Below are 286,147 nucleotides of genomic sequence, written 5' to 3'. Positions count from 1 at the left end.
CACCATTGGCTTTTACACTCTTCCCTTCCAACACAAGGTTCACCTGCTAACTTCCAGCCCAAGCTCATGTACAGCATCTCCTCCTTCTGCTCCTGCTCCTCCTGTGCAGTGGAATGTCTTGAATCTCTGTAGCACCCACTCTCATTCCTTCCCTTACTCTTCTCTTAGACCTCTCACTCTCCTTCTCTTCACAACACAAACATGCTTTGGTCTCATCTTACAAAACCCAGCTTCAAGCCTACTTGCTCCATCCTTCTTCACATACCTTTGTCAGGAATCCTACAAAAACTTGATAGCTAATCACCTCCTTCGCGCCTGTTTCTCTCTACTCCCCCAATTTTTGACAACCATTGGATGTCCTTAGCCTTATATATAGATTGCAAGTTGAACACAAATGATAATAATAATTTATTGTTATCATCAGATCATTAAGTCTGGAAACAAGCCACCACAGAATTTTCCCACCCCTTGCAGTTATTTCCCTAATGGGTTCCAGCACTGGTTTCAGGAAAACTTTATGGATTGGATTTTCAAAAGCATGATTGATTGTTTTTGATTATTGATCGAGTAGTTGCCACTGAAGGAAATGGCAAAACTCTCATTGACTTCAATGGGAACAAATTCAAGTCAGTGGCTAGTTCTTTAAAAAAATCCACCTTGAAAATGTATTGCATATTCCATTAGACATGAACTGGTGGATTTGTGCTCTGCCAGTGCAGCATACTCTGCTTTTTACCAAGGGCAAAAATATTTTACCCTTCTATTGCTCTTTACAGAAGTGTCTCAAAGTAATCTTATGCTCATGAACTAATTAACCCTCAGAACATGGGCATAGTGGCAGTATTATTTTCATTCTATAGAGAAATAAGCTGAGAGGCATGGAGAGGGAAATGATTTACAAAAGTAAAACACAATTATTAGAAAAATCCAGAGGTCTTAACTCCCAGCCATCTTCTCTCCATTAGATCATGCTTCTTTCTACAGCTACTTCCTACGTTCTACAAAAAAATAATGATACCGTCTCTCTCCCACCTTCTATAATTTACCCTGGATGCCTTTCTAAAAAGCCTGCTCTCATTCAGTCAGAAGTATGGTTTGTATTATGCAAGATGTCAGACTGGATAATCAAAATAGTGTCTTCTGGCCTTAAAAATCTGTGTGTCTTTACAGCTGCTGCCATTAGCAACAAGGAAAAGTCAGCTAGCTCGAGACTGGCAAACTGAGTTTGATGGTCTCCTACAAACAGAGCAAATTCCCTTTCTAATTCTATTATTCACTCCTTTCTTGTGTGGTTTGGTGTTAGCTGGAAGGGAAGTGTTGCAATTAGTTGTTAGTTGGAAGGGAGGCAGGCGGTATTAAAGCAGGCAGTATTAAAGCAGGCCTGATCAGAAATTACTAAGTGGAAAATTTTCTTCCAGTCTCAAAAGACTACACTCTTCTCCAAAACAGCATCTCACAGGAAAACCTGCCACCTGTCTTGTTTTAGGACAGATCTTTTGGACACAACAAGTTTTTCAACTTAGAGAAAAACCTTGCTAGGTTAGGCATGGGGGACCTTTCCTACCTGGACATGTCTCAGTCTTAGGGTCTTATGGGTGTGTGCTTCAGGCACCATTAATGAGCAATATTATAAGTGTTGAGTGGCTCCTGTATTAGATTTGAAAAATATTATCCTGAAAATGTTATTTAAGTACTTAGAAACAAGAACAGTGGATTCTTGGACACTTTTAAGAAACAATATACTATATTCAGATTATTTAATTTAAAGACTCTGTGGCAGCCTCTTCATCAGTGCTGAGAAAATGCTAAAAACTTCAGAGCCACACTCCCAAATGCAGGCATGTTGGTTCCATTGGCAAAACCCACAGCTGCCTAGAAAAAATGGGGGTCTCACTGCTGTACAAGTCACACGTGTAACTTATACTTGCAGTGTAGGTTGCTACATTTACCAGTTGGGCCCTCAGTGGACAGTTGCCTGGAAATCTGGCCTGTCCCCTGTGGGAGGAGAAGCAGAGCAGAAAACTACCTTATTTTGTGAATGTTCTGTACCTACTGCACTGGAGCCCTCATCTCACCTGGGGCCTCTCAACACTACCTGAACTGCAAACAATAAATACATAGCTACCATTTATTCATAATTTTAAGTATCTCCCCAAAGCCATGGTAAGGAAACAACATTTTGCTGCTTTTGAGAGTCGGTTGGTTTGGAGTGAGAGGTGGGTGCAGAAAGGGGGATGCCAGCTGGCAACATGGCAGCTCTGAATTTATCTTCCTTATTCATCATAGTTTTGCCCTTGTTAAATGTTTGCTCTCATGTTCTGTTTCAAACAAATGCACATCCCTCCAGTGCCCTCAGAAAGTGCCAGTCTGTAAAATGAAACCTGGGCTTATTAATTCCTGAGAAGTGAGAGTATAGTTGGCAATGACAATTTAATGACAGCAGAGAACACCAACCTTCCCATGTTTCTAATCTGTTAACTCTTCTTTCCTCTTTTTGTACCTCTTCTCTGCCCTTATCTGGGTGGATTATCTCTGCAGCTGATGTGAAACCAAAAACCAGGCGTTTCACATGAAAAATATCCACATCCTCCAGGAAGATTATTTTGGGCCAGGAACTGAATGAACTAAACTTGGGATCTAGCCCAGGTCTATTAAAAATAGTTCAGCATGTAGCCCTGGGTGCCATGTGCCATTCTGCCATCTGTGCGGACAGACACATGGGCTTACCAATGAGCAAGCTTGCCACAAAGTTAATGCCATAAATGACCAAAGTGCTTCCAGTTGCACCAATTGGCAGCTGGCACATGGAGGAGAGGTGGGGACCACTGAGCTGTGTCATGATTACGTCCCAGCTAATGTCCTATTTCTCTTCTCCCTTCTCTTCCATAGGCCTCTCCCCCTCCCTCCTCCAACCAGCTCGCATTGAATTTCACATTCCAAGAGCTTATGGAATGCATTAGCACCAGATAAAAGTACAACACACCCTAATGTAGGCCCCTGACGTCAGCCATCCCTGGAGTTTGGAAGGGGAAGCTGTAAACAGAGGAATGAAGGGAGGTTATGAAAGACCATCTTTTTTTGGCTTCCATGTACAAGTTTCAAAAAATTAAGAAGAAAGAGGAAGTGCTGAAAGTTGGGATTAACTCTGTGCAGAGGTGTCCACTGACTCTCAGACGGAGGAATCTATCCAAAGAGAGAAAACAGCAGGAGACCAAGACTGAAAGCAGGTTTTATTCTTGGAGACTGCTTCCTCCCTCACCCCAGGCCACTCCTGATCCATAGGAAGGGGTGGAAACTAGTATTTGATATGCTATACAATATGCTACACAGCTGGGTTTTTCAGAGGCTCCTGGGGACAATAAAAATGTCTGAGAACTATGTTTATGTAACTGGGATTCTGAGCAGATTACAGCAGGAAACATAGCTTTAGGTTGACCATGCTGTAGCTTTTTACCAGGCACAACTATGCTGGCCTGTCTATACATACTGAGGTTTCTAATGAGCCTTTTGGGAAGACCCCAGCACTTCTCCTGGCCTGTGCTGCTGCTGCAGCCCATGGATACTCTTATATGTGTTGCCTCCTCTTGCTGTAAAAAAGACTTTGAGATATCTTCTCAAACAGAGACTCAGGAGATAGAGAACTGGCTAAGTCCATTATAAGGACACAGTTGAGTAATGCCATTTACACAGAAAAAAAAACTTGACCAGGACCCACTAACATTGAAACTCTGAGCGAGATAGGGACTCTGTGTATGTGGACATAGACCATGTCTGCAGTCAACTATATTACAACACAACAGCACTTCTGATTTTCAAGTTGAAACAATTCAACAACAACAAAACACCCTGGATTTAAAAAATGGAGTTTATCAATAACTATCAGGAAAAAAACCAAAAATTGTTATTCAGTTTGTATTGACTTCACCCTCTTATGACTATAATTTGTTTATATTGGCTCGTATCTAACATTAATTCATACTAGGTACTTTAAATTCTGGATTTCTATTCCATGTGCTATATACAAGGAGAATTATACATGTGTGTGGGTTTTTAAACCAGACTTTATTACAAACTATGGACATAATTTGTTAAAGAGCTCCATAGTGCAAAGCCCCAGACAACTATGTCAATGATTATCAGGATTTTGCTCTGGAAGAAGACAAAGGAAAGAAGAAAGTACTAATGTGCAAGTACTACAGAGCTACAATACATACTATCAGGACAAAAAACATTTACTAGATGTTTGCAGATGCTCAGCAAACCCATATAAAACCCAGAATCAAACCAGGCACATCTAGTGTTGCAACCCAGTTGTCAAGTACTGACTCTGTGACAAGCCTTAAAAGCAAACTGAGGAAGAAATGCATTTTGGCAAGTATCTAGAAAAAAATCTTCTTGCTACAACTTATGAAAAGCAGAAGTCCTGAAAAAGCCTGATGCATACACATTTACAGACAGCTTGATTGCCAAAAATGAACAAACATCTCGTTACATAACAACTAAACTAGTGATTCTCAACCAGGGTGCCACGGCAGCCTGGGTGCCTTGAGAGTCTTTCAAGGGCAGTGCCACAGTGTTTTGTTAGGTGTACAAACATAATTCACAAGATAAACCCTGAGTTTTCACATAGGACTCTACCATGTTAAAAACATTCTGACCTGTTGTGGTCTTCCTGAGTTTTTTGAAACAGAAATTTTTTTCTACTATCTTTCTGCAGTCAAAAAAAGAGTGAAAACTAAGAGCTGGCATTTTCTGAGGGGTGCCTTGAACTTATGGAGGGCTACCTCAAGTCTATGAAGGGGTGCCTTGAGTCTAAAAAGTTTGAAAGCCACTAAACTAAACATTACAGTACAGATGGGACCTAATTATGGTTCTAGAACAAGGTCAAAATCCTGGACAGTCCAAAGCTTTAGGATTACAGGGAAGATTGTACACTTTCTATACTATAACATTTAACTAAGTTCTTACCAGGTTAGAAAAAAATGATACCATTTTTTTTGTGTGGTTATAGAACCTGTGTTTTTAGATGTCTGTTTTTAGATGTCAGATGACAGAAATGACAGGGACCACATCAACATGTAATCATCCTGTGGGGAAAAAATCTTTCTGCATGGCCTCTCCAACAGCCTCTGCATTGTCCAGGTCGTATGATATTGGAAAGGAGTTGGCTAGTGGGGCTAGCCACTCACACAGGGCAGACAGGTCCAGATCAGCATGGCAAACAGGGGATTAGATTAAAACCAGGGCTTTAGGAGAGGTAGCAGAGAAGAAGAGCATGAAGTAAGTGATGACCCAGCCTATCTGCCTCTGGCTGGCATCTCCTGGTGTTTGCTGGTTGAGGAAGGTCCATGATTCAGGAATGAGAAGAATATGAGGCCATGTAGGAGTGCACTCCATCCTTAATGATTTCTTAGGATCCCCTATCAGAGCCCTCAAGAGTCCTTCTGAACTCCCAGATTATCCTCTTCATTTCCCTAGTGGATTACTAAAACCCCTTCCTACACTCGTACTCTCTATGACTATACTGGTTCCTTGAAGATCTCTTTATTTTATCCTGGGATACATCCTACTTCCTTGAGACTCTGGATTCCCACAGAACTGTCTATACAGGACAAATGAGTTGGTCTAATAAAATATACTAGATTTACCCAAAGAACCTTGTCTGCCATTAGCAGGAGCTGGAACTTACCTGTGGGCTGCAACACATGTCTCATCTCACCCACTCATCCAAATGTGAGCAGTGTCAAGAGAGGGAAAACCCAGTACTACTCAGTTCTCTGTCTAGCAGGAAATGCATGCAAATCTAAAAGCTTGAGAGAGCCATTCAGGAAACTCCCCATTTCATAGGGAGCTAATTCAGCAAGCTTCATGGGGATCTCAGACTAACCTCAGTCCCTCACTCATGCAACAGACAATGTCTGGGAAAGTGTGTAAGCCTGGTCTAGGGATCACCCAAAATGAGGCACAGACACAGAAGGAGCAAGAGTCTCACTAACCTCCTGTGAATATCTTCATCTCTATCCTGTCATGTCACACTTGACAACTGGGCAGCTCTTGGAATGGATCCTGACCCACAGAACAGGTTCATCCTTGGAGGCAACAGGGCAGGCTTCCTTTTTTCCTAAAGATGAAAGAAAGCAAAGACTCCTTAGTTTTGTTTTTAGTAAATAGTTTTATGAGGAAGGCACCTTCACAGTGCAAGCACTAAAGCTGTTAGTTCAGGGCCTACCTATGGGCCTTGGCCCCAAAACTACCCATTGAACAAAGGTCTGTATTCCTGTGCTTCTAAGATGGACTTTACTCCACAAAGAAAACCATCTTTAACCCAGGGGTTAGTAACATTTTTGGACAGAGTGCTAAAAACACCCACAACCTGGACTTGGAAAATGTTGGAATACCAGGATCAGATGGCGGGGAAGCCACAAGGGGCCTGATCTTATTATGGCAGCACAGCCCTGGACCCTTTCCCACCACCCACCCCGAGGCATGCATGCCAAGCAAAATGCTTTTGCATGCCATGCTTTGACACCTGTGCTGGGGGTTGCCTACCCCTCCTTTAACCTCTGTTGTCCTGCATACTCTGGGACTACAGGCAGACACTCTCTGTTGTTTCTTGACATGTAAATGAGTATTGTCCCAAATCTCACCCTTTCTTCCACCGTGTCCTTAATTTTATAAAACAAAGGTCTGGAATGGAGTTGCACTCCATATTGAGCCTCAGGTGGTATAACCTAGCATCTACTGAACTCCTACCAGCAGTGTCAATTGGTAACAGCTGAGGTTTTGGCTTATGTGCCTCTGGCCTGAGGTCCCCCATGAATTGCCAGGTCTTTAGGACTTTTTCCCTTTGGACTGAATGTCCTCGATCCTGTTCTTGCGTCTCAGTCTTTCAGCCTTTCATGCTCCAAATTTTAATTAACAAGAACCACCTGGTCCAGCTACCAGGCTGACTTTGCCAACAGCTCTGCATCTCTACAGTGTCCTGAGGCCCAACCTCAGTCACTGATTCATCAACACTGCAATAACTGTTTTGTCAGAAATGTAACTAGGTGTGGGCAAGGAGGACACCAAGATAAATGGGAGGGGCCCAAGAATGGTGACTGTCCTTATTGCTTGCCCAGCTGCCACCACTGCCATCCAGGGTGCATAAGCTTGTTATACCTCTATGTCATGTTGAGGGGGTCTAGTTACCCCACAATAAAGTGAAAAGCCAGATTGATCTTGCAGGATAGATGGGACTAAACTGTATTTTAACCATATTCCTAACCTAGAAGGTTAGCTATAGCTTACTATATAGCTTGCTGTTGCTATAGCTGTATAGATCTTAGCAGAGTCTAAAAACACAAAAATATTGGTTTAGTTCCAACTACACCATAACATCAAGCCATGTTTTAACCATGTTGAGGACAGCTCTCTTGTAATCAACTGATCCATCATGAGAGTTGTCACAAGCTTGATGGAATGGTAAGGAAATGTGTTTTAAACTAGGTGTAAATGTGGCCACAGCCACATCAGCTTTTAACATGCTAGAACACAGCCTAGCAGATTACATCATTCTCAAAGGACTGCGCACAAAGAACCAGCCAAACTGGCTTAGCTTGGACGGTTTTTTAAACTCAATATAAAATGATTCACAAACTCAGGCACCTACAGAAAAGACCTGCCCCACTCCTGAAGACAAACAGAAGATAAGACAGGTGGTAACCAAAAGAACTAGATTTGCCTGATGTGTGATCATTATGTAATTTCCCTCTCCAGCAATTACCTGATGGCATAACAACTTGACGGCTTCTGCTGGGCTTGTCCCAAGGACAGCTTAGTAGGATAGTCCCTGAACTAATTCACTCAGTGACTTTCAAAAGTGCTGATTGCAAAAGGCAGGCAGGAGCTTTGTGACAGAGGAATTACCCCACATGCATCTAATCCAGGGCTCTGCAAGTATTTATCACATGACAGTTAGGTACATTGCGTATGTTGTTTGCGCACTGTTTTATATGTTTTTGTGCGTATATGCAGTTTTTTTGCAACGTGTGCAACTGAGTGTAGGCATTACATGCTAGGTGCACGTTGGTTGTGAAATTGTGTGCTTTCTGTCATGCTGTTGGTGGTGTGCTGTGTTCTTATTGTGTTGAATGTATGTGCTGTGTTATATATAGCCTCTACTTACACTTACATTTGAGCACCATCCTTCCATTATCACATTCCAGGTCCTGCATACATTTCCTTACATCTTAGTGAGGCCCCCTCTGAAGTACAGACAATAGCTATTGTTTGGTTTTGGGGTAGGTGAGTGTGCTTCCCTGCTTGGCAACCAACAAAGCCAGGAGCCAGCTCCTGCGAACACTAAACATGCCTTTTATCACTGACAAATTAGTTTGCCAGCAACAGGAAGTGATGTTACTGCCATCCTCACAAAAGGGAAACTCCTAGTGGTTTCCATGGGGACATAGGCAACTGTGTAATTACAACTTTATATAATCTTAAAGGCACACGGTTCAGTTTTATGCCTTCCTCACTATAGAGGTAAAGGCCTGGTACATGGCCCTAAACCACCTCAGAGTGTAGCACAGACTGTGAAGGTCAGTGGAAGGTGGCTGTCAAAGCTACAGAAAGAGCGTATTGGGTGTCCTGAGCAAATGCCAATGAAAACCCTAAAGAACATATACCAGAGAGCAGAAGGGAAAAGACAAGCCTGATCATTTGGAGTAAACAGATATTTAAATCACCTAGGCTTCCTCCCCAGAAGACAGAGAAATGTAGTTAGCCATGTTAGCCCCCTGAAAATAACATTGCGAATTATATGCGTAAGACTGTCTTTCTCTGCCCTGTGTTTGCCCCAAGCCTCGATATCCTCTGTCTCACCACCTCTGCAGCTCAGCTTCCATCCATGCCTGCTCTTCAAACCGCCTCCCCTCATCTTTGCACGTGCCCTGGAGGTTTCCGCCATTCCTTGTCTTTCTTTTTAACAAAGCTTCTCTCAAGTAAATCCCACTACATCCTCCTCCCTCTCCCCCCAAATTGTGGTGCTAAAATAACAGCTGCTAGCACTTTCCATTCTGTCTGCAAGTCATCCCTCTCTTTTCCCCTTCTTTTGGACTCTAGACTCTTCATGGTAGGCCTGTATACTTCTCTGTACCCAGGACCATAACTATTGGGGGTGGGGGGAGTGGAGCAAAATGCAGAAGTAGCAATCCCCCATGCTGCTGGCCTGGCTGCCACCCCATTCACTGCCCCTGCTCAGCATGCACAGCCATGCAGCTACGCTCTGGCTGTAGCTGTAGACCACGTAGCACACTGGGATCCCAGCTGTACTTGGGCCAGGGGTGCCAAAGGAGATTACAAGCACAGAATTATGTTTGCACCTTGCAGAGGGAGTTTGAACTAACTGAAATTGGCTTGTTTTTAGGAAAGTGATTTTTGTCAAAGCAGCTCTCTATTTGTGCCCCTCTGTCAAGAGCCTGTTTAAGTTTATAAAAATGGGTTGCCTCTCAGGTACTGCGTTTCATTGTTTTAAGTAACACATAAACAAGCCTTCCCAGATGACAGGAAGCAAAATTCTGTTTGAATTGTGATCAACAGGCAGATTTTTTTATTATTATTATTATCATTAGTTCCACGACTGGGGCTGCCAAGGTTGTATTTTTCCACACAACAAGCTTTGCTCTGCAGGTATAAAGAGACTCACATATTCAGAAATAGCTTTACTCATATTATAGGAAACACACCACTGGGCATAAATCCATGGAACAACAATACCTGCCAAGAGAATGTCTGTGCAAAAAGGAAAGGGGGCTGGGAGCCCTCTAGGGTTTGCAGAGTGGGGGACGATTATTTGATATCAGTCGAGTCTCACCTGTGCAATGTATTTTAGGAGAGGAAGGGGCTCTTCAGTTCTTGGTGAGCAGGGATTTTAACTTTCCTTTTGCTATTCTATTGTGTCCCTTGGGATCAGGTTGTGGCTTGCTGAATGCCTGCGTAGGATACTGATAACACAGCTGTTTCACCTGAGCTTCAGGCACAGCAGTGCATCATGTGAACGTTCAAGGACACCTTCTCCCAGGGGAGCAGCACTAGATTTTTAACACCGCCATTAACACTTCATGGGTCTCACAGGACTCTACACAGCAATACCCTGCATAGGGTCTGGCTTGGCAGTGGTTGTGGGATAAACAGCAGCCTGTACTTCACAAAAGCACATTTTTAAATGCTGGGCTCTAGAGCCTTCTTTATAGATAAGTTAATTCACTTCAGATGGACATTCAGGGTGAAACCCTACTCTCCTGTGCCTCTAGGACCGTACAGTTATCCAAGAGTAGGATTTGATACGCTGAATTTTAACACAGAGCCTGCCTTGCCTATGCCCTTCCGGGTGGGTAAGTCACATTTGTAGCTGTGGCATTCTCTACAACACAAGACTAGCATTGTAAGCAATATTAATAACACCACATATGGAGGGATGGAGGTGAGGTCATGGTTGTACCCACCCTCTGCCAACAGCTTCAGCTGGCACATGGATAGTAAAACAATAATTGTTGTCAGAACATTTCCAACACCACCCAGTAGGTGCTAGCTGACCTCATACCACTTCATTGTCTATTATAGTCACATTTTACCTTGAGGGGGAGGCAGACATTTTGATTAGCTCCTCCTTTTCTTTGTTACACTATACATAAAAGTAGAATACACTGTGGTCTTAGTTACCTCACTGTAAATTCTGAATATTCATGCAAAGCTTAGCTTTGAAGTAAAATATAGCGAGGTCCTTACCTTTTCTCAACCCCATTTTTCCGTTGGGTTGATGGAGATGAGTCAAAGTCAACATTTTTTTCAAAACCTGGAGCAAAAAGAATTTGGTGCCACGTGAGAAATAAGATGTCTGCTTTCAACACAGTGCAGTTTCTTTGTACTGATGTTGACATGCCAAGATTTGTTTACAATGTGTTGTGAATATGGCATCTTATCTGGGGTACCAGAGATAATATTGAGCAGCAAATAGGAACACTCAGGGAATGAAAATAATTTAAAAATTACCAGCCTGCTAGAGGCATGTATTATGAACATGGGACACTGTCAGCAGCAGGCCAATTTTTAGACTTATTCTTAACATCTTCAAGGCTAAGTAAAGAAGCCCTGGTCAGAAGAGACCTATTTTTGTTCACGGTAAGGTAGCCAGGTGTCAAATTCTCAGCTGGTGTAAACAGGTATAGTTATGTGGAAATCAATAGGACCAACATCAAGTTATGTAGCTGAGAATCGGACTTAAATTGCCCTAACGAAGCAGTGATAAAGTCTAGGTCTTACACCAATAACTGAACCACAGGCCTTGTGTTTGTATTAGTCCATAGTTTAGCTCAAAAGCAGAATCTAGCTAGCATAAACTTTTCACAACCATTTTTCCAGCTGTGTTGAGATGAGGAGGTTGAATGACTTGCCTGAGGTCAGAGTTGAACAGCAGGAAGAGAACCCAGGATTTTTCTACTGTGTGGTAGCCTGTAGCCTCCTCTGGGAGACATCCTAGAAAAGGTTTCAGCATAGGGCAAAGAAATACATAGAATAATAGTTTGAAGATTTCAATAGAAATATCATAATTTATTCTGTTTGTATAAAAAGTAGTAATTGTATAGCAAAACTATGTCTTCATAAGAAGAAATATATTATTTCACATCATAAATAAAAATCAGCAAACATACAACCCTTGGCAACTCAAAAAAGCACTCATCTGGTGCTCTCACGTCAGTGCTTAGGAAGTGGGAACTGTTTAAGATGTATTTACAGGATTACAGTACCAAAAAAAAAAAAAAAAAAATACTGAGGTATTTGGTTTCTCTAGAAATGAAGCTTCAGGCTTGTGAAGGCAGAGACAATACATTTACGTAAAAATAAATAAATAATAGGACTTGTATAAAAAGGGACAGTGTCACTTGCTTTGAATGTCCAGGAATGGAAATACTGGTGAATATGCTACTTAACACAGACTAGGTTTAGAACTGACAGAAGACAAAGATGGAATAGAAGGAAGCAATGTCCTTTTGACTTCTTGGTAGACATCCAGATTTGGTCAAAAAATTGTCAGTCAAGTCAGAATGAACCTAGCTCTCTGGAGCCAGATAAGCTCCTCCCGATTAGTAATAATGTGTTGTTCTGAATGATGGATGAACACAATGAGAATGAAAATGACCAATGACACTGTCCCCAGAGTTATTGCACTTTTTAAAATAACAAGGGTCAAGTTTGAGTTCTGAGCAAGTTCTTATCTGCCTTTCAGCAGCTGGGAGAAGTGGTGATGGGGCTCTGAAGATAGCTTAAAGCACTGGATGATGCATGTACAGGGATGGAGACAGGGAAATTGAAGACTGTGGTTGTTGATGTCCCTCTGTCCAATACAGACATAGCTGGGCTTCCAGCTTCTGCTGAGCAGTTTGGGGCTAGGACCTGGGACTCAAACTGCAGCAACTGGCCCATGAAGCTGAAGTTTGGGGAAATGATGCTTCTCCTCTGTTTCACAAACTCAAAGGCTTCATCCAGTTTGACTCTGTTGGTCCGCATGAGATAAGCGAGGCAGATGGTTGCTGATCGGGAGATGCCAGCTTGGCAGTGCACAAATACCCTTCCACCATCATTTTTAACAGAGTCTGAAATACAAATGATTCACTTAAATGCCTGGGTCATGCTACAGAAACACATCTTGCTATTTCATGCTATTGTACTTCTATGTAATATTTTATTTCTTTAGCACTCCAGGAGTCCATGGCACTTTTGCAGACAAAATGGACCCCTGTCCTGAGGGAGGCAGATAGCAAAGGTTTTGATTCTAAAAAACTCTGAATCAATTCATACCAAGTTTCCTTTGCCCACAGATATTAAATTCCCATCAGTGGATGCAGACTAAATTTCACAGGCTGAATCAGATAACATGGTACAGAAAGCAAACAACCTTCAGGATCCTCTAAGGCAGCACTTCTCAACCTTTGGGTCATAACCCAAAAGTGGGTCGCAAGAATGTATGAAAGGATCATACAACTTTAAAAAGGAATCCTCCTTTAAAAAGGAGAAAAAATGTGGGAAGCCGTGGCTTTTTCCTTGCAGGCAGGCAGAGTTCCAGCCTGAAAGGGGCTGCCTGGGGCTCCCCATGCCTCACACCCACCCAATCCCTGCCCCGCACACTGTGGGGAGGGGGCATTGCATCAGGACTGGCTACTGAAGTTTACAAATGGGTCCTGGTACAAAAAAAGGTTGAGAGCTGCTGCTCTAAAGATCCTTGGCTCTCAGTAATACAGCCTTCAGGAAGTACCCATAAGGGATAGCTGCTGATTTTCTTTACTTCAATTCCTGAGGAAACAACATGATGCATCTTAAATTTAAACCCGATTGGGGGAGCTCATCCAAGTTTTCTGCCACAAGGGTAATGCCTGCTCAGCACTTAGAAGCACAGACGCCGGGGAGAGCTCATTTACCTATGAAATCAATGGCTTCGTTAAACCAGGAGCTGATGTCCGCCTTGTGGTTGTCCTCTACTGGGATGCTCTTGTACTGGTAGTGCCCCTCAAAGTGGTTGGGGCAGTTAGCTGAGACATTGATTAACGCCGTGATCCCCAAGGCATCCAACATGTCCTTTCTGGAGGCGTGGTAGGCACTACCCAAGTAGAGGAATGGCAGGATTTCCACAGGGCCACCCTGAGAGGAGAGATGGAGACAGACAATCAGATCATTGCATTCCGTGATGTGCAACAGCTTCTCACCCCTTTGCGATCTGGTTTGCTTTCTCCCGCCACCCCCGCCCCGCCACTGCTCACATCCTACCTACCTGGTCATACAGCGGGGTGCCACACGAGCTGCAGCCTGAGTCAGCACTGTCAGGCACACTGCTGGCACTCAGGGGCAGGCTGAGGCCCGTGGGAGGCGATGGCTTGGTGCACAGCTCAGAGCAGGCGGAAGAGAAGGCTTCATACCCTCCTGCCGTGGGGAAAGAAAAAGAGAGAAGCTGGTTTAGGATCAAGTCGGTGCTGAGACGCCTGGGGTTGCCAGGTTGGGCTGTACCCTCAGTTTTGTCCCGATCCTCCCTGGCAGGGGGGATAGGGAGCCGCGTCCCCCTGCCCCGACGCCGCGGGCGGCGCTCACCCTTGAGGAAGCAGACTCGGGTGCCGCGGGCCTCGCGGCACAAGGCGCTGGCGGCCAGCAGCAGGGTGCTGTCCCGCGCCGGCCGCTCTAGCTCCAGCTCGGCGCTGCGCTCGTCCAGCAGCACGACGGCGCGGTAGTGTCCGCGGAGCAGGCGGCCGCGGAGCTCCTCGTTGGGCACGATGTGCTCCAGCCCCATGGCGCCCTTGGCGCGGCGCCGCACGATGGTGCTGAAGCGCACGTTGGCCGAGCCCAGGATGTGCGAGGAGCTGAAGGCGAAGAAGGAGCGGCAGTCCAGCACCAGGCACGGCGCCGCGCCCTCCTGCAGCAGCTCCCGCAGCGCCGCGCACTCCAGGGCGCACACGTCCATGTTTACCATCACTCCAACTCCAGGATAGTTCCGTAACGCTGCGTGTAGCGCCTGTGCATGTGTGCCGAGCCCGCCGCCGCTGCCTTATATAGCTGCCGCCGCCCCGCCTCGTTTTAGTTATGAATGAGGCCCGGCCCAGGTGACCGCCCCTGGGGTGGCGACGTCACTTTGGCGCGGGGCCAGTTCTGCGCGCCCTGCCCCGCCCCGCCCCGCCAGCAGCACTGACGTCATTGGCAGGCAGCGCCGTCCCCTGCTGGGCAGACGCTTGAGCTCGTGGTGTTCCCTGCGAGCCGGGGCACGTGGCGGCGCCGCCCGGGGCTGGGGGCAGGCCAGGGCGGCGCCGTGTGGGCTCTGAGCGAGGAGGGAGAGCAGGGCTCCTTAGGGGTGTCTGTTACCTGCCCCAGAAACACTTACTGCCCCCCTGGTGTGAGGGGAGCGCGACAGCCCCTGCCCCCTTGTGCGATGAGCTCTCTCACGCGCCTCCTACCACTCTGCCGTCTGCTGTCTTTGTGAGGCCTCAGTTGGGGTCCTTTTTTAATGTTTGATATTGTCTGGTTTCTAATAAAATAATAAAGTTTTTACAGGGGCATTGGGTGCGCTTATTGTAAGGGGAGGCTCGGGTTTCTTAATGGAAAGCTTGTGGTAGAGGGTGTGTGAGTTTTAATTTTAAAAAATGTTTTTACAGGGACTTCTCAGTCTCTTGAAGGCTCAGATCAAGTGTAGTGGCTTCCTGACCTGGCAGGGGAAATACCATGTACCTGTGTCCAAGAAGGCAGCTTTCCTGAATGGCCTCACAGGAGAACTGCCCTTCTGGTGTGGGTCAGTGCCCACAGAGGTGCAGCAGCTTTAAGCCCAGTTTATGGAAATAGGAGCCTCCTCCCTTGCTTGCTCCAAGGACCTTATGGCAGAGGGCAAGCAGAACTTTGGGGGGGCATCCGAACCTCAAGACTCTGGGCTTGGGCTTGCAAGTAGGATGCCTGCCAAAGGTGTTAGAAACATCTGAAGTCCCAGGTGCGGGTGGAGGATGTTTGCCAGTAGTAGGGCCACTTAATGGTTCTGGACTCTTGGATTTGGCATTAGTTTTGGCTAATTAGGCCTTGGACAAATTCTATATATAAAAAAATGTTTTTTACAGGGGAACGCCATGTATCTGGGTCCACGAAGGCAGTTTTCCTTAAGCGTTCCCAGGGATAACCGTTCTTCTGGCGAGGTTTAGTACCCGCCGAGGTGTTGGGGCTTAAAGCCCACGTTATGGAAATGGGAGGTTCCTCCCTAGCTTGCTTCTGCTGAGGGCAGGCAAAACTAGGGGGCATCTGAACCCCAAGTGTCTGGGCTTGGGCCTGCACATAGGATGCCTGCCAAAAGACTGGAAATATCTGAAGCCCCTGGTGGGGCTGGAGGATGTTTGCCAGTTGTAGGGCCACTTATGGTTCTGGACTGACTCATGGATTTGGACTTGACTTAGCTGATTTCGCTTGTTAGTAAAATCTTTTTTTTATAGATATATTGTTGCTGCTCAGGGTGGGAGCAGGGATCTGTTGTTTCTTCACACACACGCACATGCTCCTGGCATGGCTTACAGCTCCACGTGCTCTTTACACAGGCTGTGGAAAGGGTGGGTTCAAAACAAAGTGTGAGGGAGTGTCTAAGACATGGCCTCTTTGGACACACATCTCTGTACCCAGTGTACTTGGCTATGGGGGGGGAACAGTCCTCCTCCTTCAGTGCATTTCAGGCAGAGGAAGGGTGGGGGGGACCCTACAAGCCTGGGCCCATTTGCTCAGCAGTCTCAAAATTCCCACCGAACCCAGTGCTGGCAGCTACTGGCAATGAAGCCAGTCAAGCTCTGGTTTTCCCCCCTTTCCCCAATGCAGCAAGGATTCCCAAAAGCTTTTTCTCCTCCCAGCGGGTGATTAGCTCCTAGGGTGTTTCTTATGCAGGGCTTCCAGTCATGGTGACTTTCACTTCCTCTGCCCCACGGCTCAGCCTCTGAGCCTGATCTCACAGCCTGCTTCCCTTTTGTTCTGTGCTCTCCACCGCTCTGTACCTGGTCTGCTCTGCCTCTACTTCCTCTTTCCTCCTGCCCTTCTTTGCAATTTCTTTCTTCCAGTCTTGCCCCACCCACCGTTCACTTTTCTTTTCCCTTCTCACTGCTTCTTTGTTTTCAGCCCCTTGAACGCCGCTGTTCCCTACTCAAACTGCCTGTGCCGTGCCCTCACAAGTCCCTGACTGCCACGCTTTTTCTGGGACTCTCCACAACTCTACCCCAGGCTCTTGCCAGTCTGAACTTTCTAGTCTAAACCATTTCCCAGCCAGTTTGGAAATAATCAGTTGTCCCAAAACTTCCCCGAACTCTCTCCTCCGGCCCTTGCCCATCTGTAATCCATCCCCCTAGAATTTTCTAGACAATTCTCCAGTCCCCAACTCGTGTCTGACCAAATGTTCTAGAAACTTCCAGGATCTTCTTCCCGGATCTTGTCACTCATTAATTGCCTCCATTTTATCAAAGCTTTGGGCGCCGAACAAATCTGTTTTCTTTCTTGCTGCTCTTCAAACATAAACACACGAGTTGTACTTTTTCATGCCTGATTATTTCTTATTATTATCATAACACCATAAGTTAGTGACAGATTGTGATAAAAACAGTCATATGCTTCACTATTGGGAAATCATTCCACTCCCAGCCCACTGTCATTACTTTGTTACGAGGGCCATGGAGGCAGTTTAGAGCACATCGTTTCCAGTGAATCATTAATGCCCCGGCAGATGCTCAGTGAAATGTTCCACTCATCAGAGTGCCTGTCTTTCTGTTCACATGTGTGTGAGGCAATTAGCAAGCTGATCCTCTCAACCCTTCATCACAGCTCACTTAAAAGTATATCAACCAGGGCAGCCACATCTCTCCTCTTCTGGGAGAATAATAGTAATAATTATTTAGAAACACTTTCTTATAATCTTTCCACACAAAAGCAATCTATGAAAAATAGGCCCAAACCAGGGGCCTTTATTCAGTTTATGGTCTTTCCTTGGGCAGAACGCCCTCTTGCTGGTGGGGACTTCAGGAGTTTGCCAAAAATTAGTGTATATCCAGCGACTGCGTTGTTCCTCTGAAAGGCAGAATGCAGTAGTGGTGTAATGTGGTGCACTGCAGTAGTTTAAGACAGACAGAGGAGCCTGTATCCAGCTGAAAATGCAACAAGGATTTAGGTAAGAGGAATGTAATTCGGAGGCAGACTTTGACTGGGACACTGGGCATAATCGACAGCTAAGAGATAGTTAGTGTCCATGAGCCAAGAGGTCAGGACTCAGAACCTCAGTTTAATATCTCCTCTAAACTACACCTTTTTTTTTGTTATCCACAGAGTACCCCTTAGTGCTGTAGTCAGGCATGTACCTGGCCAGCCAAGACTCAAGGAAGAAATGCCATCTCCTTATCACCAACCCTAATTACTCCAGCAGTCTGGATTACGATGTGGAGGTCTGCCATCACAGGACTGACAGTTCAAATACTCTTCCATTCAAGCACTGACTGATTACCAGGGATGCGTGTTTTCTGTATGTTATGGAAAAATGTGGTAAAACCTGAATTTTTTCCTTCAAAGGAGAAAAGCGTGGGCAACAGTGGGTTCCCCTTGCAGGCTGGCAGAGTTCCAGTGTGCAAGGGACTGGAGGGAGTGGGAGGAGACCGATCAGGCAGGGGGCATTATGTGCGTGTGTGCTCACACATGCACATAGCCACCAGGCAGCCTGGAGAGCAGCTCCTGGCAGGTAAATCAGGGTTGGGGGGCAGAGAATTGGGAATTGAGGCCCATATAGGGAGAGAGGGAGGAAGGGAGTTGGGCAGGGCTGGGGCTGAGGCTGACGCTGCTCCGCAGCTGGGGCGGTGAATGGAGCTTGGGGCCAGGGGCTGGAATATGCAGCCGCAGGACCGCAGCAGGAGCGGGACAGGGCACAAGTAGTTTGTTCAGGGTTGGGTGGGGGAGCGGGGCTGGCTTTCTGCTGCTGCACGCACTCTTGGGACGGCATAATGGTCATGTGTCCCCCAGTTTTGTGCATAGGGCTAGGGTAGGCTGCCCACTGTGGGCTTGGGCTCAGGCTCCGTCCCTTGCTTGCCTCCCCCTGGGACCTCCATGGCCCAGCAGGTGGGACCCAATACAGTAGAGCAGAGTAGGGCAGGGAAGTTTCTTGCTGCTGCGAGCCCCACACTGCCATAGTGAGGTTTCCCATGCCCACCTAGCAGCAGCAGGGGTGACAGCATGGAGTTGCACCCCTTGCTGCTTTCAGGAGGGCAGGAGGCACCTCACCATGGCAGCATGGAGCTCCTGGCAGCGGTATTTAACTTTCCCACCTGACCCCACTCTGCCCTGCTGTGCTGGGCCCTGCTGGCCCTGGGATCAAGGCAGCAGGGTGGGGAGCCACAAGCCCACAGTGGGCAGCCTGCACCGGCCCCCCATGACAGGCTCCGCTCCAGTCATGCCACCCATGGGGGAAGGGGAGCTGGACTCTGTGCTCCACTCCGCTGCAGCAACCGCCTCCCATGGGCAGCAGCAGGGGCTCAGGTGTTGCTGCAGGGGGCAGAGGCTGTGGGCCCTGGTTCCTGGCCCTATAGATCTTTGGCAGGGCTGGGGGGGTAGGGGGATGTCAGTGGGGAGTAAGGGGCACCAGCAGGGCCAGGGGGCTGTGGGGGGGAAGTAAGGGGCAATAGCATGGGCAGGGGCATAGCACTGGCATATCAGGGCTGCTCAGTGCCACAAAGCAGTGGTGGGCGGAGGGGATGACAGCTGCAGCTGGACCCACATCCTGGTAAACAAAAGGTACAGGGGAGCTCTGATCTGCCATGATAAAAAACACCAAATCAACACCAAAATGTATAGGTATTAAAATTTTATTTTATTATAGTGATTGAGGCACTGGTAGGCTTTCAAATTGCTTTACAATTGTAACTATATCAATAAAACATTGTGTTCAACTGATGCATATTATATATGTACATACATACATACATATATAGTGGCATTTAATTTTAAACATGGAAAAATACAGATTTGGGGTTTTTCAATTAGAGGATTTGCAATTAAAAAAAATCAGAAAATGTGCAATTTTTAAACCGAGATAACCAGGATTCCTGCTGATTACACAAGACAACAGCCCAAGCAGCAGGTGGCATGGCTGCAGCCCTAACTCAGCCACACAAAGATTAATCTGAAAATGTGTCAGGCTGGAAGAGCTTTTATTTATTTCATTGACTTAAATTCACTCAGCAAAACTTGTTTTTTAAAATTACTTTAACATAAAATAAAAATGCAGTATAAAGAAGAAAATATTTTGTCTCGTACTAGGAAACCTTTACTTTCTATAAGAAAGCAAACAAAATATCATATCCTTTGATCTTGGAACACAAGTTAAAATGCACCTTTGATGGCAATTAGTCCTCAGAATCATGCTGTTTTTAATCAGCACCACACATAAAATATTGAACCAGATAAACTCTAGGTCGGGGTGGGTAAAATACAGCTGGCAGGATGGATTCAGCCCGACAAATTATTCTCTCTGGCCTATGGCTGCTCGTTTGAAGGAGAATTGTATCTGGCCCACAGCTGCCCTGGCTTTCTGTGCCTGTTGCCCTTCTCTATTCCCCGTCACAGCCAGCTGCAGCAGCAGCAGCCGTAGCACCGGCTTCAGTGGCCAGGAAACCACTTCCTGGCCTGGCTCAGCATGAACCCGCTTCCAACCCCCGGTGTATACTCCAAGGCAGGAGCTGCTGAGCCTCTGGCCAGGTTTATGCCCAGTGAGGCTGTTTGCATGCAGCACAGCTCCAACCCTGTGGCTGTTTGCAGACCAGACAGCCCAGCCCCCAGGCAGAGCTAAAGCTCAGGTATCAGTCTTTCCATTGGCGAGGGAGGGGATGCAAGGAAAGGAGGGCCAGGGCAGGTGCCACTAATGTGCCTCACTGTGTTCCTGTGCACTGCTTCAGCCTGTGCCACATGAGCGCAGCTGGAATGGCTGACATGGCTCCTAGCCAACCCCGAGTTCCTGGCACATGGCCGGGTCAGGCGGGAGCCATACCAGCCACTCCAGCTGTGCCTTTGTGGCTTGAAGTGGTGCACAAGAACACAGTGCAGCACCAGCCTGGCCTGGCCATGTGCTAGGGACCTGGGATGGAGGATCTGGTGCTGGGAGAAGGGTGGTAACACAGTGGCACCAGCCTGGCCTGGACCAGCCCAGCTTGGATAACCCGTGACTCCTGGCCCCCTTCTCCCTGCACCCTGTTCCCCTGCCTTGAGTCCTTGGCAGATAGCTAGGTCAGGCTGAAGCCATACTGTGTTTCCGCATGCCACTTTGGGTAACATGGGTGCAACTGGCACAGCTCCTGCCTGATCCACCCATGTGCTAAGGACTCTGGGCAGGGGAGGAGTTGCAGGGGGAGCTACAGGGAGCTCGTGTCTGTGTGTGTCTGTGTACACACGTGTAGCGACTCACCAAAACTCATTAAATGGCCCTCAAGCCCAAATAATTGTCTACCCCCGCTCTAGCTGCTCAGGGAGGACGTAAATAATACCTTTCATGACAGCATGGTACCTACTGTCCTAGGACAGTGGTGCCCAAAGTATGGCCCATGGGCCAGATCCAAACCTGTGGAGCTGACTCATCAAGCACATAGGGCTCCCATGGATGTGGAAGATTAGTGGCAGTGGAGCTGTGGCAATGGTAATTGCTGCAGCTCTAGGAGTCTAAGAACAGTTAAAACTGCCACTGCTCTCCTGCCACTACATTTTTGGACCCATGGGGAATTCCATGGGACAGATGACATGGCCCTGCATGCTGGATCGGGTTGGCGTGTGAGTCCAGCTCACATGCTGACCCAGAGTGTGGGGTTAGATCGAGTGTGAGGCCCTGGACCCAGCATGTGGGGTAAGTTTGTGGGCCATATCTAGTACAGGCATACCTCGTTTTATTGCGCTTTGCTTTATTGCGCTTTGCAGATATTGCGTTTTTTACAAATTGAAGGTTTGTGGCAACCCTGCGTCGAGCAAGTCTATCGGCGCCATTTTTCCAACAGCATTTTCTCACTTCGTGTCTCTGTGTCACATTTTGGTAATTCTTGCAATATTTCAAACTCTTTCATTATTATTATATTTGTTATGGTGACCTGTGATCTTTGATGTTACTATTGTAACTGTTTTGGGGCGCCACGAACCGTGCCCATAAATGACGGCGAACTTAATCGATAAATGTTGTGTGTATTCTGATTGCTCCACCAACCGGCCGTTCCCCCATCTCTCTCCCTCTCCTCCGGCCTCTCTATTCCCTAAGACACAACAATATTGAAATTAGGCCAATTAATAACCTTACAATGGCCTCTAAGTGTTCAAGTGAAAGGAAGAGTCGCACGTCTCTCACTTTAAATCAAAAGCTACAAATGATTAAGCTTAGTGAGGAAGACATGTTGAAAGCCGAGATAGGCCGAAAGCTAGGCCTCTTGCACCAAACAGTTAGCCAAGTTGTGAATGCAAAGGAAAAGTTCTTGAAGGGAATTAAAAGTGCTACTCCAGTGAACACACGAATGATAAGAAAGCGAAACAGCCTTATTGCTGATATGGAGAAAGTTTTAGTGGTCTGGATAGAAGATCAAACCAGCCACAACATTCCCTTAAGCCAAAGCCTAATCCAGAGCAAGGCCCTAACTCTGTTCAATTCTATGAAGGCTGAGACAGGTGAGGATGCTGCAGAAGAAAAGTTTGAAGCTAGCAGAGGTTGGTTCATGAGGTTTAAGGAAAGAAGCCGTCTCCATAACGTAAAAGTGCAAGATGAAGCAGCAAGTGCTGATGTAGAAGCTGCAGCAAGTTATCCAGAAGATCTAGCTAAGATAATTGATGACGGTGGTTACACTAAACAACAGATTTTCAAGAAGAGTCAATCAATACGGCAAACTTCATTGTTGTCTTATTTTAAGAAATTGCCACAGCCACCCCAACCTTCAGCAAACACCACCCTGATCAGTCAGCAGCCATCAACATCGAGGCAAGACCCTCCACCAGCAAAAAGATTACAACTCGCTGAAGGCTCAGATGATGTTTAACATTTTTTAGCAATAAAGTATTTTTTAATTAAGGTACGTACATTGTTTTTTAGACATAATGCTATTACACACTTAATAGACTACAGTATAGTGTAAACATAACTTTTATATGCACTGGGAAACCAAAAAATTCATGTGACTCGCTTTATTGCGATATTCGCTTTATTGCGGTGGTCTGGAACCGAACCCGCAATATCTCCGAGGTATGCCTGTACTCCCTAGCCCTGCATGCTAGATCCAGTTCAAAGGCTGACTACACTCCATTCATCCAGCCTGTGCACTGCAAAGGTTGAATATCCTAGTCCTAGAAGATTTGACTTAAACAAGGGCATGTAGCAGTTGTCCCAATTGCTCTCTGGTGGGTACATCCCTGAAATGGGAGAGCTTTGAGTCTGGCTTTACTAGCAAAAGTGAAGAGTGAAATAATGAACATAACTTGAATTCGAGCCCTACCTATAAAATTAGTGTCAGCGGAAGGACACGTCTCTATGGTGTCAAACTATCATTTCCTTGCTTTACTCTTACTCTTATTTATTCTTTTAAAAATAAATGACCTTTAAAAACTAAGGAAAGGGAAGCACAAAACAGAGTTAAAGTAATTTTTAAGAGTTCAGTTTAACTCAATTGATTTAAACTAGGGTTTGACTTCCTGATTTAACAAAAGCCAGGAAATTCTAAGTTAACCCCTTGCTCCAAAACAAACCCCTGTTTACACTCACGTGACAGTATTATTGTAAAAATAATAGAAGCAGCAACAGTAACAAAGAACTGCATAACTTTGTAGAAGTTGGGAAGTGGTTCATTAAGCTGAACATATGGGATAGCTTGCATTATTCCAAACCCTTATATTACACTTTAATGCCCAGGTTTCAAGCTGTGGTTTCCATGTTTCTTACTATATCATTTACAAGTCCATAGTGACATGAGAACCACATGAGGATGATAGTGTGCTCATGGGGTAAAAGACTCATTGCACAGCAACCTCACAGTGACTTCATCCCTACCCACTTACATGTTTGCTACCTCCCTGTGCATACAGACAGCGGGAGGAAAAGATTCACCAGGTTTTTGGTTTGGTTTTTTTTTGCAATAAGATGACCTCACAATCTAACCTGATGCGTATTTGTAAATATAATAATTAACAGACTATGGAAAGCTTCTACTAGGACTGACATTGATGCAAATTAATTTAAGATCCCTATGATGAACCCAAATAACTCTTAGGCTGGAAACCCCAGATCCACACAGATTTTAACTGTGCACTTGTTAGTCGCATTCCTAGTTTTGATTCTGTCAGGACCCAAGTTAGTGAACCAAGCCTTTGAAAACATCACTCAGTGCCAGTTTGGATGTGATGTAATAAATCTGAATTACAGAAAGTTTAGATTTGTCCTGATACTGTGCCTTAGTGTGTCTTTTGCCTTAATAAAGATATGCAAGGTCAAGGCTATGTTGAGACACCCAACAAAAATGCACGTGGGAAAATCTGGAAACGGTGGTGGTGGATTACTTTCTTCAGCATGTTTAACATTTTCTCAAAACTCAGTTTCACAACCCAACATTTCCTTTTGTAAATATTTGTACGGATTTTTTACAAAACAAACTGACCGTTCAAAAGAGGTATTATTCTGGGGTGGAAGAATTTAATGTGTAAATATATTCAATATACAATTACTGTCTAAAGTACTACACATAGCTAGACCCCCTAGATCATCATTTTGAATTTGTCTTAACTAAGGACCAAAAGCCATTTCCATCTTAGGATTGTTTAGTGGCTCACATGAAATGATGAGTGACTAATGCCTGATCCAGTGCCTGGTGAAATCACTGAAAAGACTCCTTGTGAGCTTTGGATCAGATCTAGAATATTAGACCTAGAATATCAAACCTAGAATATTAGAACATTATAAAGAATGTCTTTACAAGCTGAAATCCAAATGTTGGGAGTGTATCTTTTTGCCAAGTTTTGACTAATATTCTAAACTCCACCATGTTACAGACGTTAAGGTAGAGGATGCACGTAGGAGCTACCACCAGCAGGACCTGTCCATGGCTTGGGGGTTTGAGCCCATGAGAACCAAAATGAGGATCCAATATACTATTTTCTTTGAATGCTCATGTCTGACTGTACACAGTATGGACAGCTTTTGTCTGACTCCAAACTCATGGTGTAGAGGCTCAGATATTAGATGGTATGTATGCCTGGTACTCTCTCTCTCCAAATCTAGTATAAGACTTCTGTTTCTCTTATTTAACAGAAGGCCTACACTCGCTGCTCCACTAAGTCCCACTATTAAAGTATCAGTTCTGGACATATATTATCTGTTTACACCAGAACCAATAACTGTCACCAGATTCCATGTAACAGGAATTGGGGGCAGTCAAGAGGAAAAAGATCCTACATTGTAACTTGGGCCATGAAGTATGGGGGGGTGGTACAAAGGTAGTGGGTTTGCAGAAGCACCCAGAACTAGGAGATTTGTCTTCTATTTCCATCTCTGACTCAGACTGTACCAAACCTTGGGGAAAAATGGTGAGATTTTTAAAAGTGGCCACTGATTTCAGAAGTCCAGTTTGAGATACCTTAGCTTTGCATGACAGGGCAGCTAACATGCCCTGCCATGAGAACATGGGAGAGAGTAAAGAAAGGACAGCCTTACCAGGGCAAACCTGGACGAAGAAGAAAGACACAGCAAACCCAGACAGGAGAAACGCCGGGATAATCGGAGGGATCAGCTGGGGAAGCAGGGGTAGTGGCACATCAAAAGCTGCTGCAATGAACCCAGCTGATCTGGGATGAACCCGGATGGGGGAGAGAGGTGCGGCTAGCCCAGATGAAAGAACAACTGTGCTGGACACAATAAGGAGGATCAGCTGGGAGAGCTGGGGAGACAGCAAATCATGAGCCGCCACGGCAGACCCAGCTGCCCAGTGCGGGATATTTAAGGGATGCCAACAAAGCAATTGGCATTGATCCTGAAGAAGAAGACTGAGAAAGAGGTGCGGAGAGGCGAAGTGACAATGCCCCAGCTGGTGAGTCCAATTCCAGAGGGTGTGGTGAACCACTCTGGGGATCTAGAAGGGGAGAAAAATGGAAAAAGGATTAGAGGCAGGTGGGACAATACACCTGGAACCAGCCCTAAGAGTCAAGGGTGGGGTTTGAACTGGGAAGTGGCCAGCTTGGGTCCCGTATGGAGCAGAATGGGGCAAGTGGCTGGGGCAAAGAGAGCCTGTGGAACCAGGGCAAGGTAACCAGGAAGCCAGAACTCCTGAAGATGAAGGCTAACAGCATGTATAGTATAGAACACCTGCTGTGTGTAGAGGGCATGGGGATGGGGATGGTGGGTAGGGCAGGGGATGGGGATGGTGGAGCCCTGTGAAGGGGTGCCAGTATCCCAAGTCACTAACAGCCATCTTGGCTCCTAGGATCATTACTATCTTTTCTTCCTTTTCATCAAAGTCATGGCAGATAAGCTCCAAAGAGAACACTTGATCCTAGCAGGAGGAGACGACTCGACTTCAGGAAGATTAGGTACAACCTTCACGCTCTGATATTCAGAAATTCTCACCACGAGTCACTCTTGTTGTAGTCTGCATACCTTAATGGCAACAGCATTTTATAGGAGGTACTCAGCATCTGAGAGGATCAGACTGCTAGTGCTAAGGGCTTTATCCAGATTAACATTAAACTGAACAAACTCCAATGATTTGGAGTGAAATAAAAAAATAATTGGATGTAGGAATTATCCATTTCGCAAAGTCAATGTATTTATAAAGTTCTGGCTTTTCATGATTAAAGTTGCTAAGTATATACAAATATGCTTCGATTAGGTTATTCTCAATAGGTTAGGTTCTCTCTAATAGGTTCTCTCTCTCACAGTATACAATAATTCATTTCCATTCCACATTTACCAGTCATGTTCACTAAAGGAGCAATGAGGTCAGACCAGGCTTTTGTGGGAGGAAGGTGAATTTGAATAGAAAATGGATGACGTGCCATGAACCAGGCAGCTATGAGAGGTGTGCCCCATTCCTTCAGAAATATAAGACATGGAGCTGTTGCTAGCCACCCATTTCAGGGTCGGGTGAGGGCCGCATTTGTGTATGCATTCCTAACTTCAGAAAACATTAGCTGGATCACAGAAATTGTGATGACAGCCCTTGTGGCAGTGCAAAATATAGGCTGTTCTTCTGGCTTCCTTCTGTGATTTTTCAGCAAGTCTACACAAGCACCAAAGGAAAAAGGAATTTAATTTGATATACTTTCTGGGCCCCTTGATTTAATACTACATAAATGTTGACTCTCTTTGAGCTGCATTTTTTTGTCACTGGTCTGTTAGTGCAAAGGGACCATAAAGCCAGCCTGTACAGTTGCTCTTCTGCAATGTAGAAAGCAGGCCAGGGGGAAAAAAGGGTATGTTCAGAGCCTCTGTGTCTCCTGGATGCTTCTGGCTACCAGGGCATCTCCTGGAATAATTCAGAGCTGTCAGGAAAGATCTTTAGAATAGGAAACTTTGAAGGTAATATAAAACCACTTTTCTTCCATCTGAGGTCCTTTAGAAAGTGTATCTTCACTGACCCCAGTAACCAAGCTCCTTATATTTATTTAGACTTATGTATACTTACAAACATCTGTTTTACACTCTCTGCTTTATACATCATCTCTAAATTTGTCCCTCAAAGTCTGATGGAGTTGAAGGAGAGAGTAGACCCAGAGAAGACAGAAGAGAGGTGTGGAGCAGCAAATGCAACTAACGGGAGGGTTAGAAGATACAGGCTAAATAAGCCACATCCTATCTAAATCACATCTTCTGCCTTTTTGGCATGTTATTACAGCCACTTAGACACCTTTTCAGACGGCAAGTGGGTGTAAGACAAACGGCGTGTAAGGGAGTCCAATAAGAAAGGGTGTCTAATTTTTAGCACAACCCCCACCCCCTTCAATCTTTGAGTCTTTGTCGATATTTATTCAGTTCTTTTCTGTAGGGTGTTCCTACACAGTACCAGCTTTTCAGTATTAGTTATTTACCTCTGTGAATAGCTAACCTTTGGGTTTCATCTTTTGACTGTTAAAAAATACCCTCATATCAGTAAACATAGAACTGCTTATTCATTTTTGCTAAGACATTCGTTACAATATTTGCAATATGACATGATTTCCTCATGTGACTGTGAGGTGATGCTTGTGTGTAATTGAGAGACTAGTGAAAACACAGTATTAGTCACAGAAGGGAACAGCGCTTGGCTGTTTTGAATATGAAAACCTTTAGGCTATGGAAAAAAGCGAACCTCATCCTACTGTGTTGTCTCCAAAAGTATATTCAAATATAAGGGGACTGACTCACATCATGGTATATTGCCTCTAATGGAATTATGTGGCATTATCCTGTGTATCACTTTGATCACACATTTTCTTTTTATGGGAGGTCCTGTTAGTGTTGCCTGTGCCTTGCCAAAGTTACCTCATGTTACCCACCTGTCAGTATTTAACTGATCTAATCTACCAGAGAGGTTGCCTCTAATGAAATCCTTTTGCCTCAGGTGAGTTTACAAAATATTCATCTTGCTAGTTTTTGCCTGTGCTTTGGAAAAACAGTTTCCTGATTGAAATGAATAAGCCATGAAGTCATAAGGAAGATCTGGCTAAAATGAATTTGACCAAACATGGCACTTTCTTCAGGATGGTTGGCCAGACTCATAGTCCAAATGCTCTGCGGATCTTGGAGCCGGCTGCAAAGTGTGACTTCACCTCGTACCCTGCACAACATGCCAAGGTCTATTTAGACAGAGGCCCAGCTGAAGGGAGCTTTTATATGGACATGCTTCATACAGAGTCATTATTATAGTTCTGAACAAAAGAAGGAGGAACACCATAAAGCCAGAGTGTTTAAGTAGGGTCTGATCCAAAGCTCACGGGGAGTCTTTTCAGTGATTTCACCAGGCACTGGATCAGGCATTAGTCATCATTTAATGTGAGCCACTAAACAGTCCTAAGATAGAAACAGCTTTTGCTCCTTATTTAAGGGAAATTCAAAATGATGATCTAGGAGGTCCCTATTGAAGGTCATCACGTTCACGCTGAAGCTGTTCTAATCATCTGAAACATGCAGGTTAGATCCTCTTTGGCTACATATGGAAGACGCAGATGGGAGGAAAATTCTTAATTATGGAATTCGTCACTGGCAACCAGGGAGTCAAGCTTAAAAGCTCATTATCCCATAATTTTTCTTAGATGGAGGGAGAGAATAGAGTGGATGGGTGGGAGAGTTCTATATTTCTTGGGGGGAGGGGGGATTACATATAGATTCTATAAAACTTGGGCATTTGTGCCTCAGATGAGGGATGGCAAATTTTTTTTATTTTTTAATAATATATAAATAAAACTCCCTTTACTGCTAGTTTCTCTCTCAGAACTACCTGTGGAAAATTAATCTGCAGAAGAATCATATAATAAAGGCAAAAGTAAGTAAAATACAGCATACAGTATAAAGGTCTTGGAATCCATACAGATCATTCTTTTCAGATGGTTTTACTGAGGCTGTACTTAAACAAAACCGTACTGAATTGTGAAACATGCAAATGAGGATCAGAATCTAAAGTTTTTGGCTTGGAGTGATGATTAGTTTAATGATCTGAAGCATTTCTCCCACAGTTGGTTTTGTTCTGTTTGTTTAGATTCCCTTACCATGCCCCGAGGTGTGATGTATCAGTGACCACTGATCAATTTCCTTCCTTCAGTTCTCATTTTTTCATCAAAAAGAGGAACAAGAATTGAAATCTGATAAAAGACTTGGGCAGATCTGAAACAGTAAATAAAAGAGGCGCATGAATCATTCTCTTACAGAAATGACGAGAAAGGACGGAAAAAGGTAGTGGCTTGGGAGAAGAAATCTATGTTATACATGGCTGATTCAGCTCTCTGGACTGAAAATGAATCACCAGAATATTTCAAACACATTACCAGCATTAAGGCACACAAAACCCCCAAGCTCAGAAAACCTAAGTTTTGAAACTATTGCAACTTGAAAGTAACAAAAGGATGAATGTAACAATAAGATCAGCATTATAATGTCCCTAAAGTACTGTGTGCCAACTACAGCCTCACAAAAATGGAAAGTATGCTGCCATAATAAAAATACTAGCTACATTATTATTGTTGTTATTATCTTCAATAGTGCCTTCCAACCTGGAATGCTTTAGAAACTTTTAGCTAGGTTCTTCTTTGCCCCCTGGCACCGTTATGCTGCTACAGTGGTAAAGAGTCTGTAAAGCAGATGATCTATCAGAGAATACTGCTTGTATAGGAACTTCCCCACACCGTGAAGAGCTAGCTATGAAAGTTCTTCCTGACTTTCTATTCTTATCTACCAGATTACAATATACCTGAGTATAAGTTAGACTATCCATCAGGGTACTCTAACTTTCAATAGGTTTCAGACAGACCCTAATACTGTCCCAATACATGAGGAGGGGCAAAAGTATTTTACAGTCTCCCTTTCCCCTCCCTCCCTTCATTCCTGTGGTCAGTATAGCTCAGCTGGAATGGAAGACCAGCCTGAATATGTAGGAATTTCTCCAATCATGTCTAAGGTACAGCCACCTTCACAGTTTTAACACAGCAGTTGTTTCAAAACATGTCCATGAGGTTTCTTTATATAATATACTACAATAATTTTATGATTAGGAATACAGTAGGATTATAGACTACTACAGTATATTTGCATAAAGACTATCAAATAGTTGTAACTGTTAAAAGAAAAGCTATCCCTATTATTGTCTGGGATTTTCAGTAGAACCAAAAGGAAATAGGAGCTCAACTCCTGATAAACTTCAATGGGGGGTTTGTGTGTCTAATTCTTTTTGGTTTCTTTGCAAATCCCAGCCTTACTAATTAAATGTTAAAGCATATGGAATGCAAAGCTTTCATGCCAAGTTAATTCAAAAGTTGCTGGATTCAGATTAACAAAAAAGCTGACAACATATTTTTAGTAAAAGAATGTAAGTTACAGATGTAAACTTGTGGACAGGAAAGGCAGAAAGTGCGGGTGCAGACCAAGAGACAAACATTCATTCCCAATGAACCCTTTAGAACATCTGGAAAGCTGCAACCGAGATGTCATTTACCAAGAATGTCAGCCAATCCCAATTCAGATGGTTCCCATTAGTGTAAGATCAGGAGACCAAGCAAGGCTAAAAATATTTGTTTGCTTTTTTGAGCTGGATCTTGCTTTCTATGCTTTTTTCCCTCTTTTTTAATCACCCTTACACAATTTCTGTAATTTAGAAACGTTTTCTTGGAATATTGTTTGGCTGTTGGTTGTACTCCAGTACTCATGCCTTTGCTATGACTCAGGGCCATTCCCCCTTAAGTCGTCCCGATACATTTTTAATTAGCAATCGGTTAGGACAATATTTGTATGGAACACTAAGTCAAAAACAGTGACTTTTGATCACAAATGCCAATGACTAGATACATAACAGGCCACATGTAGATGAAATGAGTGGCATGTGTGCATGACACTAAAGCGGTGTTTGTATGCCTTGGCCATGTATCGCGTATTAATTCCAGCTGTTGCAGGAAATTTGGTGGTGTAATGTGCCTTAAATGACTTGGGGTGCAGCAAACTAAAACTCCTTCAAGGAGTTTTAGCTTGCTGCCCCTACAGCCATAGTGCGAAGTACTGGGCTCTGTGCAGCTCCGCGGCTCTGCAGGAATCCCTGCAGGCAGCCTGGCAGCAGCCAGGGAAGGCAGCCCCTGGCCAAGGAAAGTGGTGATCCCCCACCCCCCGCTCTGGAGCCTGCCTGCCTGCCTGAGCTGTGTGGGGGCATGGTGCTTCCCTCTGTGGCTGTGGTGTCCCCCGGGGCCGCCTGAGCCGGGTGCCGCCTGCGGGCAGGGCTGGTGCTCCTGAGGAGGGAAGCACCAGCCCCCCTACAGCGCAGGGATCATTCCGCACACTAGCAGCTCACCCTCCCCTCCCCTTCCCACTGGACAGGCAGGTAAGTCAGTGGGGTGTGTGCACGACATGGGGGTTTAATCAGCTCTAAACTGAAGTGTTTTTAAAAACCCACTGCTTCAATTTAGGGACCCTGTTTTGTCTACACACAGATAGACTGACAGACTATTTTGGATCATTTCCTCAGGCAACATATATACACCTGTAAAGACTGCCAATAAATCTATCAATAAGAAAACCCTACCAAAGATTAAAGCCAAAAGGAGCCACACACCCTACACTAAGTACCTGGCCTACAGGAAGACAGCTTAAGAGGAAGAGAGAAAGCAAGCTTACAGCTGTAAGTGTAGGTCCTAATACGTGCATCTCCAAGGGGACTCAGTAAACATGGGAAAGCAGTCCATCTCCTACTGGTCGTAGTTACAAGGCAAGCCTCCTCTCCTGCTTGGAAGAGCCTGAAGTGAGTACATCCAGGACTATGATACCTGGTATGTGCAGATTTGCAATGCAACTGATTTCCCTTAGGGAAGCTGTTAAAATCTTTCCTGACTGCTATATTACCAATGTAGAATGAGCACTGCTGCTGCTCAATACTATGGTGAAAAACTTCAAGAAATAATTAATCTTTACCAGGGCAGCAGAACCTGTTTCTTCTCAGAAGTCAGAGCACACTTGCTAGTTTCATGTCTATCGGAGTCAGTGCGACTCCACAACATTTACAGACACACACAAATAAATCAAGAAAATGACTTCTTTCAGCGTGAAGAAAACACTTAGGAATTTTTGAGTGTACTACTAAAAGAATTTAACAAACAGCACCTATGAATCCTTTTGATACCTCTGTGCAATAAGTACATTTTATTAGAACAGATAGGAAAAAAGGCATAAATGGATGATGTCTGAAATTCTGGTCTCAGGCACAAGCTGTAAGGGAAAAGATTTGGTCCTGGCAGAAATTCCAAATTCATATTTTTTTCAACTATTTTCTACTGGTTCCAAATGGTAAGCAGGTTTCAGAACAGTGCAGTGGATCAACTGATTCCTGGAGTACCGGTCCTCTAGTAAAAACAACTGAGAAAAGAGGAAAAAAACCGCAACCAGGTGAAGAATTCCAGTGCAACTTACTACACACTTCACTCAAAGCAAGGGAGCTCCAAAAATGTTGGGTGCAAAACAAAACCCAGCTCGGAGGTAGCTGAACAGCCTGACTTTCAGCAGTACAGTACTGTAGTTCCACCTGGGCCTGCTACATCACCCCATGCCCAGGACAGTGGACCCATAGAGTACATGGACCTACTGGCCTCATCACCATCACATCCCTGCCCCCTTGAATGTGACTGGATGATAGTAGGGTGTTGCCAATAAGAGGGGGAGTTTTCCACACCTGTGCACCAGTAAGAACCTAATCAATACTGGTTTTCATAGATTTCATAGACATTAGGGCTGGAAGGGACCTCGGGAGATCATCGAGTCCAGCCCCCTGCCCAAAGGGCAGGAAGTCAGCTGGGGTCATAGGATTCCAGCAAGATAAGCATCCAATTTACTCTTGAAGGTGTTCAATGTAGGTGCTTGAACCACCTCCCCGCTGGCAGCGGGGGCTCGGACAGTAAAGAAATTCTTCCTTATGTCCAGCCTGAAACGGTCTTGCAGGAGTTTGTGACCGTTCGACCTCGTCATCCCTTGGGGCGCTCTGGTGAACAGACGTTCCCCCAGATCCTGGTGGTCACCCCTGATAAACTTATAGGTGGCCATCAGATCACCCCTGAGCCTGTGCTTTTCCAGGCTAAAGAGTCCCATGGCTCTCAGCCTGTCATCGTAAGATCTGTTTTCCTGACCTCTGATCATGCGCATGGCTCTCCTCTGGACTCTCTCAAGCTTCTCCACATCCTTTTTGAATTGTGGAGCCCAAAACTGGACGCAGTACTCCAGCTGCGGCCTCACTGAGGCCGAGTACAAGGGGAGAACGACGTCCCGGGATTTGCTCGAGAAGCATCTATAGATGCACGCCAGCATTTTGGTCGCTTTACTAGCCGCAGCATCGCATTGGAGGCTCATGTTCATCTTGTGGTCAGCGATGACCCCCAAGTCTTTTTCTTCTGTAGTGCTAACCAATGTAGCACTGCCAAGCCTGTAAGGGTGCTGCAGGTTTTTCTTCCCAAGGTGGAGAACCTTGCATTTTTCGGTGTTAAACACCATCAGGTTCTCGTCCGCCCATTTGCTGAGCTTGTCCAGGTCAGCCTGGATCACCCGCCTATCTTCTGGCGTGGATGCTTTGCCCCAAAGTTTGGTGTCATCGGCGAACTTGGCTAGTCCACTCCTAACTCCAATGTCCACATCGTTAATGAAGATGTTGAACAGTATGGGTCCAAGGACAGAGCCTTGAGGGACCCCACTGGTTACAGGGCACCGTGATGAGTGACTGCCATCAATCACAACCCTCTGGGTCTGACCACGAAGCCAATTTCCCAGCCAGCAGATCGTGGTGGAGCCAAGGCCACAGCTGGCCAGTTTGGCCAAGAGGTGATCATGGGATACCAGATCAAAGGCTTTTTTGAAGTCAAGATATATGACATCAATCTCTTCTCCCTTGTCCAGGTGATAGGTCACCTGGCCATAGAAGGAAATGAGATTGGTCAAACAAGACCTACCCGCAACAAACCCGTGCTGGCTATCCCTTAGGATGTTAGCCTGGGCCAGTCCCTCAAGGATGGCCTCCTTAATAAACTTTTCTAAGATCTTCCCCAGGATAGAAGTCAGGCTAATGGGCCTGTAGTTAGCCAGATCCACTCCTCCCTTTCTTGAAGATCGGCACCACATTGGCCTTCTTCCAGCCTTCGGGCACTACACCAGAGCGCCAGGAGTTTTCAAAGATCCGTGCCAGGGGCTGGGCTATGACGCTCGCCAGCTCCTTGAGTACCCTGGGGTGCAGGTTGTCAGGGCCAGCTGACTTGAAGGTATCCAGCTTCTCAAGGTGTTCCTTCATGAGGTCAGCATTGATGGAGGGTAGGGGATTCCCCTCACCCAGATTTCCCTGTCCCATAGCAGGCATGGGCATCCCGTGTGATTGATGAAAGACTGACGCAAAGTACCTATTTAATAGGTTGGCTTTTTCCTGGGTGTCAGTTGTCAGTTGCCCCATCTGGTTTAGCAGGGGTCTGACATTGCCCTTGCTTTTCCTCCGGCTCCCCACATATCTGAAAAAGGACTTTTTGTTGTCCTTGATGCCTGAAGCTAGTTGGAGTTCAGTTGCAGCCTTGGCTTTCCTGGTTTGGTCCCTGCAGGACCGGACCAGCGCGGAGTAATCCTCCTTGGAGGTGAATCCCGTCCTCCATCCTTTGTAGGCTTTCCTTTTTAGCCACAGTAGGTCTGCTAGGTCTCTGGAGAGCCAGGGGGGCTGCTGTGCCTTCTTGCTGCCTTTCCTCCGTGTTGGAATAGATTTAGCTTGTGCACTGAGGATCGCTTCCTTGAGAAGCAACCACTCTTCTTGAACTCCCATCTCCCTGGGGTCATGGTCCCTGAGGGTCTGACCGAGTAGCCTCTTGAGCTTGTCAAAGTCGGCTTTTCTGAAGTCAAGGACTTCTGTGTTGCTGACTGACTTGCCAGCTTTACGGCGGATGGTATTAATGAATCATTAGTAGTAGCATTATTCTGACATCACCAAAACCTGTACAAGCATATATGGCAGCACTGCTCCACAGAACTTGACATCTAAGACAAGATGCAACCAATAACTATAACTGCACTGTCCAACTGGCAGCCCAAGAGCTGCATGCAACCCATGCGGGAATAATTTGCAGTACAGCCTGTGATACTAGGGGAACTGGGGGCACAGAGTACTGGTGCAGTGTGGCCCCTGCTGGTGCGGCTCACGGGGCATGTGGCCCTCTGGCCGCTTAAAAGGTAGACAGCCCTGAAGTGTAACACACAAAGAGGTATAGGAACATAGACGCTCAATCTACTAACAGTTTTCTAGTTTTAAGGGGTTTTTTTCTTAGTATACATATAAATTAACACAGTTATGTCTATCACCTCCCCCCGCCAAAGTCCTTGCTGGCCATCCTTCTAGTCATTAACAATAATTAATTTCCTACAGGCATCATGAAAGATCTGAGTGAGGAATATGAAGAAAGACATAACAGCAATTTTATAGATTGCTTTGAGGCAGGACAGTTTTGAAAGACCTTGAAAATTAGGAGAAGTTTGCATTTTTTTACAGCAGAGACAGCCAGTACATAAACTCAAAGTGGTGGTGATGTAAAATGCATGGCTTGGAAGCTGATCTTAGCAACAGAATTCTACATGGACTCTAAGAAGGACAAGGTGCATTTCAGGAGTAGAGATTACAGTAGTCAAGATGGGAAATCATAAGGTCTGGATGAGAATGCTGGTTATCTGGATAAAAGGAAAAAAATAGACTTCAGAAGTATTACAAAGGAAGAAGTGTCAAGATTTGAAAAGAGCCTGGACAAGCAAATCTAGCACAGCACAGTCCAAAATAACCACCAGGTAATACACCTGATTGTTTGGGAGGATGTGATGCTGTCAGTAGTGACAGAAAAAGAAAAGTTTCAGAGGGAAAATATTAAATTTGGTGCTGGTCTCATTAGCTTCAACTTGGACACATCCAAGAGCAAGAGAGAAGCTAAAATGAGGGATTAGACGGAGGGGTACAAGTCAGATTAATTACTGAATGACAGTGTCTGGTAGGTGGTTGGCAGCCTATAAGAATGAATTGGTGCATCTTAGTCCATTTCCTACCAAGACAGTTGGCCACAACACACAACACTAACTGCCCTTTCAACACTCATTGGCCCCATTGTCTCACATAGACACCAAACTTAAATAGATTGCAAAGAGGAGGGTGTATTTCCCTTCCCTCTGAGAGGCTGTTCTTCCATATGAAGCTTAAGGCATAGTGGTAAGGGATGAGTAGGAGAAGCTTGCCTTCCCGCTGCCCAGGCTGTAGCTGCTCTGTGAACAGAGAATCTCAGGGGTTAGGGCTGATAATAAGGCACCTTCTAGCAGCACTGAATTTATTCCAGGAAAAGAAAAGTAGCTGCAAAAAACTCAAAGCTACGGTTATTAAGAAAATGGCACAGCATGTATAAACAGAATTAAAAACACCCAACACCTCCAGTGGCAGATTCTAAATCCTCTGATACACAGAGTTATTTTTTTCTTCAAATAACATCATTCTCTCTCCCCCACCCCAATCAAGAGATGTGTGGTTTCCAGCAGTGCTGTCAGATTGATGAGTGGGCGACCTTTCATGGTGTGTGTAATTCAAGTATCCTAATACACAAATGATTGCAGCAGTCAGAGAACATGCAAATTGTGTCCCACAGCCAGCTGTTAGTCATCCTCCTCGGGGAACTCATTCCTTCAGAGCTAGTGTCCTAGAACACATTGTATTTTTGCTTATCTGCATGTTTAGGGTCTTTCAACAGCAGCTTAAAGGTTAAAGCCCTTCTCTCGAATATAATACTCATCTAAAACAGCTGGAGTAAAACCATTTCTGCTCTTCCCCAAAATACTAAACAAATTCCCTGTCATTCACCCACACAACAGTTGGACTCAGTGTAAAAATATTACAGCAATTACATGGCAGCTTTCAGCAAAGCAGCTCCAATGCATTTTATGTATTAACGGACCCTCACATGACTGTGAAGTAAGCACTGAGTAGAGGAATTATGATCTAGGGATTCAGGTAGGGGAGCAGAAATCAGGATTCCTAGGGTTTTATTCCCATCTCTGACATCATGTGAGACTTTGGACAAACCTGTCAGGTTCTCTGTGCCTCTGTTTCCCCATCCATAAAAACTGGAATAATTATACTTAGCTTAAATGAGAGAAATCCTGAGACTGAGGACACTACATAGCTCTTTCCTTGGGAGTTAACATGCCAGAACATATGCCAGTATATATGGTATCAAATCAGTTCTTAAGGCTTTTTATATCCAGCTTCCCACAACTCCAAGAATCTATTCCACCCATAAAGAGTGCCAGAATCCCTTTACCTCCCCTTTTCTCTTGTAAATGCTCCCAAAACTAGAATAGGGGGAGCACTAAGTTGTGCCAGCCTGGGATTCACTTATGCTCTTGGTCAAAATGAATCTACCATCTTTATTTTCAATCAATGTAATACTGATGGCTACCCTTCAAACTTCCCTTTGTGGGGCACATAAAATGTTTCATGAGCCATAAGTGACCTACAGGCCAGCCATCTAGAACCCTTGCTTTTGGTGCTCATATAGCCCTTGTTGTCGCAGCATCTGAGCGCCTGACAAACTCTACCAAATCTTATCATATATACCTTTGTGACAAGCGGAGCACTGTACTGATTTTACAAATTGAATTGAGGCACAGGGTAGCTTAATGGCCAGATTTTTAAAGTTATATAGGACTCAATCAGTGGAGTCACACTCTTAAATTCCTTTAAAAGTCTGATCCAAAATAGCTTGGAGAGCCAGGAATTAAATCCACATATCCCAAGGTCCATTCCAGTGCCGTACTCACTACAAGATCTTTCTTCCCAACACAAGGAGAATCATAAAGGGTAAGATCCTGTTTGAAGTTTCTTTGCGCAGTCAATCTGACCATATTATCTGTGTGGACTTGAAAATCAAGCTCCCAGTGTCCACTTCACAGGAACATAAGGCTGGGTGAGACCAGCTAGAACCCTAAGTCCAGTCCCTGTGATCACAGACAACCAGTAACCATGTAACAGACTATTACTCCAAAGGAGACTGGAAGAATGCATCTTCTCCGGCCCTTCCAGTCCACCACAGCCCAAGACATTCTGTAAAACCCATACGTCATAGAAAAGCTGCCACATTTCAAAAAAAGGTGACTAAGAGTAGTGGGTAATAACAAAGATGCAACACAAAGTACATTTAGCAAAGGTTATTCCATTGTTTATACCTTGCTAAACCCAGAATTGAATCACTCGGGGTCATAAATATGCCTGTGAGTATTCTGAATGGTTCAGGAGCATGAGACTTGGCAAAAAAACCATGAGAGTTGGGAACAGTGGATCAGTCATAAGAACCGTCTGCCTGGCCTGACTACTACCTGCTTTTTCACTATCAAATAAATGAGAAACACACCCACAGGGACTTATTCAAACCCCTCTGGAGGTGATGATTAGACAGGACTTGGAGTACATAGTGTTGAAGGTGCAAATACATAGATTTTTGATCACACAAAGTAGACACCAGTGTCAGTTTACTTTTGGCTCTTATCTGAGTGAACTAATGTGTATGAAACTTTGAACTTTGCTCACCCTCATGCTGTTGTGTTACGTGGCTCAGTGAGCCACAGGAGGCCTTACCTTACTTATCCTGTTCCCAAACACCATCAGCCCTTACTGACTAATTGTGGGAGCTTCCCCCCCAGGAGTGAAGAAGTTGTTTGGGTGGGAATGCCAGGCCCTCACCTATTCCTGAAATTTCTGGCATCAGCCAGAGCACCAAGGTCTTCTGTGTTCTGTTCTAGGTATTGTATGGCTAGTCCCATCCCAATCTTTAATGCATTTATCCTCACAACAGACCTGTAAGGTCAAAGAGTTAATATCTGCTTCACTTTATAGGTGGGAAAATTAAACAAAGAGGCTCAGTGACTTGCCAAAGGTCACACAGGAATCCTGTAGTGGAACAGGAAACTGAACTTGAGTCTTGCAGGTTCCAGTCTAGAATTCTTATCACCAAACCAGACTTTCCTGCCCCTCATTGAAAAAGTTTGACAACACTTGCTCCCTGAGGGCACCAGGAAGCCATGAGCATTGCTGCACTGGTTCATCCAGTCCCTCCCACAATACTGTTCGGCAGTTATCAAAAAGCCACATTTCTGCACAAGTGATGGGCTCTATGGTATAGATGCTTCCTACACTGCTTTTTCTAAACAATTATGACTTTTCTTAGACTAATATTCTTGAACAGCAAGTGTGGAGAGCCTCAGAAGCTAAACAAATGTGTGTGTGGTACCCACTTCCAACTTTCAATGGTAACCAACCCTCCATTAGTCAAGCATGACAGAGCACTCTTGTCACATCTTCATCACATATCAGGATTAAGGCATGTAGACATGGGGCAGCATACTGTGGACAAGCAGATGCCATCAGCCATTAGGGATGCCAATACACCACATCATATGCTAGACAAGGATGTTCCAAGGCGTGTATATGAGTGTCTCAGACAGACATCACCGTGGAATCATGGAAATTAGAAATTGCATCCTTTTCCCTGGAGCAATGCAAGGCTGTTTCTGATAGTGCATTTTCTAGACCTTTGTTTGGCATGGTATTAAACATTTCCAAGAAATGGGGCTTCTATCACTTCTCTTGAGAGACTGCTCCATAATCAATTACATCATACTATCAGGAAGTCTGTCTGGATATTCAGCTTATAGCAAGTAGAAGAGCAAAGCATTTATTCTCCTTCTGAACATCTTTGAAACTAAACTCAATTCCTTTAAGTATTAAACTCAAATATAAAGGACCTGGAATTTCCACGTAGTTTGCTTAACTACTGCCTAAGTAAGAAATTCAGACAAATTGTATAAGGGCTTTCAGATGCCACCATAGTTTATCCTAGACTTCATTTGAAAGTGGTCTATTAGGAAAGCATATAGCCTGTTATGCTGTGAAATGTCTGCAGAGGCAGACTAGTCAGGTCATCCACATACATCAGATTTTTCTCTTTAGTAAGTCAGAACAACAGAGGGGAAACCAAAGGGAACATCTAAGTTGTTGTTTACCTTTGTCACCAGTGAATTGTGAGCTACAAGTTGTCTGTACAGTGCATGTGCCAGTGATGTGAAATCAATATTGCTGTGCTGTAACAGGAAATAACAGATAAACATGGTGAAACAAACTTTTCCAGAAAGCTGAACTGGGTTTTTGTCAGGGTTTTTGTTTTGCTTTGTTTGTTTGTTTTTAAAGTGCAGGTAACCAGTAGAAAGGATTTACCTCTTTCATAATGTTAGACTTCACCCATTCCCTGCCCTCACTCCGATTTCTATTTCTGATTTTTTCTGTGAATACATCTATTATCCTTTAATAATTACCTGTTTTTGACAATTTTTATTCTAGGAGCTGTTTGCAAACTTCTTATACTATTATTTGAAATACCTGGTCCCATGGTACCTTTTGCTCTTTTGTGGACAACCAAAACTTTTAAAATCAGAGAATAGAAAATGAATGACAGACAAATCATGATTATCATGTATTTCATAATGAATTTTTGATTAATAATAACTGGTCTTAAATTTTATATAATTTTCAAGATTCGTATTTTCACAAATACCGTTTGAAAATACTTGGCTCATCCACATACCAATAATAATATGACAATCAATTCTATTATACCACATATAGAAATAGAGCAAAGCATAGGTTTGGAAACTCTACTTTCTCATTACTGAGCCAAGTCAAATTACCGGTATTAGTACATGCTACTTTAGAATTTTCTAGGTGTCTACTTTATTTAATCAGCTCAAAAGTAGGGGGCTGTTTTCCTTATTCTGATGGCATGCAGTTTAGCTCATTCTACATGTGACGTTCTCTAATCCATCACAGATGAACCAAAACATTCAAGTTATGGGGCACTGATGTTTGATAACACAGAAAGCATAATCCCCATTACAGACAAGCTGAGATATCACCAAGATACACTGTATTGTTCATTTAAAAGAACAGAAGCCAGCACAATAGAGACACTCATTCATGAGAACAATTGTAGAGGATTTCCTATTATATTCAGGTTCAGCTTTGGAAGAAAACAGCAAGTAATGCAAAGGAAAATGGTATATTTGTTCAAACTGGAAGGGATATCCAGCAGCAAATTTTCAGCACCGCCATACTTTTCACATGTCAGCTTAGTTTTCGTCATAGGTTCTAATTTCCCAAGGTCTTCAGGAAGGTGACAGAGAGAACGCAAAATCATTGGTGGGTGAGGGAATGTAACTAGCCAGGATTTCCACAGTATTTACAGCACCCCAGCCATTTTTGTGTAATGATATACAAAAGAACTGTGTCACAACATTTAACTTCTTCATCTTCACACTTTGATGCAATTTCATTGTGTAATATGAGATCATCTAGCTTTTGCTGATGTCAGGAAGATAGAAGACCCCACAGGACTCAGGATACAACTGAAAACTGGTGCCCTCTTGTAAAATTTATGACAGGTGGTAAACTGTTAAAGATAATTCATTCAGATGCCCATTCACTTAGCTATGACTCTAAGTTAAGGACAAATCATTGCTTGCCAATACAGCAACATCTTTGATAAAGAGGAACATAGGACTGGGAGGAACCTTACATGACACTGAATCCAGTCCCATGCGATCCCAGGCAACCATATAATAAATGTTTGCCCAAAAGAATCCACAAGGCAGATAGACATTATTATCAACAAAGGTATAGGTCTTTTGCATTGCAACCACAATAATGGCAATGCTGCATTATATAACAATGGACAAATTCTGTGCCATAGTTTCCACACGTATACAATTGGAATAACATTTATGTCAGAGGTGGGCAATTATTTTGGCTGAAGAGCCACTTAATGGGTAAGCTGTTGATTGCCACACATATAAAATACTTTGGAAGATATAATTTTAACAAATTATAGATAAAAAAAATCATATACTAAAAATCAAACATCTACTGTAACATTTTATTCCAAAAAATAACTTTTGTCCTGATCTATGTTTTTTGAGTAGTGTATAGAGGCAATTGCATAATAGCTCAAAATAAAGTCTTATCCTGCTTTATTGTGGGGGGAAGAAGAGGAACAGGGCTATGGGGGTATGTGGGAGGGGATGTGGTGTGTGGGGAGTAGGTATGGGGTATATGTGTTGGGGGTGTGTGGGGGGATACCCGAGTGCTAGGTGCTGGCCAGGAGTGGGGTGAGGGAAAGGATGGGGCAGGAGACACGTGCAGCACAGCTCACCCAGGCAGTGTGGTACAGGTGTGTTCAGCCCTCCCCCTGCCAGCCCAGCCCACAGCTACCCCCATGGTGCTCCACTTTGGGCCACCCACATTGTGCACCTGCCTGCACCCAGCCCCAGCCCTGGTCCCAGATAGTACACACAGCTTGCCACCAGGGCTGCTCCCAGTGCTGAAGCCGTCTGGGTATTGCTTGGCTCCCCACCCTCCACTGGCTCCTACCCTGCTGCTGAGTAGGGGGGAAGCTACAGTCAGGCAGCTCCTGCCCCAGTGTGTGGGGCTCCAGCTCCAGAACACCTTCTACCCATTTTGCTGCCTGTAGGTGGCTGTTCATTGTGCTGGGAGGGCCAAGTGGGTGGAAGGCAGCTTGAACCTGGAGCCCTGTAGCAGGGCATTAGGGTGCCTGCTACTGGATAATAGTAATGTGGGCTCAGCTGTCACTCACCAGGGCAGCACAGGTGGGGGTTGCCAAGGCAACCAGTCTGGTCAGTTGACCAGAAGGGGGCAGGGCCTGGCCTATATAAACAGAGAAGGCTAAGGCCAGAGGTCAGTTCTCCTTCTGGCAGCCAGGGAAGAGGGAGCTGTGTTGGAGCAAGCAGAGCAGAACATAGCAGAGAGGCCTGATGGCTGGAGAGTGTCTGCTTGACAATACTGGGTGGAGGAAACCCTGAGAAGGATATGCGAGGGATAGCCAGGTTGGCTTGAGGTTTAGGTTGTAACCCAGGAGTGGGAGTTTTCTGTTTTGGTTTGTGATATTACACCGGAGGACCAGGCGAGGCTGTAGGGGTGGAGGAGGCCTCAGGGGAGCTCCCCAGTAGCGTGGGGGGTTCCTGGCACCAGAGAGGGTGCCGCATTTTAGGGTGTCCCGGCCCCAGTGTAGGCGAGTATTGGGAGAAGCCCAGAGCGGGCGCAGGCAAAAGGCCCAGTGGGGCACAAGACCTGGAGAAGGGGGTCTGGGGCCAGGTATGGCTGCGGCTGCCCGAGTCCCAATTGGGAGAAGGCCCAGTGGGGCATAAGACCCAGGAAAGGGGTCCGGGGGCCAGGTGAGGCTGAGGCCGCCCGAGCCCCGATTCTGGGAAGCCCGAATTGGGCTTAGGATCCTAAAAGGGGTCTGGGGGCCAGCCACGGCTATGGGCACCTGAGCCCCGACTGTGGGAATCACGCGGAGAGACAGGCCCCAGTGCGGGCGACGCGAGCGCGGAGAGACAGGCCCCAGTGTGGGCGATGCGAGCGCGGAGAGACAGGCCCCTAAGGCTAGAGTGAACCGGGGCAACTGGACAGCTAAGTTACATCAAGGCACCGTGTCAAAGCAGATAGAAAAGGCAGGCTCCCCTAAACATTTAAAACATCAAAGACGTGGCAGGCGAGATCAGTGAGGGTGCATTGACACCGGCTAGACACAGTAGCCAAGGGGCACTAGGGGAGTTCACTGCACCCCTAGGTTGCATCCTGCCACAAGCCCCATATTCTGGGGCAGGAACCACTCGGCTACAACTTCCACCCCGCCCAGACTGGTGCATCAGGGGCAGGAGGAGGAGCTATTGGAGGCAACGGGGAGCCAAATAATACCCAAGCAGCTTTAATTATACTGGGAGCAGCCTGGCTGGGAAGCTGCATGCAATGGCTGGGGCTGGCAGGCATGGGGATGAGTGCAGTATGAACTGGCCTGAGTGGGAGCAGGTGGGGTTCAGCCCCATGTGAAGCACTGTGGGCTGGATCCAGTCAATCGGCGGGTATCCATGCACAGGCCACATACAATTGGTTGGTGGGCTGGAGCTGGTACCTGGGCTGTATTTTGCCCAGCTCTGACCTAACTACTTCTAAGGGAGCACTGTGAGGATAAGAGCTTTATAAAGTGCTTTAAGAGATCTTCAGATGAATAGCACACACAGAAGGCACAGTAGTCCCAAGATGGCGACCAGGGGCAGGGTACCTGTTGAGGGCTGCAAGGATAGTCCCACCCCTTAACAGCTTGTCAAAACTCGGTAAGCAGCCCTCCACCCAAAATAATTGCCTGCTCCTGAGTTAGGTGAAGACAGATATACCTAATGTGGATATGTGCGGTGATAAGAATACTCTTCTAATTTGGCATGCAGCACACATCAAATGAAATCCTGGAGTCCATTCATAGTCAATTGCAAAACCACTGACATCAATGGTGCCAGGACTTTATCCATAGTATATACTGCCACACAGCTACATTAGTATTCTGTATAAGTATCTCACATGACCTTTTGAAGTACAACTAAAATACCAAATGCAGAAGACCAAGTAAAGTAACTGAAAACCAAGCTAGGAGGACTGACTTTATGATACTGGAATGTATAATGAAAAGTCCATTTGTAATTCACATTTCTAAGGATGGCAGACCTAGGCAGTACGCTTCACTAGTTGACTGTCCAATGAGAAGAAGTCATCTCCTTAGAGGCCTCCAAGATAGATAAGCAGCACAATTATTAGCCTTTATACTACTGATTGTGGTAGGGAACTTGAGTCATGGAAGGACTTCCAATATCCTGAGTAAGACCTTTAAAATCAATGCAAAATGTACCATCATGGTCCTATCTGGAAGGCTCCCTGTTGACTTTTATGCAAGTTAAAGAATGCAAGTCCATGTCACTGTAAGTCCAGCAAAACAATGGTTATAGGAATTAAAATTGGCTCACATACAGATTTATCAAACAGGGACTATGATGAAATATGATCCACTTCTACAGTGTCTGTTAGGGGTGTGAAATATTGATTAAGGTGGTTGATTAAGAAATAAACTGAATATCAAGAAATATTTTAATAAAGAAAGTTATTTTACTATATTCTGGTCTCCGCAGGGAAAGGGTGGAAACTGGTTTTATGTGACTGAATGAAACACTGGATAGCAGACAGTAGGAAACCATCTTTCTGTGATCTTTGAGATAGACAAGAATAAAAGTGTCTTTTTCATCTTCAGTGTAAGATGCTGAAGTCCTTACTCAAAAAAAATTCTGATTAAAGTCAATTAATTTTTGTCTGGGGCTCAAAGAATCATCTTTGTGATTCCAAACAATGGATCCAATGTAGGTCAAAAGTGTTCAACTTTGCAAGAATTCTTCATATCTTTTGGAACTTAAGGTTAGTTGTCCATAATAATCACTGCTACTTACAATCTGCTGGCAATGCGTGTATTCATGAATCATTGTTATGAATTATGATACACATTTGAAACAAGGGCAGCTAAAAGGGTCACCACCTTTGGATCCAGTTCTCCTCTCTATTATATCAATTGTGCACTGACAAAACTCTACTGACTTTAACACTGTTTCTGGATGCTTTGATAAATGAGAAAAGACTCAACTATTCTTCCTAGAATAATACTGTATTATCTGCTAGGTTCACTTATGCCGCATTTGGCTCACCTTCCTAGCTGTTGCCCAGGGCATGCTATCTGTGGATGGCACTCAGGGTTAGGCCACCCAACAGGAGTATATGTCTTACGTTTTGATTAAATTAAATAAGGGAAAGGAATAAGTAAAAATGTAAAATTACTAAAACCAATACATTTTCAGGGGGAGATAATGCTTCACTGCAATCCATAATTTCTCCCTTTCCTAACACCAACTCAACAGTTACAGTCAGGGTGTAGAGATTTAGTGGTTTTTGCAATCCACACTAAAAGATCATGGCAGAATCTCATCAGGCATTCTCTAGGAGAACTGAACAAGAAGATCAATGGCCCAGGAGGCTTTCACATTTACAATGACTTACAGTTCTGTTCCCTTTGCAATGCTGTGGTGTTGGGGCACCAGACCCTTTCCAACACTATAGGAGAGAAAGGGAACAGTACATCATGTAACCAAAGTGAACTCTGTCTGGCCTGTTGGTACAACAGGAAATGACAGTGGAAGGTTCTCATTTACATAAAGCCCCAACTATGAGTCATTTCACTATTACAGACTCAGCTTGTTGCTATAACAAGCCCCTGGATAGCAAATGAGCACATCATTTGCTGGTCACATGTCTGTACGTTGTCCCTCTGACCTGTTCTGTGCCTGGATCAGGGAAATAAGCAAACATTTGGTGTAAAAATTTCCCTACAGCATGGGAAAATTATGTGCATACCTCATTATTGTTGATACCGTTAATAACCCTCAATAATAACTCAGTTATCATAAGCCTTGTGTAGTCATTTCTGCCTATACATCAACTGATGTACAATACTTTGCCTATCTCTACTCCCTTTGATACAGGGGTCTTCATATCAATTAGTTTCTTATCATTTTACAGATAGGGAAAAACTGAGGCATGAGGTTGGTTTGCCTAAGGCTGCTCAGAAATTGTGTGGCAGAGTTGGGAACTGAGCACAGGGGTGCTGATTTCCAGTCAGCTAGTTTGGGGCATCTATATAGAAAACATTAAGCCTTTATATGTCCCTGTAACCAAAGAAGCCAGCTTAGTACAGTTACAACTGCTCCCTGCCTCCCCCCGCCAAGACAGCCAATCGAGCACGAATAACGCATAACAGACAGACAGACAGACTTAGGCTTTTATATTAGAATTGGTAAAAAATGGGCTAAATTAATGCCTGTTGTAACTCCACTTAAGATATGGGTTGATTTGACTCAGTCTGTTAGTTTCTTCTTCTTGATGTTATTCTTACCACTATTACTAGCATTACCAGCAAGAACAGTGTACTGAAGTGGAAAGACGACAGTGGGGAATTTCCACCGAAGCGAATGGAATTGGAAACGTTTCTCTCTGAGGGCTGTGGCTCCTCCAAGGTACCAGGAAAGAGTGCATGAGTACTTAAATGAGGGGAAGCTAGGAAGTCACCAAATAAATTCTGTACCTGCTTTCAAAGTTGGGAAAATTTAAAATGAGGGGAACTGAATTTAAATAAGAACCTCAAAGGATTTTAGGAAACAGAATACACTGAAATGAAGGGCAAACATAATGAGGACTTTAGGGACAGACCTTGGTGAATAGAATTATCGTTTTTGTGAACTGCACCCAGATTTCAGGGTTAAATAGGCTCAAACTATTTATAGATGGATGCTCGAAAGGACCTTTAAATCTTGTCCTTTGTATAACACAGGCCAGCAAATTTCATTGTTACTCTGAAACTATAATTTTGCTGGCCATAGAAAAATAGCATGTCAACCGTCAGTGTGTTTTAGTGGCACAGAATATGGAAGATTTCTATCCCCCTGTCTCTTACAGGAGTTGACAGGGTGTTTTACATGGTCAGGAGCTCTGAAATCTGTGATGTGCTCCCTTCTGCTGGCTCTCATAGAAAATGGAGAATTCTGTATACACACCTTCAAGTATGGCACAAATACTGCATTAGCCTACAGTAGCCAAGACCAGTGCTCAGACCTAGCCCAGTCCCTAAGCAAGCTGGTCACATCTTTTCTCTTCAGAAACTTTAAAATACTAGGAAAAAGGTAAGGAAGTTCAGATTAAAACAAACCCCAGGAAACGCTACTGAAGTTTTTCATCGCGGTGTAAGAAAATGCATTTCAATGGTCTCCAAGGAACAAGAGGCAAATTTCTGCTAATTTTTTCTCTTTCCCTGCTTGGGAAAGAACAGCTTGGTTCTAGGATGCCGGAGGGGAAGGAGGGGCAGTTTGACACTCAGGGCTGGCTTCAAACAGAGGTAAGGGAAATTTTCTGTTACTTTTTTTAAAGCCAAGCTAACTTGGTTTAGTGATTTCTGGTTATCCACATACTTTTTTAAAGGGAAGCTTTGCTGACTACACTTGAGCTTTGTTTCTGATGAGTGAGCCCACCAGCTCTCACACTTGTTTCCTCTCACCTTCTTCATCAGGTTAAAGCTTCTTAGGCTCACCTTCAAGGCCCTGCACAAATCTGCCTCTGCCTACATCTCTGCTTTCATTTCCACTCACTCATCTCTGGCTGCCCACACTCCTCACAAGTGGTTCTGTTGTACCTAAATGCTCTCCTGTACCTATCTTTTTTTTTGTCGTCTTCTGTGCTGTCCTGTGTGCTTGGAGCTCCCTATCTCTTTCTCGTTATCTCTCAAGCTAACAAACAATCACAGATTTTGCAGGTCTCAATTTTGGGAAGTCCAGACCTTTGGCCTTGTGGAACACCTAGAGCTCTAGTTGTAGTTAACTGGAGTGGTGGTACTTGGCACCTTGGCAAATCAGGCCCATGGTAGCTGAAGTTAAGCACCTGAAGATTACTTCCCTCCAAATCAGTGCCCACTTCTAAAATGCAAACCCTTACAGATACATTTTCAAAAGTGCTGAGTACACAAAACACTAGTTAAAATCAACAGAAATTGCAGGTATACAGTGACCCAGAAAACTAGGCTTCAGTAATTGTCTCCTCTCTTTGCAACACCCACTATGACAACTGCCTGTCTTTTGCTATGTGTCAGGGGTTCCCAACATTTATGTGCCCAAGGGCATATTCAAATTTAAAAGAAAAAGCAGTGGGCACCAACATGAACATTAACGTTTAGAATTTAGATCAATCCAATCATCTCATCCATCGCTTAAAACTGCATTAGATCCACCACTTCAAAATGCAGCTTCCCTTCACTTCATATTCTTTTGAAGTTTTATCCATGGTGCCTGCGTGGACCAGACTGGGAACTGCTGCTATACATTCTCTGGCACTGGGGTACCCACACTACTCTGTGTACCTGACTATATCCCAAAATAAAAGAAAAAAGAAAAAACTCAAGTGTCAATCGTAAAAATATATATATAAATATATATAAGATGTGGGGGGATGTGGGTACGCTAGAAGGGAGCAATAGGCTACAATCAGACCTAGACAGGTTACAGGGGTGGGTGGATGAGAATAGGATGGGATTCAACACTGACAAGTGCAAAGTGATGCACCGGGAGGAACAACCGGCACCAGACCTACAGCCTGGGGAACTCCCTTCTCGTCAGTGCAGAGGCAGAAAAGGATCATTGATGCCAAGATGAACATGGGCCGGCAGCGTGAGGATGCAGTCAAGAAGGCCAACCGTAACTTGTCATGCATCCACAGATGCAACTCGAGCAGGTCCAAGGAGGTGATCCTCCCCCTCTATGCGGCACTGGTCAGGTCGCAGCTGGAGTACTGCATTCAGTTCTGGGTGCTGCACTTCAAGAGGGATGTGGACAACGTAGAGAGGGTCCAGAGGAGGGCCACTCATATGATCAGGGGCAGCAGGGCAGGCCTTATGAGAGGCTGTGGGACCTGAACCTGTTCAGCTTCCAAAAGAGAAGGCTGAGGGGGGATCTAGTGGCCTGTTACAAACTAGTCAGGGGGGATCAGCAGGCACTGGGGAAGTCCCTGTTCCCCCGAGCACTGCCAGGAGTGACCAGGAATAACGGTCACAAGCCCGTAAAAGGTAGATTTAGGCTAGATATCAGGAGGAGCTACTTCACGGTCAGGGCAGCTAGGATCTGGAACCAACTTCCAAGAGAAGCAGTGCTGGCTCCTACCCTGGGGGTCTTTAAGAGGAGGTTAGATGAACACCTTGCTGGGGTCATTTGACCCCAGTAATCTTTCCTGCCATGGCAGGGGGTCAGACTCGATGATCTACTCAGGTCCCTTCCGACCCTGCTAACTATGAAACTATGTCAGAGCTGGCATGTCGTTATAGCCCAGACATGAGGAAGGGCTCTTTGTATCCAGAAGCTTGTCTAACATCTCTCCCAACTACGCAGTTGGTTCAGTAAAACCTATCATCAAAAAGCCCCTCCTCTGCTTACATATGCAGAAAAGGCAGTTGGCTACAGACAAAAGGAATCATTATTTCCTTGATACAGAGTCAGATGCAAGGAATGATTATAAACTTGTATCACTCCGAAGATCTCACCCTCAAGAGTCCACAAAGCACAGGAAATCAGTCAGAGAGCTGATAAGGCAGCACAAGCAGACATGTACACAGCACCAAATCTTAACTTTTTGCTGCTTAGGTGAAAGCAACACCTGAATAACAACTGGCTAAAGCTGATTCTAACCAAGACAGAACTGACACTGCCAGGAATAAGGGTATTTTTCAATAAGTTTCCTTCTATGAAATTCTCTCCTCTATCAACAGTCTCTGTTCCCAGACTGTTGAAGCGGCTCACTGCTTTGGAGTCTGCTTGGACCCCTCAATGCTATGGACATCCAGATAATACAGTAGCAAAAAGCCTCCATTGCTATATGTGACTGGCCACAAGATCACACTCAGTCCAACCAGACACACCTCTGAGCACAGGCTGATCTGTGCCAACTTCCAGAACTGTTTACCGCAGCTCATATCTACATAAGAAGCCACACATTTAAAAAAAAATCCTGGTCTTTAATGTAACAGCCCATCAATTCACCACTATACGTCACTGTGAATGCACTATCTCCCCGTCTGTCTTTCGGCACTGGCTCCCTACTGAATTCTGGCCATTTCAAATTCTCTATCCTGATATTTAGGAAGTAGTAAGAGTGATCACAGGCCTCGCTCTGTTGAGGTCTAAATGGAAAACCCAGCTCTTTGATGTAACTTTCCATGAGTAAATTCTTTAGAATTTCACATAAGCAATAAAATAATCAAGTTATTTCACTTACAGGTTGGGAAGAAATGAAGAAAAGAGAGATTTTAATCACTATGTCTACACTGAAATATTATGACAATAGGGTCCATTAATGCTTAGATTGGTGGGCACATTTAAAATAATTTATTCTACTGCCTACGTAAAAGTCACTTGGTTCCTCAAAATCACCTGTGATAAGTTTGTGATAACGAGAAATATAAATTTGTGTGCAATGTCAAGACTTACACATTGGGTTTTGGGTCCTAGGTGTTTCAACTGTACTATCAATGCCCAGTTTAGATTGCAGGCATCTAGGGGTAAGGACTGAAATTTCAATAACAGTAGAGTTAAGCATACTGTTTTCATTCAGTAACAAATATTAATAATTAAGTCCACGGTTAAGAAGGACTCCTGATCCCTCAGACTCCAGTGATATTTTCAGTTACTTTTCAAAGTACAGTTGAAAATTGTCATTTTCTTCTTCTCTGATATTTTTTTTCTTTTCCTGGATGTCACGTATGTTTGACACACCACGCAGTCATAGACACACCCTGCAGAATACAACAGATAATCAAATAAACACACCCTGTAAAGAAATGCTCTCACCCAACCCTGATACAGGGCTACACATAACACAGAACACACCCCTGCTTCACCAGCTTCCAAACAAAGGGCTACAGTTGAAGCCAACAAGTGTACCTAGGCAACAAAAGAGGTGCTTAAAAAAAGTCAAGTGCCCTTAACAGTGACTGCACATACCCAATTGCTGAGCAAAACTGAACTGACCTAAGCAGTGACTGTACATACCCCACTCATGAACAAAGCCTCAAAGATTTACATTAACAAACAATGACTTCACATGACCTAGTCAAATGTTGCCAAATTATGCTTGAGGAGTCAGAGTTCAAGGCAGAGGTTAAACCTGTGCAATGGGTGAGAAACTGCAAAAGAAAAGAAAACAAGGACCAATTTATGTGATCTTGACACAACATTTATAATCCACATTTTTCCTGAATGGTTAATGGAGCTCAGATTATTCTTTTTAGAAATAAGAACCCCTTGAGATGACACAGGAAAGATGATCGAAATAAATTAAATATTATAAAATTAATGAGGAGTTAAAATAAGGAATAGTGTATAATATACAGATTAAGAGTATCTAGGAAATTTAGACTTCTTACTAAGGGGAAAAACGTGTGGAGCAAATTATTGAGGCAGACGACTGAAACAAAGCCCATAAAGAACACTGTTGTCCACATAACCGTGACTATATTGACACTTCAGGAAAAGTGCAGAAAATGGTGACAAAAATCATCAGGAAGCCAAATTAAATCTGTTCAGCATGGCTAATAGTGAGTAAAATGGTACAGGATAGCAGCATATAAAATTATTAACTGACTGAAAAAGCATCTCAGGTCCAATCTTTAGGGGGTGTGAATGAGCACAGCTCCATTTAATGTAATGTTTTGTAACAGGTTAGGATCTAGCCCCTAAGAATTACTCAGTGCAATCCTAGAATTATGTAGTGTGTGGTACTCCAGTAGGAAAAAGAATAAGAAAAATATAGGCTGAATATTAGGAAGTTTTTGAACAATAAAATAGATATATTTGCCTTATTTGGCTGTGGAACAGTCCCCCAAGAAGCACCACCATTAGGACTTTTAAACCTACACTAAGCCAAAGGCTAGAAAATGTGCTGCAGGGAACAATCCCACAAAAGACAAAGACAGGGCTTTTCTTTCTCTAACTTCTATGACTACAATGAGAAGCAAGCTAGCTTGGGGGGAGACGCAGGTATTTGAGAGTCTATAAACCCCAAGTCTCTTCTCGCCCCTCTGTCTCAATTTCCCCGTCAGTAAAAAGACGAGATTTTATCTATCGGGGTATTGTGGTATCAAACAGGATATGCCAGTATGCCAGGGTGGAGCATCAAAATAAATTCCCTTTCTTGGCTGCTGGCATGGATCAATACAGAATTATTCCTGAAAGATCTTGCCTTCGTTTTCTATTTCTTAATCGTTTATCCGTGAGATACTGGTTAGGAATCTAGATCGAATCATAAATGACCTGTTTCCCCTCTAAGGAAGTGATCAGGAACATGGAATGTGTTACTTATTTCATTGGAGAGGGTGACAGTAAAATTTGGAGCCTCTTGACTACTAATCTAAACTAATCCAATTCTGTGGTCTTAAGTGAGTCACTTCACCCCTCTGGTTTGGTTTCTTCATCTGTAATGCAGTAATGTTAATATTTACTTACTTCAAAGGAATTGTGAGGATCAATTGTTAGCAAAGCACTTTGAAGAGAAACACTACATTGTATTAGCAATGCCATCACCAGAGATTAGTAATGTATTAATTCTATGTGGAAAGGTAGTTAACTCTCCAATCCAGATATCAGTATCATTTTACTTATTCCAGTTATACTACAGTGACCTCAAGTAAACTCTTTCTTTCAGTTCTCATACTAATACACAGTGTGATCTAAGCAACCACACCCAGCTGAACTTCAGTCAAATTCCTGTTCTTATCTCAGGCTTTCTAAAAACCTTATGTAATTAAACAATGTCATGACCACGGTCTTATCTCAAGGCATTACCTTCTTGCCTTGGCATGGCTATGAGTTGGATCAAGCTGGAAAGCCAATCTGGCACTGATCCCAGAGTCTATCCACTTCTTCAAAATTTGATTTTACTTTTTGCAGTGAGGCCTGCTGCTGGGTTATATTCCTGAATCTGCAGCCTGAGCTATTGACTACATTACAATTTTAAGGGAATTTGTAATTTAGATTTGCTTGCCTCGTAATATGGTTTATGTCCTCAGGCAACTACTACTAATGGTACTGGATAAGCATAGCAGCTAGCAGTGTTTCAGCCTTGCCTGTAGCCTAGGCTGCCCCATGCTTGTCTTCCTGCAACTTGATCAACTTTGGTTTTTATTACCCTGTAGATGGGTATCATTAACCATGTCTATGTAACTGGTAAGACCTCATGAAAGCTGGGAATAGCCCCATTGGTTCTAACTGCTTTTTAAATGTTGAAACATAATACTGAGCATGTTAACTATTTCATTGCTAATCATTTAGCAAAAAATTCTGTTCATGTAATCAGATATTGTAGGTGCCTGATGAGATGCAAAAAAACCCCTCTGAAGTATTTTTATCAGTCATAGAGAAGTAGGGCTAGAAGGGACCTCCAGAGGTCTAGTCCAATCCCCTGCCTGATTCTTATTCAAATCATCCCATACAAAGCATAATCTAAACTCTATATAAGACTACCGTCAAACCTGACACAACATAACCTAGCACCCTAATCTGACACAGGCAAAGCAGGGGAACCATGGCAGACAATGTCCTGCTTCTATGAAATGTTGTCAATATACACTCAAGAGGTCCCTGGTAGAGGGCCATGACCCCTGCTATAGGAGAGGCAACCCCTCCATCTGAACATGGGGTAAAATTCCTGCCTGGTCCCAAATATGGTGATTAGTCTGACCCCGAGCAGAGAGGAAAGAACCTCTAGTCAAGAACTTCTGGCTTTGGTCCTAGCAGGAGCATTGGTACACCCCAGTCAAAGTCCCCAAGCCAACACCCAGTGCCTCTGAGAAAGCTTAAAAACCCCACTCAGAACCTGATGCCATTCTGACATGGACCTGTTAATAATTACCCTTTGCTTGCCTGAGCCAGTTATCTATCTATCCTATAGTAGCTTTATCCAGCCCAGATTTTCTCCCATTTGTTTACGAGAAAGGCACGTGGGACTTTGCTAAAGGCCTTGCTGAAGTCCAGATACACTTTATCTACAGCATTCCCTTCATCCACCCAAGTAGTTTGTCAAAGGCGATCTTTTTCTTTTTTTTTTTCATAAAGCCATGCTGGCTGTTTGTAATCAACCTTTCCTCCTCCAGATGCTTGCAAATGCTACCCATTCTCTTGGGCATCTGCAGGACTGTCCCCTACAGCAGGGGTTCCCAACCTTTTCAGATCAAAGACAACTGCATTCCAGAAGTGACCAGCATACTGCAGAGCAGTAGCAAAGCCTTTTTTATTTTCAGCCGCTGCACGCCACCCCCTCTCCCCTTGCTGCCGGCAGGTGGTCAGCAATTGCCACTGCCTGCTTACCGCTGCTGTGCTCCTGCTGCCAGCACCGCCGTGTCCCACCAGCCACTGGAGGCACACATCATTCATGATCTTTAGTGGCTGATAACAGTCCTCCTTGCTGACCACCCACTATTAATTTACACTAGGGTCCCTCTTAATGTGTGGGTTGCATTCCAAAAAAAACTTGCAAAAAGCAAATTCACATGAAGCAATTCCATTATTACATGCAATTAATAGGGATATGTACCAGCCTCCCTTTTTGCTTCATGGCTGGCTCAGGAGGGGGGTTAGGAGATGCACTAGAAGGTCACTTAGACAACATTTCACTAAATTCTATAATAAAGGCAAATAGATGCACCACAACATGAGTGCAAGTAGCACAGTGCTGCACAGAACAATGGACGATGCGAGACCAAGGCAAGTGTGTGATGGAATCGCATACTCGTCTCACTCACCCTCCCACAACGCTTCACTCACATCACTGCATAGCTGTGTTGCATACTTCTTCACACAAGATTGAATTTTTCTTGCACAAAGCAAGTTTCTGGGATAGAATAGTCATACCATATAAGCAAATTTGCACAAAATGAATTTGTATAAAGAGAAACCCAAGTGTACAAGTCATACATGGTACAGCTATGAGCAGCTTCCCACTTGCATTGTTATCAAGCTGGTAGCTTCTGTTAACGGCTTTTTGCTGCAGAACAAACTATAATAACTGCTAAGGCCAGGATCCAACATACCTACTGTCTATGCTACAGCACAGCACAGAAAAGAAATATGGCTACAGCCAAAATACCTGGTTAGTCAAGAAGAGCAAGGGAAAGAGGAAAATGACAGAACACTACAGATAGCTACAGACCTCCCACTCAAAGTCCTGAGCTTGACCAGGAGTTTGCCTAGGAACTGACTGAGGCGGCTTGCTCCAGGACCTTGGTTGTCATGGGTGACTTCAATTACCCGGACATCTCGTGGGAAGATCACTCAGCAAAATCCGAGCGGTCGCAAATCTTTCTCTTGTGTGTGGATGACCTCTACCTGACTCAAGAAGTCTATGGGCCAACGAGAAGCAAAGCGCTGCTCGACCTGGTACTGGCTATGGGGGACAACCTAATCGGCGACCTAGTGATCGATGGGAAGCTGGGTGACAGCGACCACGAGCTGATCACCTTCACCATCCGCCGTAAAGCTGGCAAGTCTGTCAGCAACACAGAAGTCCTTGACTTCAGAAAAGCTGACTTTGACAAGCTCAAGAGGCTTGTCGGTCAGGCCCTCAGGGACCATGACCCCAGGGAGTTGGGAGTTCAAGAAGAGTGGTTGCTTCTCAAGGAAGCGATCCTCAATGCACAAGCTAAATCTATTCCAACACGGAGGAAAGGCAGCAAGAAGGCACAGCAGCCCCCCTGGCTCTCCAGGGACCTAGCGGACCTCCTATGGCTAAAAAGGAAAGCCTAAAAAGGATGGAGGATGGGATTCACCTCCAAGGAGGATTACTCTGCACTGGTCCGGGAAACCAGGAAAGCCAAGGCTGCAACTGAACTCCAACTAGCTTCAAGCATCAAGGACAACAAAAAGTCCTTTTTCAGATATGTGGGGAGCCGGAGGAAAAGCAAGGGCAATGTTGGACCCCTGCCAAACCAGATGGGGCAACTGACAACTGACGCCCAGGAAAAAGCCAACCTATTAAATAGGTACTTTGCATCAGTCTTTCATCAGTCACACGGGATGCCCATGCCTGCTATGGGACAGGGAAATCTGGGTGAGGGGAATCCCCTACCCTCCATCAATGCTGACCTCATGAAGGAACACCTTGAGAAGCTGGATACCTTCAAGTCAGCTGGCCCTGACAACCTGCACCCCAGGGTACTCAAGGAGCTGGCGAGCGTCATAGCCCAGCCCCTGGCACGGATCTTTGAAAACTCCTGGCGCTCTGCTGTAGTGCCCGAAGACTGGAAGAAGGCCAATGTGGTGCCGATCTTCAAGAAAGGGAGGAGAGTGGATCCGGCTAACTACAGGCCCATTAGCCTGACTTCTATCCTGGGGAAGATCTTAGAAAAGTTTATTAAGGAGGCCATCCTTGAGGGACTGGCCCAGGCTTACATCCTAAGGGATAGCCAGCACGGGTCTGTTGCGGGTAGGTCTTGTTTGACCAATCTCATTTCCTTCTATGACCGGGTGACCTATCACCTGGACGAGGGAGAAGAGATTGATGTCATATATCTTGACTTCAAAAAAGCCTTTGATCTGGTATCCCATGATCACCTCTTGGCCAAACTGCCCAGTTGTGGCCTTGGCTCCACCACGATCTGCTGGCTGGGAAATTGTCTCTGTGGTCAGACCCAAAGGGTTGTAATTGATGGCAGTCACTCATCGTGGTGCCGTGACCAGTGGGGTCCCTCAAGGCTCTGTCCTGGGACCCATCCTGTTCAACATCTTCATTAATGATGTGGACACTGGAGTCAGGAGTGGACTGGCCAAGTTCGCCGATGACACCAAACTTTGGGGCAAAGCATCCACGCCAGAAGATAGGCGGGTGATCCAGGCTGACCTGGACAAGCTCAGCAAATGGGCAGACGAGAACCTCATGGTGTTTAACACCGAAAAATGCAAGGTTCTCCACCTTGGGAGGAAAAACCTGCAGCACCCTTATAGGCTTGGCAGTGCTACGTTAGATAGCACTACAGAAGAAAGAGACTTGGGGGTCATCATTGACCACAAGATGAACATGAGCCTGCAATGCGATGCTGCGGCTAGTAAAGTGACCAAAACGCTGGCTTGCATCCATGGATGCTTCTCGAGCAAATCCCGGGACGTCGTTCTCCCCTTGTACTCGGCCTTGGTGAGGCCGCAGCTGGAGTACTGCGTCCAGTTTTGGGCTCCACAATTCAAAAAGGATGTGGAGAAGCTTGAGAGAGTCCAGAGGAGAGCCACACGCATGATCAGAGGTCAGGAAAACAGATCTTACGATGATAGGCTGAGAGCCATGGGGCTCTTTTGCCTGGAAAAGCGTAGGCTCAGGGGTGATCTGATGGCCACCTATAAGTTTATCAGGGGTGACCACCAGGATCTGGGGGAGCGTTCGTTCACCAGAGCGCCCCAAGGGATGACGAGGTCGAACGGTCACAAACTCCTGCAAGACCATTTCAGGCTGGACATAAGGAAGAATTTCTTTACTGTCCGAGCCCCCAAGGTCTGGAACAGTCTGCCAGCGGAGGTGGTTCAAGCACCTACATTGAACACCTTCAAGAGTAAATTGGATGCTTATCTTGCTGGGATCCTATGACCCCAGCTGACTTCCTGCCCTTTGGGCGGGGGGCTGGACTCGATGATCTCCCGAGGTCTCTTCTAGCCCTGATGTCTATGAAATCTATGAAAGATAGCACTTTCATAACGCTGGTTGCTTTGTTGATTGAACCACTTCTTTTTCTTCCAGCCGTTGTCATTGCCCCCCTGCCTTGTGAGTCTGCTTCTTTCTGTTCTCTCTCTGGTAGTTCACCTGGAAACTTGGGCTACAAATGGAAATGAGAAATTTAGCCAAGAAACAGAAAAGTGCCCAAAAGCTCAGACCTGTTAGTTTGTGCAATAGTCTTCTAAAGGAAAGAATTAAAATTCTCTTAATTTTTATTTTTTAATTTAATTTGTACCCAAAATTAGCCAAAATTAATTCCAAATCCAAGTGTCCAGGATCATAAGTGACCCTACTACTGACAAACATCCTCCATCCGCACTTGGGGCTTCAGATGTTTCCAAAACCTTTGGCGAGCGTCCTACTTGCAGGATCAAGCCCAGAGGCTTGGGGTTCGGATGCCCCTAAATTTTGCTTGCCCTTAGCCATAAGGCCCCAGGAGCAACCTAGGGAGGAGACTCCCATTTCCATAAACTGGGCTTAAAGCTGCTGCACCTCGGCGGGTACTGAACCACACCAGAAGAGCAGTTCTCCTGGGTTGCGGTTCAGGAAAACTGCCTTTTTGGACACAGATACATGGTATTACCCCTGCCAGGTTGAGAAACCACTACGCTTGTCCTGAGCCTTCTAGAGAAGAGGTTGAAACTAAGATGAAGAAAGCCCTAGAAATTAAACTGTAGGGCAGAAGTTCCTGAACCCCAGGCCGCAGCCCAGTACCGGGCCATGAAGGGTTGGTTACGGGTCCATAGGAGGGTCAGCTGCCAGACTGGAAGGGCAGAAGTGACCAGCATATTGCGAACCGGCAGCCAACCCGCTTTTATAGCGTCGGCAGTGCCTTTTCGCAAGGGGTGCACCACCACACTCGGGGCTGCACGTGCACCCGCGTGCACCCCCTATGCACCACCAATGCTAAAGGTGCAAGCAGCAAAAGCATCTGTCCAAAGCATCTGAACCAAGGATGCTCAAGTTATTTTGGACGCTTCAACTTCTCCTTGTTTCCATTTTCCAACGACAATGGACAGGCCAAGAGATTTGCAAGAGCGGGGAGTGACGGTGGGAGCCAGGCCGCGTTCGGGGCCGTGTCCAGAGAGGAGCCCCGTGGCAGAAAGACATCTCTGGAGACAGGCACGTGTCTGGTTGCTCACTGTGGTCCCACCGGGACGCCGGTCTCCAGAAGGGAAACGGGCTGCGCTGGCCTCGCAAGCCGCGCTACACCTGCAGCGCAAGATCTGCCCAACAAAGCCTGAAGCCTCTGCTCTGCCTGCCGTCCCTCTGACCTTCAGGACTTCCCACTCAGCCAACTCTCCTGGGCGCCACGCACCGGCCTCAGGTCAGACCCTGCCTCCGGGACCCGGCGGCGCCGCCCCGCGCTGCTCCACATGGGCTCGCGCGGCGAGGCCTGTCCCTTTAAGGGGGCAGCGGAAGCGGCGCCGAGCGCCCAATGGGGCAGCGTTTTTCGGACGTGTCACTTCCGGGTCCTGCAGCCGGCACGCGCGGGACCTAGAGCCGGGCCGGGGCCGCGCCACCACCATGCCCTTTGACCTCCGCCGGTGAGTGCGCCCTGTCCCGCCCCCCAGTGCGTCTTCGGCTGCGGAGGAAGGCAGGAGGCGCGAGGGCCCCGGCCCCGGCATGTGGAGGAACTTTGTGTCTGGCCCCTCTCGTGGCCCGGCCGGCGGCTCCCGGCCTCCAGAAGGCAGAGGGGCCCTGGACGCCCAGCTGCTGCCAGGCTCCGGGGGGTGTTGTAGTGCAGGGCTGTGTTGGCTCCCTAGGCCGGGAGCTGGAGCCGGGCTGCACTGTGCCCCTGCACATGGGAGCTCCCAGCCGGGGGATGCTTGCTGGCGCAGGGGGAACCCAGGCTGCTGATGGAGCATCAGATCCCCTCGCCCTGTATTGCTGGTGCAGGGGGATCAGGGTCCCCACAGTCATGCTTCTTGCCACTCATGACTGTATGTCTGATGTTGTTGCACTTGTAATTGCACCTCTGCCAGGGGCCTGAGTAACTTGGTTAATGTGGAGCTGTGAGTGCAGGTGCTAAATAGTTTTTTTTGGGCTTGTTGTGTCTTTCTGAGCAGAAGTGCTGAATCCCTCTAACTCCCTAAAGAAGCAGGAAATGTGCAGCTAAGATTCCCTTCCCTGCTGCACATGCACATCTGCATCACGCTGTTTAGTGCTGTTATAATAACATTGCAAAACAAGCATTGGTGAATTGGGAAAATCGGCAACAAGAAGATGCTTCCCACGTAAATTGATCGTGGAACTTCATCTGTAATCCCCTCTGAAATGTTAAGACGACTTGGGAGAATCACAATGAATTAGTCCTCCGGTGCAAAATGGTTTTGTTTGTGCCTGCTAAATCAGGCCTCTAAATTATGCAGTTTGACAGGATGCTCCTCTTTATTCATAAGGGACTAGTGATCCTGGGGATATGTCTTTGAATGAGAGTGCTTGCTGAAGTACAACATTGCTGAAAATGACAGGATTCATTATATCCACCTAATTTTTTGGGGGGGTCTGTAGCTTCAGGTGAGCTCCAGGCTCCTGTGTTTGCTGGGCATGAAACTTGGTAAGAAAATTCTTCCCCAGCTCTGGTGATATTCAGTCAGTTTCAGTTCTGTAAGTCTCCATCTGCAGACTGCAGATGTGAACAACTACAGTCACTCCATAATAGTAGGTGAGAGGAAGTGAATTGCATGCAGCTGGATAAATGTGTTTCCCTTTAATGTCTCAAAATCCTTTTGAAAACGTAAGTTCACTAAAATGAAAGGAAGGGTGGTTCATAGCAGGGTTCTGAAACAGATTCATTTAATGAACCCCTTAAGCTGTAAGGCTTGGATCCACATTTCATGGAAATGTAGAAGTGTCAGCTCATATCTTTGTTTGAGAGATGTCAGAGTCATAGATAAATCAGTTTCTTTGTTTCCCTCAGCTAGAAGGACTAAAAATAGATTTTTTCAAGGTATCTTCTTACATAATGTGAACTGGAAAATAAATTGTTTCTTCTCCATCCAAGCAGAATAGCAAAGATGTATCTAACTAATATACCCTGCACTTGCGAGTTCTGATCCAGCGAACTCTCATCCTGTGTGACAAAACTCATCCCATTTTAGGCAGCATGAACTAAGGTTACGGGCAGAATTCTTGTAGAAATTAGAAGATTTTGACATGCATTTACATTGGTATGATAATTGTGAAGTTTGTGAAACAATTATTTGGGATTAAAAAATTATATTGGTACAGATAAAGCATGGTGAATGTATTCAAGAACAACAGTTGTCACAACCATATATCCTGTGGTGTGGTGTTCTGGAGAAAGTCATGTTCCCATCATTAAAAAGTCAAAGGCAAAGAGAAAACATCAATCATCATATCCAAGATGCACTATTTAAAAAAAAAAAAAGTCTTTAATGCTCCATGAGGCAAGTGGCTTTTTGTTTGTTTTGTGTTATCTTTTATTGGATGAACTACCAGTTGTGTGACCCACAAAATCTTGGGTTTGTTTTGTATTGCATGGTGGTGTCTGTGGCAAGAAATGAATAATCATGGAGCTGTTTCTGTTTAAATTGTGCCCACACAGTTGGTGCAGATGGAAAAATAAGGTGTGAGAATGGAAAGTTGCAAGATCTGTTAGACCTTTTGTGGGTATGAACTGCAGAACTGAAACCATGCCACTGCAAACACCAGGCCACAAACATTTTTGCCAGCTTTAAGTGGAAGGGGCATGTAAAGAATGAGTACACTTGGAGCTTCAGTGACATCAAAGATAATAAGCAAGAACATTAATTATTCCTAACAATGAATTGGCAGTGAGTACAGACCTAGTGCAGCATGCTGTAGATAGAAGTTTGGGAGTTGCATGTTTTGCTAGCTAGGTCACCATGTAGTGTACCTCTAAGTAGAAAGGGTTATATGATAGTCTGGACCAAAAGTGATCAAGGCACACATGACAAGCAGTGAGAACTGCATCTAACTGAAAAGGTTCAGCCAACAGTGAAATAAGGCATTTCTGGCCATGGAGGATGGGTCGATGTTGAAGGACAGACCAGGGATGTCAAACATATGGCCTGTGGGCTATATCTGGCCCATGGAACTGTTGCATCCAGTCCATTGGTAGTCCTTTGTGCTACCAGAAGCTCACTGCCCCTTGGCTCCTCACTGTTGTATGTTCCTGGCACTGCTGACCAGCTAGAGTCCTGTGCTTCTGGGCAGCGATGTGGAGTTGGAGGTGTGAGGCTGCATGAACGTGGGTCCATGCAGCTATACGCCGCCAGTTCTCTGCCTCTGCCTTGCCAGAACACCATGCTGGTGCACATTCCTGGCTCTTCATGAGTGTGTGCCCCTGGGTCCATGCTGCATGAACACAACATGGTGTAGCTGTGCACTCCTGGATGCATGCTGCTGCCCAAATTCAGCCCCACAGATCCAACCCAGGAGAAGCCCCCAAATGTCAAAGTGTAATTCGAACCCTGGTTGCAACCTCGTGATAGAATGAACCTTCTGTCTCTTAGGCTGCAGGTTCAAATCTGGATCAGATGAGTAGAAACCAAAAGATTACTTTTGTACCCAGTCTGCAAAATTAGTTGACAAGTATCAGTTTAGTTCCTTACCAATGAGAATGCATATAGCAGATAGTAGGAGTGCTCAGAGGCCAAAGACTTAAGAGCCCGTGACACTTAAGTATACCTCTTACACGGCTACAGGTAATCTTTCCAGCTCAGGAGTGGGTCCATGTTGGTGTGGGTCAATGGATGGAAAAAGCCTGGGCAGTAGCATGAGCTGTATCTGCTGCATATAAGTACATAAAAGTTCACTTTCATTAAGAACAAATTCAATTCATCTTAAAATTTAGGAAGTGCTTCGACCCTAAATGAATATAGAATGAAGGAACAACCACCCTGGCCCAAAGATTCTTCTTGTTTAAAGTATGCTTACCACATATCTAGTACTTTAATTCCTTTTTCTATTACTATTACTTTAATACCTACAAGTCTTTTCTGAAGTAGGTGAGCAGTTATTAAGATCATTAGTTTCTAGGTTGAAATCTTTGGTACGTCTCTTCTTGGATCTGCATGGCAATTGAAGCACATGCCATTAAGTATATGCCCTTCTGCCAGTATAAATTTTGGCCTCCATAAAGCACGGAGTTGTGCTGTTTTTTACCCTTAAAGTCCAAATTCTACCCTTCTTTTCTTGTTTGTTAGGTCAAAGGAGCAGCATCCTAAATTAGGTTTGGATTGTGATGTGCAGGGCAGAATTCAGAATACCAGGGTTGCCATGTTTTTTACAGGAGGTGCAGGTGTCATTAAGATCTCGGTGCATCTCTGGCATGTGTGCACTTTTGCATTTGCACAAGTCAAACTATACTGCTACATAAGCAGTTCTCAGCTTTTTTAGACTTGAGGCATCCCTGGATAGACTCAAGAAAATACTTGGAAAATGCCAGCTTTTAGTTTTCACTTTTTTTCTACCTATATAAAAATAATAGAGCAGTTTTTTGTTGCAAAGAACTCAGAAAGGCCACAACGCTAGATTTCTATTTGAAATCTCCAGCTTTTTTTTGTAAATCTATGTTTGTAAACCTAACAGTGCTAACATTGTGTTGTCCCCTCCGTGGCATCCTGGTTGAGAATCACTATCCTACACCATCTTAAATGGGAATTGTGGGGCCAAATTGTATGTAATTCATTCTAATTACTAATTAAACTTTGCTTCAGTAGCAAATGGTATCTCTGCTATAAAAAGACCCTTGCAATTTAAAAGGTCAGCTTCACTGCATTGTGAAGACTTATGAAGGTCAAAAACATGAAATAAGTGCATAAGAAACTGTATAATAAAGTGAAGAGAAACTTTGCCCCAGGTTTTATTTCCCTTGTGGTTGATGACTTTTCTAGCATCAGTCAATTTGTTAGTTATATATGACTCTGTGAAAGCAACCAAAGCTTCCAAATTCCTTCAGTACTCTTCACCTGTTGATGTGTAGCCTGAGAGAAACTAAAACAGAGTAGTGGCAGGTTTCAGTTCTCATTGTAACATGAGGCAGTTCTGAAGTTGTGCCGACGGATCGTAGCCCTGTGCTGTTTTGCAAAAAAAGAAAGGCATTGGTATGCGGCCTCTTATTTATAGTTAATTGAGGAATTTAGAATTATTTCTCATCATTTAATCACTTTGCTGGTTTTATGTTGCTTAATGCCATGAATTGGAGTATTATAGCCTACTAATACACTGTGAATGGATTTTAGAGGTCATGGGGGAAGGAGCTAGATTTAGAAGCAATTTTTATTTAAATTGGAAATTGTAGCGGTGACTTATAATTTTTTTGTACGGTACCCAGTCAGCTGGGGTCCCATCTTTGTTGCTCACAGGCACAATCTTAATAAACAGGATTTTCTTTTAAAGGGACTGTTTGTGGGGATGGGTATTGTAACCCACGCCTCAGAGTTGCTGTTTTTGGGGGCATAAGCACATCCTTGCTTCAGTTCTTATTTGTCTTTCTTGAGCTAATTGGTCAATCCCTAATTGAAGCTGACATACTTTCAACTTAATTGCTTTGTAGCAGAAGGTGGGGGGAGTGTTTGAGTTTTTAGTTTAAACCCATCCATTGTGATTGGTAATAGGTGAAGTGATGCTTAAAGTACCCAGTGTGGAGTCAGAATTTAGTGATGTAAACTATCTCAGGAACCAGAGAGTACTGTAATGTTGTGCTTTTGTTCATCCACCCTGAATAATAAAAACTAGCCTTAAAGCAGCAGATTGCTAACCGCTTAAAAGCCTTCTGAAGCATTTCTTCTAAATTCTGAGATATCAAGCAGTAACTTTTGCATTCAGTTCTGGGCACTGATGAAAGCTTTCTTTGTGATCCTCACTCTTAGGAGGACAACAAACATAGCTGTCCTACCTGATCTTTTCCTCATCTTGCCCCTTGTGAGAGATTTATGAGGCTTGAAACTCCAAATCCTGGTTTTATGACCCTCAGCATGGAAACTAGATGAACACACACCTTACATAGATTCAACCTGGCTATTTGCTTATTTTTGAGCAGAGATCATGACTAAATGACATGCCATTATTGCAAGATCAATATAAAATGGTAATGGAAATGTACATATTTGGTCCTGTTCTAATTGGAATCCTCAGGACTTTTTACAGATTCAAAATGAGTTTGCAGTGCTGATAAGCTAGTAGCAGTTTGTACTGCACCAGTCTGTTTGTTCTTTCTCAGTGTGCTGTTTAACCAGCTGAATTAATACACAGTCGTTTATTTGCCAAAGTTACTAACTGAACTTCTGCAAAGGAGCTTCGGATGCCTTTTGTGTAGAGCATTAAGTATTGATGCTAGCTGGGAATGGATGTGTATTTCTTCAAGGGTAGTGCTTTATTTCTGATGTTTGTATTGTGCCTTTATGAAGAGGTCTTGGTAAATTTCATTTATAGACTTGTATATGATCTGGTTGGAAACCGTATTTTTCACTTCCTGATTTAATTTGTATAGGCATAAATAATAACTGTAAATTATGGTCTATGCCAGGGGTCAGCAACCCTGGCACGCGTGCCGAATGTGGCACATGAGGCCATTTTGCTTGGCATGCTGCAGCCAGCCCTGTCTCTGGGTAGCTGCTGTCAGAGTCCCAGCTGCCTGCTGGGAGGAGCCCGGGCTGCTCCCAGCAGGGCTTGTAGCGTCCCAGCTGCCTGCTGGGAGCAGCCGGGGATCCTGGCTGGCAGCAGCTCCCCAGAGCCAGGGTCAGCTGCAGCTGGGAGGCTCCAAACAGCTGTGCCAGGCTCTGGCATCAGCACTGCACTGGCAGGTGTGCCTTGGAGTGGGCAGTGGGGGAGGGGCCTGGCAGTGCAGCCCTGGTCTTTCCCCAGCTCCTGGCATGGAGGTGATGAGGCCTGCTAGCTGTTTGTAGCCAGCCCGGGCTCTGGGCAGCTGCAGCAAGCAACGGGCAGGTTGCAAACAGCTGCACCAGGCTCCACAGCTCTGGGATCAGCTCTGTGCTGGTGACGACTGTGTGTGCACCTCGGGGCGGACAGCGGGGCAGTGCAGCCTGCCCCGGGGTGCCTATGCAGTCACCGCCAATACGGAGCTGATGCTGGAGCTGTGGAGACTGGCGCAGCTGTTTGGAGCCTCCCGACTACAGCTGGTCCCAACTCTGGGGAGCTGCTGCCAGCCGGGATCTCGGGCTGCTCCTAGCAGGCAGCTGGGATGCTGGAAGCCCTGCTGGGAGCAGCTTGGGTTCCAGCAGCTACCCAGAGCTGGGGTAGCTGCTGGCAGTCACAAAGCCTGGGCTGTGGGGCAGGGGCTTTGGGTGGGGGCCAAGGGGCAGTAGGGCTGGGGGGGCAGGGGCTTTGGGTGGGGGGCATGGGGTGGCAGGGCTGGGGGGCACGGGCTTTGGGTGGGAGGAAAGGGGTATAAGCAGGGCATCCTGCCATGTACCCCTTGCCCTCATTTTGTTTTTCTGCCATGCTGGTACTCCAGCACCTTCTGAAATAGGTGTTGTGTTTTTTGGCACTCCGGACAAAAAACGTTGCCTACCCCTGATCTACGCTATTAGCTGCTGTTTTAAACTCCAGAAGATCTTATTAGCTAATGAAGTAATAGTTATACACCTTGGAATAAAAGGCACTGTGCCAATACCACTTTAATATTAAAATTTAGTATCTCTGATTGCCATAAGGTATGTGTATATTATTTCTGGTGAGCAATGTTAAATGAGATGCAGCTCATCCAGTTGCACCCAATACAGAATTCTCATGAAATAACCAAAGTTTGTTTGTTTTTAAACAATGAAATTGTCTGGCCTATAACTTTATTTAAACAAGAGGTCTTTGAGGGGATCTAAAATAAGCAGTCACAGCAAATTTATTATCCATGTAAGATTGGATTATATTGAGAGATTCTAATGATGCTTGTGACATAGGTTGAGGTATGTATGAGTCCAAATACAGTAGAATGCTAAATAAGCACACTCCATTCAACCGCATATCTTGTCAACCCTATTTAGTTTCTACAGTGCAGTTTTCTTCTTTTTCTCAGGGTTCTGTTAAAAGTTCTTGCTCTTTTTGATACTAGAAATCCAGTACTATTTGTGAGCACTTGAAGAAATATCTTTCTAAATTCCTAGGAACATTTAAAAAGTGCTTTTAAGGCACAATTTTTGCCTATAGACGACAAGAATTTTGAATTGCTTCAAAAGGGGAGGGGGCATTGGTTTTCCAGAGCTTGCATCAGCTGCTTCACTGTAATTTATGCCTGTGTGCTCCAGCAGTGATATGCATGAGCTAAGCCACTATAAATTCAAAACTGAATGAAACAGGGTTAAAGTTGCATTGGTTTTGCTACAGTAACTGTTACACTGGCTATACAGTAGTAATACATTTTACAGTCAATTTACTGGGGTGGTTTGGTTCCAGTTAAAATGGGTGTTTGGTGTTAGAATTATAGACAATTAGGGTTGGAAGGGACCTCCAGAGGATATCTAATCTAACCCCTTGCTCAAAGCAGAACAATCACCAACTAGCCAAGGTTTTGTCTAGCCAGGTTTAAAAACATCCAAGGATACAGATTCTGCAACCTCTCTGGGTAACCTGTTCCAGTGTTTTACTACCCTCCCAGTGAGAAAATTCTTTCTGATATCTAACCTAAACTTCCCTGCTGCAACTTGAGACTGTTGCTCCTTGTTCTGTCACCTGCCACCACTGAGAAAAAGCTAACTCCATCCTCTTTCGAACCCCTCTTCAGGTAGTTGAAGGCTGCTATTAAATCCCCTCCCAGTCTTATCTTCTCTAGACTAAATAAGCACAGTTCCCTCAGCCTCTCCTCACAAGTCATGTCCCCCCAGCCCCCGAACCATTTCCATTGCCCCTGCTGAGCTCTCCAATTTGTCCAGATCCTTTCTGTATAAAGAATCCTTTTTGGGGGCCCCCAAAATTGAATGCAGTACTCCAGTTGTGACCTTACCAGTGCTGAATTAGAGGGGAATAATCACTTCCCTTGCCCTATTGACAACACTCCTACTAATGCAGCTCAGTATGCTATTAGCCTTCTTGGCACTGCTGGCTCAGATTCAACTTACTGTCCACTGTAACCCCCAGGTCCTTTTTTGCAGAGCTGCAAAAAATCTGCTCAGCTAGTCAGTCCCCAGCCTGTACTGGTGCATGGGTTTGTTCTGTCCTAAGTGCAGGACTTTGCACCTGTCTTTGTTGAACCTCATGAGATTTCTTTTGGCCCAATCTTCCAATTTGTTTAGGTCACTCTCCTCCCCCCTCCCTCCCCATCTTGGTGGGACTAGCCCTACCCTCCAGTGCATCTCCTAGTCCCTCCACCTAGATGTCATCTGCAAACATGCGGAGGTTGCACTTTATGCTATCTTCCAGGTTGTTGATAAAGATATTGAACAAAACTGGGCCAGGACTGAACCCTGGTGCACTCTACTTGATATCGGCTGCCAACTAGATATTGAGCCATTGATTACTACACTCTAAGGCCAGTGGTCCAGCCAGTTTTCTGTCCACCTTACAGTCTATTCATCCAGCCCATACTTTTTAGCTTGCCTGCAAGAATGTAGTGGGAGACTGTATGGGAAGCCTTGTTAAAATTAAGATATGCCGCATCCAGAAGTTTCCCTGCATCCACAGAGCCAGTCATCTCATCATAGAAGGCAATCAGGTTGGTCAGGCATGACTTGCCCCTGGTGAGTCGATGCTGACAGTTCCTAATCACCTGCTTCTCCAGGTGCTTAGAAATGGACTCCTTGAGGATCTGCTCCATGATTTTTCAGGGAGTGAGGTGAGGCTGTGACTGCTCTGTAGTTTCCTGGATCCTCCTTTTTCCCTTAAATATGGGCACTATGTTTGCCTTTTCCCAGTCATTTGGGATCTCCTCATTGCCATGAGTTATGATGGCCAGTGGCTCTGCAGCCTACCAGGCAACTCCCTCAGCACCCTCAGGTGCATCCTGTCTTGCCCCATGGATTTGTATACATTCAGCTTTTGTAAACAGTCCCTGGGCTGTTATTTAGCCATTGTTGGGCTGCTTACCTTCTTCCCAAACTGTGCTGCCTGGTGCAGTAATTTGGGAGCTGACCTTTCCTGTGAAGACTGAAGTGAAAAAGACATTGAGTACTTCAGCCTTTTCTGCATCCTCTGGCATTAAGTTGCCTCCCCCATTCTGTAAAAGACCCACACTTTCCTTGATCTTTCTCTTGTTACTGACATACATGTAGAAACCCTTCTTGTTACCCTCCAATTGCTCTTTGGCCTTCCTGACTTCATCCGTGCACGCCCAAGCAATGCTCTTATACTCTGTGTTTTACTTATTTCTAAGTTCTCAGTACCTCTTTCTCCTCCATTCTTGATGGAATACAATTTGTGGACTAAGCAAACGGGAGACAAATGTTAAGCTTCAGTAAATTGTGGTTCATTTCTTGTTGGCTTCACTTTACCAGTGCATCTGTCTTGCTTGGTTCATTTGCTGATTGCCACAGTCCTCTCCTTGTGATATCATAATTTGTTGCCCTGGAACCAAAGGATCGTAGCATCACTGAGCCAGCAGCTGTGGATAGTAAGCAGTCAGAGCTCATGGCAGTTGTGCATGTGTGTGCACTACTTTAAGTTGCTTTTTTTTTTTTTTTTAAGAAATCACATAACTTTTTTTAGGCCAGAAAGAACAGTTCAATCATCTTGTCTAACCTCTCGTACAAACCTAAGCTATTAAGCATTTCATCCAGCTATTCCCATATTCATGGAAAAGTTTCTTCCAAAGGCCTGTTGAAATCTTCCTTTCACCATGTACATTGCCAAACTTCCTATGTACTGAAATGGTTTTCTAAATGCTTTAATATATACATAGTGATCAAGGCTCTGAGAATGGTCAACTTGTTACACTGAGACAGTTTATGATTTGTTGGTTGGGTGTACTATTGTAAAAGGTGACTTCATTTGGAGTGACGGTGTGATGAAAGTCCCAACTGCTTTAGAACTGGTTCTGCAGGTGTTGCAGTGTTAAAGGAGGATTTTCTTAAATGAAGCATGTCTTATACTTATCAGGAACTCACTCAAGGAGCCAGAAATAAGAATTGGTTTTTATAATGAATGGACATTTTGTAATGTGCACACATCCACATTAATATAACATAATTACTAATTATAATGCTCAGCTGTACCTTTTCAATTTTTTAATAGTCGGATCATGAGACAACTCATTTGCCTGCCTTCCTTCTGTTAACTGCCTTAGGCCATTCTGTACAAGAGAGAAATTGGGTTAGGAAACATGCTAAACATTGGTACAACTCATTTATATGTATGTATGTATGTATGTATATATTTCTTACTCCAATGCACAATCAATATCAGGTGCCCCAAAGGCTTCATCCTGGCTGGCATAGTCTCAGATCACATATATATTTGTGTGTGTGTATATATATGATCTGAGACTATGCCAACCAGGATGAAGTCCTGGGGGCACCTGATACTGATCATGAATTGGAGTAAGTGGGGAGCCACTCAACTGAATTGGGTCTGTGAACTGTTACAAGATCGGTAGCCTTATTTGAGAGCGCTAATACAGGCATACCTCGTTTTATTGCGCTTTGCTTTATTGCGCTTTGCAGATATTGTGTTTTTTACAAATTGAAGGTTTGTGGCAACCCTGCGTCGAGCAAGTCTATCAGCGCCATTTTTCCAACAGCATTTTCTCACTTGGTGTCTCTGTGTCACATTTTGGTAATTCTCGCAATATTTCAAACTCTTTCATTATTATTATATTTGTTATAGTGATCTGTGATCTTTGATGTTACAATTGTAATTGTTTTGGGGCGCCACGAACCGCGCCCATAAATGACGGCGAACTTAATCGATAAATGTTGTGTGTGTTCTGACTACTCCACCAACCGGCCGTTCCCCCATCTCTCTCCCTCTCCTCGGGCCTCCCTATTCCCTAAGACACAACAATATTGAAATTAGGCCAATTAATAACCTTACAATGGCCTCTAAGTGTTCAAGTGAAAGGAAGAGTCGCATGTCTCTCACTTTAATCAAAAGCTAAAAATGATTAAGCTTAGTGAGGAAGGCATGTCGAAAGCCGAGCTAGGCCGAAAGCTAGGCCTCTTGCACCAAACAGTTAGCCAAGTTGTGAATGCAAAGGAAAAGTTCTTGAAGGGAATTAAAAGTGCTACTCCAGTGAACACACGAATGATAAGAAAGCGAAACAGCCTTATTGCTGATATGGAGAAAGTTTTAGTGGTCTGGATAGAAGATCAAACCAGCCACAACATTCCCTTAAGCCAAAGCCTAATCCAGAGCAAGGCCCTAACTCTCTTCAATTCTATGAAGGCTGAGACAGGTGAGGAAGCTGCAGAAGAAAAGTTTGAAGCTAGCAGAGGTTGGTTCATGAGGTTTAAGGAAAGAAGCCGTCTCCATAACGTAAAAGTGCAAGATGAAGCAGCAAGTGCTTATGTAGAAGCTGCAGCAAGTTATCCAGAAGATCTAGCTAAGATAATTGATGACGGTGGCTACACTAAACAACAGATTTTCAAGAAGAGTCAATCAATGCGGCAAACTTCATTGTTGTCTTATTTTAAGAAATTGCCACAGCCACCCCAACCTTCAGCAAACACCACCCTGATCAGTCAGCAGCCATCAACATCGAGGCAAGACCCTCCACCAGCAAAAAGATTACAACTCGCTGAAGGCTCAGATGATGGTTAGCATTTTTTTAATTAAGGTATGTACATTGTTTTTTAGACGTAATGCTATTGCACACTTAATAGACTACAGTATAGTGTAAACATAACTTTTATATGCACTGGGAAACCAAAAAATTCTTGTGACTCGCTTTATTGCGATATTCGCTTTATTGCGGTGGTCTGGAACCGAACCCGCAATATCTCTGAGGTATGCCTGTACTGTATTTTCTTGCATGAAACACACAATTTTGAGCTAAACCAACTGGGGGAAATTCGGGTACGCATTATATTTGAGAAATGTAGATCCCTGGGGGTCCAGAAATTTGGCTGTGGGGGAGTGGTGGCAGAGTTAATTGTTGTGGCCCTGGGAGCCAGAACAATTAGCTCTGCTACCACTGCCCTGCCACCATGTTTCTGCAACTGTGGGGATCCCCCTGACCAGATGATAAGTTTCTGTGTGCTGGTCTGATATGGCATATGGGGTCATTCCACAGCCAGACCCAACATGCTGCCCCGGACCCAAGTTATTTACTTGTACTACAAGGTGAGATCTCTTTTCCCTCTTGCAGCCATCCAAAAACAGGGTGTGTTTGTATTCCAGGCATGTTATGTGTGAGAAAAATACAGTATAAACCTAGCTTATCTGTAAGCTGTAACTGTTTTTTTTTTTCTCTTGTGGATGTTTCTGTAAACCTTTCTGGAAAACCGGATCAAAAACAGGAAGCCAAATGCTTCATTTGAGCTAAATTAATCTTTGGGAAATATAATCTACAAAAGAAATCAAAACCTACCCCAACAGGCTCTGCCCACGCCACAGTGACAGCATTTGAACATAAATGGAATCTACATGGAAGCGGATATCCTTGATGCAACAAAATGTTATTATGGAAGTGCTACCCTAAGTCCATACCATGCGGGTATGTACCTGCTGTGAGCTGGAGCAGTTCTTCATGTTCTGCTGGCTTCAGTGGATGAGTGCAGTGCAGCAGGCTCATTGGAGTGAGTTAAAGGTATGTGAGTTGTAGATTTGGTTTCAAGGTTTGTAAAGTAGAGGACAGCAATGTGGAATCCAATACTCTTTAGTCTTAGCTCTTAAAGGCCAAGCGCAAATCCTGCCTCTTGATCATGTTCTTTGAATCATTCAGTTACATTCTCTTGCTTTTAGTCCAGCAGTGGGTTGGGTCCGTTTAAATACCAGTCACTTTACTCGAACATTTTTTCTTCATGACACTTTTCTCCTGTTTTGATAAAGGCTGGTATGGTTTGCTCACTTTATTAAAAATACGTTTTTCTTCCATCCTTCAATTTGACACCTTAGCCTCACTGCCTAAAAGGGGGAAAAAAAATGCTTGTTGGCATGTATCCACAGTTGACTCTGAGGCTAGAAATACTTTCATCCTCCCCCTAATTTCCACTGAAATACATTTATGCCTCATGCTTTTCTTGAAAAATGTGTGCGCTACTGCTTCCTTTTTCTCCTTTTCATTCTGTTCCACCCTCTGAAAGAGTTTGCTCTTTTGGCAATGTCGTGACATCCCTTGAGGATGGAGAGCAGTTTACGTGCTTGGATCAGGATTGCCAAACTTAGAATAGCTCTGGCCAGCCAGGCATAATGGAGAACCTATGATGGGTAGAGATGTACCAAAATCTCAATTTAATGGATTTTGCAAAATTCAGCATTGCCTAATAAAGTCCACGGTGGGGTCGGGAGAAGACAACTTGCTGAAAATAAAATGCTGACTCCCCAGCTCTTTCAGCCAGCCAGGGGTGGGGAGAAGGTTCTCATTGCCCACGAACTGGCTGCCAGGTCCCATGTTCTGCCACGAAATCTTCAGGCAGCTGCCTCAAATTCAGTAGGTCCCTCATGATGGGGTGGGGAGTAGAGGAACAGAAGGGGAGCTAATTTTTGGCTGAGAAGTCAGTTCAAGCAGTGAACAGAACTTCCTTTGCTTTTACAGCCTCTTCCTTCAAGTGCTGTGGGGGCAAATGTACTATTCTAAATGCTAATTGTTTGGTTTTGTATTTTTTTAAATCCCTTTAGGCACGTAACATGCCCCCATGTTGACTGGACAATGTGCGTGCCGCAGTAGTATCTACACACTCGCTATATTCTCTCTACCCCTCTCCTCCCCTTACCTACAAGATGGATTTAAAACCAGAAGTTTTGTGTAGTATTAACCTTTCTTTGTTTGAATGTTCTCAATATTCCATGTTTGAGAGAGAGCCTCGGTAAGCTGCAGTATATCCTTGGAACTGGAGTTAATCTGTTGTCAGGTAGAGAGGCCTATTCTTGCCTTTCATTTCTGTATCTAAAAATGTAATGAACCAACAGGACAAAGACAGGGTGAGATGGACATCAGAGGAATACCACTGAAGAGACACTAGGTGGTAGAAATGTGTGCATTATTTAGGTTACATATCTTGTGCTTATTGCAAGAGCCATCTGCTTATAAAATAAAGTAGTGTAAAACTATATTAATGCTTCTGCTCTGAATGGCTTTAAGCAAGTTTGAATATGGACTGGAGAATGGAAGGTTAACTATTTCTCTGTAATTCCACTGAAGCTTTAAAAATGTGCTTCCGGTAGGATATATTTAATATCCTATTGTGTGTAAATGAGGACCACAAGATTGCTTGAGAATACTTAAGTCTCTTCTACTGCTACATGGGTATTGGTCTCATAAGGTGTTAATTACCAGTTTGTATTTTTAGGAGGGAGTTTGTTCATTTTTCTCTTCATATGCATTTGTATCTTGACTTAGGGTTCAGGGCCAAATGTAGTCACTGTGCATGCATTTTTTATATGTAAATTTGGGTTTATGGGGACATGTGCATTAGCTTAAACACTCTTCAGAACAAAGGCCCCAGTTCAGGAAAGGAACCCTGTTCAACATGACACTTAAACACTAGGGATATGTGAAACAGGCCCTATTCAATTCGGATTCATCTCGAATTGGGGACAGTGATTCAGTTCGTTGATTTAGATTTCATAGACGTTAGGGCTGCAAGGGACATCAAAGATCATTAAGTCCAACCCCGTGCCGCAGAGCCAGGAAGTCAGCTAGGGCCAAAGGACCCCAGCAAGATAAGCATCCAAGCGTTTCTTGAATAAATCCAGAGTAGGTGCCTGCACCATATCTAGAGGGAGTCTGTTCCAGGTCTTGGGGGCTCAGACAGTAAAGAATTTTTTTTCTTATGTCTAGCCCAAAACAGTCTTATAGGAGTTTATGACCATTGGTCCTTGTTTTTCCTTGGGGCACTCTGATGAACAGACGTTCTCCCAGATCCTGATGTACACCCCTTGTATACTTATAGGCAGCCACCATGTCCCCCTTGAGCCTGCACTTTTCCAGGCTGAAGAGTCCCATGACTCTCAGCCTCTCTTCGTAGGGCCTATTCTCTTGCCCTCCTGATGATGCATGTGCCTCTCTTCTAGACTCTCTCAATCTTCTCAACATCCTTCTTGAATTGCAGAGTCTAGAACTGGATGCAGTACTCCTGCTGCAGCCTCACCAAGGCCAATTGCAGCAGGAGGATAACATCCTGAGATTTACTTGAGAAGCATCTATGGATGCAAGCCAGAGTTTTGTTTTCTTTACCAGCTGCAACATCACATTGGTGGCTCATGTTCCTCTTGTGGTCAGTCATGACGCCCCAAAATTCAGTGTCATTGGCAAATCCAATGTCATCATGGGTTCATCAGTGGCAGGTCCTGTCAGACCAACCTGGTGGCCTTTTATGATCAGATCACCAGATCATTAGATGCAGGGGTAGCAGTGGATATAGTTTTCCTGGACTTCCGGAAGGCTTTCGACACTGTCTCTCACCCTGTTCTCGTTAAGAAACTGCGGGGCTGTGGTGTAGACACCCACACAGTCAAATGGGTCGCCAGCTGGCTGGAGGGCCGCACCCAGAGGGTGGTAGTGGATGGGTCCTTCTCAACCTGGAAGGACGTGGGCAGTGGGGTTCTGCAGGGCTCGGTCCTTGGGCCCGCACTGTTCAACATCTTCATCAGTGACTTGGACGAGGGGGTAAAAAGCACCCTGTTCAAATTTGCTGATGACACTAAGACGTGGGGGGACATGGGCACACTGGAAGGATGCAACAGGCTACAATCAGACCTAGACAGGTTACAGGGGTGGGCGGATGAGAATAGGATGGGTTTCAACACAGACAAGTGCAAGGTGATGCACCTGGGGAAGAAAAACCGGCACCATACCTACAGGTTGGGGAACTCCCCTCTTGTCAGCACGGAGGCGGAAAAGGATCTGGGGGTCATCATTGACTCCAAGATGAACATGGGCCGGCAGTGTGGAGAGGCAGTCAGGAAGGCCAACCGCACCTTGTCATGCATCCACAGATGCATCTCGAGCAGGTCCAAAGAAGTGATCCTCCCCCTCTATGCGGCACTGGTCAGGCCACAGTTGGAGTACTGTGTCCAGTTCTAGGCGCCACACTTCAAGAGGGATGTCAACAGCATGGAGAGGGTCCAGAGGAGGGCCACTCGTATGATCAGGGGACAACAGGACAGGCCCTATGAGGAGAGGCTACGGGACCTGAACCTGTTCAGCCTCCAGAAGAGAAGGCTGAGGGGGGATCTTGTGGCCTGTTATAAACTAGTCGGGGGGATCAGCAGGCACTGGGGGAGTCACTGTTCCCCTGAGCACTGCCAGGAGTGACCAGGAATAACGGTCACAAGCTGGCAGAGGGTAGGTTTAGGTTAGATATCAGGAGGCGCTACTTCACTGTTCAGGGTGGCTAGGGTCTGGAACCAACTTCCAAGAGAAGTGGTGCAGGCTTCTACCGTGGGGGTGTTTAAGAGAAGGTTAGATGCACATCTTGCTGGGGTCGTTTGACCCCAGTACTCTTTCCTGCCATGGCAGGGGGTCAGACTAGATGATCTACTCAGGTCCCTTCCGACCCTAGAAACTATGAAACTGTGAAACTTAGCCAGTGCGCTTCTGACACGAATGTCCACATCGCTGATAAAAATGTAGAAGAGAACTGGTCCAAGGACAGAGCCTTGGGGGATGCCACTGGTTACAGAGTGCCATAATGACTTGCTGCCATCGACCACTACTCTCTGGATCTGACCTTGGAGCCAATTTCCCAGCCATCGGACCGTGGTGTAGCCGAGCCACAGTTGGCCAAGTTTTCCATGAGGAGGTCGTGGGACACCAGATCAAAGGCTTTTTTAAAGTCCAGGTATATGACATCAATCTCTTCTCCTTTGTCCAAGTGATACGTCACCTGGTCATAGAAGGAGATGAGATTAGTCGGGGAAGACCTACCCCCAACAAATCCTGCTGGCTGTCCTTCAGGATGTTGTCCTCAGCCAGCTTATCCTGAAGTCTCCTTGATAATTTTCTCGAATCTTACCAGGGATTGAGGTCAAGCTGATTGGCCTGTATTTCCTGGGATCCACTTTCAGCCCTTTCCTGAAGATGGGTGCCACATTGACCTTCCAATCTTCAGGTACTTCACCTGAGTATCACGAATTTTCGATATTTTTGCCAATGGTTGGGCTATGACTTCTGCCTGCTCCTTGAGTACCATAGGGTGTAATCTGTCAGGACTAGCTGTCCTGAAGTTATTCAGCCTCTCAAGGTGATCCTTTACTAGATCAACACTGATGTTGGATCTAAATACGCCCTCAACCTGGCCGTCCTACATCTTGCTAGGCAGGATGGTCCCACTGGACTGATGAAAGACTGATGCAAAGTATCCATTAAGCAGGTTGACCTTTTCTTGGGTGTCAGTTATCAGCTGTCCCATTTGGTTCAGCAGGGGTCCAATGTTACTCTTGCTTTTTTTCTGACTCCCTACATATCTGAAAAAGGACTTTTTGTTATCCTTGATACGTGAAGCCAGATGGAGCTTGGTTGCAGCCTTGGCTTTCCTGATCCGCTCCTTGCAGGTACAGACCAGTGCTGAGTACTCCTCCTTGGTGGTAATTCCAACCTTCTATCCTTTATAAGTCTCTCTCTTGAGGCGTAGGAGGTCCTTGAGTTCCCTGCTGAGCCAAGGGCGTTGCTCACTGTCCTCAATTCGATTTGGCTGAATCCAAATCTGAAGATTCAATGCCGATTCAGAGAGCCAGCCATTCAGACCGACACAGCTTTAAATGTTTTTTCTACATACCTTGAGGTACCAGTGTGGTTTGTGAAGGCTGTGATGGTAGGGCGCATGGAGCATCCCACGGGAGTGCAGGGGAGCCCACCACATGCTCAGCGGCAAACCTGGAAGTGGACCAGAAGTACTTCCGGTCCACTTCCGGGTCTGTTGGGGAGCGCGCTGGTTCACTGCTGCCAGGTGTGCTGGGGAGCCCCCTGCACATCTGTGGGACACTTCATGCTCCCCAGCATTCATGAGCTGCCTGCTACCTAGAGGTATGTAGAAAAAACATTTAAAGCGGTGTCTGTCCGAATCGCCAAATCTTTCTGATTCGATTTGGAGGGTCCTAATTCGATTTGGAGAGATTAAAGTGTCCTCTGAATCTATTTTGATTTGGAGATTCAGCCACCGAATTAGACTGAATCTCCGCTGAATCGAATCGGGGACCAAAGCTTCGCACAGCCCTATTAAACATTTACATTAAGCAGAAGTACTGATATGAATGGGGGCCATAACTTGTATAGTACAGATATAATTGTTTTTTACCAGCTCTTTCCCTTTGATTTTCCCCTTCCTCCTCCCCCCACCAAATAAGTCTTCAAAATTATTTTTTAAAAAGGTTAAACTTTGGATTGGCAACTTTTTGTACACATACAGTGCTTTTTGACTTTTAGACCTTAAAGTGCTTTACAAAGGTGCTTATGTAGCATCACTGCCACTCTACAAATAGAGGAACAAAGGGAACTGGCTAGAACGGAGCCTTACCATGAGTTTGTGCTGGTTAAGGCATAGAATCCAGATCTACTCACTCCCAAATCCTGCCTCCTGCGAAAACAGTTATATCACATCTACGTATCCCAGCAGCTGTCCTGATCCCTTGCTTGTAAGTTACATTCTTATGTGCTTTGGGTCATGAAAAACAGAAGTTTCATATAAACAAAGAGGATTGACACTTGAAAAATGACATATTGACAACTAGGAACTCCTAGGTCCTTATCATGCTACTGTGCTTTCTGTGTATTATTGGGCAAGTCACTTTAGCGTCTCCATGTGTGTTTCACTGTCTGTAAAATGAAGATGACAATCTCTGCTTGCTCACTGGAGGAAGAAGAGTTTGTATTTATTTAGGGTTATGTCCAAGTCCCAAGCATTCTTCCCTGGATGTCAGAGCTGGTTGCTGCCATTGGTTAGGAAGAGAAGGAACTTCTTGTGAATAAAGGATCTCAGAATAGAATCTTGAATTAATGTTTTCCTTAATATATTGAGGAAAACGGAGTTTCCTTTTGGTGCACTGTTTAAATGAAGGCAATAGGGTTAGGCATTTGTCATTTTCCTGCTGACTTTTTTTAAAAAAATGAATACATTGCTTTCAAAGCTGTGACTTATTTGACAGTTCTGCAGAGTGAAAGCCTATATTTATCTCCTGAATAGGTACGCATGGATAGTAGCAGACTGAAAAATGCATCAACAACTAAAACAGCTTTTTTTCATGGAAGAGTCCCTCTATTGGCTTTAAAAGAAAACCCCTCTTCCCACTTAAATACGAAACAGACTAGGAATAGTTCAGACACTCCACCTCTTATTCCTGTCAGGTTGTGGTGTACTTACCTCCTGTTCTTCCATGGAAGGGAGAAAATAACTGAACTATGCAAAGCAATGTGCAAATGAGTGTTGCTTTGGTCTCCCCCTTGTGTCTTGGTATGATCCTGCAGGCACCCTGACTCGATTTCCCCTTTAGCTCCTGGATGCCAGGTGCCAGAGCTTAAGGAGAGTATTTTCCCTTTTGTGAGAACTGCTTTAGATAGATTGCTTCACAAATGCACCTTCCTTGGGCCTTCATTCAAGGGTCTTTGTAACAATTCAGGTAGGGTCTCTTACTTTAATTCAGGAATCCACAGACCACCTTCTCAAGGATTGATGTCTGCTCTCTAGCCCTGAGTTCTCCAACTGACGGACTCTCTCAAATACACTCTTCTGATCAGGCTTCTCTGATTCACTTTTAGGAGTCTGTTAGCTAGTCCTCTTTGGGTTCCCTATGAGAAGCTGGGAGGCATGGCCAGTGGGGCATGGTCTGATGCAGAATTGGGAGTCCCTGGACCCTGATGGATGTGGCTCTTGATGTTAGGGAGGTGAATGAGGGCTCTGAAAATGCAACTTGCCCTGTTGCTGCCTGATCCCCAACCCATGTTCTTACCTGAATGAACCTGGATCCACTGCATCTGCTTCTGGCTCCATGGATCTGGGCCCAAAGGAGCCTCTGTGGTCCAGATGTGGCCCCTGTCTTTAGATAATATGTCTGGCTGCCTAATCACCCCCTTAGTTCTTTTCCAGTGAATCTCGTAGTACCAAATATCTGGCATGGTTCACTGAGGAGAGTGGGGAGACTTGCCCTGTCAACCTGACAAGTGGAAATGGGGCCTTGATGGGTTTACAGTATCTTTCTTGTCTCAGATATTGACAGTCCCTTGCAGCTGTCATCAGCCTCTCTTAACAAGTGCTTCCCCCCCCCCAAGTATTTGAGTCCATCTGCCTTGGGTACAGACAACTGTGTAACTGGCTTTGCACGTCATCTCCTTGTCTTTAAAGGGCTGGTCCATTGTACCTGCTGTTGAATTTGTAAAGTGAGCAAACCAAAACCAATAGAGCAGTGGTTTTCAACCTTTTTTCATTTGTGGACCCCTAAAAAATTTTGAGTGGTGGTGCAGATCCTTTTGACTTATAAGTGTGGGTATTCATGTACTTTTGATTGATCCTGGTCATCTTTTGCCTTTTAGACATAGGACCACAGGTTGAAAACCACTGCAGTAGGGCAACCTTTTTCTTCTGAATCTTGGTTAAGTGATGTTGGGGGGAGAACTTGTAAAAACAGTAGGCAAAAAAAGCTTCAGATAGAATTATTTTTTTAATTGATGATATTTTAATCCAAATGAGTGTGCTTGTGAATGGCAACTTTAAAGCAAATTTGTTAACTGCTTTGTTTGGGATATTTATTACCGAAATTGAGAGATGCAAAATATACATTGGAAATATTTTTAAGTTTGCAACAATGGTAAGAAATTTGCTTTTTTGACATCTTTTCTAAACGTGTCTCTAATGTGCTGTGAAATTGGAATGGTATTTGTAAGAAGTAGCTAGGGAACTATATAGTGGTGATGGGGTATTGTTCACTTATATCTACAGTAGACTGAAAGAGCTTGCAGGCTTGTGTTTACAATAAATGACTTGAAAACTACTGAGGATGATCACATGGTAGAAGATACGGTGACCCTGGTTATTCATGTGTTATTGCTGGACTTGCTGTATGCGTTATTCAAGGACACTTAGCCCAGAATTACTGAAAAACCAAATATGAATTGTCCTGAAGTCATTGTTTCAGATCAGTGACCCAGAGAAATGGAGGAATAGTTGCTGGCTACTAAACAATGTATTTGTCTAGCTATGAGTTGTGTGGCTTTTTTGTGGTAAAACTTGCAGTTCTGCTAGGATAAGAAAGTTGTGCATGTTCTTATTCATTCTTGTGTCTTCCAGAATTGTATTATTTTTCTAGTGCCATGTCATTTCTTGGTTGTTTTTGCTGCTGTCAGAAAGGGGGAAGCAGCTGTAATGGTAGACTCCACCCGAGTTATTCCATGAAAATCTCCTGTATATTCCCGAAGTGGAGATACTGTGGAACAAAGAAGCCATTGTTTGCATCCAACATGCACACTGAGCTGCTTTTCAGAATATGTAGTCAGTCAGAAGGCAGGACAGAGTAGCACCTTAGATATGAACTCATTTATCTGATGAGGTAGGCCATTGCCTGCAGAAGCCTTATGCATTTCTGAACAAGTTAATTTCTAAGATGCCACCCTGCCATGCCTTCTGTCTGACTTCAGACTAACCTCTTTCTGCTCAGGCATATATAGTGTCAGACCTTTCCTCCTTGATTTTAAATGGTGAACATCCTGTTCCATCATGCCTCCGGTTTTTGAGGAGGCAGGCAGGCTTGTTTGTCAGGTACATTATACTTCTCATAAGGTCATGAGAACAAAATAATTCTCTTTGCCTAGATAATGGATGAACATAGAGAGATAAATGTCACTCGGTAAGCTAGCTAAGGCAAAGCACAGTAAATTCTAGTGGGATGGCTGCTGCAGAAGCACCATAGAGAGACTGGAAGAAGTGTGTTTCTGTTGCTCCCGTTTTTCCACCAGACCCCTGGGCTGATGGAGGAATCTTCCCTCCTGGCTTTAACCCACTATGATTCCATGAATGCACATATGTGGTGGCAATGGCAGGCAGTGTGGCCCTTCCTTCCCCAAATCACACTGAATTTGGGGGAGCATAAGAGGAGGCTTCTGCAAATAAATTGGTGACTTACTTGACTCTCCCTCATGCAGACTCAACCTTTGCTAAAGATTTCCTGGAAGGAGAACTTTTAATGGAGCTTTTAGCTGCCGGGTCCATCAGATTGAATCCAGCTCAGATTAACATTTTGTCTTTCTGCTCCGCATTTCTACCTCCGAAGCGATATAGCTAGGTGGTTTATGTGAAGTATGTTGTTGTGCTCTAAACTTTGAGTGGACAGGTGTCAACATAAACGATTGGCATCTCGGTTGAAATTCAGAGGGGTTGAGCAGACCACCGAGAGATTGTGCCAGACAGCAGTGAGGAAGGAGAACTGTGGCATCCTGTTCTGGAGAGAGAACTGCACGGCTAGGACAGTTGTTCCCGTTCACTTCACCTGTGCAGAAATCTCCCTGAATGAGTATTTTTTTCAAATGTGCTTTCTAGAATGAGATGGGAATTGCTCCTTCTTGTCGTCTGCTCTCCCTTCTCGGCACTTACTCATGGACTTCTCACACTTGCTGAATTACTAACGTCTCCTCTGCATTGTGAAATGGCAGGTGTATAAAAATAGGGAAAGCCAAAGACACATTAAGTGCTCTGTGACTGAGCCCCTCAGCTCTGTTTTCTGAGACAGAAATGCATGATGCGGTGCTAGAATAGAAATTCCTAAAGAGGGAGCAGCAGCGATGGGGAGGATGGGATGTTAAAATAAACTCCAAGTTTCTTTTCTTGATTCCAGGTTAAATTTATCCTATTTGCTTTTAGTTTTAAAGATAAATTTTATCTTTCCTGGCAGCTGAATAGAAAGTATGTGTTGACTGAATTGTCCAACAGTTGTGTTTTTGCCTTTACAAATATCTTCTCTGGCAGGCACGCCAGGTCGCAGAATTTTCCAGGCCTTCTGAACAAGTGTTTATGTTGACACCCATCCACTCAAAACAGCAATTGTTTCTGAAGGCCTGATATAATTGCAAATGGTTTTGTTGTCAAGGAGGATGTGACATAAAAACTAACCAGAAACAAATTGAACGGTGGTGTTTGCAGAGCCACTAGTGAAAGGCAGCATTTGGCTGCTGCTTGGTTTATTAGGAGCCAAAGGCATTGCTTGCAAAATCTCCATGTTTAAAGCTCCAGCTGTATGGGTATGGCAGTTAAAAGCTGTTTTTGAGTAGCTCTACTCATTCTTTGTGTCCTTGGCATAAATATTTACCGTCCTTATTCAAAACAGCCTGCTGGCCTTTGGTCTTGAATGAATATCTACTCTGGCAGCCGCCCCAGGTTGCAGAATTTTCCAGCCCTTCTGAACGGAGTGGAACAGCTGACGCCGAAATTTGTTTTGCTTTATTATGGCAGAATGAGGTGTTTTTCTGGGAACAGCGAAGTCTCTTTACAATGAGTATCTGTGTGTATCACCATATATACCTTGCATAGGTAAAATGTGTACATGTATGTTAACCTCAACTCCCTCTTGTCTCCCAGTTATTGGGAGTGCTCTGTCAGCTCAGAAATGAGACTGTCCTGTGTCGTTTTAGTTGGGAATTGGGACGTGCCTTGGGAAACGTTAGTGTCAGGCTTTCCTGGTGGTTCAGGTCTGTGAACCAGTCTGGTTCTGTGGCCTGCAATAAGCGTCTTGGTGTTGGAGGTTTCTTCGCTAATCTGGCTGTCAAGGGTGGTCACAGCTGTGTGTACGTACACACACATCCTCTCTGGTTTGCGGGAAATGTGTCAAGCAGTGAAGGAGCAGTCACAAAAAGTCAGTATTGGAGGTGGGTGCATTTACCCAGTTCTGTTTAAGAGGCCACTGCTGGCGCAGTTATGTACCTTTGTATTTATCTTTAGTTTCACACAGGAACTGTGGAGATTAATCTTCTTTCTCAATATCAGGATCAGTCAGAAAAGCAATGCAAAAACAGCTGGGTGATTCTAAGGAGGACTAGACACCTTAAGTTAAAGGGAAACTATCAATTTAAAAGCTACTTTTGTATCTGAAAATGAGTAACCTTCATAAGTCAAACAAGCATATCCCAAGGTATTTTTCAGTTTTATGTTATGCATTGGCAATATATTGGATTTTTTGTTCACTTCTCCATTTTTATAATCTGTCCTCAAGACAGAGACATTTAGATTTTCCTGTGCGCTTCCTCCTCCCCCAGGTGTTTCTATAAATAAAGTCCCTGAAAAAGGCAAGGAGATTCAAAGGCAGCATATCATGTACCTAAAACTGTGTAATGTTTTTTTCTAGTAGTTAAAATTCAAGTTGATTGTGTCCCAATTAGGCTTTGTTTAAAGCAGCATTCTGTGCGTTTGTTGGGTTTTATGAAATGTTCTGTTGTGCAGTATTATGAATTTATGCAGAAACATAATTTTTCTTGACAACTGTTCTCAGTATAGCTATAAGTAGCACAGTTCTGCCCATAATTTGGGCAAAAGCCAAAGGGCAGACAGGTTTTGAGAGGATATAATATGGTTAAAACACTCTTCAAGTCTGCCAACAAAATCATAGTTGGACAAAATTGTTTTTAAAATAGACTGGCATGGTATTTCTCAAACTGGGGTAGATGGAACGTAGCAAACTTCTGGAGAGTTGGCAAGAAGAAGAATGGAAAAGCCAGAGAAGGGAAAGGAGAATAAATATAAGCACATGATGGGGGGGGGAAGGGGAAATAATGAACATCTTTCTGCTATCTCTCGGTGTTGGTGAGATTACCAATATCCATTTTTCTATGATGTCATGATTTTATGGCCGTTAATCATGTCTTAAATAGAAATCTGGCCACACATCCAGGCAGTTAATGGCCCAAGAAAATGGGAAACCAGCCACAGAACTGTTTTACAAAATACATGTAATATTTTTGTGGCTGATTTCTATCATACCTTAAATTGAATGTGTGGCACGATCTCCTCTGTGCAGGCAGCATGGTGGGGCCTGGTTGACAGATCCCCTCCCCCCATTGGCAGACTGACAGTCATGTGGTGTAGTCCTGCAGTGGGTTGTGTCCTGCTGTTTTCAGGGTGAAATTACAAACCCCCAAATGGTTGAGAACCACTGGGATTGCAATACTTTTATTTTGTATCCTAGATAGCTAAGCCTAAACTTTCAGTTACAGCCTTCAGGGCACATTTTAGAGTGCTTTGTAAACTTATAAATGGACCTGTGGTGTGAAAATGATGTAGCCTTGTTGATGACTGGGCTCAGAAAATGCAGTGCTATTCCTGCTCTGGTACTCATCTACTTGGCTTAGGGATGGAATAACTTCATTCTGTGGGCTTTGTATGATTCAGTGATGTGTGAAAAGCTCCTGGGCCTCTTGTTAGCAAATTGCATTAACCAGCTTGAGAGATCCAAGTGTCTCTGTCATAATGGACAGTGGTAGTCCACTGGTTCTACAGTGAATGGGCTCTGAAACACTCTTTCAGTTCCCTCTTGATTGTGGATAAGTCATTGTATAGCGCATTTTCATTTCTCCCATCCATTGTGCATGCTTTGCTATTTAAGCTCTCACTGACTTGCTGGAAAGACTCAGTGTGATGATGGTAGTATTTTTTTTTTTTTTAAAGAGAAAATACAAGGAAGGAAGCAAGCAAGAAAGAGGCAAACAAACAGCCTCTGTGTGTATGACTGTTTGTGGCTGATGTCCTACCTTCCCTTCTTTTCCTCCTGCTTGCCTCCTCCAAATGCCTCCTTCGCAGCGCTGATTTGTCCTTTTCTTAAGATTAGCAAACTTTGTCATGATGGGATGGAAAAAGGAAAGTGATTGTTTCTGAATCCAGAAGTTCTTTGAGATGGTTCAAAATACCAACCTCACCATTTGGTTTGTACTTACCATTCTTTTTTTCCATGTCTCAGCAACTCTTAAGGACCACTTTTTCTCCCAGAAAACCTCCATGTCTCAGCACCATAGTTTTGATGGAGGACCCATTTCTCTGCCCAGAATAAGTAGGTAGCTCTTTTTGCCATGGACTTCAAGAGTACAATGTGCATTTTTTGATATATACTTACAGTGGAGCTATGTCTTGTCAATACAGAAATATGCAGCCTATTAAAAATCATTGGGGGCAGTCTCAGTTTAATGTTGAAATATCCCTACACCACTGCTGATGAATTCATCATGCTGTAATGAGCGTACTATCCATTTTCATACCACAGCTCAGTAGAACCCTCCATTTTCTGATTTACTTGCGTTGTCTGTAGCATTTCCATTTCAGTTCAGCCAGCATAATGTTTGGCTCATTTTCTTTGAAGGTAAATGTTGATGATATCGTTTACAGCACTTGCAAGTCATGTGATCTGCAAACCAAAGTTACCTGCTATTGAAATTCAAAAACTGATTCAATAAAGTTTGCCTTCTGCTGCCTCCCTCCTTTTTTTAATAAACTGATCCCAAAGTTTATTTTGAATTTTGTTGCATGTTTTTTTCATTCTCTGTTGGTTTGAAATTCAAGCGTGATTTAAACCATCAGGAATTGGTTACCTGCATATTTATTTATTTGGTTGCTATATTCAGTCTTAATTTATTTTCTGTAGTGTGGTACTCTTGCCCAAAAGTATTTAGGTAGTTTATCTGTGAGAATGAATTTACAGATTAAGGTTGTCCTGGAGGGGGTGGTAATGCTAGACTGATTTCCAGGGGCACCATCAGTCTTTAAAAACCATAGTACTAAAAAATAAACTTGCAAAAAACATCTTTGTTGTAATTTCTGATATTTAATTGCACTATGGAGTTTTCATTGAATTGTAAATTGGTAAATTGTTTTGTTTGTTGTGCATCGTGACTTTGGATGGGTTGAGGAAAAGCAGCATTGATCAGCATTTAGAGTCCAAATCACATATAAAGCAAAAAGCTGCTGCAGAGGCTGAAGGTCAGAGCAAGAAACAAGCGACAGTGTCCTCTGTCTTTAAAAGAACCACTGAAAGCAATTTGACAGGAAGAGAGGCTGCATTTGTGCTAGTGGAGGCATTCATGGCCACCAACTTTCCTTTGGAGAAAATTGATAACCCTAAATTAAGGGTCTACTTTCATTGATTTCATTGACATTTGGGCTGGAAGGGACCTCAGAAGATCGAGTCCAGCCCCCTGCCCCAGGGACAGGAAGTCAGCTGGGGTCATAGGATCCCAGCAAGATACGCATTGAAACTTGAACAGACACGCAGCTTCCCATGTGTGAACAAGCTTCACCAAGATTATCTACCAGGACTAATTGTTTCTTCTCGGGCTCTTGAAGGCTCAGATCAAGTGTAGTGGCTGCTCAACCTGGCAGGGGAAATACCATGCATCTGTGCGTGGGAAGGCAGCTTTCCTGAACTGCAACCCAGGAGAACTGCTCTTCTGGTGTGGTTCAGTACCTGCTGAGGTGCCAGCAGCCTTAAGCCCAATTTGTAGAAATGGGAGTCTCCTCCCTTGCTTACTCCGAGGGCCTTATGGCTAAGGGCAAGCAAAACTTAGGGGCATCCAAATCCCAAGCCTCTGGGCTTGGGCCTACAAGTAGGATGCCCGCCAAAGGTTTTGGAAACGTCTGAAGCCCCAGGTGCGGGTGGGGGATGTTTGCCAGTAGTAGGGCCGCTTATGATTCTAGACTCCTGGATTTGGAGTTAGTTTTGGTTAATTTGGCCTCGGATACAAATTAACAAAAACAAAAAAACAAAAAAAAAGTTTCACCTGTTCAGTCTACAAAATCTGCTATCTCAATTGTAGCAGACGCCCAGGATAACTATGTTCTTCATGTTTTGGGAGCTGGGCAAACTGTGACCTGTCTGTTCTTGAAACAGAGCCGGGTCACCTTGTGTCTATCAAGTTTTCTACTGTGGTACAAGTTGTAATAAAGGCTGTTGTAAGCTATGGCTTAGAATTTAACAAGATTGCAGCATTTCTTTCTGATAATTCAATGTATATCTATAAAGCTTTCTCTGATGTGCTCCATGGATTGATGCCCAAGGCAGTTCATGTCACCTGCAATGCATGCATTGCATCCTTTTTTTAGTAAGTGACATTTGGTGCACACATTTTCCTGATGTGGGTAGCCTTGTTTCTTCTCTTAAAAATATTCAAACATTGTCCAAGCCATAATCTTTGATATAGGGAGTCCATTGCCAAACGAAGTGGGCATCTACATGTGACTGTGTTACTTCTACCAGAGCCATTGTTTATAAAGTGGAATTTGTGGTTTAACGCAGTTTCTTACCGTGGAAAGAATATGAAGTACTGTTAGCAATTTGTGAGGAGCTTGAAACTGCATGTGGCGCACAATGCATGCTTAAACTACATAATCTCTTAAAACAGAGTAACATTGAAGATCAAGTTAAGTTTGTGGCTGAAAATGCGATCTGGTTCATGAAGCTTCTGACCTAGTTTGAAAGTCAGCAGGCTTTGATTCCCCAAGCACACAAGCTGATGGATTTGATAAGTTGGATCAGAGACATGGCATCACAACAACTTTCAAACTGAAAACCAGAACTGTTCCAGCCAATGGCTATGAAGTTAAATCAGTACTACAGGTACAAACAGTCACTACCACCGTACCAGCTGCCTTCTTTTTTTTCTTTAGTATTGTTTGCATTTTTTACCACAGTCAGGTACCTTTTCTGAGTTTAGACTCTTGGCTGCTGAAATCAATCCCTGGGTGGCAGAAAGAGCATGTCAAGGAATGTGCTGCTTACATGAACTTTGTCAAAGAGTGCCAGATGCCTGTGATTGACTATTGGGAGTCTGCTGCTGATGGGTTTCCACATCACTATAACTTGGCAAAGCGCTGCCTTACCATTCCAATCAAGTCAGTGGACGCAGAACATGTGATCTCAGTGTATGGGCAGGTGTTCACACTGTAGAGACAGGATGTCAGCTGTAACTGCCAGTATATGCTGCATGCTAGCATTTAACAGCTAATATGAATTGTTTCTCTCAAGATTAGCATTATTTAGTATTACTAAACTTTTTGTATGCTGCTAATAATGAATTATGATTATATTGGGTACAATTCATATTGTATATACATTTTTATTCATAATATTTAAATTTAAATATAATACTTAAATTATTGCATTATTATAAATCTATTGGATTTTTCCTCAGACTTTGCTATTCAGTTATGCCACCTTTTTTGCCGTTGAGCCAAACAGCACCAAGGGGTGGGGCTGCTCAAGCCCCTTGGTTAATCAGTGGCAAGGTGGGGAATGGGGGGGCGCCCTGTGAAAAGACTGCAAAATCAGCTCTGTTCCCCGTGAGCAGCTTGCAAAAATCCCTTAGTCTTGCCACAGTTTAATTAGGTCTCTACCTATGATTCTTTCAACACCTATATTCTTTTGCATTGGCACAGACCCTTGTTCAGTGCAGGTAGCGTGACTTACGCTTCATTGACTTGCCATGAGTGGAATGTCAGCCCTGATATCAATTTTTTGTTCATTAAATGACACCAGAATAGTAGCTTGTTCCAAAGAAATGAGGAAGGCTCTTATAGCATGGGGAGTGAGGGAAGATGCCTTGCTCTGACCATGTCTCCTAGGTTACCTCCTTTCTTAGGATGAGCTGTGCTAATGCGAGACCAACCACCCAGAGGCCAGCGTGCTTCAGAAATGGGTTGGGAGAGGGGAAAACTGCTGTTTCTATATTAACGATTCCTGGAAAAATATATTTTGTCAAAAAAGTGCAAAAAAATTAACTCCGCTGTGAACCTTATAGTCAGCTCTCTGAGTCATACATAAGAGTGGGAGGGAGGGTAAATCACCTTTGCAGATGTCACTGTTGTTGCTGACTCTGGCAGTATTTTGGTGGTGCTTTAATTCTCTTCTGGGGCCGAGTACTGCAGTTTGCTTGGCTCCTCAGATAATTTTGTTGGCTCTAATTTAAAACAAAATCCTGTAGAGACAGTGCACCCCTCTCGCTCCTCACAATCCAGTAAACAAGTGTAGGTTTTGTCAGGATGTGTGTGTAAATCTAGCTCATACCATTACATCAATTTTATGTGCAACTTTGCTGAAAGGAGGTGATTAAAGAATTTTGTATCTTTTCATAGCGATTCCCTAGAACGTGGATACGCGATCGAAACGGGTCCGAAAACCAGCTGTTGTGCTGTGCTGTGTTGAGTTGTGCTCCGAAAGGCTGGTTTGGGTAGCGTGCTTAGCATCTTTGTTCTGGAGGCAGCCTTCTCTTCTTCCCACATACTCCTCTATGGGGTCTGAAGGCATGTTGCTGCAGGTACTGACAAGAGTAGCTCCTGTATCTTACCTCTTCAGGCACCTGTCCAGACATAGGGAATGGATAGCCTGGGAGAGCCTCTGCCACTCCATCCTTAGCCTTGTCCAAAAGGCATTGCTCCTCCTCATGTGCCCCTGGAATAAGCTCTTCCAGATACCAACCGTAAGTTTACCAGTGTTAAGCCACTAGTCAGCTAACGTTAGGCCCTGGATTATTTTTCTTAGCCCTGTACCTTGTTTTCTTAGCCCTGTACTTTTTTTTTTTTTTTGCTTGTGAAGATAATCATGGTATCTTAGAGGGACATTACTGCTGTATATTGTAATGCTCTCAAGATGAAAGGCACACTACCTCAGAATGATGTCCACTATGAGCTAAATTGCCAGTTTCCTTATTTGTACCTTATTCTTAAAATTGGAATTTAAAATTAAGAGGTCCCACTCTGTACCTCCTGGTATAGCGGGTAAGGCACCAATCACCAGCCAAACATGGTAGACTGCAAACCTCCATATTTAAACAGTGACCTACCTGTTACAAGCTCATCCTTCTAATCAGTGAATACTCAGTATTGGCTTATGCTGTCTAAGTAGGTGTTCACTGTGTAAATTGTTCTCCTCAAGAACCTGGAAGTCTTAAGGTGCACAGTTGAAATTGCATCTGTTCATGCTAGCTGCATGCTGCTTTAAATCCAGATGTCTTCAAAGAAGGATCAAAAAAGTCTTCATCAGCAAGTGCTCCCTTAGGCACCTGCCACATCCCTGGAGAAAGACAGGGAAGAAGCTGCCATCAAAAGTGTCGCTGGCTGCAGTGCTAGTTGTCTGTGCCTTGGCACTGACAACAGTGGCTGAAGTTCTGGCTCTCCAGTAACATCAGCCTTGGAGTCACACTGGTTTCCTGGTGTAACAAAAGGGTGAGGCTGAAAGTCAAAGCCAACTAGTGCCCAAGCACAACTCTAAGTATCTTGTCAGGCGAAGCAGCTTTTGCATCTCTGAGAACAAGGCATCAAAGTCTGACACTAAAACAGGGACAAGTCATGTCACAGACAAAAAGCATAGATGCCAGTGATCATGCCAGTTATGGGCTCAAGGTATGTCCTTTTAGACTCGTCAGCTTCACCAAGGACATCCTCAATGGCGAAGTGGCATTCAGTATTGGGATCCAAGCTGAGATGCTACTCTAGAGCAGTGGATCTCAGCCTTTGTTATACCAGGAGCCATTTGTAAACATCAATGGCTAGTCCCAGCCTGGTGCCCCTCATTCCTGATCTGCTGCCCTCAGGCTGGCAGGTGGGGGGAGGGGCAAACAGCCCCTTGCAGGTTGGAACTTTGTCAGCCTACAAGAGAAAAGCCACGGTTTCCCATGTTTTTGGTTAAAGGAGAATCCATTTATAAAGTTTGTTCATGAACCTTCATATGTTCTTGGTACTTTTGGGTTGCAACCCATGGGTTGAGAAGTGCTGCTCTAGAGCAATACTGTTGAGTCTCTATTAATGCTAAATTACACCTTCACTTTGGCATTGCCTCCCCTCTATCGCATGGTGTGATATTTAGGTTCTCTATCATGTTACCTAGAAACTCAGGGACCTTGAAATGGTCACTTTGGGGGCAGGGGGACTGTTATCACATGAAGAAACAAATTAATGCAAAGGAAATCCTGTGAGCCCTTAAATATTTTGACTTGAAATGTTGGCCTCTGCAACAGTTGTCCCCATCATTGAGCATGGAGTCAGCTTAAGGGCTCTGGCAAGCTGTAGCAGCAACTCAGTCAATGTATAAATAGGTGGAGGAATGCTATTGGTACTTCTGGAAGGTTTCAGACTGCCTTACATGCACTCACACACTGAAACTTTAGTGGTTGCAATAATATGGGAAAAATTGAATCTGCAAATGGCAGGTCCAAGGACAAGGAACTCTAAAAGCCAGATGTAAAGTTTACTTTCTTGCTTCACTGCAGCTCCCACAAAAAACTACCAAGCCACATTTGCCAAATGCAGTTTCCTAACATGGGAGACAGTGACTCCTTTCCTTTCAGCAATGCCAGAGAATAATAGGAAGGAACTGGGGTGGATTATAGGAGAATGCCAAATTGTTACAGACAGCTCAGCACATAACTTGCAGCTGTGCTGGAAATGGCTTGTAGCCAGGGCTGTGACCTTGAGAGATGATTTTTGGGCCTTCTTCAGTATTCTAGACTCCGAAACATCACTTAGGACTCCAGGCTTGAGAGGACAAAGCTCTTCAGCAAAAGAATGATGTTAATGCTGTAATCCCAGAAGGTCTGGAAATGTATTCTCCAACCACTGACAGAAAGCCCTACAAAATCAATCCCAGTAGAAGCAGTAAGTTTATCCGTTTTCTCAGGGCAGTTCTTATAGATCCACTTGAAAAAAATCATGGTTCTCAAGTAGATGTCCTGTGCCTTTGTGTCACACTTCCCACACACCCTATCAACCAGTCCCTGGTTTTAATGGGAAAGTTGGGAGCCATTCCATTTTAGAGCCACTTAAGAGCTAGCTGCTGTCTTCCACAGCCAGCTTGCTCTGCTTGCATTGGGTTTTGTTTGATATTAGCTCAGGTAAATGTGTTGGGCCCATAACTCCTCACAGCGATCTCATTCAGACTCAAAGGTACTGTACCTGACTGCAAGGGTGGTTAAATATCATGGATAAAGTGTTTGAGGTCCAGAAAACCTGAAGTTTATTCCTAAAGTAGTTGTAGATTTTCATCTAAACCTGTCAGTCATTCTAGCTGTTATCCTCCCAAAACTACTCTCCATCTAGAAAAAAAAAATGTACATGCTTGATGTATCCAGGACTTGTTTTGAAACCAAACTGTTCAGATTCACCAGAGTCAGGAGTTCTAACAATCAAGCCCTCTCTTCCGTATGAGTATTAAATAGGCTACCACCACATATCTCTCTGTGTTAGTATTTGGCTGATGGGTCTGCCTCCCTCAGTATCATGCTCCAGTGCAACACAGGTAACATCATCCTCCTGTTTCAGGAATGTGTCTGTATCTGAAATCTGTAAGGTGACATCTGTAATGCTATGCATGAGTTCTCCTTTGTGCTAGGAGAGCAGAGGCATAAAATTCTTTTGAATGACCCATGCTGCAGGAAGGTTGAGGTTTATTGGCATTTTTACTGCAGGTGCATTCAGGCATCTCTGACCTGAAGGCATTTAGTAGAAAAACCTGTTTGCGTTTCTGGTGTGTGCAGCCCAGAAACCTCCTCCTGTATTTTGTTACAGATCTGCAATCCTCATTCTTCTAATCCTCATTGCACGGTGATGGTGTTACATGGCCTGAGGCTCCCTGTTAAAGTGCACATGATCCATGGTAGGAGTGAAGCCCCATAAACTATATGCAGCAAAGGGGGGGCCAGGCAGGTAGGTGGGTTATAGCTAATGGTTAGACCATGAACAAAGGAGCCCTTGAGTTAAACTTCAGAGTTGTAATTTCCAGCTCTGCTGGAAGCTTTGTAGCTTTGCTAGTCTCTGAAGTGGAGCTTCTGTGTCATGTTATGAAAACTCTGGGCAGCTTTTTGGAGGTGGTGTGAGGCTTTGTTAATTAGTATTAGACAAAATTAGCAAAGCTGCCCTCAGGGCTCCATCCTTTCTACTGGGATTTCACTTTTGCTTCCCAAATCTATTTTTCACCCCCTCAGGAATCCTATGCAACTCACTTGCTTCAAATTTAAAGTAATTTCTCTTTTCCAGCCTTCTTCTCTCTTGTCACTGTCAGCACTGTCATTCCCCATTAAGTTCACAGCCATTATGTCCTGCTGGGCTCTTCACTTTGTCCTGTAATCAAAGCCTGTTTCAAATCCTGCTTCTTTTTTAAGAACACAAGAATCACTATATTGGATCAGACTAGTGATATCCTGAGTTGGTAATTCTGCCATCAATAATGGCTGAAGCTAGATGCTTGATGGAAACTTGTAAAGAAACTCTGAGCGATTCCATCCATGGCTTGGGAAGCTTCTTCCTACACCCTGTACATAGTTGGATTATAACACCCCCGTATCCCCATTGTGATGGAGAACCAGTCCCTTTCAGCTTCTCTTACGTGGAGGAAGTCTTTCACAGATAAATTTGACTTAGGTTTGCATACAGATGTCCAATAATTCTTCTTAATTCTGCCAGTCTCTTGGCCTCAATGTTGGTGTCTGTGAGTTTCCCCTGGCTAATTATGAGTTTCGTGGCCTTGATCCTCTTGGGTTGCTGCTTTTGCTCTGGATTACTGCAGCATGCTCAAGTGGCCTGTTTTATTTTCTCTTTTTGTCGGATGCTGTCACTTAAGAGTTGAAACTTCTGTTCCCTCCTAAGGTGTCCATTACCTTCTGTCTGTCACTCAGCTGTACTCCTCTCCTTCTTCTCCACTCTTTGTGCTGCCTCGTATGCACTCCCTCTCCTCCTTCCAAGAGCTTGCCTGTTCCAAGACCCATTCCTGTTATTGCTCTATGCAATCCATTTAGCTTGTTCTGTACAGTACTCGTATGTGCTTTTAGGCTGTAAGCTCATCAGGGCTGAGACGCTGTTTGCGTTGCATGCTTCACCTCTTGTACCATGTTAGGTAAACACATTGTACTTGAATATTAACAGATGATTATGAAGTGCTCTGGGAGTCTCATGTGACATGCTCTGTAGAAGAGTTGGGACTGAAGAGAAAGGCCTGAGGTCTGCAGTTTGGATTAAGGCCCAAAGTATTAAAAGTTTGGGACTATTCAGATTCAGAGGTTTGGCTTAGATCACTGGTCCTGGAGAGGCTGGAGCAGGTGCTGTATGCACAGGGCCAGTGCAGCACACACTGATTCTGGACTGTGGATCAGCTCTGTACCCAGGGGCAGCATCATGGGCTGGATGGTGGGGCTCTGCAGGCCATACCTTTAATGCATATCCTGGCTTAGATGTGTCTCTACTTGTTGATGAAATTAGAAGGGATGGGGAAGGTGAGTGGAGGAGAAAACAAATGGAGGGACTAGATTTTAAGTGATTGCAGGTTATAGGTCATTTGGTTTGGGGGTTTTTGTCCTGTCAGCTTTGACACAGTTCCTCTTTGGTTTGCTTCCTCGTATATATCTGAAAATTTTTTTTTTTTAGAGATGCCTGGTGGAAGTACAAAGTGGCTTTTTGGAGCCAGGGTAATTGAAATGAGAGCCTCTGAGAAGAGAGGACCCTGATGTGAAAGAGAGAACTCAGCTTAACTATGAGTTACTTTAAAAAAAAAAAAAAAAAGACAAAAGAAAAAGACTATATATTCTGTATTTGTTTTATGAATGGGTCATAATTTTAAAATCAGTGAATATTCCTCTAAGAATGCGCTTCCTTTTATAGTATCTCCAAGTGGTGTTTTTATTGAATTCGGCTTAGAGCTCTTTCCTATTTCTAACTGTTTAGTAACAGCCTGAGTGCTTGATTTGTCTCCCTATCCCTTGGCTTTCTTGCCTCGTCGGTACGTTATTATGATTTCAGTGAGACGACGCCAGCGTCGAGTGTTTAATGGTCTGTGTGCAGGAAGTTCAGCTATTTCCTCTGGCTGTGAGACTGTGATGTCATCAGCTGCTCTGGGTTGCTTTATCATCTGCTGCTGCTGTTGCTTTGGTGTATGTGAAAAGAATGTAAACAGTATTCTCCAGATGTTTTCCGGGAGGCTGCAGACCCATAAATGGGATGTTTGGTTCAGGAATATTAGTAATATGTTTAGGCGGTGGCAATGAATAGAGGCATAAAAATGTATAGCTCTGTAAGCATCTCAGGCAGCATACCCTGTCAGTTATATCATGTATGAGAAAAAGTTGCATATAGTTGGCAAGTGCGACAGTTTCCTCTGTCTACTTATATGGCTCCCTCAAAGTAGTATCTGGACACTTCAGGCATTACTGAGTACCTTGGAAAGCAGTGGTCTCCCCATTTCACAATTAGGCCCAAATCTCTTTTGCATCATATTCAGGAGCTGAACCTAGGCACTTGGAGTCCCAGCTCCTAAAATACCATCTTTCATTTATGGCATTATCCCATTTTTTTCCAGGTTACCTCCACTCAACTTCAACTCCTGAAAAGCAAATAGAAGATTAAATTTTTAAAAGCAGTAGCCTGGTGTCTCCCCTGACTTAAAATACAGGTTATAGTGGCCAGCTGGGAGCTGAGGTGGTGTTTCATTTCACTGCTACTCAGGATGAAGTTGGCAGCTCATGGATCCTGAACTGGAAAAAGCATCAAATCTAATTTACTGATAGCACATCCAAAAAAAATAGTTTATTTGTGGTGAGAGGGATGGGGGAAAATTGGTTGCTTGCCACTTTAGGGTGTGTATGTCTTTTTAATGGACTAATTAATTTTTATTCGGTGTTGGAAAAACTGATGTCAGAGCTGCATTGTGGCAGGGCAATGTAGAGTGCAAGGTGATAGGAAATAATATAGCTAAGATCATAAGGCCAGTGAAAGTTTAACCATGAGGAGTTCAAAATAGCAAAGCTGAGCCATGCCTATATTAAAAGACATGACTGAATTGAAATAACAGTTTAATATTAAACTGCTTTTCATTCTTTGTGGGAGGCAACAGAGAGCTTGGCTAGCTCTGTCCCCATATCCAGTGTCCCAGGCTAAGCTTCATAAAAAATACGTTAATTTTTTTCCACTGGTGTTTTCAGCTTGTGCCCAACACACCATAGATTTGCTGACAGTAGGTCTCTTGCGTCCCATTGCAACATGTAAACTTAGTATAATTGCACTGACTGTTCATCTTTGAGTTTTGTGGCAACTAACACCAGAGTACCCTGGAGCTTTCACCACGCTTCTATGAATCAAAGCTGCCTTGCTGCCAAGTCACCATTTTTTGGTTTTTATTATGGTATTTCAGCAAGTGGAGGGTTAGAATAGTATGTTTCTTCCATCCAAACCAGCTCAGGGAAGCATGTGAAAGGGGTCTTTCTTGTGTTCCGTCTTAGCAGGCTGATTTTAATCAGGTCTCCTTTCTGCTTTTTCCTTCCTGGGGAGCTATAGGATCGAACAAGTTTTGCTTTTTATTTGCATATTCTTGTTCCCAAGCATCTCAGCTTTGCTGCTGGGGGTGCTTACGTTCTAAAAACACGTTTTGTGGATTCTGTCACAAAAGCCAAGAGACTGAATGCAAGTGGGTGAGCATGTTTAATCATTAACCTCTAGGGATCAGAGTTTTGAAACCTATGTCCCTGAGTAAAAACGGGCAAGCAGGCAGTGGTCTCCTCGTCCCTAGGGTAGGCTTGCTTATGTCTCAAACCTGCTTTGCAGGTCCATGGCACTGTTAGTTTTAAGTAGTTCATCACTGTCCACAGCAGGTACTACAGATAGAGGTGCGCTGGTAGGACTTGTGTGCAGAACTTGCCTGGTCTCTGCTGGCTCAAGTCCTTGCATTCATGAGTTGTTACGCATACAGAAAGTTTTAAGAAGGAAAAAGCTACTTTTCCTGTGGTAATCTTTGAGTGCGAGTTTGTCTGTAAACCAGTCCAATGTAATCTTTCTCTTTTCCCAGCACTAACCAGCCAGCTGGAGTGCTCAGACTCATGAGAACAAGGCATGGGAGGTGAAGGGAAGAGCTTATGAAGGTGCAGTCAAAAAGCAGATCAGTTACATAACAGTACAAAGGAAAAGGGCTTTTTTCCCCCTTTCACATCCTTCTGCAAAATGAAAAATGTTGTTGGAAGCCTGAATGGAAAATTTTTCAGTATTATTCAGCCCTGCAGGGACACATAATGTATTGACATATTCCACCTGTTTTATGGCTGCTGCTTTTCCTCTTTCAGGTTTGACATCTACAGGAAGGTGCCAAAAGACCTTACGCAGCCAACATACACAGGAGCTATTAGTAAGTACCAGCCCTCAGCGCTGTCCTTGCATACTCCAGCCTAAAATTAGGGGTCGTCTTGGCCTCTGTCTCTGAAAGGCTTGTTATTTTAAGGCATATGAAACACAAGAGAAGGCATCCCATGTAGCTGAGAGAACTTGCTGTGTCCAGTTTGTGTGAGTGTACCACAGAGCCGGGTAACCCATGGTTTTAAGCAACATTAACTTAAAATGGTGGTGATGTTTTGTTAAAAGAGGGAGTTCTTGAGAGCAAGATCTAAACTTCCCAACAGTTAGTTCGTAAATGCATTGAAATAGGTGGGGGTGCAGGGTGCTTCTTGTTATCTCCTTCCCTTGAATGGGGTGTGAGTGCCTGCTCTGAATAGACCCCATAAGCCTTGCTATGTTTTACTTTATTTTCTGATCATATTAGACACTCCCTAGCTGAAGGTGACAGGGAACTGGAGTAAACATGGTTGCAGCTTATGAATGGTGGTGGTGGTGGGGGTGGTTCTGCCCAGAAGGATTTGCTGATTAGGTTGTTTGAGGGCCCATCCCACTGTGAGGCACTTGGGAACATAGTGGAGACACTAGGCAGGAGTGAACAAGCCTCTGGTGGCAGTTGAGGGACCTGGGACAGTGAGGTAGGAGTGAAAAAGGGTTTCTCTCATGCCCGGGATGGGGTTAGTAGGGAGAAGCAATATATTTGATGCTGTTCTCCTTTGTTTTTATTTTTCACCTTGTTAGAAATGACCTACAACAGAGGTGTCCAACCTGCAGCACTGGTGCCACAAGTGGCATAGGCAGCCTCTGTGGGTGGCACGTGGTAGACTGGGAAGGGGACAGGCAGCCCTGCAGCAGGTAGGGCACAACGCAGAGCAGCAGTGGTTGGCCAGGGAGCAGGGCAGCGAGGAGGAAGTGGGGCAGTAGATGAGGTAGGGAGCGCAGGGCTGGGAGCAGAAAGAGCAGCAAATCAGGCATGGGAAGGGGATTGGAATGATGTTCAGAGGGGGTTTGGGACCAACTTGTATCATGCCTGCCAAAAAGGCTGGCCCCCACTGGCCTACAGCAGTCTTCTCCCACTTGGTGTCTCTATGCATAGTTTTTGGCTGATGTAAATTTCTTGCCTTGGGCCTCTCTCCCTTCCTTCCTCCTTCTGCAACTGTAGTCCGCTGGCTGAGTAATGCAATTTCACACCATCATTACCTGTGAGTGTGCTGCGTAGAATGGTAAATACAGATCAAGCTGATCCTGCCAAGTCTGTAATTAGATGCCTAATGCAGCTTTCCTGTTGCTTTCCACACTGACTTCCTTTGATCATATAGCTGTGCCCCATTCACTCAGCCTCTTAGACTGGGTCTGTAGTCCTGTATGTCACTGCTGACGTGGGTGATGTTACTTCCCTTGGTGGCAACAGGTGCTGAATGGAACTAAGTTGGTAATAGTGAATCAGTAGGATCCAAAGCAGAGGCCTTTTGTGATCTGAAAGAACTCCTGATCAAAGATGGGATGAGATGCTATACCATGCATTTGTCTTCAGAGAGTCCATATACCTCTGCTCTCCTGACCACTCAGTGAATCCTGTTTTGACTCCCCTTTAGTCATGCTGAAGCTGCTAAGACTACTCAGGATGTGGTAGAACAGTAGTAACTTGCATGGATATGGAGACTAAATGAACCTGTCTACTGCAAACATGGACTTAGAGGCTAAATTAACTTGTCTATCAGCTCAGTGGCAACTTAAGATTTATTGTTTTCAAGCGAGTCTTTGAACTTGTTGAGGGCCCCAGCACTTCTCTTCTATTTGGGGAGAAAAAATTCCCCACGGTATGTTCACTGTCTCTTGGAGTTCATCTTGTAGTAAAATTACCCTTATCTCCAGAAGAACTTTGAAAATCTGCTTTTGTAGCTGGACTAATGTACCCTTCTCGAGTCTCATGACCAGAGGAGTAAGTTGGTCATGGAAAGTTGTGGACACCATGAAGTTTATATAAACGATTGACTGACTGACCCCTCCCGACAGCCTGTGCTTCCTCCTTTCCCTTTTGCTCACACTGCTTTCCTGAGCAGTTCCTCTCTAGCTGCTGCTCCTTCCCACTGCCTTGGTGGCGTGGAAGGGGATATGGTCTACTTTCCCACAGACATCCCATAAAAGTAGTTGGCACTTCTGCTGGTTCTGTACATGCAAATCTCTGAATGTAGTTTTCTCATTTCACCCAGCCTGTAATTCAACCTAAGCAGTGCAGGAAGTCGTGAGTGAGACAGGCCCAATGCTGTATAAAGGCAATAGTGTACCAGTTGGCTGCCTGTGTGGCCAGTAGGACCGTGTTCTAAATATGTCATGGAATTTGGGTTGTAGTTATCTTGCAGGATGGAGGAAGAAGCCTCACCCAGAAAAGACCCTTCCCAGGGTAGTAACATTGGTGAAATGGCTAGCTTATGTGAGACTTCAAGAGAGGATTCATGGCACAGTTTTGTAAGGGTTGATAGCTGCTGATTACTCCCAAACAAGTTCTTCCCTGGTGCTGAAGATGCTTAGTCCAGTGCTGCTTCTGGAAGGTGACTTGCCTGCTGCGGAAGGCTTCCTGGAATAGGAACGGGGTCATCAGACACACTTGCACAGTTGCTTTTGGGTTGCAGAAAGGCTGTTCTGGAACACTTGTGCATCAGTTTACCCATGCTGCCTGCATATAGGAGTAGTAAGCCAGTCAAATGCCAGGGGACAGATGTGTTGGAAAGGGGAAGTACCAAGGTCTGTTATTGTCCTTATTATCTAAGGAAGCTAACTAAGAGAGTTACTAGCTCTTTTCACGTTCTAACATAGAGCTGTTCCAGAGTCAGCCTGTGAGTTTCTTTGGGGGGTTTCTACCTATTGGCCTTTTCTGTGGACCAAAATGAAGGTCTTCCTTCAGGAAGTGCATCAGGGGCAGCATTTGGCATGCTCCTTGCATATAGCTTTAAGTAAACAGTAACCAGTTTCTGCTGTCATGGCCTTCTTGTACATGTTGTAGTATGGCCTGATCCTGCTTGCATTGAAGGACTTCACAACACTTACACTAACTTCAGTGGGATTGGTGTTGGGCATATAGTGAGCTACCACTCAATACTCTGTCCCTTGTATCGTGAAAATAAGGAGGGGAGTCCCAGTGTAGGTGGAGGAATCTAACCTGAGTCCTGCAGGGTGGTAGACCCACTAGCGGTCTACCCACTAGATACTTAAGGATTGGGAAACAGGTGAAGTGGTATAATCTGATCTATAGAGATTTGCAGTTGTAAGGGATATGATGGGTACCACACAACGATATAAGGATTTGCAGCACAATCCCATTGGCAGTAACCAATGTTTAATATATATTCAGACTTCAGTGCAAATGGAGGTTCTGGCATAGTCCACTAAGATTTGATGGGGTGCATAGACTTATGCCAGTGATTTTTCAACCAGGGTGATGCTAGATCCTTTTAAGGGTGTTGTGGGATGCCATACCATATTGGCACTGTTAAACATGCAGACACCTATACGTAATTCTCAAGATAAACCTGGAGATTTCACTTAGGATTCAATTAAAGTGTCAAATCCCTCCTGCGGGCTTACTGAGTTCTTTGCAACAGAAGAATTACTCTAATATTTTTCCATAGTAAAAAAACAAAGGGAAAGCAAGGAGCTGGCATTTTCCAAAGGGGAATCTGGAGTCTACAAAGGCTGAGAACCATTGACCAGCAAATAGTTATTCCAGTGGACCTGGAATAACACTGTGGCAAACTTGCCATGTTTGGGTATGTACACTGCAACAACACATACCCTGGCAATTTGACAGCTGGCATCTGACTGGGCATGAGTAGTCGGACATCTTGAAAGGGGCCTTCAATCCAGACAGCTGTTCTTCTGATCTCTCGTCACTGAACTGTCAGCATGGATGCATACTGGACTTGTTCATGTTGTATTCACATCTGATAATGTTCTTTAGAAATTCTGCAATGCCATGTGGAGGCTGGAGTTTTAAATACACATCAGGAAATAGCAAAACTGATTCACATGGTCTCTGAAATGTGATTTCCACCCCCCCCACCCGGCACTTCATAGGAGCTTGTTTCATTGAATGATAAATGTATTTATTTTTTGCCTTAATATAGGCATGCACTTATGTTCCCAATTAGAATGCTGTGTTAAAGGAAGTTCAAAGCAAAAAGCATTTTAATTTATTTAGGAGGGATGAAAAATAAGGGGTACAGCAGTCACAGATGCAGTGACATGATACGTAGACTGCGTTAGACTAGAGAAGCTGATGCTGAAAAACTAAATGAGCACCCTGTTCCAAAGGCTTCTGACTGGGCTATTGGCAGCATGTTCCCACACAGCATGTTCTGATATTAGGTAACAACTGTAAATTTTAATGTACTTGGTGGATTTATATTGGCACAGCTCTATGAAAATGAGTCTAGGGTGGTTCTTGACAGCTCTGTGGGGACATTTTAGCGCTCCTGCCATTAAGTTTCATAATAAAACATCTAAATCTGTCTCCATCATTTAAACTACTACTCCAACTACAATTCATCTGCCAAACATGTGACCTAGGTTGTTGCCTGTTGATGGTGAGACAGATAAAGGACTGCACTATGAATAACCTCCATGAAGCAAATTGCTCATGACTTGATTGCAGGAGCACTCTGTATATTTGGGGATTGATGCAGTGTAAAAGAACACATTTACTGCATTTGAAAGAGCTTCTGTTCTGCATTGCAGAGAAATTGCAGGTCAGGTGTATACAAGATGAAGGCCCTGTTTACAAAATAGCATGTGTGCACATGCATGTGGTTATGTAGTATCTATAATTGTTATATAGCACTTGTTCTCTGAAAAACAGACTCCTGTAGAGTGTATGAATTTGGACTCCTGGATTTGCTAGTTTGCTTTTATTAAAACCATTTAAGCTATTGCCAGTTAGTCCTACTCTATTTGGCAGGTATTATTGCAAGTCTTCAGTGGAAGAATAGATTTGAATGAAGAATTTGAGAGAGAGCAGATGTTCAGCATACAACACAAGGCGAAGAGATGTTCTAGTCATAAGGGCATAGAAGAAGGTGTAAAGAAAGAAAGGAACAAAAGAGGTGTTTCCAATAGTAGCTCAAGGTTTGAGTAGGAGGAAATGAAAGAGGAATGGTGGTGTGGCATTGTGGAGGGCCTCTGTAGGAGAAGAATTTTAAATGGGGATATAGAAAGTGAGGAACTGCTAGTAAAGGGAGTTTGGGGGGTGGGATGGGATGGATGGACTCTTACAAGCATTTCACTGATCTGTGCAAAAAAAAAAAAATTCTTGAGGCTATGGCTGGTGTGTTGTATGTACTCTATGTAGGGGGAGACACTTTTTTGCATATTGCCACGGATCAGTGACCCAATCTCTTTGTTGTTGGATAGTTATGACTAAGAAGCATCCTGATCAACTGGTCTGGTCAGAAACAATCCCCTTTTATGTTCTTTGATGCATAAATGTAAGTCCCCTGTCCACTTTTCATAGGAATTTCCCCAGTCTTTTGCACAGAATTTCCCCCTTGCCATATGCTACTGTACCCTGGGTAGAACAAAATGATGAATTCTTATCTCTGCCAAAGGTACAAAGATGGAAGGAACTGTGTGCATGCATCTAAAGAGAGCTTTTCCTTTAAAGATTTAAATCCCCTCCCTTCCCTGTTTTCCTGCTATTCTTTAGCTTTAGTTTTCCTTTCCTCTTTTTCTGTCATTAAAATAATGATTGACTTGATAGCTTTTGGCATCTCTCCAAATCCTTCCACTTCTGAGAGGGTTAATGAGTGAGTCTGCCCCTGAGATGACACTGATGGAAAAGTGGGGAACAAGTCAGGAATTTGCCTCTTGCTAAATGTGTGGATCTGACCAACTGGGAACATGGGTTACTGGTGCTGCCTTGGGGGAGTGGGGTGGTACGTGTCCTCCCAGCATCTGACCGTGGGAGGGGGAGAAGTCCCCATGTGGCCAATCTCTCTGACTGGGGAAGGTCCCCCTGTGGCCGATTTGCGAGATGGGAATGCAATGGTGCTCCACTCCCTTGTTGGTGCTTCCGGGGCGGGGGGGACACCAGCACTCCCACCTTCCCCCCCCCGCCCTTTGCCTAAGCAGCAAGCGTGGCCAGTCAGTGGGTGCACTAGTGCTCTCAGGGTGCACATTGCTACTGCCTGGAAGAATAAGGCACAAAACTTTGGGCTGTTTTTGGTATCCATCTTGGCATTGCCCTTGGCTATGCTCTTCCTCTCCTTGCCTCCAAATGTCTTCGTTTTTGACAGGAGCAGTATCACTTTGATTCCTGGGAATTCAAGTTGCATTGGTCACATGGAATAAATTAGAGGAAATGAGCCCCCCCACTTCCCCAGTGTGGCTGTCCATGCTCCTTACTCGGATTGTGGTGAGGTGGTCATTTCCACGTCACTGTTGGAAATGCCTTGGAAGTGGGACTGACGAGTGGGTGAGCCAGGGTCATATGCCTGTCGTCATGACCTTGGGAATTGTGTGCTATTTCCTAGCTTTGGCTTATTGTGATTCACTCTGGAGTCAGAATGTCTATTTGTTTTTTAATACAAATGTGAATTCCAGCCTGGACCCCTCAGTTGCCAAAGCCTTGCCTTGTAACCATCCTTAGTTAAGTGTTTACAGCCTTTCTAACACTTCACTTCATCTCTTCCTCCCACCCCTCCTCACTGTGACCTCATGGTGATTTCATGAACCTGAGCACTTACAGTGTACTGAGTGGGTTCCTGGTGATGAGTAAACAATAGCATGAAAGCTCATGGAGTTCCTGTCTTCTATCCTTGAACATACTCGAGGTGAGCTGGCTCAAGGAGAAGACATGGAGGTTTGCTGTCAGTCGCCATAGGAATCTTGTTCTCTGGGTCACTGGAAATCTTTCATCAGTAGAGCTGAAGCATCTGGTGATGGGGCGCTTACAGAAATGCACGTCTCAGGCCTGTCTCGTTGGGCATTGCCAACTACACAGCATGCTGTCTAAAGCCATTGGTCCATTTGATCTGCAGACCTACCTCTGACAGTGACGTAGTATTTTACAGAAAGGCAAAATTCTTCCACATCTCTGTAATGTGCTTGGCCCATTATGTAGTCTGGTATAGGTGTGGGGAGAAGCTTATCCTTCCTGTCCCTGCAGGAGACCCATGTATCCTTACTGACTGCAGAATGCTGTTGGCTGGGGCTCTGTAGAAGTCATGTTCATTGAGGAACCTGGCCAGAGGAAGTGAGGGGTGGAGGATGGAGAAAGTGAGAGTCAAAGGGGCAGGGCAGTTGCAGCTTGGGTAAGAAGGTGACCCCAGGAATGAGACACCAAGCAAGCACCTACAGCTATATCCAGCTTAAAATTTCAGGCTGTCAGTTCATCCTGGTTCTGTCACCAGACTCCAGTGGCCTAGTATGAATTATTGTTGCTGTGGGAAAAGAAGAAAAAGGAAAATGTAGCTCCCATGTTGTCTTGGGGGACAGAATGGTGTTGGGGAAATCCTGGTGTGTGTTTGAAAACCAACCAAAATCTTGTGCAGAGTTAAACTAACCTTTTTCCACACCTGGGTCTCTTCCAGTCTCTGTTTGCTGCTGTCTCTTCATACTGTTTCTCTTCCTGTCTGAGCTCACCGGATTCATAGCCACTGAAATGTAAGTAAAAACCTTTGAAAGTATTTGAGGAGTTTTTGCTTTTCTCTCCTTTTTCATGTGCTGCTTTAGCCAGGGTGTCACACTGGCCTTGGATTCATGTGCCTGTACTTACATTACCCCAACTAGTTGTTCAATGGCATTTGGACGTTTCCTTCTTGCTGAAACCACAGTTTCCAGTATTCCCTCATCTTTTTTTAATTTAACACTTACCTTAGAAATTAAGAACTACATTTTATTTTCTCCATGGAAGGCCGCTTGTGTCCTGTTTACTCCTTTGTCAGCTCTATACTGCTTTTACGTATTGAACATGGTCAGTATTTCAGGCTGACTGGAGGTTTTACATCAATCTGGCCTTTTCATAGTATTTAATGATCAGGAAGAAAGGTAGTGCAAATGCTTAAAATAATAATTTTTAAAAAGCCAGCTGTAAATGAAGTTATAGGTTGTCTGTCTTGTCATATGTTAAGACTTGTTTCCCATCACCCTGGCCCTGTGCTTGGGACAGAACCTGGCTTTGTTCATCTTTATTTTGAGGTGATTCTGGAAAAGTGATCCTCACCCCAGTGGGGTCCCATGTAGTTAAACATGGTGGTGGCAAGTGGCTGGAGCCAAGACTCCCAAATTAATGTTGTGCTTGGTGTTACCATTAGCAAAATGCCTTCTTTCCACTTGTTTCCCCATATATGAAATGGGGGTAATACTTTGCTTGCCGTTGTAAAGGGTTTGAAATTGCTTTTTTGAAGAAAGGGAATATGGCAGTACAAGTAGTCTTTAGCAAATATTTAGAATTTAGTATTCACAAATGTGATATATTGATGGCTGGAGATTTGAAACCTTTCTCCTTTTCTTTGATCAGCAAGCCTTATTTGGAAATGTAGTTAACAACTTTTCTTTTTCTGAAGAGAATTTCTCCTTAGGTGATCTCTTGGGACCTTGCGCTGAGCATAGGAGGAACGACTTCCTTTATAAAAATTGTACGCAGGCTGAGTGCTTTAATACTGCAGTCATCTCTTCCTGTTCTTGTGTTCCTGCTATACTAAAATAAACTTTCTTTAGTAACACGGGTGCCAGGAGTCATTCCCTGTCATCCTGTGAGTGTCACACTGAGCTCACTGTGGTGTCTGGGGCATTGAATTCCTGGGGAGTTAGGCATTGTAGAATTTCCACTGGAGAAACAACATTTTAATGAGAGGATCCCAGTTGGGCCTGTGGGAAAGTTGAAAAATGGATGAGATTCATTAGCCATATTTTACTTGCACAGTGTGGCAGGCTTTGAGGAATTTGTGGTAGTGTGCATTTCCCCTATAGCACTATGTTTTTAGGTGGGTGTCTTAGTGTGAGGACCTCATCCCAAAGGAAACCTTGGATGGCAAAGACAGCACTAAAATACTGATTGTAAATTTCTAACATGTCTTCCTTGCTTACTACATACAGGGTGTCTTCTGTTTCCTCTCTAGCTCACTCTCTAACTTCGATTCAACACCATCAATCTGTCACTCAATGAAATACTCGGGATGTCCCTAGAGCTACTAGGGAGTAGTACCTACTCCCACTTGGTGAAATACTCAGGATCTCTCTAGAGCTGCATCTTCAGGATTCTCTTCTGCAAACAGAGAAAGAGTACTACATCCACAATACTACTCACTTCTGACCCCATATTTCAAAAATCTTGTATTGCAAATATCAAAGAAATATCTTTGATACTTCTTGTCTGATTTCAGAAAATTACCGATTCCAGGGGCAGTAAATAACGTCTACCTTGACCTTAGACAAGAAAATGGAGCAAGTTGGTGGTGGGGGGAATGGGGAGAGGCAGTGTAGTCTAGTGGTTTGGAATACGGGGCTGGGAAGATGGAGAACACTGTGTCCAACTTGTAGCTCTGTGTGATTTTTTGGGCAAATCACTTGCTGCTTTTTCCACATTGCTTTCTGTAAGCTGGATGCAATAATGCCCTACCTCTTAGGGATGTTTGGAGACTTTGTTGATTGTAAGATGTGTTTGAACATGTAAAGAATTATTTATTAGCAAATTTCCACTAGATTTCATTACCTATTTGGCTTATCTCTCTATAACAGGAATCTCCCACATCACATCTCCCTCCTTGATTGAAATTTCATATTGGTGGCTGTGTTTATTTTTTATGACTAACCAGCATGTGTAGATACATGGGTTAAGTTAGCTTGCTTTACATCAGCCTGTCTTCTCTTGTGCAGTTCTTAAAGCAGCAATGCCCTTTGAAAATGAGGTTGCATAGGGATATCTGAACAATTTGGGTGGCTGCGAGAGAGCCAGAGAATTTGGCTTTGTGCTGCACAGTCAGAGGCATACCAGGATACACATATTAATGCATAACCTGTTATGTGTTAATGTTCACCTTGCTGCATGTGGATGTAGATGAAAAGAGAGCCTGCTTGCAGGCAAGTTAGCAGGAGTTTTGAAGCTAGTGGAATACTTGCCTGGTTCTGACTGGTAACTTGTTTTAGAATTATACAAAATTAAGGTTGGAAGGTATCTCAGGAGGTTATCTACTCCAACCCTCTGCTCAAACCAGGACCATCGCCAACTAGATCATCCCAGCCAGGACTTTGTCTAGCTAGGTCCTAAAAGCCTCCAAGGATGAAGATTCCACAACCTCTCTGGGTAAACCTGTTCCAGTGTTTTACTACTCTCCTAATGAGAAGATTCTTCCTAATATCTAACCTAAAATTCCCTTGCTGCAACTTGAGGCCTTTGCCTCTGCCACTACTGAGAACAGTCTAGCTCCATCCTCTTTTGACCCCTACTTCAGGTAGTTGAAGGCTGCTATTAAATCCCTTCCCAGTCTTCTCTTCTCTAGACTAAATAAGTCCAGTTCCCTTAGTCTTTCCTCATAAGCCATGTGCCCCAGCTCCCAAACCGTTTCTGTTGCCCTCTGCTGGACTCTCTCCAATTTGTCCACATCCATTCTGTAGTGGGGGCCCAAAAACTGAACACAGTACTCCAGATGTGGCCCCACCAGTGCTGAATAGAGGGGAATAATCACTTCCCTTGCCCTGCTGGCAACACTCCTACCAATGCAGCCCAGTATGCCATTAGCCTTCTTGGCAACAAGGGCACACTTAGCTCATATTCAGCTTATTGTCCACTGTAACCCCCAGGTCTTTTTCTGCAGAGTTGCAGCCCAGCCAGTCAGGCTCCAGCCTGTACTGGTGCATGGGATTATTCCATCTTAAGTGCAGGAATTTGCACTTGTCCTTGTTGAACCTCATGGGATTTCTTTTGGCCCAGTCCTCCAATTTGTCTAGGTCCCTCTGAATCCTAGCCCTGCTCTCCATTGTATCTACTACCCACCCCAGCTTGGCATCATCTGCAAGCTTGCTGAGGGTGCACTCTATGCCATCTTCCAGGTCATTGATGAAGATGATATTGAACAAAACTGGCCCCAGGACTGACCCCTGGGGCCCTCGATTTTATATTAGGTGCCAACTAGACATCGAGCCATTGATTATTAACCCTCTGAGCCCAAAGCTTCAGCCAGTTTTCTATCAATCTTACAGTCCATTTATCTAGACCATACTTCCTTAGTTTGCCTGCAAGAATGTTGTGGGAGACCATATCAAAAGCCTTGCTAAAATCAAGCTATACCACATCTACTGGCCTCCCAGCATTCACAGAGCCAGTCATTTCATCATAGAAGGCAGTCATGTTGATCAGGCATGACTAGTCCTTGGTGAATCCATGCTGACTATTCCTGATCACCACCTTCGTCTCCACGTGCTTAGAAATGGATTCCTTGATCTTCTCCCTGATTTTTCCAGGGACTGAGGTGAGGCTGACTAGTCTGTAGTTCCTTGACTCTTCCTTTTTCTCTTTCTTAAATATGGGCACTGTTTGCCCTTTTCCAGTCAACCCAGGACTTCTCCTAATCACCATGAGTTTTTTTTTAAAGATGATGGCCAGCAGCTCCGCAATCGTATCAGTCAACTTCCTCAGCACACTTGGGTACATACTGTTTAGTTCAATGGACTTGTATATGTCCAGCTTTTCTAAATAGTTTCTAACCTGTTCTTTTGCCACTGTTGGCTGCTCACCTCCTCCCCAAACTGTGCTGCCAGGTGCAGTACTCTGGGAGCTGACATTGCCTATGAAGACTAAGGTGAAAAGGACACTGAGTGTTTCAGCCTTTTCTGCATCCTCTGTCAGTAGGTTGCCTCCCACATTCAGTAAGGGACCCACACTTTCCCAGATCTTCCTCTTGTTACTGACATACTTGTAGAAAACCCTTCTTGTAACCCTCCATATTCCTTGCTAGCTGCAACTCCAACTGCACTTTGGCCTCCCTGACTTTATCCCTGCATGGCCAAGCAGAATCTTATACTCTTCTCTCACTTTTTGTCCAAGTTTCCACTTCTTATAAGCTTCTTTTTTGTGATTTAGTTTACTGAAGAGTTCCCTACTAAGCCGAGCTGGTCTTCTGCCATACGTGCTAGTCTTCCTGCACATCAGGATGGTTTGTTCCTGCACTCTCAGTAAGACTTCTTTAAAGTACGGCCAGGTCTTCTGGGCTCCTGACTTCCCAGGGGACCATGAGTTCTCTGAGTGAGCCATAGTCTGCTTTGATGAAGTCCAGGGTTCTTACTGTGCTGCTCTCCATCCTTCCTTTCCTCAGGATCCTGAACTCAACATCTTGTGGTTACTGCTGCCCAAGCTGCCATCTGCTAGTACATTCCCCACCAATTCATCCCTGTTTGTGAGCAGCAGATCAAGAAGAGCACAGCCTCTAGTTGTCTGCTCTAGCATTTGCACCAGGAAGTTGCCCCAACACACTCCAAAAACTTCCTGCATTGCCCGTGTACTGCTGTGTTGTCCTCCCAGCAGATGTCAGGGTGACTGAAGCTAGGGGTGTGTGAAGCAGGCAGTATTCGATTCGGATTCCACCCAATTTGGGGGACAGTGATTTGATTCGCTGATTGAGATCACTGTCCCAATTCAGTTTGGCCAAATCTGAAGATTTGATTCTGATGTGGAGAATCAGTGATTTGGCCATAGACGGAGCTTTATATGTTTTTTCTACGTACCTCAAGGTACCAAGTGCAGCTCGTGAATGCTGAGATGGTGGGGCAGATGGAACATCCCACAGGAGCACGGGGAGGTCCCCTGTGTGCTTGGCAGCGGACCTGGAAGTGGACTGGAAGTACTTCTGGCAGACCCGAAAGTGTAGCAGGGGCTGTGGGCAAGCCCTTGCCATGACCTGCAGGACCAGCTGTGTTGGCAACGGATTCACCCAAGCAGGTTCAGCCGCATGTCTCCGGTGTGCCTGGGACAATATCCAGGGAGAACCTGGGAGGAGAGCAGGTCTCCAGAGGCACCAAGCTGTGTGCCCCAGGGAGCTGGCTTCGATTGGCTGGGGGAAGAGAGTGGGGAACTTAAAAGGTTCATTTGAGAAAACCTTTGGCATTCTCCTGGGAACAGAGAAACACTGCAGCCTTGGGAGCTGGACAAACAGTTGTCAAACCCTCTCGGAACACTAAGATCTGGATGAGTCCAAGAGAAAAGCCACTTGTCCCTACAAGAAAAACTAAGTAAAGTGGGCACCAGGAAAAAAGAGAATTGTGCTGGCAGTGCTCTAGACATGAGGTCCAGAGTGGGGAGGTGCCTCTTGGGGAATCAGCAGAGGTTGAGGGGACAAGGAGCCCAGAATGCAGAGGTAGTGACATTCAAAGACAAACCTCAGTGGGCAAAGATCTAGAGAACTTAAGGACAAGCCCTGTATAAAATAAGGAAAAGAAAAGGGATGAAGCCATTTCCCGTCAGAGGTTACTGGGGAAAGTAAAGAAGAAACTGGTTAATTTAGGAATCTTGGGGGCACAGCTGGGTCTGGATTGTAAAAGGGACTGTCATTTATTGGAATAAGTTAATTAACTGCGGCTCAGAAGGTCAAACCCAGGGGATGTGGATTTGGGGAATGCCCTGGCACAATACCTGGGATCCAAGGGGCATCAAGTGGATTTAGTTGTACAGCCTGAAGAAAGGTTGAAGGAGTTATCTTTTCTTTTGGTTCATAAGTTGCTCTAAATAAGTTCCCACCATGTATGAGGAAAGACGCGGAGCTACTAAGGCAGAAAGTATAATTAAGGCCATTCATGTGAATAGACAAGTAACTTAACCATGGATAGAGAATTCACAGGAACCAGGACACGAACTAGAGAATGATGCATGAGAGGCACGGAACAATCCAGAGAGATAATCCAGAGAGGCCTCCCACACAAGACCATGTGGGCTTTGTTCACCTCAGGCCTGAGAGAAAAGAGGCAGGGTGTAGGGGAGGTGGAACCCTGTGGAAGAACTGGAACCTAGTCAGAAAGATCTTCTCCCAACCAGTCATCCAATCTTTCAAAGAGAAACAACTCGTCAAAGACATGGCAGGCAAGCAGGAGAGTGGGACGATGACCCATAGCATTACAGTATAGCAGAAGGGTCAGAACACTTGCATGCTCTCAGGCAGGTAAACTCCCATCTCCTTCAGGGCAAGCCTGAGTGCCCAAATACCCTTTTAGAGTTTGACAATAAAGTGCCTTTGATAAGCAGAGTAACTTAGTGCACACTAAGAGCATTTGCAAAGGCAGTTGGCATGGGTTGACTAATGTTCTATAAATTCATATTCTCCTGCCTAACTTCCCTGTGTGGATAAACCTTGAAAAACCTCCTGATCTTTCATTTCCTGGATGTATTAGGTGGTCCTGGAGGCTAGTGCTCTATATAGGCATGTGGAAGATCCAGATCTGATTCCTGTGTAGGGTTAAATCTCTGGCAGGAGCAGCATTTCTAGATGCTGGTGAGAGAGAGAGAGAGAACACTTTTTACATTTTGTCAGTGATATCCCCTCGCCCTAGAGAGCCCTTGTAAATATAGGATACAAGAAGCTGAGGATTCATTTTCTTTCTGTGGTACAGGAAAGATAAAGAAAAGAAGGTCATTCTCCCACATTTGGGCTTTTGCTAAGTTGGCAGTCCTAAATGCACTCTGTCCCACTAAGCAAGTGACTCAAACTGTTGGGAAAATAAAAGCTGTTAAAAGACTCTGGCATTTCCTGGGCAGGATCAACAGTAGGTTGAGTTTCCAGGAGTTGCTCATCATAACTTTTTAACGGCCTCCCTAACTCATCCTGCTCTTACGTTGCACATCCAAGGTGGAATTAATCCTTTTTTCTAATTACTCTGGATCAGGTTCAGATGGGTATGAATATTGTAATCGTAACTGATGAGAGAAATCCTGTACAGTATGACCTAGTTAATGCTCTGTAGAACTGATAAAGTATTTTCAAGTATTCCCCTATTAAAGAGGAAAGAAGTAATTATAATTAACGTAGCTGACATGTCACTAATTGCCAGTTGTGCAGTTTGGGATATCACTAGGTTTGCATTGTGAATGTGGCAAAGGCATTTATAAGTATGGCAAATCAGTTTTTGACCAAATACCTCCATGCTTTTTATTCATGCAGGTATTTTTGTATCTGCACCAAGAACCATTGTGAAGGAATTGCCTTTGACTGATAGAAGTGGCTCTTTTCCCACTTGAAAGGTCATAATCTATTGCATAAGAAGTGACTTTGGGTAGTGCATCTGTAATAAAATGGTGACCTTCAGCAGAAAATTCACTGCTTTTATCCCAGGTCATGGGACTTTCACTGGAGATGCTAGATCTTTGGTCTGTCTACAAGATGCAGCATCTTAAAGTGAACAGTGCCCATATACACTACATAACTAACTGTACAAAGGAAGCACAGAGGCTAGAACTCTCACCCTTTGGTCCAAGTTCAGGTCAGTGAGTTACAGGTACAACTCCACTTGTTGGTTCAATTGAGGAAGTGGAAACACTGGAGCAAGATGGACTAGATGAGGGAGTGTGATTTAATAGCTGGAACAGCATGACAGTCGAAGATTGTAGTCCTGACTCTCTCACTGACTGAGCAATATACTCAACTTTTGTGTGGAAGAAGGTAATATTTAGCTGCCTACCTCCCAGGGGTGTTGAATCTTAATTAATGTTTGCCTAATGCCTTGAGATTACCTAATGAAAGGCCTTACGGTTGCGACGCATTATGCCATTCATCCCATCGTGTGTGTGGGTTAGCAGGAAGCGGAAGATCGTGGTGTCATGTCATTCACCGCAGTTGACTCAAGTGGATGTTGACATCTTTAATGTCTATCTCCCCTCTCTCAACACCCTGAGAAGTAGAGTTCCTTCCTTTATAGGGCAGCACATTTTGTATGTCTCTCAACTTAGCAAAGATCAAAACTGGGGCAATGACATTTTAAAAAATGAGGAAGCAACCAAAATGTGGGGCACAGCAGGAAACTACCAGTGGCAGAGAATACTGCAAATCTGGCTTATTTTACATGAGAAAATCTTTGGTTTTACTTCTCATTCCTTGGAAAGACGTGATATTACCTTCCTGTGTCAATGGAAGGAAGAGGATGGTACAGGGGCCTCAGCATGGTACAGGTCTGGGGTGACAGAAGACCATCAGCTGTTTTGTCAAAAGTCAGTAAGTTCAAATGATGTCTTGAACACTAAGCAGCTCTGAGGAGGTCTGTGAAAGGAATTTGCCTGGGCAGGGAAGCTGACCCTCCAAAACCATACAAGACGAAGCAAAATAGAGTCCCACTGGATGCAGTCTGTCTTTTTTCAGGTCATTCTGGGATGATACAGAGTCTGTGGTGTATGAGCAGTAAGGTTAATTTGGGGTGAAAGAAGCAGCAAAAGGCTGGTTTCCTGTGAAGGAGGAAAAGAAAACAGGAACAAAACCAAACAAGCCAAAGAAGACAGGAACCAAATAAACTATGCAAGCATGTGACCAGAAAGATAGTGAAGTGAAGAAGAATTAGATCTCTTCTGTTATTCAAAGGTCAGAGGCTTTATGACACCTGTAATTGGTGTGAGACAGTTTGCAGGGGCTGAAGTCATGGGGTAGGAACAAAACTGTTGTCTCTGGAGTGTCTGAAGGCTACAAATAGAGGAGTAGCTCATGCTTCTTTAGGTGAAACCTCTGTGTGATACTGAATCCCTGGTACTGCATCTTCCCTCTCCCCCTCCCTGTGTGCTGCTTGCACAACCTGCAGCCTTAGCAAAAGAATCCCCGACATCTTTCTGTGCAGTGCTGCAAGCGTGTGAGCACCTGGAATGAGTGAATGAGAATACCAGCAATAACCCAGGAATCCAAAGTATTTGAAAATGGTTTTTTCTAGAAATAAAGCAGATTGTTTCTGGGTAGGCTACAGCTCATGCTGGGTAGGGAAACTGCTTCCCTCGTTCCTTGAAACACTGACTATAGGCCCTTGGGGTGAAAGGCATATAACTCACCTACCTGCTCCCATAGGTTCCTTTTATAAGCACCTCTATAGTAGCCCCTAGTGGAAACCAGTAAAATGATAACCTTTTCACCTGTCTTGAAGTTACACTTGTTGTGCTCCCTTTGTGTCTTTGGGTAGAGTGGATTTATTCTGCAGCCATCTCTGAAGAGCCCAACTATCTGTCTGTATTTGCAATCCTCCCCCTGCCTGAGATTATATTGCCCCTGTGACTGTCTCACCCCTGCAATCAATTGGTGGCACAGGAGTACTCAGATATTCCCATCATCTGTCATACAGGGGCAGCCATATGCTTGGAAGCCAACTGCTTTCTTCTTGAGGCACACTTTATCCTTCTAGCACTCATTGCTAGAGGCTGCATTGCCAAAACTATTCCCAGTACACTTGCACCAGTTTTCATTGGTTGGAGAAACACCATGAAATCCCACTGTTTGGCACTTGAGGAAAGGATAATGCTTGAGCACAGAGTGCCTTTAATGAAAGGCACTAATCATAGGTGCCATGCGCATGGGGGCCCTGAGAGCCCTGCCGTCTCTCAGGAAGAGGGTAAGGTCCCATCTGTCCCTAACTGAGTAGGACAGTCCCAAATGAGAACATCAAGTCCTGGTCCCGGGCTGCGTGGCTCCAGGACAGCATTTGTCCTGGATTCTCAGAATTGTGCAGGGATCTGGGTTTTCTGTTCACCACAAAAACATTGCAGGAAATGGTGGGTTTTTCCTTGCAGGCTGGCAGAGTTCCAGATTTGTGCATGGGGAAGGGGTGGATGTGGGCTGCCTGCCGCAGCCTCAGGGCTCCCTGCCCTGCTCCCGTCTTCCCAGGAACCCTGCGCCAGCTGTGTTATCATGGCAAGGCACCTCCTGCCCACCCAGCAGGAGTGGGGGCAGTGGTGCAGAGTTGTGCCCCCTGCTGCTTCCAGGCAAGGGGCAGCTCACCATGATGGCATGGCTGGCACAGGGCTCCCATGGGGAGGGCAATAGGGTGGAGACCCCATAGTCCACAGTTGACAGCCTGCATCTGCCCCCCCTCCCCCCGGACTCGCTAGGTTTTGCTCTGGCTGTGTGGCTGGATTGTGGGGAAGGGGTATATGTTCTGCCTTTCTGTTTTGACAAGGTAGTCACTAGGGATGCACCGATTTTAAATCTTGTTTAGTAGTAGTGCCAATGTTTAGTGATAGTGCAAAGCATTTTAAACTACTGACATAAATAAACCTTTTTTTTGTTTGGTTTGTATTCATAACATACACATACCCACACTTCCTGGCTGTTCCAGCTCTTGATGGGGTGACCACCTTATTTCTGCACGTCATCCCCTCACCCACGGTTCCTTCCTGCAGCTCTGCTCCCCACATAATCCATGCTGCCATCCCAGGCGGGCAGGGTGGATCCTCATGTGGACAGCAGTGCTAGGTGTATTTGGAGCCCCAGAGCATGCTGCCGCTCAATGTTAGCGGGCTTTGCACAGCTGAGCTCCTGCGGCCACTGGGGAAAAGCTGCTTTTGCAAAGGTGCCCGGTGCGCAGCACAGCAGAATGTCCCTCTCAAGGTGCCTTACCCCATGTCCCTACATCTCAACATCTTGGCAGCAGCCCTGGCACTCAGGCTCCTGCTGTGCACATGGTGTTGCGATGGCAGCGGGAGCCAGTAACAGTCCCTTTGTTGCTGAGCATGGTGTCCTGCGACCCCTCTCCAGTGCCCCTTCCCACTTCTGCTGCTCGCTGGGACCTGTAGTCTGCCATGGGCTCAGGCTGGCTGTGGGGTACAAGAACCAGGCTACACTTGCCAGGGTGCACCGGGCACGCAGCTGTAATGATCTACTACGATGACCAAAAAAAGCTGATAGCCGATAACATTTTTTCTACTTTTTATTGGTGACGATCTCATAGCCAACCAATATATCGGTGCACCCCTAGTGATCGCCCTAGAAGAGGGCTGTTCAACATGTCCATCAGCTTAGTTTCCCTCCTCCCAGCAAAAATAAGTTGGCGCCTATGACACTAATGCAAGAACCTGCTAGTTCCATTTCTACCCTAGTAATGGCTCGGGGTGAGCTGATGGAGGGAGGGATCATGACACCAGAGCTCTGCTTTTACCTGCAGATTTCTAGAGTATCTTCTGGGAATTAAATTTCCAATTTCATAGATTTCATAGACATTTGGGCTGGAAGAGACCCCAGAGGATCATCGAGTCCAGTCCCCCACCCCAGGGGCAGGAAGTCAGCAGGGATTATAGGATCCCAGCAAGATAAGCATCCAAATGTGTCTTGAAGGTGTTCAAAGTGGGTGCTTGAACCGCCTCTGGTGGCAGTCTATTCCAAACCCTGGGGGCTCGGACAGTGAAGAAGTTCTTTCTTATGTCCAGCCTGAATCGGTCGTGGTAGAGTTTGTGACCATTTGATCTCGTCATCCCTTGGGGCGTTCTGGTACAGACGTTCCCCCAGATCCTGGTGAACACCCTTGATAAATTTATAGGTCATCATCAGATCACCCCTGAGCCTGTGCTTTCCCAGGCTGAAGAGCCCCATGGCTCTCAGCCGCTCATCGTAAGGTCTGTTTTCCTGACCTCTGATCATGTGCCTGGCTCTCCTCTGCACCCTCTCAAGCTTCTCCACATCCTTTTTGAGTTGTGGACCCCAAAACTGGACGCAGAACTCCAGCTGCGGCCTCACTAAGGCCGAGTACAAGGGGAGAATGACGTCCCGGGATTTGCTTGAGAAGCATCTATGGATGCAAACCAGCCTTTTGCTTGCTTTACTAGCCGCAGCATCACATTGCAGGCTCATGTTCAGCTTGTGGTCAATTGTGACCCTCGAGTCCCTTTCATCCGAAGTGCTAACCAGCATAGCACTGCTGAGCCTATAAGGATGCTGCAGGTTTTCCCTCCCAAGGTGGAGAACCTTGCATTTTTCAGTGTTGAACACCATCAGGTTCTCTTCCACCCGTTTCATGAGCCTGTCAGGATCTGCCTGGATCATTCTCCTGTCCTCAGGTGTGGATGCTTTACCCCGGAGTTTGGTGTCATCGTCAAACTTGGCTAGTCCCGTTCTGACACCAATGTCCACATCATTGATGAAGATGTTAAACAGCATAGGCCCTAGGACAGAGCCTTGAGGGACCCCACTGATCACAGCGGACGAAGACGATTGGCTGCTGTCTACCACCACCCTCTGGGTCCTACCGCGGAGCCAGTTCCCCAGCCAGAGGATCATGGTGAGGTCGAGGCTGCAGTTAGCTAGTTTAGCCAAGAGGTGATCGTGGGATACTAGATCAAAGGCTTTTTTAAAGTCAAGATATACAACATCGATCTCTTCCCCCTTGTCCAGGTGATAAGTCACCTGGTCATAAAAGGAAATGAGATTGGTCAAGCAAGACCTACCCGCAACAAACCCATGCTGAGTATCCCTCTGGATATTGCCATCAGCTAGTCTGTTAAGGATGGCCTCTTTGATAATCTTTTCCAAGACCTTCCCCAGGATAGAGATCAGGCTAATGGGCCCGTAGTATGCCAGATCTACTTTCCTCCCTTTCTTGAAGATAGACATAACATTGGCCCTCTTCCAATCTTTGGGCACTTCACCAGAGCACCAGGAGCTCTCAAAGATCCGTGCCAGGGGCTGAGCTATGATTCTTGCCAGCTTCCCAAGTACCCTTGGGTGTAACTCATCAGGGTCGGCTGACTTGAAGGTATCCAGCCTTTCAAGGTGTTCCTTCACAAGGTCAGCATTGATGGAGGGCAAGGAATCTCCGTCACCCGAGCCTCCCTGACCCATAGTGAGCAGGGCTGTGCCATGGGACTGGTGAAAAACTGATGCAAAGTACCCGTTTAGCAAGTTTGCTTTTTCCTGGGCATTGGTTGTCACTTGCCCCATCTGGTTTAGCAGGGGTCCAGTGTTGGCGTTGCTTTTCATAGTTTCATAGTTTCTAGGGTCGGAAGGGACCTGAGCGGATCATCTAGTCCGACCTTCTGCCATGGCAGGAAAGAGTACTGGGGTCAAACGACCCCAGCAAGATGTGTATCAAACCTCCTCTTAAACACCCCCAGGGTAGAAGCCTGTACCACTTCTCTTGGAAGTTGGTTCCAGACCCTAGCCGCCCTGACCGTGAAGTAGCGCCTCCTGATATCTAACCTAAACCTACCCTCAGCCAGCTTGTGACCGTTATTCCTGGTCACTCCTGGCGGTGCTCGGGGGAACAATGACTCCCCCAATGCCTGCTGATCCCCCCTGACAGGCCACAAGATCCCCCTCAGCCTTCTCTTTTGGAGGCTGAACAGGTTCAGGTCCCATAGCCTCTCCTCATAGGGCCTGCCCTGCTGCCCCCTGATCATACGAGTGGCCCTCCTCTGGACCCTCTCCATGCTGTCGACATCCCTCTTGAAGTGTGGCGCCCAGAACTGGACACAGTACTCCAACTGCGGCCTGACCAGTGCCGCATAGAGGGGGAGGATCACCTCTTTGGACCTGCTCGAGATGCATGTGTGGATGCATGACAAGGTGCGGTTGGCCTTCCTGACTGCCTCTCCACACTGCCGGCCCATGCTCATCTTGGAGTCAATGATGACCCCCAGATCCCTTTCTGCCTCTGTGCTGACAAGAGGGGAGTTCCCTAACCTGTAGGTATGGTGCCGGTTGTTCCTCCCGAGGTGCATCACCTTGCACTTGTCTGTGTTGAAACCCATCCTATTCTCATCCGCCCACCCTTGTAACCTGTCTAGGTCTGATTATAGCCTGTTGCATCCTTCCAGTGTGCCCATGTCCCCCCACGTCTTAGTGTCATCAGCAAATTTGAACAGGGTGCTTTTTACCCCCTCGTCCAAATCGCTGATGAAGATGTTGAACAGTGCGGGCCCAAGGACCGAGCCCTGCGGGACCCCACTGCCCACGTCCTTCCAGGTTGAGAAGGACCCATCCACTGCCGCCCTCTGGGTGAGGCCATCCAGCCAGTTGGCGACCCATTTGACTGTGTGGGTGTCTACACCACAGCCCCCCAGTTTCTTAATGAGAACGGGGTGCGAGACAGTGTCGAAAGCCTTCCGGAAGTCCAGGAAGACTATATCCACTGCTACCCCTGCATCTAATGATCTGGTGATCTGATCATAAAAGGCCACCAGGTTGGTCTGACAGGACCTGCCACTGATGAACCCATGTTGGTTGCCCCTGAGCATGCAGTCCCCTGCTGGCCCCTTATGGATGTGTGCCAGCATAATTTTCTCCAACAGCTTGCCTAGGATTGAGGTAACACTAACCGGCCTATGGTTTCCCGGGTCCTCCTTCCTGCCTTTTTTGAAGATGGGGACCACGTTGGCCCTCTTCCAGTCCTCCGGTACCTTACCAGAGCACCACGAGTGCTCGTAAAGTTGTGCCAGGGGACTTGCAATGACCTCGGCCAGTTCCTTTAGAACTCTAGGGTGGAGATCATCCGGGCCGGCTGACTTGAATACGTCCAACCCCTCCAGAAGCTCCCTAACTAAATCCTCGCTAACCCGTGGCCCAGGTGTGCCTCCCCCGGGGCCCGAGGGGGGCCCAGCAGGGAGGTGGCTGTTCTGGTCCCTACTTAGGAAGACGGAGGCAAAGAAATCGTTAAACATGTTAGCTTTGCCGTCTGGTGTGACGACCAAGTTTCCCATGGCGTCCTGGAAGGTCCCCACATTACCCGGGACCTTCTTTTTACCCCCTATGTATTTAAAAAAGGACTTCTTATTGTCCTTAATCTGGGAAGCTAGTCCCAGTTCCATCTCTGCCTTGGCCTTCCTGACTACCCCCTACATCCCCAAGCAACTACAGAATAGTCCTCCCTGGTGATGACCCCTTCTTTCCATTGGGTGTAAGCCTCCTTTTTAGGAAGGAGACATTCCCGGATGCTTTTGGTGAGCCACGGAGGCTTGTGTGCTCTCCTGCTCCCTTTGATCCTCGTTGGGATTACCTTCCTTTGGGCTTGGAGGATCATCTCCTTAAGGAGCAACCACTCTCCTTGGACACCTGGCTCCCCTCCCCTCCGGGACCTCAGCACTTCTCCAACTATCCTCCTTAGCTCGTTGAAGTCTGCCCTCCTAAAATCTAGGGCCAGTGCCTTACTGCATGCCTTTGCCACCTTGCGCTGGATGGTGAATCCCAGCAGGCGATGATTGGTGTCGCCCAGGTGGTTGAGCACCCACAGCCCCCTCACCAAGTCATCACCCGTGGCCAGCACCAGGTCCAACAAGGCGTCTCCCCTGGTGGGGCTGTGCACCTTCTGGGTTAGATGGAGGTCCTGCACTCTGGCCAAGAACCTATGTGAGTGTTCAGACCTGGCTGACTGCTCTTCCCAGCAGATGTCCCCCATGACTACCACATCCTTAGCCTTCACTACCTCTGTGAGCTGACCCAAGAATTCCTGGTCAAGCTCTTCTCCCTGGTTGGGAGGTCAGTAGTAGACTCCCACCGTTAAGTCTCTTTCCCCTCGACTGCCTTGTACTCTAACCCAAAGCACTTCAGAGTGCCCCTCCCCTGGCTCCTTGCTAATTGAGGAGGATGTGTATTCCTCCTTAATATAGAGTGCCATGCCCTCACCTCTCTTTCCTGTCCTGTCCCTCCTTTACAGCCTATAGCCCTTGACATTCACCGCCCAATCATGCATTGCGTCCCACCACATTTCCGTAATCCCCATTATGTCCGGGCTGGTGTCAGCCAGCAGGAGGGTGAGTTCCTCCTGCTTGTTGCCCATACTATGAGCGTTTGTGTAGAGGCATTTGAGGCCTCCTGTAGATGTGTGTACTGACTCTCTAGTCCCAGCGTTACCCTGGCCCCTGTCTCTTACCTGTTTATTCGCTTTGCTCGTTGGTCTGGGCTGGGCTGTAGTTGTGGGTGCTGTTTGGTCTGGCAGTCTGTTTCCTCCGCCCTCATCTTCCCCTTCCCCCGGCAAGCCTAGTTTAAAGCCCGCCGGAGGAGGTCCGCCAACCTAGAAGAGAACACACGCTTACCTTTAGGGGAAAGGTGGAGCCCGTCCCATCCCAGCATGTCTCTCGTTGTGATGTGCCGGTCATGGCTGAGGAAGCCAAAGCCCTCTCGAAGCACCATTCCTGTAGCCGCCAGTTGGTCTCCGTGATGCACGTTTCATGCCATCTGCCTCATCCACTCGCTGGCAGGGTAGAAGAGAAAACCACCTGTGCACCCATCTCCTTCAGCACGCACCCCAGAGCGTGGTAGTCCTCCATCAGGCGATCAGGGCTCCTCCTAGCCGCATCGTTAGTGCCCACATGGACTAGGACCATGGGGTAATAATCGGTGGGCTGGATTACGGTCTGGAGCATCCCTTTCACATCCTGAATCCTTGCTCCAGGTAGGCTGTATACCTCGCGTGCCGAGGGGTCCCGGCGACAGATGGGGCCCGCCGTACCTCTCAGGATGGAGTCACCAATGACGATCACGCGACGCTTCTTCCTCCTGGCCTTCTTGCCTCCTTCAGCTTGCACAGGATGCAGTGAGCGTGGAGTTGCCTCCTCCCCGGTTTCGTCCTCTCCTTCCTCCTCCTCCAGGGCTGCCAGGGCTTCGTACCTGTTCTCCAGCCGGACTGTAGGAACTGGTGCTGCCGTGTCTCGAGCAGCCCTGGCATGGGAGGTGGCCATCTGCCACTTAGCAGTGGAGGGCTCATCTTGAGGTGCGTCCTCCTTGGTCGTACATCCCTGCAGGGAAAGAAAATATCTGTCAATTTCCTCCTCTGCCTCCCTGATTCCCCTCAGCCTGCTAACCTCTTCTTCTGGCTCCCCACATATCACATTAATTGAAAGCAGATATACCTAGCAAACCCTGCATCTTGTGAGTTTTGCCTGTAGTCCATTTTTGGGTGTGCAGCTGGGGTCTAGCAAATGAGCTTAGGATAGGTGATGAGAAATCCAAGATTTGGTTACTGTGCCACTGACTAGATGTGTAACTGAGCAAAATTGCCATGCTCTTCTTGCCTCTGTTACCCACTCTGTCAAATGGTCATGCTTGTCTGTCCTTGCAAGAAGCTTTTAGAGCTACAAAAGAAAAGTGTAGTGATTACAAATATTATCGTTTGTGTGGTGGCTGTTCAAACCCAGGTTGAGCTTCTGGCTGGTTCATGATGGCAGAATTCCCAGTAAAAGGATGATGCTTCCAGAGTGTACCAGGGCTCTTTGACAGCTGAGCTTCTGAATCGGATGTATGCTCTGTTCTTAGCCTTGGCATGGAAGCACCTTTTCATTGGTAATGCTAAGCTTTCTAAAGTAGTGGCAGGGCATGACCCGAATCTTGGACAGCAGAAAAAAGCTGGGAGAAAGCCAGAGTGTGTTATGAAACAGACTGGTTGGCAAATAGGATCTGGCTGAGAATTCTCCAAGGATGCAGTAAGGCGCATCACCATTGGGGATTAATGTCCTTCCTGGCTGAGGTCACTCATGAGAGCCGTATGTGAGGTATGACTTAATCCTTAGCACTATATAATCTGTCCATAATAAATACGTAGAAGGCTTTTAATACCTTCCATCAGGAAGGAGACCCAGCCAAGGAGCTTCTAACCAGGTCACTGATGAGCAGGCTTACCCCTCCCTCTGTAATCATTACTCAACATACGTTTCAAGTGATTAATAAAAATGACACAAACAGCATGTATAGGCAATTAACAACAGAAGGGAAGGTAGGGCTGTGAAGCTGAACACAAATGTTGGATTGATTTCATCAAGATTTCAATCAAACTCACTGACCTTGTGGTAGTTATTCTTCCTCTCCCTCCCCATCCCCTCCACCAAAAAAGAAGTAAAAAAAACTTGGCAGCTGTTTGCTTCTTCATTTGAAAACCTGGATCAATAGGACATGTGATTCACCAACTGGAAATTGATGGCCCAGAGAGAGTCTGTCCAGGTCTATCTCAACCATGCAGTTAGTCCAATAAAAGTTATCACCTGCAAAAATCATTGCCTCATCAGAGTAAAAACACTTTTGACCCATTCTTCAACTCTCCTTAATCTATATGGTCTGTTATTGTGTAAGCTCCTCTAGCAGACATCTTTCATCTATATACCTGTCAAGCCACTGAGCACCCTTTAATCACAGGTAAAAATAATATTGAGTTCTTACTGGTGAAGGCAGCTTATTTGATAGTGAGTTCCCATAGTTTTGCCACAGAATGTATCAGCATATACCTTATCTAACATACTTATCTTGTGTGTCTGGATACCACAAAAGTTTGAGATAGGAAGGATCTGTTAGGTAATCTTATCTTTTTCCTTGGTCCAGTAAAGGATTTTCCCCTGCAGGATATATTCCAGAGCTTTTTCTGAACTAATTTTTAAATATCACAAGCATTTGGGCTTTTAAATTGTGTCTGCACTGGATGTTTTGGTCTTTATTTTTAAGTGTTTATAATAGTCATAAATAATGGAACTGATAAGATTTGTAACAATCATGAATAGTCAGTTGATTTTTTTTTCTTTCTTTCTTGTATTCCTTCTATCTTTTTCTGTAGGTTTTTTTTTTAATCTTGTTTGCCAGTCTAAATATCTGATACCTTTTGTGGGAGCTACAGAATGATTCTCTTCTTAGTTTCATTTTGCTGTTTTTAATTACCATCCAGAATTCAAAGTGAAACCATCAGGGAGAGACAAGTGTGGAGAGGAGGTGCAAGGGAAGTCTCAGCAGCCAGAAAGGCAATGTCAAGAGATAGGAATTGGAGAAGCTTGTGAAACCCAAACCACTTTCGGTTTGGGCAGGGTTATTCACAGGGGTCTTGATCCCTCACGTTCTGTTGTGCAAACTACCTCTGCCTCTGCTGCATAAATCACATAGCAGTAGCTAAACCAGTGAGCCTTCTTTCCTATGGAATAAGCAGGACCTAGCAGTTTCTAAAACCTTTTCTCCCCTACTGGCTTCCCCCTTTACTGAAGGTTGTAGGAACACGGAGGGCCAGTGCACTAGACATTCACCTCTGGAAGCAAGAGGTTCGTTGCTTACATCATAGGCCAAAACCCATGGTGGAAAAGAGGAGACCATGTTAGTCCTGCAGGTGTGAGTAAGGCAGGCAAAGCTCACTTATGACATGCATCAAGTCACTAGTATTTTAGCCCCATATAATTTTAACTCTCCAGAAGGACTCCTCTGATTTCTGTCTTTGACCCACACTAACCCAAACCATTTAAAAGTTTTTATTTTGTTTTCCTGGGCAAGTACTTTTTCCCTTAGTGGAAAAGAGCCACATGCGTCAGTCAGAACTTGAAACCATCTGCACTCCTCTCTCTGGCAGAGTTAACGAGCTCTACGTAGACGACCCAGACAAAGACAGTGGAGGAAAAATAGAAGTGAATTTGAACATCAGTTTACCGAACCTGCACTGTGAATGTGAGTACCTTCTTTGAGGCCAGAACATTTCCCATATTTTTAGAGTTGGCTGCTTAAGGCTCTGAGTCTACGCATTCCATCTTTCGAGGGCAGGGTGCAGTCCCCATCCTGTGTTCTGATTTTGACTTTTTTTCAGGAAAGAAATAAATCAGTGCCCTCCTAATGAATCTTTCTTTTATAGAAGAATAAGGGCTCATGCAGTTGGGGCAGGAATTAGAGATGCAGTTTTACTGTGTCAGTCTCTTCACTTAAGAGTCATTTCTGCCAACAGTGTCACAGACCAATGACCCTGCTGCTGAGGTGGGAGGGAGAGGTCAGGTTCCTGGAGCCTCTGTAGATGCCCTGTTATCCCATATTCTAAGCTAGGTCTATCCTGTAGTCTGACCATGCCTAGCAGTGGAACACTTATTTTATCACTGCAGCTTTGACTGGCATCCTGGCTCCTATACCCAAGATCCATCTCAGTCTTATTTCATCAAGGCCTCTTTTTTGTGTCTAGGAGTAAGAAATCTCCTGAGTTTATTAACAGTTCTGAATCCAGGTACCACATGTTCCCTTTAGCAAATCACTTAACTGGTTTGCCTCAAGTTTCACCCTCTGGAAAACATTTACATTGCAGGGGTCTGCCATTAAATTTGTCTGTCAGACACTCTGAGGCTTAAACCTTTTGTTGGTTAATCCATGGATTTTAATGAGCAGACCAGATGCTTAGTTTTTTAACAGGTGAATTAAATGGTGCGAGTCTGTGCAATGTCAGGGGGACACTGTATTTTTCCATACAAAGAATTCTTCATGCAATCCCCTGTTCTTTGTCTTATCTTTTTCTTCCCATCTGTGTAGTGGTTGGACTGGATATTCAAGATGAAATGGGAAGGCATGAAGTTGGTCACATTGATAACTCGATGAAAATCCCCCTCAATAATGGAGATGGCTGCAGGTTTGAGGGCCATTTCAGTATCAATAAGGTGAGTGTCAACAGCAGCTGGTGGGTGTTTGAGGGTTCAGGAGCCACTAGCACAACTAAAGCATAAAGCGCACTTACCAAACCCTACATGTGAATGGCCCTGCAGTCAGCATCTTTACTGCTTTATCAGTAGGCTATGGGTTCAGATCCCACATCAGGTTATGAGTTCAGCCTGGTGCCATGGTACTGTACTAAGAAAATGGCTGCATAGTTAGAACTGTAGGAGATGTTAAATCATGCGTCCTTCTTATCCCTTTGCCCTGGAAGCAGCTCTTGAATACTGGTGAATAGCCTTGTGTAATAGCCATCATACTGCCTTTCAGTAAGGCAAGCTCTAATTTCTAAGGCTGTGTGTGGGCTATTGGCAAAAGCACGACAGCTTTTGTGTTTGCCCTTCACAATCACAGCACCTCCAGTATGTGACTCATAGCTGTGCAAAGGACTTTGGCTCATCTCTATCCAAACCATCTCCTGTTCCAAAAGCCACGTAGCAGCTGAATGCTTCTTACTAAGGGATGCCATCTTAACAAAGGTGGCTTCATATAAGGTGCTTGGAATGTGCAAGCACATGTCTGCTTGTAGAGGTGAAGCTCTGTCTTTATCTGAGGGAATGAAAATTCAGGCCTAGGGTACGTTCCTGTCTGTGCTGGGTGTGTCCAGACCTGGATCATCTTGCTAGTAATGTTACAGATGAATTGACTAGCTGGGCTGGAGGTGGAGACTGAAGGTGTGGCATGCTGGTGTCATAATAAGGGTGCAGCCTTTATTCACGCCCCATCGAGTACCACAGGCTACATAATCCTACTTCCTTCTCCTCCTACCAGGTCATGTTAAATCACATTTAAAAATAACACTCAAAACCTCTTGATAACACTGCAACACAAAGAAGAGTTTGGGGCTTAAAGTTGAGGAACTTTCACTCACCTTTAAGCAGCCAGTGCTACTGATGACCAGGGATCCTGGTTTTCCCTGATAAAAAAACGTTGCAAATTCTCTTAATAAACCCCGCCAAATCTATGATTAAACTGAAAGACCTCCCCCCCCACCCAACCCCCCTGGTGCTTCTCATTCCCTTCCAACAGTCCCTGGCCCTGCTGGTGCCCCTTGCCCCCCACCCACACCTGCTCCCCCAGCTTTGCCAGTGGGGGCTCCCAACTGCCAGGGCTGCGGAGCCAGGGACCCGGGTCTGCAGTCCCCTGTCTCTGGGAGGAGGCAGTGGCTGCTGCAGCAAGGTGGAGCCCAGCTCCCCCTGCTGCTGCATGCTGTAGGCTTGGGGGGGTGCTCCCTGCTGTGGCATGCAGTCCTTGGGGTCATGGGGACCCATGCCTTCCAGATCTGTGCATGGTGCAGGGGCTGCCTAATGTGGGCTCCCACCATGTTGCCGTCATCTGGTGCCTCCGCAGTCCAGCATGTATGATGCAGTGCTGCAAAGAACAGCGGAGCCATGAAAGAAGCTGCCTGCCACTGTGCGCTCTGTGCTGTCCTGGCAAGCCATCCCCTGCCTGCATGGCTGTAGTGGGGGCAGCAGCACAGGGCTGCATGCAGGTGATGCGGGCAGTGCAGAGCTCACAGCGTCAGGTAGCTTCCTGTGCAACTAGGCTGTTCCTTACAGTGCTGGGTCATACATGCTGGGTTGGAGAGGCCTCAGTGGAGGGCAGCAGGGTGGGGAGTACAAGCCTAAAGCAGGCAGTGCACAACCCCTGAACCATGAACAGGTATGGGGGTATGGGTACCCCCTGCCGCCTTGGGAGTGCACACAAAGACGGGGAACAGCCCCCCTCCCGCCTGCGCCCGCAGCAGGCAGCCCACCCCGTGCACAGGTCTGGGGGGTCGCAGGTGCCCCTTGCCCCCCCTGAGACTGCACGCAGCAGCAGGGAGCCGGCCCTGCCCCCCACCCCCGCCTCCTGGACGGGCTGCCCCCAACCCAATCCCACTCCCCGCTGGGGCCCTGCGGCTGTGTTGTGGCCCTGGGCCCCAAGCTCCAGGCACTGCCCGGCTGGGCAGCAGCCCCAGCCCTACTCAGCTCGCTCCCTCTCTCCCTCTGGGGGCCTCAATTCCACCCCCCACCCAGCCCCCCCAACTTACCTGCAGGAGCTGCTCTCCAGGCTGCCTGGTGGCCGCGTGCATATACATTCACATGGCGGCCCCCTGCCTGACCAGCCTTCTCCCGTTTCCCCTCTCCCCCTGCATGCTGGAACTCTGCCCACCTGCAGAGGGCTTGTTGCAAAACTGAAAAATCCATAGGATTTTCTGGTAAAATGAGAAATCTGTTTGCCTCCGGTAAAAAGTAAAATGCACAGTTTACTCTGTTTTTCCATGGGAAACAGAAAACCCGGATTACTGCTGATGACTGCCAAGCTACCAAGCTGGGAAAGGGCTCAGTGCAGTTTAATCTTTCTTTTGAAAGTCTTAGAATGTCCAAAAGTGCAGGTGTGGTGAGCCTGCTCCCAGGGGCAGCTCCAGCCAGAAGGACTGCTGTTCTTTTTTCATTAAGTAAAAACCAGGATGTTTCTTGTGCTCTATAATGGAGCTGGATGGATCAGTTAATTTGTATAGTATGACGGTTTGGGTCAGGTCACTGGAATATGTCAGGTACTGTACATTTTAATAAAGGTGACCCCTTATCAAAGACCTTTAGATCTTAGGGGCTGATTCAGAAAACAGGTACACATTTGCTGAATTTTGTAATAGCACTGTTGTTTTTAGGAGAATTGCTTGTGTGTATAAAGTTAAGCATATGCTTAACTGTTTTCACAACTGGAGACTTAAGTGTGTAATTGTGTGCTTCAAAACAAGCAGATGCGAAGGAGCACAAGGTAATGGTGAGATAATTCTCTGTGGCTCTTGGCACTGAGTCTACTCCTCCATCACCAGTGTGATCCTTCTAGTGCAAGTAACATGCTCCATCCCCAACTGTAGGTGTTCCCAGGGGTGCCATGTGTTTGTAGACCATTTCAATTAGATTTGTTTTGACCAAAGCTAACTACCATGTGGGACCTTCCTTGTGCTAATTGCTGGTGGTTCAGGGTGGGGGGATGTATGAAGATCTTCCCATTGCTGCTCTACAATGCATCAGTCCCTGCTAGATGTTGACAGTACCATTAGCATCCAGGATCCTTTTGTTTCTGACACTTTCTGCTATGACAGATTCTCTTACCCCTCCAGAACAGCAGTTGAGCTGATAAAGTTCAAAGGCTTTGTGGTGGAATTTTCTAGGAAGGATGTTTTGAAATGCCTGCAGATGCCAGAGCATTGCAATAAAAATTACATCCACGCTCATCTCTTTTACATTGTCATGGCAACTAGAGGTCTTACGTGAAAGCTGTGTATTCAGAATTTAGTGTTTCCTTTAGCTAACAAAATAAATCTGTTCTTGAGGGGTCCTCTGTCAAGGTTGGAAACTGCAGCTTTTCACTCGCTACTTTTTGTAATCTTTTCAAACAGAACAGCACTTGTAAACAAGAGTGCAGTTAGACTAGTGCCTAGGGCTTTCCTAGGTAGCTTTGCATCATTGAGCCTGTGCAAGTGAAACGTGGGTGGGAAATGTTTATTATATTGTCATGTGCCTAACGGCATGGATCTTATTTTTAATAGGGAGGTAGAAGCTGTAGTTTTAGTTATTGGGAATCTGAAATGTTTAGGGAGAGATCCATTTGTATTTTGGTAGCCTAAGGCAACAGCTTTTGGTAGCCTAAGGCATGCAACTTTTACCTTTTAGGTTGACACTGATCTCCCCTTTATATACAGCATTGTATTACGGGCCAGGTGTGTATATCAGGCATTTCACTGAAGTATGAATTATTTGCTACTGTATACTAGATAGAGGATGCTAGATGAGATGGGTCTATTTTTTTTATGCTATTTCATGTATCAGTAACTGGCAACATCTGGTAGATAAACATACAATTCTGCATGTTCTTGTTTTGAATGCTGGCGGATTTTAGGTTCCTGGTAATTTCCATGTATCCACGCACAGTGCCACAGCACAGCCTCAGAATCCTGACATGACTCACATCATCCACAAACTCTCTTTTGGGGACAAGTTGCAGGTGAGTTCTTTCCTCTGTCTGTATGGGACAGAATTATTTCTATACTACACTTCTTGATACATGCTTAAGGATGGCTGGGGCAGAGGTGTAGAGAGCTTATTTAGCACTCAGGGTTGAGGAGAGGGGCCAGGGGTATGCCAACCAGTTAAGCAGGTGAGGGGAGAAAAGTATTACCTGCCTGGGTTCTGCACAGGGCAGGCAGCTGCTGCTGCAGAAAGTCATGGCATGGGTTCCCTGGGAGCCACCTCTTGGGCCCCTTTTGCTCCCCTTCAACCCAGAGTCACGCAACCGACCAGTGTGTTTGTCAGAAGCAAACTATGAATCATCCCCTGAGATGCCGTGTAGCACCACAAAGCACCCCACAAGATCTGGCAACACCAGGAGCAGTGACCTGTGCAGAATAGTGGGAACAGACCGTAAAGAAAGGTTGGATTGAAGGCATGATGATGAAGAACCCCAAATATGCTACACCTACTATGAGAGAAAATCCCTGGAAAGGAGCACCATTCTACTCAACCCCAGATGCACTGCTGAGCGTGGGGCTGTTCTGCCTGTCTCCTAAAGCTGGGCAGCACAGGGCTGCCCCTGTCATGGTAAAATCTCCTGGAGGGGAATCTGGTGTTCCTGTCTAGTCAGTGTCCAGAGCTGCTGCCCTGCCTGCTGCCCCACCCTGCACCCTACCCTCCCTCCTTCCTCCTGTCTCCAGTTTTGGTACTGGGCTGGGGAAGGTCAGAGGACCTATAATCTAGGGCAGAGGTCAGCAACATTTTTGTGCCAACTGCCAAAAAAACCTCCCTGCAACCTGAACTTTGAAAACGTTGGCATGCCAGGGGTGGATGGTGGGAGAGCTGCAAGGGGCCTGATCCTGGTCATGGCAGCACGGCTGCAGCCACAGCTCCTCCCTGCTATGCTCCCCAAGGCACACTTGCAGCTGCTGCCAGCAGCAGGCTGGACCAGTGCTCTGGACCCTGGTACAGCTGCTTGCAGCCTTGTGGCTGTCTGCTGTAAGTAGCTCAGGCTCTGGGCAGGACCCTGCCACTCACCATGGAGCCTGAGCTGTCTGCAGCAGGCAGCTGCAAGCAACTGCACTGGGGTCTGAGGCCCCAGCCCAGCTCATTGCCAGCAGCAGCTGCATGTGTGCCTTGGGGAACACACTGGGGAAGGGGCTGGGGTTACAGTGGCCTCCAGTTAGGGAGCTGGGCCAGGGCTCCCTGGTGCAGCTGTTTGCAGTCTCCTAAACAGATGGTATAGCCCACCATCTGCTGTGAGCATCCCAGACTATGGTGGCACCCATCACACTGTGCTTTGGGGGCACATGGCAGGGAAGGGGCTGGGGTTGTGCTGCCCAGGCCTCTTGCTCGCCATGGGCCCATAGGTCCACATGCAGCCAGGGCTCCAGAACTTAGTGTGCCACTTGCAGCCTCCCGGTTGCATGCCACATCCAGCCTGGGCTCTGGGCAGGTAGAAAAAGAGCATCTAGTTTTTAGCTTTGTAGCCCCTCCTCTGGGTTTCTCAGGGAGAAGCGAGTAGCTTTCCCCTTCTCATAGAATGAACTGGACTAACCCCAAAGCTGTCTTCCCCCTGCTGGTAAGAATGAACTTTGGCACTAGCCTTGTGGCTAGAGTTTCACTGGTGCTGTGTTATATAAGCCCTGGTTTCTCAGTTGGAACAGTTCAGAAGAATGCACCTCTGTAACTGCCTTGCGAAGAGGTGCTTCCATTGAGCTGCGGTGATACATGTGCACACCAATTTCATAATTCCAAGCGTGGCTTAACCAGTCTCCCTATAATCTTCCTTCATCATCACAGACATTACTGTTCTGCCCTGCTTCATTTATGCCAACTCTGAAACACCTTTTTAATGCTAACAAGTCCAAAAACCTTTGCTTTGTAGTCTTCTGGTTTTTCCCCTGGCTTCCTTGGGGAAACAACTTGTGTGGGAGCATTTAGATATTAGCGAATGAATGAGTCTGTTTATTGTCTGTAAAACATGTTTAAGATTCTGAAAAATGTTATGCAAATACTAACAGTCACTGCTCGTGCCTTTGTGGGAAATGAGTCCCACAGGGTAAGGTTCCTGTCACCAGATTCCAGTCTTTTGAGTGCCATAACTGAAGAGCTTGTCAGCCTGATGGAGTTGGGCAGACAAGGATCTCCGAACATGGAGTGGAATACAAGCCAGATGTCCGATTGCAGATGTTTCCTGTGCTGGTGAAAACCTGTTTAGCCCACCACGTTGACGTGCACCACGTTGATAGGTGGTATTCAGTTGCTTCTGTTGCTTTCATGTGTTACGTGTAAATGTCACTTGGTTCAGCAGGCAAAACGCAAGCTAAAAAGCATGTGATGTAGGCGATGTAAACTCATCTGCTGCTAGCTAGATTAAGCAAGCTTTGGTTAGGAGCCACTGAGTCACTGTAAGGGGTTCTTTGGAGATGATCCTGATATAGGTGAACTTTTCTGTTGATTGTTTGATTTTATTTATTAATTTTTTTTTTCTTTTGGTTTCACCGCCCTTGATCTCAATATGTATCCAACCCTCAGAAAGGGATTGTGTGCTGAAAGGCTTTGTTATGCAAACTCTTACCCACACAAACCTACTAGCATATCCCAGTGGGCAGCCCACCACTACCTTCTAGCAGAACACCAGGAGAATATTTATCTCCTCTCTCCCAATGGTGATAGATCTCTGGAGTTGGGTGGTGCTGCCTCAGTCTTCAAGAAGTCTTGTATCCAAAGTACAGAGGTAAGAGTGCAGAGGCTTGTTCTCTTCCATATACTGGATGGAAGTATTTTTTCTGGCTGTAAAAGGAGACTGGAATTCAGACGATCAGGGTCACTGTTTTTGTTCCTTGAGCTTGGATTCCTCTCCGTGGGGTTCCAGTGTTCAGAGCAGCGTTCCCTCTAAGCTGTGCAGGCACGCTCGTACTGTGCTGCCAGGCGTACCTGAGCAGCTGCTCGTGCTATGCAGTTTAGAGGGAACGAATGCTGGTTCAGAGTACTTGGTTAGGTGGTGTGCATTTGGCCTCTACTTGATTTTTACGGTAGGGGGAAGTAGGGGAGAGAGGAGGGGAGCAGGCAGTGGTTTCTTTCAAGTGCCACCCATTGTGGCATTACAAGGAGCCATCACTCACAGTAAATTGTTCATTTCTGCAGCCATCCCACCTGCATTCTTACATAAGGAATGAAATAATTAATAGTGTTGGGATTTTAAATGATCTTGCTTGGGCAGCAGCTCAAATAGAGATTCAGCAACCCATGTTCATAAATGCTTCAGCTAAATCAGCTGAAAAGGAAGCCTTGCTGAAATAATGGTTTAAAGATTAGGTTGGTTGGAACTTGCTCAAGTTTCAGTTCTGATTGGCTTTGATTCTGGTTCAGTCTGATCTTAGAATATTTTGTAGATGTCCCTGACATAGAACCAAAGCGCCAAGGTGAATATGAAAGGTGCTAAGCTACTCTCTAAGGACCAGATCAATGAAGGCAGAAAAACATACACAATTTTCTTCCCCCTGGAGTCTCTGTGGAGTCACTGATTTTGCTCTGCTTTTTGCTTTTCCATTTTAAACTGAACCTGTGGCCCTGTCAACACCTCAGGAAAGGGTAGGTGTATGTGGAGTTATATAATGTACAGACACCTCCCTGGAATGAACGTTTGCCTGAGCTAGTTCCTTCTGAACTGGTTTGGAAGTATAGCAGCTGCCCTTAAATATTCTGACCCAAGCCAGTACACACCTACTCTCCTGTGGCTGCTAATCATGCATTCAGATGTCTCCTTTTTACACCTCCTTGTGACATGACAATGCCAGCAGAATACCTAGTTTTCATATTGCAGCAATGCGGCCTGAAGGCACTGATTGCTTGCTTGTGGTGCAACCACTAGTTCATGTAAATTGAGCATGTCTTCTCCCCCACTGACACATGCCCTGTTTAAATTATGCAGTATGCAGTCTGCTTGAGAGGTCACCTTTATTAAGCAAACTTTGATCCTGATACTTCTTCAAAATATCCCCTTACATAAGGATCACAGTTTGTTCAACCATTGAGGGTATGTCTTCAATGTGAACTCAAAGCTGGCAGACTGCCCTTTCTCAATTCACACTGCATTATCTAACACATTCTGGTTACCTGTGTCCATACCATGCTTACTGCTCCTGCTCCTGCACCATGCTTACTGCTCTGTGCACAGGCTCCTGGTCAGGATGGCCCTTCATATTACAAAGTGCCTGCCAAGGAAAACAAAGAGACTGTTTGGTATTTTGTTAGAAACGTACGGAATGAATTTCCCTTGCATTACTACTTAATGATGAGGCCACAATTTACAATTTGTATTATTTTGGAATACCACCCGTTCTCATTTGTGAGTCTGACCAACTGGATGTAGCAGGTGAAAAACTAGCAAGATGACAGCTGAACCCAGAATGGTGAAATCTGTTTTTCTTCTTTTTTAAAAAATATGATTTTGAATGTCTTAGTAACGCTAAGGGACACTGGAATGCCTAGTATAGCATGACTCTTATTAGACTGGGCCCCCTGATTTTTTTTCCAGAAAGCCATGAAGGAAACAAAATGTGGGAGTCTCAAAATGGAAAAGGAGAGGAAGCATTCTAGGGCAGTGAAGGGGTTGGTTCCTTCAGTTTATACAAAAGAGATTAAGAGCCCAGTGAAAGCAAAGTATAAGGAAATGTTATGGGGCTTATCAGTTACAGGGATGAACCAACAAAGTTTGCTTGCCCAGCTAATCTGACTGTCCAGAATTCCTACTCCATGTCAAATTTCCAAGCCTCATGGAAAGAGGGGGACTCTGGAAGAGCACAGGTGATCCACAGACTTTTTTTTCCCCCCTTCCCCACAATCACCACAGGAGAGGGAGAACAAAAAGCACAAATGGTTTAGAGTTTGCCATTAAGGGATTCAGTGACTTGTCTCCATGGAAGCTGCTAGAAAACAGTGGCTGTTTTGCTTGCAGGATGGCTTTCCTGGAAGAGATGCACAAAGACTGAAGTGACTTATTGTGACCTTTAATGCTGTGAAATATTCACAGAAGCAATCATGTAGCTGTTGTTGTCTGAGGTCCATTTTTTAATAAGCTTTCTAAAATTGTAATCCATGAACATTGTGCTGTTACAAATCATAATGAAGCATTGGAAGGGGGTGTGAAATCTTTGATCTTGTGTATCAGTTTCTAAGGTGTGTGTATGTGTGTCCAACTCAGTGTAGTTAGAATTGGTAAGCCACAACTATGAACATTTCATACTTGGCTTGTGTATTTATGTTTTATCCCCTCCCAAGAGCTGTCTTGGAATGCATGGTGCTCGGGGTACTAGGGAGGAAGGAGGCAGAGCAAGCTGTTGCATAAACCCTTTACATATTTTTCCATCATTCAGTAAAACAGATGGCGCCCAGGAGACCCAAATTCCTTTCTAATTGTGAATTCACTGGCCATCTTCCAGGAAACCCCTCCTCATTAACAAAGAAAGTTACCGCCAAACAACAACAAGCATGTCAGGCAGTGCTTACTATCCTAAGGTTTCAGTTACTTTGCTTCCACTTCTGTGAGTTCATACCTGAAAAGGTCCTCAGAGATTTTGTCTGGGATACCTCGTGGGACAGCTTACTGAACAAGCTGCTCCAGATTCATTGCGAGCCAAGGTGCCATGATCACAATTACACTGTCTGTGCCTGATTTCAGCATGCCTTATTTTCCCTCTTAAAGAATGCCATCTGCTATAGAATGGGCAGAAAGGGTTCAGTATTTGGAGTACTGGCAAATATAGCCCATCAAGCTCCACATAGCCCAGACACAAAATGTGGTCATGACCTGGTTAGCATCTTTTGCCCTTCAGTTCTGCTGCCTGAAGTACCAAGTTTGATCTTGGCACTCCAACCGGGTCCTGTGAATGACCTGTTGAGCAAGGTGACTTCAAATTCCATCATAAGGGCAAACCTGTCTGCTACTGGGGCCCAAACTGTATTGCCGCTTTCCAGATATTTGTCAAGGCAGGACAAATTCTACAGCATTAACAGCATACGCTCCTGGCATGGAACCTCCATGTTGGGAGTATGTCCTCAGCTCGATAGAGTAGAGGTTGGCCAACAGTCTGAAGCTAGCAGGTGTTAGGCTGTTGGTCCACAAGGAGATAACAGGTTAGCATGCCAAACAAGTCATTATGCAGCACCATCTAGCTTTGAGGAGTAGAGGGAGAGGTGTGCACAAGGGCTGGCACACTCGAAAACAGGGAATTGTGGGAATGTCGGTGGAAGGCTGCTTCTGTTCAAGCCTTGTAACTTGCAGCTGTACTGCAGATTGGTTTTGTAGTGAGGTGAATAGCTGGCAGGCTCAAGTGCTAGTCATCCTGACAAATAGTAAAGGGGTAGTATGGTAGAAAGCCTTGTTATGCTTTTATTTATATTGTCACCTGCATGTTACTTGCTCAAGAAATACCAAAGTTGTCTTGCTAGAATAGTCTTTCCCAGAACGTAACAGAGGGAACTGATTACCTTGCTTTGCCAGCAAGCCATTTTCCTTGTAAACATTGATCAAGGAAACGCCCATTTAAGTTCTGGTAGGTGTTTCCCAGCTAATAGCTTTTGAGAGAGGTGTGGTTGTTGAAATTAGTGGGGAATGCAACCCATCCCCAATTTAGGCAAAACTCTCTTCTCTGCCTGGCTCTCAATGTTCAAGAATTTCCTAGCTGGGGGAGTTGTTCTTCCTTTCTCCTTCCCCTTTATGCTGCTGTGAGTTCCCTGTATGGCTTTCCTGATCTTGACTGTTTCCTGACTTGATTGTTTTACTGGTGGCCATTGATGCTTACTGTTCTTGGCCATTGCTTTTATTAGATGCTTCTGCACAGAAACAAGGAATAATCCAGTTGATTAAAGATGAGTGGGGTGGGTAATGAGTGTCTGATTTTTTTCATGCCTGCATCCAGCTGTTAAAGAATGGGTGGGATAGCTGGTATTTCTCCCTCCCCTCTCTCAGGGCATATCATACAGGGTGGTAAGGATAGGCCCTAGTGAGTTAATGCTGTAGAAACCAGACCACTTTTAAATGAACCTGCAGCAGAACTCTGGGTTCTACCTGGAATTCAGATCTTCAAAGCATGTCTCCCAGCTGCTTTCAGTTTTTGATTGCATGCGATAGAAGAAATGTGTTTATCCTCCAGTGAGAAACTTTTCCAATTCTAGTATGATCTCATCAACTACCAACCCAGCCTGGTGCATGATGTCACAGTTTGGGATGGATAGTCACCTCAGAACATCACGCTGACTTGTTTCTTAATCAGAGCTCCCCTGGATGAAGCCATTTAGTATGAATTATAATGGTAGATCCTTGGAGTTTGATAGTACAACCTCATCAGTTGGTGCCCATCTCTCTGGGTAATGATTACCAAGAGAGTAATTTGGGACCTTTCCTGTTGGGTTAAGGCTTTGCCTTTGGGAGAACTGGGTCAGGCTGGATTCTTCATTAAAAGAAAAAGTGGGAAATTAAAAGCCAAGAGTTCTGTGTTAAAGGTTAGTCACTAAATGTGCCTCCTTGCTCTCCAGGTCCAGAACATTCATGGAGCTTTCAATGCCCTGGAGGGGGCTGACAAAATCAGCTCAAATCGTATGTATCATCAGCTCTTTCAGGACTTATCTGTCCTCTTATGTGGTCTACATTTGTTCTTTTCCCACCAGGGTTATTAATAGAATGCTAATGGGAGGGGGGCGCAAATAAGTGTCCTTTTAAAGCAACCAAAGGGACCCAGGCATCAGTGAATTCAATTTTCATTCCTGCTTTTGGCCCCTGGCCCTCGGGAAGGCCTACTTCAGTGGGTCCTTTATTCACCTCCTGCAATTCTAACACTCTAGCCACTGCTGTTCTGTACAGCTGTCACGATCACCTGCTAAAGAACGTGCTGTTTTGTCTGCTTGACATTACACAGAGTAACAAGTGTGAGTGGGCTGGGGTTACAGAGTAGTATTACCCCTGTAACCTCCACTCTGTTTGCTACTGCTTTTTCTACCACCACTAAAATATTTCCCCTGTTCTTTAGTTGTTGTCATGCGCTCCCACACCAAGGCTACACTTCTATGTGACCAGTCATAGAATGAGGGTGAAATCCCAATGCATGCCGCTGGTCAGCTAATTCTTCCTGTACCTTCAAAGCTGGAAGCAACTTCAGCCTCTTCCAGACATGAGATTTCAGAGGTTGCTTGTGACCCTAGATTTTTTCCCCCCAGGAGGTAACTGAGCATTGTGCTTTATACTGGGAGTCCCTATTGTGGCTTAGTGATAGTCTTCTGCCTTTCTGAACTGTTCCATCATCCAGGAAAATGCCCAATGCCTGTGGTACCCCACAAAATAAATAAGTTATTGTTAAGTTACTGTGGGTGGTGTTGGAAGGAGAATGCCATAGAACAATATTATTCCCCCAGTTCAGTTCTGTAGGAGTGTGTGGCCACTCAGCCTATAATGTTTGAGAAACTTCCTTTCATGGACAGTGCTGTAAGCCAGAGCTGCAAGAGCAGCACATCACTTTTAATCAGTGTTGATCCCAAGTGCAGCTCTTTTATTCTAGGTACAGTGGCTTGTTAAACGGTATCAGAGCTGCAAAATTGGTATTTTTTTAAATGACCCTAATTCTCATCCTGGGGTCTTAAAGAAGTGGGCACTTGTTGGAGCTCTTCGGATGGTCTGGGTTGTTCTATATATATGGAAGTTCGCCAATGACACCAAACTTTGGGGGCAAAGCATCCAAACAGAAGACAGGCGGGTGATCCAGGCTGACCTGGACAGGTTCAGCAAATGGGCGGACGAGAACCTGATGGTGTTTAACACCGAAAAATGCAAGGTTCTCCACCTTGGGAGGAAAAACCTGCAGCACCCTTATATGACCCCAGATGACTTCCTGCCCTTCAGGCAGGGGACTGCACTCGATGATCTTCTGAGGCCTCTTCCAGCCCTAACGTCTATGAAATCTGTGAAGTGCAAGTTTGCACTGCTTTTAGTTGAAGGATGAGTTCAAATGGAAGAGGGGCCTTCACTTACAACCTACTTGCATTGAAAAGTTTTACACATTTTAAACCTATCAAGCAGACTGCAATTTCCCTTGAACAGTGGCTCATTCTGTTTTTTCCCCTTTGAATCCACAGCTCTTGCATCTCATGATTACATATTGAAGATAGTCCCCACAGTGTATGAAGATATGAGTGGCAAGCAGCGGTACTCCTACCAGTACACTGTAGCAAACAAGGTAAGAAAGAGGGTGTTTGTGAGGCGAGTCTTGCTGTTGGGCAAACAAAGCCCACTGAGTGCAGGGGAAGACACATTGGTTACAAATCCCATTCGTGTTGTACTTCTATAGGTGCACAGTAGCCCCTGGTGGAAGAGTGAGGAACTGAAATGCTTTAGAATGAGACTTTTGCCATCACTTCTTCTATAATTAGTAGCAGCACAAGGTTTGCTTTTTTTTCTTTCTTAACCTGGTGCTTATTTTTTTTTCTCTAGTGGATTGTTTCCATGCAGCTGACTTGTACACAAACTCAAGTGACACAGCTCCTTATATGTTTTACCGAAAATCTTTACAGCCTGAAATAGGTTGAATTGCAGCTCAGAGTCTTGCTGAAGGGATCCAGGCCATACTAATTTTTATAACAGAAGCTGGCAGTGCCATTCCAAGTGACAGGTCTTGGCTGGTGGCTATTTTTTTCCATTGAAGGGTTTTTGTTGGATGTAAATAATTTTTGAACAGGCAGAGGAAACTTAATGTTTGCTTAAGTGGGCACTGCCTTTTGCTAGTCAGCTAAGGCTGTGAAAAGCACAGGCACAGCACTGCTAATGTTCTGTTGATGTACCAGTGGAACATCAAGTGCTGTTTGCTGCCCTTTGGATTTTGTATGTAGTTTTTTGTGTTTTCTGTCCTCAAAGTAGATCAATTGTTTTAATATCAAACAGAAAACCTTGATTTGAATAATACATATTTGTCTTGTTTTCTATTTATACTTTTCAGTTATTTTCCTTGGAGGTCAATTCTTATTGGTTGGTAGCAATAATATTTAGGTCCAATCAACCTATTGTAAAAAAACCAACAACCCCCCCTCCACCCCACTACATTTCCTAGTAAGCAGTATATACTGTTTCAATACAAGTGTATTTAAGTAATTATATTTCTTTATATACATCTATTCAGATGCTTAATTTTTATATTATCATGTTGGAAAAAAGGTAAACAATGTAAAAAATTAATTTAGTAAATGAGGTACAGTGGCACGCCAAGCTGTGTTGGGATGAAAAATGTAATTCAGTTAAATGCACAAAAACAGCATTTTCAAAAAGTCTTTATTAAAAGCTATCATAAAGATGCAGGATGCACAAGAGAGAGAGGAGGTTTATCAAAAAATATTTTGCATTTTAAGTCATTTTCTTCTTAAGTTAAGAATTGCTAGCTGTAGTTAATGAATAGAACTGCTTTTCTTTCTACTCATCCATATCTTTCAGAATTTTAGAACTATTATTTTTTTCTCATCTTTTTCCTAAATCTGTAGAATAAAACATTTCCTTGTTTCTCCCCTCCCCCCCCCAAAAAACAACAAACAACCCAACAACAACAACAACCCCTATTAGTATAAGTATGAATCAGCTAATTAGTGAACTGGAATTAACTGAATAAACTCAAAGGAAGAAGATGCCCTCTGAGCCTGTAGAAGAGAAGACTGCTGTCAAAAACTGGTTTAGCATTTCAAGAAATGCTGGTTTCAGGTGTCTAGCCAGTGACAGCAAATATGTACTCCTTGAATATTTATTTAATCTAAAGGATTTTTAAAAAGATGATCGTAAGTTTAGGTCCTAATGCAAGTTTCATGGTAAATGTTAATATTTAATTTTGTAGTTAAAAAAAAGGATTTAACTTTAAAAAAAAACAAAATTAAAATAAAAAAGATTTTTTTTGTTCTCTAGTTTCTCTTGAGGCTCCCGAGGCTGCTGCTATCTATTAAAATACGTTAGAGTTTGTCCCGACTGCAATGGATGTGTGTGTGCACTCTCGTGAGCTAGTGCTCAGATGATTGATGCTCTCCACTGATTTCAGATCCTGCCTGAACACAGTGTCCTGAGGTTTCGGATATCTTTCTTTCCCCAGACAATAGTGTGTTTGTTCTGTTTAATGTCACAACTGCTGTTCTGATAAGAGTCTTGTGACATAAGTTCTAAAAAGTCATTTAGAAAATGTACAGCCAGAGCTGCTGCTTTTGACACCTCTCTGAGCAGGGCTGCAATCAGGGCACTTGGCCAAGACTGAATCAGTAGGGCTGTGTTGCCAGGAGGTGGAGAGAGGAAGGAAAAAAAAATGAGGTCAGGTCTGTCAAAACTGCTCCCTTCAAAGTTGGAGTGCAGGAAAAGGAGCCGTCTTTGCATTTTTTTCTACTAAAAAAAAATAATCATTGCTTCAGCCCTAAACTCTCATGGAAGCAGGAAACTATTGGAATAATCTGGCATAGACCTCCTGGCACAAAGTGGACAGGGTTTTAGTTTGGACTGTCTGTCTCCTGTCTCCCATTATCTCTGTGATCCTTTACTTCCTCTCTGCCCCAAAGAGCCACTACAGCTCAGGCACTAATTTTCAGTCTGGTAAGAGCCCTGAAGCTATTCTGGTCAGCATTCTGGTCTCCTTTTTTTTTTCATTGAAACTGAATCCACTCCATATTGAAAAGACTTCAAGAGGCAAGGGGGGAAAAACAGGGTTTCTATGGGGTGAATGGAGCAGGGCTACTTCATTTTGTTTCCTTTCCTGTGTTGAGAGGAAAACCATCCCTGATTGAGAAACTAGCAGTTTATTCTTCTTAAATCTAATCTTAACAAAGAATAACTCTTGAGGAAACAAGAGACAGAGCCAGGCTAATGAAAAAGGGAGCACGTGAGACAACAGGATGCTAGAGAACATAATCTTTACAGTGCAGTTGCTGAGACTTTCTGTTTTTCTCTTTTTTCTAGGAGTACGTGGCCTACAGTCACACTGGCCGTATTATCCCGGCTATCTGGTTTCGGTACGATCTGAGCCCCATCACAGTGAAATATACAGAGAGGCGACAGCCTTTGTATAGATTTATCACATCGGTGAGTTGTGTTAGGCCTCTGGTTCCTTCACTCCTTTTCCTTCTCTTCCCAGCCCAATCTTTGAATTGAGTTTCTGCTTTCAAGCACTGAAATATGCTGGAAGTAAAGCAATCCTCCACAATTTGAAACCATTTTGTCTGTATTAAAATCAGAGGAAAAGCAGAATGTCTGCTAAAAGAGGTCCCAAGCTTTAGTTTAGTTTAGTACATTGATTTGGGGGAGGGTGGTATAAAATATGCTATGCCACACACATTGTGGAGCATTATGTACTAGGGCATGTTAAGTTCCACATGTCTTCAGTTCTGTAGACAAGAGCACATGAGCCGTATTATCAAATTCCAGAGACGGCCCTCCTGGCCACCCTGTCCTATGTTGTCAGAATGTCCTGCTGCCACACCTCCACACTGATGCTAAAACAGTTCAGTTAAGGCTGTTAGTTGAGCAAAGTGCTGTTAGTGTTTTCAGTGCCTTGTACAGGCAGTCCTCACACTTTCGGCGGGTTACGTTCCTGGAAAAGGTGCTGTACGTCAAAACGATGCAAGTCGAATCTGATTTTCCCATAGAAACAATGTTATAATAGGGGGTTACGTTCGTGACCGAGGGCCTGATGCCCAACTTTTTATACAAATGACCATAAACACCATATTTAAATCAATTGTTTAATCCACTATAAGTGATATACACTGTACGGTACAAAGTTTTCCAAAGTGTGCTGTATATAAATCGATTAAACAGGGCAATAAGTAACTAATCACATAACATTTTATTTAATCAGAAGGTGAAGGAACACCTTCATCAGGGTCATGGAATTCAGAAGGGCTTCTTTGGGAAGATTTTGCGGAGACTGAGAAACTGCTCCAGGGATGTTTGTTTTGCTACTCTCTTTTTCTCATTGTAAATTTCCCTGTAGTGCCGTAAGTGCGAGGGTCCAGCGCCGTAAGTAATAACATCAGAGTAAATGGTGAAGCGTCTCAAGCGCGAAGCGCCTTAAGTCGAAATGCCGTAAGTTGGGGACTGCCTGTACATATCCAAACACTGTGCATATACTACTGTAAGTTGTAGCATGTTGGGCCTTCAATGCTTGATAAACTTCCTGGTGCTCAAGCTGGGTTGAGAAACTAGGGAATTAGTTTTTAACTGGCTTAAATGGTTGAATTGTGAATGACAGGAACAAATGCTTTATCAGCGCTGCGGACCAAACCCTAAGGGTTTGATTCGGGGGCTTCAAGTAAACATCAGATTCCTCTCACTTAACTGTAGAGATGAGTTTGAACTCTTTTATGATCCCAGATGCTGAGGCACAGGGGTATAAATCCAGATCTGAATGTTCTGGTTTGAACCCTTTATTACTTAACCTACCTGCCTGATTCAGAATATTGTTCTAAAGGCCCACATTTACTGACCTTAGCTGTTAATGCTTTCTTTCCTTTTCCCTCCCCAAATATGCTCCTGGGCTTTTTTTGTTTCAGTTCCAAACACCTTTCATCTTATTGCTCTCTGCTATTTCCATTTGCTAATGTTTCCCTGTTGCTAATAGGCAACTTCCTGGATGGGAGCAGCTTCTAACATGCACACACTAGTTCACTCCATGCTTGCGTTAGGCAGGTGGTTGATGGCTTTTGGTTTTTCCAGCCACCTCTTTGAGTGCCTTACATCTAGCTTTGCTTGGGCTGTTATTTTTCTGATGTAGATGGCTCATGTGGCTGTGCTGTGTCAATATTTGTTCTGTGGAGGCCCAGATAGTTAGATCCTTGGCAACTTTAGCCCTGGCCCTTGAGCAGCTGATGTAACGTGGATGTCAGACCTTTTGTACTAACCCTACCTTCCACGTAGATCCTTGGTTTGTACGTGCAGCAAGACATATCACATATGTGCAGTCACTATGTCTCCTTCACATTTATCTAGGCTGAGAACCTTGTCCTCTGACCCTTCGCTCTGGATGAGCTGGTCGGTTTGGCTTTTAAGATGCCTGGGAGATATATTATGAAAGAGTCAGGGGGGAGCTGGACTGCTGAGGGATGAAGATGGCCCCAGGTTTTCTTGTCTAAAGGCATCTCAGTGACACTTGTTTGTCATTATTCCCATTGCTGTAACCTTTCCTGGTCTTTTGCACTGTGGTTACCCTGGAGACTGGCTTGCCGTCATTGCTGTATGAAACTGTGGCTTTCTGGTCCAGCCAGAGATTTATCTGCTTGTAGCAGCTGGAGCCATCGTTGAGCGGGCCAGGCCTTGGAAACATGTTGGTTCTCACTAAGCAGCAGCTGTTCAGTTGAAAACCACGAAAGGGTGCCTTGAAGGGAGCACCTGCCACTGCTTTTGTTGAGCAGCTTGTTTACTAGGCTGCGCCCACGCGATTGTCACACAAACAGGACCATATTTAAATGTGCCTGCAGAGATGTAGGTGTCAAAAGACCCTGTTGGTTTGTGAGCGGCTTTGGCAGGGGTGGAAAATGTTATTTAAAAAAAAAAAGTTTGTTACCAAAAAAGCAGCTGAATGTTTATTCTTCGAGGCTGTGGTAACTCAGTGTGGGGGAACACGGTCATTGAAAGGCAGAAGTTGGTGGCTGCTGAGGAGAATCATCTTATTCCTGTGTGTAGGACGGTGCTGGGGTCAGGTTAGAAGAGGGTCTCGGTAGGTGATGAGGCATGCAACAACAATGTAGGGGCAGAGGAGCCTTGTGCTGCTCTCCCCCTGCTGTGTTTGTTTTGCGGATGAAGGAGGGATGTCTGACACCATTTAATAGCAGGGGGTTTCCCCTCTAAATCTCTGAAGGAGATGAGATTGATAGACCAGCATGCAAGCACTTTTTGTGTATTATAGCCTTTTTTTTTTCCTACTAGTCTAACTCCTAATGCCCTGCACTGCAATGTACTTTAGCTTGTGACTGCATCTTTGTTCCCTTTGATACTAAGAGGTTTTTCTTCTCTATGCCCTGCAAGAAGCTGTTTTTATACAAAGGAGAAGGCATTGCCTTAGAAAATGCTTTGAGTGTCAGATTTTATCAAGTATAATATTGAACATGACTTAACAGTCACGGTAGGCCAGAGATGCCATGGTTACTGTCCTGCCAACTGATCCTCATTTGTAGGGTTAACCACAAGGAGCTGATACAATGGTAAACGTAATGGTTCCAAACTCTCTTCAGAGTATTTAATTTGACAAATTAATATACGCTGGTTAACACAATGATATTTCCCAGTATAGATGAGCGTGTGTGTGTGTGTGTGTGTGTGTGTGTGTGTGTGTGTGTGACATTTTGGGCCTTAATAGCTCCTAACATAGCTGTTCTGAGAGATGTATTCCAGGATTAATTCCAGGAAAAGTGAGCAGATGATATTTCAAAGGTTTGGTGTGGCAGTCTACAATGCAGATTAGAAATCTCTTTAGATTGTCAGACACAGACAATGAGACCTGACAGGTACAAACTGAAGCTAGAAAAAACTCAAACAGGTAGTAAGTTACAAATATTAGTAACGGGATCAGTTTCAGCATTGGGACTGCTTACCAAGGGGTGTGGTGGCCTCCTCATACTCTGTAGTCTTTAGATCAGTACTACAGGTAATGGCAGACTGACAAACTAGACAGAACGGAGGGGATTTTACCGCATGTCATCTGATCTGCTGTAAGTGTTTTGTGGATCCACTCCTATCCTATGGTAAGTAAAAGTGAAATTCAGGGCAGTTTATCCCAGTTTATTTTGTTTTTAAATTTGGTATAATTCTTGTCTGTCCTTGCTCTGGGTGTCTAAAGATATACTGTAGTTCAAGTAAGAATTGTTGAGCTGAATATAGAAATTGCTGGGTGAAATCCTATGGTCTGTGCTGCAGCAGGTATGACTGGAGGATTGTAACAGGCTCCTCTGGGTCTTAAAATCTTAGAGAAAACCCAACATACAGTATTTTGCTTTGGAAAGAGAGAGGCTACTTGCCATCTGTCCTTCATTTGTTGCTCTCTTTGTAACCATACAACCTTGCTTTCTTCCGCTTACTGTTTCTGTCAATTGTCTATTATCAGTCTGCATTCTGATCACTATCCCCATATCTTATCCTCTTAAAAAGACTAGTATGTACAGTACCTTGCCATAATGTGATCTTCTGCTGCTGCAACCATTTACTCCCATACTCCCTTCCCTTTGTTTATCTGCCCCTTCTGGTTGTTAAGTCTAAATTAGTTAAAAACCTCCTGAGTTTTAATCTAAGTCGGTATATAAATCTCCATTGAATCCCATGGGGCTATGCAAGTGGAAATATGTGCAGGGTGCCTGAATCTCACTCTAGAACAGGGATGGGCAATTATTTGGGCTGGATGGCCACTTAAGTAATTTTAGTGAACTGTTCAGGGCCAGGGGGCAGGACTGGCTCGTCACGAGGAGGGTAATTGATCCTACCTGGCCCTTGGCTCATCTGCTCCATACCCACCGCTGGGGGTGTTGGAGGGAGTGGGCAGGTGGGTGGGGTCTCCATGGAGATGTGCCCTGCTCAGAGGGGTCCTGGGCCAGCTTGGTGAGGTGGATGGGATCAGGCTGTGGGTGGGTGGGGAGTGGTATCCAGGGGCAGGACAGGTGGGTGGGGCCAGGATCATGGGGCAGACAGTGTGGTGCTTGGGCCTAAGGCAGAGCCATGATCTGCTCCCTGCACATTCCTGCGATGGGCAGTGCTTCCACAGGCAGGGACACACAGGGAGCAAATCGTGGCTCTGCCCTATGCCCTGTCACCACTCTGTAATTCCAGCCCCACCTGCCTGTCCTGCTCCCAGATGCAGCTCTCCACCTGCCTGTGGCCCCATCCCACCCGCTCGGCCAAGTGCATGTTGTCTGCAGGGGTTCTGGCCCAGCCTCCATTGTGACCTGGCCCATTTGCTTCATCTGGCATCCGCAACTGGGGTGCCCAGGCATCAGGGCTGGGTCTGGTGGTGGTGGAGACGCAGGCAGTGGCCACCAGGCACATTGAGCCACTGCCATGGGGGCTGCAAGGAAGCAGAGTCCAGTTGTTGCGCTACTCACACTCTGCCATGTGCCCGGGGGCAGCCACACATGCCATGGCCCTGGCTGCTCCCCAAGTCTGGGCCAGATGGGGCCAAGGGACCTGCCACAGGCCAGATAAAATCCCGTAGCAGGCTGGATGCAGGCTGTGGGCTGTGTTTTGCCTACCTTGCTCTAGAACAAGGCTCTATGTATATACCAGAATCCCAGTGATGGAGTGATAAGTAAATGTCACAGGGCAGCTTCTGTATTGACCCAGAGACAGACCCTGTGTGCGTGTTTGCAGCAAACTTGAATAGTGTGTGCGTGCTGGGAAGCAGAGTCCAGGCGAATGCCAGGTGTGTGTGAGTCATAAACACTCGGCTGTACAGAGCTGTACAGATGAATATATATTTTTCTTTGCTTTTTTCCCTCCCTCACTGCTACACTGAAGTCAGATTTTCCTACCATTTGATGCAAACTCTAAAAGTGGTTTTGTTTTTTTTTTTTTTGTGGTGTAAAATCACCTGTCAGCTGATCCACTGTGGACCAAAATAACTCGGCTCCTCTGCCGTCACTTTCCCTGAAAAGTCATTCTGCGTCATGCCAGGGCGGGGGGGAGCAGGGGGTGGAGGCTGTACTTGCTCCCTAAAAATATAAACTAAGCCTCAGGCTGAGGTTCCGGTTTGGAAGGCTTTCATCCTCCTGGATGCCAGCTGTGCTGCAAAAAATACGTTCACCCAATCCTGGCATCAGTGAAGTATCTCGTCATTGCACTGAGCTCATGAGATACAAATATCGTCGTTATAAATACTTTTATAAATTAGCAGTTTCTTCTGCCTTTGTTCATCATTAATGAGCTCTTTCGTTTGTTACTGTTGCTAACCCTCTAGCCCAGTTAACCAACACTGTTTTTCTGTTGGGTTTTCATCTGCATGTTGTGCCAGTGAGATTTGTTCTGTGCCAAACTGGGTATGATGCAGTAGGTCTATGCAGGGGTTGTGTTGTTCCATAAACATAGTGCACATAACTTCGCTATGGCTGATCCTTTGTCCTATGGGTTTAAATAACCTTGTCACTTGTTTTATTCCGTATGCATCTCTTGACATTGCAGTCATCAAAATCCTCCCTCTTCTTAAGCAGCCGTGCCAAGCAGTCCAGCCTTGTAGCTTACCCTTTTCAGCTATGCTCTAAATTTAAGGTTATATTAAAGGAAGATCAAGTTAAAGTACCATGGGTAAGGAAGTGGTAGAAGTATAAGGGACTTCTACAGCCTGAATCTGGCCCTGGTGTAGGTGCATTGTGGTACAGTCTTTTTATCTGCATGCTATTTTTTCCATGCAAGTCCTGCCTCACTTTGTGCATAGAATGGACAGTGCAAACTGAATAAGCAGCTGCTGCTTATTTCTTTATATCCCTATTTAGCTTGCTTACTGCCATCCCATTTAAACCCTACACTAAATACTGAATGATTGATTCTTTTCCCCATGGATGTCTTATAGCAATAATCATCATGGCTGTCAATGCTTTAAAAATATTAATGAATTTACCATCACAAAATCCCTTTATGGCATGGTTTGTATGATCCCTGTTTTACAGATAATGGAACTGAAGCAAAGAGATTGAGACCAAACTTGTGCCTACTAATTTCGGGTGCTCAAGATAATAAGACTTCTAGCACCTGACTTTGCGGAATATGTGGGGTATGAAGTGCCTTAAAAATGCTGAAAGAACAGTTCCTGCTGCCTGTTAGCTCTGTTTTTCAGTGTTGGTCACTTCTACAAAGCAGTCTCTTGGGCTGTGCACTTGGGAAATGAGAAACACACAATTAGTGGCCAACAGCATCTAATGTGATGCTGACTCACCCAGCATCACATTAGAATCTTGTGGCAGGGGCAGGGAGAAGAATCAGTTTCTCCAGGCTGACATTAAACTTCCCCAGTCCTAAAGGACATTTTTCTTTTCCACAACTCCCTACATTATGCACCCCACACTTTCTCACTTCTGTAACAAAAAGGCAGGAGCTTCTAACAGCCTCCTTCACTACACAGTCCCAGAGCGCAATCCAGCTTGTATGCTGAATGAGATTGAAGTCCTGGGGGGAAAAATAGTATGTGATTGTGTAACCAAAGACTGTACCAGAATTCATAAGCAGGGGGAAAAGGAATTAAAATTGTGGGAGCAACTTTAATTCTGGCATTTTCAGACTTGTGCAAATGTGAAACCTAAATATCCTTTAAACATGGTTCTTTTCACATAATTTCCAAGGTGTACATGTGGGCATGTGTATGTTTAAGTAACAGGAAAAGATGGAACTTATTGTGTAGAACCAAGCTGATCTACTCGCTTTCTTTGGTCATCATCACAACCTTTAAGTCCGCACCAGGACTTCTACTCCTTTGAGCTGATATAATAATTGATGGAGGATAACAGCCTGCTAGTGGTATGTAGATTTGCCGCTAAAGGGATGTGATGCACTTATTTTGCCAATAGATTTCACATGTATTTATGGAAGGGGGTTGTTGACTTAAGAATCTTAGATGTTATTCCAGACTTTAAAGTGTTCTTTAACAGTAAAATTATCCTGCCCCATCCCCTACCAGGTCCCCTGTCCTCCCCAGACTCGTCACCTTTCTCATCTGCTCTTGCCTTCGCTTTGCTCCTTGCCCCTCCTCAGTTAAGAGACTCCTTCTTGACCATACTACCTGGGCACCAGTAGCAAGAGCATTGACAGGACAGGAGGGGCAGTCACTATGCTCTTGCTTGGCACTACAATGACCCCAGACAGCTGAGAAGAGCAGTCATTGGGAGGGATCTGGTTAGCCCTGGATGAAGGTGAGTTTGTATGCATGAAGCATGTTCAGTGCTGTTGCCACAGAGCTCTGTGGAGATGGAACTGTCCCAGTGCAGAAGGGGCTGTTCAGATGCATTTGCTCTTGGGCATTAACAAACAGCTACTGAACTTGTACACAGGTTTACCCTTGACCTAAATTTAAATGGATTTTTGTGGCATGCTGAAAAGCAATCTTGCGACTCCAGAGCAGCTCCTCTGGCAAACTTCAGGCCTTTCTTTCTTTCAAAGCCTGGACATTCAGTGAATAAAATGAAATGGATGTAAGAAGTTTTATAACATTGGACAACACATTTTCCCTGACTTTATTCCTGGAAATAGCTGAACTGTTTTTGCTGAAGTTTAAATAATTATAGCTGAATAATTAAGCATGGTAATCATCCCCCAAACAGTTAGTTTGTCAGTGTTACTAGGAAATGAAAATGGGCTCTTGTAAAGGAAAGTGTTAGCCAAACTTAACTACAAGGTGTTTCTGCCAGTTCTACCTTGTTAGTCTACATCCACAATAAGCTAAATGATGCACTCTGCTTTGAGTGCCTTTTGTCTCCGCTGCATTGCAAAGTGCTGTCCTGTGTTAATCAGGGAAGGCAGCCAGGATATGCTATCAGTGATAGAAGGCAGATGTGGAAATGCATTGCAGTGTGACAAAGTTTAAAAGGCTTAAAGGTAGCTAAAGGTGAGGGAGGGAAGATTTAAGAGCCGTAATGGAGCAGAGAAGTGTTTTTGGCGGAGGCTGTTTCGGTCAATGAAAGATGCAACAGATCTTGTACCACTACAAAACTAGAGGGAGTGTCTAGGAGGCTATGCTGGTTGTCTAAGGAGACTGGTACCTGTGGTATTGAATCCTGGAAATTAGGATTTGTGATTTAGTAAGCCCTTTCTCATCTCTTAGGGGCCAATTCAACTTTGTCTCCTGTGGTACACTATGTAGCATTGTGTCAAGACCACCTTGTCACATGTTGAAGTTTTTACCACTGCCTTGGGAAGCTGCTCCACAGCTTTGAGTCTCATGGGTGGGGAGTGGAACCTACCTAATCTTCAGTGAGAGAAAGCAGTTTTTGCAGCTTAGTTGCAGCCAAAGAATTGATTTTTGTGGTCATTTTGGCTTTGTGCTGCCCTGCCATCCTGCACTTCTCAGGCAGGCTGCAAGGCCAGGCCAGAGCAGCAGCAAGGATCACTGGGGAGTCAGCAATTTATTTGTATTAAGTTGGGATTTTGGGGGTTGATTTCCTGGGAAATTGTGGCCAATACCATTTTCCCCAGCAATTATAGAGATTGCGGTTTTTCATGGTTTCCACAAAAACTGCAAAACTACCATTTAAGTAGGTCCCTACTCATGGACTGTAGTGACTACTTCCCCATTTTAACCCTTTTAAACTGGTGTCTTTCCTTGGTGTGCATCTCCTTCAGATATTTGTGGATTCTACAGTAGTGGTTGAAATATGAAAGTGGGGAAGGAAGGGTCTTCACGTAGGGTTTGGGATGATCTGTGGTTTGTTAGGATGTATGATAGAAATTGGGATTCCATTGCATAATTTTGTTTCTTCCTGGTGTGGTATGTGACCACCTTCCACAGAAGGGAAAGCAGGGAGGGGGAGATGAGAACTGCACTAGGGAATGATGAGGGCACAATTTGGAGCTCCCCTGAATAGCAGATGACACTTCAAAAGAAATAATTGACCTCTCTGTGTCAGAGCTCTGATGGCTCTTTGGCCTAATCACTTATATAGTTACTGGATTGAAGAAGGCTATTTAAGTAGAGTTTCTCTCCCATATTATGCATAAACCAGGAGCTGGAAGGGGCTGGTCTCTTTATCCAAGAAAATAAGAGAATTAGGAAAAGCAGATGTTACATGTTCAAGTGAAATATTCCAATAGAAAATCCATTTGTTTTTTGCATTGCTGGAGATGGAGATGGGACTCTTATAAAAATCTATGCTGTGTGAATGACACTTCAACTTGGTGATCTTATCTTTGAGTGGGCTTTTGGGAAGAATAGGCTCACACCATAGTGAAAGTTGTTTCATTCCTTTTCACCAGAACTGATCCCTATGCATTGGCATTTAAACATCTGTTTAGCACTGCAGCATTTTGGGGGCAGAGTAGTGTTTCTTAAACGTATCCCAGCAGCAACTGCAACAACTTATCTTTTTTTCCTGAGCTGTGTAATTTTTTTTGTTAACAATTTCTCTCTGTGTACATTTCAGATTTGTGCCATCATTGGAGGAACATTTACTGTGGCTGGGATCCTCGATTCCTGCATCTTCACAGCTTCTGAAGCCTGGAAGAAGATCCAGCTAGGGAAAATGCAGTAGCAATGACATTTTTACCCAAGTCTCCAGGGGCAGGAGTAAAGAATGAGAAACCTACCACTACCTGTTTTTTGTTTTCTCTCTTCTATTTGATTGATTTAAAATGATATTTTTTTTTCTTTAGGCAAGTTGTTCAGTCAAGACCTTTACAGCACATAATTAATCCCCTGTGTTAAAGTTCCAAAAGTCATCAGCTGGGCTTGGATTTCCACCCCTTGTCCCAAAAAAAATTCATAATATAACCTTTGGCATTAACAAAATAACTTCTCTGGATCCTATAGTATGATGACAGTTTTAGTGTCTAGGAGGTTCCTGAGGCAGTGTGTGACTTAGTAGGGGGCAGAAAAGAGCTCTTTAATTCTGTCAGAATTGCATGAGAACACTATTGCTTTTTAATGAAGCTAAATTATGTATTTGGAAGAAATTCCACCTCTTGTGCCAAAAAATTGGGTGTATCCGTTGATAGTTTCCACAGTGAATCTTAGTAGCAAAGGGCAGAAGTGACTTTGGCAAGACGTTTTTTGGCTTATTTCAAAAGCTCTTCTCTGCGGGTGTTTGCCCCCTCTAGTGAAACGACAAGTATGACAGACCTTCCCCTGGTGGTAACGCTGGGTGGCTGGGGGAGGGATTGGGCCTCTCATGTACCCTGAATGAAAAATGTTTTTGTTTTTCCTCATAAACTGAATATCCAGTCTTGTGTTTACAGGTGGCATGAAGTAAAAACCAAACTGAATAACACTTTTATGTGGCCTTTGTTTTGAAGGGGGATAGTTTTGTAGCATTAGCTTGTACCCTTTCTCCTGCCTTTTTTTTTTTAAACATGGAGTATCCATCTGTCTAGCCTGCAACTTGATTGAATTTGGAGTGATCACCCATGCTTGCTCGGACATGCCAGCTTCTGGCCTTGCTCTGTGTGCGTTCACATGTGTATGGTACACATCTGCAGAGCACAGGGAGCATGTCCTGTAGGGGCTTGAGGTGCCTGAATTCCCCGTTTTTAAAAACTGTTTAGCACATCATTCCTAGACTGACTGTTACTGACACCCTCTGTTTGCCCGCACAGCAGGTACAGCACAGGTGGTTGCAGGGCAGCCTTTTCCCCACAGACTGGTTCCTGCCAGTGGTTGTGTGTACAAGGGAAGATTCATGCTCATCCATTCAAGACTTGACCTCTGAGACCTCCAGCAAAATGAGGCATGAGGGGAGATTACTGCCAGATGCAGTTTCTATGTGTTGTGGACATCAGTCTGCAAGGAATTAAACTGAAACCTTCAGGCTCATTTTCCATAGGCTGCTGCACATGCCTTCAATGTAATGATCTTTGCATGTTTTGTAAATTATACAACCTGAGGGGACACATTTTAAGTGTTCTTGAATCGATGCAAATCATGAACAATAAGCCCTAAGGTTACTATCAAGTTTTATCAAGTCTACGGGGGGGTTTGATTGTCTTATCTTTGGCCTTGGACTTATCCAAATCCTACATAAATGGATCTTGAATATTAAGTATTGATTCCAGAAACATTTCAGCATCCCAAATATTTGTCTGTTGAAATCATGTCATTGCTTTTGAGGTAGGGAAGATAGCTGCTGGTTTTTATTTTATTTAAAAATATATATATTTTTTGCCCTGTAGTAACTTCTGTAAACTGACAGCATTTGAATATGTCCCTGTTCTTATGGACTGATTGCTATTGTTTTAGATGTAAACTTGATCTTGTAACTTCTGTATCTGTTGATGTATGGGTAGATTTTATACATTTTTTTCATTTACAGAATCAACTTGAATATGATACTCTTGTCTTCATTTGTGCGTGTGTGTGTGTGTATGTTTTGCCCTATTGGTGCTCTCAAGTGTGCTGCAGAAGCACTCTAGATGTATCTTAAACAGTTAAGGTTACAGAACACTTCCATTATAGAGCTGTTTTACAGTTCAGTTTGAAAATTACCATTTTTATGCCTCTGATTCCTGCCACCCACTCTCTCTTTTGTAAACTTCAGATAAAATGTCAGTAAGTGAGGCAAGGGGCCATGTGGGGAAATATAGCAGGTATATGTGTAATCATGTATTATGATAGTGTCATTTAATTACATATGCTAGATAGCAGGGAGTCTTGAGAAGATTGTGTAGACAACCTGGATTCCAGCAGTTCCTTATTTCTGAGCATTTCTCTGCAATCTTATTAAAAGAACTGTACTCTTTTTGGATATAATTATAAAGAGAACCATTTCCAGCGGCTTCTTGTTCCACAAGCTTTGTGAGATGAAGTCTTTTTTGTGGGCTTTTAATTTGCAAATAGTTTGTGTTCATTTTAACAAGCTATCACAGATCTCACAGTACAAAAATTGTAGTTGCATTGACCTGGATGGAAAGTTGAAACATACAGTTTTCATGAATTTCAGTTGACACTGATTTGTTTCTGGGGCAGAAGACAGGATTTGATCCTAGAAAACAGTGAGTGGTCTTAACGCCCCCAACCCCCACAATGGGAGATGAGTGCTTAGCACCTTACAGGTTGTGCTCAGAACTTTCCATGTTTCTTTTCTGTGTTGTGCACCTTGCTGTTAAAAGAACAGAAACAGACCCACCAGTTCCACCCCCTCCCCAACCTTTTGTCTGAATGCCTAGTAATACCAGCTCATGAGCACTGGAACCCTCTGGGTTGGCCGAATGAGACAGTTCATCAGAATGAAGGGAAGGGGAATGTGAGAAATAGAATGATGTAAATACTACTCATCTGCGTTTCCCAAGTTACAACATTTCTATTAACTTTCGATTTTGTTTATTAACAGCCAAGTGTCTTGCACTGTGTACAGTACACTGAAAAAGGGCCAGACCCTGCCAACTGGCAATTGATCTCAAGCCTGTTAAACCTAGTTTCCCTAGAAGGACAGAGCTGTGTATGAACTCCTTAAACTCCTTTAAAGAAAATTGAAAGTACTGCAGAAGAAATCTAAGTATTGCAAGCCATCAGTTTAGAACAAATGTTGCCTATCCTTTTTGTGTGCGCCAGAATAGCTACAGTGTGTAGTACTACTCATTTGAGGATTTCCCCCACCTGACAAATCTTTATTACTGTGACATGGTAATATTTCCCTTGATATTGAGAGTATTTGTATCAGGATTCATCAGAAGTACTCGACTGCAGAAAAATCGAAACTGGATTTACTGAACATGTCTATGGCCCAACTGTGTCTGTGCAGTGTTAAGGAAACAGGGGAAATCATGGGAGTGTTGATGAAAATATTGCTTCTAATTTTCTTTAAAAACAAACAAAAAACTTGGGAGGAGTTAAACTCAGCAAAAGCAGGAAGAAATGGAGAACCTGGAGCAGTCCCTTACTTGCTTCATTCTGCTGGGGCAAATAGCTTTCTGCTTCTTGATTGCAGTGGAGGCAAGAGGCCAGAAAACTGTCTTTATTTTTGTGCTGTGCTGGCCAGTCCCCAGGAGTGTTCCCACAACTTTGCTCCAGAGCTGTAGTGCTCTCACACTTCCCCTGTGCTCTGTGGTGCTGCACCCTTGTCATTCTATGCTGAGGATATAAAAAGGTAAGAGGCTTGGCTGCTACTACCACTCGGTAACCTCTCCACCAACAACCTGTATGTTGTTGGACTGTCTGTTTCTTTTCTCCCGTTCTTCCTCCATTTTCCTGTACTTAAATTTTCCCTTGTGCTGTTTCTCTTCCTTTGAGTCTCCCCATCCCTCTCAGGGTACAGGAGTCCCAGCTAGAGGAGCCCTGTGTATGATGAAACTTTGCCCTAGGGCTGTTGGTTGTAGCCGTGTTGGTTTACGGGCATAGGCAGACAAGGGTTTTTGTGTAGGTGTGACATCTTTTATTAGACCAACCTAAACAGTTGGAAAGATTCTTCTTTGCAAGCTTTTGGGCACAACCACCCTTCTTCAGGCAGAGGGGCTTTACTCCCTGTGCACGTAGAGATTTTCCCTCGTCCTGAAGAAGGGTGGTTGTGCTCAAAAGCCTGGAAAGAAGAATCTTTCCCACTGTTTAGTTTGTCTAATAAAGGATGTCACATCAACACAAAGGACCTTGCCTGTCCTGGTCCCGGCACCCCAGCTGCAAGTGGCTCTGGCGCCCGCCAGGCGGCGTTATCTGTTTTACTGCTCAGTCAAACGCGGGCGCTTCCTGTTGGCGAAGTCTCGCGAGAGCTCGGCGCTCACATGGGCCGGCGGAAGCAGCATCTGCTCCTTTTTCCGGGCGGCCATAGCGGAGCCTGCAACGGGGTAAGGGCGCCGCGGGCGGGTTAGGTTCCATCCGCCTCCATCCTCTTTGCGGGGGCCCCGGGCGGCGCCTGGCGCCGTGGTGGGGGCTCGGGGGCCGGGCGGCGGGCCTGGCGGCGCCACAATGGGAACGGGATTGGGGTGCGGCACCGCCGGGAGCGAGTGGGGCCCGGGCCGGGCTGCAAATAACCCGGCCCTGCGATCCGGCGCTTTGGTCGCTCCCACCCTTGGCGTCCCGTCTTCGGACTCGCTCCCGCCTTGCAGAGGCCTCGGGCCGCTCCCGGTATCTGGAGTAGCCCGAGATCCTGCAGAGTTGCGTTTGGCCGAGGAGCGGTTGGCTGGTTGTCGCCCCGGATCCCGGTGCCTTACAGAGCGATTCCCGTGGCACCCCGGGGGGCTTGGAGATCCTCCCAAGGCCCTTCATGGGAGCCCTAGTCGGTGTGCAAGCATGATCCCCATGTTCAACCCAGGGGCTTCTCATAGGAACTTCTTCACGGTTGGGTGTCCAGACTGTGGAATAAGCTCCCTCCAGAGGTGGTGCAATCACCTACCTTGGAAATCTCCAAGAGAAAACTGAATGGTCACCTTACTGGTGTCACCTGACCAGTTGACTTTACTGCCTAGTGCAGGGTGCTGGACTCAATGATCTTGCAAGGTCCCTTCCAGCCCTGTACAGTTTATGAACCCCCAGCATTAAAGCGCTGCCCTGGCGCAGTCTGTCTCTGTAAGGGAAGAATTACACATGTTATTTTTTTCTAGTCAGAAAAGCAAGCAAATAGCAAGGCTCACGGTTTCATAAGGCTGCTTTACAGGTATTAGCCTTGAGAATAAAATAGTTGAGAAGCACTGATGTTATAACACTAATAATTTAGGGTGTTAAAAGTATTATTCTAAAAGCCCATGGACAGAGCTGAGTTAGCAAATCTGTTATTCTGTTCAACTTAGTTTGCTTTTTAGTAAAAGTCTCTACATTGTATTGTTTAACTTTGGATACACTGTCTAATTATAACTGTACTTAAGGATAATTGTCATTATCATACTTTACTGTCTTAGGTGTACAGTGAGTTTTGAACCTTAAACCATATTCTTCAGTAGTGCTATAGACTACCTGAGAAATTATTCTCTACCTGGTTTCTTGGACAGAATGTTTTCTTTGCATTAGTTGAGAAACTGCTAGAGTTAGGATTGCACACTGCAGATTTTTAGGTGGAAATTTAAAGAAAACATTTAAAGGGACCTTTTGAGATTGTGGGCCTTTTTGCATTAGATGTAGGCCAACTTGAACACTATCAGACTATTATGTATAGAAGCCTTTACACTTGCATTGTGTTTGTTTGTGTAGTCAAAATGAAGTTCAATCCTTTTGTGACTTCGGATCGCAGCAAGAACCGCAAGCGGCACTTCAATGCACCTTCTCACATTCGCAGGAAGATAATGTCTTCTCCCCTTTCCAAGGAACTGCGGCAAAAATACAATGTCCGCTCTATGCCCATCCGAAAGGATGATGAAGTCCAGGTAAATGCCTGTTTTGCCCTCATGTAGTGTTAGAGCCTTGTAACTATTTTGTTTTCATGTAGTAGTAAAGTGGGACCAGTCAAGGCAGGTATGGGATGGAGCTGCAGCTTGCCTGGGAGGCACAGGGCGGATGGGGTGGCCTCCGCTGCTGCATGTCGCTTATTCAGAGGCAGCAAAGAGGTGCCGTCCCAGCTGGGTGAGTGCTGGCAGGGCATAGTCTCCCCTCCCAGTGCCGGAGCGTGGTGCAGCCCTGGTCTTGCCTGCCCTGTGCAGATTCAGGGGCACTTGGCTCCCCTCCGCACCCCCAACAAGCAGTGGGAGCTACCTAATAAGCAACTCCTGGATCAGCGGCAAGAGCTGCCCCCATGGCCCCTGAACAAGCTGTGCTTTTGTTCCGTGCCCCCCACAACCTGGCTGAGCAGTGATTGCCCCAGTCCCTATCCAGCCCCTACCCCAATCCCTCCTTCCCTGTGGGGGTATTGATCTGCCTCCTCCCCATACCTCTTCCCTCCCCTTCCACCACAACAGACTTACCAGCTGGACGCAGCTGTATTGAGCATTGTAAAGTTGAAACCCATGTCAGAACCTTGAAACGTGGTGTAGGTTTGAAAAGGTTGTAGGTGCTGTTCGTTGTAAATCGAAAAGTCTTAAGTCGAGGACTGCCTGTACACGTGTTTTGGGGTGGGGAGGGAGCAGCCCCAAGAGCTGCTCTAATTAAAGTGCCCAGAGTGCCTTGTTTATCAGCATTCCCATACTTAAAAATGACAGCGGGGACACTTTATGTAAAGTTCATTTGAAGTGCCCCCACTGCCACTTAAGCATGGGGATGCTGATGCAGGAGATGGTGGAAGACTGCTGGCATGCAGCAATTATCATGCTACAGCAGACTCAATTAATTGTAATTACAGTATGTTGGAGCAGCCTCGCTGCTCGTGTATAGGTGCCCTGTATTGGAAGCTTCATGTGAGACAAACTTACATTGAAGGAGCTGCTTTTCCTTCAGTTTAAATCATCAGACACTTAATCTTTCTTTTTTGGTACTGCACCTGCAGTAAAGATGCAATTTCCTGCCATTTTTGTGCCTTGCTGAACATTACGTTGTCTGGAGTTTGACTGCAAGATGTTATTGTAGTGTACACATGCAAGGAGCAGAACTGGGATTTCAACCTGGGCAGTTTTGAATCATTCACGTGGTTAAGATCATGATTTTCAGGAAGGTGCTATTTCCAGTAGTGGAATCTATAAAATTTTAATAATCCTTCTGTTATTTTTCAGGTTGTCCGGGGACATTACAAAGGTCAGCAGATCGGAAAAGTAGTCCAGGTATACAGAAAAAAGTACGTCATCTACATAGAACGTGTACAGCGTGAGAAGGCCAACGGCACAACTGTTCATGTGGGAATCCACCCTAGCAAGGTATGGTGCATAAAGCAGAGGAACTGAAATGCCCACGGGGCACTCTGAAAGGAAACAGGTGCAGCCTGCTGAGGTAGAATGCTCTCCTAGCATGGAGAATGGCCTGAGAAGTAACAGCTTCAGCATAACTGAGCAGGAAGGACATATTAGCATGGTCAAAGCAGGGAACTAAGAGCTACAACTCCTAGGCCACGCGTGCCAGTTAGTGGCACACAGATGTTTTTCTTGGTATGCCAGGAGATGCAAGAGGAAATTGTTTTAAAAATGTATATTTAAGTGGCTGCTCCAGCCTCTGTGGAGCAGCCACAGGTCCCAGTGTCACGGCAGAAAAACACAGCCAGGGACGCTGTCTGCATTCTGCTGACCCTGTCCCCAGGCTGTGCCCCCCAGCCCCTGGAGGGGAGCTGCAGGGGGCTGGGGCCCAACCAGGTGCTAGGGTAGGCTGCTGTGCCAGAGGCTCATAGCTGACTCAGCCCTGAGTGCTGCCCCTGGCAACTGTTCCCAGGGTTCAGGGGGCTCCTGTGGCCAGGCCTCCTTACCAGAGGTGGCTCTAGTCCGCTATACTGGGCCACTATACTGCTTTGCCTGGCACACAGGGAGGCTGACCCAGGAGCCTTCCAAGCCCAGTGTCTTGGCTCTGTCAGGCAGCGTTCCCTCATGGTCAGGGCAGCTGCGGCCCGTCCCTGTGAAGCTGTACAAGCCAGACTGGGTGCCTCTGTCTGCTGTGGCCTGAGCTCTCAGAGCCCTGGGGCAGCCCCCACTTCCTGCCTGGCCCCACTCTAGCTGCTGCGTTGAGGTCCTGGCTGGGCCAGGCAGCCTGCCGCACCTCTCCGCACACTTACTTCTTTTTGCACTGCCTGGACGTGAGCCCGATCCCACTGTGGTGGGACAGGATGTCCATCTGCCTGAGATGGGCCAGGACTTGCCCACCTGCTGGGAGCCTCCAGCATTGCGGCCCTCTGCATCGCCTGACCAGGCCCTGGCTTTGCCCACCTGCAGCTTCCCTCCAGGGGCCAGGGTCTGGGCAGGTGCTGCAGAGGGCCACTATACTGGAGGCTCCTGGCCAGCTCAGCTCCAAGCATTGCCCAATGGCAGCTGTTCCCAGGGCCTGAGGGGCTCCTGTGGCTGGGCCCTTACACTGGGGGTGGCTCCGGCCCACTCTCACTGTGCCCAGCCTGCAGGGAAGCTGAGCCTGGAGCTGGGAGCCACGCAAGATTGGCGTCCCTTCATGGGCAGGGGGATTGCAGCCTATCCCTGCAGAGCTGCACGGGACAGGCCACACCTTGAGTGCTGCTGGGTGCCCCCAACCATTGCAACCCAAGTCTGCGGAGCCCCGGGAAACCTCCTGCCTCCCACCCAGCCCCCTCTTTCCTCTAACTAACTGCCACCTTCTCAAGGGCCTGGCTGAGCTGACCTGCCCATATCTCCCCCTGCTTCTGCTTCTCCCCATTCCATGTATACCTCCCCCCCACCTCCCGGTTTTGTTTTTCTGGCATGCTGGCACTCTGACACCTTACAAGGTAGACATTGCAGTTGTTTCAGCACTCTGGCCAAAAACGTTTCCTGCCCCTGTCCTAGACTGTTTTCTGTTGTGTGTGATAGGATTTTAGAGAAGTTGCCTAAGGTGAACTGCAGGCTCTTAGTAAAGTAGAAAAAGGCCTTTAGAAGAGTTTGGCTGTAGTGAAAGGTAGAGCAAAACATTAGTCATGTATTTCTTTAAAATATCATTGCTGAAGCTAAGATTTTGTGGGAACATCTCTGCAGTGGTTCATTCTTACAAAGTGGACTGATCTGCTACTGGTGATGTTACACGTGAGAAATGTCTAAATAGACACTCCCTTAAATGAATAATGCAGACTAAAAACCACTGGCTAAATCTGGCTTCAACCTAGCAGGGTTTATAAAGATGTCAGTGAAGACAAAGCAAATGCTTATTTAGTTTATTATGTATAAAATAAAAAGGTAGGGAATAACAGAACAGGCCAGAACCTAGTTTGAATGGGATATAACAAGATTTGTTTTTGCCTGGACCACATTGCCCAGGCAGGTGTACTGAAGTTGGTGAGTGAAACCCAGCTCCAGCAGGTTGCAAAAAGCCCTCCTACCAGGCTTCATGTACAATAGAGAGAACAAGGTCATTTCTGAATGAACACACAGACTTGTCCAATAATGTTGCCTGAATTTAGGTAGTATTATGACGGGAATTGCATGTACCTCAACAGCACCTGCTGTAGAGGTATTATATCTATTGCAGTGTATAAGTTCTTAATTTGTACTCATTAGCACAGTGTCTGTGTATCTTTCAGAGCTATATCAAGCATTGTGACTAACGTCTGTCACATTGGTTCTGTAATTTTTCCCTAGTTGTGGGAGGGATGCATATGGTGGAATATTTTATTAAATGTAAATATTTTAAGCATTTGCTCTTGTTCAGAGAAGACGAGGTCAAAAAAGTGCCTAGCACTTAAAGTAGGAGGAAGAGTGAATTTCTGTGGAGGTTCAATCCAGTTTGAGCCAGCCCTGGGACTGCTCTTTTTTTCCATAAAGTGTCAGCTGTAAACACGGAAGGGGGGTGGGGAAGGACTTTCTAATTGTGCTGTGACCTTGCAGTAGAATAACTGGGCAGCTTACTGCATGGGTGTCAAGCAGGAGGTTTCCTTCATATTTCAGTTATGCTACATTTTATGCTTTCAGAGTTAGCAGGAACAGAATGAAACAGGCTAGAATTATACAACTTTACCGTAGATCTGTTATGCAGTTGTAAGGTCTAGATTCTTGAATTTTTTTTTAAGCAAGTGTCAATGTGTTGCATGCTAGGAGAAACAGACCGCATCTCAGTAGCTCACCTTTTTGGCTTCACAGATTTTCCTCATGGCTTTTATAGCACTCCTTCCTGTAATACCCATGCATTTTAATTCCCTGCTAATTGTGGAGGGAAGGAAAATAGTGCAGGTAGGCTGGAAGCTGGAGTCACTCTTACTATGAAATAATTTTGGCAATCTCGAAAAAAATTAGTCTCGTCAAGTAATCATTACTGTATCCCCAGGTTAATGAGTCTTAAGTGCCTGGCTAAACTATAGCTCTTTGACAGCAGCCATGTGTCTTTTGGCAGTGTATGCAAGGGCTGGTGAATCTTAGCTCAAGGAAGAAGACCAGTAAAATGGTAACTGGAATGTCACTTGCTGTTATCAGCAAGAATCTTGTAATGGGTCAGCGTAAAATTTATATTTTGAAAATAGTCTGTGTGTTAAATAAGTGCATGGGGCTGCACTTCCTTTTGCTATATCAGTAGCATTTTAACAGCCATTGGGTACCCAGTTTGGGGGAATACTTTGGCACTTGGCAAAGGAGAAATCAGTATTGTGAATCCTTTACCTTAACCTTATTTTGGTACTTTTAATAGTGACGGAAGCTTTCTCGGAAAGTTATTACACATTCTCAGAACTGCAGCTGATTATATAGATTGTGAAGTGGCCCCTGGATCAGAATTCTGTGCTGCATCCCACTTTGATACAGTTTGTTAGTTTGATTGGTTTTATCAGGTAACATTCTTTATTGGAGAAATCTCAATGCAGTGGAGCAGGTTTAGTGATGGATCTTAAAGGAAAGGAAGGGTGCATGCTCTCTCTTTTTAACTGAAAAACCACTATGTTGATACGACCTCTGGTATAGTGGAGCTTTGTTTTTTGTTTTTTTTTTCTAGTTTCATTCCTGCAGTGGTTGGACATTTTGGACTGCAGCCACTTCAGCACCAAGAAAAATCCTGGCTGCAGCTATGGCAAAACCAGTTTAAAATTAAAATACAGTTTATTCCAGCACAAAGGCATTGTCAGTTTCTGAACACTAATTATTCTAGAATCCTGTGTAGCTTGATGTTTGAAATGTGCGTGGACATCAGTATCTGGGCTAAAATATGTAGGTGGTAACCCTGGAAAATGAAGTTTGGATGCATTGCATGAGAGGAGCCAGTGGGTTCACCATTGCTCTTGTCACATGTTCCATTGCATTGGCACTTTTCTGCCAGATTGCAGGTACGTAAATATATCTCGTCTTGTCTTCTAGGTGGTGATCACAAGGCTAAAACTGGACAAAGATCGCAAGAAGATCTTGGAACGTAAAGCGAAATCTCGCCAGGTTGGCAAGGAGAAAGGCAAATACAAGGAAGAAACCATTGAAAAGATGCAGGAATAAAAGTCTCCTGTGTGACACCATTAAAAGAAACTGCTAAAACAAAATCTGTTGTTGTGTGTTCTGCTTCTGGAAGTCTTTAATGCATGAACTGGTGTTCAAATCCTCCTGCTGTTCTCAAATTTCAGTACTTGGTACTAAGAAGATTGTTTCTATTATATTACAAAATACAAGCTTTCAAAAGTTTTAAATAAAGATATTTTTTCATAATGTATTGTTCTTTGAAAGCTTTTACAAGTAATTGACCACATTTAGTACTAATGTAATACTTTGTACATACAGCTCTTGTATTGTCAGCATCCCCCCCAAAAAAGTGTCAGTAAAGACAGACTCCCTGTACTGAAGATTTTATGATCAAAGTGAGAAGAGCTGTCCCCAAAATCCACCATCATCTGTAGAATTAGAACAAGCAGGAAGACTGGTACTTGGACCCCTGCACTAATCAGTTGTTTCTTAAATTTATATTTTTAATAAAAGTTCATTACATATTTGTAAGAATTCTTGGAGTAGCAAAAAACTATTTGTTTCTGACCATAGCCTGCACTTCCTACTTTCACAGACAGGTGAAGCAGGCTTCAGTTTTACCTTACCAAACTTTGCTATTTCCTTTTTGTCATAAAGGAGGCAAAACCACCCCTGTAACCTTGTGTGCCAACATTTTGACTAACTCCTTTCTTTAGAAAGAAATTAATACACAAGTGTAACAGAAATTGCAGAAATCGATACAACAGATATAACAGAAATCGAGTCCAGTGTATGTACTCGAAATGCATGTACTTGAATTAATGATGAGTTTTCTGCCTGGGTGCAGAAGAGAAGGGGAAACACGAGCCAAGTGTTGTGCATCTAAGTGCGATGTCGTTAGTGCTGTGCAGTGACGGCTCTGGAGAGCCTGTACGCTGCTACAAAACGCAGCTTTGCGCTGCGCAGTTGCTTGATCGCATTTATTTGCCCGATTCCTCAGAAAACGCTGTCTTAGGACGGGGTTTCTGTAAGCAAAATCCTGCTCGGAGCTGCGCCAGGCAGCGCGATGGCTCTGAGCCGTGGCCGACTGGCGCCTTCGCTCCCCGACCCACGTGCCGCTCACGTGACGTCCTTAGGCTCCGCCCCTTGAGGTGCCTCCCTTGGGGGTGGGGGTTGCAGAAGTCAGCGCCTTACCTCCCACTTTCCCCTCGCTCGGGGCGGGGACGGTGGTAGTCAATGGTGGAGAAGCAGGGAGGCCGGCACCGCCCCTTTCCCCAATCACGTGGGCTCCTGAGAAGCCTCACGCTGGCGTGACGCGCCGGGTGCGGGTTGGGCGGCGGCGTGGGGGGCGGAGCGCTGTGGCACAGCTGCGGCGGCGGCGCTGGGGAAGGAGGAAGGGAGCTCGCGTAGCCATGGCGTACAGCGGCCTGGCGGTGCCCATCATCGTCATGAGCGTTTTTTGGGGGGTCGTCGGTGGCGTCCTGCCCTGGCTCGTGCCCAAGGGGCCCAACCGCGGGTGAGTGGCCCTAGGCCAGGCCTGCCCGCGGGTCCAGCCCGGAGAGGGCTCGAGGCCGGGCCTCAGGGCGCTCGGCCCCTCCTTGCGGCTTTAGCCGGGGTCCCGAATGCCCTCCTCGGCCCCGGGCGCTGAATTAGCACTCTAATTAAAACTATTAAAATATTGTAAAAACTGTGACGTTATTATGATTTAAAAACGTAGCTTTGTCTTATTGGCAGTAGCTTGCCCTGGCGTTGCGCCCTCTGCCCGCGGGTGGTCCCGGGCCAGCGCTCGCCTTCCTCGTGCACCCGTATGTGGGCGCTCCTGCTGGACACTTCCCATTTTTTCGGTCGCTTTCCCAGGCGTGGTGCAGAAGTGACTCCTCATCACCTGCCTCTTTCCTTCTTCCCCCACAGGGTGATCAACACGATGCTGGTGACCTGTGCTGTTTGCTGCTACCTCTTGTAAGTACCAGTGCTGCGTTGCGCCCCCTGGGGCAAGTGCCGAATCAAAGTGGTTCATAGGGACATAGGCCTGGATGGGACCTCGCAAGGTCATCTAGTCCAGCCCCCTGCTCACTGGAAGACTCTCTGACTAACCCATCCTAGCCAATGTGTGTCCAACTTGCTCTTGAAAATTTCCAAGGGTGGAGTTTCCACAGTTTCTCTAGATAGCTGGTTCCAGTGCTTGACCACCCTCTGGTGCTTGAGTCACTCGTATAGTGGCTCAGCAGAAAGATAGAGCCTGGACACTTCTGCCAAGGGATCTGTATGGTGGCCTGCTTGATCCTAGTGCTCATTATTATTTAAAACTGCAGGTCAGCTTGGTGTTAGTGTCTAAAATGTCCCTCCACTACTGCTGCTGAAGTGCCGTTATGCTTCAAAGCCCAGATAGAAGGTTGCTGCATTCACCAGCTGGGTAAATTTTGGGGGAAGGAGTCTTGTACAGGTGCCACAAACTTTTAAGTGACTTTGCAAGTCAAGCTCCCTCAGTGCTCTCAAAAAGCCTCCCTCTGGATGGGCAGTGTGTTCAACTGAGTCTAGATAAGTGCTTTTGAACTTGACTACTTCTCATCTGCTGACTTGGCATCCTTCAGCACACGCTTCGTGACGGCTTCCCAGTTCTGAAATATCTGTTGACTGCAATAGGCAGTTTATACACAACTGTTGTAGCAGTGACAGGTCACCAGTGCTTAATCTTTATGAAGTTGGGGACCCTTGACTGTTGAAATCAGTGTCCTGCCCCTAGTGTTAGAAGGAATTGTTGTGATAATGCCAGCATCACTGAATGACTGGTTTCCCATAAGATCTTTCCTTGCCTTGGTTGTATCAGAAAGGATCCCAGATCCTATTTCCCATTCTCCCTGCCAACCTGCCATTGTCTGTGCCACTAGTTTAAAGCCCATGTGCAAGGTCCTGAGCACAAGCAGCATCTAGAAGATAGGTTAGCTTGTATGTAGAGACTGCAATGAAAAGCTTGAATTCTGCAAAATGTTTGCTGCTTCTTAAAAGGGCTTTTTGAGTGAGATTAAAGTACCAGGCCATTTTGGCTAAGTATTTTGTTTCCACATAAATATCTGCTGTTATGGAGATTAAATTGGCATCACTTTTTATGGGCATATTTTGCCAGGTACTTTGTTCCTAGGTCAGTGGTATGACAGGTATGCTTGGGAGCGCTCACGCAAACTTTTGCTTACAATGGTACATTGTAATGAACTTGCAATAAATACCTGGAAAAAGAGAGAGGGAGCTATCTTAATATCTGAGGCACTAGGTCCAAGGACTGGCAGCAGAAAGCCATCCTTTGAGTGTCTAGTTACAAATAATGCTTGCTTCAAGAAAGGTCTGTCTTGTTCCATTATGGTCTGGCTTGAGGTTCAGGCTTAGTGGTTTTGGCTTGGTTTACTGCTGTGATATCCAGCATTGTTTTGGTTCAACCTTGTTTATGGTTCAACAGGTTTCAAGTCCGTCTATTCTAAAAATGTATTTACAGAGAGAGGTCTGTACAGAAACAGAGTATCTTGACAACTGAAAATTTACAATGTATTCATCATTCCTTTGTGAACTTTAATAGTATTGTACTTGTCCACAAAATACATTAACTTAACTAGTTATTGCATCAGCAGTAGAACGCAGCTCAGATCCCTCGTATCACCAAATAGATGGCTTGACATCAATCTTAAAATACTTCTTGCTTGGAGATCCTATTTAATGATTAGTGCATATGGCTTGGGCCACTTCTACTGTTTTGATCGAGGCACAAATAGGTACTATGATGCCAAGTTCTCAAAAACATTATATCAGATGTTCTTACTTAAACCAGATTGTCCCTTGGCTGTCAGGAATTGGTGGATGCAGTATATTTCCATTGCTTTGCTTTACAGAGTGGCTGAGGCTTATATTATGCAAACCTTATTTTGTTAAATGATTCCCCTTATATGCCCAATTGCTGTGACTTCTACTGACTGTATACAAGTGTACAGTCATGAAGTGTTTTCCCAACTTCCTTCCTGTGTCTGAACATATTTACCAAATCAAAATTCTTAAGTATCCCTAACGTGTTCCTCTTATTTTACTGTTAAAACTTCCTCTGTTTAAACTATAAACAAAGGAAGTCAATGTTATGCTTTGAAATAATGGGTTCATAGTATAGCTGTAGGGGTTTTTGATTATGATAAGTGCCATATAAATAAAATAAACTAAACGTACTGTCTCTCTGTAGGCAGACATAGTAACTAGGGTGCTGTTTTGGGGTGCCTGTGAATATATACTTGAGTCTTCTTCCCTGGTGAATGGGGCTGTAATGTGTTGTGGAGAAATCACTTAAGCCACCTAGCAAGATGGCTGGCTGCTGTGCAAGCGCCTGGGTGAGACTGGGCAGCGAGATGCTTTCTTACTAATGAGTCATTGCTGAGTTTGTTTTGAAGGAAAACAGTGGTTCTGCATCTTGAGGTTTGCAGCCCTCTGCCCAATTCTTGCTCTCCCAGCCAGTCTGACATTGTCTGTGCCACTAATTTAAGGCTTGTACATTCAAAGTCCTGAGCCCAGGCAACTCTTTAGAAGTTGGTAGCAGCTGAGGATGTGTAGCATACTAGGAAACAAGGCATGAAGGAGTAACTGATCCAAACTTCTTATCTGTAAAAGGGAAACCTTTATCCCAGTCCTCAAGTAGAAGGGATTGGTTCAGATATTGGTATAACTTAGCACAAGGGTAGGCAACGGTTTTTGGCCGGAGTGCCAAGAAAACCACAATGTCTACCTTGGAAGGTGCCAGAGTGCTGGCATGCTGGAGCCTGGAGCAGCTGTTTGCAGCCTCCCAGCTGCAGCTGGCCCACGGAGCCCAGTCTGCTTGCTGCCTCCCAGCCACCTGCTGGGAGCAACCTGGGGTCCATGGCTGGCAGCCGCTGCTTAGAGCTTGGGCTGGTAGTGGTGTGCCAAGCAAAATGGCCTTGCATGCCATGCTTGGCACGCATGCCAGGGGTTGCTGACCCCTGGCTTAGTAGGTGCTGTAGTGGACTGGCCAGTGAAAGATCTACTCTCAACTGTTAAAGAGAGGTAGATAAAGGAAATTAGCTATAACACAAGTAAGCCCAGTGTTTAGGATTATTGTCTAGCTTTCTCCCGTTGCACCTTCGTGAGGACTAAGAGAAGTAAAGTATTGTGTGAATGCTTCAGTCAGGTATTGCTTGAATGCAGTCAGTCATTTGGAATTACATATTTGGATTCAATTCATAGAAATGTATCTGTGAATTAAACCTTTTATATGTAACGAAGTGGAATGTATTAGTTCTGTTGCAGTGTTAGGAAGAAGCTATTGCAAAACCTATTACTGGTATCAAAATGACACTGATATTAGTGCATTGTCTCAAGGGCAGTCTTCTGCCCTTGAAACTTATCTGTGGGTGACAGTGGCTGTCACTTAATTTTCATGAAACTTTTTTTTCTAACTTTTTAAAATTCTGAACTAAACAAAATAGCTTTCTTTTGTGATGGCTCCAGCAGATGCAAAACAACTTCAAAACCTTCTGGCTAAACATTATTTGTCTCTTTGGCATTGGTCAACTGTATCCATCTTAATTAGGTGTGTGCTAGTTTAAGCTCTTAAATAGAAGTTACTTTCACTGATAAATAGAGGAAAGCCATTTACCCTCTGGTCATTTATGTTAAGTTGGTTGCATGAAATTCCCCATCAAACAGCCTGTGCACATGGATGCTTGCACATAGCAGACTGCCAAGGAAGGGCAACCCAAACCTTGGGAGGTGTGTGGGGCATACAGAAAGAATAATGGTAATCGTAACAATACTTTTTGTAGGACCTCCCATCTAGAGACTCAGCTTTTTTTTTTTGAAGGCTGGTAGGCATTTGATAGAATAGTTAGGAATAGTATTAGTTTGTGCAGGGTTTTGGACCAACTGAACCTTGAGGTCTCTTTGAGTTGTACAACTCTGTATATCAGGTTTTGAACCCCTTGTGAGGCAGAAGACAGCACCAGGATAGGAGCGCACAGCTGCACTACTTGGATTCAGTGCTGAAATTTAGGAATAATTAATCATTTTTGTCATTGCAGGGGAATTCTAGGTGGGCTGAATGTAATTACCCAAACTGAATCTAAACAGATATCAGAGCTTTCACTCATAACCTGCAGTAGCAGATGGTATGGTCATCCTCTTAGTAAGAGCCAGAGCAGCTAGGATCACTCTGAAATTGATACACTAAAGTGATAAGTTTTTACTTCCTTTGGTAGAACAGGAGGGACTTTCAGCTCCTTGCATACACTGGTTAACTGATGCAGATTAAGGCAGGAGGTATTCTGTGGAATTTGTGGTGGTTTGAAAGTCATACCTGCATTTAATAATACTAAAACAGCACATGATAGATACAGAGACTTGCTTTGTTGTGCACTGAATGCCCCATTTTGTTGGGATACTTCATAAGAAAGAGCAACGCTCTGGAACTGAAATGTGTGGAGAAGTTTTCCATAATCCTGTCTTGGGAGTTCATTGCCCTCCCATCTCCTACTCTGCTTTCAGTGATCAAACTCCTGCATTGCAGGGAGGTAGTGGAGCTAAAGATTTATCTAAGTATTGATTGACAATGCCACTATGCCTCAGAACTGTGTATGTATCCAGCCTGGTCCCAGAGCTTTTCAAACCAGGTCAGTGTTTACCTGGTGATACAGCTGTAGATAGGGCAGTGTTCAGAATGCGCTTCCAGCTCACTTGTTTCGCAGCAGTGCTGGGTCTGATCTCTGGAAACCTAGGAAGAGGCCTCAGTATGTGTGCTAATACAGACAGTTCCTTTTTTTTTGTGCAGCAGAAAGAAACAAATAATTATCGTGGAGGAATGTAGTGTTCCCATTTCTACTCCCTTATTTCAGAAAGTTAATGGCAGATGGTGTAGTGCTTGGGCACCCTTCTCATACGGGTTTGTATCTAAAAACCAACTTGTAGGTGGGCTCCAAACAGTCTCGCTGAAGGTGGGAGGGAACTTGTCAAATTGCTACTAAACATTTGTGCAATTAGTCTGATGGTAGGAAGGATTCAATATCCAAAAGGGATTGGGCAGTTTACTTTTTACCGGGTAAATTCAACCTGATGTCTGTCTGATGCTAACGGTGTCACCCGAGATGGCAAGATAAGAGCATTTCAGTTTGTAAGTGAGAGTGAATTGGCTGCTTTTTTGGTGTTCTCTAGTAGATGTTAACATACTTTACACAACCTGCTATATATTTTTAGCATGGATGATTGATTTTTGTTTGTTTCCCTGCAGTATTCCCAGCATATTGGGATGGTTAGGATGTTGCAGGCACAATGTTTGACTCAAGCTAGCATCCTCTTTGATTTTTGCACAAAGCTATTAAAAAAAAAAATCAAAATATACAAATATTTGTTTTCTTAATGCTAAGAGGATTGACATTCCTTTTATCTCATGCAGATTTCTGTCTATGGCTGTGGTAGCCATTTTGCAGCTGCCGTGCACTTCGTTCATTGGTCAAAGCATCCAGGTTTGCATGGAATTTTCCATGACTGCCTAAGCAGTCTGATGCATTTGTGGCAGCTCCCATTACAAAGCTGCTGTGCTTTTTCTTCTCCTTACAAAGCATTCTAGAAATAGCAGGCAGATGAGCTGGTGCATTCACTAAACATGCTTATATAGTTTGGATTTAGACCTATGTAAAATACTTAAAACCGTCCCTGGCTTTTTCTGAATCTGTAACATTTACAAAGCAAGTACATCTTGTAATGGTGAAGTATGTCTGTTAAGCTTTCCTGGATCTCTTCCACATCCCAAATTCCTCCTCTTTTCTGTTCTGGCTGTGGCTTCTGCTGGGTTAGTTTGTCACTGCTCCGATGAGGAAGCTGTTCCTGCTGATGTGAGGTTTGTTATCCTGTTGACATTGTTCCAGTACTTTTGAACCCTCTTGCTCTAGACATCTATTTTTCCTAACCTTTGATCTAGGTCTACATTTTTCCTTTGCTTGAGTTCTAGCCCCACCACAGTTTTCACAAGAAGGTGAAGATGGTAGAATAGGGTTACTTTTTTCCCCCTCTGAATATAGCATCAAATGGAATCAGTTGATGCATATGATTTTCTTAACCCTCCCTTTAGTGGGTCAAAAGGTGCTTAGTAAACATCAAGCCTTGCATTTCTGATTCATACAAGGATCATTTACCTATGTGAGGGGAACCTGTTATTTGGTGACTTCTTGCCCATATGACAAAGCAATTCAAGAATTATCTCCCAACTCCTCTTCCTGTGCTTTAATTGATAGACTCAATTCTTTCACTTGGGCTTTGCCTTAATATTTATTTTGACCGGCATAAATAGGGCTGTGGTATAAGCTTCCTTTTGTATTATGTATAGCCAATGCTCGGCATAGTTATAGTTTGATTGAATGAGACTAAAAAGCATGTTCATTTTGGAGTTAGCTTATTTTAGTGACATGCCCTGTCCCACACCTCTTAAGAGCAGGGGTTCCCAACCCCTGGGCTGGTTCCCGGCTGTGAAGGGTTGGCTGCCGGACTGGAAGTGACCATGGACTGGAAAACTGAAGACTGGAAGTGACCAGCATACTGTGGACCAGCAGCCAACCCTTTTTTATACTAAGTACTAAAAAAGATTTGGTATCTGCCGCAGTATGCCTGTCACTGCTGGTCCACGGCTGGCTGGTCCGCAGTTTGCCAGTCCTCGGCACAAAAAGATCAGGAACCCCTGTCTTAGAGGCCTTGAGCGGCTCTCAGGGAAGATTCATGTTGTGGTCTGGGAAGATAATGACTATGTCCTGGGGTACTTGCTCTCCAAAGGAAAAAGTATATTAAAGAGACTTTCCATTTGCCTCTAACAGTGTCATTTGAAATCGGACAACAGCACTGACACCAAACGTAGTTTTTAGCAGCATCTGATGTTTGAAACTTGGATGAAAGTTGGAGGTTTAGGAGCATGGGCTGTGCCGTGTTTTGATTTGGTGTTAGACCTTCAGTGCTGTCCATCCATTGCCCTCATAGCTTTTGGCCAAGTTTCCATCATCCATATTCCTGATGTCTCCTATGTTTTGTCTTCAGTTGGCTGATTGCGATCCTGGCCCAGCTCAACCCTCTCTTCGGACCACAGTTAAAAAATGAAACTATCTGGTATCTTAAACATCACTGGCCTTAATGTCCTCTGTCTTCTGCCACAGCTGTTTGTGGATTAGGTAAGTGTGGTTGGAGTCGTTTCATTTTATCTTTGTGGGGAAGGCTCAAGAGGTTCCACTTGAGGGACAGCTACCCTATATTTCGGTGATTCTTAACCTTTTTAGACTCAAGACATCCTTCATAACTCTATGAATTGAGCAGCACCCCATTTCGAAAACTAATAGTATTTTTACCTGCTTGAAGATAGGCTGGGAAGGAGGAACAGCAGCCAGCAGGGAAGAACCTGCTCTAGTAAGTGAGGCAGGTGAGCAGCTGTAAGGGAAGAGTTTGCACTTTTCTTCTCAAGCTTATCTTGCTTATCTCCTGTCCCCCAATGGCACCCTTTAAAGGCTATCATGGCACCATTAGGCTGTCTTTATGTGGGCTGCAAGTATGATGTATTTCAGTACTCAATGTTAATTAAATTTGGAGACAGTTGTTACAAAACTGGGATGCTGTCTAGACTGCACTCGCTTCCTGGAAAGCTGTGAGAAAAGGGTCATACCATGGGACAGCAAATACTGGGAGAGCATCAAAAGGAATATTTCCCTGCACCCCCTTCTTTTATGTTCAAGTGTTAAAGGAAAAATAGGAAACAGAAAATCCAGTTGACAAGCCAGTTTCTCATCAACTTGAGGCCCATCTGTCTGTTCTGCAGGTAACATCCTTGTTCTGATGGTGGAAAGTAACACCTCTCTGGGAAAGTGGTGCACATGACCAAAGAGGTCTGTCTTGTATCAGTGAAGTGCTGAACCTTGTAGGCTAGCATATTGTTTTAGATAGCAGCCCACAGGCAGTTGTAAGGAGAATGATTCATCCTACTGCTCAACCCCATAACACTGTACAGGTCTTGTTCTTGGAAGCTTATATTGGTCATATCGGAAACCGCCATCAAGGCTGCCTGCTGAAGTGGCGTGTTGACTTTAGGTGCCATCTTTGAAGAAATGGATTTGGAAATGGGTGACAAGTGGGAAATTTGCTGGGTGGAGGCATAAAACGGGAGACTAAATCCATGGCTTTTTTATGTTGATGAGACAGAATTATTCAGAGTGCTGTGCTTTTTCGATCTGCTTCGGTCTTGCAAATTTAATTCTTGTCCTAATTAATATAATTTTTTGTGTTTTGGAAAGAGTTGAACAGCAGTTGACAAATGATAGCTGACATTATAGCTTGATTTGATTCTGGCTATAAAGCTTCCTGAGCATTAATACTGAAGCAAAGCCCTAGTGTTTCAGATTAGGTTCAGCCTTAACTAGGAGTGTGTCGGACTACATAGGTCTCTTTCTTCACTTTTAGCAGCTAGTAGAAGCCAAAGGTTGGTTTGGCTCTGCCACAGATATGGGCCTTGGATAGCAGGCAGCTAAACTGGACTTAGTTGGTGCAATTTATAGTGCTGTTTCTGCTGACTGGTGACCTTGACCACAAGGAGAATGGCTGGCAAACTTCGAGCAGATCACAGGATTGGAATTGGGATTTACTTGCCTGGACAAAATGGTCACTTAAGATGGAAAGGATGGGGTATTAAGTGAGCTGCCTGCTGTTGCTCTCAGGCACATGCTGGAGGCAAGAGATGCTCTTGAAATTCAGGCAAGCTGTCCAGAGAATATCTGTCTGTTCCCATTAGTGAGGAGTGTTCCAAAGCTTGAGAGAGAAACTGGTCTTGAGAAGGAGAGGGGATATTAATACCTGGTAAAATGACCTTCTAAAGTCTGTTGTGTGAGGGGAAGTGAGACAGCAAGGGCAAATTGTTTAACCAGATTCTTACCCAAGGGTCTGTCCGTCTGTCCGTCACTGAGTTACTTTTGGTTTTCCTTGCCTCTCTGAATGTTGAACCCATGTCCCAGGGGTATAGGTTATACTTGTGTTGGTCTAAGGCATAGGCAGATGAGGTTATTTGGGTAAATCTGGTATCTTTTATTAGACCAACTCAGTTGGAAAAATTCTTCTTTGCAAACTTTTGGTGCAAATACCTTTCATCAGGCTGAGGAAGCATCTGCAGTTGATTTTTGCTCTTCCTGGATGGAATGAGTATTTGCAGATTATTGTGTAGTTTCTTGAATGTCTTCCTTTTGCCATTTAGAAAAGAGCAGTGCATTCAGGCATGCTTGGCCCCTCACTGTCCTGTTTAAAGATGGCTACTCTTCTGATTGTTGACAGGACCTTGGGCTGCTGGGACTGTCAGCTTTGAATTAAGCTCTTGAGGAGTTCCAATCCTTTGCTCTCTTGTCCTACCCCTGGTGCACCAATACAGCCACACAGCCATTAGTGATGTTTCTTGCTCCAGACTGAACTACCCAAGCAGACTCCAGCTGAAATCTCAGATGTGCAGCTTTAGCATTGTCTTGGAGAATCTGTGTGTGTTGCTAAATTTTTAGAGCACCTGCCAGAATTCTCAGCTGTCTGGATTATTTTGATTTTTTTTCCAAGATGTGCTTGTCCAAAATCAAGGCTAATACAGGAAAAAAAAATTCTATCCATCATCCATCTTTAGATTGAAGATTAAGGACAGAATACAGAGCTGAAACAAAGAGGGTGAAATACTAACTCTTTAAAGTTCAACAATTACAGTATTTTAAAAACTATATGCATGGTACTAGGGGCAACTTTCAAGTAAACCATCTCTTCCATTGCGTGGAATCAGATGGGACTGATGCATCTGATGGGACAAATTAACCTTTGCCATTCCTGTATCTCTAATTCAAACAATAATACCTATTAGTATCAGGATAATAATATACTTCCCTCTGCAACCCAGTTAATGGTTTGAAGGGGCAAGTGGTTATGGGTTGGCACTCAAATTATCAGCTGAAAATGTGACTGTACATAGTTTTTGTATTTTCCTCTGAAATCACTTGTATTCTCTCTAGCTTCTTATGCTACCTTCATCCCTGTGGTGGCCAAGTGCCTCACAGTAGTGCATTTAGAAATATCCCTATACTTCTTTGCATGTTCGCTCCTTCTTATTCTTCATGTTACTTGTCTTAATTCCTAGATCAAGCAGCAGATTATGTCTCTTCGTGTGCCCTGTGCACTGTCCAGCAGAATAGTGGGCCTGATCCAAATTGCTGGCTCCCAATGTAATAGAAATAATTAAAAAAAAACAGAACTGTCCAGCTGCCCAGGGCAGAGCTAATCTAGTTGCTTCTAATGATGCAAGCAAGTGGATGTTTACAGCCAGTGTGATAGCAGCCTGTCCTAGAGCAGACACTCCTGAACTATATCCCTCTTGCGTGCTCTAAGCTGGGAAATGCATTAGGGAAGCCTTTCCTGAGTATCATGCTGCCGTTCTCAGAGTGCTGAAGTGGGCACTAGAGATGACCCCAGACTAGCTTCGCTGGTGCCTTGCTGCTGGGGCATTTGGAGGTGTCCCAGCTGGAACATTTTATTCCTGAGATGTAGATGCACTAAATCTTGTAAGTGTTGGACTAATACCATAGATGGTACAAAGCTTTTAACCCCTGCGTCTCTTAAGATGCAAGTAGACAGATTCTGCCTGGTGGTACTCTGGAGTTGTTTGGCAACAATTGCAGAGCCCTTCTATATGGTGCTGAATCTTCTTAGGAAGTAAATTTCCCAAGCAAGTCTATCTTAGTAAAAATCTATGGAAGGGAATAACTAAATTGCCTCTTGCTTTGCAGGTAAAGAAGAGATTCCCTCCAGATGAAAAACTCCATTGATCCAAAGATGCCATTAACATAGCTGGTTGGATACCACACCTACTTAATGCCTTAGTATTTGCCTTGCATTCAAAATGGCTTATTCAAAGCCTTAGTTTTTTTTCCTATGTTACTACTTACTCTAACAATGTGCCTGTGAAGATTTATACCTCCTCTTCTCTGTTGTAAACTTGTACGTATTAATGAATTTCCACTGTTATGGAAAGATTTAATTGTTCATGGGATATGGATTTGATGGCAGCCTCTTCCTTTTTCACTTGTGAGCTCTAGGGATCTTCCACACACACTAGATACAGTTCACAGCTATGTTCCATGTGACTGAAGTAGCAATAAAACCTGAAAAAATATGCACTAAAACTGTATGAGAATAAAAATGTTGCCACAGGTTGCTGGCATTTTTTTTTTTTTTTTTTTTTTTACAAAGGGTTATATTCTTAAGAGGCTTTGTCTTAAATTTCTCATTGTTGTACTTGAGAATAAAACAATCTGTGGCTTTATATGAAATGTTATTTTGAAGATTGTAAGCGTGTTCTTACAGCTGACTTTCTGGTTCAGCTTTCTGCAGTGTTTAAGCTGGCAAGTTATGCAAAAAGTTAATCTTCTAAAATTTCAGAGCTTCTAGTATTCCTGTATTATCTAATATGACTATTTTACCATGGCAGCTTGAGTGTAAGGTCTTACCTGTTCTACTTCAGGACCTAGGTGGTGTTCCAAAGTAGGATTCTGAGTGAGAGTAGTTAATTTCTCTTTTCTTGAGGCATTCAGGTCTTAAAAATCTCTGTGGCTGGACTCTTACTATGTAGCACAGAATTGTCTGGCAGCTTTTACAGACTGGGATTTAACCTAATGAACCATTGAGAATGTAGGAAACAATTGTACTGATAGTAAAATGCCTTAATTATCCTACACCAAGTAAAGCAGATAGCTAGGATTAAGCCACTTTATGAATTGTGTGTACCTTGAAAATGTTTGATCTATGAAAGAAGTTTGAGGAAGTGAGCTCCAGAGCTAATGATCGCACCCCAGCAAATGTTTTGTTGCCTGTGGATTCGGTAGTGTAGACAAGATTACTATCTTCACCAGAGTGTAAGGGAAGATCCCATGACTAGGTTAACCTGTCCCAGGCCCTCTAGGGCAGGTGTCAAAAGATGCAGCCCATGGAACCCTATCATTTGACCCACACTGCTGTCTGTGGGTCTTGGACCACCCATGCACGCTGGATCTGGTGTTCAGGGCCAGCCTGTGGCCCTGATTTGGCACCTGGACCAGCCCTCTGCTATTTATCTGGCCTGTGCAATGTGATAATTTTGACAACCTGTTCTAGGGTATTGATATCAAACCATGTGGATTGACCCAGGACAGGGCAGAAAACATAAGGAATTACATGTTACACCAGTGTTTCTTCATAATTTTCCAGAGTGTTTTCACTCTAGGTAGAGTGCATGACCCTTTGGGTCAGAGATGAAAGACAGGGGTAAGTAGTGAGTGCCCTGAAGATCAGTCCCAACAGTAATTGCTTCAATAACACTGATGCTGCAAATACAGTGTTGGAACAGGGTGGTAAGTACCCAGTTAGGCTGTGGTTCAAAGTACCTAGTTTCTGTCTCCACAAATTTGTCCTTCCTATTGAACTGCAACTGTAATCGCTCGTGAAACTCAGCATAGCTGTGGCTCTATCTTCATTATATAGAATGCCTAAACAGAGCTGGTTACAGTTATTCAAAAGGAGAAACAAAGGTGGTATTTTACCTCATTGCAGAAAGTGTGCCTTTGTTGCCTCAGGTAACAAGGCTAGGCCATTGCATAAAGAGCATAACATAGGATACAGTGGAAAATATACGGAAATAAGAGCTTTTACAAAATTATGAATGAGAGGAGTGGTGGGTTGGTGAGCTGGACTTGGGAGAGAATGGTTGTTGTTTGGGTAAACAATGTTCCTTTTCTACCTCAGAAAGGACTGTTTAACTTGGTTCACTTCATGCAAATACTTGAAGCGTACACAAAACTATGCGTAGGTGTTACAAGTGGAAATGCTCTGTTTTCTGAGCGGTGCTAACCAAGGTTCAAACCAGTGATAAATAGCCATGACTAATAACTGACTGATGCATGTTGTACAAAATACAAGTTACGGATTTAAAGATTGATCTGAAATTTGGTGCATATTAAAGTGAGCAGTGAGGTTGGTTTCACCCTGAATCTTCTTTTTTATTTTTAATTTGTTCTTATTGTGCTACAACACTGTAGAACAATGGTTGGCAACGTTAACTCAGCCCCTGCTGTAGAACAGATCTTCAAGGGAAGGTTCATAAGAAAGTAGGACTGGAAGGGATCTCACAAGGTAGGATCATCCCTTGTTCCAACCCAGCCACGACTTTGCTCTACTGTCTAGGTAAAGCCCTTCACCACTGAAATGCTGCAGTCTGTAGGTTGCTGATTCCTGCCTTAGAAGACTGTTTGACTTCAAATGTGGGTACCCATAGTTGCAAAAATCTAGTCATCTATGACTTGCAGATATAGGAAAACAGATGTGGGGTGTACAAAGTAATTATCTGAGCAAATTAAAGTTAGGCTTCTAGCTAATTTGTACACACAGCTCAGGTTATGCAAGCGCAAGGAATGATGTTCACAAACTTCAAATCTGTTTCTACAGACTGGCACATAGGACAACATAGACATTTTCTGCAACAAAGGAAATAAAATACTATGAGCAAAAGGCACGTTATGAGCCTAAGCTCATTGTGTGGCTTTTATGCAAATCACAGACAGCTTGAATTCATTTCTCTAAGCACACCGTATCCAGCTCTTGTATTATATACACGTGATTGCCATAATAATACATTAAAAAGCTTCAAAGCCAGGACAGACCAGTCTATGCCCCCACCTTCCTACAAAACTGAAGAGAAAAAAATCTTTGAAGACAGACACCTCCTTGCTTTGTTCATCTGTATAAAACTGCTACTGTACTGTGGTTTCAGGGCAAGTTGTACCACTGACCCTGTTCAAAGTGACACCTTTCAAGTAAGAGGCTCCATGCCTCCCCTTCTCTCCAAGGTGATTCTTATAATTTGTCCCACTTTCAATTAGATCTCCAGGTTTCAGCACCCCTTACTGTCTGTGTTTAGTTGGAAGGTCTGCTGTGTTTAGCCTTGGCTACAAGCTTCCTTTGGGATTTGTATCAAGGGTCCAGGTATAGATCCGAAAGGGATTCACTTCTCTCTGCTCTGACTTGGGAAGACGTTTCTTTTAAAAATCAGACAGCCCATTTGTTCTTTGCATTCACAAGTTGCCCACCATTCCGCTGCCATTAGCCAAGAGGTTATGCCCAAAACTATACAGAAATGAGACTTTGGGAGCTTTAACATCTGTACTGTTTCTAAGCAGGAGTGATTGAGGCCGTCTACTTCAGTTTCCTAGGTCTATGCAAAAAAATCTACTAAAAATAGTGTGACGTCTTTGCACCCATGTAGCAGATGGCATGATATTAATTGAACAGACAAATCAGATAGCCCCATAGTATGCATAAAAATAATCCAGGTATGTCTCAACATTTTTGGACCAATTTTCTGAAAACTGTTTCGGGCAGAAAAAAAATTAATTCACCAAGTTGATGCTTAAGATAAATGGAAATTTGTGACTGGTATGTATAATTTTTGCAGCTCATGCAAGTGCACTCTAGATCTATCTCTGCATCGGGGTCCTTAGAAGTGACATTCATCCCATGAGATCTATTCTGTCTTTCTTACACTTTTACATGGACACAGTGTTTGAAGCCTAAAATGTAAGCTTCGTTACAAGAAATTACAAACTGCATATAACTATTGTTTTCTTCTGTTGTTGAGTATGATAGTCTAAATTAGACTGGTTAACCTTGGCTGTTTCTTCTCTACAACTTCATTTACAAAGCAGTGTCAATTAATGACCCCGAGGATGTCTTAAAGACTCTCTTTGAGCACTGATTTTTATTCTCTTTGAATACTGTTAGTATGTCTATATATCTTGTCTTGCTAACTGATGTTTTTACAGTAAGTTTTGAAATGAAAAATAAAATTATACTTAAGAAATAATCACTAAAAATTGTTTGACTGGATTTGAATTTTCTTCTCAACTATTTACGAGCCTTACAATGTAGCATTAGGCAAGCGAATGAAAGCCTGTAAGTGTAAACCAACTATAAAATGACTCTTACAGTTGCTTAGAAACTGGAAATGATGCTTTTAAAACACATTGCAAAATTTGCCTTTGTTTTGAAACAACAGCCCATCCAAATATTTCAAAAAAAATCTCCATGAAAGAAATTTTTTTAAGAATTGATGTTTAGTCAATTGAAACCCAGATTGTTTTTGAGAGTGACTTTTAAGTATATAAAACACAAAAGAAAAATGAATTTTGAATAAAAAGCCCTTTCAAAACTAAGCACACTTAAAACAGATGTTTCGACATAGTGGAACCTTCTCCCCACTTTTATTCCAAAATGAAATTTTAGTGGGATGGGGCTAGTTTTTCAAAGGGTCGGGATTTCAATGGAACAGCGCAGTCTGAGGGAATACGGCTCCACTAAAGTTTCTCTGAGCAGCTCTACAGCTTGCTGTTGCTTCCCTATCTTCCTGCTCCTTCAACCACTTCTAGACTTCTTTGCCCAATTTCCCCGAAGCATCCTCTTTCTGAACTCATCTGCCAAACCCCCCACCTCAGCTGTGTGATAACAATCAAAATAAAATCGTAAACCCCAGTCCACAGCTATGTGATAACAGTATGTTTATGTCCTCTCTCTAGTTATCACATAGCTGGACGGGGGTTGGCAGACCAGTTCAGGAAGAGGATGCTTCGTGAGGTCTATATATAAAAAACTAAGGCTAGCCACAAGCCTTGACCGTCAACGTTGTGTTAATTACGGGTGCTCCGTGCACCCTCACTCCGGCCCCGGCCTCCGGTACCAAGTTGTGCTGCTGGGCTGAGACGATCGGGTTGGTCTGGACGAGTGAAACGAGCAGGACAAGACCGGAGCGGGCCCGGATCACCGAGGTAGGTAAGATCGGACCAGGACGGGGATTTCCGCAGTCTCGGACCAGTCACGGCAGCGCTTTTAGCGGTGACCGCCCCACCCTCTGAATCGCTGAGTGAGCCTTCCCCGGCCCACCGGGGGCGAGACGCACGTGGAACGAACGCAGAGAGCCCCCCACACCCCCTCTGCCGTCACGTGACGGAGTCCCCGCCCCCAGCCTCCCATTGGCCCTCGGGCCGGCACACCGCGATTGGTCGGCGGCGCCCCCTCCCCCCCGCCACGTGACGGGGGCGAGTCACGCGATTTCCGGAAGCCAGTCAGGAAGGGACATAAACAAAACAAACCTGAGCAGCATGGAGAGGCCGGGCCGGGGCCGGAGACAGCGCCGGGGCCGGGCGGGCGGCGCCCGGTGCTGAGGCGCCCCCTCCCCCGCGGGCCTAGGGAGGCGCCAGGTGAGCGGCGGCCGGGCCGGACAGTCCTGGCGGGGTGCTGGGCCGCTCCAGCAGCCCCTGCCGGGGTGGGACGGCGCGGCCGGGCGGTGGGTGCTGCCGGGGGGGTGCAGGCGGCGTGCTGTTCCTAGCAGGGCTGAGGCGGGGGTGAGTGGCCGCAGGCGCCCGGGGCGCGGCGGGCTGCATCCAGCCGAGAGGCACCCAGCGCGCAGCCCGGGAAGGGGGCGTGTCGCGGCCCCTTGCTTTGCCCTGGCAGCTGTGGAGGCCGTCGCAGCCCAGGTGGCAGCCCCGGCGGAACCGCCTCTACCCCCGCCGCCTGGCCCCGCGGGGGAAGCGGCGCTGCCCAGCCGAGGAGCCCGAGCGCGGGATTTGTTTACATGTCGCCTCAGCCGAGCTTGACAGAGCAGCTGGGCGCGTGAGCGGCGGGTGCGCGGGCCAATCCGGGCGGGCGCGAGGCAGCGGTTGCCCAATGGAGCTGCAGGGGGGGAGGGGCGGGCCGCGCCAGCGGGGTAGGCTGTGCCCCGTGCGGGCGGCGGGCAGCCATGTTGGAGGGAGGTGTGTTAGCGGGGCGGGGGAGGCTGGGGCAGGAGGCAACCTTGCTGCCGGCTGCCCCACAGCCCTCCTCTGCCACAGCCCCGTTCCTGCTTCCTGGGCGGGCTGAGGCGCCAGCAGTAGGCCTGGGTCTTGCTGCTTGGCTTCGGGGCAGGGAAGCTGCAAAGAGCTGAATTCCCCTAGGCAGCCTTGCTCCACCAGGTCCTGCACGCTGCTCCCTCTCCCCAGTGGCTCTCCCGAAAGAGTGATGGTCAGTGTCTGCTGGTGTCTGGCTCCTCTGCTCCAGAAACCCCCCAAAATCAATTTAAATCTAAAAAAAGTGACAACCTGTTTGGGATCTCTTCCTTGAAAGTCAGGATTTTTAATTCGGTTTCACTCGGTTTTGCTTTCATTTTAAAGACAATGCAGGTATCCAAGTATGTAACTTGTAATCGCCTTTCCTGCCTTTTTCCTGTCATGTAAATAAATGAAGGTTCATAGGCCTGAGAGTGTCGGCTATTAACTGCCGTGGTCCTCTCGGGGGGCAGCGCTGGGGGAGGTGAGCACCCTGGCCCATCTGCCCTGCACCCACCACCAGGGTCTGGATCTGTGGGGACACAGTGAGCGCCCAGATGGATGGGAAGGGGCTGCAGGTAGGTGTGGACCAGTGTCCAGTAGTGAGATATGAGGTGGGGCCAGGAAGACCCTGAGATCTTGGGGCAATGACAGCATGGGGCCAGGGCAGGGGCAGAGCCCTGATCTGCCTGCATGCCTCTGCGACAGATATCTTCCCTGGGCAGAGGTGTGTGGGGAGCAGATTGTGGCCCCAGCCCCAGCCCTCTGCTGTCTACCCAGTTTTGCACCTCGCCCCGGGCCCAGATGCGCACAGGTACAAAATGCCACTGAGCTGCATCTTCATCAGCTCCAGAGGAGCTGGAGCCTGACTGCTAAGAACTTATTGTACAATTCAAGTCTTATTGCTGAACTTTATTTCTCCCCTGTGAGCTCTGCAGGCTTGATAGTGTATTTAGGTAGCATGCCTAAATTATTGCTGTGTCTTTAATTTCACTCCTTTGACTTGGCAGTTCCTTAATACAGCTGTGCAATAGTGAGTTGGCCAGGAACGCTGCTTTTTAAAAGATTTATTTAAGAAAACCAGTGAGAGAATTAACACTGATTTCAGGGCCAGAACTCTAGCTTTTGTTCTGAGTTAATAAATGCTTTGGTTTCCACACGCTACCACCATCACCACCACCAGTGCCGCTGCCTCCCTCCCAAGCCCTGGGTGGGCGCATCTACATGTGCTATTAGCACTCGGCAATAAATGCCAGCACATATTGCACTGCAGTTTATTGCTTCTGGCCCTACTGTTGGAACATGTGCCTGGGCCCACAGTACATTGAACCAGGTCAGAGCAGCCCTAGCTAGCAAGGGCCCCAGTGGGGTCAGCCTGCCAGCCCAGGGCTGCTCTGACGTGGCTCAGTGTGCTGTGGAGGGGCTGGTCAGGCCACGAGGGTGCTCCAGTATGGGGCTAGCTGGCAGGCAGCCCTTGTGCTGAAACACCCTTGAGTCCCTGCCAGCTGACTCAGTGTCTACATATGCTCTGCTGCACATGGAAAAAACTGTGCAGCAGGACAGTGCTTGTATTTACAGGTGCTACCCTGCTGCAGAGTTAGTTTCCTGTGGCCCACTAGGACTGTACGTGTGGATGCAAGACATTCATTATGGAGCTAATCAATTTACTACTCCTCAGTAAATGTCTTCTGTAGACACTCCCAATATATACCAGATGAATTGTTGAAAGCTTTAAACTGTCAACTGAAATGCTTTCACTTGTGTTACTTAGGAGTAACTCCTTGAAGTCATATTGATGTAAAACAAGCATAACTTTCATCAGCACCAGACCCTATACATTACAAGTAGGATTTATTTGTAGTAGGATTTAAAAGCGGATATACTTTTTAAATTTTAAAATAATGTATTAATACAAGGTAGACTGATGTCTAGCGGTGCACTGATGCATCAATCTGATATTGGATTGGTACAGATGGGGCTGATAATTTGGCTGATAAATGAGTGTGCTGTGTGCAGCCGCAGTGCAGCGCTCGGGCAGCAAAAAGCAGAGCCAGCAGCTTGGAGAGATGCCTCCAAGTGGCAATCCCAGCATGGCGGGAAGTTGGGTGGGAGGCAGCAGATCAGTGCCACCCAGGATGAGGAAGGGCGTAGGTGGGTAGGCAGCTCCTACCACTGCTTGCATCCTGGCAGGGCACAGGCGGGGCATGTGCCCCCTGGATCTCTGCAAGGCCAGGTCAGCTGCAGACAGGAATGTGTGTGGCTCTTCTCAGTGGGGGCTGGGCTTGGAGCAAGTGCTGGCAGCATTGGGGGGGATACTGCACCCCAAATTTTGCTGCCACTGTGCTCCCAGTGCAGCCCTGGCTCTTCCTGGCACATAGGTGGAGGCAGGGTGCTAAGTCAGGGCTGCACTAGATGGCTGGTGGCAGCAGTGGTGCTGGGAGTGGAATAGCGGTAAAACTTGGGGTGGGTGCAGAATCTTCCCTGTGCTGCTGGCACCCACTCTGAGCCCAGCCCCCACTAAGAAGAACCCCGTGCAGGCTCGGCTGCAGCCTGCTCCACCCCGCACAGGCTCTGTGCCCTCCCGGGATGCGAGCAATGGTGGGAACAGCTGTTGTCGTTGTCCTTTCCCCCCGCCGCCAACAAACTGTGGCTGTGCCCGCCCCGCTCCCTCTGCCTGAGCAGCACCTGCCCCTTCCCTCACTATGGGGAGCGTTGATCTGCCCCTGACACCCCTTCTGTCTCCTTCCCTCCCCTTTCACAGCATTGGACTTACCAGCTGGAGGCAGCTGTATCAGAAATCGGATTGGTATCAGGTGATATGCCTCCTTAAATATAGAGTATCAGTTTTGGCCCCAAAAACCTGTTGATGCACCCCCACTAATGTCTGTGTATGTCAGCTCATTTGCACAACTTCAGTACCCATGTGAATATTCAATTGTTACTCATAGGCTCATAGAACAGTTGGCTAGAACAGGCCTCCAGAGGTCTAGTCCAAACCCCTGCTTGAAGCAGGATTATCCCTGGTGCCCAAGGATGTCAAAAGCACCCTAACTTTCCATAAGTAACACATTAGGATGAGGGCTGTCAGTATCCTGCTGCTGACAGACTTAAAATGCAGGTAGCATTTAAATTACCTGAAGCGGGGTTCCAAAGAGGATGGAGCTGGACTGTTCTCAGTGGTGGCAGATGACGGAACAAGGAGCAATGGTCTGAAGTTGCAGCAAGGGAGGTTTAGGTTGGATATGAGAGAACTTCTCTCACTGGGAGGATGGTGAAGCACTGGAACAGGTTACTTAGGCAGGTGTTAGAATCTCTGTTCTTAGAGGTTTTTAAGGCCTGGTTCAACAAAGCCTTTGCTGGAATGATCCAGTTGGGGATGGTCCTGCTTTGAGCAGGGGATTGGGCTAAATTATTATTTCCTGAGGTCCCTTTTAGCTCTAATTTTTTTATGATTTGAGAGATCCACAGAAAAAGGCCATGTTCCTCTCTCCAGAAAGCAAAACCCCCCACAATCTCTACTAATCTGGCTCTAGTGTAAAAGCCAAGTAAATGTTAGAGGTGTACACTAGTTTAACTTTCATTGTGGGTAGCCTACAGAAAAAGTGGGAACAATTAGGAGAAAGGGTTTCTTGTGTGTGTGTGTGTGTGTGTGTGTGTGTGCATGTGTGGGGGGGAGGGGTGTTTCTTGGGGAAAACATAGGCAGTTACAGGGTTTTTTGTTTCTTGGTGGTTTTGTTTGTTTTTTAGGGGAGAGTGGGGGCAGGAAAGGCAAAAATTTGTGGCTGCTCTGTTAATCCCTAGCTGCAGGATACAGTATCCCCCACTTTGAGGGGCAGATCAAGCAGGACCAAGTCTTAGGCCAGCGGTCACCAACCAGTAGATCTTGGAGCCTCTTGCGGTACATCCGAGGCTGTGGTAGGGGCCTGAGTGCCAGCGCGCGTGCCCCAGCCCAGCAGGTCCATCCATGGGGGAGGGAAGGGGCAGGGGCTAGATCGAGTCCCCCATGGTGAGGGACAGTGCCATAGAGGCAGGAGCAGGGGTCAGTTGAGTGGGACCCAGCAGAGTGGGACTTACCTGCTGGGGAGGCACACCACCAAATAATGTTTTCTCCCTCTGTCTCAGTCTGCCCCTCCCCACAGACTTACCTGCTAGGTGGAAGAGGTGGTGGCAGCACATGGTAGATCTTGGGTTGCTTTTTGTACCAGGCAGGGGAAAATGTCCTAGGGTTGCTGAGCTCTCCCCTAGCGCCCCCTACCGTGTTAAGTTTGCATTAACACACCCTCATTCTCTCCCACCACAACTTGATCTTCTGAAAGTAAAAGGGAGGTTGCCTCGTTTTCCTGGTCACTGTTCCTACTACCCCAATCCTTGTTTATACAACGGGGTTCCAAACTCTTATGGGCCATGGGTGGCTCCAACCACCCCTGTACCATGCCCCAAGCCTTGCTGATGGACCGGACATTGTTTAGTCTATCTCACACTCTGCGCCCTCTCTGGCACTCGGGCTCTCCGCAGCCCTTGTCTTTCAGCGCACCCTCTGGCGCTTGGGCCCTCTGTAGCCTTTGTCTCTCAGTTGTGTCCCACAGGCACTCTGGCTTTCTGCAGCCTTTTCTCAGAATTGCGCCCCACAGGCGCTCTGGCTTCTGCAGGCTTGTCTCAGAAATGCCCCCACAGGCGCCGGGGTCAGTACACCCCAAAATGCTGTGCCTTCTCTGGCACCTTTCTTGCTGCCCCTCTCTCGGGCCTGGGGTTCCCACGCAGCCATGGGCCCCCTATGAGGCCTCCTCCATCCCCTTATAGCCTCTCCTGGTCCTCTGGTTTAAACAACATACACAAAACACAAGCCTCCACACTATAACTTAAATCCAGGCCTCACGGCTAAAACATCTTCTGAGCCACCCCACAAGTGCGCTGTCTCTCCCCCATATCACCAGCTGCACCCACCTTGAGACTTCTCCCTTTTTTCACTCAGGGCAGAGCTGCTCCTGCTTTTGTCGCAGGTAAGGGCCTCCTGCATGGCCTCAGCCTGGGAGTTATATAGGAGCCAGGCCTGCCCCTTCCGGACAGCTGACTCAACAGGGGTGAGCCCCTAGCTCCTCCTAGTTGCCCTGGCGACCGGCACCTGGGTGACCATTCCTACTTTTCAAGTAGCAGGCACCTTAGTGCCCTGCTACACTTTTAAATGCCAAAGGTTGGAGACCACTGTCCTAGGCTGAAGCTGCTGGCTAAGCCGAGCTGTCCAGCCTTATTTCTTAATCCTCATGGGCAGTTGGCAATGCTTGCTGAGTCAGCTAAGGGCCCACCCAGCTCCAGAAATGAGACTGGGCAGTTCTGCTCCATCAGTATGAGACTCTTGGCTGACTTGACTGGTTGAGGCAAATACCTGGACCCAAGTCTCAAGCTGGGTAGGTGCTCAATTGGTTCAGCAAGTACTGCTGGCTGCTTACCTGGCTCAGAGGTGCTGCACAGCTTGGCTCCTGCAGAATCAGGCCCTCTGCTCCCTTCACTTCTTTACAATGTGGCCTGCCCCCCCCCGCCCCCCCCCCAAAATATCCAGCAGGTAATTTTGCTGGGAGAAAGTGCATGTTGTAAATGGTAATGAATGACTTGACCATGTTGTTCCTTTGTTTTTGTTAGTTTAAATCATCCAGCGTTAAGAAGCCTGTTTTTAATGAAAACACTGTTTCCAAGAACTTATTCTGCTTCCCTGGCCCAGTAGTTCTTGGAGCACAGAGAATTAATTTCTTCAGTTTTGCTGATCTGTTTGCAAAGACTTTTCACTCCTCGCTCTAAGCTAACAGGGGAATGGTCTCTTTCAATTTTCTACATCCCTGTGACATTGCTGGTTCTAAGAAGTGTCTTCTGTTTCATAACTGCATAGTTTTGTTTTCATTTTCTCTTCTTTACTCTGACTCGGCATAAGTTTCAGGGGAATTTTCTGGGAAAGGAAATTGGTTTCAATGTTATTCTTTGTTGGCAGTTTCTTTGCTCCAAAACTGAAGAGTTACTTTCACAGTGCTTTGGTAAAGTTCTTCTAGTAATAAGTTTTCCAAACTATGGAAGGGATTTTGTACTTTCAGGAAGGCCAGGGCCTTAAGGGTGAAATGAAAACTGTTAACTGTCCTGTAAATGGAATGTAACCACCTCCCTCTGTCTCCTTTTCACAGAAAAGCTAACTTTTATAGTAGAAATAAGTTGTTGGGGCTTTTAGAATTTTTAAGTGAAGCGGTATTGTTTGCATTCTTTTCTAAATATGACATTCAATGAAAAAGCACCGATTGGTTACTTGCATCTGCCAACTTGCTTATGTAATAAGCTGAAATGAAACCTCCCAAAAACACTTGGAGTAAATGGCTGAAGTTCTTACACAAGCACAGGTGTTCAAACAAAGCAACAACTTACTTTTTAAAAAAAAATAAACTAGCACCACATTCTCTTAAATTATTGCAGTAGTTTCTTGGGGTTATTAATAGTATGGATAACTGCTTACAGTTCATAAAGTCTTGAATCTAAGATGCTATGTTTGGCTGCAGACCAGGGTTTCTTTTTCATAATATTATGGGTAGGGCTGTATTGAATTCTCGGCAGAAATGGTGTATGCTATGGCTCATATTATCTTGCAGGTACCCCTGCCCTCCCCTTTGCTGATCAGCAGAGGGACCTTGCTTGCAGCTTGCTCCTGCTCAGTGGGAAAATGAAAACCATGGTTTTAAGCATGGCACTGCTTTTGCCTCTCCGCTGGTCAGCAGGGCCACTGGGGCCTCTCAACCAATCGGCAGTAGAAGGGAAAAATGACACCATATTTAAAACCACAGTTTTTGCCTCCCTGCTGATCAGGAGTAAACTGCAAGCAGGGCCCCTCTACCAATCAGCAACGGGGGGGGACTGTACACGATTAGAGGAGCCACCATGCACACCACTTCCACCATGAATTTGGTAAGGCTCTACTTTTGGGTATTAAAAACCCATATCGTCCTGGGTAAATTGGAATTTGTAAGGGGAGAGTAAACTCAGTAGAAGCCAGGAGGAGAGCAAGTGGAGATGCAAGTTGCTTACAGGCTTGCTGCTTCCCCTTGGGAGAAGGAGAGCGGTCCAATGTCTGTGTTGAAGCATGATAGCAGAATGGCAGCATTCTCTCAAATCTAAGTGTTTGGAGCTTCTGCCTGCTTTTCAGGATTGGGATTAGGAGCCGGCCACAAAGGGTGCTTACAGACATGAATGCCCCCCCCCCCCCCCCAAAAAAAAACACCCCAAACCAAAACAAAAAACAACAACAACAAACTGTTTTACTTACATACCTGCACCAAGCGCATCGCATGCTCAGAAGAGGCATCACATTAACTTGATCTGGCTTGCCCAATGTCTGTATAGATTGTATGCTTCAGTGGGGCTTTTTGGAGCTTTTATCTGATGGATAAAAGCACCAAAAAGGCCTGCTCAAGCGCACAGTCTATACAGATGCTGAGGAGCTGGGTCAAATTATTGCGCTGCTTCTTCTGGTAAAGTACCATTTTTTGTGGGGGTTTATTTCATGCTTGTCAGCAGTCAAAATGTCTTGGGAGCTGCTACTACTGTTTTAACAAGAAGCTGGTATTTGAAGGCAGTAAGGAGAGAGAGTCTTTAGGTAGGGGCAGATAGTTGAACGTGGAGGCCTGACAAGGAGAAGTTAGAGGAACCTTTGAGTGAGGTTTTTTCCTAACAAAGATTGAGTGAGATGCCCTTGGTGGTGGGGAAGGAGTAAAAATAGGAGTGATGGAAAAAATTAAAGAACTGAATATAATATGGAAAAGGTAAACAGTATGGCAGGTCAAGGGTGTGTGATCCGTAAGAGGAAACTAAGTACATGGAACCTCGTCTGGAAGAGAGACAAAAGGATAGGAAAAGTTCAGGAGATGCACTGAGTTACTTTTTTTCCTAAAGTCTTGGTAATGGCTCACTTCAGTGCAGCAGTCGATACCTTGTATACAGGGATGTTTCCCATGGAAAAATAATGTAAACAACGGATTTTGCCTTTACCAGAGGCAAATGCAGATTTCTCATTTTACCAGTGAAACCCACAGATCTTGCTGTTTTGCAATAAGCTCCCTGCTGGCTCCAGAGGCCTTGAAGGAGGAAAGCAGGGTCGGAGCTCGAGCCTGCAGCCTGTCCTGGTACTGATCTGGGGGATGCAGGCCCCCCCTGCCCCTGGGAGCGCGCACAGCAGAGGGGAACTGCCCTGCCTGAGCCCACAGCAGGGGGGAGTGGGGGCAGGGGGCTGCGGAACCAGGTCAGTATCCCTGGCAATTGTGGGGGGCCCCCTCTGGCAGGGCTGGAGGAGCAGGGGCTGTAGGTGGGGGGTAAGGGGCACCAGCAATGCTGTGGGTGGGGAGTGAGGGGCACCAGTGGGGCTGTGGAGGGGGCCTTTAACTTTAATCACGGATTTTCTATACCTGGGCTAGAAGCCTTGGTCCTTGGGCCTAGTCATGATGGGGAAAGTTTCAAGGCCTTTGCACTTTATATATGCCAAAACTGCTTTTTAATCATAGAATCATGGAAAGGAGTACTGGAAGGGACCTGTAAAATCATCAAGTCCAGTACCCTGCCATGGGAAGGAGGTGATTGGGCTCAAATGAGCTCAACGAGGTATTTGTCCAGTTTCCTCTTAAAGACCACCAGAGATGGCGACTGCACCACCTCGGCTGGAAGTGTTACAGATTTTTTACCTGTGTGGAAAATAAGTTTTTCTTTACATCCAGCCAAAGCTTTTCCTTGACTAGCTTGTGTCCATTGGTCCACGTCTTCCCGAGGGGGGCCTTTTTGAAAAGTTGTTCTTCTAGATCCTGGTATTCTCCCTTTACATATTTGTAGGCAGCTATCAAGTCACCTCTCGGGCTTATTTTGCTCAGGCTGAACAAACCCAGATCCCGAAGTCTTTCCTCTCCTTATAGGGCTTGTCTGCTAGGTCCTTGATCATGTGGATGACCCTTCTCTGCACCCTTTTGAGCTTGTCCACATCCTTCTTGAAGTGTGGTGCCCAGAACTGGACACAGTATTCCAGCTGTGGCCTCACCAATGCAGAATAAAGGGGAAGGAGTACCTCTCTGAACCTGTTGGTGACACGCCTGCTGATACACGCCAGAATTCTGTTTGCTCTGTTGGTGACTTTCATACTGGTGGCTCATATTCATCTTCTGGTCAATTGACATCTGTAGGTCCTTTTCGGGTACAGTGCCAGCCAGTGGACCACCACCCATTCCACTGATATGGTGAGGGTTTTTCCTACCTAGATGAAGGGCCTGGCACTTGTCCCTGTTGAACCTCATATGACTTCATTCAGCCCATAGGACCAGCCTGTCAAGGTCGTCTTGAATCTTTGACCTGTCCTCTAATGTGCCTGCTTGTCGCCACAGCTTGGTATCATCCGCAAATATAATCATTGCACTCTTCACTCCCTCATCCAGGTCATTAATAAAGATGTTAAAGAGCACTAATCCCTGGGGTAGACCACTGGAGATGGCCTTCCAGGATGAAGGCTACCCCATCAGTTACGACTTGTTGGGAACTGGCTCAGCAACCAATCCCAACCCACTTCACTGTAGCCTGGTCTAGGCCAGTACTTTCCATCTTAACTGAGAGGATTTCATGGGAAACTGTATCAAAGGCCTTGCTGAGATCTAGGTAGACAATGTCCACCTCCTGCCCCATGTCCAGGTGGTTAGTTTTACGTAGTCATAAAAGGACACCAGGTTTGTTAGGTGTGACCTCCCCTCTACAAATCCATGCTGGTTGCTTCTCAGTACCCCACCAGATGCAAGCTTGTGGTTGATGGCCTCCTGACATTGGTCCTGGGGAAGATCTTTGAAAAAATTATCAGTCTGACCAGTCTATAGTTGGCTGGGTCATCCCTCTTTCTGTTCTTAAAGATGGAACCACATTCACCTTTCTCCTCGAACAGCCCCACCAGAGGCACTGCTTTGAGCTCGGCCAGCACTCTAGGGTGAAGGTCATCTGAACCAGTTGACTTGAAAACGTCCAAATGATCTAAGAGTGTCTTCACCTGTTCTGGACTTATTTTTATGAGGACTGCTGTCATTGCCATATTCCCTGCACCTCTGGTCTGGTGACCAGTTCTTGTCTGGTTTCAGGAAAACTGATGCAAAGTAATTATTAAGGAGCTCTGCCTTTTCATGGGGGCCAACTGTGGGCCTCATCACTGTGTTCAGTCGGGGGTGCCACAGTGGAGCTTGAGATAGATAGATAGATATATTTTTTCCTTTTCTTGCTCCCTATATACTGATGGAAGGATTTTTTGTTATCTTTAATATCGGTCACCGGCTTGATTTCATTGGATGCCTTGGCTTTCCTTGTCTCATGTCTGCAGACCCTGGCTGCATGAGTGTACTCTTTTTTTCTGGATCCAGATTCATTTTTTCCATTGCACATATGCTTCTTTTTTTATTTTTGAGAAGTTCCCTAATGTCTCTGAGCCAGGTGGGTTTCTTAGCCCCTCTCCCTTTTTGATCGTATGGAGATGGCCTCTTTTTGAGCAGTAAGAATAGCTCATGAGGAAGTGCTATCCTTCATGAGCTCCCAAGTCACTGGTTGCAAAGGGCCTTTCCAACTAAATTCCTGAGTTTACCAAAGTCTGCCGATCTGAAGTCTAGGACTTCTGTTCTGCTGGTAGAGTTCCCAGCCTTTCAGTGGATGGTGAATATGATCAGATCACTGTCACCCAGAGCACCTCCAATCTTCAGGTTGTCTACCACACCTTCCCCTTTGGCCAGCACCAAGTCCAGGGTGGCTTTACTTCTCCTAGTCAGCCCCTCCACAGCCTGTGTCAAGAACAGGTCACTTATAGTCACCCAGAAGTTGGTTGATCTGCTGGAGATGGCTGAAGGATCTTCCCAACAGATGTCAGGATAGTTGAAGACACCCATGACAATTAAGTCTTTAGTACTGGCTGCTTTGGCCAGTTCACTGTAGAGTGCCTGGTTGCTCTCCTCCGCTTGGTGGGGAGGCCTATAATAGACTCCCACCATCAGGTCCCCTTTTCCCAAGCCCCCTTGTATCTTCACCCAGAGGGTCTCGGGGGACTTTCCTCTGCCATCAAATGTGACCTGTAGGGAAGGGTACCCAATTAATACTGTGAGGAAAAATGTATTTTCATGAATTCCCATGTGAGCTAATAAATATTGTATTGAGATGAACACTGTATGTATACGTATACATGCATGCATACTAGCTGCAGGTATACATGTGCACACACAGTGTATTGGTTTGTCTCGGTACAGTATTTATTAGCTCATATAGGAATTCATGAAAATCCATATTTTCCTACCACTGTTAAAAAGCAGCTCTGGCATATTAATGACATAAGACACATTTACATGATAGAGAATGTATCATTGTCTATATAATATACTTGAACTGTAAGTAAGCACTTAGTTGCTGTGATGATAGGCACCGTGCACATCTTTCAAGTGACACAGTTATGGTTTTTGACTGTTTTCATATTGTGCATCTAAAATATGACACGATAGCAACAGTGCACATAAATGTAGTACAAATAATTTGTGTCAGATGTTGAGGGCTATAGATTTTGAAGCCATTGAACTAAAATTTCTGCAGGGTTTCCAAAGTTCATTTCTTATAAGGGTTTCTTTTTGAGTGAATTTAATAGTGCTGTTGAGTGCTAGATTAATAGCCTGGCAGACTAAAATCTTATTTGGAGAGAAGACACAGTGCAAAGAGTGATAATGTGAGCTCCCTGTGCACTGTTGCACTATATGGCAACCTTGATGCTATAGTATCTGCTTTAAAAGTTCCATCTCCATGATTCACTCGGCACCTCTATTGAAACTGCAAGTAAAGAAGTCAGGGGAGGGGGATGTGCTTAAAAAAAAAAAAGGCACATCTAGAAATTGGTCTTAAATTTAATATTTCATAGACAGTTGTGAGGTGGTCACAACCCACCTGGTCCATTAGTGATTTGGAGGTGAAAGAGAGTATCCTGTTATTAATAGCTAGTATCCATTAATGTTCACTTAAGGGATTAATGGAATTGTCTTAAATGGCAAGTGGCCTTAAATACATTTTTGCCAGTGGAACTGTTTACCCTAGTTTTCTGTGTTCTGATTTGCTTCTTCTAGTTCATTCCAATCCATATTTTGTAGGGATGCGCTGATAAAGACTTTCTTGGCTTATACTGATGGCTACTTTATTAACCAGCCATATTGGCCCTGATCCAATAGCCAATATACAGAAGTGCAGCCAGGCAGCTTGGAGAGCAGCATCCTGCCAGTAGGTCTAGGGGTGGGAAGGGTCATGGGTATGTGGGGCAGATCAAGGCTCTTGGATTAAGGGAAGGGACAGGCTGGGTCAGGTGCTGCCCATCCAGGGCAATGAATGGGACCCTGGGGCTGGGTGTGGGACAGAGCTGCAGGCATCTTGTGCAGGGGGAAGGGAAAGGGGTCCCATTCCCTGCCCCAGGGGAGGCAGGGGTCTGTGGCAGTGTCACTGGGTGGTGGGGGCTATGGGGAATTACTTCAGCTATGGGGACTTACTGGCAGGCCAGTGCTCTCCAAGCTGCCTGGCTGTATTCCTGACCACCTGCATCCATGTGGCTGTGCAAATGCACATGGCATTTATCAGTGGCATTATCAGCTGCAGCAGCCAAAAAACACTGATAGCCAATGTTAATTTTCTTTTTATCGGTGCTGATCTGATATGCAACCGATATATCAGTGTACCTCTAATATTTAAGTACTGTTTGTGCTCTAGCTTGGTTTTAAGCAAAGGCTACAAATGATGGATAGTTTCAGGAACTCTGTAGTCAAAGGGGGCCTTATATGAGATCCTTTGACTTGCTTTTCCTTTGCTGCTAATTCTGATTTTACACCTGTTTCAATAGCCATGGTTTATTGATGCATTAGCTCTTCATTTGCCTGTCCTTGAAAAGGCTGTTCATTCATTGTAAGCCTGAACATCAAGGTAGAGGGGAAGAGATTGGCATGAAGGTTTTTTGAGGATTCACATGATACTAGTTTTGAAAAGGCATTGAAGGACAGTCCTTCTCTGTTTTAAACCTGGAGAGCAATATAGACCAAAATCCTTCTGAAAGTGTTCTAAATTTGTGCCTTTGTTAGTATTTTTACATGCAATTATTTCCTCTATAAATCTGTCAGGAAAATCTGGAGACTCCCCATAGAAGCTTTATGTTGGTGTGTATCTAAATGTTAGGGGTGCACCGATAAAGATTTTTTTTTGGGCCGGTAACAATGGCCATTTTTTTTTTTTTTTTTAAACTAGCCATATCGGCTGATAGCAGTCTGATAGCCGATATGCAGCCCTGTAGTGTGGAGAGTGACGACAGACTTATCAGCCAGTTGTGGGGGGAAGGAAGGAGAATGAGGGGGGTTTATTCATTGAGGGAGCGAGTGGGGCTGGGCAGGTGCTGCTGGGCTGGGGCAGGGCATGGGATAGAGCCATGGCTCATTGGGGGAGCAGTTTCTGCAGCTGCATGCACCCTAGGAGGGCATGGGGGGGGGAAGGGGGCAGCATGTGCCCAAAGATGTGTGCCCAAGGCAAGGTGGGGGGGCTGCTGCTGCAGGCTGGGACCAATGCCAGGTTCTTGCTGGTGGGGGACTGGGTCAGGCTGTGCTCAGGGTGCATGGCACTAGAAGGTGAATTTTGGGGTGGATCTAGCCCCCCAGCCCTCCTCCCAGTGCTGCCATCTGCCATGATTGCAGCCTAGCCCAGCCTCCCTCAAGGAAGAACCCAACGCCAGCCCTACTCCACAGTGGCAGCCTGCCCTTGCCCTGTGGGCAGATCCAGGAGCAGATGCCCCCCATGCCCTCCTGGGGTGCATACAATAGCAGGAGCTGCCTTGCCCTCTACCCCACTTCCTGCGCCCCCCGGACGAGCTGGAGCTCTGTCTCGCGTCCTGCCCCACCCCAGCTGGGCAGCCCCAGCTGTGCTCCCTCCCTCACCATGGGGCCCTTAATCTGCCCCCCTGCAACAGATTTATCAGCCAAACCTGGTTGCACTCCTGGCCACTTCAGTGCTATGCTGTGCTGTGGCTGCGCGCATGCACGCAGCACTTACCAACTACATTATTAGCCACATGAGCCAAAAAAGCCTGATTGCCCATGCTCTCAATTTTCTTCATCTTGGTGCCGATCCAGTATGGAACTGATATGTATTAGTGCACCTCTACTAAATGTGATTAACATGATAAAATAAGCATTCTGATGACAATCCAGACTAAGAAAACCTAAAGCAAACTAGAAGAAAAAGCAATTGGTTTGACATTCTCCCTGGTCAAATATGGGAATAATTAATTTAAGCATGACACTCTTAGCTTCTAACTAAAATATTTCTTTTACCCTTATGCTTGTAAAAGTTTAAGAGGTTTCTTAATATCCTTTGTAAACTTCGTGAACTGAAGACATAAAAGCAGAGAAGCGTATCTTCTGGAAAGTGCCAGATTGCTCTTGAAACCATCACAGTGGCACTTGGGCTAAATTGTGCCCTGTATTTTATACCCTGTTTGTTAAGGGTAATGGGATTGTATGTAGTGTTCAAAATAAAAATCAGAACTTGTATGTGATAGGCCAGAGATTTGCTGCTCAATTCAGATGTTCTTCATTTAGGTGCTGGCATGTTTAGAGGGCAAGATTGATGCTTATGTCAGCATAAAGTTGGTTTTAAAAGATTAAATCCATTTCCCTTTTCACAGGCAGAATGAGGAGTAAGGATCCCAAAAGGGTTTCTGCATTCGTTATTTGATTTAGAGAGCAAGGCTTTGCTTCTGGATTAGACAAGGTTGCAAAATGGATTTGCTTATTAATGTGAAATTTCATGGCATTGAGCAAGCTAGTTCTGTAGATGTCTTTCTGGATAGTCTTTACTGCATTGAGACAGAAGGATTGCTCAGTTAGTGCCTTAAGCTAATCTGCCTGAAAGTTTAAACATCAATTTAACAAAAATAGAAAAGGAATTGTTGGGAAACTTAGGGCAGAAACAGTTTTTCCTCAGAGCAATCATTCTCATTTAACATGTGGGCTCTAAAGGGAATGGCTTTGTTGGTAGCATTTGCATTATTGTACTGAGAATCTATATTGTCTGCTTAAAGTTTAGGTTGTATATAATGGTGGACTTCTATTTTGTGTTTTGCTGTTTTCTGTGTACAGATTTGCTATTTGAAAACCACTTTATCTTGTAAGGACACAAACTTTATTTTGTATTCTTTCGCTGTAGCGATTGATATGGACATCTTGCAACTTTAAGTCAATATACAAGAGTGCCCAAAGGAAAGATTCACTTAATCTACCTGTGATATGACTAAAGAGGGATATTTTTTTTTCAAGTACATCTCCAGTGTAAGAAGACATTTTTGGTGCTACTTATGCAGTTCAAAGCGAGAGAACAAGTTAAAAAATGTGAGGATGTGGTATAATTTTTTTTGGTGGCAATTCTTTACAAAGTGAAAAATTCCATTAAAAAATATTGAAGTTTGTTTAACCGCTGACACTAGAAGAACTATGGATCCAAAGCCTTAGCTATCATTCTTCCAGTGAGGCTGTTTTTTTGTTTTTCCTCACTTAGCTAGGCCAGGGTTTTTCAACATTTTTTTTTAAATAAGTGCACCCCTGGCAGCTGGATGCAGAGCAGGGAGTGGGGAGGTGGTGTGTGGTGGAGCAGTGGCAATGCAGGGTGGTGGGTGACAGCAGCGGCTGCTGCATGTGAGCTCCCCCCTCAACCCTGCCCTGCATCTGGCCAGCCAGGCAACGCTTGTGCAGCCCACAGAGGCATGCCGCTGCCCTCCTTCCCCTAGCCCTGCTCCTGGGAGGTGGCAGTGTGGGGTGGTGGGTGGCAGCGCTTCATCCCTGCCCACCCGTGCGTACCACCTTGGGTCTTCCCAGTTACCCCACTGTACCCACTGACACCCCCTGAGCTAGGCAGTGCACTTCAAAGGAGCTGGGAAAAGGAAGGTAATAGTATTTGGCCAAATACTTATCTGTGATACAAGTGCCTTGAAGTCAGGGCTTTTGGGGTGAATATAATGAGAACTCCTATTTGATTACTGTTGCAGTTATTGATATTTGCATGATGGACTTCACTCTTTCTCTGTTCAGCTTTCCTGTCTGTCTGCTGTCATGCGTAACAGCAGAAGGTAAAGAAGAGATGGGAGAGGACCATTTAGACATGTGTTTGAACTAACAAAGTGTGATTCTATGGAAGATACCATGTTGGGGATATTGCTACTGAATAAGTTGAATCAAATTTAACTTGGTCTGTTCTGCTTGTGTCTAACATAAATTTGGTGGATACAGACCTACTTAGGCAGGTTTGAATTGGATCCCAATTTTACATTTTTCTAGCAGAAAGATTCCCTTTCTTTTAATGGCTGGTGTTCTTGCTATGCTTCTCTACCGCTATATGTTGCTGGATATAGTTTAATATGGAGGAAAATGGACAAAAAAAAATAAAGAAAGGATGGGGAAAACACTAAATAAAACAAGTAGACTTTCAATACCTACTTCAGAATAGTTGGTGACTGCCTGCTTAGTGACTAACTGCATCTAATTCTTTGAGAATGTATTGACTCTTTGATACCAAGTTTATGAAGACTGTTGCTCTGTGCATGGGCCTAGTGGTAAGGGAAATGCTTCATAGTCAAGTAAAAAGGCAGTCCCTGCCCTGAAGAGCTTGTCATCCATGCAGACAGCATGCAGTGAGGCTAGAGACTCAACAAAAAGTGGCTTAAACCAGCAGTTAAGTTTGTGCAAGACTTCAGTTCCATGAGTTCTGTAGCTTTTTAATTTAACCTAGGATTGGGGAGAATTGATGTCTGTAGGATTGCCACAAGGATCGAGGATTAATCAATACTGGGAAAGATCCTTTTGGTTTTGCTTTGGTATTAATCAAAATGGGGTACTAACTTTTTCTTGAAGAAACACTTTGATACTCTAACTTTTTTTTGGTTGATTTCATATTTACACAGAAATTTACAAAGAGAAGAGTTCCACGTGGGTGAACTGAAGATATATTAGGTTTAAACTTGAGTCCCTTTCATTGCATGAGTTGCATGTTACCCACTGACACTGAAGTAAAGCTGGAAAAAAACCTACAAGTTAAGAAAACAAGAAGTTTGGAATTGGACTTGGGGGATCTGGGCTTGGAAATGCCTCAGGTAAGCCTGGTTTGTGTTACAATGGTATTTACTTTAATAAGCTCGCTCTCTAACATAGTTACAGGGCAAAGTTTGAAGTCAACAGAGAAGAAATATTCCAAAGAAGAGGAAAAAATAGTACTAAGTAACATGTCCTTCTGGTCTACTCTGAGCATGAAGTCCAGAAGTCAGCGTTCAACCTCTCCCCCTGCTGGGATATCACCTTGTAAAATCATAATCACCAGTAGGAGAACAGAATTTAAAGCTCAAGCCTTCTCCCCAGGCTTGATGACTCCTAGAGTTCTTTATAGAAGGGTGCTCAACCTACCTTCCTCTTTTTAGCCTCTTTCTTTTCCTTGCTTCCATCATATCTGCATGGGCTGATAAGTTGGTGAAACATGCTAATACTTTCCCATCAGCATCATCACATGTTAAAACAGTTAACTCTTCCAACAAACATCACCTTTCCCTTAGTATCTGTGATTCAGAAATGCTTTTCCCTTTGCAAGTAGATTGATTCTGCCTTGACTCCTGATTTGTTCTGCCAGTCTAGAGAACAGTATATCCTTTTGTGATCTTAGAAAGGGTGGAGAAATCGGGCTTATAACAGCAACTTGTTTGCAGTGTAAACTGCCATGACTGCCATTTTTCCAGTTCACCTTTCTAACTGGCTGTAGGTTTTGAGACTAACCCATCTAGTGGCTATGCATTCATACACATCAATAGGAAATAATTAGTCTAGTTCTCTGACAATTCTGTAGCCTACTGTGGATTCTCAAGGGACAGTGGGCTGCTATAATATACATTTATCCTTACTGCGGACTTGAGTCTAAAAGTGCCATAGCATTTTTGGGATGCTGCTGATGTTTAAGATGAGAACTGTGCTGCTGCTAGTTGTGTAGTCTGTCACACAGCAGGATTCAGCAGAGTTGTCTTCCTGATGAGACTAGTGGAGGACAGCCTCTTATTACTGCAGTGATTCACACACCAGTAGACTGACTGAGCCTTTGAGTAACACAGTGCATCCTCTCCTCTTACCGCTCATTAGTTTCAGGAGGTCATGGGATCTCATGAAGACCAAGATTTTAAAAATAAGGTGAAAGCAGCAAATGGTCTTGTTACGCCACTAAAGTTTTTGTGTGGCTAGCAATCCTAATCTAATTGCAGAATCATTCTACACAAAGCCCTGCTGCCTTCTTAGCAGATGGAACAAATCCATTACAAATAAATTGAGGGTTTTTTGTATGTTCTCTACCCAGAACTAAAAAAAAAATAGCAGGCTCTTCTGGCTAAGACTGAAAGGAAAAGCTGCCAGAACTAGAAAAGCAGGGAGTATTGCAAATTGGAAGTAAAGCCTGCTGGGGATGCAAGGTTGTGATAGTGGCTGCTCTTAGGAGTACTGACTATGCCCAGGTATATTGGTCTGCCACATTTAAAAATGCTCAAGTATCACTAAGGTTGCTAAACAAATAAGGATTTTGACCAGCTGAAAAAGAATGAATGAGCAACTGTCTAGCAGCTACAGTGGATACAAATGTCAGTGTCTCTTGTAGGTGAAAGCACTGAATGTCACTAATTGGCTGAGAAAATATGATTTAACAGTTTAAGATATTATGTGTGTTTGTTTATCGAAAACATTTTTTCCAAATGCAAGTACAGAGCAAGTTTAAAGGCTGTTCAAGTGAAATAAGTCTTGGGAAAGTTTTACTTGTAATGTAGCAATCTTTAAAATGGTCTCTTTATGGAAACATGAAATCTCTGTTAAGTTCTGCTGAGGTAATGAGAGAGATCTTTGGAGAGGGGATATTTAACTGTTTTAGAGCTTCTTTAAAAAAAAAAATTCCAATGATTTTGTTGTAGCCCAGTGTGAGTGGAATGGACCCTCCTTTTGGGGATGCCTTTCGGAGCCATACGTTTTCAGAACAGACGCTGATGAGCACAGATCTTCTGGCAAACAGTTCAGATCCAGATTTCATGTATGAACTGGTAAGTAATCTTGTTTGTTTGTTTGTTTATCTGACTTTTACCTTGGGCTGCGCTCTAAATTCCTAGAAAAATGAGGGGGCGATTGATTATTCATTACTGCCCATTCCTTACCTCAGCCACCAGACTAGCAACAGTAATATCTATTCAAAAGAAGGTTTGTAAATCTAGAGGTCTTCAGGGGCCTTAGACTGTAAGATATACAAAAGCTTTGAATTGAGTAAATGATAGGCCTATATGAATAGGGAACTATTCGATTCGGATTTGGCTGATTTGGATGCCAGTGATTCGATTCAGAGATTTGAATAGTTTTTGTTTTGTTTTTCCGATTTTCTTTCCCAATTTGGCCAAATTTGATTTGGAGCCGCTTCAGAGATTCAGCCATAGAGTATAATGGGGAATCAATTAAATATCTATAACTTGGTGGTTTTGGGGCTGATTTAGATGAAACTTGCAGGGATGGTAGCCTCTGCTGAGGGCATGAAGCCTGCCAGGTTTCAGGGTGATTAGTGCAGGGTTTTCTGGGAAACTGCACCTCAGACTGCTTAACAGACTGGCTGATGGCAACATCCTGAGGGATAGCCAGCACAGGTTTGTTGCAGGTAGGTCTTCCTTGACCAATCTCATTTCCTTTTTATAACTAGGTGGCCTATCACCTGGACAAGGGAGAAGAGATTGATGTTATATATCTTGACTTTAAAAAAGCCTTTGATCTGATATCCCATGATCACCCTATTGGCAAAACTGGCTAACTGGGGCCTTGGCCTCACCATGATCCGCTGGCTGGGGAATTGGCTCCACAGTAGGACCCAAAGGGTGGTGGTTGATGGAAGTCAATTGTCATGGTGCCCTGTGAACAGTGTGGGTCCCTCAGGGATCTGTCCTAGGGCCTATACTATCTAACATCTTCATTAATGATGTAGACATTGGTGTTGAAAGCAGACTGGCCAAGTTCCCCAATGACCTCAAACTCTGGGGTAAAGCATCCACACCTGAGGACAGAAGGGTGATCCAAGCAGACCTTGACAGGCTCAGGAATTGGGCGGATGAGAACCTGATGGTGTTTAACACCAAATGCAAGGTCCTCCACTTTGGGAGGAAAAACCTGCAGCATGCTTATAGGCTCAGCAGTGCTACACTGGCTAGCACTACGAATGAAAGGGACTTGGGGGTCATGATTCTTCACAAGATGAACATGAGCCTTCAGTGTGATGCTGCAGCTAATAAAGGGAGCAAAACGCTGGCCTGCAAGAAATCCCAGGATGTCATTCTCTCGTTGTACTCAGCTTTGGTGAGGCTGCAGATGGAGTACTGCGTCCAGTTTTGGGTTCCACAGTTCAAAAAGGATGTGGAGAAGCTTGAGAGAGTGCAGAGGAGAGCCATGCACATGATCAGAGGTCAGGAAAACAGACCTTACGATGAGAGGCTGAGAGCCATGGGGCTCTTCAGCCTGAAAAATCTCAGGCTCAGGGGTGACCTGATAGCCACCTATAAGTTTATCGGGGTACTTACCAGGACCTGGGGGAACCAGAGCGTCCCAAGGGATGACAAGGTTGACCAGTCACAAACCAGACTGCGACCAATTCAGGCTGGACATAAAGAAGAACTTGTTTACCGTCTGAGTCCCCAAGGTTTGGAGTAGACCGGTGCTGGAGGTAGTTCAAGTGCCCACTTTGAATGCCTTCCAGAGACATTTGGATGCTTATCTTGGTGGGGTCCTATGATCCCTGCTGACTTCCTGCCCCTGGGGCAGGGGGCTGGACTCGATCTTCTGAGGTCCCTTCCAGCCCTAGTGTCTATGAATCTATGACAAGCAAAACTCTTGATGTAGCTAACATGGTGTATGGAAGGCACAGGGGGGTGAAAACTGCAGGCCTGCTAGGCCCTGCTGCAGCCATGAAGCCTGCCAGCTGTCAAGGCCTGGCGTTCTGGGGCCCTGCACCTCTGGTAGAGACTGGCAGAGAGAAGTCAGTCACTGGCCAGCTAGAGATGTCAGTCCTTTTCGCTTCTTCTCCCCACCCTGTTCCCCCTCCCTCTTTCTAAGTTTTTCTGTTTCCCCATAAAGACTGCCCTCTGAATCTTTTCTGGATCGATTTGGAAACTTAAGCTTCTAGCGTTTCGATTCAGAGATTTGGCCTCCAAATTGGGCTGAATCTTCTCCGAATTGAATCACGAACTGAAGCTTCACACAGCCCTAATAAATAGTTGCACTGCTGCTGGGGAATGGTGTTTGAAAGCTGAAAACTCAAAGAGTGTAGCTGCTCTTGTAACAGGTGTTACATCATCTAAAAAAAGCAGAACAGAACTGAAACATTGACTCCTTAATATTTTTCAACATAAGCATTTCCCATTGCCCAGGTAATAGTGATCACCTTCATACATTATTTCACAGATTTGGATAGAATAAAGTTTTCCAGGATCTAAATGGCCTAGGATTGATAAAGGCAGATGTATAGAGTCTTTTATCTCTTCATTATGTGTACAAATCTGACGTAGGCCAGTTGAGAGGAAAGTAGTTTTCATCTGATGGCTCTTTCATACACTAAATGAATTGTTGGTTTGAGTCCAGTTCTTAGTGGTCAGGCATGCACACCATACAAAAAAATCTTGCCACAGTTGGCTGGTATCTTTGGCAGTTTCAGTAGAGAAGCCTAAAGCTGTTGAAGCATGGAAACTAGGTTTCAGCCTTGCCCCAAGAAAATGCTTTAGCTAAAAGCTGAGGTACATGGAGTCACATTGTATCATTATAAGAGAAAAAAGTCTCACATACTGTCTGTCATTTCCCAGTATTGCTGGCTTAAATGGAAGCCCATTTCCCTAAAATATATCTTGTTAACTTGTCTTATTGTGCACAGGACAGAGAAATGGACTGTCAGCAGAGCTCCAGAGACAACTTCCTTTCTATGGAGGACTGCAAAGACATTGAGAACCTGGAGTCTTTTACAGACATTCTGGGTAATGAAGCATTTGCCTCAAACTGGGAGCAGTGGGACACATACTGTGAAGATCTAACCAAGTATACCAAACTAACCAGCTGTGACATTTGGGGAACAAAAGAAGTGGATTATCTTGGCCTTGATGATTTTTCAAGCCCATACCAAGATGAAGAGGTGATAAGTAAAACTCCAACTTTGGCCCAGCTTAACAGTGAAGACTCTCAACCTGTCTCAGATTCACTTTATTATTCGGATTCACTTTTTAGTGTAAAACAGAACACACTAACTTCTCTGCTACCTGGCAAAAAGATCACAAGCAGAGCAGCAGCCCCAGTTTGTTCCTCCAAAAATGTTCAGGCTGAGGCGCCTTTGTCAGACTGTGTTCAAAAAGCGAGCAAGCCCACGTCAAGCACACAAATCATGGTGAAGACCAACACGTACACTAATGAGAAGGTGAACATTCACGTTGAATGTAAAGACTATGTTAAAAAAGCAAAAGTAAAGATCAATCCATTGCCACAGAGCAGACCGGTGTTGAGCCAGGCCCATGCAGATGCAGCAAAAGAAAACACCTGCTACTGTGGAGCTGTGGCAAAGAGACAAGAAAGGAAAGTGGTAGACTCCCTTCAGACTCCTAGCACTCCTCCTCCTGTTCTGCCTTTTAAAGAGACTCAGGAACTGCTCCTCAACGCACCCCAGGAAACTCCTGGGCTAATTGTGGGGGAGAGCAGCCTTTCTGCCAGTACGTGCGCGCCAGATTCTTCACAGAAGAAAGAAGAGCACAATTATTCTCTTTTTGTCACAGATGGCTTGGGTGAACAGTCAATCAAAGGAGACCCTGAAGAGGAGGACGAGGATGAGGAGGATGTTGAAGATGAAGACCATGATGAAGGATTTGGCAGTGAGCACGAGTTGTCTGAAAACGATGATGAGGAGGAAGATTATGAAGATGACAAAGATGACGACATTAGTGATACTTTCTCTGAACCAGGTACTTTAAATTCTTGGCTAGCTGGAGCTGGGCAGCTTTGCATCTCCCCAGGAAATCTTGTGGAAAATATACTTTTGGGGTATGGTAACACTTTGCCCTTACATGGTACCTCTTATCCCTGGGTTCCAAAACTCTTTTCAGACGTTCACTTATGAAGCTTGACTATACCCCTACAAGACAGGTATTCCTTCCTTTTCACAGAGATGTTAAACTATTGACCTAAGATCATGCAATAACATTAGTAATAGAAGCACAGAGAGAATTCAGGATTCTTGACTCTCATCCTGTTCTAATTGCAGGACCCTACTTGTATTTTTTTTTTCCATCCCTGTTTTTTTCAACATATTGATGGGGTATGCGAGTCCTAACAGGACACATTAAATCAGTTATTACCTTTTTCCTAGATCCTACTGAGCCACTGTACATGATCGTCCCTAACCCCTCAACTTCCCCTAATTGGCCCATTTATTGGCAATCACAAAAATGAATGAGATTGGAGCTCAGTCTCCACAGTCTCCTGTGCAAATAGAAAATGTAATTATAAAATTAACAGAACAGTCTTCTTCTGGAAAGTGATATGGAGTAACCATTACTGTATTAAAAACCGTGCAGAATAATTAAACTAATTCTTAGCTATAATCACATTTTATACAGTCCTTCCAGTGTAGAATAAGCATCTGTGTTCTGAGGGAGGGGCATCACTTTTAAATCAGCAGTTCAAGTTAAGGATGCTGATGTCTGATGATGAAAATTTTAGGGTATAGCTGCCTCATTAGCAAGGACTTTATACAAAATATACTTATGTTACTTTGTATTCATTTTAAAGGCTTGTAATGTACATATGCAAGTATCTTAAAACATTACCTTCTTGACAGCGTTCCATACAGAAGTGAACTTATTCTTCTTTTTCTGAAGTTTTGAGTGGCTTCTGCTATTATAATACTTTTGGGTGGTGGCGCTTGATTTGGCTAGGTGCATTAGAGGATTGAGGCATATTGCATATTATACATGGGGAAAACCAGTAATCTTGAAAAGGTGGTTAATTTTATTGCTGGGATTTTACTCTGGTAATACATTAATAATTTACTTTCTTTGAAAGTTTGTTTTATGCTGGCAAGGAGCCCCTTCTGCCTTCTATTAACTGCGAGTATTCCTGCATGTAGCAGCACAGTAACTGGGGAAACAAAATTGCTGCTTGACCTATATAATAAACTCACTAAAATTTCAAGTAAATGAAGGCCCTTTGCCTGGGCTGTTGAATTGAAGATTAAACCACTGAGTGTGCTACACCAGGGTTTTGTTTGTACCTTTTTCCTCCTTTATTGGTGAAAATACTTCAGAAAAGGGCCTGGGAATGAGCAGAAGTATTTACAAATTCTGTTGTACTAACATCAAAGGCAGAGAGCTGGATTTAGAGCTAAGGTGCAAGGACAAAGAACACTAACTCTCATTGACTTCCTATTGTGTGCATTTTCCATATAGCTGATTTCATCTTATTTTCCCTACTTCCTCCTGCACTTTTTTGCAAGTGTGTGGAGTATGGGATCATCTGAAGAGATGATAAAATAATAGCTTTCTGCCTCCTTTAGTTTTCCATTGTTTAAATGGCATCCTGAAACTCTCTCCCCATATTGAGTATCAGGACTTTGAGGTTTCACCCTCATCACTAGGTCATTGCAACAGAATGCCTTTAGTGAACTCCATTAGTGGCAGAGAGAAGGATAATCTGATAATTTAAGTACATCAAGTTCTGGTTTGGGAATTGATGGCTATAGCTAGCTACAGTTACATTATCCTTTCCAGAGCAGCATAGGGTTGCCTTATTTCTGTGTACTGAGGAGTTTGGACACTTTGGGATGGTATGCAGTGTTTGCTGGAGTTTGCAGTGGGGGGAAAAAAAGCATGTGATGTATGGGACTCAGGCTGGCTGTACAGCAGAGGCAACCTAGGGTAGGAATCATCATAAACAGAAATCCTCCCTATTCTCTTCCAGTATTCGCATATTAGGCCTAAGATACTAGTCCCTAAACAAATGCGTACCATTTTTGGCACTCTTACTATAATACTGAGAACTGGCGCATCACAGCTGCCTGTTTTCTCTTTACTTATATTAGGATGAAATGCACTGTTGCATAACCAGAACTCCCTGCCACACTAGAATGTTTGATTTGAATGGAAAGTAGCAAGCTCTGGCAGCTCATCTGAGGCTTTAGTCCCAACAAGGGTAGGGATCTGCTGACTTGAAAATGTGTGTCAAGTTCCTAAATATCTTTGTTGGAAGACCAGGCATAGATGGCTGTCTGCAGACTTATGTATTCCTTGTCCAAATCTATGAATCACAAGTTACGTTTTTTGTTCCCTTGTAATTACCCAGTATAAACCCTTGGAGTGTATTGGATCCTTAAAAAGGTGTTTAGGAGAGGGTATTCTTAATTTTTTTCCTCTAACCCAGGGGTGTTAAATTCATTTGATCCTGTGTGCCAGATGAGGGGTGTGGGGCTGGTCTGCAAGCTGGATTGGGCCCATAGGCTGGCCCCAAGTACAGAAGCCAGCTTGCAGGGTCATTCTGGTGCAAGTGCCACAGACAGCACGTGCCTTGGACCAGCCCTGCATGCAGTGCATGGTGCAATGGGCCATTCTGGGGTGCATGCTACATACAGTGCGTGGAGCCAGTCTGGAACACGCATCTGCTCCATGTATGCTGTGTCCATGCCAGACCAGTCCTGGACACTGGCTTTGACATGAGGCCAGTCTAAGGGCCTGACTTTGGATCAACCCCAGATCCAGTGAGCAGGGTTGGTCCAGTATGAGCACCATGGACAGCATGTGCTGCGTGCAGCATGTGCAGGTTCAGCCCCTGAACCCTTCTCTTTGTGCAGCCTGTGCCAGATGGGTTCCACGCACCATATACAGTGTGTGGGGGGCTGAGGCCAGTACAGGCTGCAGGAACTGGCACATGCTGCATGCGGTGCACTGGTCTGAAACCCACAGGCAGCGCTGTGGGCCAGATCTTTGATGTGTTGACCCTAATCAATATGAATTTTCTTGGGGGTTTGTGTAAGAACAGTCATTTTGGCAGGATGAGCTTTACAGATGTACTTGGGCTTGGATTTTTGTGAGTTTTGCTTTAGGTTTTGTGATTTTTATTTTATTTTATTTTTTTTTTCTGCAGAGACTCAAGAGATCCATGTTCCATTGCTGAGCCACCAGCTCAGTATAGTCTTGGGGATTAGCCTTAATTTCTGTATCTCTGTTCCTTATTGGTAAATAGTGAAAAAGTTAATGATATTTAAGAGGCAGGGATTTTCACTGGGCCAACTGCATGGTTGCGATAGACATAGGCAAGGTTTCAAATGCTGAGCATCCTTCATTAGGTCTGGGGGAAAAAGCAGGCACAAAGATTAGCAGGAGTCGGACTGCATGGCATGCTATGCCAGTGCTTAGTCCTTGGTACATTTATAATTTTTGTTCCCAGAGTTACCTTTCGCAGGTATGTTGTCCTTGAGCTTACGGACAGTGAGTTTAGAAAGTGAGTGGTAGTTCTGTGAAAAGTGTCATGTCTCTTTTCATTTTTTTTTTCTTTTTTTTACCTGTGATCATTCACTCTGCATAGTTTTAGTTTGGTTTCATCCACATGGTTTGCATTAGATAATTTAGTGCACTAGAAGTGATCTCCGCGTGCATATCCCCAAATGTCTTATAATCCAGGGGTTCCGATGGGCTTGTTGTGGGCAGGTTGTGGTTTTTTGTAGTAGTAGAAATGCTTGACAGGTTTTGCATCTGCTGTTAAGGCAAGGCTGCATCCCTCTTGATGTCTGCTTCTGATGACAAGGTTAGGGGGTTGTTTTGAAAGTCGGGACCTTGGGGGAGGTAAGGCCTGATTGTTTAATGATACTTTATCTATCTATCTACTCATCCTAAACTTGTAATTAAAGAATTCAGCAAAGCTAAAAATAACATAGATTTCATAGATTTCTAGACTTGGAAAGGACCTGGTAGATCATTGAGTTTGACCCCCTGCTCCAGGCAGGAAAGAGCACTGGGGTTAGGTAACCCTAGCTGGATGCCCATCTAATCTCCTCTTGAACATCTTCAGGGAAGGGGAAAGCACCAGCACCCTTGGAAGCCCATTCAGTGTTTTGGCAACCCTTACTGTAAAGAATTTCTTCCTAGTGTCCAATCAAAACTGAAGGAGAACAGGTTTATGGCCATTATTTCTAGTAACCCCGAGGGGCGCCTTGGTAAACAATATCCCATATTCCCTGCTGACCCCCCATGATGAAGCAGCCACAAGGTCACCTCTCAGCCTTCTCTTGCAGAGGCTGAAGAGATTCAGATCCCTCAATCTGTCTTCATTGGGTCTTACCTGCAGGCCCTCAACCATATGAGTAGCCCTCTTCTGAACCCTCTCAAGGTTATCCACATACCTCTTGAAGTGTGGTGCCCAAAACTGGATGCAGTACTCCCATCTGCGACCTCACCAGTGCCATATAGAGGGGAATTATCAGTTCCCTAGACCTGCTCATGATACTCCTGTATCCTATTCTGTCCCAATTAGATAAATTTACTTTACACAGTTATGTAGACTGGAAAAGCTGAGACAAACAGTGCCTCAGATTGGCTTTTTAATTAAAATTACTGTTAGTGTTATATATTAGAGGTAAAGTAAATTTAGCAAAAAGTGTTTTGCATTTTAAACTGGTCTGTTAATCTGAAATTAGTCAAACGAATGGTGTATTTCTGGTCTTTCCAGATTTTAGAACTAATATCTTGGCTTTGTACCTGATTTTTATTCATAGTAGGAAAGAGGGAAATGCTTTCTTTTTCTTTTTTTCTTTAAGTACTGTGCAGTTTCTCAAGTTCAAATGGTTTAACCATTGAGCTGAATAAGCTGAATAAACTGAAATGAAGAAAATTTATTTTCTCCTTCTGTAGAAGCTGCTGCTGCTCTAAGAAGTTGATTACATACTTAAACTCTAGTTCCAAGTGTTTAGTCAGTGACTTCTGACACTCCTTAGTGATTTGACTTTCTTAAAAATTTGGCAGCAAATCTGTAGTACTTGGATATTGTTTACATTCATTTTTAATTATTTTAATACATTACATGCATTTTAGACCTTCGTTTATTTGGATTTTAAGCATTTTTTTTTAATTTGTTGAGGAAAAAAGTTGGAAAACAGTACTCTGTTTTGCAACATGATGGGATGATGGTATCATTTCAGTGCAAACACTTCTTAATGTCTTTAATTTTATCATACACAAATTGCATTCTAATATAACTATTGTCTTGTCTCTGTACTTTGGATTATTTAACTCCCCGGTTTTTTTGCTCTAAAAGGCACAGGCGTGGGATTGAGCACTTTGAGCCAAGCTCCTTTCCATTCAGACAAAGAGGTGGGCTGATGGCAGCTAGTCTTGAACAAAGAGCCTCCTATCCTGGCTAGAACTGTCTTCCATTGCTCTGACAGAGTTGGTTAATTTGACCTTCAGGGCATGCTGCCAGGATGATTTATTTTTCCCAGGCTTTTAAAGAGTATGTACATAATGCAAAATTATTGCTCTGGATTGATTTGATAGTGAGGATCTTGTTAGTTCTTAGTATGCTTTTTGTTTTAAACTTTTACTGTGGGATAGGATGTTAATCTAAGAAATAAGGGAGACCTGGAGAGTGTTCTGAAAATTGATGGGAAAAGAATGAGGCAAGCAAAAGGTGGTTCTCTAAGGGTTGAAGAGATGATGGGTGGGGAAGGAAAGTAGGGCTAGAAGAAAAGAGGCCTCTTGATGTAGTAGATCTTCTCCCCAGTTCCAACTATTACTGGTGTAATGTTGGCTTGACACTGGAGTTAGGACAGATCCCAACTGTAGAAAGCCAAAGACGTGGCCCCAGTAGTACGGAACCAATTAGTTGTGTAGCTTGAAGTTTTATCACACTTTCGTTTCTAGAATGTTTGCTCCGGCACCTATAAATTGTTTCCATCCTTGCTGAGCTTCTAAAGAAATGATCAGTGCAACTTTAATCTCTAGGATATGAAAATGATTCTGTGGAAGACTTGAAAGAAATGACTGCAGTATCTTGCCGGAAAAGAGGCAAAAGAAGATATTTTTGGGAATATAGTGAACAACTGACTACATCTCAACAAGAAAGAATGCTGAGGCCATCTGAGTGGAATCGAGATACATTACCAAGTAATATGTATCAGAAAAATGGACTCCATCATGGTAAGAGTACCTTCCCAGTAGCCAGTCTTTTCATGCTGACACCTCCGAGTCCCCTAACTCCCTTATGTGAAATGAGTGAGAGATCTTGTTTTGGTGCCTGAGGAGAAATCCATTAAAACAGTATACCTCCTGTTACTTGGCTAATTGCTTTCTGTAATGTGGCCAAGAAAGGGTTCGTGAATATACAGTAGTAACTTTAGTATGGTTTCCCTTAAGAGAAAAGTGGATTCATTGAAAATTGTAACTCCTAAATTCTCTCTGCAGAGACGGTGAATAGTCTCAGTGCAATACTGTTAATGTCACAACTTAGTCATGAATCTGATTTTTGCCTCTGGATGCTAAGAAGCAGATCTAGTGCTGTTTGAAGTATTAGAGTAAACTGCGTGCAGGACTAACATGCGGATGACCCTTTACTTGAGATGCCAAAACAGGACAGACAGCAAAGTGGGGTTTTTTGTTTTGTTGTTGTTTTTGTTTTGCTTCTTGGGGTGGGCTGGGGTGGGGCTGTGGACATGCCAACTTTGTAGCGCTTCCAAAATAACTGATGCTGGCGAGGACAGATGACTTTGGGAATGGAGTTCTGGGTGTGGGTATTCTTTGTTTTGCGCTACCTTCTGCTAGCAGTTTTTTAAGGGAGCAACTTGCCTAATTCTAACATTCCCTTGAGAACTTTTGTCCTTTTAGGCTAGCTCTTTTGGTGTCCGCGTCTGGGTTTTAGATGAAACATTGGATCTGTTACTTACTATTCTTCCCTAAATAAAATGCAAATTTTTTTTGCCTATTTAAATGTGAGAGAACTTGTAAAGCATCATTGTCTAAAGTAAATACGTGCTCATTTAATGCAGTTGTTTATTTTTGTACCAAAGACAAATGCAACTGGTATGGCAAACTGCCATAAATCTGTATCACTAGCAAATGTAATTAGTACCTGTGTCCTGGTTTGGAATTCATGCTTTCTACTTATCATACAAGTTTCAAATATATTCAGAGGGGTGACACAGGGCATGCCTGCATTGTTATGTCTTTGTAGGAGCATAGCCACAATGCTTCCTGCGTCCATTTGCTTCTGTTCAACGTGCACTAAATCTTAGAAACAAGGCAGTGTAGCCACCTACTGCCTAAATCTTAACACTCACCCGTGGAGGCCGTGCTAACTGCTGAGTGTGTACCAGGTCAGCTTTCAGCCTGAGATGTGCGCTTACCTGGCTCCATTGCCTCCTATCCAGGATCTGGTGTGAGTGGAATGGAAGCAAGTGGTAGGGATGTGCTGCACGACAGTGGCCGCATGGAGGCAGCATAGTTCAAGGACTTTGTATATCAAGCTGCCCTTTTAGCTTGTAAGGTAGTGAGCTCTGTTGGCATCATCCAGAAGCTGCAGAACCTGTGAGGTTTGTTTGTTTGTTTGTTTGTTTGTTTGTTTAAAGTTTGTTTGTTTGTTTGTTTGTTTGTTTGTTTGTTTGTTTGTTTGTTTGTTTGTTTGTTTGTTTGTTTGTTTGTTTGTTTGTTTGTTGTCCACCTGATACTTCAAACAGGTGATCATAAATATTAATTCCCCCCAAAGAATATACCTATAGAGGGTTTTGTCACTTTAGTAATAAATGGGTTACTTGCCTGAAAGTAACATTTGTTTTCCATATAACTTCAGAATGAAAGTGCAGTAATAATAGATAGTCTTAAGGAATGAAGATCCTGCCTTATATGTACATGCTTCTGGTAAAGCTCAACTGGGCAAGAAAAGTTGTGTTATAAATGGAATAGCATAGATGCAGAAATATCCTTAAAAATGTCCAGAAGGAGTTGGCTGACCTCTGAACTGGCCATGTGTTTAGCTTAAGGTCACTTTTATTTAAAATTATGGTTGTTCTAGCCCTTTACCTCCTCTTTTGTCTGCGTGGAGCGGGAAACAGATGGAGTCAATGGATTGTTCTACTTCTTGGCATAAATTGATCATGGCAGTGAGACGGAGGGATTGGACTATTGGGAAGGTGCTTTGGAACTGAACGGTTAGCTTCACTAGCACCTTCATACTAACCATAACTGTGGATCCGTTTTGGTCCTGATGTGTGGTATGTGCTGCTATCCTGATTCTCAACATACTGATGTTTATGCCTGATTATTCAGCTGTCCTTTTTGCATTGCAAAAACTTGGAGGACCTGCCAAAAGTTGAACTTTGGGTCTTTGGTGATGAATGGGCAAGGATTAAGAATATAACTTATATGCATATCTTCATATTTGAATGCTACAATAAAGTCTTCTGTGTATTCAAAATAGGAAAATATGCAGTGAAGAAGTCACGGAGGACTGATGTGGAAGACTTAACTCCCAACCCTAAAAAGCTTCTCCAGATCGGCAATGAGTTAAGGAAACTGAATAAGGTGATCAGTGACCTGACACCAGTCAGTGAACTACCCTTAACTGCTAGACCAAGGTCAAGAAAAGAAAAGAACAAACTAGCTTCCAGGTAAAAACTAGATGCCCTTTGCCTGAAGGAATGAATTAGGAGTATTCCAGATGTGCTACGGAACTGAAGCTTTCCTAATTTTCCTATTTAGAGTGAGGCTATTTCCCTCATTTGCAGTCATTATAAGAATTGTATTGGCTTGGCAAAAAGGCAACTAGGGCATATGATTTGCATAGGCATGGCGGGGAGGAGGATTCAAACTAGATCATGCCAGTTTCCATTGGAAAGTAAGTCAAGCTGGAATCATCCAGGAGTACCAGAATTAAAATTCACAAACAGGAAAGTGAGTTGCTTTAGTAACTGATGGCATTTAGCATGTTTAGTATATGAGTAATACTTAATAGTAGTAGTTTGGGTTCAGTGAGGATTGAGGTGTGAACAAAAACTATTGAATTGGGAGAACTTTTGCAAGTTAGTGTAGCCCCAGTTAGGAGATTGTACTAACTTTTTGCTATTATAGGGCTTGCAGACTAAAGAAGAAAGCCCAGTATGAAGCCAACAAAGTCAAATTGTGGGGTCTCAACACAGAATATGGTAAGTATAAATTTGTCTCAACTTTTTCCTTTAATACAAGCTGTTGTCAATCTTGCATCTTCCCATCACCTGCAGAAAATGATGGTTGTGGCAAACTTGCATACAGATGAAGTGGATTATGTGATGTAGCTATACTTGAAGTGAGTTATTATGGTGACATCAGAGGCCCTGCACTGTCTGAGGGCTCTGTGTTGTAGATAAGGTACATGAATGAACACAGGAAGGTGCAGCTTCTGACCCAGAGTCATGTAATCAAATGTAACCTCTTTTTCCCCCCTCTCTTCAGATAATTTGTTGTTTGTGATCAATTCTATAAAGCAAGAAATTGTTAATCGAGTGCAGATCCCTAAAGATGACAGAGGAACCAACATGGAACAGAAGCTTGATGTACTCGTTAAAGATACTCTTGGTAAGGAGTAAAGTTAAACGGCTACATATTTCACCACTTACATGCAATAGCATTATTTTGGACTCCAGAGTCTTTCTCCTCATCTTTAAAGGAGTGTTACCCTGCTTTCACAAACTTTAGTTCTTCTACTTGCTTACTGGCCAGCTCTAGGCATTGTGATAGGCTTTTTTATAGTAAACTTGCACATGTGTGCAAATAATAGCGATCTTAAAGCACATCCCCTTCCTTTCCTTCATAGGACTACCTGTAGCGGGACAAACGTCAGAGTTTGTGAACCAAGTTCTAGAGAAAACTGCAGAAGGAGACCCCACTGGTGGCCTTGTAGGGCTGCGAATACCAACGTCAAAAGTGTAACAGACATCACTTCACCTGTTCTCATTGGTCAGAGCTCTACCTGTGTTGTCAAGTACTCCATTGTAAATTGCATTCTGGTCTGCATGTCCGTTTTTAGCATTATGTAAACACTTACAATTAGGTTCCATTGTTTTTAATAACAATGTAGTAAGATAAGTGAATGCATGGTATAAAATGCTTAATAGCATTTTTGGAGCATAAACCATATAGTTTTAAAGCTGCTTCCCACATAAATGCAGAGATTAGGAGTCTTTAAAATTAAGTCATCTAGGACCAGGTCATATAAATTTGGTTTTAGAAGCAAAAATATATTTTTGGTAGTGAAAAATCGTAGCAAATACCAAACATTGTGGCAGGTTTATGCTCCAAGTAAAATAAAGAAGAAGCATTTTTTTTGCAAATTGTCAGTTTGGTATTTTTCTAGAATTATTGCTTTTTTGGTTCTAAAAAGAATAAAACCAGTAAGCTTTCTTTGCAACCATTAACTTGTACATAGCACACCTGGCATTAGAGCTAGTGTGCCATATAAGACTTTAATTTTATGAGCTTAATATGGTATTTAAATGTCTGTGCAAGTAAGAGAAAAAAGTATATTCTTTGTGCCTTGTATTTTTGGGGGAGAGCTATAAGTATAAGCTGGTAAAGAATTTTTTTGTTTTGTACAATGAAAACCCTGAGGGGGGAAACGAGATGTATAGAGATGGTAAGATTATGGATTTTAATGTATTTGTTCCAGCTCTTACAAATTTTTGAATGTATATAGGAATATGTTGAAAATGTAGATATATGCCACAGAGTCTATGTATTGTATAAAAGATGGCTCTAGAAAACTCAATTTCGGTACTTGGCCGGAAGAAAACAAATACTTGCACATTTAATGCGATTGTTTATTTTTGTACCAAAGACAAATGCAACTGATATGGCAAACTGCCAGTCTAAGTAAAGTTTTGCACAGCTTACATGATACTGTACTGAATGTAAAAAAGAAAAAAAAGAAAAAAAAAACAAGAAAAAAAGAAAAAAAAACCTAAAGGTCAGGGTTAGGGATCTTACTGAACTGTGAATTTTTTTTGTTTGGGTCCAATTATCTACAGAAGGAGCATTCATACATAATATTATTTTGCTGTTCCTGTAGTTTGCTAGTAGATAAGTTGGTGGCCATCTTGGAGTCTTTAAATCTTTTTGTTTTCTCTGCACTTACTGTAGGAAATTTTAATATATTTGGATTTTAGTAAGCTATTAGAAAAATAGTTTTCAATTTTGAGAATTAAAAAAATATATTTAGCTTGTTGTAGTATACTTCCACCAAACAACCAAAATAAAATTATTTTTATTGTAATGTGTATATATGTAAAGAGGAAAAAAGAGCTACAAATATCTAATTCCTTAGTTGCCACTTTTCCAGTTGATGTATTATTATGCATGTGGTGTTTCCAAGGATCAACACAGGCTTAGAAAGAAAAACAAAAAAAAATTTATAGACTTTTTTATATTTTTGTACAGGTATTTCAGAACTAGCTTCTTTAAACTTATGTGACTCTATTCTTGTTAATTCAGTAGTTTCTATGATTGGAGAATATTAACTCACAGTTCTTATTTGCTCTTCTGATCATAAGTCGGCTTTGTTAGTCAGTGTTAAAGTACAAATTTAAAAGCTTTATCCCTTGACGAGGAAGTCATTTATGTCAAGGCAAGATCATTCTCTGGTTTCAAGGACCCCTTTCCTCCCCTCTTCTTTCTTTTTATTTAAAGATGACAAAACACTGTTTACTGAAAATAGAAATACCAAATATTTTAAAATGATATATGTAGCTGCTGGGGGAAAATGCAAAAGTCCATGAAGGTTTCCTGCCCACTCCCTTTGGGGGGCTGTTCCACTTCATTTACAATTTGTCTAAGTTTCTTTGTACTGTGATTCATTTACGTATACATAAACGTAGAGTTGGGTTTTTAGGGGGGTTTTTTGTTTGTTTTTTCTTTGGGTTTTTTTTTTAGATCTAAGCTCTTTATTGCGTGAAGTTTTATAAATCTCAGATAGTGCAAGGTAGGAGTGGGAGATGAAGGTGGCAATCCTGCCACATGGGTGTAGTGTGCACACAACACACTATGTATCCTGATACTCTGGAAGACTCAAAAAGGGGGGAAAAAGCCAAAATACCACTACTGGGCTGTACCATAAAGTTTTTTTCATTCATGATTGAAGAAGGCCCCACAGCTAGTTAATCAAAGCTTTGAAAATCCTCTTAAAGGATTTGCAAGATTTGAGTGAGGTCTGTTTGTTTTTTGTTAGCCTTGGGAAGAAGTGCAGGTCTGTTTGCTTCAGAGCAGAGCCTGGTGGCTCATATGCATCCTTCCTGGTATTCCAGTTACACCAGAGATGCACGTGGCCACCAAAAATTCGACTAAGAATGTTTTGTTCTTTGGAACTTCTGTGGCCATGTCTATAGTAATGCTGGTTTTAGTCCTTTCTGGAGAATAGCCTTTAAAACACTGAGACCAGGAAGGTGCTAATCCTCTATCAGAACTGTGTAGGCATGGTAATATTTGATTATGATGACACCAGTGTTTGCAGTTAAGTAAGACTGTGTGATAGATTTTAAACTGACAAGGTATAAAAGAGATGCCCCTTCCCACTGCTCGGGTATACTGAGCAACCATTGTTTTATAATGATTTTTTTGTTTGTTTGTTTTTGTCTGAAAACCAGAATATGATTTTGGTCTAGCATTTCAAAAAAGACTTTGAATCTCTTTAGTGGATTCCATACCTTTTGCATTTCAGTGTTTTCTATGTATTATTTTAAGTTAAAGCTTTTAAATAGTTGAGCTTTTTAATGCTGACACTTTATTTTGTACCTATTTATATATGTATCTCTTAGAAAAGCACTTTGTTTAAGAAGATTTTTTTAAAAAAAGAAACAGCATTTTATATGATTCCTGCCACTTGCTGCTAACTCTGGGCTGGTCAGAATGCTGCAGCGATACTTGATCTAAATAAAACCTGGCAGTAAAATGTAGAGTAAAGTTAAGACCTGTGTTGGTTTAACTTTATTGTAAAGATGACATAGGCAAGCTGTGCAGCTTTACATTTTAACCAGGGGACTCTGTGGCATTTAAACAGTCTAGAAATGGTTGTACTTTAATGCCAGTAACAATCTGCTTCCTCTAGTGTCATTAAAATATATTCATTTAGTGTATACTTATCACAAACAAATCTTATAAGGGTAAAGAAAATGTACATGTTCTGTTTGGGTTCTTTTTTTCCTTGTTTGAAATTGTGGCATGCATTTCTGGATGATCTTTAGAGGAGAACTCTCTAAAGGTTTTCAGTGTTCATACATGGTATGTGGATCTTAATGAAGTCCTGGATTTTTATTTTATTTTTTAATTTTGAGTGTAGGCATTGTGAATATTCACTTTAATCCTGTATCCAAAAACAGTTATACAGTTTTTGATTTAATAAATACAACAGCTCTTCCTTTTTCTGATACACTGGATTCTCTAGACCTTATTTCCATATTAAAGCATGCTGTCATGTTGCTCTTGTTAGGATCTTGTCAGTCTGAACTTAGGTGCCACACTTTGTTTTTTGTTTTTTAATCTATATGGACTGCTTCTTCTACTGTACCATGTATGATTCTTGTCCTTCCTTATTCCTTCATGACAGATTATGATGTGGCTTTATATTGTGCCTTACTTGTACATCTAGAACTAAATGTTTATTTTTCATTCCCTTGAACTGCTTAAGCCCTCTGACCCTTCTGAAAGCAAATCAGAACTATGATAACAAGCATGATGAAGGGACTTCAAACTGATCTGATTTCAGCTCTGCTCAATAATCGTTTGGTGTAGAATACCAGTTTTCAGTGGCCTTGGGAGATGTGGGGAGGGGAGAGCACTAGGGCTAAAGAGTATTTTTACTGTGTCCCTTCCTAGGTAGAGACCTTTTTTTGTCTCCCCTCCACCCCCATAAGTTTATCAATCAGTTTTCTGATGTTTTTATTGGGGAGTCAGGGATAAGAGCAATTATCAAGTCTCCACATAGCTATGGATGGGCTTAATTCTCCTTTCATATCCATGTAAATAAAGAGTGCCAACATTGGCATCAGTGAAGCTACATTGTACTGATGGGAGAACTGGGCCCAGATATGCTCTGTTTATCAACCTGAATTTAGAAAACTTTCCACTACAACAGCAAAATCTTTTCTTGGTAAAACACAGGGAAGTCTCTTTAAGTAATCTAAAAAGATTCAGATATTTCTGAAATAGTGCTGTCACTTTGGATTTCTTTTAAAATCTGATGTTTGCCTTGTATTAATAAAATGGTGAGTGTATTCACAAAAATGTCAAGAATGGACGTGCTTTTCTTATCCATAGGGTCTGGGTTTTTTTTGGTTGTTGTTGTTGTTGTTGTTGTGTTTTGTTTTTTTTTTTGAAGCCAATAAGATCTTCACCTACCTACTTTCAAAGGGTTGTATACAAGTTGCCTTCAGAAGAAACGATAGCAAATAGTTTTGTTCCTCAAATTTGCTTAATAGTCTTCCTGAAATTCTGTTGAGGCATAGTCCAATTTATGTATCATGAACTTAGGATCTGTATTTGGCCGTGAGACCTGAATTTCAAGAAAATGCATCTAATCATGATTCTTTGTTTGAAAGTGAAAGGCTTCCCTTGGGTAGCATCTCTTTCTGTCTGCTTACCAAATGAAGCCTTGGCTTATCCACAACAGCCTAGTACAGAGCTAGTTTATTTTGTTTACCCCAGGGATCATGTAAAGTACATTTCAAACAGTTGCTGCTGCAGTGGCTGATTTCTTCATGTAACTGTGTTAAGGGCATTAGCATGTTGAAAAAACACCACTCTGAAATCTCTCCCAGTGTGAATTGGGGTGTTTAAATGTTAACATTGCAGAGATGGCACTTTAGGCCAGGTACAGACATTACACTTTTACCTGTATAAGTGATCAGAAACTGGCCTGTACCCAGAACAGAAGTTCAGTGCATGCAGAACAGGTTTCACCACTTTTAAAATCAGTCTATTTGTCCCTCCACTCCCCACCAAAGGGCAAATGTGTGTTCTGTTTGCTATGGATCTAAACTACCCTGTTTACAGACAACCACATAACTTTTTTTTATCAATTCTGCCTAGGGTTTTTAAAATGTCTGTACCTAGCCATCGTGTGTGTGTGTGTGTGATAATTTTTTTTTTTTCCCCCTCACCGCATCCAAAAAACCTTCTATATTCTTTTACTGACATTTGATAACATTTTACAACATCCCGGTATTCTCTAATGCTTCTCACAGGGTGAGAAAGTGTGCACACTGAATTTATACTCCTCAGCTGCTTAAACATTTGTGAACTTCCACAATAGCAAATCCTGATCATGTATTTATTGTTTTTTTTCTGCTGAGTAGTGTATCTAAAAAAAAATAAGGCCAGAGCTATTTAAGCCAAATCACAATTTTCTTTTGATCTGGACAAAAATCTTTAGCATTTGATTTAAATAGGTTTTACACCACCATAGCCATATAAGGCATGTTTAGTGGAGTTAGGAACATTAGGAGAGTCAATATCTAAAGCCAAGCCAGGATGAGTAGAAGCTAGAAGTGTAGGAATAACTTTTGGGTTGCATTTTTCTTAACTGACAAATGCATATTCCTTCCTTTTTATTATGCCATCTTTTTTTTTTTCTCTCCTTAACTTTTAAAAAACAAAAAAGCCTAATGGCATATGTGTATCTGCTCCTTTATACTTTGTGTATAATAGTGTGTATTCCACTGCTTTCTTGTTTGAACCACTCTTTCCTCCCTTTCAGAATGCTTCACCTATATAAGACATCTTGTATTTGTGGTTGAGTGAACTCTCAGGCTGATAGCACATGCAGACCTAGTGAACTGTTTAAAAGGCAACATTAAATCATTTTAAGTAACAAGACATGGCAACCTGCTCTGCCTATGTTTGGGGTCATGACTGTAATGCTGTTCTTGATATTCTGTTGTCAGTTTCCGACTGGAGCTCAGAAAAACTTACTGAAAGTCTTGTCTCTGTTATTATCTGATTTTTTTTTTTCTTTTTTACTTTGTTAAAAGCATGATCTGTTACAATGTTTAATGTTGGTTAATAGTTGTGCAGTTTTTCTTTTTTCTTTTTCCAAAAAGAGGCACAATTAAAATATATTGACTCTGTTTACTGTCACCCTTGATCCCTAGCACTTTTATTCAGATACAGGCTCATCAATGTATGCAACATTCTTTGTAATTTAAAATAAAAAATTGTGGAGGAAAATATTCTCCAATGTTTGTGTCCTTGGTGTGGTGTGGGTGTGTGCTGTCCTGAAGCCTGGGGTCCAGATGCACGAATTGCTACTATACCTCTAGTGTACATGGGGTTTCTCTTGGTGTTGAGCTGATTATTGCTGGGAGTGTGAAGCCATCTGTTTTCATTGGGCAGGTAAATTGCAGGCAGCAACAAGGTGATTCCTTGTACTGCTCCTTGGGGGAAACCACTGCTGAATAGGAAGACAATTTCATCTTTATCTCATACTAGACTCTAGTAAGAGCAGCTTGCTTACAAAGATGCCAGCAGTGATGTTTGTAGTTGTCCCCTAAAACCTGACAGATCTCAGGTTACAAGATTTTGGTTTCTGCTCCCTAGTCTAGATCCTGCACAGTTGGGAAAGTGCCTTTGTGCAAGCTGCCAGGAGCAGTAAAAAAGCAGGAGGTCAGCAGCTACATGCTGTCTTCCTCAGTGTGGCAGCGGGGGCTGGGGGAGGACGGTATCAAGCATTTACCTTTTTACTCCTGAAAAAAGGAAGGATGCTTCATTATCTTTAGAGCAACAGTAGGCTTTGCCAACTTCCATGGCTCAAAGTCTGGGGCCACTCATTCTTGGTGGACCTAAATTGTGAGACCTGTTAACAAATTGTAATGGGGGGGGCAGTCCTCTGATATCTTACTCCCCTGCCTCATGCTGTGAGACTAGTTAAGGTTATAAATTCAGTGGGGAAAGGTTATATTTGGCCCTGCATTCATCCTGCCCATTGTCCCTGTTCCTTCTGCTAGTCAGCAGCCCTTCATCCCCTCTCCCAAGCCTGAGGAAGCAGCTGGGCTTGAGATGGGAGTGCTCAAAGGGCTGAGGAGCTGCCCCTTTTCATAGCATGACAAAAGATGAAGCAACGCTACCGTTCGTTTCTGGTTCTCTTGCTGCACTATGCTGCTATGAACAAGTGGCTTGGTTGAGGGGAAGGAGGAGATGACTTGCTTCCTGCAGCCATCATGTATCTGGGTCCACGAAGGCAGTTTTCCTTAAGGATTCCCAGAGATAACTGTTCTTCTGGCATGGTTCAGTACCCACTGAGGTGTTGGGGCTTAAAGCTCACTTTATGGAAATGGGAGGCTCCTCCCTAGCTTGCTTTTGTGGCCATATGACAGAGCAGGCAAACCTTGGAGGTATCTGAACCCCAAGTGTCTGGGGCTTGAGCAAGCACCTAGGATGCCTTTGGAAACATCCTGGTGGCGGGGAGGATGTTTGCCGGTTGCAGGGCCACTTACGGTTCTGGACTGACTCACGGATTTGGATTTGATTTGGCTGATCTGGCTTGGAACATGAAAAATGTCTTTAAAAAGGCTATCAGGCCTGGGGCTGCAGCCCTAGGAGCCCAGTCCATGCCCGGTGCGTGCTCCCGGCGGCGGTGGGGCCACGGCTGTGCTGGCAGCGGTAAGGGCGGAGCTCCTGCAGGTGCCACCGGCAGTGGGTGGGGGTATGGTGAGCGCCAACCAGGGGGTGGTGCGCACCCGCAGGCGCTGCTGGCAGCAATGGCGGTGGCCGGCTGTGCCAGCGGCGGGGTGGCGAGCGGTGACTGCCTCTTTGCACTCGGCGTGCGCGTGCTCCAATCGCCCCTTCCTTCTGGGCACGAGTGAGTGTTAAATGCGTCTTATTTTTTTCATTCCACGGGCTGTTTCTTTCCAGGTAGACTGTAACAAACCGTCCTAAACCCACGTGCTGGGCAGCGATCGCGCTGGTGACGTCTGAAGCCCGGGGGGGATGATTCTTGCTTTGTCGCTGGACCAGAGCGGAGCACAGCAGACGGGCACGAGCCCTGCCCTGGGGGGCTGCTCAGCCGGGACCTGTCCTCTCCCCTCGTCCCCGCCTCCTGTCTCGCAGCCCAGCACGATGCCACACACCCGCCCCGCATCGCGGGTGGTTCCCGGTCCTGAGGCGGGCACAGGCAGCAGGAGGCTCCGGCCTCCAGGGGGCGCGCGAGGCGAGGCGCGGTGCGGACGTGTCTCGCGCGGCCCTTCCCGGCTTCCGTAGTGAGCCAACATGGCGGCGGCCGCGGACGTGCCTGTGCGGGTCTGTCACCAGGAGATTGTCCGCTTCGACTTGGAGATCAAGGCGGCCGTGCAGGTAGCGCCGGGGCCGGGCGTGGGGGCTGCGCGGGGCCGGGCCGGGCCGACTCTGTGCTGTCTTGCAGGACATCCGCGACTGTGCCGGGCCCCTGCCGCTGCTGGCCGAGCTCAACGGCCGCGTCAAGGACAAGTTCCAGCTCCTGCGGCGCCGCCTCCAGGTGAGGCCGGGGCCGGGGCCTCCTCGCAGCTAATACAACCACATGTTTCCCTTCCGTTCAAAGGAGCGAGAGGCCTCGCCCCTCGGGGGGCCCTGGGGCCGCCTCGCCCCGTCCAGGTGGAAGCAGAGATGAGTCCCTTCATCGCAGGGACTTCAAAACCACCCGTGAAATAGGGGCCTGGTGACCAGGAGCAGGACAAATCACAGCCTGATGAGTGAAGATAAAGAGTCTTTAAAAAGTAGAGAGGGTGGTTAACCCATGTGGGAGCAGGGAGATGATAACAAGCCAGTAAGTGAATCGTTGGCCTTGGCGCCACAGCCAGGTTTTAGATTTTAGATTTGGGGTGGAGCAGGCATTCGAGGGACGGTGCAAGTGCACCCAATTGCCCCTGGTGCAGGCGCCTTCCGGACTGTCAGAGCGAGGACCCTGCTCCCAACTTCCTCGTGGCTGCACGACAAGGCCATGTTGAAGGCAGATCACAACGCAACAGAGGCTGACGCCATTGGCACTGCAGCCCACTGAGCAGCAGCCCATGTCAAGGGAAAGGCCCTCACCCTGGGAGCAGAGAAGACTGCTGAGGAAGGAGGAGAGGAGTTTCAACTTGCAGCTACTCCCCCATGGGAAGATTTGCAACTTCTGCAGGTGGATGTGTGGCTCAAGGATTGGACTCAAGTCACCTCAAGACTGATCGCTGAGCCGTAGTAGAGGTCATTCTCCATTGAAGGGACTGCTGCTGCTGCTGCTCCTCCCGCTGCTGACCCAGTTCAGCTCAGGGGAAGGAGGCACTGGGACTCGACTGCCAGCACCACTGTTTCCCCCCATCTGCAGTGGCTTGGGGAGACTATCTTTATCCATAGCCTGCATTTCCACAGGCACAGCATGCTGTGAATGCTTTCCCCGTGGAGCCACTAGGAAAAACAACGGTGACAACTGGGTCCTAGTATCCACCTCACCATGCACCAGGTAGCCCCTGACCCAAACTGGGTCAGTCCATCCTGCAGCCTGAAAAGGTTGCTGTCCCTGGTCTAATTTATGAGCAGTGGAAGGGCCAGATAGATGGCTTTGTCTGGTTCCATCCTGTGTCTTCCGGTTTAGGCGAGAAGGAATTGAACGTTGTCCTGCTACTTGACGACTTTGCACAATCACTTGTTTGGAGGCAGTGGAGTGACTCCCTGCAACAAGAGCCTGTGAAGGGTGCTGTGCAGAGCTACACAATACTGGTGCTGTTAGGTGGGCAGGCACTTACGTACAGTTCACAAAATAAATCTAGAGATGTAAAATAGGAACCCAGAATGTCAAAAGCATTCTGATGGTCTGCCTGCTGTGGTGTGCCTGAGTTCTTTGCAACAGAATAATTTTTCTATACTGTCATTTTCCCATACTCAAGACACAAGGGAAAAAAAAGAGCTGGCATTTTCTGAGGGATGTATTGAGTCTACTGAGGGGGGCACTTTGTGTCTGAGAAAGTTGAGAACCGCTGTTGTAGGATAACTTAGATCCAAATGTAAGGATATCGCTAGTTGTCAGAGAGGTAGTTAACCTTGTTATTACATGAATTTTTAATTTACTGACATAGCTATGTTCTTTAGGTGAGAAAAAGCATTGATTGTATGTATCACAATGGCTTATGCTCAGATTTTAATATATTTGCTTTTATGTCAAAGGAGCTTGAACAGATGGCCAGGGAACAAGATAAAGAATCAGAGAAACAAGCTTTACTCCAAGAAGTTGAGAACCATAAAAAACAAATGCTCAGGTAGGTGAAGTCATGGATGCTATTTACACACTCTTCAAGCAGTCATGCAGTCTATACCAATGCATATCTGGATCTTACAGATGAGGTCTTTGAAGCAGAGTGATTTGTCCTAGGTAACAGCAGAATCAATGACAGAATCAAGAAAAGGACATAGAGATTCTGACTCCCAGTCCTATGGCCCAACCTTCCAGTTGTCCACTTGAGGAAAAGAAATATATTTTCCTTAAGCGGAATTGCTTTTGAGTACTTATTTCTAATGACAGTCTAAAGTCTAAACCAGGGTGGATTATGAGGACTTCTATCCTTGGTTTGGTGGTTTCAGTGTGTGGCATGATGCTGTCTCTTGTCTTGCTCTGTAGAAAGATGCTAAGGAGATTAAATGACCAATAGAATGGGATATTGCTCCTCTTAGCAAGAGGCAGAAGCAGTTCATATTGTAAACCGTACATACTGGTTAATTGTCCCTGATAATCATGCAGTGGGAGGTTGGGCTGCAGTATCTGTGTCCAGTCCTTCCTGCTGCTTTGTGGCTACCTGACTGTCCCTTGAAAATCATTGTCATTTTGCAAACTGTCACCACCACTCTCAAACTGTATTGTGATTCCAGCAATCAGGCAGCTTGGAGGAAAGCAAATCTAGCCTGCAAAATTGCTATTGACAACTCTGAGAAAGATCAGCTGTTGCAGGGAGGAGACCCCTTAAGACAAAGGTACTAAATCATTCCTTTTAGTAGTTTGAGAATGTGAGTAACAGCATCTCTATTCTGTACACTTTAAATATGTTGTATTTTCTTTTTAGTACATTGTAAACTGCTTGGTTCCATTTGGAAGTGGGCCTTCTGTTAATGTCTTATTTGTCATTTTTTGTGTAGGTTAAGCTGTGGTTGTTTCATAATTCTCAGTTAAACTGTATGTTTTCTCACCTTGGGCATATCAGGGATGAGAGTGGGTAGACTACTTTCGAGGTCGAGGTATTATTTTTATGTTGGTTCAAATCAAATCTACCATAGACAGTTACATGTTACAGACAAGCTTCTGATAGGAACTGGCTGCAGAATTTATGTAAATTGTGAATTAAACATTTGGCTTAGTGAATGAGCAGCATCAAACTAGATATACAGTGTTATAAAGTGGTTGCTATGTCATGAGATTATATGGCAGTGGGTGAACAATTAATGTCACTTGGTCCCATCTCTTTTGGCTGCTGCCTGGCAAATGTCGTAAAATGCTACAGCTTTAAAATTGGGTGACTTTAAGGGTTAGCATGAGTAATCTAATATCTTTCATTAAGAGATTCTGTTCATGTCCTTTGTACATCTGCCAGTAATGGTTGGTGCTATATTTTAGCCCTAAGGTGCTTGTTGCAGCCTGAAGTCTGATGCATTAGACATGTCATTTTATCTCCCCATTTATTTTATTTTTTCCATCTTCCTCCAGAAAAACCACGAAGGAAAGTCTTGCGGAGGGTGCAAGTAACATCACAGAGAGTCTGATGGGCATTAGCAGGATGATGTCTCAGCAGGTCCAGCAGAGTGAGGAAACCATGCATACTCTAGGTACATATCCAGTCTGGTTGGTTGGTTGTTATCTTGCTGGGTTTTCCTCAGTGGGGACTTTGGGGACATCTCTCCTAGAGAGATGCAAGTTGGCAGTGTGTACACATAGTGGAAATTTGCTGCGCTTATGGAGAGCTTGCTCGGTAGATGAGTAGAGGACTTCAGTTTCCAGAGCTGTAAATCATTACCTTTCACCAGCATGAGGAGTTATACATAAAGCAGGGAATAACAACTGCCTGTTGCTTGGAGTTGTGTTCCGGACTGGTGATACGTTCTTGAATGATTTTATAGTTCAGAAAAAGGAGGAAGAGGGAGGGCCCTTTTCAGTCCATGGAGAAGTCTTTAACAGGTGATGAGATCCTTGGAACTCTACAGCAGACTTGGTAGGAAAAGCAGCCAGTTTGGTGTGTGCCTGGTGAGGGGAGATTGTTTGCCATTGTTTACACTATATTATTAGCATCCTTGGCTTAATAGCAAAGAAAACAAAATCTGGTGCGTGTCTTGAGTATAGTTAGATGTGCATATACACAAACGGAGGTAATCTTAATAAGAATGCTGTTTTACCTGGTCTGCCGGCTGAGCTGACTAAGACGCAGAGAGTTCAAGTGATATGTACCCAAGGCTGTGTCAGTGATGCATCTGGGACTAGGAAGCTTGGATTTAGCCTGTTTTTTTCACTTTTGATTCTAAGGCTGCAAATGAAGTGGGCTGTCAGGACTGGTGATTCATGAACCATTTAGAAGTCGGCTGTGTGCCAACTTGGCTAGGGGCAGGAGAGGGAGAGAACAGTACAGAATAAATAATACAACTTTCTACCCCCATTTGTGGATGATGGCTGCGCACAGTTTTTTTCCCGCAGAAGCAGCATGTTTCTTTTCCCATTAAGAGAGACAGTTTGGCAGTCACTCTGCTACTCAGTTTCCGGGTGAACAGCATTTACAGTTTGTCATGGGAAGAGCTATCAGAGGTCATCTGCTTTGAGGACACAGCTGTGGATTTTGAGTCTGTAGTTCAAATTCTAATTCTCTCAAAGTAATGGAGATGCAGTGGATATGTGATTGTGCAGCAAGGAAGCTATGGCTCATCACCAATCATGGGAAACATCATCAGTTATCATCTTTTTTTCTTTTTAGGTCAAAGACCTATCTGTTAGAATGGAGCATCAGGGTTTGCAGTAACATTGATGCATGGCGGTTGTATTTATCATATTTACTTGCTTCTGTTGGCAAACAGTGTTTGAAGTTTGACCTTTCTTTAATCATTCAGCTCTGTCCAAATTGACCTGCTGCATTTTCTCAGTTACAGGATGTGGATTTTATAAAGCAAGAAAATAGAGCATCAGGCTTCTGCTTTCAATCAGTAATTTGAAGGAAGAGTTACTGATTTGCAAAACTAGGAAACTGAAAAACTCTAGCAGTCCAAGTATGTTTGGGGCATATTCCCCCAAAAAACTTTATTCAATATCAGCCATCCTTCCTCCCCCCAAATATGGTAAATTAATTGTTTGTGTCTAGAAAACAATCAAATGTTAAGATGTTTGGAAGTGAATAGTTAAGGAAACATTCAGACTCTTGACTGCTTCATGACTCAGTGTCATTCCACCTGACTTCTACTGATTTGTTACCTGGCCCCAAAGGAACACTCCTCATGCAAGATAGTTACTTAATTTTCATGGCTGTGGCTAGATGCAGGCATACATTGAAACAGGTAGTATCAGTGTCCATGGTGGTGGTGTCTATCTATGGGCCTAAAACCACCCAATTCATTTCACATTGGCCTCCAGAGGGGTCTCATGTGGCAACAACCTCTCTTCATAACTGACCCAAACTAAATTTAATTCAGTAACCTAAAACAACAGGTCCCTTGTCCTGTTATCAGATCTCTACTCCATGTATCTCTCTGCTTATTTTGCTTCAAAGTCTTTTCTGAAACACATCAGGACTCCAGTGTGGTAAAAGCTGCTCATAGGAACATGATCTGCACTGCTGTTACTCATCAGTCTGACAGACCCAGCAGGGCCAGATACTGCAGGCATGTTTCCTTTGTCCATTGTTTTGAAGCACAGTCACCTAAAACTTTATACCTTCTCATTTCAGCCAATTCTTCACGAACCATTCTGGATGCTAATGAAGAGTTTAAGTCAATGTCTGGGACAATACAGCTGGGGAGAAAGCTCATTACCAAGTACAACCGAAGGGAACTGACGGACAAACTGCTCATTTTCCTCGCCCTTGCCTTATTTCTGGCCACAGTGCTGTACATCCTGAAAAAGAGACTCTTTCCATTTTTGTAAAGTGCCAAAACTTAAGAACCGCCATGTAACATGAAAGATCAGGAGAGAGGGTAATGAGGAGGTTCGTTGTACTGGGCACCTGGCACTAATCTGGTTGAAAGAGGGTTGAAACAGACAGGACTAGAAATATGTGACCTGACCAGGAAGACGCAGGATTTTGCTTTCAAATGAGCTTGGGGAGGAACAGTAAGAGTGAGGTGTGGAGAGAAGAAACATCCTTCTGCCTGCTTAGTTTGGGAGCCCAAGAGGCACTTGGTGAACTTTCATGAGAAAGCATCAGTCTTAGTCCTCACCCTCTCTCATCTCAGTGTGAAATCTGCTTTTACCTTAGGGATTGGACCATTGTAGCCCTGCCAGTGGCATGAAAGGTGCCAAGAATTAAGCTGCAGAAGGGTGAGAGAGAGAGAGAGAACAAATCCAAAGGAAATAAAAACCCCAAGCTAAGATACATTCCTTTATTAAACTAATTATTTTGTCCACATAAATCAAGTCTTATTTTAAAGAAGAAAATACATGTGGATTAAAGGAGACTGTATTATACACATGAGATCTTACACCCATTTTAATGGTGAATGGTGAATCTCGTTGTCTTATAAAAGTGGCTCCTTCTGGGGTGGAATGAGATGACAGAAACTCATGCTGCCATTTCCTGTGGTGAGCTGTAACTTGCATATTGTCTTGTAATACAGGGTACATGTTGTGATGCCTTCAGGCCAAAGTTCTCTCTGAGAACATAGTTCAGATGTGCTCCATGGCTCTATTTCAGGTGTCTGCTTGGAGGTCTCCAGTTAATATCAGAGTAAAAAAGCCCGTTGCTTTGAGCACAGCTTAAGGATGATCAAGTTTTTCCACTGCTGGATAATTGCATGCCGTTACTGTAAACAGTATAGGGATTGTGTTAGGAATCCCTAAGGCACACTATAAAGTCATAAAACAGGATTTCAGTAGATGCTACCAAAAGAGAGAAATCAAAGCAAAAATAATGCATCTTTCATCAAGAACCCTAAAGGTGACCTGGAGCAGAACTTAGATTGACATCATCTCTCAGGTTTTGTTTTGTTTTTTTTAAATTCTGCATTGATCAAAAGCACAAATGCGTCCAATGTGTCTCTTATTTATAGGCACAGCTTTATGAAAATCACAAAGGCAAGGCACGTCAAAAAATCTTTAGTTTCTTAGTTTCCCTTCTTTATGGGAATCTTTAGTTTCTTAGTTTTCCCTTCCCTTTTTCTTAGTTTCCCTGCTATGGGCCAGCTTGTACACTTGAAAGTGATTCTTATTTCCAGAGTTTGCCTCTCTTGATTAGCAGAAATGAATGTGTCCATTTGCTTAATAGTGCATCCATTGATAGCAATACATTTGGCATTGTGCAGTAGCAAAAGAAGGATGCAGAGCATCAGCAACTGATATCGGCCACATTTTGGAAATGTTTAACTGCTGCTTTGCTGCCATCAGGAGAGCTTGCTTGGGTGATAGGTTTAGCAGTTTACAAGTCGAGATAAAAAAGGCAACCCTGAATAGAATGCAGGTCGTGCTTCCCATTCCAGTACAATATTTTAATGGAAATCAAGTTTGGGACTAAATCCAGGATGAGGGCCCTTTGAAGTTTAGGTTCCACGTGGAAGACCTTATGAGGGTAACAGCATTTCCTGTGGAAAGAACTCCTTGTCTGCAGAGTTCCTTTACGAGATCTGACCAGCTGGCATCACTTCTCTTTTTTTTTTGTCAGCTTTAGTCAAAGGTGAGTTTGGACCATACGATTTGGTAATAATCCAGGACTATGCATACCATAGCAGCAGGGGTGAGTAGGTGATTACTCGCACGCTACAAGGCTTTGTAGGGAGAGTTGAAGAAGCAGGGCTATTTCTTCCTGTGGTGGGAAGGAAACTTCTCAGGCCTGTTGTCATACTTGGTACATCCAGTAGAGGGCAGTGGAGTATGAACATGTAACCAGTTTCAGAGGCTTCTCCAACAGATCCTTGCCCTAGCTAATCTAGAAATTTATATAAAGTGCTCATCTATCACAGGGTTCTTCCTACTGTCCCTCACTGTGCTGTTTGACTTGAATCTTCCTAATTGTATATTTCTGCATTGTGGGAGAGTCCCAAGTTTGGGATAAACTGTATAGCATAAATGTTGTGTTGCTGAATAAAGCTGGAAATGCCATAATTATACGCATTTATTTTATACCTTCATCATTTGGCTTTCTAATAAATATTTAGAAGTCCTATTAGGCTGCCTGTATTTGTTTTATGAGATGGCTGCTTGTTGCAGATTGAATTTGCATTGGCAGCAAAGGAACATGAGCTATTCTGTTTAGTATGTAGAAACATAAAATGTGTATACTACACCATAATTAAATGAGTAGTCTGAAAAGTCCTGTTTAATATAAAATGATATTCTGAACAGCCCTGGAATTATTAGTAGAATATCATTCTATACATATTCAGAGTATTCAACAAAATTCTCCCTCCCAGACTATTATGTTTCGAAGCTGGCTGTGTAGCAGTTTTGTTTTATTGATTCAGCTTGCCTTGGGGGAAATGATCTTGGCTTTTGGAAGCACAGTGCCTGCAGGTGGTCAAACAGTGCAGCTGATTCAATGTTTCCTCTCTAAAACCAGGCCTGGATAAAAATAGTTCTCGGCTAATCTATGAGATACTGGAATGCTGAGCAGACAGGAGATCTGTGCTGTAATAATGGAGTGCAGTTGACCCTGCAGGAAGTTTCAGCAGGTTTATCTTTACTTCACCCTTGCAATTGAGAGTATATATGTGCCTTACAAAAGAAATAGCTTCCACAAGGCACTGTGGACATCAACATTTTGTGTATTAAGGTGTTTAAATGGGACACGCATTCTGAATAAGGTTGAAAATGTAGCAATATATTAAGAATTCATTGCTGTAGGCTCCTTTTCCTGTTCTGTCTTGTCTTTTTATTTGCCATTGAGATTTTAGCTTCCAAAAATACACATTAAAAAAAAAAAAACCTAGAGGGGAAAATAGAGCTGACTTATAAAGCCTGTCCATGATGTTTGGTCTCTGCTCACCTTCCTTTAGGGAACATAGCTGCTTTCCTTGTCTGAAGTACTGTGGTATTTGTAGTTTCCAGAAGCAAGGAAATACTGGTTTGTTAATGCAGAATGGCCACCCCACAGCTATATACTTCTGAGAGATGAAGGCCTTGACCCAGCTCTCTGAACAGGCTATTTTTTCATATCTTGATTCCAAACTATTTCTGCAAACAATTAGGGCCAAATACCATTGATGGACCATAAACCTGAATATTCCTGGTGTCACTAAGCTGGTGAGTGGAATGTAGCAACAGTCACAAGCATCCAATGAAATCAGTACATTGCACATCTTCACAATGTAGGTGATCATTCAGATACCCACATCTGATATGTATTGATCCTTTGGTGCAAGCATTTTTTCTTAGCAGGCCTTTCCCCATTGACAAACATCTTTTCAAAAAGCTATAACTAGATTACTGATACTCAGGTTAAGTGAGGTGTGCAGTGACTCATTTTGGCAACATGCAGTATGAGTGAATCATGCACTGTATATAGCACCTAGGGCCAGCTCCAATCAAGGACACTGGGACCTCAGTGTCAGGTACTTCAGTGCTTAACTTACAGGTACCTGACCTCTGGAGTGGAAACCAGAACCTGGAGACAGACATCAAAAGTTTCCCTATACAGCTCAGAGGAAGAGTTGAGAATAGGGAGCTGTCTGAAGCCAGGTACTGCTTCCAGTAATTGGTCAAAAGAAAATGCTGAGGAGAGGTGAGCCTTAAATCCATAGGTACCGTATCCAGGGCTTCAGGATGACAATTCCATTCTCTCAGGACCCATAGATTTAAACCCTTTCCTGAAGACAGGCACTCACATAAGTGAGGGTGAGGGTGAAGAGGGGATGGTAGGTTCCCGTTTGGCATAGTATTTGAGGAGGCTGAACGTTCATCTGGGAAGTTGGAGATGCAGGTTTGGTTTCCTTTTGTGCTTAAGGGAATTCAACCCATGTCTTTGGCCAGGTGATTAGAGCCCTCTTATGGGAAGTGTTGGTTTGAATGCCCTGAGACACTGAATGGAAATGAATGTGGGTCTCTTGCTTCCTGCTCAGCTGCTCTAAACACTATATGCAACCAGAGTAATGGCACCAGCCCTGCTACTGCAGCAAACCAGTAGGTAGCTAAGACTATCTATTGGAATTGGTCTCAGGGGAGCTGGGTGAAAGAAGGCCTAATTTCCATATCCCCATTGGGCTCAGGTGTAGCCTAGATGCCAAACTGCTCAGCCTGAAAGAAGTGGGGCAGTTCTGAGCACATGCAAAGGCACAACATGAGGTACCTGGGGAAACTACACAGTGAAAAAGTGAGGAGCTTAGAGAATTCAAACCCCATCTAGGTGAGGCAGCAAATGGGATTTTTGGGAGTGTGGTTTTGGATACAGGCATCTACTTTCTGCTTAAGTCTTTTATTGTCCTCAGACAATACAGCATATAGGCATGTTAGCAATACCTAAATCGTAATGAAAGTAGATTAGGAGCACTCCTGCTAATTATTTAGGCTGCTGCTGCCACAAGGTGGGTATCAAAGCCAGCAATTAGAAGCCATTAGCATGACTCAGTGGGGAAAAAACAGTTGTAGTGTATAGATTTTTCTTCAAAGAAATGTTCCTAAAAAGAAACTAAGTCAGTTGATTTAAAACTAAAAGGAATCAAAAGCTCCTGATCAAAGTTTAACCCACACCTGTGATCCTGGCAGCAAACTGGTAGGTAGTTCTGAGCCCCCCCCCCCGGGCATCCTCTTTCCTCCAGCTCCAGAGTTCCTCGTGTAACTCTTTTCTTCTGCCCACCTATGCAGGAGGAAGGAGAATAGCTTTGAGTTTAACAGCTAGTCAGTGCTGTTCCCTGTCAGAGTATTCATTTGTAAAGTGCCAGTAGTGTGACCAGTGCATTTTACATGCGAGAGAAATCGAGGTCTTTGCCTTGTAAGGATTTTAAGGCAATAACGTGAAGCCTGAGTGCAGGTTACAAAAGGGAAAGGAGCCATCAATGGGATTTCAATGCATGTTTTGTTTTGTCTAGTCTGAAAACGCTTCACATAAGACAGCACCGAGGTTCAAGAAGACTAATTGTTCCAGGTACCTGTGCGCTCGCTCTCATTAACAAAGCAATGCTCAGAACTTGTTTACTGCCAAGTAGACACCATTTTGTAAACGCTTGTTGACGAAAAATACTTTCATTCAGAGCTCTGCTTGATCCACTCCTCCTAAAGTGATAGTTGGAGGGAACGCTATATCTCTTCCTCTACATGGAGCAGACTAATACCTCGAGGTTTCAGCGTAGCTTTTGTTTCAAGTGTTGTGGTTTCCTGGCTCTTTTCAAGTCCTACTAGCTCATATATTTAGGCTGATCCTTATTCCTGTGCAGCACCTAAATGACTGCATTGGAGTTTGTTGCAGGTGCAGGAGTTTGCCTGGGAATATGAAGATGAAGGTCTTAATTGCTGTGTCTGGGGAGCTTGAGAGAAAGCTGGAAAGAGAGAAGTGCCCAAAGGAAAACTGCATACCCAGGACGTATATCAGTCAAACAGCTTTTGCTAAAGGATGTATTTTGAAAATGAATGTTCCCACAATGCCTACAACTGCTTTTAATTCTGGAGGAAGTAGTTAGAAACCAATATATAGAAAGGCTGAGGATTTATTTGGTTTGTAAAAGCACCATATCTGAAGCACTATCTGACCTCAGTTTTAGAATAGATTGATATAGAGAAATACCAGGGTAATTCTGGGCCTGGAAGTTAAGGAAACAGCAGTGAATGTGACAATCATTTTAAAAGAAGTCAGGGGATGAATCTGTGTACATATTTGCTGTTTAGAAATGCTTGCTGCAGAACTAGATTTGCCAAATAGAAGGGCGAACTCATAGCTTGGCAGTTTCTAAAAATGTCCCCACCAAATGTGTGCGGCTGCTATCGCATGCCAAGTGGTCCAGAGACATACGCTAGCAGGGAGAGGGCTGGACAAGTCAGGCTGGAATCTATAAAGACTGAGAATATCCAGGGTGCATGTACACACTTGTCTGCAAATATGTAGGGCTCCTTTTCAAGAGAGTGGGAAGGTCGAGCCAGCCTACTGCTGCAGCTTCATTTTTTGTTGCTGTGATCCCCAAAACAGGAATAAATTAGGCAAATATTTTAATAGGCTTTGAAAATTCTATATGTCTGTAAAAATGAGTGCATCTGTTAACATTTTTTAGCTGAGCTTTTACCAAGATTGTAGCTTTTGTGGGCAACTCAAGTTTCGTATATTCATAGCTATGTAGGTACAGTGAGCAAACCCAAAGTGGCAGTTACAATACAAGCAGTTGGGGGTGCGTAAATATGAAGACTCCTCAAATCATTGCAAGATCAATTAAACTTTTCACCATTCTAAAGAAGCAGTAGATAAATAGGAGGCTTCATAGGAAAAATAACTCTCTCCAAGCTGTTTCTAATAGGACTGTAGGTTTGCTCCACTGTGAGCATATTGGGTTAACATTTTCTTGTCTGGTTTGTTACACAAGACAGTGTTCACAATATGAACAAACGTGCCCTGGTTTCTCTTCACATCGCAAAAATCTTTCATCTTTTACTGTGGTCCTCTTGGCTGCTGCTGAATCTCAGTGGAGGAAAAGTGCATGCATTTGTGTTTTAAGGCCTAGCAATTAACTAATGTTTGAGGCCTTTCATTGGGAGACCCTGACTTTAGGAATCAGGTACTTTTGGTACAGTCATTTTTGTTTCTACGGAAAGTATTCAAAGACTTGCCACCCTAAAAACAATAGGGAAACATAGCAGCAGGCAGTTTCCTCGATTCCGTGAAGGCCTTTCCAATGAGCCCTGTGCCCCAAGCAGTTTTGTTTCTGCTTCTTCTCCAGCAACACACATGACCACCTCTCTGGATTTCTCTTGATTTTCTACCTCTGACATATGCAGACACATAGAGCTGCTGACACACACACATGCAAAGCCTCAGCCCTTGCGCTGACAATCAGTCCTCAGGGCATGACCTTAGATTTTGTTTCTGCTCAGGGTTTGCCCATGTGGGCCAGTTCTGTATATGATGGCCTGTTTCCTGTATGTGTAAGATAATATTTAGAGTCCCCTCTGGTGAATAGGGTTGCAGCTTACCTGCGGAGTGGAATGAGCTGTGCTGCTGTGTAGCTCTGGCATTGCGTGACCTGCCCTTTATGCTTCCGGCTCCGATCCAAGGCTGTTGGTTAGGATCAACAGAGTCCACAATTAACTTTGCAAAAATGTCATGGGAGTGAATCTACCACAGTGATTACAGTGAAAAAATAGGCTTGCGAGTCACCCGATCAGCCTATTGCTCAACGTGAGAAATGTTTGGAATAGGTCTTTGTGAAGCTGCTATTTTAACTGTTCTGCAACTTGGTTTTCTGAGACATTTTGTTTCTTCTTCTTCTTCAAGCTTAAATTCCTGCCTGCATCAACGAGATCTTATTGAAGGGTCCGCACCCCTGTAACTGGTCCCTCTGTGTCATGTGACCCTGGGCTTGATTAAGTTCTGGGCATTTTATTTTGAACTTCTTTTTTTGGCAAAGGAGGATTCAGAGTCCTAATGTTCTCTTGCTGCTGAGAAGCAACTCGGGGCTATGGCACCAGGTGTCAGTATGCATTGTTCAACAGATCAATATGATTTCATAAGCATGCGTCTGTCCCTCGTGCGTTTTAAAACTAGAAATTATTTTCGGACTTAGTTCTTCTTTCTTCTAATTTAATAATATGGGATGTAGTAAGATTATAGCTTTGGGGAAGCTGCACAGGCCAGTCACTAGGACAATGGGCTGGGTTTTAGGAAACTTTCTGTTGGTGACACTCCTGCTGTGCTGGATGGCCTTGGACAAGTCACCAAACTTATCTGTGCCTGTTTCTGTTCCCATCTCTATGGGAAATGATGATGCACACTTGGTAAAGCCCTTTGAGATCAGTATGTGAAATCACTATATAAACACCAGATGATGATTCTGGGTGTGTGTATCTTTTTCATATCTGGAATCTGATCTATTGATACAAGAGTAGAGTCCAGCTTGCAGAATATCAGTGGAAGAGCTCAAATATGCAAAAAGATCAGTTGTGGCCTGGGTGCAAATACCATACATGCAGCTGCTATCCATTAGATTTATTTTCCATCTGATTCTTTTTACATGACCTAAATGAACATTTAAGGTGTAATTCTTACATTAATTTGAAGCACTTCTGCCTTATTTGAAAAAATTGAGTCTTTTAATTGTTCATTTGAACTTTCTTGTAGGGCTGTATTGTATACTGGGTACATTTGGAGCGAATTTGTGCTATGGAGTGGGTTTTTTTGTTTTTTTACAGTCCTGAAGACATATATCTAGCTGTAAGAAGGGGAAAATACTTTATAAATATTGTAGGAGCCTTAATGCAATATTTAGCTCTTTCCTTTGACTGTGTGGCTCACATTACTGTTAAATATTTTTCAGTTTTGTAAACATTGAGACATGTTTACTCAAGAAATAATGGGATCAGTCACTGCAAAGTTAGCCCTCAGTGGCTCCAGCACACTAAAGCTATGGACTCTTTCAGTCTGCACAGAAACAGGTTAATACAGCAAAACAAATAATGGGAAAATGTTTGCAAATATTTATTTGGATTAGAAAACACATTGTGTCATTGATAGAGTATATTCATTTTCTGTGAACAATTCATCACTCAAAGCTTGATAGCACTCGTATTTGTGAAAATTTAAAATTTTAGCACAAATGCTGCCTAAAAGCAAATTTGGTGCATTTTAGATCCACACCAGGTTAATTAGCCACACAAATAATCCAGCTAGGTCACAGAAACAACATCATGTATTTTACTGACTAACCCAGGATGGGGTGGAACAATAGAGCTTGCCATGCTTAAGGTGATAGGAGCAGGGAAGGGTCATCCTATTGATACAGGCTGATAATTTGTCTGACCTGTCACCTGTCTTCCAGCTGAAGCTCTATCTATTGTCAGCTCCTGTGTATCAAAGAAGAGATCTTGCTGTTTGGAAATCATTTCCATGATAGTTTGTCTATAAAGTTATGTGATTCCCTTCTCGGGAATCTAAACCTGAGTTCCAAAAGTTCAGATGGACATCAAATTTAATAAATGCAGTCCATGCATTTGTCAGGGGTACAGGACATTCTGGTTACTTGGTCATTTCAAAAGGCTTGCAAATAATGGTGAATTATCCAGTACTGAGCAATTACTAGGAAGCAATAATGAGGGGAGAAGGAGAAGAACCATGCTGAGAAATAATGGGAATGATGGCGAAGTATTCTACAGGCAAATAACTAGTTTCCTGTATAGCCTCAATTTGTTTACAAGAAGATATGCTGAATCTGTTATCTTTAGGCTGAGGTTTTAAAATCACTCTAAGAACTGCTGCAGTGGAGGTCATGCAAAGGACTGATGGATGGAAATCTGTAGATGTTTCTAGTTCTTGTAGAATAATTAGCAAAACAGAGCGTGGTCTGTTTGGATCATCTTTGGACACTGAGTTTCTGATATTCCCTTCAGAGCCTTCATCTGCTTTTGGGTTGACTAAACCAGAGCCTAGAAAAGCAGAGGATACAAACATGACTAGAAATGGAGTGAGTACAGAATTTCTAATACAGAAGTGATATTTCTTGTCCAGTATGGAAACTAGGCTTTGCAGTTTGACTGTTAACTAAAATGAATGGCCAGATCCTTGCTCCGGCCTTAGACAAAGCTCCCAAGAGCAGAAGGCTACAGAGAAAAGTTGATTAACAGGGCATGATTTGCTGTGGTCCTGCATCACCTGCAATTATTTGCACCTGTGCAGAATTATTGGAAAATGCTACCGGTGTGGTTTGGAAGCATTTTTATACCTTCTGGTACATAGTACAGGACAAGGAGGAACTGGGCACTCAGACTGTAAGTTCATAAGTGCAAAAAAAGCCTTGTTCTTGCTGGCATTGCCAGCTCCAGCAACATCTGGTCTAAACCCCCAGCTCTGGGCGTCATGTGATTTACATGAGTATCACAACTTCTGTAACAGGAAGGCACATTTCTTGCCTTCATGATTGCATGCAAAAATTGAAAATGTGGACCATAATAGCTTTCAAACCAGAAATCAAATATGAAGAGGCTGTGTATGTGTGTGCATGTAATATATGCAAGTAATATATATATATATAAACCCTTTTTTTGGACTCTTTTGAGGTGCCTGACTTGTGAATTTTGAACAAAACCTTTTTGCTGTAGCACTTCTGCTCCATGACTATTCTCATTTACTTCATTTACTCAACCAGACTGAAAGTGGCACAATCAGGTCCTATATATTACTACAATGACTAGCACAATGTCACTTTATCCAAACTGGGGCCTTTACGCATTACAAATGCCATGCAGTTTTACTGACTAACCCAGGATGGGGTGAAAGGAGAGAGCTCACCTTGCCTGAGGTGATAGGAGAAGGGAGGAGTTGTCCTATTGAAAAAGACCAATATTTCATCTGTTCACCTGTTGTCTTTCATTCTGTTGAAGCTCTAGTGATTGTCAACTCCTGTACATCAAGTAAGAAGTCCTGCTTTGGAGATCATATCTATGATATTTTGGTTTGTAAAGCTATGCACTTCTCTTCTCAGAAATCTAAGCCTGAGCTTCAAAAGCTCAGATGGATGTAAAATGTAAATGCAGTCCAGGTGGCCATTAATACAATACAAATTGTAAAACAGTAGTGACCACATATCTCTAACTTTTACAAGGATCAGTGGGAGATGGCAAAGTGCAGCATATGTCATTTGGCCTAGGGTTGTTCAATACCGTTTTGCGAGATGTGTCCTGAAAAATGAAGGTAGTTGAAGGATCTCTCTCCCTGGAAGCATGGATTTTCTGCGTGAGTAGAGCTCTTGCAATTGACTTCCACAAGGGCTGCCTTTATTTTTAAACACATAGCATGAGGCTGATCAGATATTATCACTCGCGACCTTTCTCTTCTGCTGCAACATTAGAACCAACGTGCATAGCCCACTTATCTCTGGCTTTTAGGCTCGGCCAGCCAGGGTCGCAGGCTGTGTTGTAGGGCTCTGAATCCTTCTGCCCTGTATTTGGTGTCAGTTTCTGCATGAAAGGAAAATGCCACTCGGCTGTTCTGAGCCTTGCTTGGCGATAATGCTGCATGTGTCCCTCTGTTCCTGCGATAAGCGCCCAAAGGGCAGGCAGGGAGAACGTCTCTGCAGGGATCAGTACACACCAGGCCCTATAGATAGAACCACATATATATAGAACAACATGAAAGCTTTTCACTTTCTTCTTTTCAACAGCACGATGGGTAAATATCACATACAGCCACACTTTCTAACCTGACCCTCCCAAAGGTCTGGTCTTTCTGTATCCACAAGTCCTTTAGTTCACATCCATCCTAAACTGGAAGAGGGGATGGAGATTTGGAAACAAAGCACGCTGCAAAGAATAATTGTGTAACCTTGCTAGCATGCTCACAAAGAAGAGATGGCTGTGGATGGATTTCCCTTTGTCTTTAGTTTAGTCATCTATTCATTTTTATGGTTTTCTATTTGGATTGTTACCTTTTCATAGGCATCACAAAATTACCTTGTGGAGGGGGAACACCCTTTCATTCTACTGCTGTAGGTATTTTTTTTTTTATAAAGTTCACTGTCTCTGTGGCATCCAGCTGCTTTTATCAAGGCAAGGCTCTCTGTAGGAGAAGTCACTCTTGAATCAAACTCTTGGTCCATCTAGCCTAATGCCCTATCTTTGATGTTGACTAATATCTCATGCCTGTAAGGAAGGTGAAAAGACCTTGTCATGAACCTGTGACACTGTGTAGTTTGGATTGGCCAAGGGGAGAATTTCTTTTTGACCCCTGTTCTCTAATGCACTAAATTTGTTTCATATATCTAGAGATAAAATGCACATGCTGAATCCAGGGGTGTAAGTTGTAGCCATGTTGGTCTAAGGACAAAGGCAGACAGGGTTCTTTGGGTGAATCTGATATCATTTATTCCATCTGGGAAGAGCACACACCAACTCCAGAGACTTCCTCAGCCTGACAAAGGGTTTTTAAACCTGCAAGCTTGCCAATTTTTTCCCCCAACTATTTAAATTGGTCTAATAAAAGATGTCAGATTCACCCAAAGAACCTTGTCTGCCTATATTTAGTCCATGATTTTTTGTATCCAGTACGTTGATGAAGTGAAGCCCATGGCCTACAAACTTCACTTCATCAATCTACTGGATACAAAAAATCATGGACTAAATATAGATATTGCAGTTATGGCACATTATAACCTGCCTGCTGTCTGATAACCCCAGGTAACCTCTCTACATTTTACCAATTACACTGTATCACAAGGGCACCATTCCCCATTCCCTGCCCCCCCTCCACCTACCTGTCTCATACCTACTGTCTCTCACCTCTGATCCTTACTGCTATGCATGTGCATTTTCACAGACCTGCATTTTGCATATTGTCTTCTATCTCATCCAGGCATGAAGAAGGGTGTTTGTCCCTGAAAGCTTGCAAAGAACAATTTTTTCCAACTATTTAGTTGGTCTAATAAAAGATACCACATGTTTTGATAAAATTCTCTGCTAATTTATGTCCTGATCCTCTGCAGGGATATATATGTGCTTGGCTTTGAATACATGTGTGATGTACTAAACTCTGTGGACATATTTAAAGTTAAGGATGTGGAATTTATACTCCCACATGAGGGTAATGCACTAGTTCACTGGCTTTGCTATGCTTGGGCATGTAAGTCAGCACAGAATTTGAGTTTGTAGATTTAAATAGGGTTTCTTCTCTCCCAGAACATCTCCCTTTCAGAAAGCTTTAAGAACACCCTAATACATCATTTCCACTGCAGCATCACAAAGAAGATGATGCTGAGATGTAAAGGAGAAGCCACTAACTAAAAAACTAGTAGCTAAAACAATAAGGAAAAAAATGTGGAGTACTTTCAGTCCAATGACTATTTATCTTGTAAATCATGTTTTGCTTCTGTAGAGTAATTCCAGCAGATATAAAATATCCTTCTATGTTGGTCTACAAACCTCCATCTCAGTGCTTTAGATCTGGTTTAGTGCTGCTGTAACAATAACCAGATGTTTGTTGTTTATTGAAACATCTGAATCTAAGACACCCTGCCCATGACTCGAGGGAAGAAAAGTTCCTCTGCGTAAATGGAGCTGCTTTATATTTCATGTGAGCCCCACACACAGTTTAGATCTGCTACAGCCCGCTCCAGCTGCCTTCTGCTCATCCCCCACAGAGTGTTGTTGACAAGTGGCATCATGGGCTTTGCTCTATGAAGGCAATGAAAATGGAAGCAGAATAAATGGGGAAACTGAAATGGAGCATTAGAGAGACTCACCGCAGGTCGTCTGTGGTAGCCGTGTGCAAGCCTCCACTCTCAGTCTACCTTCTGACAGATAGTTATTCTTAGTATTGTGCTGGGACTGCAATGGGCCAGGTACTGTGCAAACACTGAGCAAGTAAGTGGTCCTATACTAAAGACCTTGCAATCTAAGTATAAGATAGCAGGAGAGAGCATATGGCTACAGACAGAGGGGGATGCATAAGGGTGCGATGAGCTGGGGTCTTGGCACATCAGCAGCATAAGACTCATCAGGTTTTTGTAGGTATCGTGGCACAGGAAGACTGTATGGAGGGATTTGAATTGGGTATTTACATGGCCCTTTTAAGTGTGAGGATGGCAGGGAGAAGGCATGAGGATACTTACAGGCATACCTCGGAGATATTGCGGGTTCGGTTCCAGACCACCGCAATAAAGCGAATATCGCAATAAAGCGAGTCACACGAATTTTTTGGTTTCCCAGTGCATATAAAAGTTATGTTTACACTATACTGTAGTCTATTAAGTGTGCAATAGCATTATGTCTAAAAAAAAATGTACATACCTTAATTAAAAAATACTTTATTGCTAAAAAATGCGAAGTGAGCAAATGCTGTTGGAAAAATGGCGCCGATAGACTTGCTCAACGCAGGGTTGCCACAAACCTTCAATTTGTAAAAAACGCAATATTTGCGAAGCGCAATAAAGTGAAGCGCAATAAAACGAGGTATGCCTGTATTTGCAAATCTAACAAGTTGGCACTGGGGGCTGGTGTTATGGGCCGTTCAGGAGGGAGCTGATCTAATACTGAATGAGGGATTATGGGATAGGTTGAGGAAAGGCTGTAGTGTAAAGGGCCTTGAAAGTGAAGACAAGCAGCTTGTTTTTACCACACTATTTTCCTCTAATGAATATGGAAGGAAAAAAAGCTGGTTTTTAGTGAAGGTTCTGATGGTCCACTGTTCTATGTTGTAGGGGCAGGGTTGGGCCTGGACATGGCTATCCATAACCATCTTTTGGTTAGTTTACTACTATTCTTATAACCCTTTTCCCTCATGTATTGCAGCAGCCTAAATAAAGTGGCCCCTACTTATCTCATGCAGGTGTAACTAACTGTTCACCAGATTTAGACATGTCAGATGACATGAGTGCACTGAAGTTTTCATATTGAATCTTTTTCTAGCAGCTGCCATTTATCATAGGTGCCACTGGGTGGCACTGCAAAATCATCTTCCACCATGTCCAACACCCTTCCAACACTTACCTAGCCAACCGCAAAGCAAAACCGAGGATTTGGATAGGGAATTCTGAATTGGCATTGATTTGTCCAAATAAAATAGAAGGAAAGTGCAAATAATACGTGTCCAAGGGCTGCCTCTTCATAAACACCTTCTTGTGTTCTGCGCACAAAATTAGCTTGAGGTGTACAGAGGGCAAACTCCGGTTAATATACCTATGGGGCAGTTGACCACCAGGTTTTCATTTGCTGCTGTTTTTATTCCCCACCACACTCTGCCTTGGCCCCACCTCCACACCCCTTCCTCCAGTTATTGACCTGATAATTGGTCAGGGCTCGATACATCTGCATTCCCTTTAGAGTGGTGAATTAAACAGGCCCTGATTTGAGCAAGGTACTTAAGCACATGCCTACCTTATGAATAGACTACACCCCTGAGTTGGAGTAAGCCTGACCTACCTGGTTCACTCTTCCCTTCAGCACCCAGTCTGTTACTGTGAGGCTTCTGGGCAAGATGGACCTATGATCTGACCCAGTAAATGGCAATTCTGATGGTCTTAAGCACATGCTGAAGTACTTTGCTGTTACAGAGTCAAAATGGTGTTGTTGGCACCACAAGCTGAGTTTGGGGGAGGTTTAGGGGGCTTTGTTCACCTCTTACCAGCTAATTTGTACATGGTTGGCTTGGTGTGCTTCTGGCAGCACTTATCCCAAATTACCAGTGTTTTGCAGTTAGTTCACCTTGGCTGGTTACTTCTCTAACACCTGCAGGTAACGAGTTCTGCTTGCAACTGAAGGCAGGGGGGAGACCCATTTTAAACAGGGGAATAAAACTAAAACCAAGATGTTACAGACTTAACCAAAATAAGAAGTTCAAGGTGATCCTTTTGACATCTAATTGGTATAATAGGCTATATTCATGAATGTGCATATCAGAAACCTCTCCCCTGGAATTCTTCATATAGGAAACCACTTAGTGGTGGTGGAAGTGACTTTGTTTGGTTTATAAACAGAGAATGTGAACCAAGAATGTAAATTAAAATATTCACTTCTCACATCAATTTTCAGTAGGTTTTAGATTGTGTTGTATGTGCGCCCAGTTAAGTTTGTTTATTCTAAAAAAAAGAGTCTTTTTATGTCTGGTGATGCACAGAGAAGTTTATGCTCTTGGAAATACTATGTTGATCCATGTTAAGTTGAAGGAACATTTTTCAGGTTTAAAAAATCATCTTTATATGTGCCTCTGATTGCACCACAAACCCCCATCTTTGACTAGGAACTTTAAAAGAATGTCTAAAATCAAACTAAATTGCCATCAGTGGACATTAAGTTTTTGTACCTTGCTCAATCTGCCTTTTGAAAATGGCATAGGGGCCTGATCTTGCAGACATTTATGATTAACTCCAAATGTACACACAAGCAGTTCCATTAACTATATAATGTGTACTTTCTTTATGTACCGGGGACTGTATCATTCCTCTTCTTTTTAAGCTCTGGCACAAGTAGCGATTCAATACTGAAGTTGTTCGGTATTGTGTGGGACAAAATGTTCAGAAATGGCCACTGATTTTTTTTTTTTGGGGGGTGGGGGTGCTTGGGTTTGACTTCCAGAAATGCCAAACACCCACCACCCTGGTAGAAGTCATTGTGCAGTGTGACTGTGGGTGGCTGGTAGCCTGTGAAAATCATGCTCAAAGTCTCTTGAGTCTCACACCCACTAATCACTGACCACTTTGCAAAATTTTTGCAGAAGCAGTTAGGTGGAAAACTGGGAATTGGGGCACCTGTGTCCCATTCCTGACTCTGCCCATGTGAACTTGAGCAAGAGTTTTACCATCTCCGAAATAGCCCTCTACACAACAGGAGTTTTGTTAGGCTTAATTGATTACTGTTTCTCAAGCATATGGGAAATCTTGGCCAGGAAGGGCGAAGTGTTTGTACTAAACAGTATTTTCCATATTGTTTTGAGTGAATTAGTCCCCCTGAAGTTGCACCCTGTGTGAAGCTGAAAGAAATGCCATATTTCCCACTGACAGGAGCTTGAATAACTTGTAGTTTTCAGCTTCCTATATGTTTGGCCACCCTGATTTTACAGAAAAATAACACTACTGTGGCATAATTTGTTGCTCTAACTTTGTCTGTTAACACTTAGCATGGCAGTTTCTTCACCTTATCTGATTACTTCTCTAGCATGTGCAAGTGAGTTCTGTGGTATTTTCATCCCCCCCATGAGGATTTATGGTGACCTTTCAGGGACCTCCATCATTGGATCAATACACTTCTGACACCTGTAGATCAACATAAACTTGACCCCTGGTCTGAACTGATCCATCACTAGGAGGCTCCTTAAAAGCATCCCCCACTCCAGGGGAGCAATGCAGTTTGAGATGCAAGGAAATAGCAGCCAGGGCAGGGCACCTCAAATGGCTGCCTCAAGGTCAAAAGTCAAAGTGATAAAACCCAAATCCATCTGCGTTACTTTGGGGTATCGGCCTATAAGTGACAGCACTGGCCCATGGAAGGGAACTGCTGCTTGTTGCGCAGAGACCTGGTTCGCTGGTGCTTTCTTTGGACTAACTGGGGCTGACTGATGATAGACTTCATTGTGTCACCAGTCACTTACAGATGCCTGAACAGTTTGGCCCCTACAGATTATTATATGTTGTACGCTGAAATCAATGCTAAGTCTGTCTACTGTGCACTTATTTGTTTTATGTTACTAAAATGTAGCCTTTGGCAATCTGAACTGCTGACGCTTCAAAGTAAGACTACTGCCACCTTTGATTCAGTAACAGACCTGCTTCTGGTCTTTATTTACCAATGGCAGTTACCAGATATGACGGTAGAAGCTTTTACAAGCGTCAAATGGTATTTCTGCTGGTCACTTTTCCTGTACCTCAGCTCCTGGGGGATCCACCTTTTCCCTTGAACTCAGTTCACATTTTGAATTAAATACTTAATCCACCATTAACAATACAGAACATTCCTTCGTGTAGATCACCCAGTACTCTTTGGTTTTGTCCAACTATTTAGCACTTTTGCACTGTAAAACAGAGACTATATACCACTTTCTTTTGTGCACCACCAGACATCGAAAATAAAGGATAATAGTTCCTCACAAGAATTCCCAGCTGATACTTGTGACATGATGCTCAAGATTGAAGTACCTTGTCTGAAACCCTGCAGTACCAGTGTGAAAACCTGGACTTTCCTGACCTCACAGCCCATGCTAAGATCTCACTGCCTCTTTGATGAGCTTGTAACAAAAAAATAAATTGCTAATGCCATGGCAATGCTGAAATATGCAACTGAAGCAAGATCGTCTTTGATTTTTCAATGTTGTTTTTTTTTTTACCAGACATCAGCAGATCCTTAAGGCAAATGGAAAGTGGCCTGTTCTTTGTTGCCGCCAAATGTAATGAAAAAGGTTCTGCAGACTGCCTGATTCTTTCCGACTGATTTTGAACCCAGGCTGGTCTGAATTTAATTTTTCCTTTAGTAGCCAGGTGGCATACAAGTATCTTTGTTAACACAATTGCAGGGAAATGGGTTCAAAGTAGACCTTTGGTTTGAAAGCTTCTGCCTGTCTAATACATTCTTAAGGGGATGGTGCTCTTCAACTGGCATACACCAAAATTTGCAAAGTTTCTGGTGTAATGCTTTTGAACATAAGAAGGAACAAGATGGTCTAAGTGGAAACTAATTGCTTTTATAGCCTCTCCTGTCCCAGACACCTGTACCTCACCCTGATGCCTGTCATTTGTGCTCTCTCAACATGCCACATGGACTTCTGGATGAAAGAGTGTAGTAGAGCTAATGAGTTGCAGTGTCTTGATTTCAGCTTCAGCATGGAACAGCTGTTTGTAGAGAACTAACCTGCTCTGGAAATAAAAGGAATGACCATCTGGAAGGGAAGGAAATAGCTAGAAGGCATTTCTTTATACTGTATGCTTAATCTAGGCTTCCTATCTTTCAAGAATCATCTTGAAAGACCAGCTAGCTAACTTCTCCAGGAAACAGTCCTTATGCACATTCTTCTTGCTTCTGTGATAAAGACTGATTGTCAATGAATGTCAAATTATATAGAGTAACTCCTCTTATTTGGATGAGTGATCACTTGCAGAACAAATCCTCAGCAAACACTCAAAATGCTTTTTCTCACAGTGCAACCTACTTATAGAGAAACCAGTTTTCCCCAAAAGATCTGTGTTCCATGGAAAGGGATCACTGGACCCAGGGAAGAGCTCTGAACTAGAACACTTGGTTGAAACTGCCCTGATTTTTTTAAAACTTCCCTTTACAGGCCTATTTGTGCTTTTTGTCATAGATTAAAAAAATGTTAAGGCCAGAAAGGGCCGTTTGATCATCTGTACTAATTACTTATATAGCACAGGCTGAGGTAGCTCTCCTTCTTTAGTACTTTCATTACTTCACCTGTTTAGTGTGTCATCTGACAGTATAGTACCTTGCTGATCCACTGTGGTCAGAACTGAGGGCGCTTTCCACCACCACCTGGATTTGATTCTTGACCTGACAAGGCAGGCAATGTTGGGGGAGAAGGGAGGAATCCATTTTCGATTTACATTATCTTCTGCATGATGGTGGACAGGGGAATCTACTAAGCCTAACTTCAGTATAGATAGATGCGGAATGTAAATCTGAATTTGAATATCACCAAGTCCAAGTTAGTTGCCACTGGTAGAAGCAAGACCAAAGAGATTTTTATCACCTAGGGAAAAAATAAAGTAGGTTATGTGTGTGTGCATGTCCCCCATTTGCACATAGCACAATAGTCACACTTTTTCATATCTCCACAGAGATCTCTATGCAATATAAATGAGAAACAGAAAATAGTCCATTCTGAAGTCTCCAGTCCAAGACAGTGGCTAAGTAGTTGCTGCAGGAGCCAGGACTTCTAGGTCTTTTTTTCCCCAGTTCTCTTGCTGACATATTGAATGGCTTTGAGAAAACCTCTTACTTTTTTTCCACAGGGAAAGTGTTGAAAACAGCAATCTTTTCCACAGTCATCTGGGTACTATGATTCCTTATTCAAGCTTTCTGGGGGAAACTGATTTCACTTTATGCAAGTTGCACTGCATGGAATGGAAGTTTTGATCTCCAGTGAGCAATCAAAAAAAAAAAAAAAAGAAACAGTTACTTTTATTAAAACACTAAGTGAATGCTAAATGTTAGTAGCCTAGCATGGAAAGAGTCAGAGAAGTGCAAAGTATTATTTTCATTTGGATCTGAAACAGCATCAGTTAAAGTAGATAGTGTATTTCGGTGGATGTAGCCATTGGTCATTGAGCATGCACACAGCTGATTTTACAAAGTACAGCAGACCACTGCCTTGTAGGTTCATTTCAGTGTGTGTAATCTGGACATGAAATGCCAAAAGTCATCCATTATCTCCTGTTTTGACCTTGTAAGAGTCTGTCCTGTGCAAGGCTAGCAGTTAGAAAATAAGGTAATAAAGACAGGACATGAAAGGGCTTTTCATTAGCTGATCAAAGGGCAGAGTATAGTGTGTTTTATAACTAGAATATTGAGAGAGAAAAAGGAAAAATATGGCTGGGAGAGAGACAAGAGAAATAAGGCACATGGAAAGTCCAGAGAGAGTTTGAGGTTAGTTTACATTTCCTGCAGTGTTTTGTTCTTTAGTTCATAATTTTTAGTCTAGAAACATCTATATTATGTTACTGGATTCACTTTTTCATTCTGTGCCTACAGTGCCAATGTCACCTTTGTATCAGAGGAATTGTGGGTTCAACCAGACTGTAACCTCCAGGGGTCCCACAGTGGGAATCTGTGACTTGCAGTCGTGCATGATGTCAGTGGCAGGGCAGGGGATTGAATCTGAATCTCCCAGGTTTTGGGCCAGCACCTTTCCCACTAGGCTACTCCCAAATACTGCTGGACGAAATAACCTTTGCATACATGTTCTATGGGGATATTAAAGACATAAATAAAATAGATACTGACCATTACGTATGTAACACATTAAAAATAGGCGGCTGTACATAATAGTTGCAACCAGGAATAAATCCTAAAACTTGGACCCAGTTCCTAACTGCTTCAGGGCATGACCTTAGTCAAAGCATTTAGCCCCAGGCTTTCATAAGGAGAACTGATTTGGGGTGCCCTCATTTTTGGTTAACCTGGGACCTGTGCAGCATCTCAGATAAACACCCACAGTGCTCAGTGGCTTTACTGAGAGCTGTACACAAGCCCCTACAGAAAGAATTTACTCCAGAGATCGTACACCAATGTACTGATGGCAGAACTGTCACTTTTCAACAGTAATTGTACTTTTGGGTTCTTAACATTACAAGTAAGCAAATGTTTTAGGAGTGACTTTAAAAGACTTGTTGAGCTGGGCAGGAGCTGAGGGGGTGTCTCTGTGTCTGATACTGCTCAACTACTGAAGTCAGAAGAACCTCTGCATGCAGCTTGGACTCTTCCTGTACAGCTCTGGCCATACCAATTTACATAGAGGTATTTGGTTCTTTGAGGACCTTCATACAATGTTAATACCCAAACATCCCAAAATAAGAACAAAACCTTACCTCTCCACACAAGAACCAAAACTAAACTAGTAATAGAAACTGAAGCTTCACACAGAAGGATGGCAGCAGCACACCCTGGTGTCAGAATGCCTGTCGGCTTCCTCTCCGATCCATCACTGAGTCTGGCCACTCTAGTTGTCAGAATATGCGCGTGGGTAGTTCCATTAGACAAAGTTAAGTGTGTGTTTATTTGGTTGTGTGTGTCTGTGTCTGAAGCAGCGGCTGACACTGAAAAATGTACAGAGTAACCACTGAACCCCCTAGCAGTAAGCATTCAGTTCTGCTTTCCTTACTCTCAGAAGCAATATCCTTGACATCAACTGGAGAACTCGCATGACTAAGGCAATACAATTAGCTTATATTTTTTGTAAGAATTGAACAGTTTTCTGAAAGCTTTTGGATGGCTTGGTTTTGGCCCCTCTTCCCCCAGTGACAGACTTGTAGCCTGTACTGTGCACATGTTTGGTGGCTGCAGCTTCCACAGATGGCGAAGGGCGCTCAAAGTGGCTTTTATCTTCCGCTGATAGCAAATGGTATAAAGAACCTAGCTAAGAAAATAGGATCTGGGGGCAATTTCTAGGAGCTGTTTCTGTGTCTTGTGAGCTTATACTGAAACATACAAAGGACAGTGCAGTCTGTTTAGGACCATGGGGCACCTTTTTGGCAGCAGTGCCACAAATTAGCCCTGCACTTGCCCTGAGTGCCACTCCAATCCCCATTCTCTGCTGCTTTGCTTCCTGTCCTGTGTTCCCTGCCTGATCTGCTGCTCTGATTTCCCCTATCTACAGCTGTGCAGCCTCCTCCCTCCCCAATCTTCAGTGAGCCCCACACAGAGGCTGCTTGTGCCACTTCTGGTAGATGGGCTGTAGGTTTCCCCCTGCCCCCACTTTAGGAAATATCTGCTGTACTAAAGTAATCCAGGGCTTATACTCGAGGGGAAAGCCCATGTTGCAGTCTCCTGCTTCTACTAGGTAGAATGTTTAGGAAGTGTTTCTGACTATTACATTATTAAATCATCTAAATTGTGCTATTTGTTATACTGATTAGTTGGATCTAGGACAGAAGGCACTCAAATGTGCTTTTAAACTCAACTGAGTTTGCTAGTAATTAATACAAAGCACTTACAGCACTTCACAGACATTGTTTTTCTTTGTGCAATTGAGTTGGCTAATGTCTGCCCTTCACCATGTGTTAAAGCAGGAGTGGCCAACCTGTGGTACAAGTGGCATGGGCATCTTGTGTAGCATGTACAGATCAGGGAGGGGACAGGCAGCCCAGCAGCAGATAGGACAGGAAGCAGAAAACAGAGCAGGAGATGAGGCGAGACGGGGGAACAGGGCAGAAAGAGATGCAGATCAGGCAGAGGGAGGGGATTGAACTGGCACTGAAGGAGGGTACTGGGTTAATTTGTGGTCCATTTGCTAAAAAGGTTGCTCCCTCCTCCCCTTTTAGAACATTACTCACATCTATAGGACTTTCTTCTGTGTTGATATCAATTCAGCTTCACAACATTCCCTATGTAACTGGTAAAGATGATCCCCCTTTTAGAGATGGTGAAACTGAGGCCCAAGGAGATTAAATCACTGCTCACACAGCAACTCCTTGGTTCAACGTACATTAGTAAATGTGTTTATGGTGTACTCATAAGAAACTCCATTAAGCTCAGTAAGATTTCTCTTACATATCAGGTTAAGTGCAAAGGTTTGTAGGAAACATTTGGACACATTCTGTGCTCATGGAGCCTCACTGAAGTCAGTGTGGGTGCCAGGGCCTGCTCAGACTGATCCAATTGCAGGCTTGGGGTTCGTGTAGCAAAGCTGGGAAACTGCCAGATCTCCTGCCCCTTAGCATTGTGCTCTATCCACTGCCCCATGTTTCTTTTGATGACACCACACATGCTATTTTAAGCAGGGATGGCTTAAAATATTTTATATCTTGCTGTGGTAATACATTGATTGTTCAGTACATGGAACTGATTAAGAAGTGCCACTGACTTGTTTCTCTGAGTTTTTTGGTTTTTTTTAACTGGGCTTCTAACAGCTTTTGCTTTTATTCAAAGCCCTGGAAATAGTTTACTTCTGGTCTCAGTACCCTCCTAATGTAAAGATCTGCCAACAAGATTTCATGATTCACAGGGTGATTTTGCATAAAATAAATGTTTTCAATTCCAGTAACTTGGCTTGACAAAGGTGCGTAAGGTGATGAAATGAAGTAAAAAAAAAAAAAAAAAAAAAAAACTAGCCTAGGATTTACTTTTACCAGATCAAGCCATGGGTCCATCAAGCCAATATGTGTTTCTGAGAACAGTCAGTAATAGACTAGGAAAAACTGGCCAGCTGAAGAGGTGGTTTTCATCTTAAAGCTGAGTAAAACTATGCTGGAAAAATTAGAGATACTTTAATGTGAACCCATCAGATAAACAGAAGAGGTGGTACTTAAAGAAGCTGTAACTAGAGTCAGTAGCTATAATCTAGTCTGTTTTTCAATTGGTACTGCTAAGTTGTAAAAGGAAAGATTTTACATTTGCTGCTGGTTGTTTCTTAGGTGATCCTGCAAGATGTTTTCTTTCTTGATGAGTGTGAGAAGGGATCTCTATGGGACCACAAGGCCCAGAGTGTTGGACAAGCTGTAGTAAAGCTGTGAGGTGCAGGCTGGAACTAAACTTGAATTTGAATTACGTAGCATTTTGGATAGGAAAAACAGTTGGTGAGGCCAATTAAGTATATTCCAGTTGCTTTTCTCATCCATCATTTTTTTTTCCCCATATGAAAAGGAAGTGAAATGCTGTTTAGCTCTTAATTCTGGGTGAGATGATTTTGTCCTTCAGCAGAGTCTTGTCTGGTCACACTGCTGCACTATAAGCAGGTTTTTTTAAAATTCATTTGGGAGGCTGAAAGTGGCTGCCTGGTTGGATATGTTCATTTGTTACATGATGGTCTGGCATACTTTGCTAAAACCACACTGACTTGAGTTAATTTTGCAAATACACTCCATGTTAGCTGGAATTGGCCTCCTCCTGTCCTGAGATCAGAACAGGAGGAAGACATTTTACACTTGGTTTGTCCTGTTGGTGTCAATGACTGTCCAAGGTGTCAGGTGATGCAGAAACAGACTATGGTGTGCAAGCCTGTTTCTTGTCTACCCTCAGAACTACCTACAACATTCTCTGAAAGATGTTGATTCTTTATAATCAATTAGCCTAACCAGGATTATATGAATAAGGCACTCATGGATATGGGTCTACTTACACCTGGTAAGTATGTATTTGGCGTGGGGAAAAGGCATGTATTCCTACTGGGCTATTCAAGAACATTGAGCTTGGTAGCTTAATCCCTGGCATGACAGTGTCTCCCTGCAGGAAAACAGGAGAAGAAAACAGAATTATATTTCTTTTTCTGAAAAAAAAAACTAACCATGCAGCTCCAAAGATTCTCTGGATGCAAGGAATAAAATTCAGGTCCATTTGTCAGTTGGCAACTGCAAGTCTATTTGGGGATAGTGATTCCCCAGATTGAAAGAAACTGCAAAAGACAAGGAATTTGCTATTAATTCAGTATTTTACAATGCAGCCTGCTGGCATGGATTATCTGGTTACTTTATGGACTGTGTGATTTCAGGTAAGTTATATACAGCCCTTAGTATACAGTTTACTAGTCTGAAACCAAGCAGGGCTAAGCATTGAAGGCAATTGTGCTACTGCCTTGTATGTGAAGCCTAAAGTAGGCACTTAAACATCTACGTCAGCTCACTTGTTCTAAAGCAGTGGCCAACCTTTTTGGCAGGCCTGCCAGAAATTAGCCCAACACCCTCCCTGAGTGGTGCTTTGATCGCTTTCCTCTTCCCAGTCTGCTGTGCTGCCTTCCGTATCCTCATCTTTGCGCTCTCCCTAACCTGCTGCTCTGTTCTCTGCTTCCTGCCCTGGTTCTTGGCCTGTGCCACTTAGGGCAGGAGTGCCACAGGTTGTCCACCTGTGCTAAAGAGTTTGGGGGAGGAGTGGTGAGCTCAGACTCTACTCCAAAGGGCACTGTCTCAGTGATACTCCACACAGTATTAAAAGAAGCCCTGTCCTCCCACACTCCCTGTGGCAGTGTAATGTAGACATGAAGTGATGCTAGCTAGGCAGAGAAATGGATATAACTGCATGGAATCAGATTTTTCAAAGCCAGCTAATCCCTGAAATGGATAGGAACTGGGTGTCTAAATAACCTAACCATGGTTTGAAAATCCCCCGTAACTTTACTGTAGTTTGCACCCAGCCAAGGGGCTCCTCCACTAAGCACAGAGTTCATAGGAATGGATTTAGCTTAGAGTGCAGCACCAGAAGCAAAGTGGGGGACACCTCTGTGGCAGGTGGAGGCATGTGCACTGGATCTGCATCCAGTGTGCTCTGGGAGTGACTCTCCCCTTCCCTGGTGCCTCAGTCCCAATCCCTGCTAATGGAAGTCCCACTCAGTACCTCACTTCATGGATGCCTGATCAGCTGCCAGGTTCCCTCTGCAGTACAGGACACAGTTCCAGCCAGCTGCGGTCGTGTTCTCTGCCTAAATCGCTTTCTGAACCAGCTCCAAGGCTCTGGCTGCTGTTCCAAGTCCCTGTCTTATCATGCTGTACATCTGTTTGTGATACAATTCCCACAGGAACGGAGGAGCATGGGGGAAGGAGGGGAGTGTGTGAGGAGCTTTTCAGGCAGCGTCCACAGTGCATTGATCCCTCTCAGCCCTAAGTACAGTGCAGCACTATAAATCAGTCCCAAATATACTGTCTTGAGCTGCCTCTGCAGAGGGCAAGCCAGCTGGAGTTTCAGGAGCTGCTTGCCTTCTCCAGAAAGCTCCTGAGAAAACTGTGTGCCATTCTAAGGGTAGAGAGGGCTGTGTGAGCGGTAGGAGCACTCCCCTGGCCCAACCTGGTATGTGTGAGAAGGATGTACTGAGGGGGAGATGGAGCCTGGGACTGGATGAAACCCCTCCTTCCCCTTGACCCTGCTGTACTCTCCGTCTCCAGTGCTACTGTGTGCTTAATCCTAAGCGAGGGAGCAGTCTGCACCCGGCTGCATTCCCCGGGTCCCTCAAGGGACCGCTAAGGGCCGGATCCTGGAGAGGTCGGGGGCACTGCTGGGCCACTCAGCGGCAGGGCAGGGGCCCAGCTCTGGCTGAGGTGGGATCGGGCAATCCCCGTGGGCGGCAGCCCCACTCCCGGTCTGATGAGGGCCGGCAGGGCTGGGGGGCTTCGCAGGGTGCTCGGACCCGGGCAGCCGCGCCGGGAGGAGCCCAGAGGTCTGCGGGGCCGGTAGCCTGCGGGCTCTGCGGCAAAAGCGGTGGCGGGGCTGGTGAGGCCCGGCCGCGGGCAGACGGGGGACGCAGCGCGGGCGCCCGGCGCTGCGGGGAGCGGGCCGGGCCGCGGGAAGGAAGGCGGCGGAGCCGAGCCACGTGAAGCCACTCTCTTTAATGAGGCTCGGACAGCGGGGCGGCGGCGGCGGCGGCCGTGCGGACTCGCGCGCAGTGCAGGGACCGGCGCCCCGGGGAGCGTCCCGTCGGGCGGGCGAGGGCCGGGGAAGCGGCTCTGCGGCGGCAGCCCGGGCCCCTCGCCCGCCGCGCCTGGGCCCGGGCGGGGCGTGCGGGGGCAGCATGCGGGGTGCCAAGGGGAGAAGCCGGCTGGGGGCGGGTGCGCGGGGTCGTCACGGGCTGCCCCGGGCCGGGGGCTGGCAGCTGCACTAGGGAAAGGCCCCCCCGCACGCACGTCTAACCGGGCGTGCCCCCGCAGCAACCAGGCTAGCGCCTTCCTTGCGGCTGCCTGAGCCCCGGCCGGCGGGCACCCGGGGCCCGGCGGGGTTCAGCCGTCCCCGCGCGGCTCTACCAGGCGCGGATCCCGTGCAACGTGGAGATGCCCGCGCTGCCCTGCGGCAGCGGCGCCTGCACGGAGTTCAAGTCCCCGACGCCGAAATTGACGAAGCCGCTGCCGGCGGCCGAGGGCGGCACGGCCTGCACGGCCGGGTAGCTGCAGCTGTAGCTGGCGCTGCAGGCCGGGCCGCCGTAGCTGGGGTAGGCGGGGTAGGCGTTGTAGCTGTAGGGGCTGATGCTCACGTTGTACGGGGGGCTGTAGGGCGAGGACTCGCCCAGGCAGGGCTTCCCGTCCCGCACCAGCACGGGCACGGCGATGCGGCGGGGCGGCGGCGCGCCCACCATCTCCAGCGTCTGGTCCTGCCTCTGCCGCTTGCATTTGTACCTTCTGTTCTGGAACCAGATCTTCACCTGCGTGGACGTGAGCTTCAGCGCGCCGGCCAGGTGGTCCCGCTCCGGGGCCGACAGGTACTTCTGCTGCTTGAAGCGCCGCTCCAGCTCGTACACTTGCGCCTGCGAGAAGAGGACGCGCGGTTTCCTGCGCTTCCTTTGCCGGGGGCGGTCGGGCTCCTCCACGTCCCGCTTCTCCTGCTCCTGCAGGGAGCACAGGTCTGGGGCGAAACAGACAAGCGGCGCAGTCAGCGGCGAGCTCCGGGCTTGCCCCGGCCCGGCCCGCCGCCCTTAGCCCGGCGCTCCGCTCCTCCCGCAGCTCCCGGCGCCCCGGGGCCTGGAGTCAGCAAAACTCTCCCCTTAAACCATCCCTGTGCTCCCAGCAGCCGCGGGCCGGGGCCGGGGCCGGGGCCGGGGCCGGCCGGGCTCCTCGATCCGCGGGCAGCGCCGTCCCGAGGGCTGGCTCCCGGGGGCCGCCGGGGATCGGGGCCCCGCGTGTAGTATCCCGGGGATCCTAGAGGAGTCGGGCTGGCAGGGACCCGCTCCAGGCAGGACCAGCCCTGTCTAGACACGCGCTTGTTTCGCCTGCTTTGAAACTGCCACCGGGGAGCAGTCCGCGGCCTCGCCGGCCTGCTGGGGCCAGCCTTTAACCAACCGCCTGCAACGTGAGAAAGCTGCAACACCCAACCTCGGCTTGCCCCGTGCCAAGTGCGCCCATTCCTGCCCGGCCTGTCCCCTGCGGCCACCGAGACGAGACTCTTGCCACCCTCTTAGCACCACTTCAGGGCGTCGTATTACAAAGTGTTGTTATAATACAGTATTATCGTGACTCCTACTATACTCACCACTACTGGGCTGCGAGTATAGTAGACCGGAGTCCGGTACAGCACAGTGTTTCGTCGTTACTGTGATATGAGCACAGCGCTAGTGCTGCTACCCGGTCACTACTACTGCCAGCGCGGCACGGGCCATGCTGCCGCCCTCCCGGCTCTCGGCCCGCGGGCCCGGCTGGCGCGGGGAGGCCGAGCCGCGCTGCCCGCGCCCGCCCTACCTGTCTTGCCGCCCTTGGCCGAGCCCATGTCGGCGTAGGTCTTGCCGTAGCAGGCGGCGGGGCTCCTGGCGGGGTGCGCCGGGGCCAGCTCCTCGCCCAGCTCCGGCAGGGCCGCGGCCTCGGCGGCGAAGGGCTCGTGCTTGAAGGCGGCCAGCAGGCAGGACGGCGAGGCCAGGCCCGCCAGCTCCATGGAGGCCAGGCCGCCGGGCTGCTGCTGCTGCTCCAGGTTGAGGATGTCCCTCACCGAGAAGGGCGTGGTGCCGGCGGCGCTGGGGAACATGGTGCAGGTGGCGGAGCGCGGCGCAGCATCCCCGCGCCCGCGGCCGGGCGGGCTGGGGCAGGGAGCGCGGGGCGCGGGCGGGGAGGAGGGACCGGGCGGTTTTGGGGGGCCCGGAGCCTGCCATTGGCCGAGCCGGGGCGGCGGCGGGGGAGGCCCAGCCGCGTGTCACCTAATATAGGCATGCAGCGCCAAAACGGCCCCGCGCCCTTAAAGGGCCGGCGGGGATTTCTCCCGCTCCCCGGGCCGGCCGGGCCCACGGGTCACGCGGGCAGCTGCAGGAAACGGGCCGGAGGAGCCGGGAGCCGCCGTGCGGTCCCCCCCGCCCCCTTCCCAGCAGGGCGCCCGCCGGGGGAGCGGCCCCGACGCCGCCTCCGGGCGCTGCACAGCCGCCGGGGCCGGGGCCGGGGCCGGGCCGGGGCGGGAGCGGGGCAGGGCACTGAGGCCTCCCCGGCCTGAGCCCGTGCCGGATGGAGGCCGCGCGGGGCAGGGCCCGGGGCCGGGACCTGGGGACGGGGCAGAGGCCGCTCCGGCCGCCTCCGCGCTGCCCTCCCCGCGCCCCGGACATAAGGCGGGAGCGGTGCCTGCAGGCGGGGAGCGGAGGACCGTCCCGAGGCGAGCGGGTGAGTGCGCCTGGCCTCGGCCCCGGCCTCCCCGGGCAGGGCGGGGGGCGGCGGGCTGCTCCGTGCCCCCGCCCGCACCTCCCGCCGGGCCCCAGCAGCGGGGAAGTCATGAGCCCCCTTCCTCCCGGCCGGCGGGTCCCCCCCACGCGGGGCCGGGGCCGGGGCCGCCTTATCTCCCCGGCCGCCGCTATCCGATGAAGGAGCAACATCCGATTCAATTAAAATTCTTGCTGCGAGCGGCCGCGAGCGTCCCGGTAGCTTTTTGTCAGGGAACCAGATCCGGAGCTCGCGATGACAGTTTGAGAGATGAGTGTGTACAGAGAGGCCTGAAATATTGCTATTTAATGGGGGAGGGGGGTGCGGGTCTTCCAGCCTGCTGCTCTGCAGCCAGCCTTTCCCAGGCCGGGGTGTCACTGCTCTGGGACGTGCTGGGTAGGAGGGAGGAGGATTAACTCCTCCAGGCCCCCCTGCCTGGGCTGGGCTAGGGTGGACTTCCTTGTACAAAGAGCTCTTCAAATAGGGACAAGGAGGGCTTGATTTCTTTCCAGGCACGCAGATGTGGAGGGCATGTATGTGCCCACTGCTGCCCAGGCTGCCCTTCACAAGCGACTAACCTGGTTTAGAGACTCCTGCCTTGAGCAGGGAGCTGGACTAGATGACCTCTACTCCTTGCATCCAGGATTTAGGAGCTCTTGGCCCTCAGGCTGCCTGGGTCCCCTGGCCTGGCCTGGCCTGGCCTCTCCCTGCATGTGCAATGGGACGAGAGCAGTGAGGCCAGGCCTATCCTGGTTGGCAAAGAGCTGCCTGAGGTGGGCATGAGAAGGGTTTACAGATACTGAATGGCCAAGGGAAGGGCAGTGGGGTTGATGATGAGGCTGGCTCTTACCAGGCAAGCACCAGGGGTCACAACATAAAACTTCTAAAGGAAGCTATTTTTCACCTGGCTGTCTTTAAGGCATGGTGCTCAGGGCCACCAGCCGTGGTGGAAGCTGGCAGTTCAGCTAGATCCAACAAGGAATTAGGTGGCTGCAAGTGAGAGAGGAACAGTGGAGAAAACCCTGCTCCTATCTCTTCAGTCTCCCCTTCCGCATCCACTCCCTGCCCCTTGTGACGGGAGACTGGGCAAGATGGGCCTCTGGTCTGCCCCAGTCAATGCCAACTCTTCTGTTCCTAAAGGGAGCAGTGAGCTGCATTTTCAACCCCTTCCCCTCGACATTTATGTCAGAGACAAGGGTATTTTGAAAGGGTGATATATTGAATTAGACCAACTGCCTGGTTGGGGGAAGGTTTAGCAAGGTTTTGGAGCACAAAGTTGGCTTCTTCAGCTCATAATGAGGATTTGGTTTTGCTCACGTGGTGGGTACAGGAACAGTGGTATTGCTTCTGGTCCAGTGTGTGGCCTTTCAGGGCAAGTTTGCAGGCCAAGAATATGAGGCTCTCTGGTTTGTGTAACAAGTAACTCGCCGTCCTTGTTTGTGCCTTTGCCAGCCAGCTGCCCATCTCTGAAGGGCCATGATGCTGCTGTCTCCCACCTCCCTAGGTGAGTCTAGGTGGAGGGCAAGTGTTTTGTTCACCTCCTAGAGTATCTGTTTTTCATTGGTACTGCTCAGTGAACAGGGCGGATGTTAGTGTCTGTTTTTCGGGTAGTCCTCCACGATGTTTTCCTTCCTGATGATGGTGAAAAGGGATCTCTGGGACCAGAGGGGATCTACATGAGGCAGTGTCTCACACAGGGCCTACGCTTGGTTTCCCCTCAGTGATCAGAGGTTTATCCCCTTCCCCGCAGCCCTGGGAGACCTGCTCTGGGTCTGGCGGGGACAGGCTCCCCTGAACCCAGTGTGCGTGTGCAGGGGTGTGCGTGTGTGCACGCCTGCGTGTGCTCCCGGAGGTGAAAGCTGCCTGCATATAAAATATTATTAATTGGAGCCTGCGGGGTCCGGATCACACCCTCCCTCCCAATCCCAGTGCCCTGGCTGCAAAGGTGGATGTGATTAATTGCGAGATAAGCCGGAGCGATCATTTGGAATGTCATTAGTGCTTCGGGGAGACATTCATTGGAGACAGACGGCGTTATCCTCCGCTTTATCTTCAACACTGCAGCACTTTTAATACCGCAGTTTAGAAACAAATGGGGGCTTTCGGCTCGGCCCTTCGCCGCGTGTTTATATTTGCGGAAGAATCGCACCGAGGGGGAGTCCCGGGCTCGGCCCCTGATAAATGAACATTAGCACTTTTTCGAACTACTGTATCAACAAAAAGAGCTGCAGGGCCGCAATAATTGGTGAAAAAGCAAACACTCCGCAAAGAGAGGCCGGGTCTGCTCTATGTCCGGCTGATTGATGAACCAGCCACTGACACACAGCAGCTCAGGGGCTTTCCGGGTCGGGGCTCTTCCCCCTCCCCCGAATAATTGCCCCAGCTCAGTGCCCAGGCCCGATGCCCAAGGCGGGGGTCGCCTAGCGCAGGGGGGAAGGGGCGCCGCGGCTTCCCGGGGTGGCGGAGCGGCTCCGGCCGAGATGTCCCGCACCCCTTTGTTCTGCCTCGGGGAGGGGGCGAGGCCTCCAGTAAAGTCAGATCCCCGGATCTCCTTGTTCTGGTGCCTCGGCCTCCTTTCTCCCCGGGCAGCTCGTGCTCGCGGCGGCGACCTTCTGTGCGCAAAGCCGGCCAGGGACAAAGCAGGGGCCGGCAGGCGTGTGCGGCACGGGGAAGTGGACCCCGGGGGGCTGCCCGTGTGCGGGCCCCGGCGGTGCATGCGAAGGGCTCGGGCCGTAAGGAAGGTGCTTGGCCGCGCTGGCTCCGGACAACGCCCCGCACCAGACGAGCGGGCGCGGAGAGGGGGCGAGCGTGCACCGGGAGAGGAGGGGGTGGAAAGCAGAGTCTGTCGCAAGCGGGGAAGCAGGCACCTCCCTCCCGGCCACGCTCCTCTGAACGCGGGACGTGGCTGGGTAGCTCCCGCCGCCGCCCGCCGGACCCTGCCCCGCTCCCCGGCCACGCGGCATCCCTGCCTCCCTCCCGCGTGTCCCGTCCCCCGCCGTCCCCTTCGCTCGCTTCACAACCAAACCTTCCTCTCTGCCGAAGCCGGCGGGATTTTCTCCCCCAGCAGAAGGGTTTTATTTTGCGGCTCAGCCGGTACAAACGCCCAGCCCTCTCCCCCCGCGGCTGTCTGTCGGAGGACTTTGCTTCTACCTAAACAGTAAACGCCGGGGGCTTGAAACCTTGTCACTAATTGAGTGGTAACACTTAAGGTGCGGTAGATTTATTAAGAGCTACTGTTCCAGAAACAAGCGATTAGGTTCGCTAGAGTAAACCTCTCCTCGTCCCACCTGCCGGCTACCGGAGCTACTGGAGGGATTGGCCCAGGGTCCTCGGAGGTCACTCCTCGTTTCCCTTCTGTCTTTGCCGGTGGCAGTTTGGCCCCCAACTTACAATTGTTTCCAGTATTAGGAAGCTCTTGGCCGCTGTTGACTGATCTTAACTTGCTCGACAATCGATGCTATGTGCTCGCCTTCCAGGACTGCTCATTTAAGCGGGGCCGGGCGGGGCCGGGCGCTTGTGTCTGAGCGCCTGGCCCGCGGGAGTCACTTGCCCCTTTTCTGCCCCTGGGGCTCGCGGGTCGCCGCCGGGGGCAGCGGCCTGGTGTGCGGGCAGGGCAGCACCGGGCAGGGCTGCTCGTCCCCTCGGGACCGGAGGCCCCCGCTTCTCACTCCAGCGCTGGCCGGCGTGCTCGGAGGAGCCTGGGCTCGGCAAGTCCTTCCTTTCCCGACCCGGGTGCTGGAGGCGGCTGGCGGGCTGCCCCCGGCTCCCCTTCCCCGCGGCTGCGCAGCTGTCCGGCCGGGGGATCCCGGGAGCTCGCTCCGTCTCCGCTTGGCTCTAGGCCTGTCTGCGGCTGGTCTCTGCCGGGGCAGCCCCTGGCGCCACGTTGTGAATTCACGGTCCCCGTACCGGGCGTCCCCGTCTGAGCCCGCATATGGGAGCTGGGCCTCCGCCTTCCTTGGCAGCGGCCTGGGCCGCGCTGGGAGCGGCTGCTCGCTCCGGGCGGCCCCGGGTCCCTCCGGCCACCCGCTCCGTCCCGCGGGCGCAGGGCGCAAGGCGCAGCGCAGCGCCGCGGCGGGCCCTCCGCAGAGCCCTCTCGGAGGCTTCATCAGCCCGGCTGGTTGCGGGTCTCACGGGGGCTAAGGGCCTCGGCCCGGCTGCAGCCCAGCGGCTCCCGCCCTGTCGAGAAAGCCGCAGCACCGCGTGTTTTGCCGCCCGCGGGAGCGGGGCCGGGCTCCTCCTGCGGCTTCTCAGCGCCTCTCCGGACTGGAGCTGGCCCCCCGGGCCCTGCGGCGGCGAGGATGGCGGGGGAGGGGGTTGCCGTTTGTCCCCCACGAAGGAGCCCGTCACAGGTAGTGCGGGATACCCGCTGTGGCCGCCCGGACAGCCCCTGCCGCGCTTCCCCGGCGGCGGTTTAGGGCAAACGAGCAGGCCGCGAGAGGAGCACGCAGGGAGACCCGCGTGTCATGGCCATCAAGCCATGGCCGGACTTCCCCAGCGCCCCCCTGACGTGGGACGGGCTGCAGCCCTCCGCTGTGCAGCAGACACCTGCCTCGGGAGAGGCCGAGCCATCGAAAGGCGCCGGAGGGAGGGAAGGGGCTTGTTGCGCAGAAGGCTGCAAGGTGACGAGGAGCTTCGCAAAGCTTCCCCGCCCCCGGTCTAACTCCGCTCCCCCCGGAAAGCGGCTGCGGCTGCGGTGGGGAGCGGGACGGGACGGCGCGGGCGCCCGGCGGCGAGGCCGGAGCTGCGGGGCGCGGTGTTTGCAGCTCGTCTGGCGGCGCGCAGCCTCCCCGGGAGATAAGGGCTGTCTGCCCCGGGGAGACGTCCCGGGCCTGCGAATCCGATCCGTGTGGCGAGGCCGCCGCGCCGGACACCGGGGCCGGGTGAGCCGGAGCCGCTGCCCTGACCCGGACCCGAGCCCCCGCAGCGGCGCCTTTCGCAAGCGGCTGGATGGGCCGGGGGCAGCGCACGGGTCTCGGCCGGCTCCCGCCGAGCACACACCGCGAGGCTGCGGCAGCGGGTCCGATCGGCTGCGCGCGCCCGGCTTGTGGCGCTGGGGCCCCCAGGGGCCGGGACGCGCCGCGGGCTTCCCGCTCCCTTCCGCCCGCGGCTCGGGCCCCACGGAGCCGCGCAGCCGGGGGGAGCCCCGTCCAGAGCTAGCTGCCCCCCGAGTCGGCCCCGGCTCTGCCGGTCCCCGGGCTCGGGCTCAGCGCCCGGCGGGGAGCGCCCCGCGCCGCTCCGAGGGGCCGCTTCCGGCAGCGCGGGGTTTTGTGCGGCTGGAAGGAGCGGGCCGCAGCCGCCCGCTCGCATCCGACCCGCCCGGCCCGGGCTGCGACGGCGGCGGGGTCCCCGTCTCCAGGAAAACTAAAGCACAGCGGAGGCGCCGCCGCCTCGCTGCCCCCGGCGCCGTCCGTTCGCCGGCGAGGCCGGGCCCCCGCTGCCCGCCCCGCGAGCCCCGCCCCGCCCCGCGCCGCCGCGAGCGCAGGCGGCCGGTCCCGCGGGCTCGGGGCCGGGGCCGGGGCCGGGGCCGGGCGGGGAGGGCGGCCCGGCGCCGCCTGCACCCCCGCGCCCCGGGCGGAACGAGAGCGGCGCGGCTCGAGCCGCGGCCCCCGGCTTGTCTGGGGAAAAAGGGGCAGGGAGAGAAAAAGAAACGAAAACCTGAACAACCCCCCAGCTTTATCGTGTCCCCGCTGGTGGCGGCGCGGCTCCCGCTACGACTGCTCGTTTGACCCGGGGCCGGGCCGGGGTGGCCTCGGTATCCTCCCGTCCAGAGCGCCCTTCCGCCGGCTTCCCCGGTCTCTGCCCTCCTCACCACGGCTGCGGGTCGTGCCGCTGGCGTCCCGCCGCTCCCTCGTCCCGTTCCCGTGGCGGTCACCGCTCCCGTTCCCGCGGCTGCGGCTGCGGCTGCGGCTGCGGCTGGTGTTATTATAACGGTTCTTATCGCTGTTGTTGTTATTGCGCTTGTTTTTATTAGCTGCGCTGCCCTAATAGTCGGGATAACAGGAATGGCGCCGCTCCTCCCAAGAACGGCACCACAGACAACGATCTCCATCGCCGTGATCACTCTACTTTCTTCCCCGTCCCGGGAGCGGGCCGGGGGTCTCCCTCCTGCCTCACCCCGCAGTGCTGCAGCGCTGGGCCGGGGACAGTGCCATGTCTCCGGGTCCCTGCGCGCCCCGGACCCGCGGGACAGCGCCGGGGCCCGGGGCGCGGAGCCCGCGGCGATCAGGGTGGCGCTGGGCAGGGAGGCGCTGCCCGGGTGGACCCGGCGCCGGCGGGTCGGGAGGGATCGTGTTTTCTGGCTTCTCGAGGGAGCCCCGGGCGCTGATTGCTTGTTTGTAGCCACCCACCTGCCCCCAGCCTGGTGGTGGATGGGCGAGAAGGGGGCCTGGCCAAGCAGCTGTGCCCCTGACATGGCTCCTGGGGCACAGGCGTTAAGGTCCCAGCTGGAGGTTTCTTCAGGGAAGTGCGGGGCATCAGCAATGTGATGGACGTGGGGCAGAGACCCTTCCCAGGGCCAGGGGGGTCTTAGTCCCTTATTGCGGAGCTGATGGGTTCCTTTTATCCTTTCTAGCAGACCTCTGCCTCCATGGGGCTCTTAAGTCACCGTCCTGCCAAAGGCCCCTGCTGCATTGCGGCTGCGCACTTGCATCCTGTGATTCTCCTGAAGGTGCCGCTCCCCTCAGCAAATCTCTCCTGGGTCTCTCAGGGATTAACCCAACTTGCAGACACCCCCATTTCCAATGACTTCATAGACTCATGGAGAAGTGGGGCTAGAAGAGAGCTCCAGAGGTATGTAGTCCAACCCCCCTGCCTGAGGCAGGGTCATCCCTTCCCAAACCAAACCAAACTTCACTTGGGAGCAGATGGAGGCCGTGGCCTTTGGATCATTCAGGCCTCCTCAGAAATGCTGGCAGGCCCTTGCCCTGGGCACCTGTTTCAGGGACTCCCCAGGAGGGAAGCCCACAGAGGCCCTCAATCCCAAGACCCAGGGAACCAGACAGGCTGCTGGGGCAGGGGGGAGCGGGGAGGCTCTGTGCACCCTGGCAGAGTGACTCCAGTTCCCCAGGCCTCAGTACCCCAAGTCTGAGCACTGTCCATTCTCTCTTCCTCAGGGTGCCTCAGAAGTAATTCTCCTTTTGGTCTTGAAAAAGCCATGCACCCTGGAAACACTCCAAGGGCTCAGTAGATCCCCCCCCCCCATCTGTGTCAGATCACCCTGCCCTAAAGGCAAGCAGAAACCTCAGGCCTCCTCTGACAGCCATAGGAGGGGAGTGAACCGCGCCTCCCCGCTGGGGCAGCCTGTTTAACTCCTTGTCCCTGCTGGGTGACTTTGGGCTCAGCGGAAACCAGCTGTTAGCTCAGCACTGGGTGTCCTCTCCTGGGTTCTGGCTTTGTCAAGTCTTAAGCAGTAACAACCCTCCTCCGCCCAGGCTTTTCTGAGCCTCCCATGGTGGGGCTTGGGAGGCGGGGGAGGGAATAGGAGCCTTTGCAGAGACTTATTTGGCCATCGGCTTTGTTGTGCCTTTTTTTTGGATAGATGCACTGTCCTACTTCCTAGATCAGCCAATCTATTCTTTAGCCTGCAAATAAAAATATTTTTTTGCAACCATTAGTTGGTCAAATAAAAGAGCTCACCTCTGCAAAACGTTCTGCATATTTTTTGCAGAGAGGCTCTCAAGCTGAGGAGCAAAAATCCCCACAGGCATCTAGGACCAGTGCAGTAACTGCCTTTGGAGTCACAGGCAACCTTTAGGCATCTCTGAGATTACTGATACTGTGGGAGTTGCAAAGAGTTATTCTGAAGAGGATCTGAGCCTCTCTCTCTGTGATGTTTGTTGTTTTTTCTTCAGGACCCATTGTGGTTTTAATGTCCAGCCCTAATTAGAACTGAAGAGGATATTTCCTCCTCCAATACTTCTCTGGGCAAAGAGGCACCAGCAGATTTTTTTCTGTAATGATGAAAACATCTGGACGGATCATCAGCTGTCATGCACTGAACCGCTCCCTCACAAAGGACCACCCCCATCCTTTTGGTCAGTGTCTCCTCCACCCTAGTCATTCTTAAGAAATCGCTAGGGAGAGTTTGGTTTCTTGCTTGAGCATCATTGATACTCTCAATGGCCCTGCCTACATCGGAGAAATGTTCTACATTTTTTCCACTGGTGCTATCTTTAATGTTGGGAGTCCTAAGTAAGATGGGTGCTCGCTGCTGGTTGACATTTTTAACAATATATTACTTAGACCTATCCAGACCTGGGTTAGATTACACTGTGTTAAAACATGGGAAAGTGTTCACATAGGTGCTTCTTTTGTTGCTGAAATGGTTGGAGTTGTTAGCAGGGGTTTGAGACTTCCACAGAAAGTCTGTGTAGATACAACCTCTAAGACTGCAGGGATGAGATTCATTAATCCCAGATGTGCCAGTGGCTTTTATGAAGCCTACTGAAGAATAGACTGAGATGACCAAATCCTTTTTTCATAGAAGCCCAAACAGCTGTTATATAGGAATAAGTTTTAGTCACAGCCAATGTAATTTGCTCCAATACAATCCAAGGAGAAATGCGTGTATCCCATCTACTCTCCTTGGCCTTTTCTGTGTTCTTTTATTTGTTTCCTTCACTGTGCTCAGTTGATATGAGCAGTAATGAGTGGAAAATTATATATTTAAAAATTAACTGCTAGGCTTTAAGGCTTTTATTGGATTAGTGTACATGAGAGATGGGAATTATATCTCTTATTAGTACAGGCCTGATTTTGGCATTTCTATGCTGAACACTACTTAAGTGTGCATACTAACCAAATTGAAGGAGTCTTTGTAAAACTGTGCTTGTAATTTAGGTTTATATTCTAATTTAAAATATTGGTCTCCTTAATTCAAAATAAAAAAAACCCAACAAGAAACAGGAACATACAGGAGGGGATTAGCTCTGATCTAGCAACATAGTAAAGTATGGGTCCAATATTAATTACATGCATCACATGTACTTACTCATATTCTGAAATTTAGACATATATTAAAATATTTTACTAAACTAGAGTCAGAACACAGACCTTAGGAAACTGCTACATGATCTCAATTTACCTTGTGATTTACCTTGTGAATTTTTAAGAAGGTGGAAAGCAAACTTTGTTTTTCTTGGAAAGCAAAGATGGATGAAACTGTTTTTAGAAATATAAATAATTTATGCCAGAAGGAAAGAAGTGCTTTTTGTCCCCTAAAAGATCCCTGCAGCTCAAGCCATTATCAATGCAGCCAGAGATGTGTCTATCAGCCTATCTCAGAATTTTCAATATTTGCAAAGGAAGAGGAGGGAAATCCTATGTTTGAAAAAGTGATTTTACTTAGTCCCCTAAAGGAATAAACAAAGCAAATGGCAAAAACCTAAGTGCTTCTAGAGAAAGAAATGTGCTTAACCACATTTCTAAACTATCCTCTTTCTTTCTTGCTTTCTTTCCTCTTTTTAATGGATAAATAACAGCCATTCTAGAAGCCAATGGGTTGCATTTTAACTTCTCTTTCCTTTTACTGTTAGCAAAGCTCAGCACACAGATCTGTTAAATAGCAATAACATTTACAAAAATGGATCTTACCTTGCAATCCTTACTCAGCCAAAACTTCCCACTAAATCTGATGTAAATTTTGCCTGAACAAGTAGTATTGGGTGAGAATGTGTGGCTATATGACATATTTTTCATACTAAATTCAGACTGGCCTGGTTGTAAAATCTCGGCTAGATCTCTCTCAGCTGAATCAGTCTTGATATTCCAAGGGTCTCTTTGCAGAGGCAATATACAGTATTGGCAAGTGTTGGTACAGCTGTCACTAGGGATCTAACAGGAGGATCTTTCAGCCATTTCCTTAGAACTAGAAATCTTTCTCTCGTTCTCATTCCTACTGAAGTTATTCTCAAGCATTTGTTAGCATTTGTTGGATTAAAACTTTAGTGGGTTAAAATGTTCTGAAACGCAGATCTATGTCCTTCACTCTGACTTGAGCTACTGATGTCATCTCTGTGTACATTTTTCTGATAAGTCCCAGCAGCTCTGGAGCAAATATGCATTTTTTAAATAGGCCTTTTACACAACTAGTTGTTGGAACCAATCTGAATCAATTTAGACATGTATGCACAAGCGCACGTGTGCCTGCACACACACTGCTGAAAGACTATTATTAAGGTGGCAAAGTCAAGCACTTAGAAAATATGAAGTGACCCATTTACATACATGCATTATGCATGTATTTAATATCTTTATTTTCAGTCTTTAATTTCAGATCATACATGGTATTTTCCCACAGACCCTTGCCAAATTCATTGAACAGGACAGATGGGGCTACTTAATAAGCAGTTATTCAATATTTTGTTCTAGCTCAGTTGTTCTATGTGTGGTCCCATGCCTTATTTACTTCACACTATTCAAGCCCTAGTCTGAAGACAGAATCATTAATTTCCTCCTGGGCCTGTTGATGGTATGTAAGTACTACAGAAACATTCATTAATTTATCTTCATAATTCCCTCAGGATAGAGGGTAATATTTTGACCATTTAACACAGGGGAAGTTCCAGCACAGTGACTTTGATCAAAGGCATCCATTAGCTTTGGGTGCCCAACTTGAGAGGACAAGGATCTGATTTTTCAAATCACTTAGCATTATGTGGCATTTTATATGTCGAAACCATGGCACTGATTGACTTAGGTTGCTGCTGAGAATGCTTTGTGCTTTCGCAGATTGGGCCCCTGCAAATCAGAGTGTTGTGTTGGGCACCCAGAAAATGGCAAGCATGTAGCGACCACTTGTGACAACTCTGGGTTAAGTGACCTGCCTGTCATCACGAGCAGTTCCACAGTCAAGAGAAGGATAGAATCCAAATCTCCAGGGCAACAATCCACTGCCTTTACTAGGAGACCCTCTTTTATTTCCTCTTCTCCTGCCTCGTTCAATTTCCAGCTTTTGCAACAAATGAAGCAGGTTTCCATCAGACAACTGACTCCTTCAGAACCTTGATTCATTCCCAGGATAGGTACATCCTGTGCCTGAAGGAGGCAGGAGTTGTCTAGAAAAAAATTATACGCAATTGTGTTACTGTAGTAAATGTGTATGCACAAAGCAGGCACATTAAGGTTACAGAAGCAACTTTCATTGTGGCATTTCCTAATCTTTGAATGCCTGTCCTAAGCACTGGGATAAAGACCATGGCCAATAACTTTACTCCTCTGGCACTATGGATCTCAACAATCAAATCAAGCACATCTGAACTTTCTCAGGAGCCAGTTTGAGAATGTGGAATGAGCTCTCCCAGAAGCAAAGGGCAGCCACAGATCTCACCCATTTCAGCTCGAAGGACAAGGTGCATCACTTTGATCCTGCCTTCTCTAATACAAATGAATAATAACCTGTATGTTAAAAAGCACCAACCAGGTGTCCAGTTATACACACTGGCCCCTGCCCCCATATCCCAGGAAAGGAAGAGGGAACAAAGACCAGGTACTAGAGCTCAGTCATGCTGCTTAATGCAGTGGTGGAAAGCCCTTAGATCCTTGGGTGAAGAGCATGGTACAAGAACATATAGGCTAGGGACAGGCATTACACATAAACTGGTTTAAACCTGTAACAGAACAGGTGTTCAGTGCATATAAACCAGTTTGAGAATGACTGAAACTGGTTTGCAGTAAACCAGATTGAATGATTTGGCTCAAACCGGTTTATGCAGTGTCTGTCCCAGACCCCTTGCTGGTTTAAATTAAATCAGACTCCCTCAGCATCCTGGCATGCTCTCTGTGCTGGGCGGGGCTCTCTGCTGCTCAGCTGGGCTGGCCCCTCCCCTATTCTCTGCTCCCTGGCTGATGTTCAGCAGAGACTGCAGGCTGCTCTCCCCCGTCTACCCCCTGCCCAGTCTCTGCTAAGCAGGAATTCCCCCCCCGCCCCCCTTGCTCCCTCCCTGGAGCTCTGGCAGAGACTTCAGGCATCTGCCTGGCTTCTCCCTGCTAAGCAGCAAATATTCCCCCACCCCTTGCTTTACACCTCTCAGCATTAGCTAGCAGACTGCATGGTAGCTACAGTCTGTGCTGTGGGAGATGACAAAGGCAGACAGGCCTTTTGGAGCTAATCAGCAGGTAGCTGGTAATGTGCTTCCTTCAAAAAGCTGCTTAAGAAGAGCTTGAACTAATGGAGAGAGGCCTTGTTTTCTTAATGGGTTGATAAACACTGAGTTAGGGGTAATAAACGTTCCCTGTTGGGCTGCTCAGGAAGAGGGGGGGAACATCACAGTGTCCTGCCCAGGCCTGGCCATATACCCTGTCCCCCTCAGCTCAGCTCTAAAAGGGAAGGGAGGGCTGCTGTAGCACCCCCTGGTTTCTAGCCTGAGCCACTGCAGGCATGTGCCTGCATTTTTTTCAATCCAGAGGGGATGTCTGTGCAGTTACAAACCAGTTCAGCCTAGCCAGGTTAGACTAACCTGCAAAGATTGAATCAATTCAAGCTCAGGCTTTTTGAATGTCTGTCTGGAGCCATAATAACAGGGGTAAGTCTGTTCTAATTGATTCTATTCAATTCTACTCTTTCTGTGTGGCTATTGTAATCTCCCAGGCATCATATTGACACCTGCCTGAGACATTAGCTGGTTTGAGGCTGCTAGACTCATTGCACAGACCTCTGTGCAAGAGAATAATTGGACAAAGTATAAGGTTGTCATCCTTTATTGTGGATCACCACTAGAGGAGGATGACATACATTTGTCAGGGGATTTACAAATATTTGCAGACTGCAAAGGAATGGTGAGGCTCAGGGATTTGGGGTTTCATTCTGTATTCTGGAGGGAGATGTTCTTAAGTAGGCACAAACTCTTTGTTCTGATCAAAATTCTGCACCATCTCTTTCCACGTGTCCAGGCCTCAGCCCTGTGCTTTGTCATTTCTGCCCCAGACTCTTTGCCTAGACATTCTTGTCTCTTCCTCCAGATTTGCTGTCAACGTCTCAACCCCAGACTCCCCACCCCTTCCCTCTTCAGACTAAGTCCTTGTCACCTTGCTAAGCCAATTCCTCTTTTCTCCATAAAGTCCACTGCAATAACTGATTCCAGCTTTTTACGCCATGGTAAACCTGGGCATTACAACAGAGGGCAGGGAACTGCTGTCTCTTGTACTCTCAAGCCTTCTTCTGACAGTCAAGCAGCAAAAAGAAGGACATTTTCTGATTGAGATACAGACAGGACAAATACTAGGCTGGGGAACAGGGGTATTGAGACAATGAGTCTGGTGAGATTGAAGCTAAAGAGAGAAGAAACTGGGACTGACTGGGCAAAGAGATTGGGATCAGGAAGAAGCATGGACTGAGAGTCACTAGGGCAAGGGAATATGATCCAGCTGGCTGAAATCCCACTGTGGCCAAAGGATGAATCATGTTGAGTCATCCTCTGTTGATGGCACCTAGTCTGGCTGGCTCTTGGAGCTGTGAGAAGCTTGGGCATACTCAGTCAGGATGAAAGCTTCAGAGTTGCTAGCTGCTTAAGGTTACCAAATATCTAGCAAATGTGTGAGCTGTTTATAACTTGGACACATTTGGGAAGAGTTTCATGGGTTTATAACAAAATCCATGTCCTTGACACACAGGCTACTCACCTGCCAAATTTAAAGCCCTGTCTTTTAAAGTATGGGGATGCTAAACTGGTTAAAGGAAATGACATCAAGACATTTTAACAAGGGCAAAACAATGTGTCACTTTTTTCAGCCTGGGCCTTAGGAAAGACCAAATCATTTTTATGAAATAGTCCAAAATATTTAACCTGAAATAGAGATCTGTCAGATTACAAATCAATGCAAACAGTTAACATTTGACACAGGTATAAAAAATTAAAAGAAGCTCTTACTTTAGAATGTGTGGGGTGATCTTACTAATACATTGTGTTTTCTTACTAATACATTGTGTTTCTGCCGAAATTTCCATTGTTTTTCCTCATCTTTTGTCATTCACTTTGTGGCATAGTGCCCTCTTGTGGGCACTTAGGGTTTTTGGGATGGAGGTTAGAGAGAAAAATGGAAAGAAAGTTTAGAGGTTTTCTGTAGAAAATATTGAATTCAGTTTAATCCTTAAAGTTAAAAAAATGTTAAATAAAAGCACTTCACTGTCACCTAAGACTCAGTGTTTCCTTAGGAGCACAGCTCGTTCCACCACAACATGGGAAATTAAATCAGAAAAGAGCCTGAAATAGTCCAAATGCAGTCAAACAAAACTAACACACTTCTGTGATTAATTAGAGCCATGCTATGCCACTGACTTTGTGGAACTGATACCAGAATTTGTCTTTGGCCATGGAGAGTTAGAGGTGAAATTCTGTCCCCTGAAGGTGAACTGAAGTGCTGTTATAAATAAACAAAAATTATATAAGGGCCCAGCTAGCTGTCTCAATCTGTGTGTAGTTTTCCAATCTGGCTACAGTAACTTCAATCAATTGATTTATCACATGGATGGTTTTGACCTGCACAGAGCATCTACAAAAGCACCCTCCATGCAACGGGCATGCAAATCTCCTTGTGTGTGCCAGCCAGCTGGAGCTGCTGGCTTGTGCAGTGACCTGATTCATGAGCATGGTGACTTTTGACTGTGCCAGAGCGATGTATGTGTTTTTACATGCCTGTAGATGCCCTCACTGAAGGACACAGAGGGGACAGGACCCTTCCAACTTTATGCTTTCCTGTTGGGATCTCCCCTACTTTAGTTGCAGGTCTCCTGTGCCCTTACTTCTGGTTCCATCACCTTTCATGTCTGATTTGAATTTTGTGCACCTGAGATAGCTGTGCTTAGGTTGGAAAATTTGATCTTAAAAGTACAAACTACCACAATTTTATATGTATCCATTTCCTCCTTTCCTTATACCCTAAAACCCTATTTCACAATTACATGCTTCCCTGGCTGTAGTTGAGCCTGAATGTCAGTCTGTAATACCTGCTGGTAGTGCAATGTTGAGATTCTCTTTCAGTTTTCCTTGCTGTTGTTGGTCAGATAAGATATGGCAAACCATCTGAGCATTGGTGTCATGCTGTGAGTATAGTCGTTTTTGGTGCCGTGGATTTACTTGATGACACTGGAGTGGTCAGGAGTTGCTCTCCACATTACTAAGAGTCTTTCTCTTGCTCATGTGTATTTAGAATCCATTTTAAAGTGATGTGCTAAATCCCCACCGAGATAAGATCTTCATTCAGCAGCCTCTCTAGCCTAGCCACTTTGCCTGCCTGCAAATTGAATGTAGGGCCCTGGAAGGGCCAGGGTTGAAAGCCAGAAGCATTCAAAAACATTTTGTTTACTTTGGCTGTAATGACACACTGGCTTACAGCATGGAAACAGAACTGGACAGGAAAAACAAGCTCAGAGATCCATAGTGCAACGTCAAGGAGGAAATGTCCCATAGCGGAATCAAAAGCCGGGTCAGATGTTATTCTTTTAAGGAGAATCATAACAGTTGTTTTTGCACAGCATGATCACGCTCAGTGCCTGGAAGCAGTTCTCTGTGAGAGTTTTGACACCTATTCTCACTTTTGATTTTCCTTATTATGCCTAATTTCATTTTTAATTTAATTAGGACTTCCAGATCATAGTTTTTAGAGTGACTAGTTTATCTGTAGAGCCTTGCAGCCTCCTGTCCTTTATGCTGCCAAGGCATAACACGTTAACTTTTAAAATGTTTGGACTTGATACCACTCAAGGGATTAGTTGTTTAACAGTGTCAATTGTGGTGGCGTTGTTTTTTTTTTGGTGATGAGGACAGCTGTCATTAAGAACTGGACTGGGACCACTACCTGACTTCATGCCCTCTATCAAAAGGAGGTTAGAATGAACTGACTTACAAAGTCTTACCAGTCTTGGGATAGATTTGAACTGAATGATAAAGTAGAGCAGAGGCTCTCAAACTGTGGTCTGCAGACCACCACTGGTCTGCGAGCTCCATTCAGGTGGTCCATAGAAAGGTTGTGGAATAATTGAGAATATCTGTATTTGTAAGGTAAGACTACTGATATTAAAATATGAGTTGTGTGCTTTGATTTGTAGAACAAAAAAAAGTTTATTAAGTGGTCTGCCGAGACCCTCAGCAATTTTCAAGTGGTCCACGAAAAAAAAGTTTGAGAACCACTGATCTAGAGGTTAAAGGCGGCTGGTTCCTAGTCCCACCTGTAGATCCCCAGCTCCACGTGCTCTCATTTCTGTGCTCTGTGCTGAGAGCTCTGGAAGATGGAACTGAAGGAGGTGTCCTCATCTTAGTCAGGCTGTGCTGTAAACACAAAGATCTGCCCAAGGATCACGGAGTAATATATTTTATATAGTACATGCCTGTATGTAAATTTAGAGTTGATAACTACCCCGCAGAATGGCAGGGCTCAAGGGCTATCCTACCAGGTGGTGGCTGGCTGATGGAGTATAGATAATCCATTGCTGACTGGAATGGATATGAATCTGTCATCCCTCATGCTACTTGGGCGGCCCTACAGCTCAGGGTTGGTGATGAGAGTGACTATTCGTGATCTTTTCTGGTGATTACTTAACATGTAGTTCTTAGCTGTCAACCAGATCTCATTCACGGTGAAAAGACACAGTGCCGCCACGTCTTCCCCTTCCGCCACTTCAGCAGGCCATAGGACAGCTGAGGTTTGATGTGGTCAATTTGTTGCAGACTGACTGGCCAAATGCAGAGCCTGCAGATCCATAGTTCTACAGTGAAACCTAGGGCTTCTTCTATCCTCCACTAATGCAGCTATAGCCCATGCAGCTACTGGGTTGATTTGAATTCCCATATTGAAGACAAGGTAATTGTGTTTTATTGTGTTTTGACCAAATTAAGTGCAGCTGTTTGAAAGTCTTTACGTGGGGCAGGTTTAACTGATCCTTCACCTCATCACTTTATTTTGGATTTGTCCTTGAAAAAGGTTAAATTTGATAGCAGAACAAAATGAATCAGAGAGCAATCTCAGAACTAGAAGGGGGTCGATATAAGTGCCTGGGCCTTTGGCCTGAAAAAAAAACAAGTTTTTGAGGAATATTTAGGTTAAGAGTTACTTACTCTTTTCTTCTTCAAAATGATCATGGCCCTCAAGGCTTGAGAATAGTGGCATGAGCCAGCTGGGGAGTATGTAGAGACTTTCCTAGGCACCTGCACAACTGACTGAGCACCTGGTGATGCTCTGTGGACTGGCTAGTACCTGCAGGCTAGGTACAGACATTCAAAAAGCCTGAGGCAGAATTGATCCCTTATACCAGTAAAAGTGTAATATCTGTACCTAGCCACAAGTGTCTGCATGGGTTTTTTATGGCTAGGATGTAGCTAGGTTTTTGGCAGTTGCTGATCAATGTAGCAGCTATGTGTGCAGAATCAGCAATGCTAGGCTGGCTCCTTTTTCTTAGAGTTGCTTGTTTTTAACTTTTTTCCTGAGGACTAATGTAATTTATCTGACCAAAGTGGCAACTGTCAAGCCTCCTGGAGCATGGTCACCCAGACCTTCAATGCATATGCCTGGGCAAGAATTTTTGGAGTAGTGGAGGCTGCCCAGACCTTCCATCTTCCTTTTTTGGTCACTGAGACAGAATCCAATGATTAGTCTGAGTCCAGATGTTTGGTGCCTCCATGGCTGGAGTTATATAAGTGTCTGGGAATCAAACTCAGGTGTCCTGTGTGGTAGATGAGGATGCTACCACTGAACCACAGGGGATTCCTTGGACTGAAATAATGTACCAACAAACTTAGCCTGAGCTTTTTGGAGGTTTACTCAGGCCTTCCTTTAGGGTTGGCAGTTAAATTTCTCCTATTAAATGAATCAGCATAACTAGCCAGTCACTCCACCTAGTTGTGATCCATTCTCTGTGCCAGTTTGCTGGTACTTTGCTTTCTTGATTAGTAGTTTTCCTTACCAAATTTCTGTATGAATTCAGACTTTCATTTCTCCACATTCATAGATTGAGTGCCCATTTTGACCTATTTTGTGAACATTCCTTGACTCTACACTTGGTTTTTGCAGGTGTAAAACACACCGTATTGTTTCAAATATAATTTGACCCTACACATAAGTCAACCCCACATTTTCCAGTTTGACTATAGGAAAAACTGTTTTTTCCATAAACATTAAATTAGCAACCACAGATAAAGATCTTGGACTGCTATTGCCCTTACAAAATCCCATAGGAGAATCACATAACTAAGGAAACACCACAAATGGGGGAAATGCACTAAAATATTAGAATAAAAAATTGACTGAAAATGTCTTACTTGGTATTCCTATTTCGCACACAAAAATACTGTAAGCACAAGATCAGGACTCCAGAGAATCTGATTATAGGTTGACACCATATATAGCTTGATTTGAATATGTTTTCTGTGATGCTTTTGGATGCTTTATAATCAGAACAATACAGTAATTGTGGGATATGTTGACTAGATTCCCCAGTACTGTCTGGACACTCTGCTCATCCATGTTTTTTACCACAGCTCCTGTGAGTGACTAAATATTCACATGAGCCCCCGAGAACAGCTCTCATTGGCCAAAGGCTATTTTCTGATTTATGACTATTAGACCTGTACTTCAAGAGATGCCTAAACAGATAATTTCCCTGGCATCCCCATCTAAGTGGTAGTCTGCTAATCAAATTACATATACTGTTGACATGCAAAATCCAGTGTTCCCAGAGTGTTTCTTTTTGTTATTTTGGTCTCTATGAATGCAGATGCAGATTTTGGTCTCTGCAGATTTGCTGAGACCAGAACAAAGCTGGCCTCAGCAAATCTGTGGATGTGTTACAGAGAAAAGTCCCAGCATACTGTACCTATTGTGGAGGTTGAGGAATCTGTGATGCAATGTGATGGCATATGTGACAGTGTGAGGGAAAGAGTGATTGCTTGGTAAAGCCTCAACGAGTGTGATTAGATTACAGCCCATCTGGCAGGGAGGCAAAACAAGCTACTATTAATTTCAGAGCAGGGAGTAATCTTTATTTACTATTTGGCAGGGGAGATTCAGGTTTGCAGCAACAGGCAGCAGCAAACATTTGAGAAGTGGTCAGAAAGGCAGATCAGCACCTTGCTAGCTTTCTTGATGGCAGCTGCTTATATATACAAGTTGGTTTGTTGGAATAGAGAGGAAAAATGCACAGTTCAACAATTAACGATTCCCTCCTCCCCCTAGTACCCTAGAGGAGATAGATTTACATCAAAGATAACCACAGCTTTTTAAAGTGGTGTTTGTGGTTAGAAATCTGCATTCCCTTCTGCTGGTGATGTTAGCAAGTGGGAATAGATCCAGCAACTGTCCCATGATCGAACGCTCTGAGATTATGCTGCTCTGTTTGGTAGGTGTAGCTACTATATTCTCACACTTTAACTATAACACTATGGACATGTGGTGATGCCTTCACATGGAGAAGCAGCAGCTTGGCTTTTTGATGATCAGCAAACAATATAAGAGACTCTAATCTTGTGTTAGGCAAATGAGGCTTTTGGTTTCAGCTCATGGTATATCCAGGGTCACTATCAACAATCCTGCAAAATTATTAAAAATAACGCAATTCTTACTTCAGAGTCACTCGAAGGAAATATCATTTGGTACTCACAGTAGGCTGGCTCTTTTGCAGATGTGGGCAAATTATTTAATCTATCTGTTCCTCAGTTCTTCATCAAAAGGAGCTAATATGACTTCTTTTGTCTGTCTTTGTCTATTTAATTTGTAAGCTCTTTGGCACAGGGAAAAAACTTCACAGGGGTGTTTACAGTGCCTACCCAATGGACCTCCAGTTCTGATTAGGTCCTCTAAATTCTGTTGTGATGCCAATACATAAATCACAAATATGGCCAAATATTTCAACAAAAATATTCTGCAAAAGCTTTCTAGGTTTTTTTAATGAACGTTTTCAAGTGATCACTAACTGACTTACGCTGTTGTCAGCATTTAAAAAAACATTGAAATGCCAATGCAAATGTTCATGACAAACTTTGTTTGCTCACTGAACTGGTTGAAAACCAGCAACCAGTTTTCATGAGCAATTCTGAACAGCTTTTTGCAAACTCCCATTTGTCCACTAATAGTAAGTGATGCTAAAAGCTGAGAGCTGAAAGAAGTTATAAAACCTAATGGACTTTTCAGTAGTTTTGCTGTTTGTTTTTACATTTCACTCTGCCTCCCTAACGTAGATAGATTACTTAGTGCCTTTCCATTGCTTATCCACTAACTTATCACTGCAGTGTTTCACCTGGAAATACTAGGTAGCCATTTTGAAATCCCAATAGTAAAAGCCAAGATATTTTCATGGGAATTCGCAGAGAGCTTTTCAGTGATCATTTTGTTTAAACATTAAGTATGGTTATAAAAAGACAAACCCTACAATAAAAATGTTGGACCTAAAATTACTGGACCAAAAATTACTAGCCCTTTAAGAAAAAAAGGCAGGTCAAGAGTTTGGTTCATTGAGACCCTCCCGAGAAATAACAGGAGGCCCACAGTGTTCCCCAGAGAGGCTATGCCTATCCCCACTTTAATCCTCTGAAGCCTTCTAGTCTAGAAGGCAGAGCTCCCCCCTCACTCAAATGCTTTCTTTCAGCATTTATCGTCTGATATACAGTCCACTGCCGGGCTGCTTATTTGTGCCACCAGGCCAGACAGACATTCCCATTTTTCAAGGTTCTCCTCCTGACATGTCAGGAGGAGAATCACTGGGAAAAGAAAAAGGAAAAACACTAGGAATGTTGCATGCATTTCCACAGCAATTGTTAGGACAACCTTTCTGACTATTGTGAATGGTACGTGGACCCCCTTGGGACCAAGCAAAAAGGAAAAAAAGGATTGCAGGATTCATTCCTTTATATTTGTTTGTAGTTTATTCTTGCACGTCACTGGAGGTTGTGACCAGAATGTCATTTGCCTTCTGTCCGTCTCTCCTGGTTCTCACATCCTCTGTGATATCTGAGCACTTGCATTACTCTGTAGCTCTCCAACTCTGCAGTTGAGGCCAGTGAGTGAGAACTGAAGCTCTCCTTCCCTCCGAGGCTGCCAGCAGAGTGTTCTCAGCTTATTCCTTCCCCCTAGGGTAGATACCTCTGCAGACCTCCTTGGCCCTGCCGACATAGGAAACTAATCTAAATTGGTATAATTACACCCGCTAAATCCAGTGGGGATCTTCACTTTTGTAATTGAAGTTCCAGTCTGGTTTGAGGGCCTGACTTGGTCTTTCCAATCACAGGTAAAGTTACTGCAGATAATATATGTGACTAACACTGGGAATAGGGATGGAACTAGTAAATTTATGGTGGCACAAGGCAATGCCTATTCTGTTTCTACCCTTAGAGGCAAGTCTATCCCATTTGTTACATTGCACATACACATAGTACATTGTAACCTGACTCAAGCCATACTCCCTAAATCCAGTTAGCAGCTGGATTTGGCTTCATGCTCATGTATGTATCAGAAAAGAATGATGTTCTGCATTTCTAAAGCCACATCAACTTCTGGAGACTTTGGCAGAAATTATTCCCAAACAGAAACCAGAGCAAAGGCTCCTTTCCAGGAATTCTGGTGCCAGATGACAATTTTTAGCACAGGAGAAAGAAGAAAATGTCAAACACTTCTAGTCTAAAAACCCTGACACTCTAAAAATGGCTTTGTGGGCCGCTATGTGATTGGTTATTATTTTCTAAACACTGTAGGAGATTTAGATATGTATCCTCCATTTAAATTAATGGAAGGGTTTTTTTCCAAGAGTTCTACACTCTAAAATCCTTAAACATTGCGTGTCAGTGACTCCAGATCAAATTTGTTCATATTACAAATGAAAAGAGAACCTTTACCTGACTGCCAGCCCTGTAAAAACTCAGACCAGGATCTGACCATCAATGAATTTACAATGGTGATGAATTTGACTGGAGGATTTTCTTCTGCTTTCTGACAGGCAGGATAAAGCCAGGAAGGAAACAGCTCTCCAGTTCCAGGAGAAGATTTCAAGTTTTGAAATATTTTCCCATCCTGAATCAGGACAAACTTGCCTTTCCAGATAAATAATTGTTCTGGTCCCCCAAAATTGAACTGCATTCATTTAGAAAATGAAGAAATGGTAGGTTTCAATAATTTTGATTTTTTCTCCAAAACAGTAAATGCATTGAAAGACACTTTTACTCATAAACAATTTCAGTTTTTTTGAGTCTACATTTTCAGTCAAAACATTTTTTGTCAAAATATTAATGCCCATCTCTAGCTCAGAGCCCACTAAAGGATTCGAGTCTGTTGTACGGAAATCCAATTAAGTAGCTCTACAGGATCTCAAGACAATTTCCTCTTCAAGCTAAGTATTTTAGGGCATTAGCTCTTTTAGATATGGACTGTCTTCCTAAATTCTCTCTGTAATCTCAATTACATATAATCTTTTTTAATTTTCTGGTCTAAACATCTGACACCCCCTGCAATAAATAGTTGCATTTTATTGATGAATATTGTGACTTCTGGTTGTGTACAGCTTAGAACTTGTTTTGGGATGAAAGGCAGCTGGCCATTATTGGTTTAGATGCCATTTCTGGTTTAAATTAAGTAGCTCTACAGCTACTCATTTTTTCTGATTGTGGAAATGGAGGCTGAAGACACGAGTAGCTATTTCATGAGTAGATGTTCTCCCACTGTGCCCTGCAAAATCTACTACAAGAGTGTTTCAGGGTGGCCAAAAAAGAGATTGGGTGGGAGAACAGCCGCTATGTTTAGTATTATTGTTGTAGCTTGTGTTGGGGTAGCATTCGAGGACCAGTCAGGCACCAGGACCATGTGGTACCCAGCACCGTACTAATGCAGAACAAAAATATGATCCCTGCCCAAAAGACGTACCATCCGTTTCTCTCCTCCTAGACCTACATGCCAACCTCAGCAAGATAATTTTGCTCACAACAAAATGTGCACATCCTCCATTCTGCAATGTAGGCTGCCCCCTTAGTCAGTGGCCAGTGGAACAGTTTCTAGTAGTACAGCCTCAGATGACAGTAAATCCCTGACCACTTCTGCACTGGGATGGAGGGAGATGGCAATTCATCCCCCATCCTGTGGGATAAATGAGGACATCTGGGGAGTCTCAACTCCTATTTCCCCCCTTTCCTTTGTGAAAGAATAATTCATATAGCAGAGTTAGCCTGCTATTATTAACAACAACCTCCCTGGACTATTAAGGAGAATTGTTGGCCAAGTCCAGGAGGTGACAGCTTTCCCAGAAGACCAGCGACTGAAATATGAGGCCTTGAAGCAGAATGGCAGTAACAGGACATCTGTGATGACAGACACTTGTATGCATTTTACAGAGGGAACCAGAGTTTTTGCTGTTTCCATCAGGGTGCCCACAGTGCTCAGTGGATTTATTTTTCATTTCTTCCCCTTCTTGTCTGAAGCTGCGTCCGTCTTTCCAGTTGCAGAATGTGAAATAATATTTGGGCAAAGTAGCTCTGATGCATTCCCTTTCCCACCCTGTACACTTCTTTGTAGAGCAATGTGTGGTACAATGTTGCCTTCAAGTGAAAACAGAGTGGTACTGCAGGCTGGGGACAGCTTGAGACTACAAGCATCAGGAATGAAAGAAACTGAATTGGGAACTAAGACCAGAAAAGGCAAAGTTCTGGATTCAAGAAGGAGTCCATCAACCACAGAGAAATAGGGATCCAAGAAAAGCACTGTTTTTTTTTAAAGTTTTAATAATCCCCACCATAGTCCAAAATCTTTTGCAGGACGGTCTGAGATTAGAAACACTTGGGATTTCTCTTTAGTAAGTGGTTGGGTGGCTTGTGGCTGGCTCTGTGAAGGGTTGGTCAGCATGAGTCCAAGATGAATTTACTGTCCCACTGGCTACCCTCCCCACCTCACGCAGAGCCCCAGCAGCCAGAGTGTGATGTAGTGGCTCTTCCCAGCTCTTCTCTAATCTTGCACATTTTCACTGAAGATGTTTTGTTTGTATTAACAGAAGAAAGGAGAAAACGTTTCCCAGAATTCAGAGAAAAATGAATTTTGGAAGACTGTCACCCTGTTAATCAGCTGCAGTCATTCTGATTTTCTTTAATACCTGGGTATTGAAACTCTGAGTGGTAGGTGAGAGCTTGGTATTTTTTTGGCTGGATTATTTTTCTCTTAAAAAAAAAATTACCTACTTCAGAATTACCATAATGCTGCAAATTGTATCTTTATGGAGGTTGCCCTTTTGAGAAGTAGCTCTGTTTTGCATAAGGGGCAGGTACGCATTGAAATCCAGACCTCTGGCCATTTTTTTTTTTTTTTGTGATTTTGAAATCCTAGTTTTCTCTCCTTTGCTGCTGTGTGAAAAATGCAGACAAGCAAAAGGGGAAGGTGATTTGTCTTAGAAGGAAAAAGAGTGGAACTGGCTATATGCAAGTACAAGAATGAATGCATTAAAAAAGGGGTAACACTTTTGTTCCTTGTTTCAGTTCTAGTAACCTTTGGGGTTACTTGTAGCAATGATAAGTTTGAGAGAAGTGATTTTTAAGGTACAATATTACCAATTTGAAAAAAAAAACCTTTTAATTATAATTACAGGGTGGATTTGGCCATGTCATTTGATTCTCACTTGCTCTAGAATGGCAAGCGAAAGACGCCTTGTCCTAGCAGCTGTGGGAATGCTATAGCAGGCAGAACAGGGGCCATGTCTTACAGCCCCAGCTTTTTGGTTTACTGTTGATGTCTCCCTCAGTTCACGTTAACATCTAATGACTTCCTACTGGTTTTCTTTGCACTCACAGAAACTCTTTGTATGTAACAGCATCTAACTGCAAGGTTTTTGGATACTGAAGTGAGGATTAAGGGCAAGTGCAGATTTTGGGAGCTGGATAGGTTTGGTTGGAGAAGCGGGAGGGATTTCCCTGGCAGGGGGTGCACAACCTTAGGGTAAGCAAGTCAGTTGGGTAGATGACATATTGATATGGGGAAGGGTGTGACCACAGGGTACTACTACCTTTTGCAAACTATTAGTAAGTTGAAGGGGATCCCAGAACTATTTTTAGATTTTGTTTCAGGCCTTAAAATTCTTTCCCTAGGCCTGAATTCTCTAGTGTTAATCAAATAACTTCATCATGTTATATTAACCTACTTTGCTGATTTGCAACCATAGTTCAAGCTATGCAATGTTCATCAGGTTCACATTTCTATGTTTTTTGGCCTTGCGTGGTGCTTTCCCTTCTTCTGCTGCAAGATGGCATTGCAGAACAGGCAAATGAGTCACTCTGTCTGGAGACAGATCAGTCTCACAATAAATCTCACAAAGTAAATACTGCAGAAGTGATCAGATGGTTTTCTTACAAGCATTGTACTGTGGTTATTGTACTTGTCAATGACAGTATGCGAAACTCTTAAAGGACAGCAGTGAAACTTGAGGGCATGTGATATCTGTAATAATCATGTCACTTTCTGGCTACATAAAGCTGCTTTCAAACCTGGTATAAATAGATCCCTTACAGAAGTCTCTGGGCCAGATTTATATCATGCCCTGCTATAAACCAGCAGGTAAGTACAGGTGCTGCACGCTGGTCAGAAAATAAGTGTAACAGGCAGAGCTATGTAATAAAAAATGAAGATGGGGGAACAATCTTCTAAAGACACTGCAGAGTCTTGTCCTGGATCTTTTTATATCTACTGAGATGCAAACTTACCATGTTAGCAATGTGTAATTGAATTGTGTAACATATGCCTGTCACTCACATGGCAAATTAATGCTAGACCTGGAGGCATTCCCTCTTCTATACTGTGTCCCCTTGCATTAGCTGCTCTTCACCTGCTGCCCCTCTGATGGTAAGTCTGAGTTCTGTTGCTCAGAGAAAGTTGCTTTGGTGTACATCACGCTGCTTTCCCACTTGCACCCTCTTTCTCATCCATCTATATTGTTACTGAATTTGCCCAGTGAAACCCAGCCCTGGGCTTGTTTGCCACCTAGACTATGCTAAAGTAGCAGGAGACATTCTGTTGGACAGCAATAAGTAGACCTGCTTATGCAGTTATAGGAGAGTGGCTAGTGAATATTGATGACCCTGGGGCAGATTACAAGTTGCATCTACTTGTGCGTGGTATCGTTTCTGCTTGCTTAGTAAAACTCAGCAGATCCTCATTGTTAAAAGGCTCCAAC

At 45.1% G+C, this 286,147-nt stretch overlaps 7 protein-coding genes across 9 annotated transcripts; 5 read left to right on the top strand and 2 right to left on the bottom strand.

The window, feature by feature from the left end:
• Positions 1-11,560: 11,560 nt before the first annotated feature.
• DUSP1 (dual specificity phosphatase 1) lies at positions 11,561-14,563 on the bottom strand. Its single transcript, XM_090064341.1, has 4 exons — positions 14,119-14,563; positions 13,805-13,953; positions 13,455-13,674; positions 11,561-12,632 (listed from the first exon to the last, which is right to left on the bottom strand). The coding sequence occupies exons 1-4, from the start codon at positions 14,492-14,494 to the stop codon at positions 12,262-12,264; spliced, it is 1,116 nt and encodes a 371-aa protein (XP_089920467.1). The 5' UTR covers positions 14,495-14,563; the 3' UTR covers positions 11,561-12,261.
• Positions 14,564-59,915: 45,352 nt separating this feature from the next.
• ERGIC1 (endoplasmic reticulum-golgi intermediate compartment 1) lies at positions 59,916-154,986 on the top strand. The gene is made up of 10 exons (XM_090064885.1): positions 59,916-60,034; positions 98,569-98,630; positions 106,198-106,270; positions 125,852-125,946; positions 126,787-126,911; positions 130,855-130,959; positions 138,507-138,567; positions 140,097-140,197; positions 142,933-143,055; positions 153,075-154,986. The coding sequence occupies exons 1-10, from the start codon at positions 60,015-60,017 to the stop codon at positions 153,180-153,182; spliced, it is 873 nt and encodes a 290-aa protein (XP_089921011.1). The 5' UTR covers positions 59,916-60,014; the 3' UTR covers positions 153,183-154,986.
• Positions 154,987-157,306: 2,320 nt separating this feature from the next.
• RPL26L1 (ribosomal protein L26 like 1) lies at positions 157,307-164,582 on the top strand. Its single transcript, XM_090020425.1, has 4 exons — positions 157,307-157,419; positions 158,759-158,931; positions 160,207-160,347; positions 164,410-164,582. The coding sequence occupies exons 2-4, from the start codon at positions 158,764-158,766 to the stop codon at positions 164,536-164,538; spliced, it is 438 nt and encodes a 145-aa protein (XP_089876551.1). The 5' UTR covers positions 157,307-157,419; positions 158,759-158,763; the 3' UTR covers positions 164,539-164,582.
• A 1,256-nt stretch (positions 164,583-165,838) lies between these two features.
• On the top strand, positions 165,839-179,423 carry ATP6V0E1 (ATPase H+ transporting V0 subunit e1). Its single transcript, XM_090064999.1, has 4 exons — positions 165,839-166,015; positions 166,411-166,458; positions 173,557-173,687; positions 177,306-179,423. The coding sequence occupies exons 1-3, from the start codon at positions 165,912-165,914 to the stop codon at positions 173,648-173,650; spliced, it is 246 nt and encodes an 81-aa protein (XP_089921125.1). The 5' UTR covers positions 165,839-165,911; the 3' UTR covers positions 173,651-173,687; positions 177,306-179,423.
• A 3,216-nt stretch (positions 179,424-182,639) lies between these two features.
• Positions 182,640-222,928, top strand: CREBRF (CREB3 regulatory factor). The gene is made up of 9 exons (XM_090020384.1): positions 182,640-182,798; positions 200,386-200,574; positions 202,414-202,539; positions 205,392-206,463; positions 212,488-212,682; positions 214,955-215,144; positions 215,605-215,678; positions 215,965-216,087; positions 216,326-222,928. Exons 2-9 carry the CDS (start codon positions 200,461-200,463, stop codon positions 216,439-216,441), a joined length of 2,010 nt encoding a protein of 669 aa, XP_089876510.1. The 5' UTR covers positions 182,640-182,798; positions 200,386-200,460; the 3' UTR covers positions 216,442-222,928.
• Positions 222,929-224,260: 1,332 nt separating this feature from the next.
• Positions 224,261-232,800, top strand: BNIP1 (BCL2 interacting protein 1). Of its 2 annotated transcripts, XM_090020406.1 has the most exons (6): positions 224,263-224,844; positions 224,912-225,004; positions 226,669-226,760; positions 227,368-227,469; positions 228,197-228,315; positions 230,412-232,800. In XM_090020406.1, exons 1-6 carry the CDS (start codon positions 224,761-224,763, stop codon positions 230,606-230,608), a joined length of 687 nt encoding a protein of 228 aa, XP_089876532.1. In that variant the 5' UTR covers positions 224,263-224,760; the 3' UTR covers positions 230,609-232,800. The 2 variants fall into 2 exon arrangements, with proteins under 2 accessions (XP_089876533.1, XP_089876532.1); XM_090020407.1 differs by lacking the exon at positions 224,912-225,004 and having other exon boundaries at positions 224,261-224,844.
• A 24,472-nt stretch (positions 232,801-257,272) lies between these two features.
• Positions 257,273-259,567, bottom strand: NKX2-5 (NK2 homeobox 5). Of its 2 annotated transcripts, XM_090064814.1 has the most exons (3): positions 259,096-259,567; positions 258,890-258,949; positions 257,273-258,265 (listed from the first exon to the last, which is right to left on the bottom strand). In XM_090064814.1, exons 1-3 carry the CDS (start codon positions 259,373-259,375, stop codon positions 257,667-257,669), a joined length of 939 nt encoding a protein of 312 aa, XP_089920940.1. In that variant the 5' UTR covers positions 259,376-259,567; the 3' UTR covers positions 257,273-257,666. The 2 variants fall into 2 exon arrangements, with proteins under 2 accessions (XP_089920940.1, XP_089920941.1); XM_090064815.1 differs by lacking the exon at positions 258,890-258,949.
• Positions 259,568-286,147: the final 26,580 nt, after the last annotated feature.

This window comes from Crocodylus siamensis, chromosome 10 (assembly GCF_052110815.1).
Source record: "Crocodylus siamensis isolate JL-2025a chromosome 10, ASM5211081v1, whole genome shotgun sequence".
Lineage (NCBI taxonomy): Eukaryota > Metazoa > Chordata > Crocodylia > Crocodylidae > Crocodylus > Crocodylus siamensis.
Note: the sequence above shows the minus strand (reverse complement) of the source record. Positions and strands in the feature narration are given on the sequence as shown.

Excerpts from the sequence above, each read along its gene's own strand:
- ERGIC1 (XM_090064885.1), top strand. The coding sequence starts at position 60,015 with ATGCCCTTTGACCTCCGCCG. Across the intron at positions 98,631-106,197 it reads AACATACACAGGAGCTATTA|TCTCTGTTTGCTGCTGTCTC; the intron begins GTAAGTACCAGC and ends GGTCTCTTCCAG. Across the intron at positions 138,568-140,096 it reads TGACAAAATCAGCTCAAATC|CTCTTGCATCTCATGATTAC; the intron begins GTATGTATCATC and ends TTGAATCCACAG.
- RPL26L1 (XM_090020425.1), top strand. The coding sequence starts at position 158,764 with ATGAAGTTCAATCCTTTTGTGACTTCGGATCGCAGCAAGAACCGCAAG. Across the intron at positions 158,932-160,206 it reads GAAAGGATGATGAAGTCCAG|GTTGTCCGGGGACATTACAA; the intron begins GTAAATGCCTGT and ends GTTATTTTTCAG. Across the intron at positions 160,348-164,409 it reads TGGGAATCCACCCTAGCAAG|GTGGTGATCACAAGGCTAAA; the intron begins GTATGGTGCATA and ends CTTGTCTTCTAG.
- CREBRF (XM_090020384.1), top strand. The coding sequence starts at position 200,461 with ATGAGTTGCATGTTACCCACTGACACTGAAGTAAAGCTGGAAAAAAAC. Across the intron at positions 202,540-205,391 it reads CAGATTTCATGTATGAACTG|GACAGAGAAATGGACTGTCA; the intron begins GTAAGTAATCTT and ends TATTGTGCACAG. Across the intron at positions 212,683-214,954 it reads GAAAAATGGACTCCATCATG|GAAAATATGCAGTGAAGAAG; the intron begins GTAAGAGTACCT and ends TATTCAAAATAG.
- ATP6V0E1 (XM_090064999.1), top strand. The coding sequence starts at position 165,912 with ATGGCGTACAGCGGCCTGGCGGTGCCCATCATCGTCATGAGCGTTTTT. Across the intron at positions 166,016-166,410 it reads CCCAAGGGGCCCAACCGCGG|GGTGATCAACACGATGCTGG; the intron begins GTGAGTGGCCCT and ends CTTCCCCCACAG. Across the intron at positions 166,459-173,556 it reads GCTGTTTGCTGCTACCTCTT|TTGGCTGATTGCGATCCTGG; the intron begins GTAAGTACCAGT and ends TTTTGTCTTCAG.
- NKX2-5 (XM_090064814.1), bottom strand. The coding sequence starts at position 259,375 with ATGTTCCCCAGCGCCGCCGGCACCACGCCCTTCTCGGTGAGGGACATC. Across the intron at positions 258,950-259,095 it reads GGCCAAGGGCGGCAAGACAG|TAACGACGAAACACTGTGCT; the intron begins GTAGGGCGGGCG and ends CTCATATCACAG. Across the intron at positions 258,266-258,889 it reads ATACTCGCAGCCCAGTAGTG|ACCTGTGCTCCCTGCAGGAG; the intron begins GTGAGTATAGTA and ends GTTTCGCCCCAG.
- BNIP1 (XM_090020406.1), top strand. The coding sequence starts at position 224,761 with ATGGCGGCGGCCGCGGACGTGCCTGTGCGGGTCTGTCACCAGGAGATT. Across the intron at positions 224,845-224,911 it reads AGATCAAGGCGGCCGTGCAG|GACATCCGCGACTGTGCCGG; the intron begins GTAGCGCCGGGG and ends GCTGTCTTGCAG. Across the intron at positions 228,316-230,411 it reads GGAAACCATGCATACTCTAG|CCAATTCTTCACGAACCATT; the intron begins GTACATATCCAG and ends TTCTCATTTCAG.
- DUSP1 (XM_090064341.1), bottom strand. The coding sequence starts at position 14,494 with ATGGTAAACATGGACGTGTGCGCCCTGGAGTGCGCGGCGCTGCGGGAG. Across the intron at positions 13,954-14,118 it reads CCGAGTCTGCTTCCTCAAGG|GAGGGTATGAAGCCTTCTCT; the intron begins GTGAGCGCCGCC and ends TCCCCACGGCAG. Across the intron at positions 13,675-13,804 it reads GCACCCCGCTGTATGACCAG|GGTGGCCCTGTGGAAATCCT; the intron begins GTAGGTAGGATG and ends CTCTCCTCTCAG.